The sequence below is a fragment of the Stegostoma tigrinum genome, chromosome 23 (assembly GCF_030684315.1).
Source record: "Stegostoma tigrinum isolate sSteTig4 chromosome 23, sSteTig4.hap1, whole genome shotgun sequence".
NCBI lineage: Eukaryota > Metazoa > Chordata > Chondrichthyes > Orectolobiformes > Stegostomatidae > Stegostoma > Stegostoma tigrinum.
In genome coordinates this window covers 11,603,798-11,887,908 of record NC_081376.1, presented here as the reverse complement: position 1 = coordinate 11,887,908, position 284,111 = coordinate 11,603,798, and the positions used below count along the sequence as shown (strand labels likewise).

At 41.6% G+C, this 284,111-nt stretch overlaps 3 protein-coding genes, 1 long non-coding RNA gene and 1 pseudogene across 9 annotated transcripts; 3 read left to right on the top strand and 2 right to left on the bottom strand.

Annotated features, from left to right (window-relative positions):
• The first annotated feature begins 62,996 nt into the window (after nucleotides 1–62,996).
• Nucleotides 62,997–82,645, top strand: uts2r5 (urotensin-2 receptor 5). Its single transcript, XM_048552461.1, has 2 exons — nucleotides 62,997–64,094; nucleotides 82,539–82,645. The coding sequence occupies exon 1, from the start codon at nucleotides 62,997–62,999 to the stop codon at nucleotides 64,059–64,061; it is 1,065 nt and encodes a 354-aa protein (XP_048408418.1). The 3' UTR covers nucleotides 64,062–64,094; nucleotides 82,539–82,645.
• Nucleotides 82,646–105,058: 22,413 nt separating this feature from the next.
• smurf1 (SMAD specific E3 ubiquitin protein ligase 1) lies at nucleotides 105,059–229,557 on the bottom strand. 6 transcript variants are annotated; one of them, XM_048552179.2, is made up of 18 exons: nucleotides 229,308–229,557; nucleotides 166,793–166,831; nucleotides 153,066–153,174; nucleotides 148,296–148,429; nucleotides 132,636–132,701; nucleotides 131,273–131,357; nucleotides 125,146–125,384; nucleotides 123,734–123,818; nucleotides 123,495–123,641; nucleotides 120,332–120,536; nucleotides 120,065–120,168; nucleotides 116,701–116,815; nucleotides 115,394–115,572; nucleotides 114,308–114,445; nucleotides 113,301–113,421; nucleotides 112,055–112,256; nucleotides 108,129–108,213; nucleotides 105,059–107,160 (listed from the first exon to the last, which is right to left on the bottom strand). In XM_048552179.2, exons 1-18 carry the CDS (start codon nucleotides 229,360–229,362, stop codon nucleotides 107,061–107,063), a joined length of 2,208 nt encoding a protein of 735 aa, XP_048408136.2. In that variant the 5' UTR covers nucleotides 229,363–229,557; the 3' UTR covers nucleotides 105,059–107,060. The 6 variants fall into 6 exon arrangements, with proteins under 6 accessions (XP_048408136.2, XP_048408137.2, XP_048408138.2 ...); XM_048552180.2 differs by having other exon boundaries at nucleotides 108,129–108,204; XM_048552181.2 differs by lacking the exon at nucleotides 229,308–229,557 and adding an exon at nucleotides 228,844–229,067.
• Nucleotides 221,045–221,816, top strand: LOC132210912 (probable ATP-dependent RNA helicase DDX4; annotated as a pseudogene).
• On the top strand, nucleotides 229,149–236,690 carry LOC125462305 (uncharacterized). The gene is made up of 4 exons (XR_007249639.2): nucleotides 229,149–229,726; nucleotides 231,428–231,537; nucleotides 234,561–234,684; nucleotides 235,482–236,690. It is a non-coding gene; the product is annotated as an uncharacterized LOC125462305 (long non-coding RNA).
• A 3,267-nt stretch (nucleotides 236,691–239,957) lies between these two features.
• LOC125462413 (importin subunit alpha-5-like) lies at nucleotides 239,958–267,313 on the bottom strand. The gene is made up of 10 exons (XM_048552460.1): nucleotides 267,245–267,313; nucleotides 263,274–263,408; nucleotides 261,550–261,635; nucleotides 260,507–260,775; nucleotides 260,303–260,385; nucleotides 257,014–257,277; nucleotides 246,833–247,066; nucleotides 242,648–242,830; nucleotides 240,546–240,695; nucleotides 239,958–240,047 (listed from the first exon to the last, which is right to left on the bottom strand). Exons 1-10 carry the CDS (start codon nucleotides 267,311–267,313, stop codon nucleotides 239,958–239,960), a joined length of 1,563 nt encoding a protein of 520 aa, XP_048408417.1.
• Nucleotides 267,314–284,111: the final 16,798 nt, after the last annotated feature.

The window sequence follows — 284,111 nt, the reverse complement described above, 5'->3', positions numbered from 1 at the left end:
CGAAGAGCAGAAGAAAATCACCTGTACAGCGTATTCAAAAAGAATGGGTACCCTATGAACACAGTCCGCCGATTCCTCAGCAATAAACCCAAACAAACAGACAAAATGGGCTCAGAAACCATAACCACTCTCCCCTACATCAAAGACATTTCCGAAATGACTGCCAGACTACGCGGACCTCTTGGCATCAGAGTAGCCCACAAACCCACCAACACACTAAAACAGCAGCTAATGAACTTAAAAGACCCAATACAGACAACAAATAAAACAAACGTCATCTACAAAATACCCTGCAAGAACTGTGACAAACACTACATTGGACAAACAGGCAGAAAGCTAGCCACCAGGATACATGAACATCAACTAGCCACAAAACGACATGACCCACTATCACTCGTATCCTTACATACAGATGAGGAAGGACACCACTTTGATTGGGACAACACATCCATCCTAGGACAAGCCAAACAGAGACACGCATGAGAATTCCTAGAAGCATGGCATTCCAACCGGAACTCCATCAACAAACACATTGATTTGGAGCCAATCTACCATCCCCTGAGAAAAAGAACAGGAAATGACATCACCAACCCAAGGAAACCTAAACAGATAAATAGAAAGCGGGACATAACACCAGCACTTCATTGGAGGCTCACTGATGATGTTACCTAGAATGGTGACGAAACGTCTGAAAACTAACCTCCCAGCTCAGCGAGCAAACTCACATCCAAATGCCAAAAAGTTAAAGCAGCTAACGTGTGCTCACAGATGTCTTCAGCAGTAAATACAAATAAATACAAAAGATACAGAAAGAGAGAGAAAACAAAATAAGAGAAGCAAAGAGTGATTATAGAATCACTACAGTGTGGAAACAGGCCCTTCAGCCCAACTAGACCGCACCAACCCTCAGAGCATCGCACCCAGACCTCACCTAATCTACACATCCCAGAACACTACAGGCAATTTAGCATGGCCAATCCACCAAGCCTGCACATATTTGGACTATGGGAGCAAACCAGAGCACCCAGAGGAAACCCACACTGACACTTGCCCAAGGCTGGAATTGAACCTGGGTCCCTGGCACTGTGAGGCAGCAGTGCTAACCACCCCAAGAAGAGAATAGACTAGCAGCCAATAAAAAAGGAAATTGCAAAATCTTCTAGGAATATCTTTAGAGGCAAGGGACATGCCTGAAGTGCTATGTGAATATTTTGCATTTTTCACTATTGATGAGGGACATGCTGCCCCAGCCACGAGGTCAGATTCAGTCACCAAAAAGGTTTAAATTTAATAAAGAGGAAGCTTTGGATAAGCTGTCCATATTAAAATTAATAAGATGCTGGGACCAGATTGAGCTGCATCCAAAGATATTGAAGGAATTATGGGTGGAAATTTGCGAGACATTGGGAACTATCTCTCAATCGTCCTGGAATCGGGTGGGGCCAGAGGATTGGAGAACTCAAATATCACGCAAATGTTCAAAAGAGGGTGTAAAGGTGAGTCCAGAAACTATAGACCAGTCAATGTAACTGTAGCGGTAGGAAAACTGAACAGTCACATAGAAGAATGTGGTTTGATTTGGAACAGCCAACATGGACTTGTTATGAGAAAATTGTTTTTAAATGATTTGCTGGAATTTTTTGAAGAGGTAATGCAGTGCCACATGATAGACTTGTGAGGAAAGCTGTAGTTCATGGACAGCGACAATGAGGATACAGTGAGTAGTTACATTCTAGAATACAGTATCTGGAAAAGTTCAATTCTGGCATTCAAGAGAATGCAGGTGATTATTTAAATAATAACAATGAGGAGGCGATGGCCTAGTGGTGTTATCGCTGAACTGTTAATCCAGAGACCCAGACAATGTTCTGGGGGTTCAGGATTGAATCCTGCCACGGTAGATGGTGGAATTTAAATTCGATAAAATATCTGGATATAAAAATCTAAGGTTGACCATTGCCGATTGTCGGGGAAAATCGCATCTGGTTCACTAATGTCCTTTAGAGAGGGAAACATGTGACTCCAGACTCACAATATGTTTGACTCTGAACTGCTCTCAGGGAAATTAGGGATAGGCATTAAATGCTGCCTGGCCAGCAATGCCCTCATCCCATTGATGAATAGAGGAAAAAAATGTGCAGAGCTATGGGGAAGAAGTGGGTGATTGGTCCCAATTTAAAATGCTCAGATAACTATCGTAGACAATAATGATCCAAATGGCCTCCCTCTGCATCATAACAATTCTTTGAGTCTAAGATTCTGGGTTTCAGACTGCTGTCGAAGGAACCCTACTAAGTTACAAGCATCTTTCAATGACACATAATGTAGTCACAGAGTATCAGTGATAAAGAGAGTGACTGTTTAAGAAACACAATCAGGTTTCTTCACCCTGAATGGTATTGAGTTTCTTCATTTATAAAGTCGGTAATTCTGAAACTTTGCTGAATGTTATCGGTTTGATTTGACAAAATAATCTATTGCTTTTTGACAATTACCATTGTAATTGACTACATGAGTAGAGTAAATACTTGTGACATTTCATTAGCATTCTCCTGTTGAAGCCTCCTAATTCAACATTACTTTAGTGGCAAAAACATATCCAATGATATTTATTGATGATCTGATTCCAAAGCATAAAATGTACACTTTATTAACAGGCGAACAGCTGGACAGGGCATTTGCAAAATGTGATTATCACAATCTCTTTAATACTAGCTTCAGTATCATACCAAGCAACCACAAATCCCCAGTTAATTGCTATTAGAAAGATGAAAGTGATCTAAAATTGACATTAATATCGAAGAAAGTGAAAGCAGCTTTATAATTCATTAACCAGCAAAAATCTAAACTTGAACATAATGTTTTTCCTTGAATGCCCTCAATCTGAAATAGAAGTGAAAATGTTGAAAGTGCACAGTGGATTAGATTGAATGACATCTGAGACAATTAATATTGCAGACATTGTTGTGAGATTGCATCAAGTAAGAACATCTTTTTCTGTGGAATGCTAACTCATATGTTCTTGCTGTTTACACACTACTTTCAGAGCTATATCTATTTTTGTGTTGCTCTTATCCTATAGAGCAAAGAATTAGATCTACCATTTCACTGCTATTTTATCAGTTTCGATCCTCCCCCAGTCCAGTCCCAACATTTCCCCTTCCTATACAGGGTTCCCAACTCTGGCTAGACACATTCCTGAAGGTTTAATCATGTGATCTCCTACCACCCTGCCATGTCCAACAGCCCTTTTCCCATCTCTGATATTTTTATAATTCATGAACAAGTTCTTTAATATGGTCTGTTTTCTTTCTCTCCTGTGTGGGAAAGCCTATATCCTGTCAATTAGTCATGGATCAATGTGCTGCCAGAACAATGTTCCCATGTAGTTGACTTTGAATAAGTACATAAGTAAGAAAAACAGCATTCATTCTTGTCCTGTTTCCAGTGTTGACTAGTCCTGATAATGCAGCATAAAAGTACAAACATTAACTCATTTTATTTCTACCTATGCCAACAAACCCTGCAGAGCATTTCCAGCATTCTTCACCTTTCTTTATTTATCTGAGTTTTATCTTCTCAATCAGCTGAGTTGTTTGTTTCCAATTCTGTAAAATCACCGAGATATATTCATGCTGTAGCTCATCTGCAGGTGAACCCTCATCCTTGCCTTTTTGACTGTAAACCCTCTGTGGCTGACTTCTCAAATTACACCTTCCATAAACTTGGGTTCAGACAAAATGTTGGAGCCTGTATCTTGACAAACACCGAGTCTCAATCACCCATCAGCCCTATAATTGTTGACCTACATTGGTACCTCTGATGTTCTTAGGACAGCAATGGTTATATATTCAGCCAAATGTGTTTAAAATTGGAACATGAAAGCACTTGAACACAGATCCTTTATTATTTCTTTATTAAAGACCTTCTTTGCTGGTAAGGTAGCCTCAAGTGAACAAAACGCTTAACGCAATTTTCAATACACTCCAGCATCCAGTCCTGCTATCTGTCCTTGATTCAGGATCTTGGGAGCAGAGCTTTGGAACAAGCTATCTGTTATGGAGGGTGGAAGATTGGAAAGTGACCAGAAGAGCATGAGAAAGGTGGAGTTAGGTCTAAGAGGGCACTCAAAGTTTTATTGACTTTATTAAGTACATGTGAGCATGGCAACTTTATCATGACTCAACCAAGATTCATTTCCCAGGGTTTGTACTTAATTTAAATAATACAATAACTGAATATGAAGTTAAACAAAAAAAAATTCTCTGAGCTCAGATAACAAGACAAATTCCGAAGTCAATTATTTTTAACAAAGACAAGCATTTTTGACATGGAAGGCTTGTAGATAATAGGTCCAGTCCTGTGGCCAATGGCCTGTCTTCATCATGATAAACCTTTTTGGACATATTGAAAAAGAATGCTACACTGAATTTAAAACAAAGTAACATCACCTAAAACCTGATGAGGCTTTAACTACAAACAGAAAACAGAAGAGAGGTTACTGGATTTGAAACATGAGCTCTGTTTTCTCTCTAAAGATGCTGCCAGACCTGCTGAGTGTCTGCAGCGATTTCTGATTTTGCTTCAGATTTCCAACATCTGCAGTTCTTTGTGTTATTTTAGAAGCTATTACTATTTCTTGCAAGAATCATCAAGGCAACCAGAGGGATTCTTAAGCTGTTTAGCAAGTTTATTAAAGCTCATTAGCAGCTAGCTATGAGAGTGTCTCAATGTTAATTCACATTCCTGCCTGTAGATGTGGTAGTGTAGTTTCCATACTAGAGAAAAAAAAGCCAAGATTGCAATTTTAATGTGATAGAGAAATTTTCATTCAATAGAAGACATAAAAGTGCAGAAACCAGCAACTCTGTTTATTGATGATAATGGGAACTGCAGATGCTGGAGAATTCCAAGATAATAAAATGTGAGGCTGGATGAACACAGCAGGCCCAGCAGCATCTCAGGAGCACAAAAGCTGACGTTTCGGGCCTAGACCCTTCATCAGAGAGGGGGATGGGGTGAGGGTTCTGGAATAAATAGGGAGAGAGGGGGAGGCGGACCGAAGATGGAGAGAAAAGAAGATAGGTGGGGAGGAGAGTATAGGTGGGGAGGTAGGGAGGGGATAGGTCAGTCCAGGGAAGACGGACAGGTCAAGGAGGTGAGATGAGGTTAGTAGGTAGGAGATGGAGGTGCGGCTTGGGGTGGGAGGAAGGGATGGGTGAGAGGAAGAACAGGTTAGGGAGGCAGAGACTGGTTGGACTGGTTTTGGGATGCAGTGGGTGGAGGGGAAGAGCTGGGCTGGTTGTGTGGTGCAGTGGGGGGAGGGGACGAACTGGGCTGGTTTTGGGATGCAGTGGGGGAAGGGGAGATTTTGAAGCTGGTGAAGTCCACATTGATACCATTGGGCTGCAGGGTTCCCAAGCGGAATATGAGTTGCTGTTCCTGCAACCTTCAGGTGGCATCATTGTGGCACTGCAGGAGGCCCATGATGGACATGTCATCTAGAGAATGGGAGGGGGAGTGGAAATGGTTTGCGACTGGGAGGTGCAGTTGTTTATTACGAACCGAACGGAGGTGTTCTGCAAAGCGGTCCCCAAGCCTCCGCTTGGTTTCCCCAATGTAGAGGAAGCCACACTAGGTACAGTGGATGCAGTATACCACATTGAGGATGTGCAGGTGAACCTCTGCTTAATGTGGAATGTCATCTTGGGGCCTGGGATAGGGGTGAGGGAGGAGGTGTGGGGGCAAGTGTAGCATTTCCTGCGGTTGCAGGGAAAGGTGCCGGGTGTGGTGGGGTTAGAGGGCAGTGTGGAGCGAACAAGGGAGTCACGGACAGAGTGGTCTCTCCGGAAAGCAGACAGGGGTGGGGATGGGAAAATGTCTTGGGTGGTGGGGTCGGATTGTAGATGGCGGAAGTGTCGGAGGATGATGTGTTGTATCCGGAGGTTGGTGGGGTGGTGTGTGAGAACGAGGGGAATCCTCTTTGAGCGGTTGTGGCGGGGGCGGGGTGTGAGGGATGTGTTGCAGGAAATGCGGGAGACGCGGTCAAGGGCGTTCTCGACCACTGTGGGGGGAAATTTGCGGTCCTTGAAGAACTTGGACATCTGGGATGTGCGGGAGTGGAATGCCTCATCCTGGGAGCAGATGCGGCGGAGGCGGAGGAATTGGGAATAGGGGATGGAATTTTTGCAGGAGGATGGGTGGGAGGAGGTGTATTCTAGGTAGCTGTGGGAGTTGGTGGGCTTGAAATGGACATCAGTAACAAGCTGGTTGCCTGAGATGGAGACTGAGAGGTCCAGGAAGGCGAGGGATGTGCTGGAGATGGCCCAGGTGAACTGAAGGTTGGGGTGGAAGGTGTTGGTGAAGTGGATGAACTGTTCGAGCTCCTCTGGGCAGCAAGAGGCGGCGCCGATACAGTCATCAATGTAACGGAGGAAGAGGTGGGGTTTGGGGCCTGTGTAGGTGCGGAAGAGGGACTGTTCCACGTAACCTACAAAGAGGCAGGCGTAGCTGGGGCCCATGCGGGTGCCCATGGCCACTCCCTTAGTCTGTAGGAAGTGGGAGGAATCGAAAGAGAAGTTGTTGAGGGTGAGGACGAGTTCGGCTAGGCGGATGAGGGTGTCGATGGAGGGGGACTGGTCGGGCCTGCGGGACAGGAAGAAGCGGAGGGCCTTGAGGCCATCTGCATGCGGAATGCAGGTGTATAGGGACTGGACGTCCATGGTGAAAATGAGGTTGTTAGGGGCCAGGGAATTGGAAGTCCTGGAGGAGGTGGAGAGCATGGGTGGTGTCACGGACGTAGGTGGGGAGTTCCTGGACCAAAGGGGAGACTGTTTATTATCTGGACAAAGTTATTAAACATCCATATTTTTGAGAGGCAGTCTCAATTTGAGGTCCCCAGGCAAACAATGTTCCCAGCAACATTATGTCCCCAAATTATTACCATAATTATTAACAGCCACACCAGTGTAAAGCAAGAAACACAAGACATTGACTTCACTCGTAGTTAGTTACTAAAGTTCTGATTAGTGGGAAGGATGTCAGATATGTGTTTCCTCTAAACTGTCTACCTTGATGACAATGCAATGGATTATCAAGTTTTGTGACAATTCTTCCAGTCTCACAGATCATCCAGAGTTCTGGCCAGTACACCATCACTCACTTTCCCCAGGCCCCTCCAATCTGAGGCAGCTTCCCTCCACACTAGTTGCTGTTAGGTTTAGTGGTGCTGAGCGAGCGTCAGAGCAGTGAGACAGTAGATGTCCAGCACAAATATTTGACTGGACAAACACTATTGAAAACTGGCTTTGGAGTAGCAAAGGGATTGAGTTTGTTTGTACTGACAGCAGTGCTATGTTGAGTACTGAGTTCATCATCTCTTTAGAGAAAAGTCACAGCCGCTCAACATTACCCTAACTTTGTGAATGGAAAAGGGCTTTTATAAAACTCAGTGGTTTGCGACTGCCAGAGAGCATTCCTAAGCATTATTGAATGAAAGGTTAGCAGTTTGGTTTGGATGTCTCACTCATCAGTATCTTTATTCTGTTCTGTATAAATGTAAGTTAGGGGTGCCCTTATAGAGATTTACAAAATCACGAGGGACATAAGCCAGGGCCTTTTCCCCAGGGTGGTGGAGTTCAAAACTAGGGGGCATATTTTTAAGGTGAGAGGAGAAAGATTTAAAAGGGACCTAAAGGACTGTTTTTTTCAAACAGAAGGTGTCTCGTATGTGGAATGAACTGCCAGAAGGGGTAGATGCACGTATAGTTACAATGTTTAAAAGACATTTGGACAGATGCATGAATAGGAAACGTTTAAAAGGGATATGGGCCAAATGCAAGCAAATGGGGCTAGTTTAGATTGGGAAACTTGGTGGGCACGGACTTGTTGGACTGGAGGATTTGTTTCTGTGTTTGCATGACTCTGTGAATCTGTATGTGGAGTTTCTGGAAGAACTTACATTGTCTAAATGTTGCAGTCTTTTTGCCATATTCTACCATTTTGTCAGGACGCACACATTTAGTCAACATTATATAACCAGTAGTCACTCTAGAATGGCAGTTTCTTGAGTTAACGTGGGTTCTTGCAGGGTAAGGGCTCATGATGGAGTTTCATAGAATCCCTACAGTGCAGTAACAGGCCCTCCGGCCCAACAAGTCCACACCAACCTTGAGGCATCCCACCCAGACCCCAAACCCCTGCAAACCCACCTAACCCACACATTCCTGAACACTGTGGGAAATTTAGCATGGCCAATCCACCTAACCTGCACATCTTTCAACTTGAGTGGAAGCTTTCCAACCGAAACAGGTTGGGAACCAAAGTGGCCCTCAGCATCTCCACAACTTACAATTTGCCAATAACCGCTCATTTGTGGCTTGCACTGCAAGAGTCATTCAGACCAGCCTCAACTTCTTAAGCTACACATTCTAAAGAGTTGATTTCTCCCTCAACATGAGCAAAGTCCTCCTGCAGGCTGACCTTGGACATGAACCAACATCTCCAGGTATTTGTATTGATGGGGAGGACCATAGATGATATTGAACATTGCCCATATCTCAGGAGCTATCTTTCTCAAAAGGAGAGGAGAGTTGGCACAGAATCATTGTGTTTTCCAACAGGCAGTGTAACCAGGTTTCAATACAGAGACTGTGACAAGAGATCAATGATGTTGCTGTCACCAAGCTTCTATATGGTGGTGAGACCTGCCAACGGCATCACTGGGAGCTGGAGCATTTCCACCAGAGGGGTCTCAGGAGGGTACTCCATGTCAAGTGGGAACACAGGGAAACAAACTCTAGCATGTTCACCAATGGCAAGTCCGCCAGCGTCAGCTACTCAGGTCTCCTCACTGCAACAAAATGCCAAAACATGGGCTTTAATGCCAGATCCTCTTCTCACAGACTAAGAGTGGGGTCTATAAAATATTTTAAGGAGACACTGAAGGTCTTATTGAAAGGGAACAAACTGACATTGATTCCTGGGAGGAAGTTGCTGCAAGTGATATTATGTGGTAGTGCCTCATTCCCCACAAGCAGCAACACAGAAAGTGACCACTCAAAATCTGCTGTGAGGAAGCAACAAGAAGTGGAAGAAGAGAGTTCTGAATCCAGGCATCGACCCTGCCAAGTCCCCTCAGAGTCGTATGTGCTGCATTAAAATTGCTGCATAGTCTTCAAAACTCTAATAACTACTAGCACAACCTGCTCAAAGTTTTGTCTTAAGAAACTGCTTCATCTCAGGAATCAATCTCCTGGACCTCCTATTGCTTGCAATGCAAGTTTATCCCTGTTTCAGTAAACAGCCCAAAACTGTACACTTTATTCCAAGTACAGCCTTATTATTGCTGTTGTACAGCTGAAGTGGGCCTTCCTTGTTTTTATAATCTATCCCCTTTATAATAAAGACCTAAGGAAATTTAGTTGAGACACTAAACTAATTCTGCCCTCTCAGATGGACGTAAATGTTCCACTATTTTGAAGTCAAACTGGGGGAGATCCCCTGACGTCCTGAACATTATTTATTACACATCACACAAAAGAAACACAGTATCTGGTCGTGATCCTTTTGCTGGTTTTGGGAGTTTGCTGTGTTGAAATTGTTCGTACATTTCCCACAATACAACAGTAACTAAGTGTCAAAATTCCTACATTGATGGTCAAACGGTCACCCCTCCAACTCCCTATATAATCTACTCCAAACCCCAATGCTCTTATCCTGAGGCCTTCAAGCCTACCGCTCAGTTCCTGACTCTTTGTGGCCACCATACTATCACATTCCTTCTTTGAACCTGACCCTACCGACTTAGATCTCTGAAGAATCTCCAAATCTATGCTTTAATCACGGTGGCTGTGGTATAGTGTTTGTCAGGAGCCCACTGGAATATTCTATTTTTTATTTGAATAGTGTCATGGGAACATTCACATCCTGTGAGAGATAGGGGCTCAGTTAATGGCTCATTCGAAAGTAGTCCTCAGTTTCATATTGATTACTGGAAGTTCAATCTAAGAGTTGAGCTTGTGATTTGGTAATGCTTGTAGAAGTGGCTAAATGAAAAGATATCTGAACTGCAGATATATCTTTGGAAAATTTACACGCCTACTATTCATAGCAATGGTGGTAAAGGAGGAAGTACAATGACAGGTTTTAGATATTTACAGTAATGCCAAGACTGAGATTTTTGAGTAAAAGTGTTTGTGAATATAATGGTTTTATTTTGGATCTACACAGTACAATGACAACGCTGTGGCTTTAAAAGGTTATTTTGTTTTTTATTTAAAAAGCAGCCATTTTAAGACAGAGTTGCCTATTTGGAAAGCCAGTAAAGTAAACAGCTTGCGAGGCCATGGTTTTTTTTAAGTTGGAACAATAGAAGCAACCTGAATGGGTGTGGGCAATCTCTCACAGAACCAGGATTTTTAAGTTAGCTTTCAGCAGTTTGACAGAGGTTCTTGCAAAAAAAGAAGATATTTTTTCCTCTCTCAGTTGTATCCAATCTGTTTTCTGAATTTGTCTTTTGCCAAAGCTGCATTTATGGGATGTTACTGGATCAAAACAGTTAATTAGTAATAGTTACTCTATCTACTATTCTGTACTATTCTGTTCTCCAATAGAGTTAGGTTATTCTGGTTCCTTTTCTCTTTTGTTACATTTTAACTATAGTGGAAAGATAAAGTGTGTTTTGCTTTAAGTCCGACGGTGTGACCAATCGAATTGCAACTGGAATGCAACATCTTACTTTTACCTTTCAAATAAGAAAAAGGTAGTGTCGAGACTATCTTCTGAATATTTTGAGAGGATTTGGTCTGGTCCATTAGAGTATACAGAATGTCTGGTTAAGTTGCAGCTGAGAGACAATACAAAGTCTGAGGAAAACCTGTGAGCAAACCATTTATACAAGGAGCATAAATATCACGATAACAATGTGAAAACCACACAACAGTTCGGTCAGGTTGCACTGTTGGGAGAATATTTCTCTCCTGCTCATGAATTTCCTGCTACTCTTTTGTAAGCTTCATTAACCTGCTAATTTCCTTTTTAGAAGCACAGTGCTCGAAAATTATTCCCACGTGCTAAATTTTCTGCAAAGAATGTGGTTTCACACTATTTTAATGTTCCAATATCTTCATTAGGAATGGAAGAAGATGAGAGGCTGACTGAGATTCTTCAATGCCAGTTGGAAACATGAAGGGATACTTATCTCTGTTTATGTTCTCAACACTGGGCACGTCTGTGGTCTCCCATATCGTCAAACATATGGCATTCATTTTATGCACCTTAGAAGGTCAAAATATTGAGAGTTAAATTTGACGCCTCATGAAATTAAAATCTCTTGGAGCCTTGTCCAACAGTAACTGATCCACAGTAGCATTCAACAGCAGTCTTTAGTTGAGGTTAGTTGGCTTGCCAAGCTGGTTTGTGTTTTGCAGACCTTTCGTTGTCATGCTGGGTAACATCCTCAGTGCAGTCTCCGGCGAAGCATCAGTGTGTTTTCCCACCTGGTTTTTAAACTCTGGGGTCCTCAACACCCACAACCCGAGCTACAGATGGACTCCAAATTCTTAGACCGGTCTTTAACTCTAGTACAGACATTAGAGAGTTTGGAGTAAATTTTACAGTGAGTCATGCATTCAATGACACACATTTTCCAAATATTTTCTGAAGTTTGCAATGTATTTAGAGCACATATCTAGGCCATTTGGCTCAACGGGCATCTATGTACAATAATAATTCTGTTTTTCTGTTGTCCCAGTTTGATTGTGTATGGGAGTGGGGTTGATCAAGATTAGGCTGTTGCAATCATTAACTTTTGTTCAATATTCTAAATATCAACTATGAACAGGACAATACTTCACATGAGGCTTTGAGAAAGAGCTATTTCTCAGCAGTGATGCGATATTCTTCACTATTTTCCTTACATATTCATGTTAACTGATTACATCCTGCTCCAGGCCCCTGACTTTATTCACTGCATTACTTACATCTCTCTCCCCGTCTTTAGGATCTGACCCTATCATTGTATTTATCCATATCTTTTTCTCTTGTATGCTTAAACAGCTTCTTTTCAATGCATCCATGTTATTTCACCCCAATTACACCATGTCACAATGAGCTCAACATTTTAACTACCCTCGGGATGAGGACATTTCCCCTGAACTCTGTATTGAATTTATTAGTGACTCTCTTATATTGATAGAGCATAGTTCACATCTCAAAGGAAAAGGAAACATTTTCTCTATATCTATCCAATCAAACACTTTGATAAATTTGGACTCTATCAGATTACCTCCACCTCTAGAGAAAAGGGCCCTATTTGTTCAATCTTTCCTAATTGCTATAGCATCTCAGCCCTGCTGTAATTTAACATCATTATGCACTAAAAAAGGGTTTAAGGTTTATTTTTAACAAATGAATATGAAACCTGCTAAGTATTTCCAGCATTTTCTGTTTTTACTTCAGATTTTCAACTTTTGTAATATTTTGACTTTGCAAAGTAGATCTGAGTACTTAGTCTTCTCTCATGCAATCAATAGCTAGAAAATGGAATGCCACTCATTAAAAAAATAGCTGCACTAACATTTTAAAACTGGCATCCTTCCAGTTATAAGAATTAAAATTCCACCACGTTACTGAAATGTTATCATTTCATTGACTCAAAAGTGCTTTTTTTATTCTTTAATGGGATTAAAGATCCATTTCCAAATTTGGCTGGAATCACTTCAGTTTTTATTCAGACAAGTGGAAGAGCAGAATAAGTATCTTTCTTTCCTTATTGCTGCAATGATAGCAAATTAAATGTCCTTGAAGTAGTTAGTGTTGTAAAATGCAGGCCTTTGTTATAGATGTGCAAGGAAAGCTGACAGTAAACATTATCAACACGAGGCCTTCATTGAAAATTTCACCAATGGTGCAATTGCTGAGACAATGGGAGAACCTATCATTCAGGCCTATAGGCTGATAGCGGGAGGAGTATTGTAACATTGTCGGGGGAAACCTGATCAGCTTTCTCTGTGGCTGTGCAGCATTTAAAAGGCAAACATCTGGCACTAACTACACTCCTTATAAAAACAGATGCACAATTATATAGCACCTTTTCTTATCTCAGCACATCTCAATGCTTTGCTGCCAATTCCTCGGTACTTTGAGTATAGGAGTTGGGAAATCATGTCAATGTTGTACAGGAGATTGGTGAGGCCTCTTCTAGCATACTTGTACAAGTTCTGGTTGCCCAGTTATGAGAAGGATATTATTAAGCTGGAGAGGGTTCAGAAGAGATTTCCCAAGATGTTGCTGGGTATGGAAGGTTTGAGTTATAAAGAAAGGCTGGATAGGCTGGGAGAACAAAGTGTGGAGCTGGAGGAACACAGCATCAGAGGAGCAAAGATTTTGAAGTCAGGTGCCAAATCAAAACGTCAACTTTCCTGCTCCTCTGACGCTGTCTGGTCTGCTGTGCTCCTCCAGTTCCACACTGCGTTGTGTCTGACTCCAGCGTCTGCAGTTCTTGCTATCGCTGGGATACTGGGGCTTTTTTCACTGGCACTTTGGAGGTTGAGAGGTGACCTTATAGAAGTTCATACAATCATGAGAGGTGTGGGTAGAGTTAATGGTAGCTGTCTTTTCCCGAGGTTGGGAGTCTTAAAGACTTGGGGACACATTTTTAAAGTGAGTGGAGAGAGATTTTAAGAAGAAGACAAGAATGTGAATATTTTACACAGAGAGTGGTTCATTTGTGGAATGAACTTCTTGAGGAAGTGGTGGATGTGGGTACAATTACAAAGTTTTAAAGACATTTGGATAAGTATTTGAATAAGAAAAGTTTGGAGGGATATGGGCTGGAAGCAGGCAGGTGGGATTAGTTTAGTTTGGGATTATGTTCGGCATGGACTGGTTGGATCAAATGGCCCGTTTCTGTGCTGTATGACTCTACAACTCTGTGAAGCAGACATTTATAATGTAGGAAATACAGCAGGCAATTTACATACAGCAAGGTGCTATAAACACACCTGTTTTCAGTGATGTTGCCCACTCCTCTGCAAAATCTTTTTGTGCCCAACTGAGAGGGTCTTGTTTCATATTTCATCTGAAAGATGGAACATCCCTAAATCCTGCATTGAAGCCAGAGGCTGATTAATATTATCCAGGCCCTGGTGGGGAATTTGAAACCACAACCTTCTCCTGTACAGATTGACACATTGTCAGCAGAGTCACAAAGGGAACTTGCCAGCTGAAAAAGCAGGAAACAAAATGGCAATGGAGCCAAATTTGATGGGTTTGTTCTCGATGGGATGGCATAACAAAAACTTGTCCTATTTTATTCAGGTGGCAGGTTCTTCTAACAGATTGTAGTCAAAGAGCCATTGTGGTCCAAAGAGGCTATTCACCCCATCAAGTGCATGCTAGCTCCCTATAGAGCAAATCCAATCAGTCCCATTCACCCATTCTATCTAGTTCAGTCATGTACCCATCTAAATTCCTTCTTAAATCATTCATCATGTCTACTTCTTTGTAAGCAGCAAGCCATTTACCAGACACTACATAAAAATGCTCTTCCTCACATGCCACTTTGTCATCTCTCACTGAAAACCTCAAGTGTCTCCTAATCATTATGTTATCAGCTAAGCAGTAGGACACAGAGTATTCTTCCAAGTCCAAGGAGAATGAGTTCTGAGAAAGGAGTGAAAGTTCTGATCACCCACACTTGTGAAGTCAGAGGCATGGGGGAGATGAGGCAGTGGCAAGGAGAGCAGGAAAACTGTGAGGAGAATGTTTTGGGCGGGGAGCAGTGTTCTACAAGGTAATGGTTCCAAAGGGATTAATGTTCATATTATATTATATTAATGATCATAGTATATTAGCTCCACCCATTTGACTGGTATCATACACAGTCTGTACATCTTTGCAAGGTTCTAGTATTTGTGCCTGACGATATATATTTGTACTTATTACTGTCATGCAGGCAACCTTTCCTATCCACTAATCCTTCAGGAGGCCCAAGACAAAGCAAATGCAAAGGAGGATTGGTGGCAGTGAACTATTTCAAATGACCCAGTACCTCCTACTGGTAAAGGTGGCTAATAACAGAGGGACGTGAAGATACAACAATTGGAATAAAGTTAGTAACACACAGCAATCATCATTGAGTCTCCCATTGACTATTACAAGCAGCAGGGGGAGAAAAACCATATGACCTTCGAAAACCTGCAGTGTTGTTCAGGATCTTTATTTCTGAAAGCTTTTCATTATTAACCACAAAATATTGCAGATAGAAGTAGGCCACTTGACTGAATTGAAACTCATCCATTTGGGTAATAAAGGGTCTGTATGGATGAGAAATGGTTGACCCTGGAAACGACAGGCCCACCAGCTGTCCAATGACATGAATGTGGGAGTACGAAGGCTGGAATAGTTCCTGAATAAAGCCTCTTCTGGAATAGTTCCAGTCAGCAATGACTTAATAGTCACACTTGAACTACATCTTATGTTTCTGGAGGGGGTGAAGGGAACAAATGGAATCTGAGGAGGTCCGCATGCTCCCATTGACTGCAATCACATGACCAGCAACCAACTCGTGGCTGCCCTGCAGGTTGATGGCCAAGGAGAGGAACTAAGCTTTGAGTTATGCTCCATGCCCATTTGGGAGTCTTGGCCAGAACACTCTGGGGCAAATGTGTCTTGCTGTGCTGGGTATAAATTACAAGTATAAAATCCCCCTCTCTCTGGATATGTCCTCACAAGCTCAACACCTTGTACATTAGTCTTTTCAATGCAGCAGGCAAGTTTCTGATTTCCATCATCAGCTGAGCTTCTGTAGCTTCTGAGATGGGTGTGATGATGGTGTAATGTTGATCTTATGTCACTGTGTCCTACTTTACATTGGCACTGGGTGGAAGAAGCAGGAGCAAACTTGTGGCCCAAATGATCTGTGGTATGTATCATATTCAATACCTTGTGTTGAATCCCTCCTCCTGGTCTGCATTCTACTCAAACTAAAGTGTTCGTCCTTTCAAGGGTAAGCTACCATTAGCTACACCCGTAATGTGCAGGTACGGCTGTGACCTGTTCCTTTCAATGGCTCGGGTGCAGAACCTTCAGTACCAATACATAATCCACCGTAAGTACACCAAACAGGCAGAGTACAGTCAGTTACAAACAGGCAGGGTACAGTCAGTAACACCAGGCTGGGCACATTCAGTAACAAACACGCTGAGCACAGTCAGAAACAAACAGGCAAGGTACAGTCAGAAACAAACAGGCTGGGCACAGTCAGTAACACCAGGCTGGGGTCAGTCAACATGACAAACTGGCTAGGTAGAGTCAGTAACAATAGTCAATATATCATCAGGCTGACCACCATCAGTGCAACAAGCAGAGTGGTACAGTCAATATTACAAACAAGCTGGGCACACTCGGTACGACAAACAGCCTGGGCATAGTCAATGTTTCTTTTAATGGTGTGCGCATAAGATCGTGAGCATGTTTGTGCTTGCATTTATGTACTCAAGTGAGTAATCTTGCAATCTTGCTGTGCATGATTGTGTGTGTGTGTGTGTGTGTGTGTGTGTATGTGTGTGTGTGTGTGTGTTTGTGTTTGTATGAGTGAGTGTGTGTATGTGTTTGTGCGATTAGATTAGATTCCCTACAGTGTGCAAACAGGCCCTTCGTCCTAACAAGTCCACACCGCCCCTTGCAGCATCCCACCCAGACCCATCCCCCTTTAACCCACACACCCCTGAACACTACGGGCAATTTAGCATGGCTGATCCACCTAGCCTGCACATCTTTGGACTGTGGGAGGAAACCGGAGCACCTGGAGGAAACCCACGCAGACACTGGGAGAATGTGCAAACTCCACACCGACAATTGCCCGAGGGTGGAATCGAACCTGGGTCCCTGGCGCTGTGAGGCTGTAGTGCTAACCACTGAGCCACAATGCTGCCCCAAGTGTGTATTTGTGTATGTATATGTGCGTATGTGTGTCTGTATATGTATGTGTGTGCGTGTGTTTCAACGCATGTGCATTGCTGCACATCAGTCTTCAAGAGAACACGAAGTGTGACAACACACACAATAGCTAACAGTGGGGAGGAAACATTGGTCATATCACTTGCACGCACTAAATGGATGGAAAACATAAACACACCCAGTGATTTGCACCAATTATAGCTGCTAACCACATTTTTGCAGAATGAATTATGTTCTGGATCTAACAATACATAATTTTGCACAGAGAGAATATGAGCTGTTTGTAGGACCCCGTGTGTAATGCATTAAAAGGGGGGGGGGGGTGGTGGTGCAAACATTCTTCCATGCAATTACAAAATATTTGTGCAAAATACTGTACAAACAAGCAATGCTTTCCAAATATGTCTAGACCTGTTATTGGATTTGGATGTGTGCTCTGCACAAACGGCCAAGCACCAGCTTAGAATTGCATCCCCATTTGCAATTAACACCCAATCATCATTATATTATGTTCTCAAATACTGTTGTGGTGAGCGAAAAACTTAAAATATACCTGAACACTGAGTAGGAATGAATATGTGAGCAAAGAGCACAATGCCATAAAATCAGTGATGGAAATCCCAAAGGGGAAAGAAAGTTGTTTTATCTCAGCACAGGAAGTTATTGTGATCAGGAATGTGCTATTGAAAAGTGCGGTGGAAGGATATTCAATAACTAGTTCTGAAAAGGAATTGGATAGGCACTGAGAAAGGAGAAAAAAAAGGCACAGTTTTGAGTAAAGGGTAGAGCCAATAGGATTAGAAGTTTACCAGTTCTTTGACCTGTTGTTCCATGACTGGCTATTCCTAGACCAGTCGTCTCCTCTTGACTTTAACTAGGTTGTGTCCTTCCATGTTTAAAGATGATTGAGGTCATCAAGATATCATCAAGAATTAAAACTCACGATTGTGAAACAAATACAAGTTCTCTCCTGTTTAAAAGATAACAAGGCGTGGAGCTGGATGAACACAGCAGACCAAGCAGCATCTTAGGAGTAGGAAAGCTGACGTTTCAGGCCTAGACCCTTCAGATGAGGGGTCTAGGCCTGAAACGTCAGCTTTCCTGCTCCTAAGATGCTTCTTGGCCTGGTGTGTTCATCCAGTTCCATACCTTGTTATCTTGGATTCTCCAGCATCTGCAGTTCCCGTTATCTCTTCTCTCCCATTTCGATTTCCATTGGAGAGTAACATGTATCATACCTTTAATCTTAAATCAAATAAATGGAGCTGCAGGATAATAATCACAAAATTCAGTCGAATAATCATGTGAAGGCTTCATCAGAAAAAGGACTGTGGTGGTCACTCGTACTGACATTGTCATGGACAGATGTATCGACAGCTAGCACATTAGTGAAGATGAGGCTATATGCGTTTTTGCGTCTTGTTAGTTCCCTCATCATCTGCCACAGACCCAGTTTAGCAACTGTGTCCTTTAGGACCTGACCACATTGTTCTGTAGTGATGTTGACAAGCTAATCTTGGTGATTGTCATTGAAATCCCCCACCCAGAAAACATTCTGTGCTGTTGACCCCCTCTGTGCTTCCTCTAAATGGTGTTGAACATGGAGGAGCACTGATTCATCAGCAAGGGAGGACAGCATGTGGTAATCAGCAGGAGGTTTCCATGTCCATGTTTTACTTTGTGTCATAAAACTTCATGGGATTTGGAGTCAATGCTGAGGAATTGTAGGGCAACTCCATCCCAACTGTGCGCCACCTCTGATGGGTCTCTCTTGCCAATGGGTCAGGATATATCCAGGGTTGGTGACGGCGTCTGTAAGGTACGATTTTGTGACTGTGATCGTATCAATTGCAACTTGGCTAGCCTGTGAGACAGCTCTCCCAACTTTAGCGGTATTCCCCAGATGTTAGTCAGGAAGATTTAAAGGAAGCTTTAAAAGTGGCTCAGTGGCTCAGTGGCTAGCACTGTCGCCTCACAGCGCCAGAGACCCGGGTTTGATTCCAGCCTCAGGTGACTGTCTGTGTGGAATTTGTACATTCTCCCTGCGTCTGCGTGGGTTTCCTTCGGGTGCTCCAGTTTCCTCCCACAGTCCAAAGATGTGCAGGCTAGGTGGATTGGCCATGCTATAGTGCCCAGGGATGTTTAGGTTAGGTGGGTTAGACAAGGAAAACACAGGCATAGGGGAATGGGTCAGGGTGGGATGTTCTTCAGAGGGGCGGTGTGGATTTGTTGGGCTGAATGGCCTGTTTCCACACGGTAGGGATTCTATGATCTATGATTCTAAGTTTCCTGTTGTCACTTAAGGTATCTAGATCAAAATCTGGTTTCATTACTTTTTTTGAGAATTTTAGGAATTTGATACAATTAAATGAATTTGATAGGACATTAGAGAAGATATTCCGCATTGGTGATGGTGAGGAGTCATACATAAGTCAGACCAAGTAAAGATGATAGGGTTCCTTCCCTGAAGGACAATTGATGGACCAGATTTAATGAGAATTGTTTCAGGGTCATCATTAATTGCAGGTTATTAAAATTCAAGTTCAACTATGGTGGGACTTGAACTGGGGTCCCAGTACATCACCTCTATCTCTGAACTGCCAGTACGAACTACACCATCACTTGCCTCCTCGATCAAGTGGACCAATTTCTTTCTTTTACTCTTAAAAATTCTTAAGCACTGCTTCTGAGCCTTTTCTTACTGAAGGAGAAGAAGCCTGATTTCTCCAATTTACTCATGTAATTGAAGTTCCTCACCCCAGAACCATTCCTATTACTCTTTTCTGCAATGAATAGGCTGGGGCTATTTTCCCTGGAGCGTCAGAGGCTGAGGGGTGACCTTACAGAGGTTTAGAAAATCATGAGGGCATGGATAGGGTAAATAGGAAAGGTCTTTTTCCTGGGGTGGGGGAGCCCAAAACTAGAGGGCATAGGTTTAAGGTGACAGGGCAAAGATTTAAAAGGGGCATGCAGAAGGTGGTGCATGTATGGAATAAGCTGCCAGTCCAAGTGGTGGAGCTTGGTACAATTACAATATTTAAAAGGTATCTGGATGGAGATATGGATGGAAAGGGTTTAGAAAGATATGGGCCAAATACTGGCAAATGGGACTAGATTAATTTAGGATATCTGGTCGGCATGGATGAGTTGGACTAAAGGGTCTGTTTCTGTGCTGTACGTCTCTATGACTCTAAGCTTGCTAGTACTTTCATGTGCTTCCTAAAGTGTGATGAAGAACTGAATAGAAGTGTTCCAGTCAAGGCAATGTTTTATACAGGCTCAAAATAACTTTTGAGTTCTTGTACTCTGCACACTGCTTTGACTTATTGCTTTGCAGCCACTGTTCTGGGGCTGGGGTCGGATTGACCATGAGTCATACCTGATTTTCTTGTCCACAGACCGAGTGGCATAGGATGCCCTCTGCAGTTACATTGAAATGCAATTTGCCAACAACTTTTTTTTTCATAATTGCATTAGAACAAACAGCCATTCAAAAATATTGAATGGATATTGACTGCAGAGAAAGGCAAAGATAGGTGTAGGGGATTTTATGAGTTTGGGATGAGTCAGAAAATTGCTGTTTTATTATTCTTTCACAGGCTATTGTTCATGCCTAATTGTCCTTGAGTAGGTGGTGGTGAGCTGCCTTCTTAAACTACTACAACCCCTGGGGAGTAGGCACCCAATGTGCCATTAGGGAAGGAGTTCCAGGGCTTTAACCCGGTGACGCCGAAGGAATGACGATATATTTCTGGGTGGTGTGTGGCTTGGAGGGGCACTTGCAGGAGATTCTGCTGCCTTCGCCAGTTTCTAGGTGGCAGAGGTTGTAGGTTTGGAAGATACTGTCTAACAAGTCTTGGTGAGTCACTATCTCACATCCTGTAGATGTGTGTACCACGTTGATGGAAGGAATCATCTTGAAGGTTGTGGGTGAAGTAGCACTTGTGCAAACTACATTGTCCTTTGTATCTGTATTGTAAAACAAAACTTCTGTACCTTGTGGGAGCCCTTTCTGTCCAACTTGCCTGGGCTGAGCCTTTGCGTTGGCAACTACAGTATTGATTGACAGTGCAATCTCCTGATAATTCCTACATTCGAATAAAAGGAAAAGAAAATTCAACAGAGGCTCAAATTCTAACCTTGGAGATATACCTCTAGCTTCCCCTTTTCCTAGCTCTTCTTGAAAGTATGAACAGAGAAAGTCGATGGGTCTCCCATTACTGTCAGCTTTCCACTACAGAAGAAAGATAAGGCTGTAAATTTCAGTGCCAAAGCACTGTGAATGTCAGAAAACATCAAAACAGCCAGTCCTGGTGCAGCCTTAACAACACGCCCTAAGTAAGGCCTAAAGAATGGGTGTGTTGTACACACAGTGGGAAAAGGCAGAGCAGTGGTGAGCCACACCCCATTTGACACACTTTCTGCAGTTCAGGCTGTGCAGATCCAAATAGCAAGCTTTCCTAATCTTGTTGAACAAATGTTCATCTCCTTGAACAATGGTACTACACTCCAATTCACCCCAACAACTTCGCCCCCCCCTCAATAGCATTGATTGAAGGGCCAGGCCAAGTGGAATTTGCAGATGAGATGCTTTTAGCCTTACATGTTTTTTCTTGCCAAGTTAACGGATGGATTCCTGGAGGGGATTTGCTGATGCATTGGATTTTGAAATGAGTACAGCTGCATCCTGACCAGACAGTGCTCCAGAAAGCCCCAGAAAGCCTGCCATAGCAGTGAAGATGAAGGATTCTGAACAGCAGACCTTACGAACCATGGACTTTCAGAGAGACTGTGATGGAATACTACACACTTTGTCTGGACGAGTGCAGCTCCAACTGTCAGTAGCAGCAGTGTGTACCTAGCTACAAGATGCCCATTGCGGGAATTCACTCAAGGTCCTTCTCCGAACCACTCATCATTCTGACTTGGAAAAATATCCCTTCAGTGTCACTGGGTCAAAATCCTGGAATTTCCTCCCTAAGATCATTGTGAGACTAACTACAGCACAATTAATTTCAGCGGTTCAAGAAGGCAGCTCAGCACCACCTTCTCAAGGGCAGCTAGGGACGGGCAATAAATAATGAGCAGCCAGCGATGCCCACATTCCATAAGTGACTAAAAAAATTCTCTGACCTCCCCCATCAGTCAAGCAAAATATTTTTTAGGTGCCTAGGGTCCACCAAGGAGTTGATCACTGGACTGAGCCTCTTCCTTCAACAGCACCATGTTGATAACGATGTTCCTAGTGGTCAACAAGGTGATTGTCTTCCTCAGATTTCCAGTCGTCAATTTTATGAACTTTTTGCCCTCCATTGCTGCATCAGAGGCTCTAAACCAGGAGCAGGGTCTTCATTTATCTTCTCACTGACAAGAGAAAGCTAAGAGGAGACATCACATGATTTTGCCAGACTACCATTTTCCCAATAGGGCAGGATGAAAATGCAAGTGCGACAGACAGCCCATGTGCCAATGAGGTGTTGTGACGCAATTTTAGTGTCATCGACAATGTGAAGTTCATGTATGCCAATATGTCTGTGATGTCCAAGATCCTGGCAGCAACTATGATCTTGGAATAGTCTGCCATTCCTCAGCATTTTGTACACCACAATAAACCAGGAACTGGCTATTGGCTGACAAGGGATTGGCAACCTCTAAACAATTGGCTCAAGACTCTCCATTCCCACCTGACCATGTGAGGACAACCCACCTACAACAACGCCGTTTCAAATGGACTCAGTGGGAATTAGAGGAAATCTCTCTGCTGGTTGGAGTCATACCTGGCACGCAAGAAGATGGTCATGGTTGTTGGGGCTCATCTCACCTCCAGGACATCTCTGCAGGAGATCCTCAGGGAGTGTCCTAGGCCCAAGCATCTTCAGCTGCTTCATCAATGACCTTCACTCCATCCTACGGTCGGAAATGGAGATGTTCACCAATGACAGTATGATGTTCAGCACCATTTACAACTCCTCAAATACTGAAGTAGGCCATGGCAATTGGCAGCAAGACCTGGACAACATCCAGGCAGAAAGTAACACTTGTGCCATACAAATACCAGGTACTGGCCATCTTCAATAACAGACAAACTGGCCATCAACCCCGACATTCAATGATGTAACCAGCACCAAATCATCCCACTGTCAACACCTAATGGTTACCATTGATCAGAACCTGAATTCACCCTGCCATATAAACATTACAGTTACAGGAGCACTTCAGAACCTAGGAATATTGCAGTGAGTAATTCACCTCCTGACTCCCTAAATGCCTGTCCACCATCAACATGGCACAGGTCAGGTATATAATGGAATACTCTCCACTGTATTATCATAGAATCCATACAGTGTGGAGATAGCCTGGAAACTCAAAAGTCCAGACTGACCCTCACAGCATCCCACCCAGACCCAACCCCCTAATTTACACATCCCAGAATCTACAAGCAATATAGCATGGCCAATCCACTTAACATGCACATCTTTGGACTGCGGGAGGAAACCTACGCCGAACAGGAAGAATGTGCAATCTCGACACAGACAGGCACTTGAGGGTGAAATTGATCCCGGGTCCCTGGCACTGTGAGGAAGCAGTGCTAACCACTGAGTCTCTGTGCTTATCTGGAAGATTACAGCTCCAACAACACTCAGGACAAAACAGCTGTTAGATTGGTGCCGCATCCAAAAGCATCTACTCCCTCCACCACCAATGGTCAGTAGCAGCAGTGTCTACAAGATTCACTGCAGAAATTCAACAACAGTCCTTTGGCAGCACCTTCCTGACCCATGACCACTTTCATCTAGAAGGACGTGGGCAGAAGTCACATGAGAACACCACCACCAGCAACTTCCCCTCAAAGTCGGTCATCATCCTGACTTGGAAATATTTTGCTGTTCCTTCACTTTCGCTGGGTCAACATCCTGGAATTGCCTCCCTAAGGGTATTGTCAGACTAACTACTGCCCATGGACTGCAATGGTTCGACAAGGCAGCTCACCACCACCAAGGACAACTAGGCATGGGCAATAAATGCTGGCTGGCCAGAGATGCCTACAACCCATAAGTGAATGAAAATAAATTAAACCTCATGTAGCATGGGTTATTAAAACAAGAATTGTTTCTTTCTTTTTACTTTTTCAGAAAATAAAGCAGTTGGAATTTACCCTAGTAAAGAATTTCTTGCTTTTGTTGGGCATGTTGCCACTAAAGGAAATCAAGCAGGATTCATAACCAAAGGGCAAGGTGATCATTTCCTGAAGCTGAATTGTTTAATCGGGTGATTAGATCCAGTTGGATGCTTCATCTCACAGCTGGCAGTAAATTAAACAGCATTACAAATTACATTAGTATTTAGACAGTAATTACAGTTAAATGGAAACAGAAGAACAGAAGAAATAGGGGAAGGAGAAAAGCACACTGGACCTCAAGACTGCTCCACTTTTCAATAGGATCATGACTTATCTTCTACCTTCAGTCTAGTTTCTCAACCTCTCCACAGACCTTTAACTCCCTAAGGTCTACAATCTGAACACACTCTACAGTCCCATCGAAACGGCAGATTCATAGACTCAGAACCATTGGGTAAAGAAATTATTGTCTCATCTCAGTCCTAAATGCTGACCCCTGAGACCCTGCACCCTAGTTTTAGACAAGCTGTCAAGCCCCTTAGGAAATTTGAACATTGCAATCAAAGCATGTCTCGATATTGTAAACCCCTGAGATAAAAGCATCCATTCTACTCCGTCCCTGCCCAGACCGGAGTCAACTCACACCAGGGCCTGTCTTTAGGGGGAAGGTAACCATTACTTACTGTGTACTGTTCTTATAGTGAAACCTCCATCAGTAATTTCCTTCAGAGATAATGGGAACTGCAGATGCTGGAGAATCCAAGATAACAAAGTGTGAAGCTGAATGAACACAGTAGGCCAAGCAGCATCTCAGGAGCACAAAAGCTGACGTTTCAGGCCTAGACCCTTCATCAGGGTCTAGGCCCGAAACGTCAGTTTTTGTGCTCCTGAGATGCTGCTTGGCCTGCTGTTTTCATCCAGCTTCACACTTTGTTATCTCAGTAATTTCCTTGGCAGCTCTCCCAGTTGCCCATGTCAGTTATCCGGGTGTTTCCTATGCTTCCCGTCCTTCTTCTGGATGTTCTGTCAGGAGATTAGGGAGTTCCTGTGGAAATTTAGCTCCCATTCCTGTTCCATTTGGCTATCACGATCACAGCAGCAGCAGAATTAGCAGAAGAAATGTTGGAAAGCAATGTTTCTGATGGCTTCACACAGAGTCTGGGCTTCGCAAAAGAAAGATATTGCTCCCTGCAGAGGATCATAGATTCACTTGGTAAACGAGTCAGGGTCAGGGCTGCTAACTGTCCAGGATTTTCCTAGAATCTCCCCAGGATAAAAGTTAATCTCCTGGATACTAATGTGAGCAAATTAGGAAGATAATCATCAGACCATTACAAAAATAACCCGTGTTTTATTTTAACATATTTTTGTTTATTCGCTATAAAAGGTGTTTGAAGTAGACAAAAGACAGTGTTTAACAGCTTGGTACGTTTAGGAGTCAGTTGTCATGTAATGAAATCTCCAGGAATACTTCCAGTTGGCAAACCCTGGTCAGGACAGGTTACTGCACTGTATAGAGAGAGAGGTATAAATTACATGTAATTATCAGCATTCAGCCTGATTCACCACAAAATGTGCAACGATTATTTCAATGGCTTCATGATCATTGTAGAGAAAATATCTATGACATAATACTGTGGCTGAGCCTGAACTGCTTAAAATGCTTCAGTGAATGTGTGGCCAGTAAGTAAATAAAATTATCGAACTGGAGTGTAAACAAGTAGTTAAGCGTAAAGTAAAAGGAACTGCTGGCAAAAAGAAGCATTAAACTGAATGTCCAGCAATGTACATTGTACAGCGCCTAAAGGCAGGTATATGGTGGAAGAAACAAAACATGGTAAGGATTATTGAAACAAAGCTCTACAGTAAAATCAGGACTGGGATTTGAACATTGCAGACATTAAACATTTAGAATAGATTATTAGGATAGAAGGGCAGGGAGGGGATGGAGTAGATGTATCCTTTATAGATACCCTCAAACTCCTACTGTCAACTCGAAATAGTTGTATATGCGCCCCTAGGTCAACACTGTAACCACAGTATGGGCATCTGCTCCTGCCACCTTTCTGATCAATAGCAGCAGTGAGCCATCTGGAGGAATGCCCAGTACTGTAGGAAGAAGGCCAACAACCTTCTCCCCTCTGCCAGTCTAAGTGCCACCATCTGCTCTCTATTAACTCATACTCACTAAGTTACTGGGCCCACCTCCACCAAGGTTTGTGCTCTTCCATACTCACTATTACCTACAACATCTTCACCTCTCACTCACTCATACCCACCACCAACTCCTGACAGCATCAACCCTGCAAGCCCTCTGTGCTGCCTACACTGTCAGGGAACATCTCTCCACCTGCACTAATAGGAATAGCTGTGCCACCCACTTTCATCTCCCTTAATACCCACCTGCCTCTCATTCCAGGAGGAAAACAGTTCACAATAGGGCAGTGGGAGTCAAGATGCGCCATATGTTGCCCAATGCTCAGGCCTTAAATGGTCCTGATTCTGACTACCCAGAGCGGCTAACTGACTGTGCCCAAGGTCGCTGGGCTGATACCCGTGGCAGCCCCTGACTTACAGTGTCAGGAGCCCCTGAGGAAAGACTATCTCCCCTCACCTGGCTGAGGAGTACTGACAACCACTAAATGCTTCTTGGCTTCCTGGCACAGCTATACAGCAGCATTGTGAGACTGGTGTCTCAGGCTGAGGTGGCGAAGAACAAAAAGGCAAGGCAATGCTAGGCAGGGATTCTGTGAACGTCTAGGTTGGCTCAGAGTGAGTGTGAGCTACGACAGTGAGTGGAGAGCCGAGACAGGCAGCCTGGTCCAGTCCATGAGCTGTGTATCTGTCCTTGAGGACACTGTGCTCTCACAAGGTCCAGCATTGAAGTGCAGAAGCTGCCCTGTAAGTGGATTGGGGAAGTGACATGAGGGTGCTTAGGGGCTGGCACCTATCAGATGCCAATGTCTGGTGCTTATGGAGCGTGGTCTGAAACTCTGGTGCCAGCTGTTCAGTGTGGAGGTTCTATGAGGCAAGTGGCAAGCTGAAGCTGCCAGGTACCTACCCTGATGGCTACATCGAGAATCCATGAGTCTAGTTTGTTTAACACAATTGGTAAGATAGGAAGCAGAATACCCACCTCCCCACCTATACTCTCCTCTCCACCTATCTTCTCCTCTATCCATCTTCGGTCCGCCTCCCCCTCTCTCCCTATTTATTTCAGAACCCTCTCCCCATCCCCCTCTCTGATGAAGGGTCTAGGCCTGAAACGTCAGCTTTTGTGCTCCTGAGATGCTGCTTGGCCTGCTGTGTTCATCCAGCTTCACACTTTGTTATTAAAGAAGCAAGTTGTGCCCTTAATAAGGCATGTGTCAAGCTGTAATCCCCTTAACTGGGAACTTGCCACTGCCTGGCAAGAAATGGGTCTCACCGCGCAGCAGATGCATGAAAGTTAGGCTGCAGTAGACATCTTGTGTGATTCTGACGCACATCTTACCAGAGCCCATTTTGTTCTCGCCCTCTTTAGGAATCGATGCTCCATGTTAATGTCTGATTGTTAATATTCAGGAAAAGTAACAATGCCTTTTAAGGAGTGCACCTGTTGTTTTCTTCCATATTAGGTTCAAGTGCGTTTCTCATTGAGATCGGAGGAGATGTCTGACAATACTCATAACAGAACTACTCCTCAAGTATCTACTGGCAGACTGAGATACCAGAGAACATAGCATTGAGAGCCCAAAGAGGACAACTAGTGTGTGTCAGGTTATATAAAGGGGATCTTCAGTTGAATATGTTTGATTGGGGAAATATTGTACATATATTGTTTTGATTCTGTTGGCTTGATTCATTGCTGTGGAATTTCTTTTGAGCTATTTATATCCAATTTTGAAATTGATGGGAGCCAAGATGCTATTTGATCTATCTCAAAAACTCATATAAAGTTCATCCATAATCTGAAAAAGATGTCGCTGCTTCATTGTGCATTGGCGAACCAAGAAATCATTTGCCAACATCAGAACCATCTAGCATTCAGAAATTCCTGCTTTTAAAATGTGGTGTGTTTTAAAGGCTTAGGTCAAGGATTGGGGAGTAACAACCTTCCATTACAGAGGTTGATAGATACACTCACCAGTCTGTTATTATATAACCAGCTCACAGTGAGCTTGCGTGATTTAGAATCCTTACAGTGTGGAAGCAGGCCATTCGGCCTATTGAGGCGACACTGCCCCTCTAAAGAGCATCCCACCCCATTCCTGTAACATGGCTAATCCATTGAATCTGCGCATCCCTGGACACGATGGGACAACTTAGCCAATCCACCCTAACCTGCACATCTTTGAACTGTGGGAGGAAACTGCAGCACCCAGAGGAAATGCACGCTGACATGGAGAGAACACGCAAACCTCACACAGACAGTCGTCCGAAGCTGGAATCAAGCATGGCTTCCAACTGCTGTGAGGCAGCAGCGCTAACCTCTGAGCCACCATGCCACCTCAAGCTTCACAATGTTTAGACAGACAAAATGATTCTCCCATAAAATAATGCTCAGGGATCCATTGAAGGCTAGTTCTGAGGAAGGGTCACTGGACCCGAAACGTTAACTCTGATATTTTCTTCACAGATGCTGCCAGACCTGCTGAGCTTTTCTAGCAACTTTGTTTTTAATCCATTGAAGGTTGCTTGAAGACTTTTTCAGAATTCCTTGTGCTCCAGAACAACATCAAAGGATTGGAGATTGGTGGCTCATTCTTCAACAAGAGGCAAGAAATCAACCATCAAATGAGCACAGTTGAGAAAGTGTTTTGTGGGATGATATGAGTGAGCATTTTGAAAAGAATAAGCCAAGTATTGTGAGATGACGCTTAACTGAATTATCGGAATTCTTTTAGCAGATAGCTGGGGAACTAAATAGGGAAGAAAGAGGATGTGCATCTATTGTACTGAGATTCCAGGAAGGCATCTGGCAGTCTCTCACATCACAAGTTGTTACACAATGTCTGAGCACACAGGACAGATGGGAATGTATTAGAGAAGAGATAAAATGATTGGCAGGAGTGAGAAATAATACCTGGGCAGGAATTGACTGGCGGCTAGCTAAAATAGGATTGGTACAAGGCTTAGGAATGGAGTTGCTGTTGTTGATCATTTTTATTAATGAATTATAAGAAGTAACAGTGCCCAAAGTGTCCAAGTCAGGAACAGTGGCTAATGACAAATATCAATGCATGCAAAGTTAAAAGGATTTTTGACAAGCTCAAACAGTGATCAGAGTAGGGAAAGATGCAATTTAGTGCAGACAAATGTAAGGTTATGCAATCCAGCTGAGGAAGAGAGACACTTCAGGGTTTTAGTAAGCAGCATTGATCTGAGATTTAAGAATGACACATGAGGAAAGATTCAGAGATAATGGGAACTGCAGATGCTGGAGAATCCAAGACAACAAAATGTGAGGCTGGATGAACACAGCAGGCCAAGCAGCATCTCAGGAGCACAAAAGCTGACGTTTCGGGCCTAGACCCTTCATCAGAGAGGGGGATGGGGTGAGGGTTCTGGAATAAATAGGGAGAAAGGGGGAGGCAGACCGAAGATGGAGAGAAAAGAAGATAGGTGGAGAGAGTATAGGTGGGGAGGTAGGGAGGGGATAGGTCAGTCCAGGGAAGACGGACAGGTCAAGGAGGTGGGATGAGGTTAGTAGGTAGATGGGGGTGCGGTTTGGGGTGGGAGGAAGGGATGGGTGAGAGGAAGAACAGGTTAGGGAGGCGGAGACAGGTTGGACTGGTTTTGGGATGCAGTGGGTGGAGTGGAGGAGCTGGGCTGGTTGTGTGGTGCAGTGGGGGGAGGGGACGAACTGGGCTGGTTTTGGGATGCAGTTGGGGAAGGGGAGATTTTGAAACTGGTGAAGTCCACATTGATACCATATGGCTGCAGGGTTCCCAGGCGGAATATGAGTTGTTGTTCCTGCAACCTTCGGGTGGCATCATTGTGGCACTGCAGGAGGTCCATGATGGACATGTCATCTAGAGAATGGGAGGGGGAGTCGAAATGGTTTGCGACTGGGAGGTGCAGTAGTTTGTTGCGAACTGAGCGGAGGTGTTCTGCAAAGCGGTCTCCAAGCCTCCGCTTGGTTTCCCCAATGTAGAGGAAGCCACACCGGGTACAGTGGATGCAGTATACCACATTGAGGATGTGCAGGTGAACCTCTGCTTAATGTGGAATGTCATCTTGGGGCCTGGGATAGGGGTGAGGGGGGAGGCGTGGGGGCAAGTGTAGCATTTCCTGCGGTTGCAGGGGAAGGTGCCGGGTGTGGTGGGGTTGGAGGGCAGTGTGGAGCGAAAAGATGAGGAAAGATTGTCTAAATGGGGCTTTTGTTCTTTCGAAAATAACTGAGAGCTGATATGATTATCCAAGATTTGGACAAATGTAATCTAAACAATCTCCTATGTAATTTAAACATAGCGAGTTATTTTAATCAATTAAATGCGACTGAAAAAAGTTAAAATATTATATATTGAAAGAATGTTAAGCATGTGATACAAATTTAGTGGCTTAAAGAAGGAACTAGACAACTTCTGGCCAACAAATGAGATTTAGGATTTGATGTGCATCAAGGGAATATTGTGAATGGGTGGACTAAATGATCTAAAAGCCCTCACCTGCCCAGAAACTTTTACACAATTACTATGCCTGTGGGCCAATTTCTCTTTAATCTAGACTGCCACATCTGAGCTCTATGCATCTTACCATCATTTTATTTGTATAGGTTTTTTCATCATGTAATTTGAGTTCGAGCTTGAGACAGACTGGTCAAGGAGAAGGCAACATCAAGAAAGGCTTTGTTTTCCAAGTGACGTCACTTATTGCATCTCAATGTTAAATACAGAGGTATAACAGCCTCTGACTTGCCCTTGTATTAGGTAAGACTATTTGTTACATATGCTTCTCTCTTCTCATCTCTCCATTAATCCTCTCAATCTTTTACAGATCTAACTGTTAACCCACAACCAACAAGCACAAACTAACTCCCTGCATACTATGTTATTTAGCGGTGTGGCACTGTGACATCATTTCAAGGTTGCTCTGGGGTCCTAAATCCAATGAACAACACAGACTTTAATATCCAAGTTCATCATTTGCTTTTCAACTAACTTTATGTACAGAATAACAACTTAATTTAAAGCCAGTCACGAAATCAGTATCAGTGAAACATTATTCAACAAAACAGACACTTTATACCTGTGATCAGTGTTATATGCTTTGAATAGATGATGTTAACAGATTCTGTTTTACTTTGATGTGACAAACGTAATTTGAAAAATATTTTCTTTGGTAAATAAAGTTCACACAGCCCTGAAGTTACCAAAAGCTTACTGATTGTCTGGAAGAATTCACGCTTAGAGAACCATATTTGGGATAAATATTCAACATTGCTTAACAACTGGGCCAAAATACTACACATTTTTACTTGACAAAATTTGGAAATAAAGCTTCAAACTTCAATGAAAGGTGAGACAATAGAAATTAATGGGAGAGTCACAAAATTGATTTTTTGGACTGTCTCACACAATAGCAGCTGATGTCAGTGTGTTCTGATGTCAATGCTACAGTGCTGTATCTTACGTATGTTTCTCCATCCTGCCAGACTGGAGGGCATGGGCATTTATTGGGTGGTTACCCCACCACATACCCACCTACCCCTGACCCAGTTCCCATAACATGTTATGCAGCTGTGCACCAGAACCAGTAGCTTGCCCATCATTTGTGTAAAGTAACTAATGGCAATTGGGTTGTAACAAGTCAATTAACTTGAAAATTGCCATAATACGGTTGCCCTAGAAAAACAGTTAAGTTTAACCCAACTGTTTAGAACATAGAAAAGGATAGAAATATGTCCTTTGGGGGATAGGTTGCTACGTGTGCATCAAGTACACCTTCCTCAAGTTGTCACCCTTGAATGTTGTCAAAACTCAATCCCATTGTGTCCCACTTATTATGATCCCCATTAGCCTTCCTGCCCAAATCATCTGGGACATAAACTGGTTCTGGGATCCACCCTTGATCCTGATTGGTCCCCTTGCAGTGCCAGCAACTGATGGGATTGATAGAGCTGCAGGCCAATCAGATTGGACAGCCAGTCTCAAGGACTGGACTTCCACTGAGGGACGGAAGCCCCACCCTGAGGCCACCCAGAGTGGATGGTATCTGAGGGGCAGGCTGGTTTAGCATTGGTCCATTCAAAGTTGACTTAATCTTCTGGGGATGTCGGGCAAAAGATGGCAAACCAGGACACTCCATGCCTGTAAAATTCAGCCCAGAGTTAATGACCAAAAATCTAAATTCCATTTACTGTGTAGCTGGTGTTTTTGCAAACTATTTTATCACTAATTCAACGATAGTTTTGCCCATTGATCCAGTTAGTAGATGCATGGCAGCACATGTAGACTGATGAGGGACGGGAGAATAAAACTCAGGGCTATAAATAGAAAGTAGGCACTAATACATCTAAAACAGAATTCAGGACTTCCTTCTTCATTAAAAGTGGAAGTTGCTACAGTGTTAGGTGGTTGAAATGAAGAACATGGCCAAAGTTAAGACCAAGCTAGATAAACACAATAGGAATAGGAAGGATGTGGGTACAGTTAGAAGATTGGGGTGAAAGGAACAGGTTACTCCCGTAATTAAAACTTTTCCCTGAGGTTTCAACACAAGACTCACCTCAATGCTCCAGTCAAGCAAAATATCTAATCCTGGCTTTCTACACCAATCAGAAAGCAAAAGGATTCATGATATGACCGGCATTGGAGGCAGTCCCAAAGGCATTCACTCAGTTGATTTTGGATATGGACGGATCTCCTTATAAGGTGAGTAGTTGGGGCTGTAATCATTGGAGTTTACAAGAACGAGAGGAGACTTTCCTGAAGTATACAAACTTTTTAGGGGACTTGCCAGAGTAGATGGGGAAAGATAGTTTCCCTTTGTGGGAGAGTCTCGGATCAAAGAGGATAATCTCAATAAGGGGTCGCACATTTAAAATAGAAATAAGGGTGAATTTCTTCTCTCAGATAGTAGTGAATCTATAGATGTCTTTACAACAGAGGGCTGTTGAGGCTGGGTTGACAAGTATATTCAAGGCTGAGATAACCAGATTTTTAATCAGTAAGGAAATGAGGGATTGTAAGGATAAAACAGGAGTTGAGGATTGTCAGATCAGCCATGATCTCATTGAATGGAGCAAACCCAACGGGCCAAATGGTGTGCGTATACTTCTATATCCTATCATTTTAAATGTCCTATAATCATAATCCTATAATTTAACTGGACAATGCTCTATGGTCAGTCAAACAGGCTTTTTATTTGCCTAGATTCAATACATCGGTTAAAGGACAATGTTCAAGGAAAAGAACAAAACAAAGCCCCATACTGTTGGCTGTCCCTGTGCATTATCCTTGGGCTGCAACCCCTCAGTGTCCTGGAGATTGACCATCAGCTTCTGGGCACTGCAAGTCAATGCTGAAAGGTTCAGCAACCGCAAAGGTTTATGCACAGCATGAACCATTTGGGCTAAGCTGTCTATTTCTGTGTTTTGCACTCTTATATAACAATGCAATATGAGTGACAACAAAGCAGAAGTTGATGTTATAATGTAATACAACCATATATGAACGTGCATGATTAAGGTGATTATGTTGTAGATAATTCCACAGTCCCTGCGAACCAGAAAAACAAACAGAGGAAGCATGGAATTGAAAGAGTTGGCTTTGCCTCAATTTCTCTCTGGCGAGAAAATTTCTGTAAAGAACAGAATGATCTTGGGCATTCTTAATGAATTAATGGAAGAAAATGTCTCCAACCTGCAGGCTGTGATTGACCAGGGGTAGGCTTGCGTGTATGTTATGTTGCCAAATGAGATTAAGTTGAAAGTTGGATGCTAGCAACTTTCTGTCTTCATGCTTAAATTATTGAGCCTAACTATAGTTTGGACAAGACAGCACATTTCATACTTCTATATTTCTCAAATAATCCATTTGTAATCATCAAAATTAGCACCAGATAATAGTTCCCAGTTGTGTCTGGCCAGACGCTTGCACACAAGACAATTTGAATGTTATTAGATTAATAATACTCAAATAAATTTGGAAGCTTTAATCTGATCTGGTTCCCGTTCAGAGCGAGATGACGGCAGAATCCTGTGTAGATCCAGGGTATGTTGGATAAATGTGGGGAGTTTTTGACTTGCATGGGTTTTTATTCTTAAACGTTACTGATGGTGAGAGTTTCTCAAATTCTGATTTTAAAACATCATTAACCACAATTAACTGACTGATTTATGGCATTGTTCTTTCTGCTACTATCACTTTGTTTAAATGTTCCTAGCACTCCATGAGAAAGCTGGCTTCACAAGTAAAGCTTGAAGTCATTTGGGCTAAAATTTGGTAATTGTACAGCATTTGATGATCAACTGCTAGGGCATATGGATGGTAAAGATACAATAGCCATAGAGACCATCTCCTTGGAGAGAGATGACTGGTGGCAGTTTAGCCTAAGGTTCGCCATGGGAAGACGTTGAGAAGGAGAGTCCTGCATGGTAACCTTAACCAGTATAGGAACTGAACCCACACTACTGGCATCAGCTAACCAGCTGTCCAGCCAACTGAGCTAACCGACTTACAAACAGCATCAATGTTGAGATCTACTCTGAGAAACCATTGGGCTGGGTTTTGCCTCCACCTCCTGCACACCAGACAAATGAGTTAGGGGAACAATAGCAAGCAAGGCAAAATTCTGCCAGATGCCATACTGCCACCCACTGTCCCCAGCCCCACTGGTGCCCACTGACAGGGGTTGAGAGTTGAGTAGTTGTGAGGGACCTGATGCCATTGATGAGAAGACCAGCAGATATCATCCTGCCACACTGAAATGCTAATTTGCTCAATCTTTACATACTTTAACCAGGACATTTACATCAGACCACATGTAAAACTCCAGACATTTTAAGGAAATGCTAATCCTTTAAATACACCTTTCCAAATTCCTACTAACTGTTTGAAACTGGACTTTGAGTTCCAGCAAGTAGTGATGTATCCATATTTGATTTTAAAATATGAATATAGCAAACACATAGTATGTTAAAGCTATATTCATGAGATGTTGTTGGGAAACTCTTTTGTGATTTATTCTGTACAATATCTCAGGAGATCTGTGGGCGACATGTTAAAATTATTTCCTAAAATGTTTTAGCTGACTCACAATTCCTATCAGCACTTTTGATAACACACCTACTATCATAAAGAAATGTATTCTCTGGCTCATTGTGTTACAACAATCCTTGGTGAGGTTCCACAATTTGTTTTAGTTCTAGACAGGACACTTTGAGCTGTTCATGCCGTGGGTGAGGAGGGGTGACACAGCTCCCCTTGTTTATCAGTCCAGGGGCTCAGACACAGTCAGTCAGTCGACTACGTGGGATACCCAGGGTCGATGGGTTCATACCTCTATCACCTTGGGACTGGGCCTCTGTAGGTGCAGTTCAAGCAGTGCAGGGATTCGTGGTAAGTCAGTCAGGAGTTGCACAGAGATCAGTCGCTCATTCAATAGGTGAGCTGCCTCTCCATAACAATCAGAGGGATGGGGGTGGGGGTTGCAGTGGCGGAATCGAGAGATAATGGTCAGTGCAGGGGAGGGGTTTGTTCACTGAAAGTCAAGGCTGGTTTTTAGGGGCCACTGCTGAGGTGGGACACTACAGAAGTTAATTTTTGGGATTGAGGAAGAGTGCTGGGATGCAGACCGGATTATAGTACTGAAGGACTGGGGGGGAGGAATACATAAGTGTAAGAGGTGATGAAGTATGGGAGGGAAAGGACTACTACTGCAGGAGGTGGGGTGGGATCATTGACTGTCACCGCCACCCTGTTTAAGCCTTAGCTCGAGATAATTTAGATTAGGACTATATTCCAGTCAATTTATTTGTGATGGTTTATACTCCTACTGGATATTCCCTTCATCTCTCTCTTATTAAGACCATGAGACCATAAGACATAGGAGTGGAAGTAAGGCTATTCGGCCCATTGAGTCCACTCTGCCATTTAATCATGGCTGATGGGCATTTCAACTCCACTTACCCGGACTCTCCCCATAGCCCTTAATTCTTTATGAATTCACATGTTCTTTCACATATTAAAGAAACCTTTGTTAAAGGTTTCTCAGATGTTTCATTTCTCTCTTATTATGAGGGTTACTCACCCTAGTTTCTAATGGTAGCCAGGTGATAAGGACGCTGGCCATCTCTTATTAGTTGGATGAGGTACTGTCTCTACCCCTGGACCAAGACTTGCAGGTTAAAGTCTCACCTGCTCCAGAAGTATGTAGTAACATCTCTGAACAGGTTGATTAGAAAATAGGTTTAAAAATAAAGCTGGCTGAGACACCTTCCTGTGGCACTGTGGTAGCGTCCTTGCACATGAAGTGAGAGGTCCAGGTTCAAGACCCAGCTATTACTGAAGAGTGCAATAGCAAGTTCACAGCAGGCCAAGCAGCATCTGAGGAGCACAAAAGCTGATGTTTCGGGCCTAGACCCTTCATCAGAAAGGCTTTCTGATGAAGGGGCTAGGCCCAAAATGTCAGCTTTGGTGCTCCTAAGATGCTGCTTGGCCTGCTGTGTTCATCCGGCTCCACACTTTGTTATCTCAGATTCTCCAGCATCTGCAGTTCCCATTATCTCTAACAGCATGTCCAAACAGGTTGGTTAGAAAAATAGGTTAAATTTTTTTAAAGGCTGAATAATCAACCTTGCTGTGATAGTATCCCTGTCCCTCCTGCTCCTGAGGTGTGTAGCACCATCGAATCACTTTACCGATATGCGAAAGTACGCTGATGGGGTGGCAATCAGCTGAGTTTATTTGCCCTGGTTTTAGTGAACAAGCCGTACGATTTTTCCACATGGCCCGGTGGGTGCCAGTGTTGTTTTCTGGACTGAACTGGCTTGGCTGGAAGTATGGCTAACTCTACAGCACAAGTCTTATGAAATTTTGCTGGAATGTTGTAGCCTGTGCAGTGTCCAGTTTAATGAGACATGTTCGAAATGACTTCCCCTTTTAGTTTCATTAAGGATTGATTCTCCCCAGCCAGCTCCATTTGCGAATAAAAGAAACTTGCCATTTATTTTTAACATAAAAACACCTCACAACTAATCTGCCTTCGGTCCATCCAATCTATGCCTGAATAAAGCAGCAGATGATTAGGCAAGGTGGGACGTATGCCCTCTGAAATGGACGGGTCAACTGCATTCACATAGTGCCAGCATTCCCCTGGACCTTGCCGTGCACTCATGCCCAGTGACAAAGCCCATGAAGATTCTACCTCGGTACTACCCTCGTATGTTTGTGCAGTGACAGCAGCTTAGATCCTGGCTGTGAATATCAGATTAATAAGTGCTGTTGTTTTCCTCAGAGAAATGAGCTAATTTCTCTCAGTTTGCTGTGAGACTGGATATTCAGGCAGCAGGGCTTGGGAATCTGAAAGCATAAAAGCTGTGGCAGAACAATGGTGGAAAGAAAGAATGGTTCATTTGCAATGTGTATTTTGAAACAGTTTAGAGGATTTAAAGGTACAAAGAGTGGGAATATAGCAACATTGTCCTGGGTAGTCAGTCAGAGCATGGTCTCCACCCTAGTGTTACCATCTAATACAGTTTGAAGGCTTGGGCTAATGGAATGATGGAGATATTAGTTAAGGGTGCAATTGGATTGGATTGGGGAGCTAGGAATCAGTATGGTGCAATGTCTTATGCAGTGTACTTAACTGTATAGCACTCTCTGAAAGAAAAGTCTTTGACTGTAATCAAAACATTTATCTTCTAACATATGACATTTGGAGCAGACAATGGTTGATTTAAAAAATGTGAAGTGTCAAAGTATGTTTACCAACCTGTTTATGCTGAATGCGAGCCTTACAGCACTGGGAAATGAAGCTACAATGGGTTATTTCTTTTCCAGATAGGAAACAAGGTATAGCCTTGGCATTTTCATTACTATACACAAGCAAGACAAGAAGCACAGTTTCTTTGGACTTGGAACGTGATGATTTGACCATAGTCAGAAGTCACATGACACCAGATTATAGTCCAACAGGTTTAGTTGAAATCACAAGCTTTAGGAGCACTACTCCTTCATCACGTGAATTTTACCTGACGAAGAAGCAGCACTTCGAAAGCTTGTGATTTCAACCAAACCTGTTGGACTATAACCTGGTGTCATGTGACTTCTGACCATGTTCACCCCAGTCCAACACTGGTACCTCCACATCATGGCTACGATTTGAAAATGGATGAAGGGTTGGACAGGTTGTTAACTTAAATGGATAAAATTTAACTAAACAATTATTTACTGACGCTCATGAAGCATAGCCAAATTTTGAGACATTGAGAAAGACTAAAGGTAGCAGTGAATTTGAAAACACTGTCATAAATGGGATTGAAGCAGAATTCAAAATTAGGTTTTTGAGGCTTGTCAGTACATTGGATTGGAAATCAGGCAGAATGGATTAAGTATCACTTTGCACCATCAAATCCTTTGCTAAATGTTAGGCTTATTGCTATTAGTCAAAATAAGGCCGCACAAAAAGATATAGCACCTTTGAGCCCTGAAATAGAGAAATTTTGAAGTCTAATTGGACAGCTAAATTGGCTGGGCACTTTAACAGGGCCAGACATCAATTTTGAGGGATTACAGTTAAGTACAATCAGAAAAAATCCCAAAGTGAAAAAATTTATACAATACAATGCAATGCAGCACAGGAACAGGCTGTTCAGCCCACCAAGGCTGCACCTATTCTAATCCTTGTTTAGATCTGTTACTTACTGCCCATGCACATTTTACATGCCTCTGTTCACCTCCCATTCATGTCTCAATCAAGGTATGGCTTTAATATTACTAATGTGCCTGCTTCCACGACCCCCACTGGCAGTGTGATTCCAGGCACCGACCATCCTCTGTGTGAAAAATTTCCTCTGCAATTCTCCCCCAAATTTTCCCACTCTCACTTTGAACCTGTGCCCTGGGAAAAAGCCTCTGACTATTCACCCTCTATGCCTTTCATAATTTTTTAGGCCTCTGTCAGGTCACCCCGCAGCCTCCAGTGAAAACAGTCTGAGTTATCCACCCTCTCCTCATCCTCATTTCGTTCAGCATACAAATCGTTGAAAAGATTAAAAATGAGTTTTGAAATTTCCGTCAGTGGGGGATGGCAGAAATATGAAGCTTTTGGTGATGATTCTTAGGCAAATCTTGGAGGTGGATTTTCTACTGTTGTGGGAAATGTTGGTAATTGTTGCCCTTTATCTTGCAAAGCCAAAATGGCCAGAAGATTATTGAAAAAAAATCTCAGTGATAGAAATACTTTCTCTTGCCAAGGTGGTCAGCGTTGCATTTCTCTTAGTGAAAATATTGGAAGAAATTCTGCAAGTGAATTCAGAAGTAATAGCTAATACCCTATGATCTGAAGAAGGGTCCTGACCCGAAATGTCAACTTAAGTACATGTGATGACAATAAATCAAATCAAATCTTTGAGTGTTACTTCGATAATAAGTTACTATAGGATAATGTACACTCATTGAAATGTTTGAATGAAAGAAGATTGCGTATTGATAGGTGTAGAGCTGGATGAACACAGCAGGCCAAGTAGTATCAGAGGAGCCGAAGGCTGACTTTTCGGGCCTAGACCCTTCTTCAGAAAAGTCTAGGCCTAAAAATGCAGCATTCCTGCTCCTCTGATGCTGCTTGGCCTGCTGTGTTCATCCAGCTCTGCGCCTTGTTATCTCAGATTCTCCAGCGTCTGCACTTCCTATTATCTCTTGAGTATTGATATTTCAGTTTTGTAATGGATGCCGAAAAATGGAGAGATCTCTGGATTGAAATGAGTGGATTGTCAAGTTCTATCACTTAACTCCATGCCATTCAACACCCTCTATCTGTCTCCATTCCATTCCAGCATTTATCTGGAAGCCCTTCTGTGGATAGATGACCTTCTTCCTCCTTCCCAGCTTGTAGACTAAGGCTTCAAAAGCCAAACTAGAGAGCCCACTGACTTGCTTCCTATTCAGGTTCACCTGATTTTTTTTTCCTCTAGCTGACTTTCACAGCTGCTTCTGGCACCTGCTTTAAGCCACAAGATCCCATTGTTTTAAAATGTGCAGGCGAACCTTAAGAAAGGTCGGCTAAGTTTAATTAGCACTAGTATCTGCAAGCAAGGAGATGAACGGGCAGCGCAAAGTTTCCATGTTGTCTCCATCATCTTAATTGAATATGGTCTAATTGTACATTGCAATTCCCATTAACAGGCATTATCCAATTTTTAGCCTTATTTAACTAGTGGCAGAATCCCACAAGATATTTGAACATGCCCCAACTTTGAATTACCCTAGATCGTAGATGTTACTTTATTTCATTCTCTTCTATTTTTAGATGTTAACTAAAATAGCTGCCTTCAACGCATTTTTGAGTTTAATATTATTGATTGAGCTGCAAATTAGCAAAATTTTAATTAAAACCTAAGCATTTATCGCATTATTTACAAATCTCATTAATGATCACTTGCACCTTTTTGGGAACGTTCAGGTTGATTTAATTTTAGATTGAATTAAACAATTACAGAAGCCAAACCTCACTGTGAAATAATTTTCCAGGTGATTTCCTACACATCTCTGCAAACGCAGTGTGTGAAGAGGAATCCAAAATATATGGTACACAGAAACCTTCAAAATGCAACTTGTTTCAAAAGTTAAATTGTAACAGCATTCTTTTAGTCAGTGCCATTGGGCAGCAGTGAGTTAACTGCTAATCAGAAAAGCCAGCCAACTCAAACAGAAGGAATTCATCTTCCCTCACAAGAATGTACATCTGAATGAAATGTGTTTGTTGTTATGATAACATTTTTTGGGTGTTACTGAATAGGGTTGAATTAGGATGGCAAAAACAAATGAAATTAGCTTAATCTCAGTTAGCAATGAAGCTGTTTCAAGTGAAAACCATTAACCTTTGACTTTTAACCCACTTGCAGCAACAACTTATTCTTTTTTGGTCACTTACTTCGTAGTCGAAGGGGTTTCTGGAAGGTTCTTGCCATATTGCTGTAAAAATTTATCAATCTTTTCTGAACCTAGCATTTTTCTTCTGGTTTGCTTGCAACAAGAAGTTCTAGAAACTAAGTGTTGAGGTTGGTTGGCTCGCCGAGCTGGTTTGTTGTTTCGCAGACGTTTTGTTAAAAACCAGGTGGGAAAACACACCGACGCTTCATTGGAGCGATGTTACCAAGCACGGCAATGAAACGTCTGCGAAGCAACAAACCAGCTCGGTGAGCCAACCAAACTCAACACCCATAACCCGAGCTACAGATCTATTCCAAAACCTTAGAAACTAAGTATGTCATTGCTGTTGTCTTTCTGGTAACCTGGGGAGTTGGCAACATTATTTTACTCATGTTCTCTCCTTGTGGTGGTAAAAAGCGCGAAAAACTTGGAAATGATGGTTCTGATCCAAACTGGAGTGCCATTTTGTTGGATTTTCCATCTGGCACTGAAACTACGTCTGAAGCTCAGGGAAGGATAGACTTCGGTTTCACCATTCAGGACACTAGCCTCATGCTCTCCTAGAAACTGGACTAATTGACTACAAACTGAGGTCAATTTCAAACTGGAAATGGAACGTTATAGGAGTGGAGGTGCCAAGGTGTTGTCATTGTGGCTGTCAGACCTCCTCGTGAGCAAGCAGCAATTAAATCAGAAATGAAAACAGAAGATGCTGGAAAAGCTCAGCAGCTCTAGCAGCATCTGTGAAGAAAAATATCAGAGTTAACATTTTGGGTCCGGTGACCCTTCCTCAGAACTTGTGTTCATGATAAACCCTAAAACTTGTCCAAAACTAAACCACGCCCACCTAATCCTGAACCAAATGTGACAATGTTTTTTCTCCCTGCCCACATTAATTCTCTGGCGAAGAAAACATTACAGTGAATTCTTCTTGCATACCTTAGAATTCTTCAACAGCATCAGCAGTGATCTCCATCTTTACCAGCCCATCTTCACTATCATGTATCTCTTGATCTTTCCATTAGTGACAGAGTTTCCTGAGTTAAACATTAAACTTATATAATTTCAGCGTCAAATGATGCTTTACTGGGAAAAAAAAGGCCAATTTCCCACCTGCTGGAGGCCTAGAGTATCATATAAAACTGAAATATGATAAAGTAATTTGTCTCATTATGGAAGATTCCCCCAGTCAAAGTTCCCACCTTAACTTAGAAACTTCTCCCCACAACTCACATTCCTGCCAAGTTTTATTTCTGAGGCTGAGGGATACTATCATTTTAAAAAGAAAGATTCAGTGTTAATTCCCTATTCAACTTTTTAAAGTATCTTCAGATACCTTTGGAAAAATTGCTGGATTTTTTTTATTCACAATATTTTCAAGAGAGGGATTGGAGCCGGCCTGAGGATTTTATGATAGCGTCAAACAGAAGTTCCTCGGAGTTAATTTGTTAGCGTTAAAACTGACAGCAACATTAGCCACGGTTCACACCTTCTCCACTGAGATAGAATATTGTGGATTCTACTCCCTTTTCATAGACTGACATTCCCAGTGAAGGGTCTAGGCCCGAAACATCAGCTTTTGTGCTCCTAAGATGCTGCTTGGCCTGCTGTGTTCATCCAGCTCCACACTTTGTTATCTCAGTACTGAGGGAATGCTGCACTATTGATTAAGCCGTTAGATGATGGATGAGGTTTCAAAACCAAACATCCAAATGCTCTCTCAGGTTAACATAAAAGATCTCACAGTGCTATTCCAAAGTAAAATACAGGAGTTCTCGGCAGTGTCCTGGTCAACATTTATCCTTCAACACAATACACCAAAATCACTTATATGGTACAGTGATAATGGGAACTGCAGATGCTGGAGAATCCAAGACAACAAAGTGTGGAGCTGGATGAACACAGCAGGCCAAGCAGCATCTTAGGAGCACAAAAGCTGATGTTCTCTGATGAAGGGCCTAGGCCCAAAACGTCAGCTTTTGTGCTCCTGAGATGCTGCTTGGCCTGCTGTGTTCATCCAGCTTCACATTTTGTCATCTTATAAATGATACAGTGCTGCTTGTGTCAAAACTGGCCGTTTTTTAATATATCACACTCAAAATGCTTCATGATCCACTAAATGCTTTGGGTGTCTAATAACACATCGTGTTCTTGGATGATGTAATTAAGGGAAGCAACTAGATGAAAAACAAGAGGAGGTCAAGAATAGATTCTCAGTTTCCACAGCGTGGAACTGGAAGAAAAAGCATTGCAAATGATTCTTTGACAAGGATTGGATATATACGAATCAAATCAGGTGAATACAGTGTTGTCAGGGAGAGTGGCAGTGTAGTGGCAATGTCATTGGGCTGGTAATCCAGAACCTTGAACTAATGTTGTGGGGTCATGGATTCAAATCCCACCAAGGTAGAAGGGGAATATTCAATTCAATAAAAAAAAACTGGAATGAAAATATTGTCTAGTGGCAATAGTGTAACTGCTGTTGATTGTCATAAAAGAACTACAGTAGGCAATTTACCATCCTTACTTGGTCTGGACTCCATGTGACTCCAACTGCAATGTGGTTGACTCTGAAGTGCTTTCTCAGCAAATAGCCCAGCAACTCACTCAGTTCAAGGGGAATTAGGGATGGGTAATGGAAACATCAAAAGAATGAAATAAATATATAGAAAAGACCATCATCTGCACTGTAAAGGGAAGGATGACAGTAGTAGGTGGGTCAAGATGGACGAGAAAGGGTAGTTTACCATTGTCACAAAGGACATCATTTTGCCTTTGGTAAGGGCTGTTCCAATCTGTGACAGGGCACTGATTGAAACAATTCAAACACAAAGATACACAGAAAATTAGCAACAATTTGCAAGGTCTTTAGAGAGGCAAAGAAGGTTAGAGTTGGATGGCCAGATGGCTCAAGGGCCATCTGCTGAGGAATGGGATGATGACAGCAGAGCTGAAGGTGCAGGGAACAATATTTAAACTGTGGATGCAGTTAACCACATCAGCTAATAGGAAGGGCCCTTGGGTAATCAATAGATTCATGGCAATAGGGTTAAAGGAGCAGGAAAGGAGATGATGGGTCAGAGGAGAGAAACAAGAAAAAATTGACAACTCTTGGCTAAGGAGTCTTAGGGTAAGTTAGGCCCAATCTTCTAGGGGAAGGCAGGGTAATGGGAAATGTAGTGGAACTAATTAACTCAATCAGAGAGGACCATTACTTCATCAAATCACCAAACACATTTTTGATCATCTCCCCCTCAGCATTGCAAACTTAGAGACATTTTTTCAATCAACCCCAACACTTCCCACTGCAGCTTCACATACAAACATAGGAAATGTAAAGTCCGCCATTCCAAGTTTTCCTGCACCATCATCCTGAGCCTCAAACTCTCCTTCCTATATCAGTACTTGCTGCTTAGCACGCAGGGATCAAGCGCATTGTGGGTCATCACCTGGCTGAACACTGCAGGCAATGGGGAAAGTTGTATGTTGGACATCATAAAAAATTAAGGGTAATCACATCTTTTTTAAATCGTTGAAGTAACCCAAATATGAACAAGGTGACTTGAAGTACCATTACAGGAGAGCATAGCCTCTCTTCTGTTTTTGATTCCGGTTTGTACACAAGAAATGGTGTGCAAGGGACCAGGGGATGAGAATAACATGAGTAATCAATGACTAAGGTATAGCTTTGCTATATATGGGGGTGGATTTCTTACCTACAGGATAGAAAATCAAATAATTGACAAAGCTTGTCTGCAAAGAGATTAAGAACAGTTGGATGAGAAAATCTTGTTGTAAATATGGTGCTTCAGGGTTCAACTGTTCTCATGATTAGACAATCTTTGAAGGATTCAGGAGGAGATAGGCTTTGAGATTTAGTTTGTGACACAACCTTTGATAAGCAAAATAAAGCATTTGAAGGGGTACAATTTTCAATGGGTCTTCAGAGAGCTAGAATGAAAAGCCACAAGGTCATTGTGTGCCTGAATGGCCAATCACTCATAAACATTAATGAATGGCACTCTTTCTGCTCAACTGTTAAGTATCTTGTGCTGACTTGAATTATATTGTTATAAAACAGAGCAGGAAAGGTATTGGATGTTTGCCATTATAGTTTTCTGCTTCAAACTCACTCTGGTCTCTCTGATCAGATCAGATCATAACCACAGCTCTCGACTTCATGGATAGCAGTTGACAGTATTGCTACCTCTCATGCCATCCACACCTACTGTTGTTCCTGTATAATGCTCCATTATCATCCCCATTGATACCATGATCCCTTGATATCTAACCTTTCCTGCTTTCCATGCTTTGACACACCTTCCTTTTTTTGCTAATTCTTGATTGCCCTTCCTCTGCCTTGACACTTGTTTAAAACATTTATTTCTCTAACCTTTTCTGATGGAAGGGTCAAACTGAAACATTAACTCCTTGTTTTTCTCTGTCTGCTGATGCTACCTGACCTGTTGAATGCATTCAGTACATTATCTTCTCATTCTTGTTCCTTAGTGGAGAGGTGGTAGTGAATAATGTCCCTCAGAACTATCAGAGAATCATAGAATCTCTATGGAGTGGAAGCAGGCCATTTGGCCCATTGAGTCCACCCTGACCCTCTGAATAGCATAACACTCAGAACATACCCTATCCCTGTAGCCTTGCATTTCCCTGGTCACTTTGGGCAATTGAGCATGGCCACTCCAACCTGCACATCTTTTGACCGTGGGAGGAAACTGGAGCACCCATTGGAAACCAGTACAGGCAAGGGGAGAATGTGCAAACTCCACACAGGGTGAAATTGAACCTAGGTCCCCGGTGCTGTGAGGCAGCAGTGCTAACCACTGAGCCACTGTGCCCCCACCTCCCCATCTAGGATGCTGCTTACTTCATTAATGTGGAGAGGTTGCTATGCTGCAAACACCACACAGGGGCTTTGGCTAAGCAGGAAACCTTTACCCCTTCCCACCAGTTGGGGGCACATTAAGTGGGTCTACAGGTTGATAATCCAGCCACTTGGCTACCATAATGTCACACCTCACATGCCCAACCAGTCCTGAGATGGGACTAGAACGAGCAGCTTCAGGCCCAGAGGTAGGAATGCCACCATTGCACCACAAGATCAACTCAAGAGGGGTTTATAATGATAGTTGAGAGTGGAGAAGAGAAACCAAGGATGGTTCTGGAACAGAGAATGCTTTTGGCAGATTATAGCAAGGCTTGCTTTCTGTGTTCCAGGTGGATGTTTTGAAGGATGAATTTGAGGGAATGAGGATGATGGCCACACTGGAGGAGGAAGTCAGATGAGGAAGAAGTTAGAAAGATGATAAAGTCTTCAAAACTCCGAGTGAGCATATGGATGAGCAGACAAACTGCAGAAATGTCGTGGCAAATGAGAGCTAAGGGCAAAACAGTTTATCTGATAAAGAAGATAAGAGAGGAATAAACTCAGGGGAGAGAGAATGTGGAGAGTAGAGATGGAAGTTGAAATCACTGATGGTGTGAAGTCATTCCATGTAGAGGCTGAGCCAGAAAAACAATGACGATATCTCAATAAGAAATTGGTCAGGCTATTTCAGTGGGCAGTCGAGAACAAGGATTTTAAAAGAAAAGAACAAGCCAGTTGTCTGAAGGAGGAGAAGGTACTGGAAAAATTAGGAAAACACACCATAATCTGATTTGTGGCCACATTGCGATCAATACAGCAATCTGGGATGGATGGTTGATGGAAGGTTCAGTCAGGTTTAGATGTTTCAGTCAGCTGGACGGCACATCTCTCATCAGCTTGCTTTCATTAGGACCATATTAGTCCAGAATTAGCTCATGGATGGCAAGGGCCCTATTCATGAATGAATGGGCAATCCGGAAGGAGATATGTAGAGTGCCAGGAAGAGCTGATCTGCTGGCAAATGCCAGATGGTCAGCACTGGGAAGGTGATAGGAACACCAAGAGGGGAGGAAAGATTAACCCCCAGTGGGGGTTCAGGGAGGAATCAGTGGTCGGGACAATTGCTGTTTCTGAGGGGGCAGTGACAAGTGCTTTGATGGGACCTTTGGAGAATGTCAAGACAGGCGGAATTGCGAACTGTAGGTTTATCAAAGAAGGGCTTATACCTGATGTGGCAGGATAAAGAGGACTGAATATTAGGGGAGGATTCTGCGAGGCCAGAGAGGCTGAGAACTGAGGAACAAGAGTATCTATGATGACAGAGTGGAAGGGTCTAGGATGACTGAAAAGGAAAATAGATAGGGGAGGGGAAGAGGGGAAATGGAAATGCTGAATAGCTTTTATTAACTCAGAGTATTCCCATTTATCTTTCTCCCTGCCACCACTAAATTATTTCCTAACCATCCTAATGACCCTAATCTGGACTTTTCAAATTGGTGATGAGCAAGTGGGCAATACTTTTTAAGGGTTTTTGGCGTCGCTGGGTATGTGAGGTTTGAGTTATAATAGGCTGGGACCTTTTTTACTGGAGCATAGAAGTTTGAGAAAGTGACCTTATAGATGTTTCTAAAATAATGAGGGGTATAGATAGGGTTAGTGGTAGCTGTCTTTCCCCTCGGATGGGGGATTTCAGGGCAAGGGGGGGCACCTGCTGAAGGTGAGAGGCGAGAGATTAATAAAAGACATGAGGGGCAATTTTTTTTACGTAGAGGGTGGTTCACGTGTGGAATGAACATCCTGAGGAAGTGACGGATGCTGATACAATTACAACGTTTAAAAGACATTTTGATAATACATGAATAAGAAAGTTTTGGAGGGGTGTGGGCCAGGAGCAAGCTAGTAGGCCAGTTTAGTTTGGGATGATGTTGAGTAGGGACTGGTTGGACCAAAGGATCTATTTCCGAGACTCTATGTTTCTATGAGTGCTGAAGAATGCAGTATGTTCCATTTTAAGCAGTGCGTCTTAGTAATAAGTGCCCTCAACTGAGGGATATATAGCCAAGGTGTACAGCAAAGTTCCTGCAGTCTGTGCTTCATTCTTAAAACAAAGCAAAGCCTGCTGCCACAGTACAGTCATTTCTCCTCTTTCCATAACACTGATGATCTTTCGACCAATGCTAAATTAGGGCAATTTCCTGCTGTAAGATCATGTTCATTCGTCCAGCCTCATCTCATGAAGACCTGAGAGCTCTTTCAGCCCAAGGCTGAATTTGAACTTAGCTCCCGTTGTGAGTGAGCTCCTGTTGTGGTCAGCTCCTGTCTCAGTCCATTCCTGAAACTGTCACTTTAAAATTAGTACCAGTTGATTGGTCCAATTAAATAAATCGCAGTAACCATAAACTTTGAATAACTTATATGATTAAAGCTTGTTAAGGAAGGAGAAATGTATTGCATCCCTGTAGCAGCATTGTAATGAGGAGACCTGTGCAGGAGTGGTGCTAACCATTGAGCCACCATATTGCCCAAGGCATCTTCACATTCAGTGGTGTTACCATCACTGAATTCCCCACTATGAATATCCTGTGTGTTAATATTAATCAGAAACTCAACTAGACTTATCACATAAATGCAGTAGCTACAAGAGCTGACCAGAGACTAAGAATACAGTGGCATGTAACTCACCTCCTGACACCCTGAAGCCTCTACATCAGCCACAAGATGTAGATATCAACAAACGGTTGGATTCACTGGATACCGCGAAGACTTTGGGCCCTGACAACATTCCAGCAATAGTAATGAAGTCTTAAGCTCCAGAATTTGCCACATCCTTTGCAACCTCTTCCAGTACAGTTACAACACTGGCATCTACCCAACAATGTGAAAAATTGCCCAGACATGTCCTGTACATGAAAAATAGGACAAATCCAACAATCAGGCTATTCTTCGATCAGTAAAGTGATGGAAGATGTCATCAACAGCGCTATCAAGCAGCACTCACTCAGCAATAACCTGCTCAGAGACACCCAGTTTGGGTTCCATCAGGGCCACTCAGCTCCTGACCTCATTACAGCCTTGGTTCAAATATGGACAAAAGAGCTAAATTCCAGAGATGAGGAGAGAGTGACAGCCCTTGACATTAAGGCTACATTTGAAAGAGTGTGGCATCAAGGACCCCTAGCAAAACTGGAATCAATGGGTATCAGGGGCAAACTCTCCCTTGATCGGAGACAGACCTGGCCCAAGGGAAGATGGTTGTGGCTGTTGGAGGTCAATCATCTCAGCTCCAGGACGTCTCTGCAGGAGTTCCTCAGGGTAGTATCCTAGGCCAAACATCTTCAGCTGCCTCATCCATCAAACCTTCCCTCCATCATAAGGTCAGAAGCGGGGATGTCCACTGATAATCGCATATTCAGCATAATTCATGATTCCTCAAATATTAAAACAGTCCACGTTCAAGTGCAACAAGATGTGGACACCATCTAGATTTGGACTGACAAGTGGCAAGTAATATTTGTGCCACACAAATTCCAGGCAATGATCATCTCCAACAAGAGACAATCTAACCACCAGCCCTTGACATGCAGTAGTGTTACATCATGAAGGCCTCACTTATCAACATTCTTGGAGTTACCATTGACCAGAACCTCAATTGTACTTGCCACAGTTGGCTACAAGAACAGGTCAAAGGCTTGGGAATACTGCAGTGAGTAATTCACCTCTTGACTCCCCAAAACCTGTCCACCACCTACAAGGCACATGTCAGGATTGTGATGGAATACTCCCCATTTGCCTAGATGAGTGCAGCCTCAACAATACCCAATAAACCTGACACTATCCACGACAAAGCAGCCTACTTGATTGGAACGACACTTACAAGAATCCATTACCTCCACCACCAATGCTCAGCAGCAGCAGTGTGTACTATCCACAAGATACACTGCAGAATTTCACCAAAGATCCTCAGGCAGCAACTTCCAAGCCCCCGATCACTTCCATCTAGAAGAACAAGGGCAGCAGATACAGGGGGACATCACCACCTGAAAGTTCCTTTCCAAGCCACTCACCACTTTGACTTGGAAATATATTGTCATTTCCTGGAATTCCCTCCCTAATAATGGCATTGAGGGTCAGCCCAAAGCAGGTGGACTGCAGCGGTTCAAGGAAACAGCTCACCACCACCTTCTCAAGGGCAACTAGGGATGGGCAAGAAATGCTGGACCAGCCAACAACGCCCACATCCCATGAGAGAATTAGAAAAAACATAGTGTTAATAGGCCTCTCGCCACTCACTAGCAAGAATGATCATCAGGGCTTTGATGGAAAATGTGACTTTTTGGTCTCGATGTTTCACCCAATTTCTTGCCACAGTCCACATTGTTGAGGGGCTGGGAAGATTCCACACTATGAAACACACGTTTACTGCCAATTTCATAAATACTGGCTGCAACTAAAAGGGTTGAGTGCTACTAACATTAAATCGCTCTGTAAATCTGCAGCTTATTTGCAAGCAAAGTGAACACAGATGTTTGCAAAGGGTCCAGCATGGACTCTAGCATGTAAGTGCACGTAAGAAGTATTTTTAACTGAGTTAAAGAACAACGGGAACAAATCTGGATAGTTCCCACAAACGGGCCTGGGACTGCAATGTGCAATTAAACCACACTAATTGTTTCCACTGCAGGCAAGATGCCAACATGGTGCTGCCCCACTGAGTTGAGTGACAACTGCGTACAGCCAGAGTTGTAGATGCTGTCAAGTGGCTGCATGCCTCAGCAGGGATCCCACATTCCTGAGAGGCCAGTTAAAGGCAGCCTGCACCTCGAAAAAGCCAAGTACATTCTGGCTGGAGGAGATGCTGGAGTTGTTTGTGGAGACAGAGTTTGAGCATAGAATCATAGAATCAATCCTCACAGTGTGGAAGCAGGCCATTCAGTCCTTTGAGTCCACACTGACCCTCCTAAGCCATCCGACTCAGACCCACCTCCCCACCCTGACACTATAACCCTGCATTTCCCATGACTAATCCACTTCGCCCGCACATGCCTGAACACTACGGGGGGATTTAGCAAGGCTGATCCACTTAACCTGCACATCTTTGGAGCAGGAAGCAGACTGAATGATGAGACAAGACTGGAGCTCCAAAGTTCTCTGACACTACATTGGAGATTGAGGAGGCCATGATGAGGTGTCATCTACCTAGATGGAGACCAACCAGACAAAAAGTGATGGGAGTAGGCAGCCAAGTTGTTAACACCAGGAGTCAAGCCACCAGAACCTGAACATGGTACAGCAAGACATTCAATGACCTCACACAAATGGTCAAGGTCACTAATGCATCTTCAAATGCCTTCAAGTTCCCACCAACTGCATCAATGGCCTCACACAGTGCTTAATACGCTAACACCCTCAGTGCATACCACACAGCCACCTAGTCAATAAAAAGAGGTATGTCAGCTAAACATGTTACACCAAATTCATTGGCAACATGTTACAGCTCACTGGAAGCAACAAGAATTAACCAGTGGAGGGTAGGCGTGGCTCCATAGCCCTGGTAAGAAGGCAATGGTCACTGTCATTGAAGTGGCTACTGCTCGTACCTTAGTCAATTGTGACACTGAAACCCACTGACAATGGCAGAGTCCTTGTACCTAACCTTCTTCCTGTTCCACTTTCAATAATCCTTTCCCTTAATCTCATCCAATTTACAATCTGCTGTTGGCGTAGCCATGCCCTTTTTGCCTCCTCACCCATATGTCCCCCTCCCCTGCACACTCTACCATCACCACAAAATTATCCTTGTGCCTTTCTCCCTTCAGATATACAAGAACTGGGACCTCACCAGACAGTGGTGGGAGAGCAAGACAACAAGGAGGCAATGCTGAAGAACCAGCACGGGCATTCAGCCTCACATCCACAACCACCAGCCTCGACACTTGTGAGTACTTTCGGGGGCAGCTGCAAGGTGGCATCAGCACTGGGTGAGGCACCTACAACATGGTTAGGCCTGTAGTCAAGGTAGGGCACAAGGCTGGGAGTGTTGGCCAGCTCAGTTCAAGGGGAGATAGCACAGAGGTTGTGCTAAAGAGGGCTCAGATGAGCATATTGATGGGGTGAGTACTCACAATGAAATGTTTTGTGTATTAGCTGGCCTGGCAGAGACCTTATGTCAAATATCAGGGACTATGGAGAAGCTGGGCACAGAGCTTTGAGCGGTATGTAAGTGATCGCCAACTTCATGAAAAGCCTTATGGACCCAGACACAACGCCATGCCTGATGGTGGGTGGCTTAGCTTCATTGCTGCCTGCAGCACAAGCCACTCAGTATCCTAACACTCACTGCAATCTCATACCACTACCATTCAGGCCCAGGTTGCTGTCGCGGCTTCTCATAGCAGCACTTGCAAACCCTTACAACAGTCCAGAAATCCATCCCCCGGCAGGAATATACTAAGGCACTGTCCTGGGGAAGTGGGAGCACAAACCTGCTGGCTTTCCTCAGAAGTCAGCATTGGTCAAGCCCACCACTGCTATTCCACATGTTAACTCACAGCCTGTTTGCCCAAACTGTCATCACCTATAGCAAGATACGTACTCAAGGCTAGGCCAAGATAGTCCTCCAGGACCACCTGCAATCTCTCCCAGTGAAAGACAAGTCTTCTGGCAGCCAAGCTGCACCCACCATTGGCCACTCCTTCATGTCTGGGTCCATAAGTCTTCTCATGAAGTTGGCAAGCACTTATACATTGCTCAAAACTCTGTTGAGTATTAGGATTCGTTGCTTCCCTGTTGAGAAGATCCACAATTCCAAGCTATTTAAAACACTCTTTATTACAAACATACAGATTTGGTGCTGGAGTCTGTCTTTCAGTACCCCGAACCTAGCTGCACTTTCCTGTCAACTCTTACACCCTTCAATTCCCTTGTCAGCCAAGAACCTATCCACCTTATACTTAAGAGTATTTGTTGACTCTGCATTCCCCGCTCTCTCTAAAGAACAGAATTGCACAAATGACTCTCTGAGAGAAACAATGTAGACATGTCAGTCTTAAATAGGAGGCCTCTTATGTTGAAGAGAGATAACAAAGTGTGGAGCTGGATGAACACAGCAGGCCAAGCAGCATCTCAGGAGCACAAAAGCTGACGTTTCGGGCCTCGACCCTCCATCATTTTATCTGTTGAAACTGGGTCTGCTAGTTCCAGTCTCTCCCAGAAGAGGAAAGACACTCTTAGCATCATGTCAAGACCCCTCAGAATCTGATGTTTTACTTTTATGTAACAAGCAAAAAAAAACACAGATGAAAGATTCAGAACTATTTCATTTGCTTCGAGTTAAACCTGGAATTATTACCGCACCATTAATTTCTAATCAAAGGTCTTGAGAGGGCCGAATGCTCCAGATCCTAGTTTTATGTAATACATCAACAAAATGCCTTGAGGAATAAGTGGCAAACCCAGTAGTTTCCTGCTCACCTGAATTTGAGGTAAGCAGGGAAGATCATTGAGATAAGGTGGAGAGAGGGGTGACATGACCAGCAATCCAGTAAAACCTCTAATAATATTTAACGTCTAATTAAGAACATAGTTACACAGTTTCCCTACAGTGAAATTATTGAGTTATGGCCTTAAAGAGATAGGCTAGAGGAGCAGCTAAACAGAAGATGGGGCTCACGATCCCTTATATTTATAACTATCACTATGAGAGATACAATACAATCGTACGACGTGTGTAGGTTCAAAGGCCACTGGCTAAATTCCAATTAAAGAAAAAATCTGGGAATGAAGCTTAATCGTTGATTTAAAGCAGCACAATCCTGCCTTGGCTAAAGACAGGCTACCCATATCTTCAAAACAGGAGTTACTAATCACAATCTGGATACCAGAATAACAATTAACATTTCCACATAAAATAAGGTTTAGAAATAGCCATGTTATGAATTCGCAGATAGACCTTTTGGATTATCAGATGCCACAAACTCAGACATTGATATACAGTTTGTGAAAAGAAATAGCAGTATTTAAATGTCAAATCTGCTTTACTGATGCATTATTGCTTGTCCTATAATCAGAAGATATTTGATACATTTACTGTGATAAAAACAAACAATTAGAATTGTTTCAATGCTTCTTCTCAATCTGCGAACAACACCCAGTGCTGTCCTAATGTGAGGGTTTGAAACAAACACAGAAATTGTTGGAGAAACTCACTGGTCTGGCAGCATCTATGGAGAGAAAGCAGAACTAGCATTTTGAGTCCATCAGAATGTTTCAAGTCCCACCAAATATTGGCTCTGTTTTCTCTTTACAGATGTTGCTAGTCCTGCTGAGTTTCTCCAGCAATTTCAGTTTTTGTTTCACCATCAAATAAAGGACACTTAGATGTCAGAATGCAGTAGTCCTTCATCCCCCCCGCTCTAAGATAATCCCACTTTTAGAAACATAAATTTAAAGCTGTTTGAAGTGAGGGAATTTTACACAAACATTATTGTTAGATTCAAAAGTCAAATCTTGGAATAAATTATGCAATGCTAACTAGGGTCAATGATTTGAAACAGATGATTTGATTAATTTTGTCTCCTTAAATGGATGAAATACAATGAGAAAGAGTTACTTTTGGGTAGAATTGACAATAAAGAATGTTGTCTTCCACTCACTTAGAAAGAAATGTAAGTGCATGGAGCTGCAATAGAGAGACACTGGGCAGAGTCTTATAGGGGTCTGAACATCATTGGCATTGACGAGATTTATGGCAGAATTGGACGGTAAGTGAGGCAAGGGCATGCTCATCACCAGGAACAACTTGTGCCAACTTTTATGCTTTTCACAAATGACATTGAGAGATTGTCACTGGGCAGTGGCGAGCTGACAGTGATTGATGATGGTTATCGATTGTTAAATGGTTAACATCCCGACTCACCTCAGTTAAATTCAACTTGCCATCTTAACAAACAAACTCGATGTCAGGAAAGCTCAACAAAGAATCCAGAGTCAGGACTTATCAGCTCACCATCTGATCTGAAAGACCTCAATGTTGAAAGCCAGGCACCAACACCTCATGGGCATCAGCCACATGGACACCAGGTCTACCGGCAGTGGCATCCAATATGTGCCAACTTCTGAGAGTCCTTATGGCACATCATTGATCCGCTTACAGGTTACTCCTGTGACTAGATTTATTTAGGATATCTGGTCAGCATGAATGAGTTGGACTGAAGGGTCTGCTTCCACCTCTATGACTCTATGACACTATGCAACCAGGACAGCGTACACTCAGGGATACAGTCCCAGCTCAGGGACTGGACCACACTGCATCTCCAGGCTCTTTGCTTACTGTCATAGCACTCACTCCCTCACAGCCTATCTCAATGGTTATTGCATTACTGCCTTGCATTTACCTTTTTGCACTTTTCCCCCTCATCCAGAGATACCGAGCTCATGTTACTGCAGTTTGTCTTGTCTTTTAGCACAGACACAAAGCCAGAAAGCCTGTCCTGGTTGTCTGCAGGCCACAGTTGTGTAAGAGAGATAGCATTTGCTCAGGGGGTCCTGGCACAATAAGTCAAGGACGGCCCCCAATACTACTCCAGCCCTGCTCAGCGTGGTCAGTTCAGGAACCTCTCCTGGTAAACCATGAGCTGAATGTCAGGCAGCTCACCAGCCTGCTTGATTTTTCCTGCTCTGCTGGGGGCTATTTACCTCCTGGAATAAGTGAGAGGCAAATACTACAGAAGATGAGAGCAGGTGGCACAGTTACTACTGTTGGTACATGTGGGGGCGTGGCTCGAGTGAGTGAGTAGACAGTGCAAAGGGCATGCAGGGGTTGGGGTGGGTGACAGTGAGTGGGGAAGATGTTGCAGATAATAGCGAGCATGGCAGAGCATGAGTGGGAGATAGGTACAGTACCAGAGATAAAGTAAATGTGAAGTATTAGAGAGAAGATGGTGGCACTTATGCTGTTGGAGTGGAGAAGGACATTGACCTTCTTTCTAGAGTACATCCAGATGCCAGGGACTGCTTTAACATGGGTACAGTCTCAGGCCAGACTGGTATGCTCTGTTGCTATGGCCTCTTCAGCTGGTCTCTAGGGAAAGAGGAAGAGCTATATTGGCACCACCCTGTCCAGCAGGAGGGAGCTAACTGCCCCCTGCCTACCATCTCCAGGGCAAATTTCAGGGCTTTTAAAGATAGTGAAGGTGCAAGGGATGCTGGTCATTCAGCAGATATCAGTGAGCGGCAAATTGCTCTGGCAATGGTAAGACGGGGCAGCAATTGGGCATAAGATAAATATAGGACACTGTAGGTGATTATTGAGGTGAATCTGATCAAGTGAAAATGTGACATTAGCTGAAAGGTCAATGCAGTGATTTGGAAAAGCAAAAGGAATATTTCGCACACAGGTTATTCTCAGAATAGGCAGTATCTCCTTGTGTTACTCATCGTGCATTAAAGGACTCTGTAATCCATGCTTAAATGGAATTACAGCACCACCTAAAGACATAAGTTATCAACTGTTACATTCGAGACCATTTTACCGAGATTTTCTTATTTTAAGTGATTATGTGTGGACTTCAATTTTAAATCTGCACTAAAACAATAACTCAACGTTGTAAAGAAAGAATGTGATATTTGGAATCAGGAATTGGAAATTGTCCACGCAAAAATTTGCTAGGGTGTAGAGAGATATTATTGTGAATACTTTCACAAATAATATGGTTTTATGTAGACAAGACTGACTCATTTTTCTCCAAACAATGAAAATTTTCAACATAAACCAGGATTAAAGATTAAATTATACATAAACTTTGTTTTTTGATATAAATCTTATTACATTTTCAAAACTGATTTGATGGTAGTTAAGCAAAATAAACATCAGTCTGGACTGAGCAAGAAAGCTAATCCTACACAATCCAGTTGATCATTTCGTATATGTTCTGCCTAACAACACATTCAGTGTTTTATTCGTGGTAAAAGATTAGATGTTACACAATTCACTGTAAAGAAAATTATTGAAGTATCTATAAGAACTAGTGTGCCTTGTTTTATTCAATTTAAATGGCAAATCACTTCATGTCAAGTAGAAACATTTCCATATTTATTCTGTTTAAGATGAAAGCCTTCTTCAGCCCATAAGCAGAGTACGTGTGTAATTGGCAAAGGGATCAATGAAGTGTGCAGTTGCTTGCAAACAAATAGTTAAGAATAGAGTGCCATGAATCATACAGATCCGGGGTGCAGTGCAAGGGTCTTTAGCTATCATGTCTGTTCTAGCTGAAAACAATTACATAGTCCAATCCCACTTTCTAACACTTAGTCACGGGCTTTCAGGTTGTATCACTTCAAATATAGGTTATATCACTTCATCTAGCTCTGAGTAAAAAGATTTTTTTCTCAATTAACTTTTAATTCTTGTAGATTGCTTTATATCTATCTCCCCTGGTTATTGCTCTCTCTTTAAAAAAAGGGTCATTCTTATCCATTTTGCCTCGACCCTTCATATTTTTATTCATCTCAATTAAAAACTGCCCAATCGCTATGTTTGGAAGAAAACAAGCCTAGCCTATTCATTCCTTTGTTATTGCTGAAGTTTTAGTGTGACAACATCCTCATAAATCTTTGCAACGTTTCTAGTGGAATCACATTCTTGCTGTGGCGTGGTGACTAGAATATGCAGTATATTAGTTATGGTCAATGTCCTCTCTAAGTTGCGAGGCTGCATGCATGTGGAGCTGCTCCAATGTTCTGCACACAATGATTGATGTTGGCCTGCCAATCGTGGCATTGATTTCTCCTTCCAGAAGTTGCTGCCATGCATGGTAAGAAATTAGAGGGAATGTTAGTTGTAGTCTGACATTTTTTATACAATTCTGGCAAGGCCCTACTACCCTGAGATGTTACACTTTAGCTAATAAAGGAAAATACCTTCAAGCCTTCTTAACCACCTTATCTACCTGTACTGCAACTTCAGGCATCTATGTAATGGTAAGTTCCTTCTTGAACAGCTTCTGGCCATTTGATGTAAGAATACCCACAAGACTGTTAGAAATGGAGTTCCAGGATGGTGACCTACCAACAACAAATAAATGGTCATACAGCTCCAAGTCAGAAGCCTGGGTAACTTGGAGGGAGATGTGAACACAATTGTGTTCCTATGCACTTGTTACCATTGCTCTGCAGGCGTCACAAGTTGAGAAGCTGCTGTCATGGAGCTTTGGTTGAGCGTCTTACATATGATCTTCATTGTTACACCCAGGTGATGTTCAATATTTAAAATGGCAGGTAGGTATCTATCTAGTGGGCTGCTTTGTCCTGCCTGGTATTGAGTTTCTTAAATGTTGCTGGAACTGCACTCATCCAGACAAGCGAAGAGCATACCAACACACTCCTGTCTTGTATTGGTAGATCTTTGGGGAAACAAGGGTTAATTTGCCCACCAGAGAATATCCAGCCTCAGAGTTGCAGGTCTGGTTAAGTTTCTGGCCAAAGGTAACTTCAAGGATATTGAAGGCAAAGGACTCGGTGATAGCAATACCTCTGAAACTCAAAGGGAGCTTATTAGATTGTCTTTTGCTGGGAGATAGTCATTGCCTGGCACTTATGTGGTCAAATATCTGAATGTTGGTCAGAGCTTTCTGCACACATATGGACTGCTTCAGTATCCAACAATTGTAAATGGTACTGAGCACTTTGTAATAACTGGCCGACATTCCATATCAAACCTTACGATGGAAGGAAGGCAACTGATGAAACACTTGAAGGTGGCTGGGCTTAGAAACGACAATGAGAAACGCCTGCTGTAATGTTCTAGGACTGAGATGATAGTCCTCCTACAATCACATCCATTTTCCTTTGTGTTGGATATGATTGTAACCAGTGGAGAGCTTTCCTCTTGAATCTCATTGGCTTTAGTTTTGCTAGAGGTCTTAATGTCACAATATGATCTCAAATCATTAGCACAAACTGGAAAATATCTGATTGCATTTACTGAAAGATGTATGCATGCACCACCAAGACAGGATAAACCAACCACCCACAGCACAGCATTTGGACACATTCACAAGCTGATAGGTAAAAAATGTGGAGTAATGAAACAGATCCTTGCTGTGGAACCATTTCAATGTTAACAGATACAATGAGCAACAAGTTCATTCAAAGGATGCTGGCTTACAAAATAGCTGCTAAAACACAAAATTCGGAATTAGATTAGAAAAAGATGTCAGTGATCTGCATAGATTAGGATCCTGTTTACATCCAGTACATACACACACAGGTATGTAAATGGATCACATTCAGAATGTCAAAGAAATAAGTTCCTTATATGTTTATGAAGTAGGTAGCACATGTGGAAATTGTTCTTTGGTTAATCACATTGTAAACATAATCCAGTCCAAAGATGTTTCAGAGATTCAGACATTGCTGAAGAAGGGTCTAGGCTCGAAACTTCAGCCTTCCTGCTCCTCTGATGCTGCTTGGCTTGCTGTCTTCATCCAGCTCTACACCTGATATCACAGTCCAAAGATGTGCAGGTTATGTGGATTGGCCATATCAAATTGCCCAAAGTGCCCAGGGGTGTGTAGGTTAGGTGGATTAGCCACGGGAAACACAGGATTACAGGTCGTATGGTTGTGGCAGATGGGTCTGGGTGAAATGTACATCGGAGGGTCAATTTTAGACTCAGTGGGCCAAATGGACTGCTTCCACACTGTAGGGAATCTATGATTTCATGACATCCAGCCACAAGAGGGCAGTTAAGAAAAAGCAGGAACTGCAGATGCTGGAGAATCTGAGATAACAAGGTGTAGAGCTGGATGAACACAGCAGGCCAAGCAGCTTCAGAGGAGCAGGAAGGCTGACGTTTTGGGCCTAGGCCCTTCTTCAGAAAAAAGAAGGGTCTAGGCCCGAAACGTCAGCCTTCCTGCTCCTCTGATGCTGATTGGCCTGCTATGTTCATCCAACTCTACACCTTGTTATCTTAGGGCAGTTAAGAGTCAATTACATTGCTGTGGGGCTGTACTCACATCCAGAGCCAGACCATGTGAGGATGACAAATTCCTTCTCTAAAAGACATCAGTGAACCAGAAAGGCTTTTACAACAATCAGCAATTGCCACGATTAGACCAGCTTTTAATTCCAGATTTTCATTGATATAAATTCCCCCATTTGCCATGTTGGGATATGAACCCTTGTCCCAGAGTATTAGCCTGCATTTCTGAATTATTAATTCAGAATATTGTGGCCTCCTCACTCAAACTGACCGACTTGCACCACAGGCAAAAATAGCACATTCTCTTTGTTATAGTTCCACTGCTGTCCAGGTTACCTATAACATGGAGTGAAAACAGTATGCTCTTTTTTGTACAAAATCAAATGAAATCTACAGGAGATCCCACAGATGACTCTTTGAATAAAACAGCCTCACATCCTGCACTGTAACAGTAAAAATAATTTTGAGCTGACAGCATTGAGAAATGTTAATATGGTAGGCTGCTACATTAATGCAAATTTTGCATTGAAGTTAGTGCAAAGATCAGTGAGTGAGATTTTCTCCTAGGTGGAGTTGCACGTTGACTGTCTGTAATACACCAGGCTGTCTTATTCCTGGTACTGTCCACCCAAATCTGCTTCCTACCAACTGAAAAGAATGCCATAATGTGTTCCAGTTCCTTTTTTTTCTTGAAATGCATTAAGGATACTACATAGAACATAAAATATTACAGCACGGTACAGGCCCTTTGGCCCTCAATGTTGCACTGACCTGTCATACCAATCTCAAGCCCATTACTGAGGTAATTAAGCAAACAGTGTTATAAATATAAATGCAACTGCTGATTTTGAAATCATAGTTTCATCACCAAGTTTCACTAAATTACACTGCAGAGAAAGAAGGCCATTCAGTCGGCTCTTTGGTAGATTAGCTCCTACTCTCTATAACCCTGTGATTTTCCACGCTCCATATATTTATTCAGTAGCAGCCCTTGGCATCAAGGCCATATTTGAATAAGTGTGGCATTTAGGAGTCCCAGCAAAACTGGAATCAGTGGGAATCAGGGGCAACCTCTCTGTAGTTGGAGTCATGCCTGGTAAATAGGAAAATGACTGTCATTTTTGGAGACCAGGTATCCTACTTCCAGGAAAAAGTTCCTCAGGTAGTGTCCTAGGTCCAACCATCTTCAGCTGCTTCATCAACGACCTTCTCTCCATCATAAGGTCAGAGGTGGAGATGTCACTGATGATTGCATTATTTGTAACTCCTTAGATACCGAGGCAGTCCATGTTCACATACAATGAGATCTGGACAATATCCAAGCTTTGGCTGCTAAGTGACAAGTAAAATTCAACCCAGATAAATGCTGGGCAATGAGCATCACCAATAAGAGACAATCTAACCACCAGGCCTTGGCATGCAATGATGTTACTGTCACTAAATCCTCCGTTATCAACATCGTGGGGGTTACCGTTGACTAGAAACTCAACTGGACTCGCCATATAAATACAGCAGCTACAAGAGCAGGCCAGAAGTTGGGAATACCGAGGTGAGTAACTCACCTCCTGACTCCCCAAGCCCTGCCCACCATCTACAATTCACAGGTCAGGAATGTGATGGAATACTCCCCACTTGCCTGGATGGGTGCAGCTCCAACACTCAAGAAGCTTAACACCATCCAGGACAAAGCAGCCCCCTTGACTGGCACCACATCCACAAGCATCCACTCCCTCCACCACCAACGCTCAGTAGCAGCAGTGTGTACTATCTACCTGATGCGCTGCAGAAATTCACCAAAGATCCTCACAAGGGCAGCAGATACATGGGAGCACCACCGCCTGCAAGTTCCCTTCCAAGCCACTCACCATCCCTGACTTGGAAATATATCACTGTTCCTTCAGTGTCAGTGGGTCACAATCTTGGAATTTCCTCCGTAAGGGCCTACCTACAGTACATGGACCGCAGCGGTTCAAGAAGGGCCAGTAGAGACAGGCTATAAACGCTGACCCAGCCAGTGACACGCACATCCCAGGACCCAATTTAGAAAGTTCCCTTTTGACAGTCAGTATTGATACTACTCCCATCGTTTTTTTTTAACCAGAACTGAACCGTTTCGGTTTGAAAAAATATTGGAACTAAACACATTTCCTCGGCGGGTTGTCTGTCTGCAGTAGGTGTGCTCTGGTCAATGTGTTCAGCTGTGCCACAAGTTCAGGTTCGATTCAGTCTCAGAGATCCATGATCAGCTCCCACCTCCCGCTACGTTGCCTCTGACAGATTTGGAGAGCCCTCCCCTCCCAGATCCCAGGCTTTACGGTTTCAATAAAAACACGGAGACTTGTATTTCTTCACGTTAGCTCAGCTTTACAAAACGCGTGCTTTGGGATGTAACGGTCCCACTGCCGGCTCGGTTTGGGGACCTACAGCAGAGAGTCACATCTCTCCGCCCAGCCACCGCTCCACAGCTATCGGCGAGTCTCCAAAACATCCTGCAAAATACATAGGCAGCTCGTTCAATCCTGCTCTTATTCCGCATTAATCCGGAATTAACATCTCTTCCGCCGAGTTTCCTCCCGTTAATGCAGGAACTCCTGGAGTTCTCTGCTGGGATCCACTAACATGGAGGGGAGGATTCTGTTTACAAAGTGATCGGAAATCCACCAGCTTTCTGATGGAGCTGCTGTCTCTCCCCAGATGAAAACAAATTTGTCAAACGCGTCCATCATCAGCACACATCAGCCTCCTTTGCCTGAATCCAGCGCTAGACTGGGAAGCGTCTCAGAAATACTTACTGATGATCTGGTGAACACTGTAGAGAGACAGAATGCATTCCAACAGTACTTCGACCATCTGATGAGCCTCAGAACCTGAACCGCGGCTGGTTGTGATCAGATTGAAACAAATCACATTCACTTCCACCACCAACCACCCCCCCCCCACCGCCCCCCGCCACGAGGTCAATTCAGGACCGTAAGGAACATGGAGGGGATATTCCCTGAGACAGTGAGCAACTTGTCCTCTGTTGTAAATTCTTCATCTTCAGCCTCAGAGTCAGGGAATGAAGCATTGATCACATTACTACTGGGCACCATTCTGACCATCATGTGCCTAATGGGGATTATAGGCAATGTCTACATCCTGGTGTTGATGACTCTATCCATGAGGTTTACTGGCTCCATGTACGTGTATATTGTGAATTTGGCCTTTGCTGATCTCCTTTACCTCTCCACCATCCCCTTTGTGGTGTGCACCTACTTCATGAAGGATTGGTACTTTGGAGAAGTTGGCTGTAGGATCCTTTTCAGCCTTGACTTTCTGACCATGCAGGCTAGCATCTTCATCCTGACTATAATGAGCACCGAGAGATACCTGGCAGTGGTCAAGCCCTTGGATACATTTCGGAAAAATCGTGCTTATAGAAGAATCATTACTTGTGCTATATGGTTCATTTCCTTTCTTCTTGCCGTTCCTACCATGATAATGATTGATCTCCACGAATTTAACCAGAAAGGAACAATAAAACGTATTTGTCACTCAACATGGACACCAAATGCATACAAGGTCTATCTGACTGTACTTTTCCACACCTGTATATTGGCTCCAGGGATACTCATTGGATTCTTGTACTCAAAGTTGGCTCACACTTACTGGCTATCACAGACCACAACTTTCAACACCAAAGGAATGAAGAAGTCACCCAAACAGAAGATCCTGTATATGATCTTGGCCATTATCTTTGCCTACTGTGTGTGTTTCTTGCCTTTTTGGGTATGGCAGTTGTTCAGGCTGTATTTCAGTGAAACTGTAAGTCTGTCTCCCAAAGCCATTGCCTACATTAACTTTTTTGTGACTTGCTTGGCGTACGGCAACAGTTGCATCAACCCTTTCCTCTACACCTTACTGACTAAAAACTACAAAGAGTACGCGAGAAACCAACAGAAGAACTCCCTTGAGTTCTCACAAAGGAAACACTCCAGGAACTCATCCCAAAGATTGGTGTCTACTGGCAGTCAGCAGTGCACTGAGACTGTCTCATGTAATTAAAGGGAGCTGGAGAGGACGCTTGTATGGATTAATGTGAGTATCAACGTACGCATGGATGTTGTTCATTATTTTTCATCTTACCATTTCAAGTAGGTTATTTCAATTAATAGATCATCTCAGCATACCATGGGTGATCTTATCTCACTGGTCATCATATCGTGCGTAGTCCTGGGTGATATTATCGTGCTCCACATCAGATAAAGTAATTGAAATAATGTGTTTGGTTTGGTTGATTTTCCTAACTAGCTTGTTTAAATAGAGGGAGGACTTGGGAAGATAATCTTTTCCTTAAAGTACAGACTGATTTTTAGAGTAAAAATATATGACTTAACAAAATCTGGTTTGCCTTGACCAGTAGCTCTTGCTAGGTGTTTCTTTTTTGATTAAGTCAGTTTGAAATAGGTGAGGACGTGAACCGTATGCTTTTTCTGTTATTTCTGAGAGAAAGACATCTTGTAGCAGATACAAGAATTATTTAAAGTATTCCTGCACATCCAAAGGATGAGAGATTAAAATGAGTAAACCATCCCACGTATCAATGATTAAGAATATGGGAGATCACCAGTGTCTTCCCCAGCATTCATCCCTAAAAATTAGCTGACTTATTATCACATTGCTATTTAGGGTAAGCTGCTATGCCCATAAAACACCATTTCCCACATTATAGAAGTAGCAAGACCTCAGATACCATTTTGATTGTGGCATACAAATGCAGGCCTTCCATCTTTGAAACAATTGTTTTCTTGATTGATTAATATATACAATTTATGATTTGTACAATTAAGTAATCACACAATTAAAAACTTGCTGAGAGAGGCAGACGGCAGTGCAAAAGAAATATTTTACATCCTGTACTTTGAGGCTAATTGTCGCTAAATTCACACAAGTTGTAGCAAAAATCGTTCAGTGTTCTAACCCTTCTGGCTTCAGGTTAATTAAAGCAAATGTTAATCTGCAAAAGAAAATGATCCCAAATTAATTACAAATTAGTTTGAACATTAGTCTGGCTTGCAGACATTTGTCACAAATATCTCAGAATACTTGCATTTGACCTACAATCCATCAGAGATTTCATCAACTTGTGAGACCCTGCTATAGCTGCTGCTTTCATCGGATTTGATTAAAATTGGCAACAAAACCCAGGGAATCTTTGATTTATTCAACAAGTTGGTCTGAATGGTGAAGGCAAATTACTTTTGAACGGAATTGCCGGTGAATGGGAAAGAACAGGGATGTGCTGGAAAATTTCTTTCAAGAATCCAGCACAGGCAGGATTAGTCACTTCTGCGCTGTAAGCTTCTAAAGATACACTTTTTATACTCTAAAATACGACTGATGTTTTGATTGGGCACCTAAATGTTTCCATTTCATAGAAATAATAGTATTTAAGTTTCTACAGTTAAAACTGCTTCAAAGTTGAATTCTGCTCAAAAGTATGTGCCTCACCCCTCCCCAATGCCAACAATATCTCCTCAGAAAGAAAAGAAAATCAGTGGTTTTGAGGCTGAGTCAAATGTACTCCAGTGTGTGAATTAAATATTGAGCTTATCTGGCAGCAATTGTATGGGACCTGCTAGTCATACTAGCACTTTCATTTTTTTTTACATCAGGCTGTGTCCCGTGTTGTATAATCTATATTTCAAAATATCAATAATTTGCTTCCTATCTGGTTCCTTGGCATGTTCTCAGCTTTTATACCCTTGATGTATGTTCTAACATACAGAGGGGTGCACCTACATTTAAACAAGGAGTATAAAACTGGAGGTGGTTTTATCGCAATTTTTTGACAGCAAGCAATAATAATCTTCCTACATTCCAGGCATTAGCTTGGATCTCAGTGCCATTGATGGAGCATGCAAGATCAAGTCAGTGTGCAGAAGCCTAATGCATGCTCACACAATTCTGGTCAATCAAACTGGCACTTTATTGTATAGAATTTACTGCACAGAAACAAGCCACTCAGCCCAGTTGGTCTGTGCTGGCATTTGCATTCATCAAGTCAAGCCCACATGCTGTACTGTAGGCACTGCAACATTAACACTTCACTCATTCACAGTTTTGCCTGGGTAATGATCCAAAGCATGGTAAATCATTTGCTTTAAGCCACATTATGACTCTCAAGTTTATTGAGGGTATTCAACATATAAACAAGGATAGGCAATTTGGCTGCTGAAGCCTGATATATCATGCGCTAAGATCATTGTAACCTGTATGAGCTAATACCACATGCCCACGTTTGATTTGTCTCATATCCCTGAATATTGCAAAATAAAATAACAAAATAAATCTGTTAGACTCCCAATAAAAATTAACAATTCACTTAGCTGCAGACTGCAATTTACAGAAATGCAATTTCAAACCTCTGGCATCCTTCGTACTCAAAGGTTTTTCCTCACTTTCGTCCAGAAAAAAAACAGCCTCTAACATTTCAGAAAGGTCTCCAGTTCAGGATGCCTGACAAACAGAACTCATTTCGGTCTGTCAGTTTCCCTTAATGTTTCAAAATCTTCAATTAAACACACCATAAACTTTAAATTCCAGGAATTACAACCCGAAGGTTGTATAACCTTTCCTGATAATATAAGGCTTGGGACAAAGAATCATTCTAGTAAATCTATTCTGCACTCTCTACAGGATCAGATTTTCCTTCCTAATCAGACTGACTACAGTATTGGATTGGAGTTGAGTAGATTTAAAGGTCAGCATCCATTCACTGTCTTGCTTATTTTCAGTACCTGTCAATCACGTTTAAACAATCTCTACATAAACTTCCAAGTCTCCACTGTTTTATTCTATTCACAATGTCAAAGGTCGCCTGTTCTGTCCTATTCAGATCCAAACTAAATGACCTCACACTTGGCAACTTTGAAAGCTGCCTGCCAGACTTTTGCCCATTTACTTAATCTATGAACATCTCTTTGTAATTTTACACTTTCATGGTGGTGTCACTGGCAAATTTGGATATATGGCTTTTTATTCTCTCGTTCAAGTCGAACAAAGTACAGGGAAAAGCTGAAATCTGAACAATAGATTATTGGGCGACATTACCTGTACTAGTCCCATTATCCCAATTAAAATACCTGCCTGTTCTATTTCATCAGTCTTCTTCCACTCAGCCCATTTCCTTGCCAGGTTAATAATATGCCTTCAATTCCACAGGTCTCAATTTTAGCAGACAATTGCTCACAAGTGACTTTGTCAAACGTTTTATAGAAGTCCATATCAATAATATCCATAGAAATTTCACTGTCTCTTACTATAGTCACGTCCTCAGAAACTGAAGCTGCCACTCACACTGGTTCCTCGTTTAGACTGAATGTGCCACAACTTCAGTGTGAAGCAGTACTTTGTAAAACTTAATGGTATTTTGAGAAGAAGGGAATGTCCTGATTCTGCCACTACCCCTGGCCCTGGTCCTGCCAATATTGTAAAATGTTGCTGCATGAAGGACATTCCTTTGTCTTCCTAGGAAACAGGTCTCCATGATCTCAGTGCAACTGGAAAATAAGTTCCAATAATCATTCAGGTTCCCATCACATTCTCTGTGGACCAATATCTGCAGATCCAACTTTAGCTGTACAGAATTTACTTATATTGGGCTTCCCGCTAATTCAGATGATTTCAAAACAATTTACAGCAATTTCTGAAATGTACTCACTGCTAGAATGCAGACAGGAGAGGTGGCATATGGTAATGTCATTAAACTGCCAAACCAGAAGCCGAAGCTAACTCTCTGGGGACATGGGTTCAAGTCTCAACGTAACAATCAGTGGAATTTTTAATTGATAATAATTCTGGAAGCATTAATTCCAGGAATTAATTATTAATTAATAATACTGAAATTGAAAAATTAGCCTCAGTATTGGAGATCATGAAACTATCATTGATTGCCATAAAAGCCCATCTGAGTCTTTCTTTAAATTCACTCATTGAATGTGAGTGGCCAGCATTTTTATGATCGCCTGTCCCCAGCTGCCCTTGAACTGAATGGTTTGCTAGGCAATTTGAGAGGACAGTTGTAAATCAGCCACATTGCAGTGGGTTTGGAGTTACATGTAGGCCAGACCAAGTGAGGATGACAGATTTCCTTTCTTGAAGGACATTAATGAACAGTTTTCCTGACAATTGGCAATGGTTTCATGGTCATCAGCAGATTTTTAATTCCAGATTTTTTATAATTTAATTGAAATTCCACAATATCCTTTGGCAGGGTTGAAACCCAGGCCTCCAGAACATTGATAATGAAATGTGAGGCTGGATGAACACAGCAGGCCCAGCAGCATCTCAGGAGCACAAAAGCTGACGTTTCGGGCCTAGACCCTTCATCAGAGAGGGGGATGGGGTGGGGGCTCTGGAATAAATAGGGAGAGAAGGGGAGGCAGACCAAAGATGGAGAGAAAAGAAGATAGGTGGAGAGGAGAGTATAGGTAGGGAGGTAGGGAGGGGATAGGTCAGTCCAGGGAAGACGGACAGGTCAAGGAGGTGGGATGAGGTTAGTAGGTAGGAGATGGAGGTGCGGCTTGGGATGGGAGGAAGGGATGGGTGAGAGGAAGAACAGGTTAGGGAGGCAGAGACAGGTTGGACTGGTTTTGGGATGCAGTGGGTGGAGGAGAAGAGCTGGGCTGGTTGTGTGGTGCAGTGGGGGGAGGGGACAAACTGGGCTGGTTTTGGGATGCGGTGGGGCAAGGGGAGATTTTGAAGCTGGTGAAGTCCACATTGATACCATTGGGCTGCAGGGTTCCCAAGCAGAATATGAGTTGCTGTTCCTGCAACCTTCGGGTGGCATCATTGTGGCACTGCAGGAGGCCCATGATGGACATGTCATCTAAAGAATGGGAGGGGGAGTGGAAATGGTTTATGACCGAGAGGTGCAGTTGTTTCTTGCGAACCGAGCGTGCAACTCCCCAGAACATTGGATATGTTTCTGCATTAATAGGCTAGCGATAATACCACTAGGCCATCACCTTCCCCAATGCCCTCTAGGTAATTTAGTATGAAGAAAACAAATTAGCAGCAGGAGTAGGCCATTCAGCCCCTTCATTTTTCCCTGGCTGATCTGATTTCTCTATTTTTCTGCCTATCCACCAACACCCTTCACCTCCCTTGTTAAGCAAAAATTGATTTGTCTCTGGCTTAAAAATATTCAAGGATCTAGCCCCCGGTGCCCTCAGAGAAGAGAGTTCAACACACACACAACCTCCGGGAGAAAAAATATTTCTTCATCACTGTCATAAATGGGAGACCTTTTAGTTTTAAACTGTGTCTGTCAGCTCAAGCCTACCCCACAAGAGGAAACACTGACTTAGCATCCACCTTGCCAAGCACCATCAGGACCATGTATCTCAAACCTGTTGTCCTTACTCAGTGTGGCCTACAAACTACTTCAGACCTATTCAGTTTAAGGCTAACAAACACTGGACTTGTCTGTGATGCCTATATCCTGTGAAAGATTAATGAGAAAGAAAGACAGTGGGTTGATTCCAATAACACTGCACAAACAATACTGAGAGAATGACGGGATAATCTGGTATTTGTGATGCTGTTTGATGCTGGTTGGCTTGGACACTAATTATAAACTTGTCTGCGTTTTGGTGAAGTAGTGCCATAAGTAGCCAGTAAGTCTACCTGAGAAAATCAAAGGAGCCTGTGTTTAAAGATATCTTGGAAAAAAAAATCTCCCCTTCTGAAATGTCAGCCCGAACATTGTGCTTAAGTCACGGGAACAGGACTTTAAATTCCCAACCTTTTGATTTAGAGGTAAGAGACCCATAAGCTGGCCTCAAGGGTAGGACATACCTTTATGGAGTGCAGACTACTCATTGACTCCAACTTCGAGAGACAGTAAAGGCATGGGCTGATCAGCTCACCAAGAATTAATTCTAATGAATTTCCCATGACGTTAAAAAAGTTTGAAAATACAGATCCAGATGTGACACCAGTATGTAGGAAGACTTCCCTGTTGCAAATGGTCCTGTACAGGTATTAAATAAATAATGAATCAATGCCAGCTTCACAATGTGAAACTGTACTTCTACACTTCACCTTAACTTTTTGGGGAACCAGAAAATTGGTTGGTATATAGTCCAGATATATTCAGGAACAAATGATATTTTAATAATGAAAGAAATGGAACTGTATCAAATGTAGAGTGTCGACAAGAATAGACAAGTTAAAGAGATAAATATCTGACAGACTAAAAAAAGGTATTGAAGCAGCAAGTCAGGGTAACAGAAAGAGACTGATCGATCCAACCAGTCCATGCTGACCTTAATCCCAATCTAAACTAATCCCACCTGCCTGTGCTTGGCCCATATCCCTCCAAACATTTCTTATTCAAGTACTTATCCAAATGTCTTTTAAATATCGTAACATCCAAACATCCATCACTTCCTCTGGGAGTTCATTCCATACATGAACCACACTCTTGTGTAAATTTCGTTTAGAAAACTTAAAGTCTTCACTGATGCTGCAAATTCCAACAAAATTAAAACTGAAGATCTGAACACAGATAAGTGAACTGGATTTTGAATTATTTGCTAATATAGCTCGAAATATTTCAATGTCCTGCTCCTGGGAAAGTTTGTAACATGTTTAATTAATCTAGCCTTGGAATATTTAAATGCTTTTCTGTAACAGTTAAATATTTAAGTAAAAGTATTCCTTGCTTCAACATGTACAGCTTAACCAAGCAATGGAAAGCTGCCCTTCAAATTTCACTTTTATATTAATTTATTAATAAAGCAGAGTTTTTGTTGTTCCATCTGTTTTACGAAATAGCAATCCAGAAAGCCACTTTGTCCTGTAATTAGTGGAGAGATGTAAAAATACATTAATCAAGAATTGTGATAGATTGTATCTAAATGATAGGAATCCAGTGTGTAAAAACATAATTATAGTTAAAAAAAGATAAATCTAGATCCCTGACTTTCTAACCTTTATATTTTGTCTCAAACACAAAGTCTCAAATTATTACATTCACTCCACATATTTATTTTGAGGAAGCAATACAGATCTAAGCTATCAGACTTAAATCTGAGCAATCATTAGAAATAGGATAAACTTTGGAAAGGAAATCTCTTCAGTCAAAACAAAATAATGAGCTATAATTACCAGTTAGAACAAATGGAATAAAATAACTTGTTTAGGTCTACGGGGTGAGACAGGGCTTCAGTCAAGTGCAGATCTTTACTTAAGGAATGAACAATTGTTTTGAAACTTGCATTTTCAGATCAGTTACAAGTATTTTAACATTTCAGCCAGATAGAAGTGCAAATGTAACCAAGCCTAAGGTCTCTGCTATAATTTAAATGTATTGTAATATAACAAATTACATTGCATAGCTAAATTTTAAAGAAATACATGAAGACAATATCATTTTTGGAACTTTTCTAAAGTCAGCTGAAATATGCTGAATAATCATTTTATGAGAGTTGTTTGGAAAAAATGAGAAAAATTATTTTGGCAAATTTGAAGGCTAGTAAACATACAATTTTATCAAAGCCTTAATCCATCTATCAGCAGTTTCTGATATTGGGTATTCTGTAAATGACAACGCCAGTCTGTGTTTCGCTATTTTCTTGAATGTGTCCACTTATTCCAGAGTCATTTACACTCTATTCCTCAACTAAGTAATGGATTGTTATAGATGTCCCATTTAGTCCAATTGCGTATCTTCACTGAGATAAGGAAAACATTGGACTATGGCTGCTGGAGAATCATTAGAATTTAAATATCTTGCTAAGGGTTTAATATTACCAAATTAAATTGGCCAGCAGAATGCGATAGATGCAACATCTAGTATGAGGTTTATTTAGCAGTTCTCATATAGCATATTTGTCTCAAGAACTTGAAGTCACAAGGATAAGGAGAAACAAATCAAAAGATTACTGTTCTCTCTCTTTTGCACAGCAAATTTTAGAGCAGGTTTCCACAGGCAAGTTCTTTTTAAATTCAAACATAGGGTGTGGACATCACTGGAAAGGTCAGTGTTTAGTATCTGTTCCCAACGTTGCTTGAGAAGTTTGTGGAGATCCAGCATCTCAAGAATCAAATGGCTTACTCGGCCATTTCAAAGAACTTTCCCTTGTTTTTATGAAGTTCTCAAGCCATATGCGAGGGTAAGGAAGGCAGATGTAAGCTGTATGATGTGGGAGCTGGCTGATCCCATTGTGAATGGCAGCGGCCACATCTGCAGCAAGTGTTAGTTGCTGGAAGAAATCCGGATAAGAATTAATGATCTGGAATCTGAGCTTCAAACTCTGCGGCACATCCGGGAGGGGGAGAGTCACCAGGACACTTTATTTCAGGAGGCAGTCACACCTGGTAGATTAAGTAATTCAAATTCAAAACGTTTTCAGGGACAACAGGGTGTGACTGTAAGTGAGGCAGGTAGGTAGTGCAGGAGCCTCAGCCCTTGACCTTGACCAACAGGTATGAGATTCTTGCTCCCTGTATGGATGAGGGAAAGGACAGTGGACAGTGAGCCAGCTGACCACGGCACTGTGCTGCAGAAGGCCATTCAAGAGGGGGGAGCAAAAAGACAGGTAGTTGTTATAGGGGATTCTATAATTAGGGGGACAGATAGTATCCTATGCAAGCGGATCAGGAGTCCCGCATGGTGTGTTGCCTGCCCTGTGCCAGGGTGCAGGACATCTCCGACCAGGTTGAAAGGATATTGGAGCGGCAGGGGGAGGATCCAGTTGTTGTGGTCCATGTTGGGACTAACAACATAGGCAAAGCGAGGGTAGAGGGCCTGTTCAGGGATTATCAAACACTAGGAAAAAAATTGAAATACAGGTCCTCAAGGGTCATAATCTCCGGATTACTGCCTGAGCCACATGCCAATTGGCATAGGGAAAAGAAAGTTAGGGAAGTAAACACATGGCTAAGGGATTGGTGTGGGAAAGAGGGATTCCATTTCATGGGGCATTGGCAGCAGTTTTGGAACCAAGGGGATCTGTACCGTTGGGACGGTCTCCACCTGAACTGCTCTGGAACCAGTGTTCCATGAAAAGGATAAATAGGGTGGTCAGTAGGACTTTAAACTTCTGAGTTGGGGGGAAGGGAAAGCGAAAGTGACGGGGAGTATGGAGTTAAATGGAAAGATAAGCAACAGGATAGCATGTGGGTGTAAGTTTGAGGCAGACTAGGAAAACAGCAAAAAGGAAGGATAGCTTAAGACAGCTTATGATTTCCAATATCTCTAGTAATGATAAGAAAGTTAGCATTAAGACACTTTACCTAAATGCTCATAGTATTCGCAACAAAGTAGATGAATTAACAGTACAAATCATCCTGAATGATTACGATGTGATAGGTATCACAGAGTCATGGTTGCAGGGAGTTCAGGGCTGGCAGTTAAACATCCAAGGATTCACAACTTAACGAAAAGATAAGGAGGTGGGCAGAGGGGGTGGGGTTGCGTTGTTAGTTCAGAATGAAATTAAATCTACGGCACTGAATGACACAGGGTCAGAGGATGTGGAGTCTGTGTGGGTGGGGTTGAGGAACCACAAAGGCAAAAAAACCATAATAGGAGTTATGTACAGACCTCCTAACAGTGTTCAGGACCAGGGGCGCAAGATGCACCAAGAAATAGATAGGGCATATCAGAAAGGCAAGGTCATGGTGATCATGGGGGACTTCAATAGGCAGGTAGACCACAAGGGAGCAGGCTATTCTGGACTTAGTGCTATGTAATGAGCCAGACTTTATAAAAGACCTTAAAGTAAGGGAACACTTAGGAGGCAGCGATCATAATATGGTAGAGTTCAGTCTGCAGTTTGAAAGAGAGAAGGCAAAATCGGATGTAATGGTATTACAGTTAAATATGGGTAATTACAGGGGCATGAGAGAGGAATTGACGAAAATCGACTGGAAGCAGAGCCTAGTGGGGAAGACAGTAGACCAACAATGGGAGGAGTTTCTGGGTGTAATTGAGGACACAGTACAGAGGTTCATCCCAAAGAAAAGAAAGATTATCCGGGGTGGGGTTAGACAGCCATGGCTGACAAAGGAAGTCAGGAAATGTATCAAAGAAAAAGAGACAGCCTATAAAGTGGCCAAGAGCACTGGGAAATCAGAAGATTGGGAAGGCTACAAAAACAAACAGAGGATAACAAAGAGAGCAATAAGGAAGGAGAGGATCAAATATGAAGGTAGGCTAGCTAGTAATGTTAGAAATGATAGTAAAAGTTTATTTCAATACATAAGAAACAAACGAGAGGCAAAAGTAGACATTGGGCCGCTCCAAATTGATGCTGGAAGGCTAGTGATGGGAGATAAGGAAATAGTTGAAGAACTTAATAAGTACTTTGTGTCAGTCTTCACAGTGGAAGACATGAGTAGTATCCCAACAATTAAGGAGAGTCAGGGGGCAGAGTTGAGTATGGTAGGCATTACAAAGGGGAAAGTGCTAGAAAAGCTACAAGGTCTAAAAATGGATAAATCTCCTGGCCCCGATGGGCTACATCCTCGAGTTCTGAGGGACGTGGCTGAGGAAATAGCGGAGGCTTTGGTTGTGATCTTTCAAAAGTCACTGGAGTCTGGGAATGTCCCAGATGATTGTAAAATTGCTGTTGTAACCCCCGTGTTTAAGAAAGGATTAAGACAAAAGATGGAAAATTATAGGCCGATTAGCCTATAATCTAGAATCCATTTTTAACAATGAGATTTCTAAATTCTTGGAAGTGCAGGGTTGGGTTAGAACAAGTCAGCATGGATTTAGTAAGGGGAGGTCATGCCTGACAAACCTGTTAGAATTTTTTGAAGAGGTAACGAGTATGGTAGACTAGGGAAACCCAGTAGATGTTGTCTATCTAGACTTCCAAAAGGCCTTTGATAAGGTACCTCATAGAAGGTTGCTGAGCAAGGTGAGGGCCCATGGTTTTTGAGATGAGCTACTGGCTTGAATGGAGGATTGGCTGTCTGACAGAAGGCAGAGAGTTGGGATAAAAGACTCTTTTTCGGAATGGCAACTAGTGACAAGTGGTGTCCCGCAGAGTTCAGTGTTGGGGCTGCTGCTGTTCACTTTATATATTAATGATCTGAATGAAGGGACTGGGGGCATTCTGGCGAAGTTTGCCGATGATACGAAGATAGGTGGACAGGCAGGTAGTACTGAGGAGGTGGGGAAGCTGCAGAAAGATTTAGACCGTTTAGGAGAGTGGTCCAGGAAATGCCTGATGAAATTCAACGTGAGCAAATGCGAGGTTTTGCACTTTGTAAAAAAGAATACAGGCATGGACTATTTTCTAAATGGTGAGAAAATTCATAAAGCAGAAGTACAAAAGGATCTGGGAGTGTTGGTCCAGGATTCTCTAAAGATTAATTTGCAGGTAGAGTCCGTAATTAAGAAAGCGAATGTAATGTTGTCGTTTATCTCAAGAGGGTTGGAATATAAAAGCAGCGATGTGCTTCTGAGACTTTATAAAGCTCTAGTTAGGCCCCATTTAGAATACTGTGTCCAATTTTGGGCCCCACATCTCAGGAAGGACATACTGGTGCTGGAGCGTTTCCAGCGGAGATTCACACGGATGATCCCTGGAATGGTAGGTTTAACGTATGATGAATGGCTAAGGATCCTGGGATTGTACTCATTAGAGTTTAGAAGGTTGAGGGGAGATCTAATAAAAACTTAGAAGATAATGTATGGCTTAGAAAGGGTGGACACTGGGAAGTTATTTCCGTTAGGGGGAGAGACTAGGACCCGTGGGCACAGCCTTAGAATTAGAGGGGGTAAATTTAAACCAGAAATGAGGAGACATTCGGGATGTGAGTTTGCTCGCTGAGCTGGAAGGTTCGTTTTCAGATGTTTCGTTACCATTCTAGGTAACATCATCAGTAAGCCTCCGACGAAGCGCTGGTGTTATGTCCCGCTTTCTATTTATCTGGTTAGGTTTCCTTGGGTTGGTGATGTCATTTCCTGTTCTTTTTCTCAGGGAATGGTAGATTGGCACCAAATCAATGTGTTTGTTGATGGAGTTCCGGTTGGAATGCCATGCTTCTAGGAATTCTCGTGCGTGTCTCTGTTTGGCTTGTCCTAGGATGGATGTGTTGTCCCAATCAATGTGGTGTCCTTCCTCATCTGTATGTAAGGATACGAGTGATAGTGGGTCATGTCGTTTTGTGGCTAGTTGATGTTCATGTATTCTGGTGGCTAGCTTTCTGCCTGTTTGTCCAATGCAATACCTTGCAAGAACTGTGACAAACACTACATTGGACAAACTGGCAGAAAGCTAGCCACCAGGATATAACACCAGCACTTCGTCGGAGGCTCACTGATGATGTTACCTAGAATGGTAACGAAACGTCTGAAAACGAACCTTCCAGCTCAGCGAGCAAACTCACATCCAGAGTCTCAACCTGAGCTACAAATCTTCTCAAAACTCGCTATGAGGAGACATTTCTTCAGCCAGAGAGTGGTGGGCCAGTGGAATTCATTGCCACAGAGCGCAGTGGAGGCCAGGATGTTAAATGTCTTCAGGGCAGAGATTGATAAATTCTTGATCTCACAAGGAATCAAGGGCTACACGGAGAGTGCAGGGAAGTGGAGTTGAAATGCCCATCAGCCATGATTAAATGGCAGAGTGGACCCGATGGGCCGAATGGCCTTACTTCCACTCCTATGTCTTATGTCCCGAAGGTATCAACCGATGCCAAGGCGGGTTTGAATAAATATTTGATGAAGAATAGACGGGGGATTTCGTGACAAATATGGACAGCGATGCATAAGCTGAATACTTAATGTTTGTTTTGAAAACAGCAATGTGCAATATAACTACCTATAATCATAGAGTGGGATTTTAGAATCAATAAATTAATTTGAACAAGATGGATGGGGACTTGTAACCTTTGATAGAAGGTTTGAAACTGTTGAATCCACAATGATCCGTAGCTCTTTCAATGGGTCACCACAGCCATCTAGCACCTCAACTGAGTATTGCTACTACCTGACCCAAGACATTGGTATGATCAGCTATTCACCCTTGAAGGACATCACATTTAGGGTGATCCAGCTTTGACTCAACAATAATCCAAACATTTTTTCAGCTGATACTAAATTGCAGGCAGAAACTGGAATCCTAAATGATTATTTTCCTTATCGCCATAACATTCCAAATCCTATGCCAGCTGAGGTAAGTTAACCCAGTATAGTCCATGGTAGTCAATTGGGAATCCTGGTATTAATAGCTTCATGCTACGCCTGGAGAAAGTGCTGTTCACCTGGCTATCAAGGAGTCATAGTTTGCCAGAAAATAAGTCACAGAATAATGTCAGCCATATCAAAGTGCGGAGCTGGATGAACACAGTGGGCCAAGCAGCATCTCAGGAGCACAAAAGCTGACGTTTCGGGGTCTAGGCCCAAAACGTCAACTTTTGTGCTCCTGAGATGCTGCTTGGCCCGCTGTGTTCATCCAGCTTCACACTTTGTTATCTTGGATTCTCCAGCATCTGCCGTTCCCATTATCTCTGATGCCAGCCATATCGTATATTTTCTACACTCATCAAGTTATTTTGACTTTAGGTGATAGTCAAAGATAGGAGAGAAGTGTAATGTGCAGCTGAATTATTAATCTCTTTTAGATTGTCACACCAGTGTCAGTTATCTCAGAATTATAATGCTGCCAAAGTTTTGCAAGTGATAAATTTGGTGCTAGTATGTTCATTCTGAAACACAGGCTGCATTTTTCAAGTAAACTGAATGCCACAGATACTTGCTGGATATTCACTGAGTCACTGACAGCACTTGTACAGATCACTTTCACAGCAACTTCTCTCTGACAGCTATCTGTTCAGAAATGTTGCATCTTGTGATCTCAGTGAGAACGCAGAACTGAAAATGTACAAACCAGACTGATGCAACGCTGGCAAAATTCTCTGTTAAGAGATATCAGTACTGAAACTTGAATGACTCTGTTTCCATCAACTCAACCAAGTAGGGCATAAAGACAATCTTTCATTGGTCCTTCAGCACTCAGGTCCCTTTGTTTCCAATCCATCAAAACCCCTGGTTGCATGATTGTGTAAAATCTTTGTGGCTTGATAGTCCCTGAACTGAATCTCCTGGTCAATGCCTTCTTCTGTATTTGCTTTCCTGAGTAACTTTGTCTATTTCCTGTCCCATCTTTGTGCTTCCTTGGGGCATAAACCATTAGTTAGTCCTTAATTACTGCTAGAATTAATCTCCCTTTGCCTTTCTCCGTTTCCTCCACTTTGCACAAACCCCTGTTATTCCACATTAGCATGGCTGAAGGCCTCTTTCACACAGGGTAATACACTATAATTATTCTGACTGCTAACTGAGATCTCCCCTCCAGGCTAATGGTTTTAGAGTCTCATCATTGATTTCAATTATTTCTATGAATCTGACCAGCTTTTTTAGGTGATTGTCTCCATCTGAATGTCCCAGCAGATCTCTTGCACACTCCAACTATATACAATTACTGATTGCCTTTCTCCATTCACTTGATTAGTGACAGATACTATTTCGGTCATTCTCACACTGCCTTATTGAATCCCTTTCAAAAGACTCTAAAAACATGTATTTGTGCTTTTCCAGTTGCTTATATATTCAAATTTCCCATAACCTCTTGCTGTCCCATCGTCCCATTGTAAAGTGTTGAATGTTCATTTACATATTGGCTGTTCATAATTTTCCACAAGAATTTCCATAAGAACTACCTCATCACTGAACTTAGAAATGCTCTCTCTCTTTTCAGAAATGGTCCATGGTTTCTTACACCTTGCAGTAATGGTCCTGATGGAATACTTTGGAACAGAGATCCTGATAGAACCAATTTCAGTCACAGGAGTTAGATATTAATGTACCACCAATCATTCCAATGTATCCTCATTTGAAAATAATGGGAAAATAAGAGGTTGCAAGGCAATGGAATTGCCTTTGTTGTCTCTTCTCAAGGAATCCCTCATGATATAGATTGGAAGGGTCCATGACATTTTTTTTCCTTTGGCAAGGGTTGGAATTTGCAGGGTGATGCTAAACTGCCTTATGTTTCTAATCATGCAGCAAGATTCCCATCACTTGGAAAACACAAGTTGCCTCAAGCACTTTGGCTGGTTAGCACTGAAATATCTTAGCTGTCTGCATCTGAGAAAACAGGTCATAAATTTTCAACAGAGTCAACACCAAAGGGATTTAGGGAGGGAATTGCTGAAATTAAGTCATAATCATATTCATTCTTATGGGAACACTCAGGATCTATCAATAGCAAGGACAATGCCAAAGTGAAATTTGAATAAAACCAGCCAACAACATGGGCAGCACAATGGCTCCGTGGTTGGCACTGCAGCCTCACAACACCAGGGACCCAGGTTCACTTCCACTCTTGGGTCACTGTGCAGACTTTGCATCTTCTGTCAGTATCTATGTGGGTTTCCTCCCACAGTCCAAAGATGCACAGGTTAGGTTGATTGGCCATGCTAAATTGCTCATCGTGTCCAGAGACATGCAGGCCAGGGAAATGCAGGGTCATCGGGAAAGAGTAGGGGGGTGAGCTTGGGTGGGATGCTCTTCTGAGGGTCGGTGTGGACTCGATGGCCCAAATTGCCTGCTTCCACAATGTAGGGATTCTGTGATTTGATTTAAAAAATGGTACAGAAAGCCATGCTATTATCTTTCTTTCCACTCTGCTCGCCCTGATCTCCCTGCCAATGTCTTCTTTACTTTCTGAGTCACAAGCCTAGCCAGTTATGGCTAGCAAATGATCCAGCAACTGAGGGGAGATTATGGGGAAAGGATGGCCCACAGAAGCTCACCTGCCATCCCCTCCACCAGTTACTAATACTTCCTTCACCAACAAATAGAATTTATATCACACCTTTAACATGGATCAACATCCTAAGCTTCACAGGAGTGTTATGAAGCAAAATCTGGGACAAAGCATGTGTAGTATGAAGTCATATCACCAAAAGCTTGGTCAAAGAGACAGGACTGTAGAAGAATCTTTGAGCAGGACAGAGAGGTAGAAAGGTGCAGAACTGTTCCCTTATTTCCTTTTACTTAACCACTATACCTGCCCCTCCTTCACACATCCTCACTCCCATTTCTATGGAACTCTTGTATCCTTTTTGGTTCAATTAATTCATTAATCTCTGCTCCTTTCCCAATGCCATTCATCGCACCTCCATTCTCTCATTCTGATGGACCTTTCTATTTTCCATTTCTATCTCTTGCTCTCAAGACTATTTTCTTACAACATTCATCTTTTTTTGTTTTAAAACATGTTATCATTGAGAGCTACCTGCCTACACCAAACTGTGGGAAGTTCCCATAGGGCTTGCTTGAATTATAGCCCCCGTGTCCTCTTTGCAATGGTCATCTCTGCCCTGATGGCTGCTATACTTTTTAAGCAATGTGCTGCTGCTGTTCCAGAATGACCAACTCAAAGAATTGAATAAAGCTGTGAGCAAATCACCCTAAATGTTACTGATGAGCAGATGTTTTAATATAAGTAGACTAAATAATATTACCAGACCATTTTTAAGCAGAATTTTGATAGGAATATCTGGTCTGCGAACTCTCAGGAGGGGTCCTGTAGTTTTCAAACAATGCAGTGAGCTATCTCTCTCCATGTGACTATACTACCCTCAGTGTATATCCCTATGTATTGTGTAAATAGGTGTTTGGATTCTGAAGAAATCAGACTTTTATTCATAAAGAACTTTCTTTTATACGTGACAACAACTTCAATACCACTCCAAGTGTAGGGGTTTATCTAAAGACATTACAATACTCTGGGAGCATTGGGGTTGTCCTGATATCAAGAGACACTGGGGATTGTCGTGTTGGGGCTGTTGAACACACTGGTCTTTGTACAGAATATGTGGCAACCCCAGAGCATCGCAAAACATTCTACAGCCAATGAACTACCTTTGAAAGTTAGCCATTGTTGTAATATGGAAAATACTGCAGCCTATTTGCTATCAGTGAAGTCCCACAAACAACAATTCATCAACAAACTACTCATCAGAAAATCTGTTTTTTCAGTGATGTTGTCGGATGGTTAATGTTGACCAGGACACCGGGGGTGGGGTGGTAACTCACTTTCTCCTCTTCGAAATACTGTCATGGGATCTTCCATATCTGAAAAATCCAACCTCCATCAGAGCAGATCTTCACTGGATTGGCAGTCCATAGCTCTGTGCTGAGATCTTTGGTGTGAGCCCCGAATGCGCAATGTCCTGATACGAGGAAGAAGTATTAGCATTGGAGTCAGACCTCAGGAACTGGTAGTGGCCACTTGGAAATGGGGTCCCCATTCAGCAGGACTGATGAGACCCTTGGTACATTAGAAGGGAAACTCTCTGGGTTTGGGGTTACTGGCTTTTAACAGTATTGGAGTGGGTGGAGCAGTCCTTAAAAGGTTTGACAGAAATGGAGCCCAACAGAATCACAGCACAACTTTCCAATAACTCCTTCAAGAGAGTCTGCTCAAACTCCAGTCCCCATTAAACTCACGCTCATTCACCTCCACTCTGGATCCATCCACCACCCTTTATATACCCTCAAGAATGTCTAGCCACCACTTTCCCATTGTTAGCCAGTTCTTGACCTTCTGCTCCTACGCCATTTTAGCATAAATTCTCTGTTTCTTAAAACTGACTGAAATAAATCACTGCCTTGGGACACAGCATTTTCTATGATGTATTTATAATGTCTACCAGGAAGAAATTTACCCTTTAATGTTCTTAATAAGTCCTCTTATAAAATCTGTACCAAATACAAGTTTCCTGAAGCCTCAAAAAGCAAGGTGTTTTGTAACATTTTCTATGACAATTAATATTAGTCCATTCTCGAGGAATAATTTCTGTGTGTTTGTGTCTGAACATCGATAAAAAACTGTGATAACATGTCCACAGGTGGGTTGAGGAGTTTATGATATAAATACATGATTGTTAGGTCATATATGTAAATACAATCATTTGCCTGAAAAAAAGGACCATTGAGAATTCAGGCCAAATTAACTTTTAAATATTTTGTTAGTACAGTGAGCTGAACAGAACAGATTGGGGAATTAGGGACATTTTATAGCTATCACACTAAATAATCCAGTTTTAGTTCACAGTATCTTAGCTCTGAGCAACTGGATTAGGTCAAAGCATATAAAAAACAATTAGTGAAGCCATTAAAAGACAATTTTAAAAATCCAATGATATTTGCAATCATGTTACTGTTTTGTTTAAACCCTTGTATTAGAGTTTAGAGAGTTTTGGATACTAGAAAACTTGTCAGAGCATAATAATAGCAGAATAAATCTACATAGCTTCAAGTACAGGCACGTGAACTCTCAATAGACTGGAAAGAAAGTATACTGAATCATATACTAAATTCATTTGTAGTTCTATGAGAGGACATTGCATTTAGTTATTGGACTGGTGTGTTTTAAATACGCAATGAACATTACCCTATTTTGTTATTTCCATCTGAAGTAAACAAGTTTGTTTCTTTCATTGCAGGTGTCTCTAATCAGAATCGTACTTCTCTCCAAGGTTATTGTCTGCCATCAACCAATAGTTTTCAGCTGAGTTCACTGCTGTTCCTCTACCTTTAAGTTGTTTCTGCTTTTTGCAGTATCCCACCAGAAGCAGCAGCAACAGCAAGTGCAACAGTTGAGTCACAGTCACTTGTATCTGCAATTATTTACACATGAGCCACTAAGCTACACTAAAGCAAAAGCCAAAGATATAGGTGCAAAGTGTAGTCAGACTGAATCATTTCTTTACTGCAATATATATGAGTTTTACCAAAATACTCAATTGGAAACTGACAAGCATTTGGCTTAATAAAGATATAAATAAAACTTTGTTAACAAACTGGAAGGGCATTGATATAGCAGTCGGCCCATCCCCAATTATTATTCCAATTGCAATCTCCTCTATTTTTGTGCATTACAGACCAAGTCACTATGTCAATTTAGCTCTTTGTTTTTATATATTAAGGACACCTTTCGCTGTTAGCTGTGACATGACTTGCGAGTTGACATAATCAATCAGGTATATGAAAATGGAATAACTATTGGAGACGCTGCTAAGCAATCTATTTATGTGGCCCACAGTAAACAGAGTTTCTTTAAAACAGAGTCCTTATGAACGACAGCAAACAGATCCTATTTACTCAGAAAGCAGAGTCTATTTAAGCAGAGTGTCTATCACCTGAAGATTCAAGACTGAAAAGCGGAAACCATGACTGAAACTACAGCAAGGCATCTTGAGAAAAACAAGATTATGTCTCTGGTAAACTATCGTGAATCGAGGTTGGTTACTTGACACAAATCATCGTGTAAAATTAATCCAAGTCCGTTACAATGATGCAGTTACCAGGCTTCAAAGGTGTATGAGTTGTCAATCGTTTCCATTCGGGCCAGGAATGGAGTGTCCCTATTTGCAGCGCTGGGGAAAAGCCAATGGAACAGAAACCTATGGGACGCAGAACCATATGTTAATTTGCATTCTAAAGAACGAAGATTTATCGATACAGGAAATGGGACCTAATTCTTGGAAACAGCATCTAAATGCAAGTTGCAGTCTGTAGTCAAAGCTTCTTACTGGAGACAACTATGCTTCAAGACATCTTTGGCCCCTGCAGTAGCGAACGTGATGGAAAAGATTGAGAAGGTCCTGTCAACAGGCACCTTTAGTAAGTTTTGCCAGGGAACTGCAATCACTTCCAGCAGCTATAATCAGTGAATCTAGGGAGACATTTAAGTGCTCAGCAACGAGTTGCATTTCTTCATCCTATTCCTTATAATTTTAATTGTTCCATGTATAAAAATGCTAACTAGGTGTTTTTGAGGTATTATATGTTTGCTGGCAATTTATTTCCAACAAGAGACTGTCTTGTATGAATATCTTCGCTCCATAATTCAGTTGCAATGTTCCACAGAACTGTGTTTGGAAAAATGAGTGTCTATGTGGTAACACGACTATATTTGCAGAATTTCCACACAACACTTGAAAGGAAAAGACTGTAGGGCTATGGAGAAAGAGGACAGTGGGAAAGAATTGAATAGCTCCTCAAAGCACTAGCACGAGCACCATGGGCTGAATAGCCTCCAGCTTTGCGGTACAATTCTATGATTGTTAAGGACGGGCTGTCTTATCAAATAAAATAAAGCCACCAAGCTGAGCAAACTCAGTTCATTAAGCTCCCCAGTTGCTCACCAAGTTTACATAAAGCAACGTTGAGTCATGCAAAAGGATCCACACTGGTTGGTTTGGCTGACAAATTCAATTGGTTTTGTACATCGGGTTAGAAATGGGGAAGTGCCACTCACCTGGGCCTTTTGTTCGTTTTTGACCAACCCCACAGGAATTTCGTAGATGGGCACTATAAAGGTATGATTGTGACACTATCAAACCTTGTTCATAAAAACTAGCAACTTGGGAAAAGACCAGTCAGCGCCTCATGGAGTTGAGATACAAATCATTCATGGTCTAAAGGAACAGCTGAACATGCTTTGTGCTCTGAATGGTCTATTCTTATTGTTTTGTATCCCAGCCAAAGAATCAATGGCTTTAAGAAATTAGGAAGCGAAATTTATTTTTAAAAAGTAAGTGGATATTGATTAACAAGTTACAATTCTCTGGCAGAGAAAACCTGAGATCTTGACTTTGTGCGACATCTTTAAATGAATGATACTGAATCACAGTCCATTTTACATCACTTTTGATTTCTATCCACATTGACTTCATCGTAACCAAGAACAAAGAAAGATGTAAAACAGAGTGGACATTTCCTAACACACATTTCACATTGTCTGACAAAACCAAGGCCAATAGCAATATGTAGAAGAAATGCATGACACTCTCTTATAACAAAGTCATGGCTAAACACAGAGAATGCTAGAGAAACTCAACTGATCTGGCAGCACCTACAGAGGGAGAAGCACAGTTAACATTCCGCACCTGGATGACTTTTTCAGAAAATCTATTTCATGGGATTATGAAATAATGGGATGATCTATTAAAATACCAAATTGCACCACCACAATTAAAATGGCAACATAAACAAAAGAATCTAATTCTAAAGGGGTCTTGTCAAAATGGTGTTTATATTTTATACTGTCATTGTGCATGCAAAATTATAATGTTGTTATTTCCAGTAATAAGATAAAGAAAAATATTAAGCAGTGGAATATTGGCAGATGCTTATTATGATACTTTTACTTGTATATAAATTGAGTTGTGGAACCTTCAACATATGCTTTTCCTAGCTTTCAATTCTTTGAAGGATTTTTAATACAGTGGCTTTAAGAAATATGTTTTGCATTTTTTAATACGCAAGAGAATATTTACATCATTTGTTGGCTATTCAAAATAATTGAATTCAGGACTTCCTAAAATGGACATGAGGAGCCCGAGTGAGACTGAGTTTATATTTTGGGGTTACTGGTTCTGAAGCAGCAAAGGCTGCCCCATATGCCCATCCCCCTCTCAGGCTGACATTGTTCACACAGCAGACTGCTTCACTTCCTTTTCCAATGAAGGATTTTATTACGGTTATGGCCACTTTTCCCTAAAACTGCTCAAATTTGATTCCACATCTCGGTTTCCTGTGCCAATATTCTTTCTTACAATTGCATGGATTTTATCTTTCACCAAGAATGTTATCCTTCTCTGCTTTATCTGTCTTTCCTAAAAATTGAATACATTTGGATCTTCACTTCCTGTCTCATCCAGCAGCCCTGTCTCCATAATCACAATCCTAATGCACCCATTTATAACTATCAGTGGTGTTACTTCATCTACCTTATCACTAGTGCTGTGTGAGTTTAGATATTCATTAGTCTTTTTAACATTTTTACACTTTTTTTGTACACGGACCCTATTTGTTGCTAGCCCTGGTTTCCCCTGATTTCTATTTTTGCTCTCATTTCCATCTTTGTTTCCTTCGCACTTGTCTCCCATCTCAGTTTCCAACTTCCCTGCTGCTTTAGTTTTAACCCTTACCCACTGTACCAGCCTGACACCGCTCTGACGATATTGGTCCGGTTACTTTGGGCTGTAACCGATCCGTCCTGTACAGGTCCCATCTTCCCGAGAACCAGTCCCAATGCCTCAAGAATCTAAACCCTTCCCTCCAGTCACGCATTCAACTGGTTCATTCTCCTATTCCTGATCTCATTAGCAGGAGACACTGGGAATGATCCTGAGATTACTACCTTTTAGGTCATGCTTATTATTCCCTTGCACCCTATATTCTGCTTGCAGTGCTGGTAGCGACATGGACCAAAACCTTTGGATGTTCTCCCTCTCTTGTCAGAATATCCTGCAGTTACTCAGTGACATTCTCAACTTTGCCACCAGGGCAGCAACAGATTGTCTTGATATCATGTTTATGACCACAGAAATGTTCATCTCCTGGTGCCACAGGCTTGGCTCTTATTGCATTTCCCTGAGAAACCATCTCTCCCACAGTTCTCAAAATGGACAATCTGTTAGAGAGCATCGTGGCCCCACAACCTTACTCCTGGTTCTACCTTCCTTCTCTGGATTGACCAATATAATTTTCTACCATCCACCTAAACCTTATGATGCAATGATCACTGTCTCCTAAATGTACCACCCCCCCCCCCAACATCACATTGAATTACTTGGCCTTCCTCATTCCCAAGAACCTGGTTCAGAGGAGCCTCCTGTCTTGTTGGACTGGACATAGTAGGAAACTTCTCCCTAACACAAGCTAGGAACACGCGTTCCTCGCTGCTTCCTACATTGACTGACATAGTGACAGTATACAGGTAATTAAAGTGTGATCAGCTTTTGTGCTCCTAAGATGCTGCTTGGCCTGCTGTGTTCATCCAGCTCCACACTTTGTTATCTCGAATTCTCCAGCATCTGCAGTTCCCATTATCTCTGAGCACAATTTTAACCTCACTGCAAAGCCTCTTCCAGGATACCTAACCTGAAGAAATTAGCCTCCTCCTTCCAGACCAACCTCAGGGGATCTCTCTCCGACTGCAACTCTCCTGTCCTCTCCACCTATCTTCTCCTCTGTCCATCTTTGGTCCACTTCACCCTCTCTCCCTATTTATTTCAGAATCCTCTCCCCATCCCCTTTTTCTGATGAAGGATCTAGGCCTGAAATGCCAGCTTTTGTGCTCCTAAGATGCTGCTTGGCCTGCTGTGCTCATCCAGCTCCACACTTTGTTATCTCAGGTCATTAAACTGGTCCATTATTACTACTCTATGATGTTTAAATCTCTCAGTAATTTCCCTGCAGACTTGTTCAATAAATATTCTTCCTAATAACTAGTGGTCCATATATTACAGCAGCAATATAATTCTACCTTCCTTATTCCTAAACTCTAGACAAAGTGATTCTATCTTTGAGCCCACTGAAACATTCTCTTTCTCCAGTATTGCAATGGTCTTCCTAAACAAAAATGCCACCCTTCTCATTTCTGTCCTTTCCATATTTCTTGTAACCAGGAAGACTGAAGCCTCTGGACAGGTGCCTATAATCACCACAACATCACAATCCCATATGGCAATCTGTGCCTGTGATTGTCCAATCTTATTGACTATGCACTGTGTATTCAATACATGCAGTGTAATCCCTCTTTGTTACTTTCTCCCTTACACCAACCCCACCAATGAACTTACTATCCTCTATTTTAGTGCTATCTCCCTTTCCCAGCAGTTTGTGCATCCTGGTATTACTTTCTAATATTCTCTGCCTTCCACATCCTGACTGAGTTAGTTTAAACCTTCCCCAAAAGCACTAGCAAAACCCTTCACAAGGAACTCAGTTCCAGCTCTGTTCAGATGCAACTGATCTACACAGTTGCAGAGGCATGCTATCTTTCCCAGCGCCAGTCCCAGTGCCACGGGAATCTAAAGGTCTCCCTCCTGCACCACCTTTCCAGCTGTACATTCATCTGCTGTATCCTCCTAATTCACTTGCATGTGGCACTGGGAATAATCTGGAAATTACCATGTTAGGAGGCTATGCTTGCTCATTTTCTCCCTAAATTCGGATTGACAGATCACATCCCCACTCTGACCTACATCATTAGTTACCAATGTGTACCTCAACCTCTGTCTGTTGATTTTCCCCATTAGAATGTCTTCCCATCATTCTGTCACATCCCTGACCCTAACACCAGGGGGGCAATAAAGCATCATTTTGAAACTGCAGTCATGCCTAACTGTTTCCCTGTCAGTACTGCTTCCTACTGTTCTTCCTCCTGCCCATGGTATAATCAGCCAGGCCATTACTGCTTCAAGGATCCATTGCCCTCATTGGCATGTGGAGCAGAAAACCATTTGATGCGTGGGTCCTCTGGGGGCTCCTACATTATACGGCTGCTTTGCTTGAACTGCTTGGCAGTCTCCCATCCTTATCTGCCTGCTTATTGCTAACTTGAAGTGTTACACCCTCTCTGAATGTGCTATGCACAAAGCCCTCTGCCTCACATGACTGTAGCCTTGGCTCGAGCTGTGAAATCTGAAGTTACACTTGTGACACCGCCTGTACATAGGGTTATCTAGGTCACGAGAAGTTTCTATGACTCCACACAGAATGGGCATTCCACTTGGCCGAATTGCCTTGCTATATCTTAACTTAAAAGGATGAGCTACTGCTGGTCCCTATGAAGTGGGTGTCCAGCAAGCAGCAGAAATAGGCTTGGCACCATCCCTCCTTACGCAAATTGTTCAATTTCTAAGACTTGGGCAGAGATCAGAGACTGATAAAACTACATTTAGAAAACTGGCGTTTAAGGTTTTGTTTTGCTCAGATCTCACTTTTTAAGCAAAATACAAGTATCTTTTAGCAACAGAGCTTTGATCAGGATTTTGTCAAGTAGAAAAACTACTACTGTTTGTGCTAAAGTATTGAGATATTTAATGATATGATTGAGGTTTGCAAACTCTTCACAACAACTAAAAATCAGTTTGATTGCATAAAAATGGTGCCTTCTCTGCTGTGCATAATGTCACGTGAAGCCAATATATATCGGAAATTAAGAAAATGATAGTTCATTGTACTGGCAATGCCAGTTGAGCTGGAGTTTCTAACATGAGAATTTTCTCCTGATCAAAACAATGAAAAGGGGAAAATCAGAACAGCCTTCAAACCATGTCTTGAAAGCCCAATGTTACTTAGGGAATAATCAAAATTGATCTGTTCTTGTATCAGGGTACGGTCAGGTTTGTTCTCAAAATCAGAGGATTAGATAGGGTGGACAGTGAGAGTCTTTTTCCGAGGATGATGACTTCAGCTTGTACGAGGGGGCATAGCTACAAATTGAGGGGTGATAAATTTAAAACAGTTGTCAGAGGCAGGTTCTTTACTCAGACAGTGGTAAGGGCGTGGGACGCCCTGCCTGCCAATGTAGTGAACTCAGCCACATCAGGGGCATTTAAACAGTCCTTGGATAAGCGTATGGATAATGACGGGATTGTGTAGGGTGAGGGGCTTAGATTAGTTCACAGGTCGGTGCCTGTTCTGCGCTGTATTGTTCTATGTTCTAAGTTCTGTGTTCTAATGGAGCATTGTAACAAATCTAACAACTTTGAAACACTACAAGTCAATTTCATTCTATGATGGGACTTGGTACGTTTTCTCTTATTTTCACTGGTAAATTGTTAACAAAAGCAGACTTTGATCATCCAAGGGTTAAACAGGCAGATTTGCTTTAGAATGATTTATTACCTAATAATTAGATACATAAAATGACTCATCCTCTCGGCTTAACTTGAACCATATAGTCTCTGTGGGCTTTTTGCATTGCCTGTTTAGAGTCTGGATATTGCGGTTCACACGCATTCCTTTGGCTTAGACACAGCTATAGTAAGAACATTACATTCCAAATTGCTCTGTAAACCTAACTAAATGAGGACTTCTCCTAAGCCACCAATTCATTTTATTTTGGCCCAAATATGCAAGCTCTCAAAGACATTGGGTAAGGTCGATACAAGTAACCTGTGGCTCTGGGGATGAGGAGAGGCAGAGGACTTAAACTAAAGGTAACAGTTGTGGAATAAGAGGTCATTTAAGACATATTAGGATGCTTTTCCTTCAAAGTATCACTGGAGTGTGTGGGATTCTCTTTAAAAGTTAGTGAGACTGAGCCTTTAATTTATTCAAGGCCGATTTAGATTTTTGACAAACAAGGGAGCCAAGGTTATGAGGAATAGGCAACAAAGTAGAACCGAGAACACAACCAGGTCAGCTTTTAGAACTGAATAGTGAAGCAGGTTGATAGACCAAGTGGCCTACTCACGCTCCTATATTCCAGAAGGAGGCAGGGTTTGTGTTTGAGGGCAATTTTAGTCCAGGCAATTAATTTTGCAGAGAATCCATAAACACAGATTGGAAGCTTTCATATAAATACAGAAGTTGAAGCTAAATAACAATTTTCTTATAAGCAAGGTTGAATCTTACAGGGGACCGACAAGTGTAGCTTGTCTGTGCAAAATAAAGATTTGGACAACTCTGGTATTAGATGTTGATTGCACTATTACAGATGAAATAATCCTTCAGCAGAACAACCTCCACCCATTATTCTTGGATTAAATATTTTTTAGTACAACTACTACAAATAACAATGAGATAATAACCTCTTTCAGTGATGTTGATGGTGGGCTAACAATAGGGGGGACATGGGGAGAAACCCCTCATTCTTATTTTAAGTAGTAAATTAACAAATGCCCACAAGGTACTTTTGGTTCTATCAATGTTGCATCAGATCGGAGGGTAAAACTTCAAACTGCGAAAGGCTCAGGGTTCTTTCCCGTTGCTCCCTGTTGTCAGCAGGACAGGTCAAAAACTATTGGCCCTTGTTACATAGGTTTTTATAATTTAAGCTATAACTACACACAATGCAAATAAATATTGAGGAATGTACAGTTGGTAGCAGATCTAATATCTCCCTAAGTGAAAGATGCCCACAATGGTCAATAAGGATTTTAGCCAAATGCAATTAGAAATGCACTATTTGGACCCAATTTTCCATGGGCAATTAAAAAACAGATTTATAACTGGTCCCTGACAATCTTTCATCTTGCAGACAAAGCAATCTCCCAGCACTGGCAGTGGGATTATGGGGAAGTGGCAAATAGTGTGTCAGGACTGTTCACCATTGATAACTCTTCTAGGCCTGTATCTCAATTGGTTTTCCTGATTCTGTTCTGTTTTGCAGCAATCCTTACCCTGCAGAGTTTTCAACCAGCCTGCCTCTGCGGGTCAATTCCATGCCATATTTCCAATAGTCTTTTCAAAATCAATTTGTTTGGCATTGTCTTCAGATACCACCTGCTGTTACAGCATCAGACACACCTTGTGAATTACCTTGCGCCATTCAGCAAAGTTAAAAAGGTGCCACTGTGTGCAAATGCAATTTAAATGTGTGTTAATTTTATGTTTATATGTATGTATGTTTATATATCTGTATATCAACATGTTGAAGACAAGGCACTCCTCCTACACACAAATTACTGGCAGAAAATATGCTTCAGATAGAGTCGTCATTGTCTTTTCAAGGAATTTGAGACAAGGTCACTTCCCGAAACATCCGTATCTAAACTATCTCTAGATAATTATACCATAAAGTATCGGGAAGCAATAGCACTCATCAAACTTGGGAAATTGCATGGAAGAATGCTAGTACTGTTCAAACAGGGCACAATTCTGTGGCTTATATGCAGCTCATTTCTCGGAATGATAATGCTATGTTGTTTTGAATTAGTAACAGATGCATTATGAGAAATTACATCTTGAATGTGGATAATACAGTATGCCATTAGATAACTGATTCATACAACACACAGTAGTTGACAGGAACTCTAAATCATTCTAAACAAATAGAACTTAGAAAGTTAATGATTTTCTTCCACCAAAATTATCACACTTCCATTATTAAAACGTGAAACCCATTATTTATTGTTGGTGTTTTGTAGCCAATCCCTTTCAGCTTGCTGTAGGCATTTAAGTATCCAAATAATCCTTGATTAACTGTTGATTGATTCGTTGTTAACACATTGAGTCGTAGAGTCATACAGCATGGAAACAGACCCTTTGGTCCGATCAGTCCATGCCAAACATAATCCCAAATTAAACTAAGCTCCTCATGCCTGCTCCTGCCCTATATCCCTCCAAACTTTTCCTATTCACGTACTTATCCAAATATCTTTTGTTGTTTTGCTGTGCTATAGAGGCAGATCGTACCAGATAAAGTGCATCAGGTTAGCAAAACAGAGTGCAAAATACAGCGCTACAGCCATAGAAAGGGTGCAGGGACAGAGAGAGAGAGAATTAAAATGTGAGAAGCCCATTCAAAAGCCTGATAACAGTGGGGAAGAAGTTGTTCTTGAATCTTATACTTGTCCTGTTCTTATATTCAAACTTCTATGTCTTCTGCCCGATACAAGAGTGTGGGAGTATAACCGGGGAGGGAGGGGTCCTTGATAATGTTGGTTACTTTCCTGAGGCAGTGGAAGTATAGATGGAGCTAATGGATGGAAGGCTGATTTGCGTGATGGACTGGGCTTTGTGACTCTGTGTAGATTCTTGCAGACTTGGGGAGAGTGTGCCATACCATGCTGTGATGCATCCAGATAGGATAAAAGTGAGTAATAGTCTTTGTGAACATGCCAAATTTCCTCAGCCTCCTGAGAAAGTAGAGCCATTGTTGTGCTTTCTTGACTGTTGCATTGATGTGGGTAGACCAAGATAGATTGTTGGACATCACTACTTCCAGAATCTTGATGCCCTTGATCACCTCCACCTCAGCACCAGTGATGCTGGCAGGGGTGTGCCCTTCATTCTGCGTCCTTAAGTCAATGACCAGCTCCTTCATTTTGCTGATGTCGATGGGGAGATTGAGTGCTAGTGACACGGTGTAAAGACACCAATCTCTTTCCTGTATTGTCTCGTCTTTGTCTGAAATCCAACCTACAACGGTGGTGTCATCAGCAAACTTGTAAATGGAGTTGGGGCAGAATTTGGCCACACAGGCATAACAGTTCTCGATCGACTTTCTGACCAAGCAACTATCCAATATTTCCCCCAGATTTGGGCAGGTACTCAAACAAAGTCTGGAACATGAAGTCCTGACAGATTGCTTGGACTTAATTGAGTGCTTGAATTTTTTTTTAAAAATCACTGTATACGCTACTTTTTATTTTGTCAGCACCAATTATTCACTTAAGTATCCTCTCCATAAAACACTAAATAGTTGAGGAATGAAATTCATGAACAAGGGAAAGCTAGTCTCGGTGACTAAGATGATTAATCAATTAAAGAAACCTCAATGTAACATGAAAACAAATTCTACTTTAGTTTAACAAATGCTTAATTATTTCTGATGGCGCTTGTAGGGATGAAACTATAGTTTTAGCCCTAACTGCATCCTGTAACATACGTCTATAGCTCCAGTTGCAAAGTCAACAAGCACTTAAAGTGTGAATCTCATACATTTGTGAGCAGTGGTGATAATTGTTCAAGTGTTCCTTACTCATTTGGGAACTCATGACAACTGTTAGCACTGCCAGAAAAAAAACCTTTGGCATTGAGTGGTGTCAATTTCCTCCAATCTGCCCTTACAGTCTGTTTTGCTGTTAACCCACCAGACAAGCAAATGATCTAAACCTACAATTGAATTCCACAGCTTCACAACCTTTTCCAAATAAGTTGCTCATTTCTAAATTTCTGTCAAGGATGCTCAACTACTGAAAGCATCTGGTTTCTATCAACAGATTACCATTCTCTCACAATTTTAAACACTTCTGCTGTAGCATCCAATAATCCTAGAAGCCCTGCAGCGTGGAAGCAGGCCACTGACACACACCCTGTAACCCCACATTTCCCATGGCTAATCCACCTAGCCTAGGCATCTGGGGACACTATTGGAAACGTTTTGGTGAAGATCTGGAGCTCGGGTTGTGCGTGAGTTTGTTGACTTGCTCACCGATCTGGCTTGCTCTCGTTCAGATGTTTCATCGCCATGGTAGGTGACATCATCAGTGGAGCCTCTAATGAAGCGATGTTATTCTACTCCACTTGGAATTTATACTGTCTGGTCCGTTGTGGTGAGTACTGGCATTTCTGTTTTGGTCTGTATGTGTTTGTACATGGGTCCAAGTCTATCTGTTTGTTGATTGCCTTATGGGTTGAGAGCCATGCCTCTGGGAATTCCTGTGTGTGTCTATGTTTGGCTTGGGTTGCTATGGTTACCGTGTGCCAGTTAAACTGATGGCTTTCTGGTCTTTGAAGCGCTACCATCATACCCTAATTATTTTGCTCTTACTGCCGCCACACTGGCCTACAGTTGTTTTGTCTCGACCTTACTTTCTTGAAAAGGAAAATATTTGCTACCTTATGACACATAGATACCGTGTCCCAAAATTTAGGCATTTTTGCAAGATCAAAAGCAATTTATGCACACTGTCCCTTTACAGAAGTTGTGGTCATTTTGAATCATGCAATCTGCGATGGCCTTGTCTTAGTCCAGCAAACTTCATCTAGAATTTTAAACAAGGCAGTGCAACTTTTAAAGTGAGGGTGCTTGCTTCCAGACATGTCAGCAACTTGCCTGGGCCACTCCTTCTCTCAGTGTCAGCTGCTTGACAAATGTTTGCTAACGCTTGGAAGGCACTTCACCTATCTAACACTACATACACTCAGATTCACCTGCACTGTCTACTGCCAACATCACCGTAGCACGGGAAGTACAGCAGCTTTCATGGCTCCAACACGTACCACTGATGAGTGACAAGAAACACTGACAACTGTCACTTTCCCAGCTCAATGATCCTCCAAATGACACAGCAGATAGGCCCTATATTCACATTAACAAAACCTGTTCTAAGTATGCTCACTGTTTCCATTTCCCAGCTAATGACTTCATCTTCTCTCTGGCAATAGTCTGAACTGAAGGCAGTCTGTTTGAAATCTTGGTGTCGCATGTGATCCTAAGATGAGCTTCTGCCCTTATATTTGTGCATTACTTGGACTGCCTATTTCCGTCTTCAGAACACCCTAGCCTTGTTTATCTGCTGCTGAATATCTCACTCGTGCTATCATTATTTCCAGGCTCAATTATGCTTGGGTACTCATGGCTGACCACCCACATTCTGCCCTCTTAAAACTTGAGGTTATTTACAATTCTGCTTTCATAGCTTGGATCACACTAAGTCCAGTTCCTCTATTACCTTGATCAACAATGGCTCAAAGTCAAGTAATGTCTTGATTTTAAAATTCTCATCTTTGAGTTCAAATCTGTTGGAATGTGGAATGTGGAATTCCCAACACAGGGTCCATAGGAATATCAGCTCTTATGAGATATATGACCATCAGTACCTCAGGCTCTTGGTAGATCACTGCTGACATCTGTAGTCTCCTTAGAGAAAACCTCTTACCCAGTGGAACAGGTGGGCATACATTGCCAATGACTGATGAGGTGCTTTGATTAGAATCACTTCCTTTGATAAAATTAATTCATGATTCCACCCTGCGATAGCAAGAACTGCAGATGCTGAAGTCAGAGACAACAAAGTGTGGAGTTGGAGGAACACAGCAGGCCAGGCAGCATCAGAGGAGCAGGAAAGTTGATGTTTTGGGTTCGGACCTTTCTTCAGAAAGGCCCTTCTGAAGAAGGGTCCAGACCCAAAATGTCAACTTTCCTGTTTCTCTGATGCAGCCTGTCCTGTTGTATTTCTCCAGCTCCTCACTGTGTTGTCTATGATCTCATGCTCCCTGCTTGACTGAAGAACCTGGAAGTAGGAGGATAAATCTATGGCTCAGTTAAAGAGCCAACTCCAACTGTCAATGGGTTTTCAACACAAATTATTCTGCTGTTTGGCTTAGGATTAAGTTGGAAAAATTTTAGTCAAGTATTCATGAATAACACCGAGGGCACAATATACTCATCTCTTCAGAGTGGGAAGCACTCAGAGTTCACTGTTAATGTCACTGGGACTCGAGTTGCAACATAAAAGAACATGAATATTTTCAGATTGGTGCCACTTAAAAATTCTTTTCGCTGCTCTCTAGTTTTAGAAACAGAGGCATTATGAAACAAAATAATGACAGAACTCACATAAGATGTTCTCGCAAACAGAGAATGCTGGAGAAGCTCAGCATGTCTGGCAACATATGTGAAGACAGACACAGATTTAATGTTTCAAGTCTCACGTGACTAAAAAGCGCTGCATGACTCGAAACTTTAATTGTTTCTCCAACCAAATGTGTTGCCAGACCTGCTGAGTATGTCCAACGTTTTCTGTTTTTTTTCAGGTTTCCAGCATACACAGTAGTTTGTCTGTATTAGAGATATTAGAGAAGAATGGCTAAAAGCTTGACCCATGAAGTTGGTTTTAAGAAGTGCCTTAAAAGAAGGAAGGCAAAGTGGAAAGGTTAGGAGGTTTAGCAGAATGCCAGAGCTTAGGACCTAGACAACTAAAGGGGTAGACACTGTGCCACGATTAAAATTGGGAATTCTCAAATGGCTAGAATTAAGAAGAGCACAGATGTCTCAAAGGGTTATAGGACCGGTAGAGATTATAGAAATGGAAAGTAAAAGGCCATGGAGAGATTTAAAAACAAGGATGAATGTTTTTGAAACAAAAATAGAAATTGCTGGAGAAACTCAGCAGGTTTAGCAGCATCTATAAGAAGAAAGCAGAGGTAACATTTCAAGTCTGGTGACTCTTCATCAGCGATAACAAGATGTAGAGCTGGATGAACACAGCAGGTAAGCAGCATCAAAGGAGCAGGAAAGCTGACGTTTCCCTCCGGAAATATACACCTGCAGTTCCGACTATCTCTGAAACAACTCTAACCCCACTGCAAAGCCTCTTCTAAGGATGCCTACCTTGAAGAAGTTACCCTCCTCCCTCCAAAAATATACCCCAAAATGTCAGCTTTTTCCTGCTCCTCTCTTGCTGCTTGGCCTGCTGTGTTCATCCAGCTCTACACCTTGTTATCTCAGATTCTCCAGCATCTGCAGTTCCTACTAAACCTGAAACACTTCATCAGGACTTTGTTTAATTTAAACATTTTTCAAGGCAAGGTGGGAACCAATACAGGTCAATGAGCATAAATGTGATGTGTAAATGGAATTTGGTACAAGTTAGGACATGGACAGCATACTTTTGGATGACCCCAATTTGTCAGAGGATAGAATGGGGGAAGCTAGCTAAGAGAATAGTCAAGCTTGGAGGTAACAAAGCATTCAATGAGAGTTTCAACAAAAGACCTGAGACATCCAGAGGTAACAAGGGAAGGAAATATGACATTCTTACCTGGTTCAGCTACATATGGGTCTAGACCTACAGCAATATGGCTGACTCTTAACTGCCCTCTGGGCAGTAAATGCTGGCCGTACCAGCAAAACCCACATTCAATGTAACAAAGTGTGAAGTTGGATGAACACAGCAGGCCAAGCAGCATCTCAGGAGCACCAAAGCTGACGTTTCGGGCCTAGACCCTTCATCAGATGCTGCTTGGCCTGCTGTGTTCATCCAGCTCCACACTTTGTTATCTTGGATTCTCCAGCATCTGCAGTTTGATCTCCCCACATTCAATGTATTTTTAAAAAAATATAAATTCAAAGGATGAAATAGATACTCTCAGCAAAGGTGCAGATAATGTATTGAAAACAACTCAGGGTCAAATGTGATACTGAGCTTGAAAATAATCTGGTTCAGCATCATTTGACAAGGAGAAAGATGTAGTCAATGGTAAAGGAGCAGAGTTTGTCCTGGTGAAATTGTCATTCAACTGGGTGAAACAGTAGTGGTGACCGTAGATAATGACTTCAGTTTTCCCTACATTTAATAGGGAGAAATTTCTAGCTACCCAGCACTGGATGTCAGATAAAGATAAATAATTTAGAGACAATAGTGAGATCAAGATCAGTAGTGACGGGTAAATACAGTTGTTGTTAATTTGTATGTGGGAATAAGTATACTTTTGGCTGATTTCATGAATATTTAAAGCTTTTATACAAAGGTTGATCTGTAGATGAAGTGGACTTTGGAGTAAAATGGTGGCGGGAGAAGGACTGGGATCATTTAACTGCTGAATGCTGTGATGGAAAAAGAATAAATAGGCTTTTTCCTCGTGGAATAAATTAAGAGCGGACAAATAATATTCAATATCTAACATATTGTAATAGTCCAGTTCACAATGTATAATGTGTTTTTTTAAAGCTTAAAATAAAACTCAATACAGCCTTTCATATAATGATTACATTAAAACTCAATACAGCCTTTCATATAATGATTACATTTTAAGTCTTTTTTAATCTAACTGTTCAGGTTTTTAAATGCAGAAAGTATCAAAATGAGCAATTCAGGATAGTAGAGGTGTTTAAAGTTTGAATTTTATTGCATGTAACAAAAACAAAGTGTGGTCTCGAGTTCAACATCTTCTCAATTGTCAGCCATCAAATTAAATCCATACCTTATTCAATACCATCAATAATTAAAAATACTTCAATTCACAGTTAAAACAAAGATTTTGCACATTGTTCAGAACAAAACTGTAATAAGATGGTAAGACTTTAGCAGCAACATTGAAAGAAAAGTAAAACAGCAATAATTTTTCTCCGATTAGTTACTTGTTAATAAATATGTCAAAACAATTTAACTTGCAAAAGGTTTATTCAGAGAAACATAACATAAAAAGGGACAGATCTCTTGTGTAGAAGCCTGGTGTTTTTCAAGACTGGAACAAAGAAAGCAACTTTGAACCATGTGACCACCACAGCATCATCATCTTAAGGAGTGCTATTTTCATACCTTATTACAAAATCTGATTTCAATCCCCCCCAGCCCTGCAAAAGTCAAAGTAGAACCTCTAACTCTTGCAGGTAAAGTTCTACAAGTATTTATTAGATGTCAAAGGTACAAGCATATTGTAGCAAAAGTTGGAAGGCTCAAGGAACTGCAAGTAATTTAAGAAATCGCATATACATTTTTCAAATTGCAATAAAAGAATGAATAGTGAAATAAACCTGGCTAGTATGACAGCTTCCAAAATTAATGAGACTATGATTATTATAGTATCATTCCTATCATTATAGAATTTCAGGAGACAAATGTAGAAAATTCTGTGATAACTTTTTTGATGTGGCAATACAGTTTTTCAAAACCAAACGTTTAATAAAATTCACTGAAATTTACAGTCAATACTCATATCCCTAGTTTAATTAGTGAGATTGGTAGTGCAATGCTAGTGTTTTACAATGCATAACCAAAGGATTAAAATAGCTTCAAAACAAAGTTAGCATCAATGGGCTTTAACTGGTAATTACTTACATCACATCACCCTAGCTGTCAGTGTCCAGAAATTAATCTATTGTATATTTGTAACCTATTTGATTTTAAATCCATGTCTGAGCCAATGGACATTGGGTAGCTGGAGACCTTGGTAACTGAGGGTTAAGAAATGACTGTCAACAGAACTGTGAACACAACCTCTATTTTTGGATCATTGATATTGAAAGATCTAATTTCCCAATGTGGTAATCTATTCATTGAAATCTGAATTCAAGTTTTCCATCATTTCTTCTTTATTCCACCATACGTTTTAGCCAAATTATACTACTTATAAGATAAAAAGCAAGACTTGTATTTCAAATACAAGGCAACAACATACTAGTCTTGCTCCATTCTTACAAGTTCACCATACATTAAATTCTACACTAATAACTGTACAGCATAAGTTTCACAATACATCATCTGGTGAAATTTTACAACACACCAGTGGCAGTATCATGGAGAACTTTTTAGTGATCAGCTGTTAATCTAAAGCCAAATTTAAAAGCCTAATTTCTATTAATTTTGTCTTCTTCTCATAAATGGGATATAATAAAGGCGTCACTGCTTTTATTAAGCAGCGTGTGGTCGATTCTAACAAATATCATTTCTAACTAAAGAGACGAAAGAGTGTGATGGGAATATATTTCTATCGGGTAAGAGGTGGTGCATTCTACACAGCAAAATTCAACTACTAAAAGAAATGCTTCATGACAATTCCCATTAGTGTTCAGAGGTAATAGTTTACTCACTTCAGTCAGGGAAAAGGGAGAAGCTAAAGGGATGAGGGGTTAAAGGCCATTGTCACATTCCAAATTACATTACATTTAAGCTTCTCATAAAGCACTGGATTAACATTAGGAGCCGATGCACCAGGTCAGAGACAGATAAGTTCTCGGTTTTACTTTCCCTATTCTCCTTTCACAAATAATATTGACATGTTAATTAAATGACCACGGGATCACTAACACGTCTATGGAAGAAGTGAATGACTACATTCAAAAGGACTGCTTGGAAATATCACTGACGGCCTGGCGTTGAAACTCTAACCATGTCAGTATTGCTTATTTCATATCCAAGATTAAGTTCCCTTGTGGAATGAAACATTATATCTTGTGCATCGCACTGAGGAAGAAGTGCAGATTATTCACATCAGGCCGTACAATCCACATCCCTGGTGACTATCTCTACCAATTTATACCCTTAATCTCAGAAAAGCACAGATTGAAGGTAAAAGCAAAAATACAGTAATAACAAATCAGCTACTCGGTATCTATGACACAATTTTTCAATGTAGTTGTACTGTAATGTTTCAGTTGGAAGTACATTGCTATGCAAATTATTCAGAAGAAAAATACCTCTTCTTCTTTAAAGCTCTGGGACGTGGGCCAGAAGAATTTTAAATTTAAAATCCAGACATCATTGTACTATTTCTTTAAAAAAAGGGACAGAACATGATTTTGAGTTTTACAATATCTGAAAGTGCATCCCAACATACATTGCCAAGCAAGACCTTTTATTGCGTAATTTCTAGAAAGCTTAATAATACGCCCATACCACATGACTGATTTTTTTACTATCAGTCGTGGCCTGAGTGCAGTGAAGACCTATTTCAAAGGAAGTACAGGTATTTAAACAAAATCAAAACTCGAGTTCAACTAGAAAGGCATTTCATAGAATCCCTACAGACTGGAAGCAGGCCATTCAATCCAGAGAGTTCACACCGACCCTCAAAAAGCATCGTTACCAAACCCACCTGCCTACCCTATCCCTGCTTCGGCTAATCCATCTAGGCTGCAAACCCTGGACATTGGGCAATTTAGCATGGCCAATCCACTGAACCTGCACATTTTTGGACTTGGGAGGAAGCTGGAGCACCCAGAGGAAACCCATGCAGACACAGGGAGAATGTGCAAACTCCACACAGACAGTTGCCCAAGGATGGGATCGAACCCTGGTCCCTGGCTGAGAGACCAGACCTGAACAATCTGATTCAACTTAGTTCAGAGCTGTCAGGTTTAATTCAGAGACATTTACATAATATTTATTTTGACCACAATGTTGTACCACTGTGGGTTTTATTTTGGTTTGGTTGTTTGGTCACTTCAGCCCACAGCGAGGTTGCCTGCCTCCCAAATGAACAGCCACTGTCCACTGAGATATTTCTCTTATAATACAAGAATATCTGGTAAACACAGCCAAATATCAGGATGTTTGTCTTCTCTCTTGGTCTTCTATACCAGTAGTGACACTTACTTGGACTCATACAATGGTTTTTGTATAAACTGGGTTTTAGTAAATCAACATAAATTCCCTACAGCAAAGACTTCAAATCGTCTTCCATTTCAGTCAATCGGTTTGTTTTCCATGCAGAGCAAGAACCCTGAAGTCTGGATAATTTCAAGGTCCTGACCCTGCAATGTATCTGCACCATCTGACCAACACAATCTTCACATGCAGAGACCCTAATTGGGCTGGGAGTGAGCTCAGCACATAATCTGTGGCATCATACCCTTCCAGGAAGTAGGAGCTGCCTGCTGAGTACAATGTGTCATACATAGACATCAGCCATGCATGATAGGGTGTTCTGCTACCTAACAAAAGAAAGTGTCGGCAATTTGGGGGTAGGCAGCCTCACTGTGGGCTGAAGTGACTAAACAGCCAAATCAAAACAAAACCCACGGTGGTAAAACATTTTGATCTCTATAAATATTATGTTAATGTCTCTAATTAAGCCTGACAGCTCTGAACTAAAGTGAACCAGATTGCTCAGGTTTGGCATTTTGCTTATTGAAAATTAAACTTTGGGTCAATCCCAGGCCGTTAACAAGCTCAAGGTTAGTGGGCCATTAATTTGTGGTAGATGGGTTCACAATTAACCTCTGTCCCAGCCTTTACTTTGAAAGTTCTAGCATTTCCCAAAGGTATCAGGCTGCTGCATCTCCTACAATACTTATAAGTATTTTATTGCTATTTAGTTCATTGGGAGACCTGATGTTACACAAGATGCAACATAAATGCAAGTTCTTTTATGTTTAAATGGCATTGTTCTATAATTTGGCAAAAAAACCAAGCGTTTCACAGTTAAATAGTATTTTATCTTATTTATGAGCTTCAGAAGAGTATTGTTTGTTTGTGAATTTGTCATATTCTAATTTAGGGGAAGAAATGAAATTTAAAAATCAACCTATTTGCAACTAAGTTCTTCACATCCCCTATTCTCCAACAAAATAGCAAAATAAAGATGGTGCAGACTTGTAAGAAGTGTTTTCCATAACCAAGGTAAATTAAGCTTTAGTTTGTATGGAATCCATATATTCCCTTGTTCCAGGGCAGTAACATCGGATTTTCTTCATAAAATCTATATTAGGAAAAGGCTTTTGCTTCCAATATGGTTATGCAATAGCTAATTCCACACCCAATTACCAATACTTCTCCTGAAGTCCACTCATTTCATTTGTTTGAAATGTTCAAAACAGGTTTCTCCTTACTGCCAATCTAAGTACAAAAAAATCTGGATTTAACTGACTGTTACTTTGAAATACTTCACCAAATTTTATGTTCACTCGCTTAGGAGCTCTGGATATTAGTGTTTCAACTTCAAAGTGCTATAATGTCAAATGTTCAAATCATCTGTCATCACTGTGTCCTCTGTAACTGAATTGCCATTTGTGAAAGCCATTTATTAGTCGAATGAAGAATCACTACTCTTGGATGCATTTTTATGCTCCAGAATTACAAACTGAATTTGTAACCTAAAAGCTTAATGCGACATATACATTTCTACCATGGGATTAAAACTATTTCAAGAATACAATTCTTGAATACTGTCATTGTTGCAAGTGGCTTCGTTAAACATTTATAACAGAAACATTGATGGGGTATCCTAAATCATTTTAAGTTATCTTTAGCTTGGTTCGTTGGGTGCAGTGGGAGTGAAGTCAAGAGAAAGTTAAGTCACAACGTACTACAGGGTTTAAAACTGTATTTGTACAGCGTTCAGGTATTCCACAACTTCCCAATTTTATGCAGAGTATGTCACTAAAACTTCTCCCAAACAGGCAGACGTCCAGCCATAAAAAATGGTAATTTTTATCCCTTCAAATGTGAAAACTGTAGTTGCTAGTTAGTATATTTATAGTACAAATGTCCCAATTTGTAAACATAGTATTTAATTCCATTTGTATACAACACATGTCACATTATAGTTACCAATGAACTTTAGGAAGAAAGCCCAGCTTCTTAGTCATTGAGGGTCACAGATCAGTATCTGAAGAAGTGCTGCATCTCTAAGCAACATTAGCCAAATGGATGAATGTGTGTTAAACATAACGGATTGCTCTTTGCAGTATAACTTTTGAAACAGGTCATGTGAACTTCATATCAACTATTAACAAACATTTTCATAAGATGGAGTTCATATTTAAATATGTGGTAATATCCTCAAAGTTATTATCAATTTAAATGTGTCTCTGAATATTGTTTATTCATGGCTCAGATTTGTGACAAAAGTGTTTTTTTTTAAATCAAAAAAACACATTTATTTCTTTTGTTTTGAAGCATCATACAAATGAGAAATGAAATAAACATTTGTTAATTCAGTACGTCCAATTTTAAAAATCTGCACTGTGGGATGCACTAAAAACTAAAATATATTGAGTAATTAACTTGGACAGTTAAGTGATCAATGCTGCAAACAGGTGCCCGTTTACTGAATTAAAATATTACAGTAAGACCATTTTTTTTGTCAGTAAGATAAAGAACAAAGGATTCATATTGACATGCTTTATTTTCTAGTATTGCTTATCCAAATAAATTGCCTAGTTGCAATTGCTCTAGAGTAGTACTTCCCAAGCATGTTTTCCCCTTGTGGTCCACTGTTGAAGCTTGAACATTGTCCTCCTGCTCCTGTGCAATGGTTGGGGTTTGGTGTTTGAGTGTGAGTATGAGTTTTTGTTGGGGTGGGGCAAGTAGGCAAGGCCAGTGAGATTTTAGAGAAGGGATGTGGGCAGGGGAGAAGTGTTTTGAGAACAGGGGTAACGATGCCTATGAGTGCAGGGGAGGTATAGAGACAGCTGTGAGAATGGAGCCAGGATAGTGGCCTGTAAGAGCCTGTTTTAACTGCAGGGATTTGAAGTGAAAAGCACTTAGCTTCTCACTAAGTTTTTCCAAACAGGTATCAGGCCTCAAAGGTCAGTCACTTTGACCACAGCTGCAATTGGAAAAAAAACGTGGGGGTTTAAAAGGGGCTTGCAGCTATTAGAACTGGGTCAGAGCTTGCAGTCAGCATTGCTGCTGCCAAGGATCTTAAGGCCTCAAAATGTTGACCTATATCCCACTGTCCAAACTTTAAGAAGCCTTGCTTTAGACCCTTCTGTTGACTGGCTTTGATTACAACATGAAGCAGCCAAATATAGGTTTTTCAAAAGCTTAAGTATTAAACATTACAGTATTGACAATCCAATTACCAAAACAATGACAGACCTGTCCATACTCTCAGCTATTTTGAAAATGCACTTAAATGTATTTGAACTAAAATACAAAGAGTAAAACAGAGAAGTACCTTCTGATGTCTGACAAATATTCAAAATTAGACAGCACTCAAACCTTGTGCTTGAGCATAAACTGCTGTGAAACTGTAAATGTTTTATAATTTCTGTGGAATGAAATCCCCTTTGATGAATTACTAAATACACTGAAAATCCTAGACATGAAGTTATCACAACTTTATTACCTGAGACAATAACATTTCAGGTATCTTCAATAATGCAAAAGATGGAATCCTTGTTTCCGTCAAGGAAATTAATTTCATGCCTTCTGAATTTTAAGTGATTAAATGTGGTCTGTCCTTCATTGTGTAACATCAACCAATGTAATAAGACTTCTCTGAATTTACACAACATTCATTCAACACACAATCATCTTTCTGAATTTAAAGCCATTCTTCTGGTGAATGTGGATAGCCTATCCCGAATTATAAAAAAAAGTACAACAATCTCTTCTTTAAAGTACATTTTGGAAAACACTTTAAGAGCAAGTATCAGTCATTTTCAGTAACAATCAAAAGACATATAGGAAAAGTACTAATGAGACAACATGATTTTTCTCAAAATCAGAACTGAATAGTGTTGGGTTTAAAACAGACACAACATTCAACACATTCCTAAAAGTTACTGAACATAGGAATAGCTATTAACTTCTACAGCCAATTATCTCTTAGATCTCATCAAGTTGGTTTAGTTTGGGACCACGCAATTTTCGTATGAAATACAAGGTACACAACTTAGCAAACTCAAAAACAGTGGTCCCCATAAACTCAGGAATCATTTCTGTTTAAAGCTGCAGTACTCTGTTTAAATTAGTCAACATTCTGATTACAATTTCAATGATTTTCTCTTCACTTACTCAGGTTTCTAATAATATTTCTGGTTAATTTAAGGTGTCTTGAAATAATTTTTCAAGAAAGTACAAGTTAAACAAAAGACCAAACTGACAGAATTTGTAGAAGATGCAGAAAGTTATTAAGAAAAGATGTAACTGTCAACATACAAAGATTTCATAACTTAAGTTTGATTTTTGTTTATAAGATTGGAGCATTTTGTCAAAGATTAACATTGCAGTTTCCCACCTTAGCAGAGAACATGAAAGGTGGAAAAAAAACCGGATTTACAGATAAGCCACACTTATAAAATAAAGGGACTTGGTCAAGCACCATTCACAACAAACAGTGCATGTTATTTCTTCACCTCCCCTGCCATGCCCCCAGACCCCAATTCTTCAACACTGGACTCCTATAGAAACAATATTTGTGGATTAATCTTTCAAATACTGAAAGATACTTTCAGACTTCAATGTATGCAGACATTTTTTACAAGTTAAATTCTGTAAAACTGATATTCTATTTTATGTACATTATAAAATGAATTCCAGGAATACACAGATTCACAGAATTTCTTAGTTCAATGTTCCTAGAACAAACATTTTAATGTGACTGCAATTTGAATTTTAGAGCCAAAAGTGATTTCAGTACTCAGAAGTTCACTTTTATTAGAGCTAAGCTTTTTTTGTGTTTATATATATTTGTAAATATTCTGAAAAAGTTACTCAGCATACCATGGAGGAATATAATTCTTTTAACAAAATATAGGTTAAAAATAATCTGATTTAATTAAAACACACTGCAAATATAACTACTGCCTGCACTGAAAGAATTGATTTTAAAAAAGAATACTGTAGCTATAAACAGAGCTATTTCTCATTTAATATCCAGTATTTCTAAATGCCAGTTTCACATTCTGAAAGAATGAAAAGTCTCCATTGGACAACTGTTTTGAGGTGGGGGTTGAATAAAAAAAAGGCAGGAATTAAGGGAAGTGAAATGTGCAAGGATCTGTCATCTTTCACTGTGCAAAGTTTTTTGAAATAAAGTTTCAAGCACACAACTTAAAATGTATAATACAACTGAAACAGGTCCATTTTCTGTCTTACAGATACAGTATCTTTTTCACTTATGAACGTCCAAGGTTGCTTTTTAGAAATCCTACCACTTTTCCATTTCTGAGTTGATCAGCATCATTATGTTACTTTTAAGTTATAGTAACCATGTGAGTAAATTGTTAGTTCTCCCAAACATATGTGCGCTGCTCAACGAGAAGCTCATAGAACTTCATTTTTGTAGTGTTCCCAACAGCTTCAAAGCAAGTATTCAGTACTTCACTCCACTGCAAAGCCACAAGTTTCCTCAACTGCTGTCAATAATTTCTCATAAAGCTTCTTGTAGGACTCATAAGGTGGAATGTCTATACGGTTAAAGCTGAAGAGAAAGGTAACAGTCAGTGAACATACATGGAGACAATATTCGTCATGGGTGATTACATTTATCTGTGATCTATGTAATAAACTAGCTAATCCATCTAGATAACATAAAGAAATCTAAATGAAGGAGGAGGCAATGGCCAAGTAATATTATCACTGGACTGTTAATCCAGACACCCAGATAATGTTCTGGGGACCCAAATTTGAATCTCACCATGGCAGATGGTGGAATTTGAATTCAATGAAATATCTGGAACTAGGAATCCAATCAAAACATTGTCGACTGTTGGAAAAACCCATCTGTTTCATTAATATCTTTTAGGGAAGGAAACTGCATTCTTAACAGATCCAGCCTACATGTGACTCCAGGCCCACAGCAATGTGGTTGACTCTGAATTGCCCTCTGGGCAATCAGGGGTGGGCAATAAATTCTGCCTGGTCAGCAATGCTCTCATCCCATGAATGAATAAAGAATAAAAAAAATGATACTGCCTTTTCGAGAGGATAGTCCATGGCTAGCTTGTCACAGTTTAATTAAAGGCATAATTATTCATTAGATCAGAGAAGAATCTGCTAAATAGATCATTCTACTTAATCAATATTTAATAGTAGCTTGTTTGGAGCAACAGTACAGAATAAAATAGAATCACATAATTGAACAACACTGCTCGAGCTCAAAGAAAGCCATTTCTGTAGGCAAAGAATTCATTGAAAATATTGACATATAATTGGTGCTTTCATAAAGACGTCGCCACTAAATACAATTTATAAACAAAGGAACTGTCAAAAGCTATAAATATTCATTCTCAGTACTCTGGCATTTTTGAGCATTTTGAAAAATCAGACAAGACGTTCTATACAATAATCAATTATGGTTGAACGATATAATTTGAAAGTTATTGGCTAGCGGGTTTAAAGTGTATGATTACTGTGTGGAGCTTGTCAATTGGTAATAGAGAAACTCACCATGTATGTGCTTTGGGAAGGTTCTCTGTGTTGGCATCAACCAGATGGATGGTGAAAAGTCTCGGGCCTGCAGCACCTGTAGAACCTTACAAATAGAAAATCTAGTTAAACCATACAGCAAATAACAAAACAGTTTTAACACTATTAAAATCAACCAAAGAACTGCAGATGCTGGAAATCCAATTTTAGTGTGTTTTGCTGTCATTTTAAAATATATTGATATAGTAAATATATGATCTCACCACCACTTCTCTCAATGCCTCTACTGTTGCTAAATTATAAGATCAACTAACCAACATCCAGTATTGAATTTGAAAAAAATTCTCCAACATTCACATAAACAAAACCTGTTCTAAGTATGCTCACTGTTTCCATTTCCCAGCTAATGACTTCATCTTCTCTCTGGCAATAGTCTGAACTGAAGGCAGTCCGTTTGAAATCTTGGTGTCACTTGTGATCCTAAGATGAACTTCTGCCCTTATATTTGTGAATTACTTGGACTGCCTATTTCCGTCTTCAGAACACCCCAGCCTTGTTTATCTGCTGCTGAATATCTCACTCGTGCTATCATTATTTCCAGGCTCAATTATGCTTGGGTACTCATGGCTGACCACCCACATTCTGCCCTCTTAAAACTTGAGGTTATTAACAATGCTGCTTTCATAGCTTGGATCACACTAAGTCCAGTTCCTCTATTGCCTTGATCAACAATGGCTCAAAGTCAAGTAATGTCTTGATTTTAAAATTCTCATCTTTGAGTTCAAATCTGTCACTTCTCTCTACCTCTGTAATCTCCTCCACTTCCAGTCCTTCATTTTGATTGTTTTTCCTAATTCTGACATCTGATGCATTCCAATTTTAATTCCTCCACCATTGATGGCTGCGCCTTCAGTTACATTTTTTTTCCAATTTGAGCTTAGGATGTGAACTTTGCCTATTCTCAGTCACCAAGCACTGGTTATCCTCCTGTACCTCTCTATCTTGCTTTCCTCCATTAACACACTCCTTAAAATTTACATCTTTAAGCCTAACCTCTGGCATTGTGTACCAGTATCTTCTAATGTGACTCAACGGTACATAGATTTCATTGTACTCCTGTGAACTTCCTTGGGTGCTCGCACGTACCCTCGTCATGTACATACAAAAAGTGAAGTTTGAAATCCTAAATTTTGTAAAGGCATCCTGGATTAGAGTCCATACAGTGTATGATCTGGCATTCAAAATTGCATACTGATTAATAAAGTCAATTTTGAAGTTATTCACATTGGAATGCTGAAATTTATTAGGAAACTTCTTCTTAAACACAGACACAAGACCTTTATCTATTACTTTTCTTCCTTTCTTTGTGGACTCCAGGTGTATCCAATGTGGCTGATGTTGTAAACTATGCATTCTGCGTTGGTTATTACCCATAGTAATTGCTTTACTGGTCCACAATATGTGAATGGATCCATATCTTCAGACATCAACACTCCCTTCCATTATCCTATTCCATTAGAATACCTGCTCATTTTCGAGTTCATACAAATCTGAATGTAATCAATGTATTTTCAGCAGTGATTTTTCCCCTAGTCCTACAAACCACATGCCCAAAAAGTCTATCCTTTACTACAGCCATCAGCCTCCTTTCCTCATCTCATTGATGTTTCCTGGGACCCTCATTCACATAAAAGGCATACTTGACATCTTTACTGGTGACATGTAGCTCTATTTCTTCATGTCTCGACAGACCCTTCAAGAGCCACTGGTCTGACAGATCACTTGCCCAACATATAGGATCAAATGATTACCAAACATTTGTTACCAAAACACAATGATCTTCAGCCCTACCAAAATCTGCGCAGATTCACCCACCTCCACAGCCATTCTATTAGGCTAAATCAAGTTGCTGACAACCTCAACAACCTGTTCAACTCTGGGTAGTAGCCAATTTATTTATACAAGGACACATAAGCAACACTGGGTCAAATGCTAATTTCATTCATTTTTGGAGGTGTTGACTAGGATTAAATGTTGGTCAAGGTAGCCAGGATACTTTCCTTTTCCTTGCATTATTTAGAAAAAGGCTGGTGGTGTGGCAGATTGAAGTTACTGGGAGGAATAGTGTTACAGACCAGACAAACCTCCCTCAAAATAATATGAAGAAGATAGACCAAACCCTAACTTTTTCTTATTTTAAAAGTAAGTGTAAGGATTTGCATTCCAGATTTTATACAACTGGTCAAACTATTGGACTTTAAGCAAAACACACTTTATTTTTACACAACAGTTAAAATACAACGTACAAGTTAAAAACAAAAATGAAGTGGCTTAACTGTAACTCTATTAAAATGCCTAACAAAATAATATATAGTAACTACAATTAATTAATTGTTCCAATACAGTAACATCCCATAAACATATCCTTGGCAAAGGCAAATTCAATAAAATAGATTTCTCACAAGCAATTCTAAAAGCAGGAAGAGAACTCCAGCCTTTAGCCACAACAGAGAAAGAAATTATATCTTCCACATCCAGCTTCAAGAGCCAAGAAACTGCTGAAAGCTGAAACTAAAAAACCTGATCCTGTGGGAGCTTGGTCCCACCCATCCAGGCTGCTTCTATTGCTCTAACATAAAAAAAACGCAAGGCCTCACAAGCTGTTTACTTTCTTGGCTTTTAGCAGATTGCTTGACACTTCTGTATCAACCCTTCTTCTTAAAAACAACTATTGTCACAATTGCAAAGATCTTGAATTAGTTATATTCAATTTAACAAAAAGGAATAACAATTTTATAGAAAGAATAAGGAGGCAATAAGAAGGGACAATATGAAAGAGCTTTAGGAACAGAGGAACCAGGGGTCTCAATGTGTAAACTACTCAATGTGGAAAGGGCAACTCAAGAAATTGGGTTAATAAAGCGTATGGAATCCTAGCCTTTACAAATAGAGGCATAGCATAGGATGTTTGGTCAAAAGCACTGCTTGGTCAAAACTGGAATTTTATTCATCCAATTCTGGGCAGCACAGTTTAAGACAGTGGAGAAGGCACAGAAAATATTGATGAGAATGGTCCCAGAGTTGTAGAATTTGAGGTGTGTGGATACTTTGAACACTGGACTGTGCTCTTTAAAGAAGAGAAGATTGTGAGGAGATTTGAATGAGCTGTTCAAAAGTACAAGGGACCTGGAGACATAGAAATTGTTTTCCTTAATGAGTCAAAAATTAAATGGCTGCAATTTAAAGTGAATTATAAAAGTACCAAAGGCAATATAAAGAAAACATTAATATACAAATGTGACATACGTTACAATATATGAGAGTGTGATAAGAGGCAGATTCAATCTTGGTTTTCAAAGCTGAATTCAATCACTGTCTGATGAGAAACAATTTACAGGGTAAGGGATATAGGATGGAGGAATAGGAACAGCTGAATTGCTTTTCAGAGATCTAGCATGGACACAAAGGGCCAGAAGGATTCTTTATGTGATGCAACCAATCTATGATTCCACAGTCACTTTGGCACTATATTTGACTGAAAGAAAATGGCACAAGTCAACAATATTCCTTCATTAATGCACGAAAGTTACAGCCTGGATGTATGCTGAAGTCTTAGAGTAGGTTGCAAACTATCTGACATATAGATAAGACGTCACCAGTGGATCAAACCAACATATTTGCAAGCAATATCTACTGGAACCTAATATAAACATTACAAGATACAGAAACTTATCCATTTCAAGCTTTGCTCTTTATCTAATCAGTAACAAGATTAAACACAAACATAACTTTCTGTCCCACTGTGTTGCGTGTGAATTTCAAAGTATCACCATTTTTATTTATCACTTTATTTAAGAGAATTCACTGCACAAGCTCACACCTGTATGGCAAAATAAAACCAAGCAGATCAACTTGCTTATAACAGATTATGGTTTTATGATATCCACCTTGTAGTGCCTTGAATCCCTGCAGAGGTACCCGGGAAGATCCGGTCACAAACTGAAGAAGTCGTGCTCTCCTTTCCTCATCGAACATCTCCACTGTTTGCCAGAACCACTTTACAATATTACTGTCAGATGTACAGTGCTTCAGACGTGTATTGGCCTTCCAGTCCTTAATGTCAATCTTTCCCAACCCACCAATAATCAGCTGCAGAAAATAAAATTAAATGCACATATTCTTTACATACACTATCTGGTATCTACACAATGTTTAAATAATTGGCATTTGTTGCACTTAAGTACAGAATTCACTCACATAAAATACTTAAACAAATGGTAAACAAATCTGTCTGACAAAACCAGCTAAAACTTAAATAACCTATCAGACATAAGGCTATTATTGACCATGAAATTCACCCATAAATTTATAAAACTAAACACAAGTGTCTTGAACATCTCATCGAGGCACAAATGAAGCATTTCTGAAACACAGCAGGGCAAACTGCACTGAATCAAACTGTAAAGGAAGACACAAATGGCTAACGGCATCATAACAAATACTGTAAATCAAAGAGCCGCACATGCCAGAAATTAGAAATAAAAAGAAATTGAAGGAAAATCTCCGCAGGTCTAGCAGTACCTGTGGAGAGGAGGCAGAGTTAACATTTCGGGTCCAGTGACACTTCTTCAGAACTTCTTTTTCAGAAGAAGGGCCTCTGGATCCAAAATATTAACTCAGTTCTCTCTCCCCACAGATGCTGCCAACCTGCTGAGTTTTTTCAGCAATTTCTTGTTTTGTTACCATCATAACAAATCTCTGCCAGATGGGTTCAAAGTCTTTCAATAAGCAAATGATGATTGACCAACCAGATGAATTTACAAGGAATAGTGGGACTGGTTGGATGAACAGTGGAAAGATTATCTGTATGCTGGAAAAGCTGAATGGCTTTAGCTAGATAAATATTAGCAATGTCCAGACACGGCAGGCCTTATGCCATGCCAACTTATGCCAAAATGTTCTAATCTTAGATCTGGTTTTTCCAGAAATAATGCATAAACCAGGCAGATCAAAACTCAATATATTAAAGTTCTTCAGTGGGTGGGCTTGATTTTGAAACTCTTAATCATGTCAGTACAGTCCCATATGTCTTACCAGGCCAACCAGAAAGGAAAGAAGTCAAGGAATTAGGACCTATTAAATATTTTGTGTTCAACTATCTAAATTTTCATTAAATGTGAACAAGACTGTTACCTCAATTTCCTTCTGATCAAAAGGTTTAAGTAGATGTTGCGGAATAAGCTCATTAAATCCCTTCTGCAAAGCTAGGAATTGTGCCTCGATTCCTCTCATAAACCGCCAATTCACGTAAAGCCTAAACACAAGGTGAAATAAATTAATGGGGTCAAATTCAGAATGTACTAAATGCAAAGCCATTTCAATTTGTAAAAATGACATACCAGTTTAAACAGACCTGAATGAAAAGACTGAATTATATGTAAGAATGTATGGTCAATGTTAATATTCAGAGTTCTACATAATTTATTGATGGAAAATGTATTGCTATAAATAGTAACTTAATAAAAGCAGCACAATGGAATAATCTGGAAAGCAGCCAAGCAATGCCAGAATACATTTTGTGTGCAACGTTTGAAGGACTAATTGTAACACTGGGCTACAAAATCAATGCTTTATTTTAAGGACTATAGTTGAGACGGTGAATAATTTAAGTAGTCATCATATTTGGGTTGCTAATATGCTCAATTTTCTCCCTCTTGAATCAAAACACAAAAGAAACATTAGCACATCAGAAACATTGAGGAAGTAATTTACTTAACTGATGACTTTTCATCAACACCTATTGTTCCTTTTTATAATTATCTGGTTTGTAAAGAATTATTTAGAAAGTTATTATTTTCAACTCCTGAATTAATGAAAAAAAATGTTTCTGAGTTTGGCATCTCAGACACAGATTTCAGCTCGCCAAAAAACCACTGTCTGGGTGCTGAATCATTTCAGAATACACACCAGACTTGAAAGTCATATGTCCGAAGTGCAAAATCAGAGTCCTAATCTTTCAAGACAGGAGAAAATACTTTTATGATATCATACTACTTATTCAAGATGCATTATTTCAAAAATCCAGAGAGAAAAACATCATGAAACACTCCTTAGCACACACATAACATTTATTTCAAAACTGCGCATCAAAAAGCAGCAAAGCTCTCACTCTACTACTAGTAACAAAAGAAATCACTGACCTTACATATTCTCGTTTATTCTCCTCTGTAACAGGCACATTTCTGCCATTTGGTTTCAGCTCTTGTTGAATAATCCGGCCAAAACAATTGTGCTCAACACAAAATGTATGATCAAGTACAGGTGTGATGTCATTTTCACTATAATAGCAAAAAAAAGCAATTAGCTTTAGTAAAATATCAAATGCAAATTTCTTTGTTCTATTACAGCAAAGACAATTTCTTTTGAGACTTCAGATACTACCAGCCTACTTACACAAGTGCTTATGTTGATGCATTGGTAAATCAAAGTTTTGAATAACCCCGATTAACATGCTCATCATCCATCACAATGAGATGCTTAAAGTAGCACATAATTTGAGAATTTTACACAATCCTAATATACTCTAAATAGACATGAAATTTCAAAAGATACAAGACAAGAGTAGGTCATTCAGTCCATTGAACAGGTTCTGGTATTTGCTAAGATTATGGTTGATCAAACATTTCAACGCCTTTTGCTCACACCATCCCCATAATTCTTTATGCTACTGACAATTAGAAATTTATCAACCTCTACTTAAAACATTCTCAGACACTGAGTCCCCCGACACAAGCCTATGTAAGAAGATGACTCCTCATGTCAGTCCTAAATGGCATCCCCCCCATCCTATTTTTCAAGTTGTGCCCTTTGGTTCTAGATTCACCAACCAGGAAAAAACACCCTCAACTGCATTTAGTTTGACTGTCCCTTTAAGAACTTTGCGGGTGCAAATCGAGAGATGACAAAGCTAACTCAAAGGTATAATCCTTTATCACTTGTGATTTATGAAATAATGGCATGAATCCTACAGTTTCTGAACTGAACTATGAAGGGTTACCTTTATGCACCAACTCCTTCTAGATTAAAGAAATTAAAATTATGCTCTTTACTATCATTTATCGCAAAATCTGTTCCTAAGAAATGTCAATGTATCGTTTCTTAAAGTAATATTCTTAAGCACCCGCCTTAAGTATTTTCTGCCGAGATATGCAGCCACAAATATCAGTCAGGAAGTAAAATCTGAAGAGTTAATCTTACAGTGAAGCAATTCCATTAGCTCAACTCACAGGATCCAAACCAGGCTCTTGTGCAATTCTGGGTCCACAGTTTCCAAGTCTGATAAATGGATTGGTTTACCCAAGAGCTGCTTATAAAATGGTAACGTGAAGCCCCCGTTAATATAGTGTCCATGGAATACGGCCAGTCCCATTATCCGACCCACAAAATGAAAATACGACAAATGCTCCTGTGAAAAAGAGACATTCACTTGTTTGATAAGAAGTAAAAGACTGCCATCCTGTGGCTGACAAGTAATAACACCAGAAGCATTCATAAAGCCAACCTTTCTTAACGCCTTACTGAACTTTAACATTAATGCAAAATCAAATAAAACCAGAGACTAAGTTCATACAACCCGTCAAATAGAACATATTCTAAACAAAACAAAATATTTTAGTTTAGGCCTACGTAGAAATTAATTTAGAAGCGTTAGGGTAAAAGGGTCAATCTAGCATACTAATTAATAGATCGTAATCAATGAAAATGATTTACACCTATGCCCTCCATTTACTTTAGAGCATTGCTGAAGATGACCATGATTTCAGTGGCGTAACTATGTGAATGAGGCTGTACTTTTGTCTTCAGGGACATCACAATTGATCTAAACCGGGGTTTTCACTAGCACTTGCAGAGAAAGCAAAACATAAAAGCTGTTGGAAGGGTAAGCTGTAAACACTCCTGGCCACAGCTGAGCTGATTATTTATGCCACAGTAAAGGCCCATATGTGGCTTCTTACCTGGTGACAAGTACCTTACTTGGGCATTGAAGAGTCAACCTGAACAGTCATGAATTTCAACTTTCAAAATATACTTCTCTATGTGCAATAACTTAGCTGGTAGTTCAAGGATGTGAAATTCACTTCTAAAGTCAAACAGATACATTCCATAGAAATACAAGTATAAGCATTAAATGGTCATAGTTGATTACTAATTGGTCAATGCTCTGCCAAGATCCTTCCATTTCTGCGAAAAGAAATAAGAACTGTCCAGAGGAAAAATTTAATCACTGTATTATAATTTTACAGAAATCAAATGGTACTGAAACTAAGCTAACTACAGGGTAGTCTACCAGACCTAGGTAGTCTAACTCTTCCACCTAATTAAGTTCTATTTTGGAATGAGAGATAAGGTCGCTCAAAAATTATACATGGAGTTATTTCAAGCAGTTCAGCTTTGCTGCTTATACTTGCTTTACAGAGGAAGCTTATATCGATGAAGAGTCAATGTTCTGAATTGTTTTGATCACTTACAGAAGTTTGCTTTTATTCAACTTTCACTGTGACTTTAGACACTCACAGGGTCAATAGATACTCACAGGGTTAACTGCAGAATCTGGGTTGATCTGTAGCGTGTAGATGTTATCAGTCGAATACTGAAATAGTCCATAGTATGGATTCAGCATTTCATGACAAAGCAAATACAACCATTCCCTACAAAACACAAAAATGATATTCGAAAGTAATCAGGACTATTACAGTGGAACCACAATAGGGCACTTAGGCCATCAGAACAGTTTATTTTACTCTTGTTAAAAGTGGCAGCTCTATCTTTATAATCTGAATTAACCTTTCTGTGTGCTCTTACTATAGTCCTTATTCCTTTTAACCACATCAATTGATTTCACATCTATGGTTTTCTGGGCCAGAGCTATTCATGTTCTGTCCACATGAACAACTCTTTCTTGAATTTACTTTCAATAACTTAGCATCAGTTCCAAAATTACTTAGAAATTATAACACAGAAACAGACCTAAAAGGTCTATGTGCATACTCCCGCATCTCTCCAAATATTTTAATCTCTCTTATCCCATCAGAACATCCTTCTACTTCTTTCACTTTTCAGTACTCAACCATTTCGTATGGCACAAATTTCACACTTTCACCACTGTCTAGGTCAAGAAGTTACTCTTGAATTCTTTAATGGATTCGAGCAACATTTTTTTTTGGTCCTCATTTTGGACTCCTCCACAAGTAGTAACATCTGCTATCCTGCAGAATTCCATCATAACAGTGGGGACTGAGTTGTCTTAAATGGAGAAAACAGCTCCTGCCTGGTGGGGCTTTTCTGCTAGCTTTCTTCTCAATTCTGGTAGTATCTAAGCTTGTAAATTATTTTTTGCAATTTCTCCTTTTCTTCTATATTTTCTTTCAAATATGGAGGTCAGAACTGTGCATAAAATAAGTGCTGGCTAAACAAGTTTCTGTGCATGTTTGAGAATTTTCTTGATTTGAATTCTATTTCTCTGGGAAATTATCAAACTTGTTTTATGCAAGACATACCAGCTTCCCCATGAATGCACACACATTAGGGCCACCAGTAGCTGAATGCTGTCCCAATGCTCCACCACAGTAGCATATGCATGTTACTTGTGGCCACACATGCACAGAGCTTGGTGGGGAGGTGGTTCTAGGGAAGAATGACTGAGAATTGGGAGTGGGGAAAGGGAAAATGCAGAGAGGCATATGGTCACATGCTTAGGTACAGGGAGACAGACAGTCAGTAACTCAGCAGATTGAGAAATTGGAGAGGGCAGCTGGTGAGGGTAGAGGTACTATAATCCAAATAAAATGATACAATGACACAATGACACAATGACTTCCTTTTGCACTGTAGCCATTCAGTCCACTGTGTCTGCACTGGTTCTCTGAAAGCAATTTATTTTGTGCCATTTGCCAATTTTCTTCTAGTGATCCTACACATCCTTCCTTTCCAGACGATAACTGAATTCTCTTTGAAATGCATCCAATGAAACTGCCTCCAGCACACGGTGAGGCAGTCCACTTCAGATCCTAGCCACTAGCTGCATTAAAAAGGTTCCCCTTATGTTTCCTTTGATTGTTTTGCCAATTAAATCAAGTCTGTTTTTGATCGTTTCATCAATGGGAACATATTTTCCCCACTTACTCTGTTTAGACCTCCCACAACTTTGCACGTCTCTAACAAATCTCTTCTCAGCCTTTTCTTTTCTAAAGAAAGCAGTTCTAAACAGATCAATCATCCTATAACCATTCTCCTGAATCTTTTCTGCACCCTCTCTACTGCCTTCACATCTTTCCTAAAGTGTGGTGTCCGGAACCAGGCATAATACTTCAGTTGAGGCTGAATCAGAGCTCTGAAGAAGTTTAATATAACTTCCTTGCTTCTACACCCCATGCCAATAGTAACAAAATTTAGGATGCTATATGTTTCACTAATCATGCTTTCAACCTGTCCTGCCACCTTCAATAAATTACACCTATGCACTCCGGTCCCTCTGCTCTTATGTCACATCATAATTTTCTTTAATATTCACTCACAGGATGTAGGTGTCTCTAGCTAGACCAGCATTTATTGCCCATCCTTAATTGCCTTGACAGCAGTTAAGAGTCAACCACACTGCTGTAGGTCTGGAATCACACGTAGGCCAGATGAGTCAAGGATAACCGATTTCCTTCCCTAAAGGATATCAGTGTACCAGAAGGGTTTTTCTGACAATCGACAATGTTTTCATGGTCTTTATTAGAACCTTACCCCTTAACTCCAGGTTCTTCATTGAATTCACATTCCACCATCTGCTATGATAGATTTCAAACCAGGTCCCTAGAATATTAACTAAATTTCTGGATTAATAGTCTAGTGATAACACCACTAGCCACCGCCTCCCCTGCATCCTTTATCTTCTATTGTGCCTCCATGTTCTTCCTACCAAAACAGATCACTACACTCCTCTTTGTTGGATTTCATCTGCTACTTTCTGCTCATTTCACCACCTTGGATGTGGCCTTTCGAAGCTCTATAGTATTGTCCCGCAATGCTCATAATGCTTCCAAGTTTGAAGCACAAAGGAAGACAGTTTGTCCCATTTGTTGGAAACAGATCTTGCTTAGTCAACACCTTTACTTCCTCACACCAAACACAGGTTAAAGTCTGGGTCACAAACAGCAGTGAGGTGATTTCTTGGAAGGCCCAGCATCTGTCTGGCAAGCAATATCACCACATCAGACAAAATCCAGAAGCCATGAGAGTATCTTCGTATGCTTTGTAAACTAAAAAGTGACACCCATCTGTCATCCTCCCTACGATTAAATCTATCGAACAATACTCCATCAGTCACCAGATACTGGTTTGATTTTGTAATTAGTGGCCCGTATACATATTTGCATTTTTTGTTGAACTATCTGGCTATCTTGCCATGAGGTTGGCTAGTTGATGATGTCACTCCCAATGCAGGTAAAGACATTTACTGTTTCACTAGTAATATCACTTCTAATGACATCACTTCTAATGACATCATTCTCATCTGTTCTCTTCAAATTAAATGCATTTCATTAAATCAGCTTTGCATTTCAAGTTTTATGAAATCACAACTTGTTACAAATTTTTAAAATTCAATCTCAAAGAATCCCTGAACTCGGAAGTGTGAGCACACTGCTCATTTTTTGAACTTGGGAGTGTTAGTGCTGTGCATTCACTGAAATAAGTACTGAGAGCTCTGTGAGGACTCCTAATCTGTGGACGGAGAGTCGTCTGTTCGCTATACAGTGTTCAAACTACAAATGGTCTACATTAGTGTCTTCAAATAAGCACTGAACAATAATTGGTGCCACTACTATAGATCTGCAGACAACTCATTGAGGCAAATCTGTTCAATACATGTTTTTCAATAATATGAATATGCACTCAGTGTAAATAAATCTCACCTGGCGACTCCACCATAATCCAACCCCTCTTCACTTCTAAATTTGACCATTAAACGCTTCTTTAAATCCTTTGGCCTCATTTTCATCACTTGTCGATATGATTCCTAAACAGAACAAAATACAGCTAAATATGTTTTGTAAATGAAAACCTGAATGATTCTCTTAAAAATCATCAAAATACATCTTTCAAAGTTTCCTAGGATAAATACAAACAGCTATCATCTGCAAAAATATACGATCTTTAAAACTCATACAATTCAATTTTACCTCAAAGATTTCATCTCTGGAGACTTCAATGCGGCAATGCCCAGCTTGCGGTTGTTGCAAAGCAAGCTCATGCCTCAGAACTTTCAACTTCTGCACTAGATCTCGCTCGCATCGTGGGACAGACCACTCTCCTTCTCCTTCTTCCACAGGTGTTTCTGTCTGCACTGGCAATGGCTGGTTTGATTCCTTCAGTTGAGACGGGTTGCTATAAAGAAGTATCAAGAAACACTATTATTTATGATTCAACTAATACAACAGAGAGCCACATAATCCAGTTTGTTGATGACACAAAGACTACAGGCATGGTCAGAAGCTGGCAGTAAAACATTAAGAGACATTGATAGACCGAGTGCATGTTCGAATCTGTGGTGTACTGATTACAGTGCAAATAAGTGTGAAGCCATTCACATTGATCAAATTTAAAAAAAGAATATTTTTCAAGTGGCGAAAGGTTAAGAACAGTGGAGGTCCAAAGCGATTTAGAAGAAATTCAATATGTTGTATTCATATATGCATTAATGGCCACTGTATGTCTCAAAGTACTTTAAAGTCAAATAAGAACCTAATGTGTAATCACTGTTGTAATGTAGTATGTATGACAGCCAATTTGCGCACAACAAGCTCCCAATGGCAGTTCCCACAAACAGCAATGTGACAAATAGCCAAACAAGCTGATTTCTGTCATACTGCTTGAAGGATAGATATTGACTAGGAGACTAAGGATAACTCCCTTGCCCTTCTCCGAATAGTGCCAAGGGATTTTTTTATATACACCTAGGTGATGAAAAGGGCCTCATTTTAGCAATCTTCTGAAAGACAGCACTTTGAACAATGCAGCCCTCCCTCTAGGACAACAGACTTAATTTCTGCCCTCAAGTCCTGGAGTGGGAATTGAACCTAAAACCTTTACCAGCCCTTGTAAAACCATATTTAACCTAGTGTTTTTGATTATGGGCAAAAACCTTAGAAATGTATTGACATTGAATGGTTGCACAGCAGATTCAATCTCTCTGACAAAATGCAATATGTGCTAACAGAATTAAGATTAATAAGATTTTTGCTAGTCTTGGGTGTTAAGGGGAATGGGGCCAAAGCAGATGGATTGATTTAACAACATATCAGTCATATTCTGACTGAATAGCAGAACAGATTTGAAGCACTGAACGGCTTATGCCTGTTCTTAAGTATGATTTAGTTGTACTTAAGGAATAGACAGCTACACAGACATCTCTACAACGGCAGCTTTTTACATAATAAATCTCCAATCATTCTCTTCATTAATAAGTATTGGGCATAAGGATTAAATGTAAAATTATCCTCCAAGTACAGCCAGGTAAATCAACAAACAAAATGAGTGTAGGAAGAAAAACGTACGCAATAAAGAAGACCAAGAAATGGTTGGAGGCACTGCACAGTGCAAAGGCTACAGGCCCTGGGAGCATTTTGGCAATTGTACTGAAGATGTGCGCTCCAGACTTGTCACTCCCGAGCTAAGCTGTTCCAGTACAGCTACCCAACAATGTAGAAAATTGCCCAGGTTTACTCTATACAAAAAAAAACGTTCAAATATAATCTGGCCAACTACCACCCAATTTCACAACTCTCAATCATCAGTAAAGCGGTGGAAGGTGTCATCAGTGGTGCTATCAGGCAGCACCTGCTTAATGACTCCAAGTTTGGGTTCTGCCAGGGTCACTCAATTCCAGGTTTCGTTACTGCCTCAGTTCAAACATGGAAAAAAGACCTGAATTCCGGAGGCAGGTTGTGATAGCCCTTGACATCAAGGTCACATTAAAACAAGTATGGCATCAAGGAGGCCTACCATAACTGGAAACAATGGGTGTCAGTGGCAAACTTTTGGCTGATTGGAATCATATCTGGCACATAGGAAGATGGTTGAGGTTGTTGCAGGTCAATCATCTGAGCTCCAGGGCTTCTCTGTAGGTATTCGCCAGGGTACTGTTCTATGCTCGACCATCTTCAGGTGCTTTATCAATGACCTTCCCTGAATGGTAAGGTCATAAGTGGGTGTGTGTGTGAAATTGATTGCACAATGTTCACTCCCATTTGCAACTCCTCAGATATTAAAGCAGTCCACATTCAAATGTAATAAAATCCGGACAATATACAGGTTTGGGCGATAAGTGGCAAGTAACATTTCTGCCACACAAATGCCAGACAATAACCATCTTCATAACAGACAATCTAACCACCATCCCTGATTCCCACACTATCAACATCCCTGACCAGAAACTCTCATAAACGCTGGCTACAAGAACAGTTCAGAGGCTAGGAACACTTTGCTGAGTAATTCACCTCTTGACTCCCAAAAGCCTGTCCATCATCAACAAGGCGGAAGCCAGGAGTGTGATGGAGAACTCCCCAATTGCCTGGATAGGTGAAGCTCTGAAAACACTCAAAGAGTTTGACACCATCCAGCATGAAGCAACCAGCTTGACTGGCACCACGTCCACAAGCCTCCAACAGGGACACTCTGTAGTAGCAGTATGCACTACTTACAAGATGCACTGCAGAAATTCACCAAAGATCCTTAAAGACGGAACCTTCCAAACCCATGACCACTTCCACTTGGAAGGGCAAGGGCAGCAGATACACGGAAACACCCCAAACTACAAGTTCCCCTCCGAGTCACTAAACATCCTGACTTGGAAATATATTGCCATTCTTTCACTGTCGCTGAGTCAAAATCCTGAAATTCCCTCCCTAAGAGCATTATGGTTTATGTAGAGGATGTGGACTGTACCAGTTCAAGAAGGCAGCTCACCACCACCTTCCCAAGGATGACTAGCGATGAACAATAAATGCTGGTCAGCCAGCAATGCCCACATTCCACAAATGAATTTTAAAAAAGGCAAGGAAAGCTACTGCAAAAATTTAATTCAACTATATTCATCCAAGAATCAAGTATCACAAACAGGACACTGGCAAGGTCTGTTAGTCCCCAGGTGTTGGGGTATCAGAGGGTTATTACAGGACAGGGGATGATTGCATGACACCAGGAAAATACCTAGACAAACTAAAGGTACCAAAATTTGAAGAGGTCTGGGAGGGGGCTGCTAGAGTTGAAATTATTACCTATTTTTACATCACAATAAAGATGTCATTATTAAAAACACAACAAACTGTGCTTCAAATTGCTTACTTCATTATATGGTGCAGTCTGGGATCTGTAAACTGTGTAGTTCTGTTGTTGTGATCCACAAAATATATTCTTCCGGACACAGTGCTTCTGACTTCCCACCCAGAAGGCAAAGGACCAAGCTCATCATAGTTAAAATTTGTAAGGTCCCTGCTCAAAAAATTACAAACTAAATTAGAACAAGTGAAATTATCTATGCAGCAGAAAGCGTTTTGTAAGCATAGTTAATTTTGTTAATTAACCTTGGAATTCGAGGATCATGCCAAGTGCTGACTCCAGTCTGTGTGTGCAAGAAATAGATCTGTCCCTGTACAGTTGTTCTCTGCTCTGAAAACAAACAATCATCTAGAAATAACTATTTCTCTTACAGAATAATCTGCAGTGCAAATATTCAACATATTCTCCTTGCATAGACTCCAGTTACACAAAACATGGAAACTGAATATACGTTCTTTCATTTATAATCAATGTAAGATGTCAAATTTGTGCTTCTACTGAGAGAAACTATGGCTGATGCGCTGGTTAAAATTCTGTCAGTAGTGACACCTTATTTTCCTTTCTATTAAGTTATAAATGGGAAGCCATGTATTACAATTTTGAATTTAATATTAAAACTTACACAGTCAAAAAAAAATTTAGCCAAACATCTACGAAACGTTTAATCAAGTGACCTGCTCAGATCAGAGCTGCAGAATTTGTAAAATGTAAAATGGCAGAATTTGCTATGTATGTGCACAGAAACCGAGGAATGACTAACCCAATTAGCTTTTTATTGGTATTAGAGAAAGGCGAGTGCTGCAAAGGAGGTGATGAAGAAAAAGGAATGTGAATTAAATTGTATTATTGTCATGTTTCTTTCCAGCTACTTTGTATTACTGAAAAGTGAGATGCAACAGTCTTTGGCCACAGTTTCTCTATACCTAGTTGACAAGAAGTGCTTAAGGTATTATTTCCTATGCTTCACTTGCTTGATTAAGCATACCCTTTTATTTACAAGTTTGTAAGAAAATTCATAGGTCCAAAAGCTGAAGACACTTGCATAACTTCAGGATCAACAGACTAGAGTACAAATTAGGGGAGCTTCAGATTATTTTTCATGTACTCCACAATTCTCCATCATATGAATGGAAATAATTTTATGCTCTATCCAAAGTTATTCATTTGAATTAGTGAATATAACGGGGGCAAGAGGTCTCAGTTACTCAGCAAGGTTTCTGCTACAGGATTATTTGAGCTCTGAATAATGGTAAGAAAGTGGTAAATAGGCAGCAGGATCTGTATGGCCATAGGAGAAGTTCTAGGTGGTGGCTCTTGCAATGTTTTATTCAATTTATTAGTGCTCAGAATCATAACGGAGTCACCGCATCCAACAGTCTCTGGTCGAAAACAATAAGCCAACGAGTTTGCTAAAACGTCTGCTGTGTTTGTCACCTAACCAAATATGGAAAGAAATCAGTCTATTCATAAAAAATATAAATAATATTCATCAGTTAGTGTGAGAATGTAAATCTGTGTAATGTTTGATGAATAAAAATTCGTATATGAAGCATATTTCCAAGTAAAAATGATTTATGACAATCACAAAATAGCTGTTTGATTTTAGTACTCCCGTCTGGTTACTAGTTAAGGAAACACTACTGAGTGCAAGCTTTACCGTATCCCTCTGGTAATACAGGTGACTGATGGCCATGAGGCCGACTTTGTGGCACGTGCGTTTGAACTCGAACCCCAAAATTTCGGATTCGCTGTGTCTGCAGTCTCTGTTCCTGGTTTGGAGACTCTATCAATTGACAGTTCCCTCCACCAGCAGCACCACTCATGTCTGCAAAAGGTACCGTGTCTTCCATAATACAGCTCAGCGGCCTTCCGGGTCCAGCATCCTCAAAAAGTGGCCTGTTACAACATTATGTACAATCAGCATTCAAACAGTATTCCTTAGCTACGATGTTATTAACAGAATAAATACAGTATGAATGTAGACCTAACAAAAAGGTAGTAACCATTTTGTAATTATGTCTTAATACTCAGTTGAAAATATTAAATTTGAAATAAGTGCCAAGAAGTACGCATTAAATAAAAGTTCTTCTGTTTCATTGGAGACAAGGTAAATAATGCAATTGGAAAATAGATATGGACACTGCTTTACAAATACTTCCAGCAACCATCCATATAAGACAAAGATGCTGGTTTAAAGATTCACTGATAAAAAAAACGAAAAATGCCAAGAAATGTGAGCATCTAAACTGTTCAGATGCAAGTGCTCTGTGTTCCCTCTAATTTGCCCAGCTGTTGCACAGAACTCCAAAGTCTGTGCTGAACAAACTGGAGAATGTGACAGCACAGCAGCCAGGGCATGTGATCCTTTTGGACTGTTGGTTCCACAGCTTAAATGGAATTTGCAAACTAGTTTTCAGAAATTATGCTCACTGATGTCAAATTATGCAAGTTCAACAAATGCAACCTGTTGAGATGAGCTAAATCCTAGAAATCAACACTTTGTTCCACATTACAGACTCTTAATACGCACAACCTGAAATTACTTGCTGTACTGGTTATTATGCAGTAACATTGACATTCAGAAAAGGCATAAGCAGTGAAACAAATTCAAAAACATTTACTGTTCACTGAATAGTTACCAGTTGCCAAGTATTCTGAAGAAGTGTACACAAAAATGCTAATTCAAATGTTACTCTTCATGCCATCAACTCAGTTAATGTCTAGGAATTCTAATGTAGTTTTAAAAAAAAACAAGGTACACAGCCTTCAACCATGCTATTATTGAATCCATGATCTGCCCAATGCTTTGCGTATGACTGTTATAATTTATGCCTTGTCTAAGCTGCATCATTACTTTCTCAAATTTCTATGAATTTACTTTCTATTTAAAAAATTAAATCTTAGAACCAAATTTCTTCCCTCCTGGAAATGATAACACTTTGCACAAAAGAAATGGATTCTCAGTACATACCACATAGTTTAAGTGCCTAACAAAATGGTTTGCAGGTCTTGGACCACAATTTGAGTGTTCAGTTCCTAGGTGCCCCTCTACAAGACTTAGGCAGCAGATCAGTAAATAAAGACACATGAACTAGGTAGAAGCAACAATAAATCAAGGTAAAACATTGGGCAAAGCTTTGCATGAAGTTATTGGTGTACTAAATTTAAGTTGTAGATCTAGACCATCTAAATAACATTCTCTGTTCCAGAAAATAAATGTTCTATTGCTTATCCTTTTCCAATAAGTTGTCTGCAGCTAAATATCAATTTGACATCTCTTTCTTGCATGATTTACAAAGCCTACATGTGTTATATTACAGACATCTAAGTTGTTCATGGCATTCCAGGTGGGGTTGCACTTGTAACAGATTATCATTATTTTTTGAGATGTGTGTTCTACCACAACAAGTGATCAAAAATTTCAAAATGGGCTGTATTTTACAGCTCTGTGGCATCTCTCACATCCAAATGCAGCCAAACTAACCATGTGCCATCCCCGGAACAACTCACCATTCAGCAGATATATGCTGAAAGCTTGACATCCCTTGTGTCCATTCCATTTTGAGGTGATCCTGCACCCCTGGACAAGTGCTAGCAAACCAGCACTGTCCCCTCACCTATGGCAAGTATCCGGTGTGACAGACACTCCCTCGCATATACTACCTCATCACCTCACCCTAGCTGCTGCTTAACCACCACACCACACATTGTATCTGTCCTGAGACACATCCCCTCTGTGTCTATGATACTCTTTTCCACATGCCTAGTGGTCACCAGTATCTTAATACTGTCTAATGGGGGACATTACATTCAGGAAAGCAATCGGATAAATTCAAACATGAGCTTCAATTGACAAGCAATAAAACAGAACACAAAGAAACCTACTAACGGCTGAAATCCACACTCATAACACCAACTTAATACTGGCAACTTTACCTTGATGATGACTAAATGTCTTCTGAATCCAGATGGCATCTCTTGGAGGTGTCAATCAAGATCTGTCAGTATTTAACGGCCCAATACAACTGAGCTCTGTCATCCACAAGGACAGCTTCTTCCAGCTCAATATTCTCATTCTTCTTCGTGGACAACTACTCCTGTTCTGCTGGTTCCTTGCAATCTATCACATTGCCTGCTCCAATGGTACAGAACACAGCATGCCACGATGGTGTGGCATACTCTGTCCAGATCGTACTGGTGCACCCCACAAGATTACTCCAGGCTGTGGGACTGCACTATTATCTGTTCCATCACAGACCACCAATTTGGTAAAAATGCCATACCGGTTGAATAAACATTACATCATGTCCAAATGTATGTGCGTGCTGCACTCCAAACCCCTTCTCATCCCAGACACACCTCAACCATTACACATTCCACTGCATAAATTATGGCCCGTCATCATTAAATGATGCAGCAATATTCCCCTTGTTCCACAGTACTCTTGGAAGCTCCAAAACAACGGGGTGCTTTTAGCCAGAATTCATTCCACTTTTAAGTTATTGTTGCTATATCGTGCAACACTGAGATGTTAGTTTAGCTAGCACCAATGGCATGGTGCAATCTGCTTTTGACCAACATTTGACACATAAGCTTATTCACTCAACATGCAATTCAGGTGTGGAAAGAAATGTTTTATGAAATGAAACTGGAGCTTACAGACATATGCTTCATGTATTCGATCATTCAAAGTCCTACTGTCCAGCTGACATGGATCCCACAGTTTCACCCACCAAAGTGACACAGACTCTGCTCAACCTGGGTGTTGCCCCCACCATTTATCAGTTGCATTGTGCGTCTAAAGAATGGCAAATAGTGGCAGAGAACACAGCTCACAGTGGACACTGTAAGAACCAGGCTCCGTGTGGTTACCAGGAACAACCCTGCCTACAGGCTCAATGTATCATTTTACCTTGTACTATTCCAACAACTCATTTCCACTTATCCCTAATGTGGGCACCCAACACATTAAACTTCACCTTCATGTGTCCTCCCTGCCCCAAAGCCTGACATTTAACTTCAACAATGCCTCTACTGCCCCTCTACACTCCCCTGAGGCCACACTGGTGGTCACTCTCCTTCTTGAGCCTGCTGTTATTGTTGTTGTTGTTGTCGTCGTCGTTGTCATTGTCCAGGTCCCGACCCCTGCTTTTCCTCTCCAGCTCCAGACTGGACATTCCCCATTGCTTTTGGTAGTGATCATCCCTGCTGTCCCTATAGATCCTCCCTTGCACCTTCTTTCAAAATTGACAGAAACAATTGCGGTCTGCGATGGAAGTCCGTGCCTCCTGAACAGGCTGCAAGTGCATCGGAGAGATGCCATGATGGTCTTGAAGATGTTGTAAATGTTCGGTGCCAATGTCCATGGACAAAGGGTGCATGTGGCTGGTGCCTATGAATTATGCCCTGAGATTTTGTTGGACCTGAGCAACTTGGAGGTCTTTTGGACCAAGCGGTGAAATGAAGTCAGCAGGCTCTCTGATTCCATGTCAAAATTTCTTGACATGTAGCTGGTTCAGCATCTTTTGTAAGATAGGAAGCGAAATACCAATGAGTAGAATTTGGCTAATAACAAGGCATTGAACAAGAGCTAAATTCCCAGAATTGGCAACATGCCATCCCACTTGTCAAAAGCATAAAAGATGGAGTGAGGTAATCCTGGAGTCGCAGAAGACCTCGCCGGACTTCTTGTCTGATCCTGCCACAAATATCATCAAAGTTCATGTCACTCAGACCCCAATAATTTTGACCACAATCTGATAGTAGTCTTCTTCATATCTCAAGAGTCACACAACATGGAAAGAGACTCATTATTACAACTCGTCTGCGCCAACCAGATATCTAAACTGACCTAGTCCCAGTTGTCAGCATTTGGTATATATCCCTCTAAAGCTTACCTTTTTATTTACCCATTCAGATAGCGTGATTGTACCAGCCCCCATCACTTCCTCTGGCAACTCATTCCATACACGCACCACCCTCTGCGTGAAAAAGTTACCTTTCAGGTCCTTTTTAAATCTTTCCACTCTCACCTTAAACTTATGCCCTCTAGTTTTGGACTACCCCACACCAGGAAAAAGGCCTTCACTATTCACCCTATCCATGCCCCTCGTGATTTTATAAACTTCTATAAGGTCACTCCTTAGCCTGCAACACTCCAATGAGAAAAGCTTCAGCTTATTCAGCATCTTCCTATAACTCAAACCATCCAGTTCCAGCAACATCCTGGCAAATCTTTTCCACACTCTCTCAAGTATAACAATGTCTTTCCTACAGAAAGACAACGCCAGAATTGCACGCAATTCTATAAATGGTCTCACCAATGTCCTGTGCAGCCACAACATGTCTCCCAAATCCCATACTCAATATTCTGACCTATGAAGGCAAGCTCACCAAATGCCATCTTTACCACCCTGTCGATCTGTAACTCAGTTATAAGATATTTAAAAAACCTAGTGAAAACCTTTCCAACACCCTTCTCTGGGTTATTGTCGAATGTGACATGGCCAGAGTTTGAAAATTTTGCTTATATTTACAAATTTTCACGTATTTTTCCGATCAATCATTTTTATTGAAAAAAAAACCATATGAATATTAATATTACAGCTAGTATGATCATATCTTCTCACAGCAGATAAGAGGACAACTGTGAGAAATGGGGCAGTCAACACAGGTCTGAGGGTGATGAAGTCAAATGCATGCAATTTACGAAACAAGGCAAAATCAGTTTGTAGCACAGAATGAAATTAGCGGACATGATGTTGTGGACGGCACACAGACATGGCTGCAAGGAACTCAGGGCTGGGAATTAAATATCCAAGGTTACACGTCTCATCAAAAAGGCACGCAGATATGCAGAGGATGCAGAGCTGCCTTGCCGGTAAGGTAAACTAAATCAATAGCAAGAAGAGATGTCAGGTCAGAAAGCATAGAATCTGTCGAGATTTGACTGGAAGGCAAGTCTAGCTGGAAAGTGGAGTAGCAATGGCAAGAGTTTCTAGGGGTAATTCGGGAGCACAGCAGAAATTCATCCCAAGGAAGAAGAAACATAGTAAGGTGAGGACAAGGCAACAATGGCTGACAAAGGAAGTCAGGGACAGCATAAAAGCAAAAGAAAAGGCATAATGTGTGGTGAACAATTACTGGGAACCTTTTAAAAATCAGCAGAGAATAAATAGAAAAGCAATAACAGGAGGGAAAGATGAAATACATGGATAAGATAGCCAGTAATATAAAAGAAGATTTCAAGAGATTTTTAAATATATAAAGAAAAAGGCAGAAGTGGAAATTAGACCACTAGAAAATGAGACTGGAGAAATTGTAATGGGGAACAAAGAAATGGTGGGGGATCTGAATAGGTACTTTGTATCAGTCTTCATGGTGGAACACAATAGCAGTATACCAGAATATGAGAAGAATAGGGGATGGAGGTGTGTATAGCGGCTCTCTCTAGGGTGGCGGTGCTGGGGAAGCAGTTAATTCATCCAAAGATTCGGGTATAAACATTCCCAGGTCTCTGTGTTCTTGCATCACAGATTTTTATTTAGCAACAAAGTAAAAGTGCAGGAAGTTTAACTACTGCCACATAGAAATGATTTTAACACAGATGAGCTGTGTTGGAACTAGTATTTTTTCGAACATGTTAAATGTTTTGAAATATATGAAATACATCTAAACCATTTATTGAGAGAACCTAAATTTTCAAAGAAATTATGATTTTTATAAAATTGTCCTCATGGTAAAATCACCTCCAAGGCATCCAAATAAACAAAATCATTACTCACCCCTCAGGTAGATCATTATCCAATATTCCTCTGCAATCGACAACAGGACCACCAGGTCCTATTCGATCTCGTGTTTGTAAACTTACTGAAAAAGGAAAAGAAAATTACAATTTTTGGTTTCATAAATTTTAAGTAAATTTTGCAATCCAAGTCTTCAATGTTAAGTTTCAGTATACTGGACACAACAAAACAATTTCAGTTCCAAAATTGAGAATATTGTTGTCATTGCTTTTGAATGTGAAATTCCAAACATAATGGTGATTTCTTGAAGTGTCAGCCCAGAGGCCACCTTTAGGGTTATAAAGTCAGCAAAAATGAGCCCAATCCTTCTCTCACGTCTGACAGCAAAGATTACTGAATAGTGTCAAGAATGGGAATACCAGTTAACTGACTCCCCATCCCCTAACTGCTTAATCCTTTGGATTGAAGCCAATAGAAGTATCCAACACCAAAAATAATAAATGTAACAATAAATCATACAAATGAATCCGTTCTAACCACAGACAATCAGAACATTAATGATCAACTCGTAAGTCTCTAACTTAAACCTCTCTCTTCTTGGATTCACACAGGTAGGGAAACACAGAAAAACAAAAAGTAACTCAAAAAGTGAAGAAGGGTCCCGACCCAAAACATCAGCTTTCCTGCTCCTCTGATGCTGCCAGGCATGTTGTGTTTCTCCAGCTCCACACTGTTATCTCTGACTCCAACAGTGGCAGTTCTTACTATCTCTAAGTAACCCAAAAAGTGGACAAAAAAAATTAAGGGAACACAGTCAATAGTACAAGTTCACAGGGCTCAGTGAGGTGTCTATTTGTTTTTTGTATCCCTCTGATCTCTGTACATCCCTTCAGCTCTTTAGTGAAGACAAGGACAGGTGGCATATTAATCCTTCAGTTTCTCATACATTAGTTAGAACTGCGGTTTACACACAAATGGTGAATGAAAATTGCTAGCTATCTTCCAATTCTTTCTTACGTCTCTGTAAGCAGAGGGGATCTTGTCTTTTTAAGAGTCTGGGGGATTTCTCCAATGCATTGCTCATGCACATGTTGCCCACCTGCCAGGAGCTAATGTAAACTTGCTGACGTGCTGAGCACCCTTGACCCACATAGCTGGTCCTGACTGATTGTTGAGTCAACAGATTGTCTCAGGTCAAATGCGCTGAACACACACCTACGGTGCTGATGAACCTAGCAAATCTGCCTTCCTCCTTCAATAAAGCAACCATGAAAATAAAGCGTACCACTGTAACCTGTTTTAAAATTGCAATATTTCCTTCCAAAGTTTTCTTGGTTTCATTTGTGGTCCCAAATTCAAAACTGAAGAAAATTAAAACATAGTGGTCTTTTTAAGATCTTACCGACTATTTGCCCTCGTATTGTATCACTGTCTGTTGGATTGAGCTTGCATAGATCTAACCGCTGGTCTGGTTAAAAAAAAGAGGGTGCAATGTTATCGGAATTGTGGGATGCAATAATTTGTACTGGCACGCTGAAATTCTTAATACAGTATGAAACATGGTTTTTATACTGTTTCAGAGGTTCAGATCTTGGGAAACACATTATTCTTCATCTAAGCAGATTAGTGGGTTCCAATAGCCAGTGAACCCAAGATTGGATCCTAGAACTGTCAATATTCACACACCTCAACCTTTATAATCCCAACTGATTGCCTAATAGCGGTGCTTTGGGATGTACAGGCAGCTTATCATTGGTGAGGTCACAAAGTAATAAGCATGGCAAAAATACCTGATCTGATAGCTCACTTGACAGTTAGTAAGGGACAATCAATATTAACTTGTCATTAGGGTTTTATATCATGAAATCTTTATGTAAAGTTTCAAAACCAAAACTGAGAAATTGGTAACTTTTTTCTGTATGGAAGTCTCATGAAGCACTTAACAATAATAAGAGATAAAGAATGGTCAGGTGAACCTAGAATAAAGGGTGGGCTGAAAGAAGAACGTATTTGTCCCAGTTGGCTAATTATTGAGAAGTCTTAAAAGGGTCTTTACATGTTGTATTCACCTCTATCAGGAGGCTGAACAAATAAGGAATGAGAAACAGAAAAAGTACTGGACATATTCAGTCTGTCTGACAACAGGTGTGAAGACAGAAACAGAAATTAACATTTCAAGTTGATCGATTTTCATCAGAACTGGAAGAAGTTAGTGATCAAAGAGATTTTAAGCAAGCACAAGGGCAGGCAAAGTTCAGCATGGCAGTGGGGAGGGTAAAGGCAGAACAAAATCAAGATAGCAATCGAGAGGGAAGTAGTGAAGATTAAATCTCAGAAGAGATTATAGCAGAAGGAAAAAAAGATGCAACGTAGCTAGCAAAGACACAAAAGATCTGTCCAGTGGAGGTGTAAAACGAATAGCTACTATAAAGAAAATGATCAGAAACTGAAGAAACACATACTAAGTGAAGTAGTTCTGAAGGGCAAAATCAAAATAAGATTCCATTCTTCAATCTTAAGAGGGAAGAAAAATCAGAATGAAAGCGGAAGACAGAATCAATCTGTTAACGAGGCATTTTACAAACTTTCTGACTCAAGAGCATAACATCTGCCCCAATCTATCCACCTATCTTCTCCTTTATCCATCTTCTACCCACCTCCCCCTCTCTCCCTATTTATTTCAGAATCCCCTTTCCCTGCCCCACTTCTGAAGAAGGGTCTAGACCCAAATTGTCAGCTTTCCTGCTCCTCCGATGCTGCTTGACCTACTATATTCATCCAGTTATACACCTTTTTACCTCTTTATTCATGAACGGTAGTTTTTGGAGATGATTCTCCTGTTTCCATTTACTGACCATCCACTGTTAATTTTACCATTCTCTGTTGTCTTATACCATCGTCCTTTGTCATTTAGTATTTCCTGCTTTCCAATCCATCACAAATCCTTCTTGTCTATGTACAATCTTAAAATCTGCTACATTTTCAATTTATTCAAGATCTGATGGGATTTTCCAGCATTTTTTTTAAACATTCAGATAGCTAACATCTTTTGTTTGCTTTTAAAAATCCAGGATGAAAGTGAAGCAGGAGTGGTGCTTTCAACATGAAGGCATCAGCAAAGAATGGCACAACAAAGTCCTATAGTATTTGGAATCAATGGGAAAATAGATCAGTGGACTGAAGTCATATCTTTGCAATGTTAACATTACTTGAGGTCAGTTACCAAAACCCCTGGGAGATGCTTGCCAGGAGTGCATAAGAAACTGTCTATGTTCAACCATCTGCAATTGTCACACTAATAAATCTTGTAGCAAAGCCCCACAGAGGTAATGGTTGGTTACCTTGTGTACGCGTTTCTCAAAACTTCTCAGATACTTAAAACAGTTTGTGACAGTCTACAGGAAGGTACGAATAACATTAGCTTCAGGCTGACAAATAAAATGCAACATTTCACATTATGCAAGTGCAAGAAAATAAACATCTCCATGTGGATCAGTGATTAGCACTGCTGCCTCACAGCGCCAGGGACCTGGATTTGATTCCAACCTCAGGCAACTGTCTGAGTAGAGTTTGCACATTCTCCCTGTGTCTGCGTGGGTTTCCCGCGGGTGCTCCGGTTTCCTCCCACAGTCTATAGGCATGCAAGTTAGGTGGATTAGCCTTGCTAAATTGCCTATTGTGTTTAGGAACGTGTGGGTTAGGTGCATTAGCCATGGAAAATGCAAGATTACAGGGATAAGGTAGGGGGGTTGGTCTGGGTGGGATACAATTCGGAGGGTTGGTGTGGACTTGATGGGCTGAACGGCCTGTTTCCACACTGTGGGGATTCTATGGTAAAGTCAAGCTTCTCCCTCTGATTTTCAGAGGAACCCACATTACCAAGTCCTTGTCATGGATTGCCACCTTGCTCTGCTGCAGATTATTCAAGAGTGCTTCTCCACTTTAAAAGATGTCCTGCGCGAGACATCTAACTAGAGGAATTCAACTACCCCACAAACACAATACAAGTACTGAAGTGTGATGTGACAGATACAGGATCGAGAGATCTGGAATTCCCTAGCTTCAGACTGGTGGCAGAGTTTCATGTGCCTCACTCTTGGCACAGGAACAGAAGAGCATTTAGGCAGCTTATTCCACCACTAGACAACCCTTTTCAGGATCCAATCTGCTCACCCAGGAAGGGGAAGGGCTCGGAGAGGTGCCTAAAAATAGTCTATTACCAACCTGGCTGGAAAACCACCTACAACAGGCTCATCCACCTGCGGTCTCCACACTATCTGTGTGGAGTTTGCACATTCATGCCACGTCTGTATTGGTTTCCTCCGGGTGCTCCAGTTTTCTCCCACAGCTCAAAGATGTGCAGGTTAGGTGGATTAGCCATGGGGAATGCAGGATTACAGGGGTAGGGTGGGGGTGGATCTAGGTGGGATACTCTTCGGAGGACCCATGTGGATTCGATGGTTATGTGACCTGCTTTCACACTGTAGGGATTCTATGATGATTTCTATGAAAACGCAGAAAAGTCCTTGTTATCCATGAAGTCAGGCAAGTCAACACTGATATTGCTGCCTTGTAAGGGACTTGAAAAGCAGGCAGAAGGGAACTAAGATAATAAAGTGTGAAGCTGGATGAACACAGCAGGCCAAGCAGCATCTCAGGAGCACAAAAGCTGACGTTTCAGGCCTAGAGCCTTCATCAGAGAGGGGGATGGGGTGAGGGTTCTGAAAGAAATAGGGAGAGAGGGGGAGGCAGATCGAAGATGGAGAGAAAAGAAGATAGGTGTGGGAGGTAGGGAGGGGATAGGTCAGTCCAGGGAAGACGGACAGGTCAAGGAGGTGGGATGAGGTTAGGAGGTAGGAAATGGAGGTGCGGCTTGGGGTGGGAGGAAGGGATGGGTGAGAGGAAGAACAGGTTAGGGAGGCAGAGACAGGCTGGGCTGGTTTTGGGATGCAGTGGGGGGAGGGGAAGAGCTGGGCTGGTTGTGTGATGCAGTGGGAGGAGGGGACGAACTGGGCTGGTTTTGGGATGCGGTGGGGGAAGGGGAGAGGATCGCCCCTCGTTCTCACACACCACCCCACCAACCTCCGGATACAACGCATCATCCTCCGACACTTCCACCATCTACAATCCGACACCACCACCCAAGACATTTTTCTATCCCCACCCTTGTCTGCTTTCCGGAGAGACCACTCTCTCCGTGACTCCCTTGTTCGCTCCACACTGCCCTCTAACCCACCACACCCGGCACCTTCCCCTGCAATCGCAGGAAGTGCTACACTTGCCCCCACTCCTCCTCCCTCACCCCTATCCCAGGCCCCAAGATGACTTTCCATATTAAGCAGAGGTTCACCTGCACATCTGCCAATGTGGTATACTGTATCCATTGTACCCGGTGTGGCTTCCTCTACATTGGGGAAACCAAGCGGATGCTTGGGGTCCGCTTTGCAGAACACCTCCGCTCGGTTCGCAATAAACAACTGCACCTCCCAGTCGTGAACCATTTCAACTGCCCCTCCCATTCTTTAGATGACATGTCCATCATGGGCCTCCTGCAGTGCCACAATGATGCCACCCGAAGGTTGCAGGAACAGCAACTCATATTCCGCTTGGGAACCCTGCAGCCCAATGGTATCAATGTGGACTTCACCAGCTTCAAAATCTCCCCTTCCCCACCGCATCCCAAAACCAGCCCAGTTCGTCCCCTCCTCCCACTGCATCACACAACCAGCCCAGCTCTTCCCCTCCCCCCACTGCATCCCAAAACCAGCCCAGCCTGTCTCTGCCTCCCTAACCTGTTCTTCCTCTTACACATCCCTTCCTCCCACCTCAAGCCGCACCTCCATCTCCTACCTCCTTGACCTGTCTGCATTCCCTGGATTGACCTATCCCCTCCCTACCTCCCCACCTATCTTCTTTTCTCTCCATCTTCGGTCCGCCTCCCCCTCTCTCCCTATTTCTTCCAGAACCCTCACCCCATCCCCCTCTCTGAAGGCGGCTCTAGGCCCGAAACATCAGCTTTTGTGCTCCTGAGATGCTGCTTGGCCTGCTGTGTTCATCCAGCTTCACACTTTATTATCTTGGATTCTCCAGCATCTGCAGTTCCCATTATCTCAGAAGGGAACTGAGGCAGCTGGCGGTTACACCTTGTGGAAAACAAGAGCATCAACCTGGATTTGCCATCAAGAATGCTGCCATTAATGATCACTTCATGACTTTCCTTCTATGACTTGACAAGAAGTAGCAGGTAACTCTCACCTAGTATGGCAGAAGTTGAAGCCACCATAACACACATGAAGAATGGAAAAGCTGCAGAAGTAGATGGGATTCCAGGGGAAACTTTTAAATTTGGAGGAGCAGAGCTTACCTGCCATCTGCATAAACTGTTTCTGAAAATCTGGGACAAAAATAAAATCTTTGCCAATCTCAGGCTGACTGACATCACAACGGTCTTTGAGAAAGGAAGTAAAAGTAGACTGTGGGAACCATTCGTGAATCTCCCCACGGTCCATCACTGGGAAGATCATCATTCAAATCCTTGCAAGAAACCTTCTCTCAGTCTTTGAGGAAATCCTTCCTGACCAACCAAACTGTAGGACAATGGATGATTTTCACTGCTTGGCAACTCCAGAAAATAGCAGAAACAACACCAACCATATGATCTTCATCAATCTGACCAATGCTTTTGACTCAATCAATCAAGAAGTGCTATGGAAGACCCTGCATGCTGTCCAGTGAAATTCATCAATGTTAGCCATGTCCTCATGAAGCAGGCTATGGCCCTCACCAATGGTTATATGACAAGATCCTTTGAGAACCAGTCAGGGTCATTATGGATGTGATATCTAGCCTACCGTTTTCTCCATCTTCATCACCACCATTCTTCATTTGGTCAAAAACCACCTTCCCTGTGGTGTGGACATTGCCTATAGGATGAATGGAGAACCTTTCAACCTCAACCAGCTGAAATCCAAGAGTAAAACGTCATTGACTTCACTTAAGAATGCAAATGACAATTTCATCTCTACTCTCTTAGAAGTGAACTGTCAAACTGAGCTTTAATGTCTTCATGGAAGAATACTGAAGAATTTGTCTCAGCCTCAACCTCCAGAAGATTCAAATCCTTTACCAACCCAGGTCAAGTTCCAGTCCATCCCTCTATTAAGATCAACAGTGAAATGCTTCCCATACCTGGGAAGCTATGTCTCATCAAAGACTGATATTGATACAGAGATTCAACAGTGCGTCAAAAGTGTAAGCACCACCTTCAAATGTCTAAGGATGAGAATCTTCAATGACTGTGACATCCGTACTGATACCGAGATCTTTGTGTATAAGCATCTATCTGACACCTCCACATGGCTTTGAAACTTGGACTACGTGCTATCTCAGGGCCCTTGGCAAGTGCCATCAATGCTGTTTGAGACGGATTCTCTGCATTAGCTGGAAAGACAGGTGCACTGACATCAGCATCCTTGAAGCAGCTAACAGCACTAGCATTAAGCCCACGATCACCCGACACCAACTCTGATGGGTAGGCCATATGTTCAGGATGTACAAGTTCTGCCTACCACTGCAAATCTTCTTCCCCTAATTCAAGGAAGGCACTTTAGTGAGAGGAGGACAAAGGAAGCGCTTAAAAGAACACCCTGAAAGATTCTGTCATAGAACCAGAAAGATATACAGCACAGAATCAGACCCTTTGGTCCAACCCATCAATGCCGACCAGATATCCTAAACAAATCTAGTTCCCTTCGTCAGCATTTGGCCCATATCCCTCTAAACCCTTCCTATTAATATAGCCATCCAGATGCCTTTAAAATATTGTAATTGTACCAGCTTCCACCACTTCCTCTGGCAGCTCATTCCATATATTCACCACACTCTATCTGAAAAAGCTGGCCCTTAGGTCCCTTTTAAATTTTCCCCTCTCACCTTAAACCTACGCTCTCTAGCTTTGGACTCTTCCCCCACCCCAGTAAAAGATCTTGTCTATTTATCCTATCCATGCCACTCATAAACCTCTATGAAGTCACCCTTCATCCTCCAACACTCCAGGGAAAATGGTCACAGCCTCTTCAGCCTCTCCCTATAGCTCAAACACTCCAACCCTGGCAAAGTCCTTGTACATCTTTTTTGAACCCTTTCAAGTTTCACAACATCCTTCCTATACCAGGGTGACAAGAATTGTGCGCAGTATTCCAATAGTGGCCTAACCAATGTCTTGCACAGCCACAACAGGAGCTCCCAACTCTTATACTTAATGCACTGACCAATAAAGGCAAGCATACCAAACCACCTTCTTCACTAAATAAAAACCAAAAGAACTGTGGATGCTGTAAATCACGAACAAAAACAGAAGTTGCTAGAAAAATTCAGCAGATCTAGTAGCATCTGTGAAGAAAGGTTCTGAGGGAGGGTCACCGGATCTGAAATGTTAACTCTTATTTTTTTGCCTGACAGATGCTGCCAGATCTGCCGAGCTTTCCGGCAACTTCTGTTTCTGTATCTTCTTCACTATCCCTTCTACCTGGGGCTCCACTTACATTCCAAAGATTCTCATTCCAAAGAAATCAACTTGGAAGAAACTCCATCACAAAGGGACACAATTTTTCACAAGTGCCAACACACTTGTTGGCGACCTGCCAAACATGTGGTCAGAGATGTGGCTCTGGAATTGTGTGGCTTATGAGCCACACAAGTGCCTACAACAACCCATGACCAATGACATTGAATTTCCTGGGCGAACAATCATAATTGTTAACGAGTGATTGCCGATGATAATATTACCAAATCTTCACTGTCAAAACCTTAAGACTGATCGTTGCTCTGAAGCGCATTTCTGGAATCCACATTATAGGAGGGATGTGATAGCAGTGGAGAAGGTTCAGAGGAGATGCACCAAGATGCTGCTGGGTGTGAAAGGTTTCAGTTATACAGAAAGGCTGGATATGCTGGGATTTCTTTTCCACTGGAACGTAGAAGATTGAGGGGTGACTTTAAACAGGTTTATAAAATTATTGAAAAACATTTAAAAGACTCTTAGATAAGTACATGATTGGGAAAGATTTGGAGGGATATGGGCCAGGAGCAAGCAGACAGGACTTGCTTAGTTTAGATTATGTTTGGCATGGGCTGGTTGGACCAAAGAGTTTGTGTCTGTGCTATATGACTATGACATGATTGAGACATGTAAAATTATAAGGGGCATAGTAGGGTAGAGAGGAAGAAACTTTCCTCCTTGATGAGATCAATGAGCAGAGGGTAAAGTTTTAAGGAAAGAGGTAGAAAGTTTAAAGGAGATGTGAGGGAAAAAAAAATTGAAGCACAGGGTGTGGGGATCTGGAACTTACTGCCTATAAGGGTGCTGGAAGCAGAAACCCTCATATCTTTTATGAAGTATTTAGACGTGCACTTGCAAAGCCAAAGCATAGAAGGCTATGGGCCAGGTGCTGGAAGATGGGAAAATAGTTAGATGATTATTTTTGACCAGCTTGAACACAATGGGCATAAGACTCAAGAGGTTCATCACCAACCAAGACAAAGCAGTTTATTTGATCAGTATCACTGCTGCTGGACTAATATCCATTTCTCCATTACTGGCATATTATGGCTGTGGTTTGTACAATCTTCAGGATGTACTACTGTAACTCATTCAGATTACTTAATACAGCATCTCTACCACCAAGAAATAGTACATCATTGCTCTTACTGAAAGATGGTTTAAAGGGCAGAAATGATAGCTCAGTATTCAGGTTACAGAGTTTTCAGATGGCATCGAGCGAGAATGATGATACTATGGCTTTATGAGGTGGCATTTGGGGTCTACAGATGGGCACAGGATTGTTGGACTCAAAGGCAGTGAGTCATGAGTGTTGGTGACTTTTATGTTGGGTGTTGCATTTGGTTGGTATAAAGGGGGTATACTTTGTGTAATATGGGATAACAAAGTGTGAAGCTGGATGAACACAGCAGGCCAAGCAGCATCTCAGGAGCACAAAAGCTGACGTTTCGGGCCTAGATCCTTCATCAGAGAGGGGGATGGGGAGAGGGTCCTGGAATAAATAGGGAGAGAGGGGGGAGGCGGACTGAAGATGGAGAGAAAAGAAGATAGGTGGAGAGGAGAGTACAGGTGGGGAGGTAGGGACGGGATAGGTCAGACCAGGGAAGATGGACAGGTCAAGGAGACGGGATGAGGTAGTAGGTAGAAAACGGAGGTGCAGCTTGAGGTGGGACGATGGGATGGGTGAGAGGAAGAACAGGTTAGGAAAGTGGAGACAGGCTGGGCTGGTTTTGGGATGCAGTGGGGGGAGGGGAAGAGCTGGGCTGGTTTTGTCATGCAGTGGGGAGAGGAGAAGAACTGGGCTGGTTTTGGGATGCAGTGGGGGAAGGGGAGATTTTGAAGCTGGTGAAGTCCACTTTGATACCATTGGGCTGCAGGGTTCCTAGGCGGAATATGAGTTGCTGTTCCTGCAACCTTCGGGTGGCATCATTGTGGCACTGCAGGAGGCCCATGATGGACATGTCGTCTGAGGAATGGGAGGGGGAGTTGAAATTGTTCACGACTGGGAGGTGCAGTTGTTTGTTGCGAAACGAGCGGAGGTGTTCTGCAAAGCGGTCCCCAAGCCTCCGCTTGGTTTCCCCAATGTAAACGAAGCCACACCGGGTACAATGGATACAGTATACCACATTGGCAGATGTGCAGGTGAACCTCTGCTTAATATGGAAAGTCATCTTAGGGCCTGGGATGGGGGTGAGGGAGGAGGAGTGGGGGCAAGTGTAGCATTTCCTGCGGTTGCAGGTGAAGGTGCCGGGTGTGGTGGGGTTGGAGGGGAGTGTAGAGTGGACAAGCGAGTCATGGAGAGAGTGGTCTCTTTGGAAGGCAGACAAGGGTGGGGATGGAAAAATGTCTTGGGTGGTGGGGTCGGATTGTAGATGGCGGAAGTGTCGGAGGATGATGCGTTGTATCCGGAGGTTGGTGGGGTGGTGTGTGAGAACGAGGGGGATCCTCTTGGGGCGGTTGTGGCGGGGGCGCGATGTGAGGGATGTGTTGTGGGAAATGCGGTCAAGGGCGTTCTCAACCACTGCGGGGGGAAAGTTGCAGTCCTTGAAGAACTTGGACATCTGGGATGTGCGGGAGTAGAATGCCTCAACCTGGGAGCAGATGCGGCTGAGGCAGAGGAATTGGGAATAGAGGATGGAATTTTTGCAGGAGGGTGGGTGGGAGGAGGTGTACTCTAGGTAGCTGTGGGAGTCAGTGGGCTTGAAATGGACATCAGTTACAAGCTGGTTACCTGAGATGGAGATTGAGAGGTCCAGGAAGGTGAGGGATGTGTTGGAGATGGCCCAGATGAATTTGAGGTTGGGGTGGAAGGTGTTGGTGAAGTGGATGAACTGTTCGAGCTCCTCTGGGGAGCAAGAGGCGGCGCCGATACAGTCATCAATGTAACGGAGGAAGAGGTGGGATTTGGGGCCTGTGCAGGTGCGGAAGAGGGACTGTTCCACGTAACCTACAAAGAGGCAGGCATAGCTTGGGCCCATGCGGGTACCCATCGCCACCCCCTTTGTCTGTAGGAAGTGTAATAATGGCTCTTCCGATAGCTAAGAGTTTCCTGAGGCTGGAAGAAATCATTTTGGGAGTTTTACAGAAAGTAAGCAAGGCAAAGCTTGTGGAATTGGCAAAGAAGGTGGGACTGGGGTTGCCAGTGTCTGTGAGGAAAGAGGAAATAATTGTGGCAATCATACAGCATTTACAATTGCCAGAAATACCATTGGAATCTTTAGAAATGACTGAAATTCAATTGAAAATGAAACAGTTTGAACATGAAAAGGAAATAAAACAGCCTGAATTATGATTAAAAACAGAAGAAAGTGAGTTTTTGAAATCAAGAGGCTGGAATTGCGAACTGAAAGTTGACTTAAAATGGCTGAGATAGAAATGAAAGCTAGGAGTAATGATGACTGTAGTGATGGACATCAATCCCATCATGGCCAAAGGCCCGGTTGAGATCTGCTTAAATCTGTCTGAGGATTGCCTAAGTTCAACAAGAAGGATGCAGGAGCCTTTCACATTTCATTACAGAAAATGACTAAACAAATGAAATGGCCAGTGACCATGTTGGTATTGTTAATCCAAACAAAGTCAGTAGGTAGAGCTAGTGAGGTATTTACACCGTTATCAGAGAAGGTATCGGGTGTATGATGAGGAGAAAAATGCCATCTTCAGTGCGTATGAGCTAGTACCAGAAACCTACAGACAATGTTTTAGGAATCTAAGGAGGGATCCTGGTCAAACGTACATTGAGTTTGAAAGGATCAAATAAAGTAATTTCTTTAGGGAGAGAAGGGCATTGAAAGTAGATCAAACATGTGATGCTCTTTAAGAGGCAATTATTTTGGAGGAGTTCAAAAATTTACTTCTTGAAGTAGTGAGTACATGTGTAGGAGAGCAGAGAGTTAAGACTATTAAGAAATGGCAGATGATTATGAGATGGTTCATAAGTCAAAGTTTGGCTTCTGACATCAATTTCAATCCATGAGAAATTAGGGAAAAGAGAAATCTCCAGGTGGTAAGAGAATAAGGAGATCTCATTGAAGATAGCAAAGATAGTTTACCACAGGGTAAAAAGGAAACGTAAAAAGGCTCAGGAGTTTTCACTGTAATAAAGTAGGCCTCATGAAGTCGTGGTGTTGGTGGTTTAGGAAAAACACTGGGAAGAGGGATGTGGTTAAACAGGGTAAGCCAGTGAGTTTTGTTGTAGTAGTAAGGGAAAGCATATTGGAAGCTAAAATGCTGCGCAAGAACGTACAACCTGGTGGTTGAAGAAAGTGTCAGATCTCTTTAAAGAATTTAACTGTACAGGCAAAGTTATTCATATATGCTAGGAGAAGCAGACAAAGAAATTAAGATTTTGAGAGGTATGGGAGCAAGTTAGTCTTTTATGGTGAGAGTTGAAGAAGTACGTAATTCAGAAGGAGTACCATCAGAAAACGTGGTAATACATGGAACTCATGCTGAGAAGAGCAGTGTTTCATTATATAAGGTGAGGTTGGACAGTCCAGTGAAAAGTAAAGTCGTGGTCGGAGTAATAGAAGAATTCTCAGTTCTAGAAATTCAGTTTATCCAGGTGGGAGTGATGCCTACTATGGTTGAAAAGCCAAAGGAAAATCAGTCACTGAGGTGTAACAGAATTAAATCCTGGGATTTTTCCTGACTGTGGTAACAAGGTCACAAAACCATATGTGGAAAGAGGAAGAGAAAAGATAAAGAAATTGAAGTCCAGTTATCAGAGGCTATGTTTAATCAAATGGTTGAGAAAAAGCATGAACAGGTGGAGGACAAAGTGGATACTTTTAGTTTAGGCAAATTAACTGAATTACAATGGCAGGATGAAAAGCTAAAGCCGTTGTATAAAAAAATCATTCTCAAGAAGCTCCTGGATTAGCGAAGTGCATGTGAGACAATCTATTTTACTGATTTTGCCTTTGCCAAGGGTATGTTTATAGGATGTTATAAAGTTAAATTATTCTAGTTTCTTCTTTCTTTTATTGTAATTTAGCTATAATGTATGAATAAAAGTGCATTTTGTTTCAAGGGACCGGTAGTTTGACTAAATGAATTGCATCCAGAATGTAACGCCTGTCACTTGCCATTAAAAAAAAAGTTAGGGTGTGAGCTAACATCTTGATAATATTTTGAGGCAGTTTGGTCTGGCCCATAACAGGAGGAATAAAAACGCAAAACTTCATACATTTGTAAAGAGAAAACAGGGTTCAGCAGATTTGAATGAGTGTTTCTGATTAGGTAACAGATGGGTTGATGAGGGTAATTTGGTCACTGTGGGACAAATGGGCTATCAAAAGTATTTGATAAAGTGTCTCAAAATAGGTCCATGAGCAAAATTAAAACCCAGAAATAAAAGGGACAATGTGTCTACAGATATGAACCTGGCTGAGTGACAGGAAACACAGCCAGTTGTGAACAGCTGTATTTCAGACTGGAGAAAGTAATACTCCAAGGTTCAGTATTAAAACCACTGTTTTTCTCGTTCTATACTAATGGCCAAGATTAGGATCTGGAATGCACTGTCAGATGGGATGGTGGAAGCAAATTCTATCATAGTTCTTTAAACAAAGAAGGAATATTATTTGAAGAAAATAAATGTTGTAAAGGTTTGGCAGTGGGATAGGTGACTTGTACTTGAGGAGACAGCAGAGACATGATGGGCCAAATTAACACTTTCTGTGCTACAATCATTCACTGAGGGAGGCAGGCATCATGATACAAGTTACATGATACAACTGACAAAAGGGGTGATATTTTAGAAATGGGAACATTTGAGTTAATTCTAAGAACAAGAAAGAGATGACACAAGCAGGAGTACAATATTGTCTGTTTGGGGCCTGAGGGAGATAGAATAGCAAATATGTTGACAAATTGCAAAGAATTACAGAAACAACAAAGCAGGAGATATAATTATTCTAGTATTAACAGATTAAAACAAAAGTCAGTGTGAAAGGTAAAGAGGTCACTGAACACTTAAAATTCATTCAGGGAGAGCTTTTTTTGCCATTACTTAGAAAACATAATATTAGGAGGAGCAATCTATATTTATATTTTTAGGAAAGGAAGCTGAGCAGGTACAAGAGGTATGAGTGGAAGACAATTTGGTGGTGGTGATCGTAATGCAGTTAGAATGAGAACAGTCATGGAAAAGAATAATGACAAACAAAGAGTACACATTTTAAAGTGAGGAAAACCCAGTTTTCTTAAGCTTAGATGAGATTTAGAAAAAGAGAAGTGAAACAACTATCTTAAAATAAATTAACGTCAGAGAAATAGGATGCATTCTGTGAAAAACAGACAGGGCTCAGATTAGATCAGTGCAGGATAAGGCGAAAAAGAAAAGCTTATGTCAAATATTAGAAAATTCAAGCACAAAGATGAGGAAATACTCGTGAACTCAAGAAGAAAATCATGAAAACAAAGAGACGGCATGAAAAATTTGACAAGTAAAAGCAAAGAAAACGTAACTTTCTTACTGAGTACATCAAGGGCAAGAGGAAGGTTGTTTAGAGAAAATACATAACTTGGCATTTGGAGGCATAAGGCACAGATATGGTTCTTAATAAATTCTTTGCACCTGTCTTCACAAAAGAGGAAAACCATGTAGAAACTCCAGTTGAGGGGAAGGACATATGAAATATTAGATGATAGAAACATCATGAGAGGAATCATTAGGGGTTCAGCATTTTTAAACATAGATAGATTACCAAGTACAAATGAAATGTTTCACAGACTGCTAACAGAAACAAGAGATGAAATGGTATAGGCTCTGATTATTGTTTTCCAATCTTGTCTGGCTACAGGAATAATATTGGAGGACTGCAACATTGTACCATTGCTTAAAAAGGACAGGTTGACTAATTACAAGTTAACTGGCCTAAACTCAGTGGTGTACAATCTATTCGAAAAATTGTGATGGACAGTATAAATCCTCATTTGGAAAGACACAGATTAAACAAGAACAACAGCTTGGATTTCTTAAAGTAAAATTTTTTAAAAATTAATTTCACTGAATATTTTTGAGGAGACAAGATGGAGGAGGGGGTTGCTATCAAATATAGCTGATTTGTTGAAGACTACATGAACCTTAGTACAGTTTGTAACAAGACGCCACAGGATCCTGGTCAGGAAATTAAAAACACTTCAGATCTAAAGGTAAGTGGCATGTTGGGTTCAAAACTGGCTTGTGGCAGAAAGCAAAGGGTTAGAGTTAATGATGTATTTATGACTGGAAGATTGTGCAGAGTTCAGTACTAAGCCTTTGCGTTTTTGAGAATTATATCAATGATTTAAACTTAAATTTAGCGAATATCATGACAATGATGACACAAATATTAACATGCATTTGATTACTGAGAAAGAAAACTATAGACTGCAGCAAGATATCAATGGCCTGGTGAACTGGACAGAAAAGCAGTAAATGAAATTCACTTTGGCAAGTGTGAGCTAATGTATGGGGAGGGCATAAATTTTGAACCTCTACCGAGAGAAGAGCAGCAATGCTGCAAGAAAAGCCTAGGTTATAGGTCATACTGCTCTAGGTCATACTGCAACCTGACTTCAACATTTGTCATTGGTGGGCAATTTTGAGAATTCCTTACTTTTCAGTAAAAAATTACAATGATTCAAAGAACTGGCCATTACTTTCTCAATGCAACTAGGACATAAGTAATAAATGCAGCCTTGCTAGCATCACCCAAATTCTGAGACTCCTACAAAACGCTGTTCCACTTTGTATATTCAGGTATCAGCCTTGGTTCAGTGTAATTACTCTTGGCAAAATAGTCATCAATTCTCATCCCACTCCAAAATCTTTGGCATATAACCTAGGCGGATACTGCGGTGCAGTGTTAAAAGTGCACTGTCCAGTCAAAGGTGCTCTTGCTCTTCAACTGATTGTAAAATATCCCATGGCACATAGAGGGACAAAGGGTTCACCTAGTTTCCTACCCATTATTTATGCATCAATCACCAAACAGCAGATTATTAACTTAACTTACTACTGTTTACAGGATCTTTTGTCCATAAACTGACTGCCACTTTTACCCATTTTGCAAGTGATCAGAGAACAAAAAACACTTCGTTGGCTGTGAAGCGTTTTTTGAAAATTCTAAAGTTATCAAAGGTTCTATATTGATGTACATTCTTTAATTGTTTTTAAACAGAACCAACCCTCTCTTCCAAACAAAGTCCAGCACAAAGTGAATTACCTTCACAAAACAAAGGAGAAAAATCCAATGCCACTTTCCAATATCTGACACACTTCTATTAAGGAGATGAAAACACCCTTTTTCCATTCTCTGCTCCACAATAACAATGATCCCCAAACCATCATATTATCCAGAATCAAAAGAGATTTATCCCATCTGTACCAAGCTATTCAGAGTGCCAGAAAAATTATATGCCTTGAAAATTATAACTCAAATAATTCATTATTTAATCCTTGGTTATACATTAGTTCTACTGCCAAAAAAAATTATCAAGAGACAGACTACATACAGCCAGTGTCCTTTAGCCTACTGATGGCATTTGATAGCAGCCGAACACAGCCCAGGAAGCCAGCTCCCTGTTTCTTATGTATTTTCTTGTGATTCCATATGCTTATAGTAATTGAATCTGCTTTTCCAATGTACCTGTAAAGGAAGAAGTTATGATTATGAAAACAAAAGCATCATCACAAACAATTTAAGATGTTGAAAAATTCTGAAAAGCTCAATTAATGTGTTTCTCATTTCTCGGATTAATTTTGTTACATTTAACTGGTGCTTTGGGGAATAACTGAAACTAACTGGCCTTAGAAGGAATACCAGAATAAAGTAGAACTGACAGAAACAGACAGCAGTTGAAAAAGAATGGCTTCAGAAAGAGTATGGACCCATTTGGGGAAGCTCAAGTCATTCTAGAATAAATTTGGTGTGTGTATGTGTAAATGCAAGGGAGCATGGTAAGTAAGTCAGTGAGCTGAAAAAACAAGCAGCTATAGGGGAACTATGACATCATGGAAATAATGGAAACATGGCTTAAACAAGAGGAGAAATGGACACAATATTCCTGTCTACAATGTTTTCAGAAAACATATAAAAGGAAAAAGCAGTGGCAGGTCTGAGCAAAGAGACTGGTCAAGGAGTAAAATGGGATGATGTGCTTAAGAATTCAAAGACAAAATCCCATTACTTCGACTTAAGAAACTGCATAGCTGTTACAATGTTGAGTGTATACCATGAGCTACCAACATTGGGAAGCAAACAGAAGTACAAATTTACAAGCTGTAGTAAAATGGAAGAACTAGAGAGTTTATGTTCTGTTCATTCACTGGGTGTGAGCATCACTGGCAAGGTTGGCACTGGATTGACTATCCATAACCGGTCTTTAGGAGGTGCTGTTGGGCTGCCTCTTTGAATCACTGCAGTCCATCTGTTGTAGATACATCAAAAGTGTTTCTTGGAAGGGAATTTCAGAATTTTGACTCAATATTAGGGAACCAACAGCAATATAGCTTTAAATCAGAATGGTGTGTGACCTAGTGGGAGCCCGGAGGCAGTGGTATTCCCATATGTCTGCTGCACTTGCAGTTTTATGTAGTAAAGGTTGCAGCTGCTGTTAAGAGGATCCTTAGGAAGTTACTGAAGTGAATTTTGTAGATGGTACACACCTTTGTCAATGAGCATTAATGGTGCAGGGAGTTAAGTGTTTACAACAGTGGAAGGGATGCCAATCAAGTGGGCCATGGTGACCTGAATAATTTAGGGATTCTGGAGGCATATTGCAGCTGTGTTCTTCCAGGTAAGTTGGGAGCATTCCAACACATTTGTGACTTGCGCATCGTAGCTGTAGACAGGTTTCAGGAGGTCAGGTGAGCTAAATACTGCAGAATTCCAAGCCTCTGACCTCTTATAACACTGTGTTGATACAGTTCATCCATATTATGATTCTAATAATTCCTAAGATGTAGACAGTAGGGAATCTAATGATGGTAATGCCATCAAACATCTAAGGGAGATGGCTACACTTTCTCATTGGAAATGGTCCTGCAATTTTGTGGTGCGAATATTACTTGTCACCAAGCATCCCAAACCTGAATGTTGCCTGGATCTTGCTGCCTGTGAGAACTGGCTGCTTCTGTATGAGAAGCTGTAAGCATGAAATACCATGCAATCATTAGTGAATATCCCAAATACTAGTCTTATAGTGCAGAAAAGATCAAGCAGTTGAAAATAGTTGGGCCATGGACACTACTAGGGCAACCTTGCAGCAATGTCCTGTAACCGAGATGACTGACCGACCAATAACTACATGCAGCTTCTTTTATGCTAGCTATGATTTTCATCAGTGAAGAAATTTATTTAATTTCTACTGTCCTCAGTTTTTCAAGAATCGTTTGGTACCTTGAGGTCATTCTTATTTGGCGAGATTGGGCTGACATGAATTTTGAAGACAGGACATACTTGGGACAAGTTTCCAGTGCTACAGCAATACTGGAATAGATAGGCTAAGGTTTGTTCTAGAGCTCAGGTCTTCAGTCATAGAGGGGGATGATGTCAAGGCTCCATCCTTAGCTGCATCGAGTACACAGAACTGATTTCTGATATCACATAGACAGAGAATCAAATTGGCTAAAGGCTAGCGTTTCTGATTCATGGGATTAAGCAGACACTGGCTTGGAAAAGGAAACTAAAAGATAAGAAGCAGAGAGTAGTCATGAATAGTTGCTTTTCAGACTTTTGGATTGTGTGCATAGATAACTCCCAGTGGTCAATGAGGGCACAAACAACCTTTCTGAGACATTTGAAACTGGATGAACAGTGAGGAGAATAGTAACAGACTGGTGAAAATGTACAGACACATGGTAAATGAATTTTGAATGTGATTTAGGCAATGTAGACTAAATGGCACAATGCTAGAGGGGATAAATGAGCAAAAAAGTGTTAAAGTAGTAGGTCAAGTTCAAAAAGGCTGTTAAATATCAAGATCCTTGGCTTTATAAATAAAGGGTTACAGTACAAAAGCAAGAAGGTTGTAATGACTTTATAAAACATCAGTTAGGCTTTATTGAGAGTACTGCAGTTATTTCTGAAAACCACACTTTATAAAGGATGTTATATCTTTGAGAAGGTGACAGGAAATTGACTAGAATGTATCAGAGATCAAGGATGAGTTGTAGAGAGACTAGAGAAATTGAGTTTGTTCTTATTAAAGTGTAGAAGGTCAAGAGGAAAGCTAACAGTGCTATTCAAAATCATGAAAGACTCTGATAGTTTCTATTTATTTATTCTGTATCCAGTGGTAGAAGGGTAAGCAACCAAAGAATACAACTTTAATGTAATGGGCAAAAGAGCCAGAGGGGACATGCGGAAAAGAAAAATCAGACAGTGAGTTATAATGATTTTGAATACAGTGACTTAAAAGATCAATGGTAGCAGAGTTGACGATAATTTTCAAAAGGGAATACTTCAAGGAAAAACTTTTTCAGGGCTATGGGGAAAGAACAAGGGAGCAGAATCGATTAATTCTACAGAGAGACAGCACAGACACAAAAGGCCAATTGCCACCTTCTGTGCTACATCAATGATTCTACAACACCAAGACAGTCTCGTTGCATATAAACACAGCCAATCTAAAACAAAATGTCCATTTTTCCACTGATGGTGACTAACTTTTTGCAAGTTTTTATACACTTCTAGCTGCACCTTCATCAAAACTGAAACCATCACCAGACATTTTCATGCACACAACTAATAATGACAAAAACCAGGCCATATAAAATCATTCCCGTCTTCTGGTAGCAAGCTTCAGAAATGGTATTTTTTAAATATCAACTTGCTTGAATATATTATGATACACCTCCAATACTATCGAATCCTGAGGTAGAACTTGAACCTGGACCTTCTGACCCAGAGGTAAGGACACTACCACTGCACCTCAAGACCCTAGTTCTTTCTCAAACAAACGACAACAGCATATCTACTCGGATGCTAACACTTTAATGATATTGCTGGCTGGCTCAAAGTTGGCGGTGGAAACAATTAGGATGAAATATCCATGATTAAAAATGAATTGGGTTTTCATTAAAGATGGAATGTGAATCTATGATCAGTTTGTACTTTAGAATAGTAAATTAACGATCACTAAATTATTCAAACATATTTTTGTGCAAAAATATAGATCAGACATTGGTTCACAGCTAATTGTTCCACACTAAGCATGTTAATCATCTTCAATGATGTAAGACCTTAAAAACAACACACTTTCTTTCTGCCAAGTTTCATTTTGCAATTGCAATGTCCAAAATATCATACACATTTATCAATTACAAGTATGCAAAAATCTGAAGTTAAATCAATATGTCTTCACATTTAAGAAAATTGTTAGAATTATGTACTCAGCACGTTCAAGGTGCTTAATTTAGATTTAATACAAATTAAATTTGTTAATTCTTTCAATTCTATTACTGCACAACAAAGATTTTGTTAACTAGTTGTTAGAACACAAAAATCAGGCAATGAGATAAGTTTGTGAAATTCAGTGTCTCTTGATTTCAGAAAGATGTTAGCATTGCATTATTCAGCTTTTTACACCTATCCTGACTCTCTCTACCTTGTTTCCTGCTTTCAGGCAATCCTTAAAATCAACCTCTTCGATGGGTTTTTGTCATCTGAACTAATCTCCTCAAATGGACTAGTGTCATACTTGGGTTTTGTGTCCCAAGAACCTAGGGATGTTTCACTGTATAGATGCTATACAAATGAGCTGTTGTTCCTGAACAACACTTTCTTATAGCACAAGGCAAATTAATGTTAATTAAGGGAGCATGAAGCTTTGACATTTTTATGATGGAGATAGATGCCACAGCAGGAGCAGGAGTCTAGACTGATCTTTCTGGATCAGAAAGTTTATTCATACAAAGTAACTGCATCTTTTATTGTGGAAATACCTAACTAAAAATGAAAATAAGATGAAAATAACTAAATGTGATCCAAATTATGTCCTACTCTATCAACCACGAATTATCAATAATTGTCCCTCTCTATTGGTGCCTGTCCAAATGCAAATACCACAATGCCATCATTACATTCTGTATTAAGTATTTCTACATAAATTGCCATTTTGTGTAGATGAAGGATAATTCAAATTCCAATTCAAACATTGGTGCACCTTATGAAATTTCTGGGCTTTTAACATAATTACACTATACAACAAAAAACTAATTTAAAGCATAATGACCTAAGCCCAAGAACTATAAGAAACTCCAAAAACAGAAACTGCACTCACAAGTCATAGTGTTGGTTCCATTTTGGATCAAGTGTATTTTTCACTGTGTCTGTTGAATGACACTGTCCGGAGCCATCTACAATAATTTTGGCAAAAGGGTCCGGTAATCCTATTCAAGGCAAAAAATAATTACTCTTATTTATAACAGATGAACTGTTAATAATCTAGCAACACTGCAAGTAATTGGAAACTGCATTCTGACCAACACTCATACATGAAACTCTAAAGTCTTCACGGATCAAAATCATAAATAACTTTGATTACATTTCAGCTTCTATTAGTCTCTAATCTAAAATTACATTTCCAAATATTGCTCAAAGCATTGGCACAGAAACTTCATTACAGTCCTTTGTGGGTACATTCAAAACATGCAACAAATGATTCTGTAATACATTCTGCAAGGATACTTGCTGAATTGAGTAAGTTAACAAAGTCATTCATGATGCACTGAGTTCAACAGTTCAAAGTTAGCTTTCCCCTCCGCTATTCTGTAACATGCCTAAGCTTATAAAGGCTACAGAGAAAGTTTCCAATTCTTGTCAAACCTACATATGTTAGTCCCATTAAACATTTCACTCTTTTGTCTTCAGACCCTTCTGAGGAAGAGTCACCGGACCTGAAACGTTAACTCTGCTTTTTCCTTCACAGATACTGCCAGACCTGCTGAGCTTCTGCAGCAACTCTGTTTTTGTTCCTGATTTACAGCAACCACAGTTCTTTCGGTTTTCACTCTTTTGAGAACCTTGGCCCTTACCCACTAGGACCAAACTAAAATTTCACAGTTTACCTGTTCGTCTTTAGTCTTATTCAGGCAGTGGGTACAATGGGAACTGCAGTTGGCACTCACTTGCTCTTAAAATACAAGTCTTCAGATTCCTGACAAAACTACATCGAACAAAACCTTTCTTTATTGCCTACATTTTGGTGAGGCATGATTACGAAGTTCTACCAATTACTTGAGTATGAAACACAATGTGATCAGGGAACAGAATGTTTTGCAAAACAAGATCTAAATTCAAGAATTTAATATAAATCAGACCTCTCTCTAGATCGATGCTTGAAATGCGATTTAGAACTTTAAAACCGCAAGCTAGTTAAGATACCTAATGAATGGAAATTTCTCATGGTAGTTAACAGCTGTTAATTATCTAGAAAGAAGTTGCCAGAATAAGTGTTAATTATTGTAGCAGGAAGTTGATTTAGCCATTCTAATTTAGATGTGAGTCAAATGTTTCTGTATGAGTATACAGTGCTTACTACAACACAGTGGGAACAGTGTGTTTGACTGAGCTGGGGAATTTGTGCAGAGAAGTTAGATTTCATTGTGTTTAGTTTACCTCCACTGGTTGGTGAGAGGTCCTCTGTCTCCCAGCTGGAAGACTGAAATTTGTTATTTCTTTATTAAATTAATAACAGGGATTTACTAAGTTAATAAATGAATAACTAGTCAAATCAATAACCAAAGTTAGATAAACATGGGAAGGGCAGAAGGTATGTCATAACAATATGTGGGAGTTTGGAAATAGCATTCCAATCCTGGATAACAAAATGTGAAGAAAACATCTATAGCTAAACAACATCAGCTCAGAGTTGCTAAATTGGAGCTTCATACATTGCAGCATAAGAGGTTGTTTGAAATTTTGATCCAGGAGCTAATCCTGGATGGTCAGAGTCGGAAAGGAGTGACTGTGAATTATGCAGGTTATGGAGATCCAGCATCTAGTAATGGAGGAGTCTTGGTTGTTAACTTTGAAAATCATTTATAAGATTTATTGTAGTCATGTGCAAGAAAACTAAGAGTACAGGGTTGACGAGCAAACTGATCATAGCTTTATGGTCTAGGAACATATTCAAGGGGAAGTAATGAAAAGCAATATGATAGTGATTGAGGACATTATCGCCAGGGAATCAGACATTTTTTTCCAAAGCTATGACTGAGAGTTCCAAAGAGTGTGTAGTTGCCTGATGCCAGAGTTAAAGAATTTTCTTTCTGACAGGAGACAATCTTGGAACAGGAGCAGGAAGACCTAATTGGTGTGATCCACATAGGAACCAACAACTTTGGATAAACTAGGGACAATGGCCTGTTCAGAGAGAATGAAGAGACAGAATTAGTTTAAAACACAATCTCAAAAGTAATAACATCTGGTTTGTTGTTTGGTTCATATACCAATTGAAATACGTCTAGTAGATCAGAGAATTAAAAGCTTGGCTCAAAAACAGATGTGGGATGAATGGGCTTCAATTCATTGCATTGGCATCAGTATTGGGGAAAGAGGGTGTTGAGATGGGTAGCATCTGAAACAGGCTGGGCTCAACATCCAGGTGAATTATATAACTAAGAGAGCTGCAGGCAGCCCTTTACAGTGAGGATGGGCAGGATGGTGAAGTAATATCTGGAAATCTGAAAGAGAAATAATAAGGCAATGCAGCAGTGCAAGCAATTTGACTAAAGACAAGAAGAATGAGACAGGAACAAGAAGTTTAACAGTGATTGTTCATCAGCATGAAGTCTCTGCAAAAACTAATTAAAAAAAACTAAAATTTAAGGTTTTTTTATCTGAATATGCAAGTCATTTGTAATCAAACAGATGAAGTTGCAATAGAAATATATGGTTAAGATCTAAATGCCGTTACAGAGACATTATAGGCTAGGCAAATCAATTGGTCCAAGGTAGTCTTAAAGGTGCATTTACAGGATACTTTTACCAGTTTTTTTGCAAGAATATATTACAGAATTAAATCTAATAGTGTGTAATGAAAATGTTGTAATTAGTTGCTGCATAATGATAAGGTTCTTTGAGAAAGGGTGATCATAATAATTGAATTCCATCTTAAGTTTCAGAGTAATATACTCCTGTCCAGAACAAGAATCTTAAAACTTAAAGCCACTTACATAGGTATGAAGAAAAAGCTGTCTAAGAGTAAACAGACTATGTTTATGCTGTTAAAGACAGTGAAAAACATTACAAGACATGATTTGTGACATCCAACAAAAGTACATTTCATTAAACTATAAAAACTTAGCAAGAAATATCCGTCTGTGGTTTAGTAGAGAAGTTAAGGTTAGTGTTAGACTAGAAGAGTCTTTCAAAAGTTACAAAAGGGTAGTATTAAGCCTGAGGATTTGGGCTGCTCTAAAAACGAACAAAGGATGAGCAAAAGGTTGCTCAAAAAAATTATCTAATGCTAGTCCATCAAGACATAGAGACAGCAGAAATTATGATTGGGAACAAAGAAGCAGCAGTGATGTTAATCAAATATTTTTTGTCTGCCTTCACAATAAAAGTCGCCTGTTACACATCAGAAGTGGCGATGACAAGAGCTATAAAGAGAAGAAACTGAAGGTACTTAATTAAAGTTTAAAAAAAATGTATTGGAGAAATCTGATGGACTAAAAGTCAACAAATTCCCAGAACTTAGTGGCCTTCCTATGGTACAAAATGGGATACTGGATGCAATGGTTACACATTTTCAAAATTCTCTGGATCCTCAATCGACTCAGCAGATTGAAAGCTGGCAAACATAACCGTTATTCAAGAAATGAGAGAGACAGTAAAAAGCATGCTCAGCCAAATCACCTTTAGTCATTGTTTATAATATATTCCTGTATATTTGCAAAAATTGAAACTGCTGGAAAATCTCAGCAAGGCCAACAGCATCCGTGGAGAGCAATCAGAGTGAGTGCTTCAGGTCTAGACGAACATGTTAACTCTGCTTTCTCTCCAAAAATGCTGCTAGACCTGCTGAGGTTTTCCAGCAATTTTTGTCTTTGTTTCTGATTTCCAGTGCCTGCAGTTCTTTCTTCTGTGCTGAAATATGTTATTGTGAATGAGTGTCCTTTTATCCTTTAAGGTCCTCAAAGAAAGTTTGGATTTGAACAGAAAGAGAAAAAAGAAATATAGGAATGGAAGACAGTCCTGGGCTCTGTAAATTGACCCTAATGATAAAAGTAGCATGAACTGACATGTGGTTCTCAGAATAAACGGGCACTTTGAACTACACACACTGCCTTTTTAGGATTAACTCCATCATCTGTGTTTTTGCTGCATTGCTGACAGCATTAATGTGGTCCTTTTATCAAAAAAAACACATAATGCAGATCACCAACATTAATTTCCCTACTTCTATTTAGAACAGAAATACTTCACCTTTCCCTAAACAAATGCTTGTATGACAACTCCCATTCAAAGTTTTTCTTAAAATTATTTTAGTGGAATGAGTTGTTGTAATGGTAGCCTATTCCTCCTCATTGGAAAATTCCAAGTCACCACTGCTGCACAACATCTTTGTGCTACATCTCAAGATTAACCTACAACTATTTCTAGTTCTTTATCAGTAACCTGTCAGTTTACAGCTAAAGTGGTAAATCTAGCATCATCAGGAAAGGTAACCAAGCATCTTTTGTAGATTTGTACATGTTGCAGGTTATCCTTTGCTACCCCCTGGAGCAGATCTATGTGTGATCTTTGGACCTAGCTGTTAAGTCCCACAGCAGTATATTCTCAAATCATTTCCCGAGCCTTTGCAACCTAGAATTAAGCCTCCTGTAAATTTAATTTCATAACTTGTCACAACTTAATTGGAAGGTGTGCGCCAATAATTTTCACTGTTCCATGAACCATTACAAAATGTATAAACATATAAAATCCCAATGAAATCACCAAAGTGATCAATTCACCTGATAGACGACTAGCCAGGACAAAAGCAATTTACAGTAACAGAAAGATAAATCTATATATTCTAACACATTTAATTTTAACATGAGCAGTGAAGAGGGGATTTTTAATCTACAACTATGCACTTAAACTATATTCTTTCAATAAAACCCAAATGAACGTGCACTCAATCATGTTTAAAATAGGTAAAAGACAACTAGTTTAAACTTAAACAATGGGCTGAAAAAGAATAAAGACTGGGTAAATAAATTCCACAGGTCAAAAGCCCACACTACAAGGTGTAGAGTTATTTTTCTCACAATCCTTCCAATTTTAGTAATGACATGCTGGTGTCTGTACGGTGATTGCTGATTTTCAATTCAACAATTGATCGAGATCTATCATTGTTAGCATTAATTATATAAGGTCTCTTGGGTTTCTGTACTTCTTTCACATGGATCGAGAGAGAGAGAGAGAGAGAGAGAGAGATGGGGGGGGAAGAGAGAGAGAGAGAGGGAGGGAGAGAGAGAGAGAAAGAGAGTGAGATGGAGACAGAGATGGAGAAGAGATGGAGAGAGAGAGGGAGGGATGAGGGAGGTAGAAAGAGATGTTTTCTGACTGGATCTTTTTCTCTTCTGCTGCTGCCATGGGACAAAGAACTTTTTACCACTTTGCAGCTCAACCAATCAGAAAGCTGCTTCAGGAAGAATGTGCCGAGCTCAAAAGACTCTCTGTGCCGCTGAGTGTCAAATTCTTCTTCTAGTGCTTCAAAAAGCGGCATTAATGCACAGCTCAACAATATACGCAACATTTGATTTTCAAGGTGCAAAACTTCCCTTGTATTCTATTTGGAGCTGTCCAAATTCCCTAGCAGGTTACAAACCCCAAAATGAAAAATACATGATTTCTTGTGATTTCATAGTCACAACAACTCTTTAACAAGAAAAACTACATCTTTGTTTTAAACAACTATCGTCAGGAGATTTTCTGCAGATGACTGTGAAATTACCATCAGCTGCATGGTGGATTACAAATGTACTTTATTTTTATAAATGACACAACAAATGAATTTATACCAATCTTCTTACATACTATTCAAGAATTGCCAATATTCTCAATGGAATTTATGAACTGTACATTTTATTTTTATTAAAGGTCTCCTAGGTATATTGCCTTAGTAAGGTACAGATCTCTAGATCCTGCGTTAGACATCATTTACTCATGTCAATGCTCCTCCAGTACCACATCAACTTTCACTTCTTTATTTGAATTTTTTCATTATCCTGTGGAATGCATCTGAGCTGGTGCCTGTCTGGTCAAAAACTTGGCGGGTGCTCATATGAAGTACTGGCTTGTTTCTTGTCTCAGTGATAGGCAAAGCATCTTTGGAGGCCTATGTAATGAGAAAACAAGTGGTGAAAATAATGTAATTTACAAATAGATCTGAACACAGTAGTAAAGGCACTACAGTGAGAAGCATGCTGTGTGTGAACGCGTCATTAGGTGAATGAATTTGAAAGTTACGTAAGTGTAATACATTGAAGAATACTTGCCTTTCATTTCTCACAAAAGCGAACAAGGTCTTCCTTGCCCACATGTTTTAGGGTCACCACCCTCATGATGTCTTGAGCTGTCTTCTCATTTTGGGTCAGACTACATGAAGGACCCTGCTAATGTGCATTCACCAGCTGTGATTGTGCACAAATTTCACCTTTAAAAGCAGACACCATGTAAGCGTTCAGCATATGGTTCAACCGGAGTGACTTATCAGTGGCCAGCTTTCAGTCAGCCTGCTTTGAATGAGTGATTGCATGAACATAGCATTTTAACTTGAAGTATAATATTCAACAGTCCACAGTGTTATAAAAATCTTTTTCCATGCCAGCCACGTTCAGGCTGTAGCATCAAAATTATGTAAGTTTTGTCACTCAAGACAGTAGAGCTTGCTATGGTCCATGGTCATTGTGGGTGGAGTGCCATGTTTGGATTAGGTGCCTGGGCCATTAATTAAGCTGTCAATCTGGATGTGAGTTTGCTCGCTGAGCTGGAAGGTTAGTTTTCAGACGTTTCGTCACCATTCTAGGTAACATCATCAGTGAGCCTCCGATGAAGCGCTGGTGTTATGTCCCGCTTTCTATTTATCTGTTTCGGTTTTCTTGGGTTGGTGATGAGACACGCACGAGAATTCCTAGAGGCATGGCATTCCAACCAGAACTCCATCAACAAACACATTGATTTGGAGCCAATGTCTTTGTTGATGGAGTTGCGGTTGGAATGCCATGCCTCTAGGAATTCTCGTGCGTGTCTCATCACCAACCCAAGGAAACCTAAACAGATAAATAGAAAGCGGGACATAACACCAGCGCTTCATCAGAGGCTCACTGATGATGTTACCTAGAATGGTGACTGATTGTCTGGGAACAAGCCTTACAGCTCAGTGAACAAAATAAAGACCCACTCTTTTGTGGACCGAGAGGAGAGCGCTGTGTTGGAGGTGGAAGGAAGACGTCGGGTTGGCTGTGCACCCTTGCAACCGGTGGATCTTAATGCTGGCTTCGGCCTAACACTGGTTCAGGGGAGCAGCCAACCTGCAACGATGGCTGCGGCAAGTGCTCATGCCCCAGGTCAGGGGGTCCGGAACACCATCCGTGTTCCCGTGAAGAAGGTGGATGAAGGTGCACCTGTGGGCCGCACCTTCTTTGTGAAGAGGGTCCTGTTGGGCTGTTGTGGGTTCACTGCTGCGGACATTTACTGCCTGCAAGATTTCCCTGGAGGAGGTTTTTATGATGTAACCTTCAGGAGTGCCAAGCTTTGCGAGCGCTTCATGGAGGTTTTCAAGGAGAGAGGAGGTGAGGGCCCGCTCTCTGTATTGACCGCTGTCCCGCTGTTCGTGATGCCAGCGCAGAGGAACCGTATGGTGACTGTGCTCATGTACAACCCGCATGTGCCAGCAGTTGACGTCCTGACCTTCCTTGCAAGGTACGTGAAGGTGGAAGGGGACCTAACCGACATTATGGACCCCTTTGGCATCTGGACCAGTAAGAGGCAGGTCAAGGTGACGCTGAGGATGGGTGCGGACGGGAACATTGTACACCCACCGTCCAGCTTCGCGATCGGCGGGAGCAAGGGCTACCTGACCTACGCAGGGCAACCTAAAGTCTGCCATGCCTGTGGTAGGTCAGGTCACGTGGCGGCTGACTGCAAAGCCACCATCTGCAGGGAGGAGGGACGCCTTGCAAAGGATTGCCCACAAGAGAAAAGCTGCAACCTTTGCGGGAAAGCGGGCCACCTCTATAGGGCATGCCCGCACCGGGGGACCACCTATGCCCAGGTCGCCAGCAGGGGCAATGCGGGGCCAGCCCCCCCCCGGAGGAGAGGAAGGCACCAGGGCCCTGCAAGGACCCCACTAATGTGCAGGAGGGTCAGGTCGTGCAGGAGGGCCCAGCCCCGCAGGATGGACCCGAAGCCAGCAAAGCGCACCTCCAGGCTCCACTCCCCCCCGACAACCCGGAGTCGATGGAGGCAGCGACAGGTGACCCAGGGGAGTGGACGATGGTCCGGAAAGCGAGGAGGAAGGCGTGTCGGTGGGCCCAAGAACCGCAACCATCAGGCGGGAAGAGGCAGCTACAGGGGGGCTATAAGAGCTCCTCTGACGAGGGAGATTCGGAGGGGGCCCACCCAAAGCAGAAGCTAAGATCTCAAGGGAGAAGGAAAGCAGCACCACGCTTCCAGGTGCCAGGAGGCGTCCTGAGGCTCCCTCCGACACCCAGTCATGTGCCGCTGGGGCCCTGGAGGGCCCCCTGGAACTTCCAGGTGGGAAGGAGGAAACAGCGTGTCCCCAGCCTGACCCAGAGCTGGACTCTCCTGCCTCCATACCCCCGACGGGGGGATGCCACCTGGAAGGCAGCACGGACGGTTTCCCGAGCCCGAACAGCGTCCAGCAGTTAGCCCGGGCAATGGGCATGAAGGGACAGATGGAGGGGCTGGACCTTGGACTTGGGGAGGGTACTGCGGTCACTGCCCACAATGGGGGTATGAGTTGCGAGCATTAATGTGCGCAGCGTCAAGTCAACCGCAAGATGTGTGTCCACGTTGGCCTACCTGACCACCGTCAAGGCAGACCTCCTGTTTCTGCAGGAGTGCGGGATACCGCACCTTATCAGGTACGGGAAATGGTCCGGTGCCTGGACCTGTGGGTCTTCGATCTGGTCGGGGGGTAACGACTGTCGCTCCTCGGGCCTGGCTATTCTGCTGCGGGGGCGCAATTTCACCATCTCTCAAGTTCAGGTGGTGGTGGGGGGGTTGCCTCCTAGTGGCTGATGTCACCGACAGGAACGCTCCCCTGAGGCTGATCAACGTGTACGCCCCAGCGGTACGGAGTGAGTGGTTGGCCGTCCTGCAGCGGCTTCCACCCCTGCTGGCTACGTACAGGCCGGTCATCCTAGGCGGAGACTTCAACTGCATCATCAATGCAGATGGAAGATCCGGCGTGGGGACAGCGGGTGGGGGGGGAGTCAACTGGACGTCACGTCCACATTCCTAATGGGCATGGTGAAGGACGCCAAGCTGCTCGATGTCTTCAGCACCCCTGCAGACGGAGCGCAGTGGAGGTACACCTGGTCGCGGCCAGACGGGTATATTCGCTCAAGGATAGACTTCCTGTTTGTATCACGGGCGTTCTCAGTCAGGTCCACTGGCATTCAGCCGGTGTTCTTCTCTGACCACTGCCCCCTGCTGGCCGACTGTCACTTACAGGACGACCAGCCGGCCGGCAAGGGGACGTGGAAGCTCAACACTACTCTGTTGACCCCAGAGAACGTTGAGGAGCTTAAGAGGGAGTACGCCGGTTGGAGAACTGTGAAACCCCTCTTTGAGTCTCCGGGCGACTGGTGGGAGACGGTGAAGGAGAACATCAAGAGGTTCTTTGTCCTCAAGGGTATTCAGAAGGCGAGAGAGAGGCGGGGAAAGCTGTCGCGACTCCAGAAAAGGGTGCAGAACCTGCTCCTTCTGCAGTTGATGGGGGTCAATGTCACGGAGGACCTCCGCAAGGTGAGGCGCCACAAGCCTCGCTCTTCGCTGTGGAGGCCTCCAGGATAATCTTCCGGTCCAGGGTCTGCTCCGTGGAGCAGGTCAAGGCATGCTCGCGTTTCTTCTTTCAGAAGGTGCACAAAGAGAGTTCTGTGCTTAGCCGGCTGAAGGAGGACGACGGCTCGGTGACGTCATCTCGGCCCGACATTTTAAGGAGCAGCAGTTCCTTCTATGCCGGACTGTACGACACGAAGCCCACGGACAGCATGGCCGCCGAGTCATTCCTGTCGTCTATCACGGAGGTCTGAGACGACGGCACGAGGGAGTGGCTGGACCGGCCGATATCCCTGGACGAGCTGACCAGAGCCCTCAAGTCCTTGGAGGGGAATAAGACTCCCTGGAGCGACGGCTTACCAGTCGAGCTGTATTCCGCTCTGTGGGACCTGGTCAGCCAGGACCTGCTGGAGGTGGACGATAGTGTGCTTCAGGCAGGGGAAATGTGCAAGTCCATGAGGAAGGGTATCATCACCCTCATTTACAAGAGGAAGGGGGAGAGGGAAGAAATTAAGAATTGGCGTCCCATTTCACTATTGAACTTGGACTACAAAATCCTGGCCAAGGTCATAGCCAACCGGGTCAGGTCTGTCCGGGAGTCGGTGATTCACCCTGACCAAACCTGTGCTGAACCGGGCAGGAAGATCGCTGAGAGCCTCGCGCTCATCAGGGATACGATCGCCAACGTGCAGGACAGGCAGGTGGACACCTGCCTCGTCAGCCTGGACCAGGGGAAGGCCTTCGAAAGGGTCTCTCATGCTGACACGAGGGACGTCCTCTCCAAATTGGGTTCGGGGAGGGCATCCACAATTGGATCCGGCTGCTCTACACCAACATCGTTAGCGCAGTCTCGATCAACAGGTGGGAATTGGACAGTTTTCCCGTCAGATCTGGAGTCAGGCAGGGCTGCCCGCTCTCTCCTGCCTTGTTCGTGTGCTGTGTGGAGCCCGTCGTTGCATCCATCAGGAAGGACGTGAGCCTGAAGGGTGAGACTATCCCAGGCAGCAGAGGCGTTCAGGTCAAGACCTCCCTGTACATGGACGACGTCGCCGTCTTCTGCACCGATCGTCGGTCGGTGAGTAGGCTGTTGGACATCTGCGGCCAGTTTGAACTGGCCTTGGGTGCCAAAGTCAATAGGGGTAAGTGCGAAGTCATGTTCTTCGGGAACTGGGACGACCACTCCTTCATCCCCTTCACCGTCAGGACAGATTACCTGAAGGTGCTGGGTGTTCGGTTCGGTGGAGCTGGGGCGTGCACTAGACTTGGGAGGAGCATATCACCAACCTGAAGCAGAAGCTGGGCAGGTGGATGATCCGGTCCCCCTCCATCGCGCGTAAGAACCTGGTTGTCACGTGAGAGGGGCTTTCGGTACTGTTCTATGTGGTGCAGGCCTGGCCTATTCCCTCGACCTGCGCCGCTGCGGTCACCCGGGCCATCTTACACTTCATTTGGAGGTCAAGGATGGACTGGATCTGCAGGGACACCATGTACAAAGACCTGGAAAATGGAGGAAAGGGCATACCGAACGCCACCCTCGCCCTAACAGCTACCTTTGTGTGCGGCTGCATCAAGCTGTGCGTAGATCCTCAGTACGCAAACACCAAGTGTCACTACTTACTGAGGTTCTACCTGTCCCCGGTGTTGCGAAGGATGAACCTGGCCTCGTTGCCGCGGAACGCTCCGAGTAGTTGGGCCGTCCCGTACCACCTGTCCTTCGTGGAGAAATTTTTGAAACGACACACCTTTGACCACAAGGCTGTCAGGCAGTGGTCAGCACGTAGTATCCTCGAGACCCTTCGGGAAAAGGAGAGGGTGGATCCCGTCGTCTGGCTCCCCACGCAGACTGCCAAAGTCGTTTGGCAGAATGCCTCATCGCCAGAACTTTCAAACAAGCACAAGGACATTGTTTAGCTGGCGGTGAGAGGGGCTCTGCCAGTGAGATCCTTTATGCATGCCCGGAATCTCTGCACCACCGCACGCTGCCCTCGAGGCAGCTGTGGGGGGGGTAACGAGACTGTCGAACACCTCCTTCTGGAGTGTGCCTATGCGCAGGAGGTCTGGAGGAAGATGCAGTGGTATTTGTCGAGGTTCGTCCCGAGCAGCTCTGTGACACGGGACTCCGTGCTCTACGGGTTGTTTCCCGGGACGTAGACCGAGACCAACATCAACTGCGCCTGGAGGACCATCAATGCGGTGAAAGACGCTCTTTGGTCTGCCTGCAACCTGCTGGTCTGCCAGCTGAAAGAAGTGACCCCGACCGAGTGTTGCAGACTGGCGCACTCCAAGGTCCAGGACTACGTGCTGAGGGACGCGCTAAAGCTTGGGGCAGCCACCGCCAAGGCGCGGTGGGGAAAGACCACCGTATGAAACCCCTCGTCCAGGATAGAAAAAAGGGCCCTATCTGGTAACTGGGCCCAGCTGGCGATTTCCCCAACTGGTCAGGGGGCCAACGGGGACTGTGCAGGGTGATGACTGCCCAGGTATTTTCTTTGCTTTTTTTTTTCTTTTTTTTTCCTTTAGTTGGTGTACGTACCCCCTGGGTAACCCGGAGCGGCTTGCATGACTGGGTAGGTGTATACATATGTTTTTTTTTTGTACATCTTATGAATAAGGTATATTTTTTCAAATTAAAAGGTGACAAAACGTCTGAAAACTAACCTTCCAGCTCAGCGAGCAAACTCACATCCAGAACCTCAACCTGAGCTGCAAATCTTCTCAAAACTCGCTAAGTTGTCAATCTCACTTTGGCACATTTCCTCATGGCAGAAAGTATCTTGCTTATCAGCTCCCATGACTTACATTTACTTGATTACAGAAGGGGAAATTCCTCTGCCTGAACAATGTCAATCCTGCATTACCTTGCCTCTTCCAACAGAACAGGTAAGGTCTCCTTACCAAACCTGCAAATCTGCACATGACCTTGAAAAATATCCCAATTTTGGAGCAAGGTTTGCAAACATCGATTGTTTTGAATCTATGAGCAAAGTTTGCTAACCAGAGACAGCAAGAACTGCAGATGCTGGAGTCAGAGACAACACAGGATGGAGTTGGAGGAACCCAGCATGCCAGGCAGCATCAGAGGAGCAGGAAAGTTGATGTTTCAAGCTGGGACACTTCTTCAAACAAAAACTCTAACCACTCCTTTTGTACAATTATTGTTGGCTATAGGAACACACAAACTAGCAAACAGCAGGTATAAGTTATTCAGCTCCTTGAGCCTGCTCCTACATTCAATAACATCTGACTGGACTGTAACCTCAAATTTGCATTCCTGCCTACCTTTGATAACCTTAAGTTTACCCTCTTACTTCATAATTATCTACCACTGCCTTAAAAATATTGAAGGGCTCTATTTCTACTGCTTTTTATCATAAGACAGTTCCACAGACTTCTGATTCTCAAAGAAAAAAATTCTCCTAATCTGTTTTAATAGGTGACCTCTAATTCTTGATTCTGCCAAAATAGGAAACATCCTCTCTACATCTGCTCCATCTTTAGTGTTTCTACGAATTTTGGAAAACTAAAACCAACTATCTCAATAGTCATTCTTTTCATAGTCTATAATGAAGCCCATAACTAGGCACTTGTCAGCCCGCAAATCCAACAATTTGCTCATTACAACTTCTCTGTTGATTATGAATTTCCGGAGATTGCCCCCTTGTTTCCATGTTCTGATTTATTGCTGCTCTAGCATGTAACATATATAGTGATGACTGATGCAAAATACTTGGTCAATTAATCTTCCATTTCTTACGTTTCATTATTAATTCTCCAGTCTCGCTTTCTTTACAATGAATACACAGTTGGTCAATTCTTTACTTTTTAAAATATTTATAGGAAGTCTTCCGATCTGCTTTTATTTCCAGATAGCATTCTCTCATAATCCAATTAAATGTTGTGGAATGGGACCCAAATATGTCAGAATTGAGGAATTGGCCCTCTATTCCTTATTCTCACAAATTATAGAGAACAAAATTTAATACTTACTGAAGAAATCCTTCTTGGCCAAGTTTTTCGCACACAACACTACAATACAAAAATATGAAATTCAAGGTTATTTCTCCTTCAAACCATCACCTTTTCACAGACAGAACAACTCACATTAAGATAGAGATTTGCAAGCACGGAGAACTTTTTGATTCCTTTCTGAAGGGGTCAGTCATTAAATAAATGACAATGACTCCCAACAGAAAATCATAAATAATGAGATAACAAGGTGTAGAGCTGGATGAGCACAGCAGGCCAAGCAGCAGAGGAGCAGGAAGGATTTTAACTCCACTGCGAAGCCTAGCCTTCCTGCTACTCTGATGCTGCTTGGCCTGCTGTGCCCATGCACCTCTACACCTTGTTATCTTAGAGATTCTCCAGCATCTGCAGGTCCTACTATCTCTGAAACAATCATAAATAATAAGGAAGTTTTAAACCATTTCCATGTGTTCTGTTTAACCAAGTCGAGTTTAGTTAATACATAACAAGTTATTTCAATCATTTTTAAGTGTAATATGATTGAAGGCTGCCACACGAACTTGATTAAAATCTAGATAGCAGTGTAAATCTACATTGCACCACTTGGGGTCAGCAGATACACAGATTTGCAGCAGTCAATAAAAAGCAATGGGTCAGAAAATTAAGGATTTTGTCAGAATAGGGCATTTCAAATTCAAAATAGTCATGCTGAACGGTTACTAAGTTGTCTAATTTGAATAATCAGAAAAAATTTTGATTCAAAGTGTTCACATACAATTTTGCATCTCACACCTGTTTTGCTTTAATTTTCCATTCTTATTGCAAATATAATTCTGGAAATGAAGTGTAGAAAAAACTATTTGGGACGGAGTTCAATGGAATACATAAGCAGAAGCCAAGCCATTCAGCCCAAACCAGTATGAAGTGCACATGCAATTATCCCATTAACTGCAAACAAACTTCTCTTCCATTCTCCAGTCTCCCTCAAATTCATCTACGCTATTTGCATCAGCCATTTCCCATGGCAATGAGTTCCACTTTTGCTGCATAAAGTAGTTCTTCCAAGTTCTTTCTTTGATTCCTTGCTGACTATCTGACATTGACAGGTCTAATTTTGCTCTTCCCTATATATGAAGACACCTACTCTGGGTCTATCAAAATTTTTATTAGGTCATCTCTCAGTTGGACTTTTGAAGAGAAACCTTTTATAATCGGTTTCCCATTAGAGATGCAAAGATATACCTGATATCATCATTGTCAATAATTTTTGTAGCTACTCGAGTGCCCCTGTTTCTTTTTATATGGTGGTCATTGAAACTTCACACAGTACTCCAAGTGTGGTCTAACCAAGATTTGAAGTAAGTTTAGTATAATCTATTTTCTGTTCAATTCTGGACCTTTAGAAATAACTTTAGATTTTTTTTCTTAAATGACTTTAATAAACTAATTCACCTCTTTTTTTTAAGTGATTTGTTTGTGCTCACAGATCCCTTTGCTTCTCTACTTAAGACTTCTATTTTCCATAAAGTCATCACCTTGTTTTTCTTACCATGATGTAATACCCCACAATTATAATTCATAAATTAATTTCAACGTATGTCCATGTAGCAAGTTTAATGTCCTCTTGTAATTTGTTCCAGTCTTCATTATACTGAGTAACTGCCCAAACTACTGTCATCCGCAAGCTAAGAAAGTGTGCATTTTTTAATAAACTTGTGAACACATGTCCCTTTTGCCGATTAATGCAGGGTTCCCCTTTCTATCTACTGCCTTTATGAATAGTTCCACCTTAGGCCTATATTTCTTTTGCCATATTGAAACCAGCTAGCTATCCATTCTGCTCCTTGACTCTTATTCTACGTGGTATGATTTGAAGAGTCTGCAATATGACTCCTCAAAGGCAGTTTGGAAATCTAAGTACATTATATCAACTACAGTATTCTTCTTTACTCTCAGTTAACGCCAGAAAAATTAAACTAGGTTGGTCAGGTAAAATTTTGCCTTTTGAATGCCATACTGACTTTACATTATTAAATTTTCAGCCAAGAGTTGTTGTATTATTTTCTTCTTGATTTGGAGTTCCATTATATTACTTACCGCTAATATTAAGCAGACTAGTTAAACTTCCCCTAATATATTTCAGCCTCTTTCTTAATTACAGGCATTACATTTGCCATCTGCCTGTCCTCTTGTACTATTTTTTCTAACAACTTATTAAATCTATGTAATACTGCCTGTGCTATCTCTGCCCCGGAATATTTTACAAAGTGTGCATGTAATCCAGCCTGACAATAGTATATTAACATGTGCAATAATATTTATTATTTCTCATTTTTATTTGAACTGGACATAAAAATGCAACTTTAAATGGAAATAGAAAGACTGTCATGGAACTAGAATGATGCTCAATAGAATGAAAGACAGATTGTTTAGAATTATTATTCTGATTTGCTGATTAATGCAATGCATGATGTTTATAAGTAAATGAAAAACAGGGATAGTCCTTAACATTTTTTCAGAGTAAAACATATTCCAAACATTTCTACTGCAAATATTTATTTATTACTGAAAGAATATATCATTTCAGTATAACATGCAAAACCATTTGATGCATAGAAGTATGGGGAATGTGGAACAAGGCCATCATCTGGAAAAATAACTCCAAATTGCAAGAAATTAAAATAAGAGATGAAAAACATGAGAATTCTAATAATCAACATTCCTCTACCTTTAGATCAGTTTTTTTCAGCTATATAGAGGTGGATTCATAAGCTGTTAACTGGAAGAATATACAACAACATTTGGGTTCAAAGGGCTTTGTATTAACTCATATTTGTGAAGGGTTTCTTCAAGGTCGTAGTCTAAAGGTTAACTTTAAGATTTGCTCTAGAGCCTGCCTTGACAAAAGAAACTGAGATTCTGAACTCAAATCAATGTACTACTTGCGAGCAACAATGAATTTATGATCAGGGATCGGATCTGGGTTTTATAATGATATATAGTAGAGTCCAGCCTTAACAAATCTAGTCAAATCCGGGCTAATTTGAGAAAATTGCACTGTGAATTTTCGTCACTCTTAGATAGCAAGAACTGCAGATGCTGGAGTCAGGAGCTGAAGGAATACAGCAGGGTTAAGTAGCATCAGAGGAGCAGGAAAGACAACATTTCGGATTTACCCACTTCATTAGGGCTGGGGAGGGGCCTTCCTCTCATTCCCACCTCCTCGATCTGATACAACCTGTCCATCTACTTTCCCACCTATCCACCTCACCCTTCCCACTGACCGATCCCAACTACCTCCTACCTGCATCCACCTATCACCATCCCATCTACTTTCCTCTAGCCCCACCCCCTCCCTCTATTTATTTATCCAGCTCCCTTCTCCCACCCCATCCTAATGAAGGATATAAACCCAAAACAGCAACTTTCCTGCTCCTCTGATGCTGCCTGACCTGCTGCATTCCTCCAGCTCCACAGTGTATTCACAGTGCATTTTACAAATTCGTCACGTATGGTAGCAGAAGCAGTTGAGATGGCTAAATGGTTCTGAGCTGCATGAAAAATTTGTTGATCGCTTCTGAAGTGTGAATTGGTTCAATGGCAGCACTGGTGCTGATGAGTCAGAAGGTTGTAAGTTATTGGTTGTGAGCAAATCAACTAGGCTGACACTTCAATCCAGTTGAGGGATAATGCTGCATTGCTGATTGAACACATTAAACTTTGTTCAGCTCAATATAAGGGATTCTAATATTATTCGAAGTAAAATAGGGGTGTTCTCTTAGTGTCCCAATTAATTTTTAATCGTTCAATAAAAACAATCTATCTAATCACATCACCTAAGCTGTTTGAAGAATCCCAGTGAATACAAATTAGCCGCCACATTTGTTTCTCAAAGTAATTTTGTAAATAAAATGTAATGAATTGGTTGTACGATGTTTTTCGGAAAACAGAAGACATAAAAAGCAACATTTGAACACAAGGTCTAGGCCCGAAAAGTCAGCTTTTGTGCTGCTGAGATGCTGCTTGGCCTGCTGTGTTCATCCAGCTCCACACATCGTTATTTGAACACAAGGTCTTTCTTACAGAGAAACTATTTGTACTTTGCATGAAAATAACTCTTTAAAGACAAAAGTTTCATATTCCATAGCTGAAGTCACAAATTAGTGTTCAGAAGCTTAAGTAATTATTGACAACCAGAAGAGTGCTGCCTCTTTTCAAAATGTTTACAAAATGCCTAAAATAAGGTGACCCATAGCTTCTTTGTGAATACAAACAAAAACAAGTCAATCCATTACAAACCTCAAACAATGGTTCTTTTTGAAGTTGCTGTTCTGTATTTCAAATAGTGCAGCTGCTACTGCAATAGAGATACTATTGAGCAAATAGGCTAACAGTCAAAGCACAAATATTCACAAATATGTTCATTTTTGAAGGAACGCAGTGATACCTCTAAAGTTGGTTTTAATATAAGTGGTCAGTGAGCCAGCCTATAACAAATTATAATTACTGCACCAATTTTAAATACCAATATTTAAAAGCTATACAGTACCAATCATTTCTTGATGCACAACTTGACAGAACATATATCTGTCGCTAAAAAGTTTTCATATATAAGATCGTATTTTTATTTGCTAATTTTCATGAACTTAATATATCAAAGCCTTTAGGATGGGACGCCAGGGTTTACAAACGACAAACATGAAGTCAATGTTATTTGAACGCGATGAGCACTTTCCAGGATATTAGCTATAATCTGAGGTAAAATATGTAAATTTGTATTTTGTCAAAATGCATGCTCACTTCTAGGACTAGAATGACAGCCGTGAGTAGTAACTCTTCTGCAGGTGGCATTTTTACTTACTGCTGGAATTTCATCCTTACTGATGCTCTGGAGAAACTACTTGGTTCACAACATCTCCATTTTCTTAAAGTCGTATCAATCAGTACAAGAGCAGATTTGTCAATATCTCAAAATGGAACATTAAGGTATATTTACTACATTGGTATCTTTGAATTTTCTCTAAAAATGCTCAGAATGCAAGCTTGGAAATCACAGCACAAAATATGTAACCTACATTCTAGGTTTGAAACAACATAATAATGTGAAGGTGAACTAAATAACTTGAGTATATCTATGAATCAACTACGTTTAACCTAACACACCAACATACATAAAAACATCCATTACTGGTGACTTCATATAAATCTTACAAAAACACAAGTTATAACCAAGAACACAAATAAAAATTGTTAAAAACTTGTCAATGTTAAAGATAGTAGAGAGGACAAAGGCTCATTAAGGTTCGAAGCAACACAATAATGTTGAGTTTATCTATGAATCAACTAAGTTTAACCTATATATCCCATGTTTGATTAATTCTGATGTTCATACTTCAACCACTGAAGGAATTCAGGCACTAATATTTCTACACAATACACTTACATCTGGAGTTCTCTAAGTCAGAACTGAGGAAGCAATTTACAAGTTTTGTTTTTTTTTTATTACCAAACTGTTCCAGAGGGGTCAGGCGCAAGAGGACACCAGTTTTAAGGTGACCGCCAAAAGAACCATTGAGGACATGAGGAGAGAGATAATGGGAACTGCAGATGCTGGAGAATTCCAAGATAATAAAATGTGAGGCTGGATGAACACAGCAGGCCAAGCAGCATCTCAGGAGCACAAAAGCTGACGTTTCGGGCCTAGACCCTTCATCAGAGAGGGGGATGGGGAGAGGGAACTGGAATAAATAGGGAGAGAGGGGGAGGCGGACCGAAGATGGAGAGTAAAGAAGATAGGCGGAGAGAGTATAGGTGGGGAGGTAGGGAGGGGATAGGTCAGTCCAGGGAAGACGGACAGGTCAAGGAGGTGGGATGAGGTTAGCAGTTTCAAGGCCGAAGAGCTTACGAGAGAGTTGCAATGGGAGAGAGATTCCCTGAGGTTGGTCCGGAGGGAGGAGGGTAACTGCTTTTATACATCAGTTTCATGGTGAAATTCAGTGACTGAAAGTGCTTTTAAAATGGATTTGGAGAAGAAGAATTCAAGGATTTAAATAAACTTGTGGGACTACAGAGAGAAAACTAGGAAATGGGACTAGTTAAACGTTCTTGCAAAGAACTGGCACAGCTCCAAGGGCTGAATGACATCCTTCTGTCCAGTAACTATTTCATAATTCTATAATTCAACAGAAGATGCAAAACAGTGGGCAGGTTTATTAAGGTAAAAATAGGAGTATTTTTAATAGACAGAATATAGGTTTAAAAACTAAAGTCAGATCAAATAGGACAACAAAGCTGCGAACTGTCTTCTTTGACCTGAGTCAGTGGCCATGGGTAGGGTGAAACAAGTGAAAAGAGTATGGAGAAACAAATGGCAGCTTCAGCTTGCTGAGATTAAGTGGAGGAAATATGACTCACCCCAGCATGTGTGGTTGAAATGTTGTCTATTAATAAAAAGCTCTGGAAGAATCTAAATAGTTGTCATGATTTACAGCCATGTGACACAGAGAATACATATGGAACCTGACCCCAAATCTTCAAATGGCTTCAGTCAGCAACTGCATATAGACAAAAATATGGATGTGGTCAAGACAGACCATTCATGGGGTCCAAAGCTGCTGATGTGAGACAGAAAGAGAGACCATTGCTGGTGATGCATTATTTATGATTAGAAGGTTAAGGCTAGAACCAAGTACCATCTACAAAGATAAAAGATAAAAGGGGTTGAAGCAGTTTGGGGTGACTGAAGCTTCTAAAGAAAGTAAGGAAGATGAAGAAGCATCACCTCCTTAACTCATAGCCTCTACTATCTAACAGGAAAAATTCAGTAGGTGCGTAGGAACACATCTGCTTGCAGGTTTCCCTCCATGTCATATGTCCTCCTAGCTTTGCAATAAGTCACTAAACTGTTTGTCATTGCTGAGTCAAAATTCTGGAATTCCCTACTTCAAATCAAATTATATTCTGATTTGGGAATCTTGAATGTTGGGTAGGGATGAAAACTTGAAGCGAAGGATTCATATGATGGAGAAGAAGAAAATCAAGGGTAAATCTTTTTGAAGAGGCAGTGCTTTTGAAAGAGAGGGCAAGTTTTATTAATAAGATGAGCCTGGAAAGGGCATGAGGAGAAGTTTGACTTTGGTCGGAGAAAGTGGAGAAGCAACACAAAGCCATTCTATTCAGCTGCCTACTCTTAGTGAGCAGTATCTCAACGAACTCCTTACACAGGCTGGTGGTCAGGTTAGACCATAAGACATAGGAGTGGAAGTAAGGCCATTCGGCTCAACGAGTCCACTCCGCCATTTAATCATGGCTGATGGGCATTTCAACTCCACTTCCCTGCACTCTCCCCGTAGCCCTTGATTCCTTGTGAGATCAAGAATTTATCAATCTCCGCCTTGAAGACATTTAACGTCCCGGCCTCCACTGCGCTCTGTGGCAATGAATTCCAAAGGCCCACCACTCTCTGGCTGAAGAAATGTCTCCTCATTTCCGTTTCAAATTTACCCCCTCTAATTCTAAGGCTGTGCCCACGGGTCCTAGTCCCCCCCCACCTAACGGAAACAACTTCCCAGCATCCACCCTTTCTAAGCCATGCATTATCTTGTAAGTTTCTATCAGATCTCCCCTCAACCTTCTAAACTCTAATGAATACAATCTCAGGATCCTCAGCCGTTCATCGTACGTTAAACCTACCATTCCAGGGATCATCTGTGTGAAAGGTTGACAGTAGTAAGGAAGAAGGGCTTAAGAAACTGACTGATAATTGACTAAAGAGCCCAGGTATTCACTGCTCAACAGGACAGTTTTGGAGGGCTGAGCAGTTTTGACCGAAGGCAATGAGGCCCAATAATGTCTAAGTGATCTAATTGATCAGTGGTAGTTGGCAAATGAGTTATGTGCCAAGTAGGCTAAAGTGTGCACTCTGTGGTCTTGCAAAAGTAAAGATGACACCAATAATTAGAATAGAGGACAGCAAAGATTAAATGTGAAGTTGTAAAGTATTTAGGCCTATCTTAAATAAAACTTTTATTTCAGTTTGATATATAAATAGTAGAGAAAATAAAATCCCAACTCGGCCAATATCGGAGACATTCGAGCAATTTTTCCCAATGAATTTGAAGAAACAAAATAACCAATATGGACTTAAACATAGAGCTGCAATTTTAAGGTTCTAAATATCCAGCCAGAATATTGAAAAATACAACAATGTTCTTTATGATCACAAGGCATCATGGCTCAGTGGTTAGCACTGCTGCCTCTCAGTGCCAGGGACCTGGTTTTGATTTCACCCTCGGGTGACTGTCTGTGGAGTTTGTACATTCTCCCCTAGTCTGCATGGGTTTCCTCCAGATGCACCAGTTTCCTCCCTCAATCTAAAGATGTGCAGGTTAGGTGGATTGGCCATGCTAAATTGCCCATAGTGTTCAGGAATGTGTAGATTCGTGGGGGTGGGTCTGGGTGAGATGCTGAGAGTGTTGGCGTGGGCTTGTTGGGCCAAAGGGTCTGTTTCCACACTAGGGATTCTATGATTCTATGATGTGACTTATGATTGTTAATGGAGTAATCCAAATCATGCATCAAAGTTACCCTTTTATTAAAAATGGATTTTAGGTCAAATTACAGAGGGGTGACCAAATACTAATAGTAAGTGTTTTGTAATACACACGTGACACAATTAGACAGAATAGGTCAGAATTAGAAGGATAGAGGTTTCCCAGGATTGATTACATCGTAACTCAAAAGTTCTGAAGGTGAAGATCAAATAGTTCATCACTGTCATCAGAGTCCAGATTAGAGTACACAGTTGTAATTTCTCGTGGTCTATTAACAGCCATTTCATACACTGCTATTTCGAATATCTCCTGCAAAATGGACTCACTTATGAAAGGCCAATTACCCGTATGAAGACTGTACCATAATTGCAGAAAGCATTTATCAGTATTGGATGCAAAGGAAATAATTTGTATGTGTCAATATTTATAAAAGAACAGAAACACAAGATGGACGGAGATGACAGTAAGGTCCAGAGTTCCAGGTTTAAAATCATTTAACTATAATACACTAATTATAGGCTTTTGCTGTATTTATTCTGGAATTGGTCTGCTTTGTGCTGATAGTGAGAAATAAGCTAGACTCCAATTGCTGGTGCTCTGTGGTTCTAATGTCAATAATGACTGATTGCCTTGCCACAAAAAAAATTCAAAAATAACTTCCTGTTAATCACCAGGGAATGCTACAAGCAGGATGCATCACAGGGTGTATGGTGAATGCCTTCTGAAATACGCATACACTGAAAACCATAACAGAGAAAACACCAACATTTTCTTTGTAATACTCATCCACTCAACAGAAGATAATTAACTACGCAACAGAAACAGAAACTTCAAGTCTGCATTGCACAATAGTATATTAGCTGCATTTTACTGCAACATAATTCTGTACCTGCACAATTCAACCACTATGTTCTTCCAAAATCCAAATCTTTTGGGTTTTATTGCCATCCATTCAGCTCTCTCCAGTTTATTTCAGACATTATGATTTCTAATCAAGGCTTAAAAATTACAGAATTTTAACGTTTTCACAGGAATTTTAAGCATTTTTTCAGTTTTTTTAAGGTCTATATTTAATTTTTTGACTTGAAGGTTGTAGTTTCTCCTAAAAGAAGGTGAAGTAAAGATAGAAGGTGGTGGTGGTTGTTGGGGATGGGGAGAAACCTGTTAAGGACAAGACACAGCAGAAGTAAATATAGACAGAATGAAACCCAAAGAAAAATTGAGAGAAGTTGTGGTACAAGGGATCTGAGAATTAAAAGACTGAATACTTAACATTAATTTGTGTGGATTGAATGGTCGTTTATTAAAAGTAACCAAATCACTGAACTGAACAAGGTCTATTTCCTCAAATGCCATTGAGCCACTAGGAAAATTACAAAGCACACTAGACGCTGAAAAACTACCAAAAAAATTGAGCAAAATACAAATAACATCTCAACTAGAAATTTATATTGACTTAGTTCACTCAACAGAGCATAAACTCTGAAAATAAACTCTGAGCACAATAAATCACTTTCTTCCCTTAGCATCTTAAAATTTTCTTCAGCAATGATTCACATGCATACATCAAGGCCATTCTAACATTCTTGTTTATTTTAAAAAAATTTGTATTGGAGCTACATTTGTGAATGATCATAGGTGTTCTGTTAGATTATTGCACCATTCTAAAATGTATAAATTCAGTGCATCTGTTACATTCAGGGCTTCATATCAGGGAAATAATCAACTCTAGCATGTAAGTGTAAATAAGCATTCCATCTGAATATTAATAAAATCTCTCTTTGCAAAAACTTAAATTTGCCGTTGAGTGAATCTACAACTGGAGGAGTGAATCTTCTTCACTCTTTACTTTCTTTCAAATATTTAGCCACAGTTGTGGAATTTAAGAGATGAGATTCTCCACATCAGAAACAAATTTACAGTACACCATTCCATAGTCTTGCTCTGTTGTTTTATAAACCTACGACACTGGAGGCCAACCCTCTCTACCAACTCCCACTGTAGCTCCACTGCTTTAGCATCTCTATATCCTATCCAACCCTGAGGTGAGCTTTTCATCACAAAGAGTCTACCTGACACTGGATCAGATAAATTATACAGTTATGAATTTTCTGACTAACTTTACCACATTTAGGGAGGAATGCAGTGAAGTTTTATTTATTAAGCAACAGCCTGGATTTGGCTGTTTAAATTGTATAAAATATTTCTATCTGAGTGTACAAAACTACAGAGTCAATCACTGGAAGATTAATTATTCATTTATATTAAACTAATTTTATTTTTATTCAGCTGTTCCATAGGAATCTTTCAAAATTGTAGATAACAAGGGGTAGAGCTGGATGAACACAGCAGGCCAAGCAGCATCAGGGGAGTGGGAGGGCTGACATTTCGGGTCTGGGCACTTCTTTGAATTGAAGTACTTACGTTCACATTCATTGGTTACCTACCAAGTATTCAGGATCACTTAAAATGCACTTTAAAAAGTGCTGTGCAATTCGATCAATAAAAAGCCAGAACCTTATGTCAATCAAGGCTCCTCTCAATCTGTTTATTACTGGCAGACTCAGTAAGTTGAAGGTGATAGGAAATAACAGCCCAACTGATGACTGACATCAATTTATAAAAGAGACTTGACCCGATTATACAGCAGATAGAACCTCATGCAGCACCTCTTATTGTCCTCACAGCATTTCTTTTACAACATTTTCATCAAAAATAAATCTTCAAATAATAACATCATCTTAACTGTACTGAATTACAATCCTACAATGAAACTCACGAATACAGAACTAGCTTGCGTTCAAAGAATAATGATTTCAAGGCAAGTACTGAGTTCTACTGTTGAATTAAAATGTACTTTCTAACATCTAGAAGATTGAAGTTAAAAAAAAAACTGCATTGGTTATCTCAAAAGTTCCTAATAATTGTTCAAATATAAATGAATATGCTACTTCAAACTGCCGGGCAAATCTAACTACAAAAAAAGCAACAACTGAACATTGTGACCTTTATCATGAGCCCCTGGCAGATGCTACTATGGAAACAATATTCCATAGCAACCAAAAATGCCCTGTTCTAAAACAGGGATAATGTCACAGACTCAATGCATTGTATTGATTATTTATTTGTTCAAAGTCAAGCCATAAATTAATAAATGTTGCTCAATTGCTAAATCTGAAATAAAATTTAATTTTAACAAAAAGGAGTCATTATTTCACCTGACAAGTAATTTAATTAATCTTAAATTTACTAAAACTACTTGCTATTACAGGATGTTGGTGAGGCTATTTTTGGAGTACTGTGAACAATTCTGCTCACCCTGATACAGGAAGAATATTATTAAATCGGAGAAGGTTTAGAAAAATTTACCAGGATGTTGCCGGGACTGGAGGGTTTGAGTTACAGGTAGAGTCTGGGTAGGCTGAGACTTTTTCACTGGAATGTAGGAGGTTGAGGGTGGACCTTATCAAAGTTTAGAAAATCATGAGGGGCATAGATAAGGCAAGTAGAAAAGGTCTCTTCCCTTTGGGGAGGAGAGGGGAGTTCAAAACTAGAGGGAATTTTTTTAAAGTAAACTGTTAGAGGAAGTGGTAGATGCAGGTACAGTTACAAAACTTAAAAGACTTTTGGGCAGGTGCATGAATAGGAAAGGTTTAGAGGGATATGGGCCAAACACAGGCAGATGGGACTAGTTTAGTTTGGGAAATGTGGTCAGCATGGATGAGTTGGACCAAAGGATCTGTTCCAGGCTGTAGGTCTCTGTGACAGCATTGCAAAAATAAGTTATTTAATAGGCAAAATCAGTTTTGCATTGTAAAAACACCAGTTCATGCAAATGCAACTCAGTAGACAAATAAATACACCAGCATTGACGACATCCATATTAAAGCAAACTATTCCTGTCAACTTTTAGAGTGGAACGGTGGCTCAATGGTTAGCACTGCTGCTTCACAGCACCAGGTACTGGGGTTCAATTCCACCTGTATATGGCTGTCTGTGTGGGTTTCCGCTGGGTGCTCCGGATTCCTCCCACAGTCTAAAGATATGCAAGTCAGTGGATTGGTCATGCTAAAATTGATTTGTAGTGTCCAGGGCTGGGTGAATTAGACAGAGTAAAGGTGGGGCTACAGGGATAGGGTGGACGGCTGGGTCTAGGTGGGATCAACTTCAGTGGGTTGGTGCAGACCCGATGGCCTTTTTCTGCACCATATTAACTTGTTTTTGCTTAAAGCCAATATCTGTCATCAAGACTTTAAAAAAAACTGATTGTGTTTACAGGTGGTTGAAAGAAACAAACTTATAGAATTCACGAATGGACGCACAAAAAGCCTTCCTCTTTCAGGCAGGCTTCTGAATGGGCTCTAAGGACTTAAACACACTGAGGGCTGGAACAAAATTGTATACACATTATCTACAGGTGAACAAGAGCTAACAACAACTCTGAGAGGTGATGCTCATATCATCAGTTTAATTAGGATTAAATCAGTTTCTGAGGTCAAAGGCACCTTGCCTCTTTTAATTCCGCCATATGTTTGGATAAATCCACTGGGAGGTTTCATTACATGCATTTTAAAAAAATTTGAGACTTCAATAATGTTTTGTTCTTGTCCACAAAAAGAAATCAAAATAACAGTGTTCATGCATGCAGATGGCCTCAAGGCCCTCCGCTTCTTCCTGTCCCGCAGGCCCGACTAGTCCCCCTCATCTGCCTAGCCGAACTCGTCCTCACCCTCAACAACTTCTCTTTTGACTCCTCCCACTTCCTACAGACTAAGGGGGTGGCCATGGGCACCCGCATGGGCCCCAGCTATGCCTGCCTCTTTGTAGGCTACGTGGAACAGTCCCTCTTCCGCACCTACACAGGCCCCAAACCCCACCTCTTCCTCCGGTACATTGATGACTGTATCGGCGCCACCTCTTGCTCCCCAGAGGAGCTCGAACAGTTCATCCACTTCACCAACACCTTCCACCCCAACCTTCAGTTCACCTGGGCCATCTCCAGCACATCCCTCACCTTCCTGGACCTCTCAGTCTCCATCTCAGGCAACCAGCTTGTAACTGATGTCCATTTCAAGCCCACCGACTCCCACAGCTACCTAGAATACACCTCCTCCCACCCACCCTCCTGCAAAAATTCCATCCCCTATTCCCAATTCCTCCGCCTCCGCCGCATTTGCTCCCATGATAAGACATTCCACTCCCGCACATCCCAGATGTCCAAGTTCTTCAAGGACCACAACTTTCCCCCCACAGTGATCGAGAACACCCTTGACCGCGTCTCCCGTATTTCCCGCAACACATCCCTCACACCCTGCCCCCGCCACAACCGCCCAAAGAGGGTCCCCCTCGTTCTCACACACCACCCCACCAACCTCCGGATACAACGCATCATCCTCCGACACTTCCGCCATCTACAATCCGACCCCACCACCCAAGACATTTTTCCATCCCCACCCCTGTCTGCTTTCCAGAGAGACCACTCTCTCCGTGACTCCCTTGTTCGCTCCACACTGCCCTCCAACCCCACCACACCCGGCACCTTCCCCTGCAACCGCAGGAAGTGCTACACTTGCCCCCACACCTCCTCCCTCACCCCTATCCCAGGCCCCAAGATGACATTCCACATTAAGCAGAGGTTCACCTGCACATCTGCCAATGTGGTATACTGCATCCACTGTACCCGGTGTGCCTTCCTCTACGTTGGGGAAACCAAGCGGAGGCTTGGGGACCGCTTTGCAGAACACCTCCGCTCAGTTCGCAACAAACAACTGCACCTCCCAGTCGCAAACCATTTCCACTCCCCCTCCCATTCTTTAGATGACATGTCCATCATGGGCCTCCTGCAGTGCCACAATGATGCCACCTGAAGGTTGCAGGAACAGCAACTCATATTCCGCCTGGGAACCCTGCAGCCTAATGGTATCAATGTGGACTTCACCAGTTTTAAAATCTCCCCTTCCCCCACCGCATCCCTAAACCAGCCCAGTTCGTCCCCTCCCCCCACTGCATCACACAACCAGCCCAGCTCTTCCCCTCCACCCACTGCATCCCAAAACCAGTCCAACCTGTCTCTGCCTCCCTAACCTGTTCTTCCTCTCACCCATTCCTTCCTCCCAACCCAAGCCGCACCCCCATCCACCTACTAACCTCATCCCACCTCCTTGACCTGTCCGTCTTCCCTGGACTGACCTATCCCCTCCCTACCTCCCCACCTATCTTCTTTACCCTCCATCTTCGGTCCGCCTCCCCCTCTCTCCCTATTTATTCCAGAACTCTCACCCCATCCCCCACTCTGATGAAGGGTCTAGGCCCGAAACGTCAGCTTTTGTGCTCCTGAGATGCTGTTTGGCCTGCTGTGTTCATCCAGCCTCAAATTTTATTATCTTGGATTCTCCAGCATCTGCAGTTCCCATTATCTCTAACAGTGTTCATTACTGAGTCTGATAAAGGCTGCAGAAATTGTTCGTGTTATTTTCAGTTGGACAAGTTGTGGCTACCAACAGGAATGCAATGCAAGACTATTTTAAAATACAAATTTAGTGGGACACAATGTTCAAATATTTTAGGAACAAATTAGATTTTTAACATCAAAAGTTCAAAAATAACATTGCCATAAGCTTCAGACCCAGCACAACAGACAATCTGTCTTAGAAGAAAAATGGAAAATTGAAACAGCATTGTTATCATAACAGGTGAATTAAACAATTAAGCATAAATTTGGAATAATCAAGCAATTAAAATCTAAACTTTGTAAATCTAACAACGCACTTGCATATTAAGTGGCATCATGGAATCCACAAAGTGGGTGCATATTTAGTACCAACACAGTCATGCCAAGTGATTTAGGTAACAATCAGGGACTCAATGGGTGACGGTACTTTTGAGGTGTAGGAACTGCTGTATTAGGTCAATGCTGGAATCCAAGAAGCTGTTAGCTTGGATACTTTTTGTTTTAAAAGACTCAACAGAATCCTTACAGTGTGGAAACAGTCCCTTCCGCCCAACAAGTCCACGCCGAACCTCAGAGCATCCCACCCAGACCCATCCCCTAGTAACACACCTAAACATTATGGGAAATTTAGCATGGCCAATCTACCTAACCTGCACATCTCTGGACTGTAGGTCATACATATTTTTAAAAGGGTCAATAGAAAACATTATGCACAATTATGGAGGGAGTGGCAATTTTTTTATTAACAATTAATTATAATTAAAAACCTGAATAACTGATAAAGACCTAAAGAAACACCACTGTGGTATAATGCTCAGGATGCAAGATAAACATGCACACAGGATGAACAAGAACACACTAAACTGAAATGCATGAAGTAGTCAATCAAAAAGAAAATAAAGATGAATTTGAAAGGATAGAAGTCATATTCAGCTCAAAATGTGAATTCTCCTCTCTGCGCATGCTGGCAAAGTTGCTAAAAGCTTCCAGTAATTTCTGTTTTTAGTTTAGATTTCAAGTATCCATCATACTTTGCTTTTATTTTGTTAGATAAAGGATAAAGACGTTGAAAGAACACAATTTTTTTTCCTATAGTATTATCAAGAAGAAAGTCAAAGTTGTCACAACTGCAGGAGATGTAAACAAGATCAAACAGAATGATTTATTTTTAGTTTGGGAGTCATTAAGTTCAATGTTTTAATGATTTTCATTGATCCATTTATTTTAATTCAGATCTCAAGGAGATAAAATCTGGGTGTTAATTTTGCAATTTACATCAAGTCTTTGCAAAAGCTCATTGCTAAATTCATTAACGATAAACTGCAAAAGACTACTGAATCTCACCAGAACCACAAATGAAGTATCTTAAGGAGGTAGGTTGATAGTATATTGAACTTAATGTGGAAGGAAACAGACAGCAAAGATACTCAGCAAGTGATCCTGAAACAGATCAGTAAGCAAAAAGACCTTGGGATTTTTCTGAAAATTGACAGTCAATATATTCAGTAATTACTTAAAAGCAGTCAAAAAGGCAAATACGCTCTGGAACCAATCAAATTGTGACGGAAAACTACAGAGAAACAGATTAAATTGACTAAAAGACAATTGAGACTGGTGTCAGAAGATTCTAAAGCATAGAATCTGATCAGGAATGATAAGATAGAAGTATGAAAACATCCAAAATTATTTAACTATTGAGTGCTGCAATAGAGGGGCTTCACTGGATAGAAAATTGGCTAATTAATAGAAAACTAAATTGGAATAAGGAACGGCAACCTGCAGTTCAGGATCCATGCCGGGGCCACAATTATTCACAACATATGCTAATGACTTGGATAAGCAAAACGAACGTTGTTTGCAGACAAAACTTTGGGAAGTTTAGCAAATCGTATCTGAATAATTATCCAGGAAATGATGTACAGCAAAAACCTAGTCTAACTTCTGGTTAACTATACAACTATGATGTGGAGGTGCTGGTATTGGCCTGGGGTGGACAAGGTCAAACACCACACAACACCAAGTGATAGTCCAACAGGTTTATTTGAAGACACAAGCTTTCAGAGTCTCACTGAAGAAGGAGTGAGACTCCAAAAGTTTGCGTCTTCAAGTAAACTTGTTGGACTGTAACCAGGTGTCATGTGATTTTCAGACTGTACAACAAAGTTGCCTATCAATCATACTGACCACGACCATGACCACAACACAACCCCATAACTCCTCCTTGCCCCAATTCACCAACTACTCCCTCAATTTTCCTCTGGCTACCCATAACTGTTGACCCTAACAAACCATTCTCCACATGACCAACTGTACACTAACCACACAAATCTAGATCGCAACACCACCCAACTGACTTGACCACTCCTCCCAATCTTACCTTACTACTCGACCCATGATTGTATTCACACACATTTACCATCCTACAACGTGACAACGCACCCAGCTATCACCTAATGAGTCAACTCACTCTCCCTACCTACTTACCTCAACCATCTACTCACCTTACCACCTCGCCATTTATACTTCAATTCATTCATCTGTTTGTCAGTTAGAAATGTACATCCCTTGGGAGGTTCAAATAGGAGATGGAAGGGTGATGCTAAATGGGCAATTGAATTTAAGCACCTAGCTCTACCCCAGGAATTGCTGGCTTCTGGACAAGGAAAGGGTCCAGAAAAGAAGTGCATAAAGTAACGTTTGCATTACATTATGTGTTTTCAATAAAACCTTTGTAAATTACTAAAGTCTTTTGCTGCTTAACTCATAAAATGTCATTTATAAACACTTCAACATTCACATTGGACCATGAAACTACACAATACCTACTGTCATAAAGGGGTGCTGAGAATGAATTCCCTGATAGGCACTACCACTGTTCTGGGCAAGCCAGGCTCTACAATCTGGGCAGAAAATGTGGGGTGGCAATTCTTTGGTGAATCCTGCTGCTTGGAAAATCTGGATCCACAAATTTTGAAGTTCAATCAGAACAAACTTCAAAAATAATAAAATCAAATCAAAACTTGTAAGCAGCACCTTAAAATAGTTCATTAAATGTTGCCTTGCTCATTGAGCTGGCTTGTTCAGACATATCGTCAGCATGCTAGCTGACATCATCAGTGCAGCCTCTGATGAAGCAGTGTTATTCTACTCCGCTTGAAACTTATACTGTTTGGTCCATTTCGGTGCGTAGTGTCAATTCCAGTTTTGATCTGTATGGGTTTGCATATGGGGTCCAATTCTTTTTCTTTGTTGATTGTATTACGCATGAAGAACTATGACTCTAGGAATTCCCGCACGTATCTATGCTTGGCTTGGGCTACTGTGGTTACCGTGTCCCAGTTAAATTGATGGCCTTCACTGTCTGAGTGTACTGATATTAAGGAGAGTTTGCGTGCCATTTTACTGCTAGTTGATGTTCATGTATTCCAATGGCAGGTTTCCTTCTTGTCTGTCTGATCAGCATACAAACTCTCCTTAATATCAGTACACTCAGACAGTGAAGGCCATCAGTTTAACTGGGTCAAGGTACCATAGCAGCCCAAGCCATACATAGACATGCACAGGAATTTCTACAGGCATGTTTCTCCATCCGTAATGCAATCAACAAATACACAGAATTGGATCTCATATACAAACCCATATACATCAAAACTAGAAATGACACTATTCACCATAACAGACCAGAGAGTATAAATTCCAAGTGAAGTAGAATAACACCACTTCATCGCAGGCTCCACTGATGATGTCACCTACCATGATGATGAAACGTCTGAACAAGAACAAACCAGCTTGGTAAGCAAGTCAACAAGCTCACACACAACCCGAGCTGTACATCTTTGCCAAAGCTTTGAATAGTTCATTAGATCTAATGCTGCAATATTTCAAGATTAGATTAACAATTCACCACCAGATAAGAGAAAAAACTTGTAGCATGGATGCAACTACATGCAACTCAACTCAAGTTATTCAAGTTTTGTTTGAAACTGAACTTCGAGGGAGAGGCATTCACTTGTTCCAGCTGCAAACACATCAACTTTGCTACTACCATTAGCATACTATTCGCAGAGCACCAAATCTTGCAATTATAACTAAAATGTGTTTTGTGAATAGACTGGAGCTCTTTCACATATTAATGGCTCCAGTAAATTATGCAGTTCTGAAATCCAAAACTTGGCATAAAGCTTGATATAAAAGATAAACTATTCTTTAAAAAGGAGCCAAAAAGCTGAGGTTGAGAATATAGAGATAGCTGCGGGCAAAGAAAAAAGAAGCATTCTGACACATACAGGAACACAATATAAAATACAACTGGCGTCACAGAAGAAGAAATGTGAGAAAAGCAACTAAGATAAAAATAGGCACTGAAGTGTCCAGGTCACACAGTTGATTAGACAGGATGTGTAATACATGCAGGTCAAGCCAGAAATAAATTATCAGTATCATCCACAACATCATAGTGAGTTCATACAATACCAGATAAAGAAAGAAGGAAGAAAGACTGTAATATTGTAGTTTCCACAATCTCAAGACAAACATGTCAAAGTGCTTTGAAATCAATTAAGTACTTTTTGAAATGGAGTCACAGAGGTGCTGTAGAAAACTTGGCTACCATTCAAAAAATAATTCAAAGGGATGTGAACATTGCTGGCTAGGCCAGCATTTGCAGCCCACCCTGAATTGCCAGAAGGGCAGTTAAGAGTCAACCAAATTGTTGTGGGCTTTGCTTCACAAGCAGGCTAGACCAGGTAAAAAATAACAATTTCCTTCTCTAAAATTTTAGTGAAGCAATCAACAGTGTTTACATGCTCCCAACTAGGCTAGCCATGGTAGAATTCAAATTCTCATCCTAGAACATTAGCCTGGGGTTCCGGATTACTAATTTATTGATAAATGTCACTGTCTTCCCTTAGAATTTGCATATAATAGTGTGACAAGATAATAATCAGATCAATTTTTAAAAATGCTGTTTAAGGGAATTAAATATGGCCTGGAAATCAGGGACTGACTTCTTCCTTGTCAGTACATGGCACTGGCAGATTTTCAAACAACCTATCAAGATACGTTCTGATACATCGTTGGTGCAGATGGAACATAAACTCGAGCCTTCTAGCCCAAAGATAGACTCTAGCACAAAAACAGAGAATGCTGAGAAACACAGCAGGTCTAGCAGCATTGTTGAGAGAAACAATACTAATATTTCACGTCCAGTGGCCTTTCATCAGGATTACAGACTCTACCACTGTGTTACAAGAGCCATGAAATCTTTTGCATAGCTGTAAAAGAATTTTCAAACTTCTGCTTCACTAAGCAGCTAAGCAGGTGACTGGAGTTAATTGATTAATTAATGAATTAACTGGATACCCCTGGACTGGAAGGCATGATTTCAAGTCCCAACTGATCCAAAGGTGTGTGATAACAACCCTGTACAGGGTGATTAGAAAAATGAGTTGAATTTTAAAAAAAAATTCCCTGATGGGTATAGGAGGGGAAGCAATATAAGAGCACAAAAATGAAAGAGCTGGGGAGGCAATTGGAAGACATGGATGATTAAATGGTGGTAGTGGCCAATAGGCAAAAATTGCCACCAGTAATTCGGCAGTGGGATAAACTTTTCAATTGTGTGTAATAGCACTTCTGAATAAGAAAGAAATTAGTAAAAGGGAAACAGAGGTGATCTTGGGGTGTAGTACTAATATTCCTATCTCTGAGCCAGGAAGCTTCAAGTCCCACCTGCTCCAGAGGTATTCTGTAACATAGAACAATACAGCGCAGAACACGACCTTCGACCCTCAATGTTGCGCCGACCTGTGACCATAGGCATTAGTTTGTTTTCTGAAATTGTTTATTTTTCATTATCAATTTGATGGTAGCTTCCATTGTATTTTAAATTGACATACAAATTCAATTGCCTGGTAACTTTTTATTACTTCCATAACAGCCTCAGTGGTGACTTTCCTAGAATTTGATGCATCTTAGACGTCATTTTTAGATTTTTAAAGTTAAGCATTTCACCATCGGGGTGTCCAGGATTTCCAGATCAGTAGATTGACTCCAATAACACAGCAATTGGGACCCAATGCATACATATTCTGTTGTACATGGGAACTGAAACATGTTGGACAGCATCAAATGCAGCAAGTTTTAGCAGTTGCTCAAGCTTGAAATGTAGTAGGCCTCAAAGATTTACTCGTTCATAAGTCAAAGTTACTTTAAAAATACATTTCAGGATGTGGTCACCCCACAACTATAGAAGCTGCAGGAGCTGAGGGAGTGACTGTCAACAGCAGATCATCATGAAGATAGGTATAGACTCAAGAATCATGAATGGGTAAAACTTGACAGTCAGAATTAAATAAAGGGAAATGTGAAGTGACACAAAACAAGAGAGAGAGTGTACAATGAAAGGCACAATCCTGTAAGTGTAGGACAATAGACACCTCTGTGTCTGTATAAACAAATCCTTGAAAAGCTGTTAGAACAAGTTGATAATGTGTTTTTTAAAAAAGGCACGGGTTAAGGGTTGACATGGCTGAAGAGATTGATTAGTATTTATAAATAGAAAGACTGAGTAGTTATGAATCGTATTCGCAACAAAGTGTCTTGGTTTCTGTCTCACCAACTGGCTTTGGACGGATATTGGCAGATGCCTTCATATAACATCTCTACCTCTTATCAAACACTGGCTTCTAACCATATCAGTGGAAGAGAACCCCTTTTTTGCAAGCAAAAATAACTTAGAGACATCTACAAATGAAGATTCTTAGCAAGAACAAAAACAAAACCATTATTATGGCAAATAATGTCCATGGTATCGTTACATTGTTTTAAAAAAAAGACTATTGAGTACAGCAAGGTAATGTTAGTTTTGGTATGCTTGAATATGTATTCTGGTGCATTCTCAGCTACATTAATTTCAAAATTGGTTGCTATCCAGAACTTAACTGATACACCAAACAACCGTGATAGTTCTTATTTTCAGGAACATTTTATTTATACTTTAGTCTGCTTACTGATTACATGACAGCAATTGAACAATCATGATATTAGAAAACTCACGCTGTTAAGTAGGTAATTGGAAGTTAATGCAACTACAAAAGCAGCTAACCAATAACAGTCTTCTTAAATTAATTACAAAACTAGTACTTGCAACCTCACTTCAATGACCACAGCAATTACCATTTTAGTAAAGTAGCCTCACTAGGAATGAACCCCACATTATTCCTATCTGTGACTTATGCAAGAAGAAAATTATCAACTGTTATCAGTATTTGTAGCATTGAATGCTACTGCCACAGCTGACTTTAAAGAACTGCATCACACATTTCAGAATATATTAAGTCAGTCATGTTTAATCGTATCATTCATTAGACGTAAACTGTAAATATTTGGCTAATATAAGCAGAAAGACACACATATCCCAAATACTCAGAATTTAATTCGTTATTGTTGTCAAATTCACATTCTCAGGTAACATAGGTGACAGAACTTCATTTCTGTCATTTAGACAGCAATAATGGTGTTCAAAAAAAAAGATCAACAGGGAGCAAAAGTAGTACCACTGCTGTCACACCATTACAGTTCTGTAATGGGCAGTTTTGCACCAAGTGTACTCTCAAATTTTGGAGGGGGAAAATGTCTCTCTTTTTGAAAACTCAAGGCACTATATGGTCTATGTTTCAGAAATTTTCTGTACAGCCATCTTAAAATTCAGACAGTAAAGTCCAGAAAGTGCAATCCAAAAGAAGAGATAGCAACCTTATCCAACATCTCACATTTGCCAGAGACAATCATGCTTCTGACTGGAGTACCTCCTGCATCTATTGAACAGAATAGGTGTTGGCCTTTAAACGTCAATCCAAGACCTGGAAAATAAATTGTCCAACATGGAACTCTTTAGTATTTAATGCAATCTTCCAAGTAACTCAGGTATTTAGTTGCAGCAGACTTTATAAGAACAAATGCTGAAAATTCCTAATTAGAGGGGCGAGTTGTACTGGTAATCTGTTAAAATAGTTGTGGTTGTAGCTAATAATAAAGTATTGTTTAACGTGAAGTTCAATTCCCTCAAGTTTTATTTGGTAGTCCGTTATAGCATACGGTTTCTTCAAGAAGTACGATTGTTTAATCATAGTCCTGTATGAAGAGTCATAATGGACTCAAATCTTTAACTCTGTTTCTCTTTCCACAGGTACTGCCAGACCTGCTGGGTTTCTCCAGCACTGTGTTGGTTTATTGTTTACTCAGCTGGTACAGATAACTAAAAGAACAAATTATGTCCTCAACAATACTCAATGAATTCTTCCTCAGTATCTTCTGTGCCAATATGATTTTCTCTATCTACATTCCCCGATGACTTACACATTATCACTTTTACAAAGGCTGTAGATCCCTCCAGCAGTGACTTCTTCCTTGCTATTTCTTATTTCCACCCAAGTGAACTCTTCAATGTCTGGTTTGAGATCATTTCTTGCTATTGTAAATATTCTACCTTGTACTAGCAAAGCTACCTCACCCTCCCTTTCCTTCATTCCTTCCTGTTCAGCTAAAAAGTCACATATCCTTGAATGTTTAGTTTGCATCTTTGATCTCCTAGTAACCATGTCTCCAGAATGGCTGTGAGATCATGCCCACTAACCTATACTTGTGTCATTAATTCATCCATGTTGTTCCAAATGTACATTTAAGAGCAATCATTTTTTCTTTTTTTTAACCACTTACTCCACATTTACCCAACACTATGCGCAGCAGCTGCTTCTCTATGTTCGTACTCTCTGATTCTTCCTGTCTCATTCTGGATAGCTTTAGCCAAATACATGCCCAACAATGTTTACATATCCTTTTGCTTTGTAAGCCTACATTTCTCTCCTCTTGTACCCTCCTCAAACTAATTAGTTTAGAGCCTTCTCAACAGCAATGGTTCTCTAATTTGCTACTGGTCTGGCAGCACAATTCAAAAGTCCGTCCCATCAGAACAGCTCCCTTCTACCAAATACACGGCGCCAGTGCCTCATGAACTGAAGCCCATTCCTCCCTCACCAATCTTTGAGTCACACATTTAACTCCTTAAAGTCATCGAGTTATACGGCATGGGTACAGGACCTTCAGCCCAATTCATCTAAGGCAACCGGGTTTCCCAAACTGAACTAGTCCCATTTGCCAGCCATGGCCCACACAGCCCTCTAAACCTTTCCTATCCAAGTACCCGACATCTATTAAATGCTGTAATTGTACCTGCCTCTGCTACTTCCTCTGGCAGCTTGTACTTGACTTTATTCACACTGTGCTAGTTTACCTGTGGCTCAGGTAATAATCTCAAGATTATTATCCAAGAGGTTCCACTTTTTAAATTTCGTTCCTAATTGTGCACACTCTTTTAGCAGAACCCCCTTTCTTGTCCTAATGTGAATTACAACAACTGAATCCCTACTCTCCCATTCCAAGTTCCTCTCCAGGCACGGGGTGATGTCTTTAATCTTGACACTGGGCAGATAACATAGCCTTGTTAATTCATGACAATGTACAGCATCTAATGCCCTAATTATACTGTTCTCTATTACCACAATTACTATTCCTATTCCCTCATTCCACTTGAATGGTTCCCCGTACCACAGTGCCACAGTCAGTTCACTTATCTTCCCTGCAGTCCTCATTCTTTTCCACACCCTCTGAAAGCATCTCATAATTACTGAACAATTGCAGGAGCTGATGCTCCTTGAACATTGCTTCTAGGTCCCTATAACTGCAGGGGAGGCAGATGCACCCTCACATCCTCGTCACAAATCAAATTTGGATGATCTGAGAGGTATGACTGCCTCCTGGAGCAGAGTGTTCAGGTAACTTTCTCCTCTTCTGGTGTGGTGCAATGTCTGCAGTTTGTAATCCAACTCTTCAATTTGGATCTAAACAATCTGTGTTATGGCCTCAATTATTCATTCTATTTATTAACAAGTTGGATAATGCCATAGAAAATCTTATTACTAGATTTGCTGATGGCACAAAGTTAGGCAGCATTTTAGACAGTGTAAATGATAGCATAAACTTACAAAGAGCGAAAGAGAGACTATGTGAATGGGCAAAACTGGTAGATCGAGTTCAATGTAAGTGAGTGTGATTTATCTGTTTTGGACTGAAAAAGGACCAGGGTACTTTCTAAATGAAATGAAGTTGAATATAGTGGATGCGCAAAGAGTTTTTTTTGAGGGATTAGGTTCAGGTGCATAAAACTTCAAAATGTCACAAACAGATGCAGAAAATAATCAAGAAAGCTAGTGGAATGCTGGCCTTTATATTTAGAGGGCTGGAGTGCAAGGATGCAGAAGCTATGCTGCAGTTATACAACTATACAAAACACTAGTTAGACACCTACTTGAAGTACTGTGAGCAAGTCTGGGGACCATAGCTTAGGGTTCATATTTTGGCCTTGGAGGGAGTACGATGTAGGTTTACAAGAATGATAGCTGGACTGGGTTAAGTTATGAGGAGAAATTCTATATGTTAGGCCTGTTTTCTCTAGAATTTATAAGATTAAGATGAGATCTAATCAAAGTCTTCAACAAGAAAAGACACGATTGACAAAGATACACTATTTCCATTTGTTGGGATTCTAGCAGTAGAGAACATTGTCTGAGAATTAGAACCAGAACATTCAGGAGAGATGTTAAGAAACATGTTAACACACAGAGTGGTAGATGTTTGGAACTCTTTTTGACAAACAGCAGCAGATGCTGGATCAGTTGTTAATTTTAAATCAGAGATAGATAAAGCTTTTGTAAAGAATAATAGCCAGAGTCAGATGTATAGAGTTAGGTCACAGATCAGCCATAATCTCATTGAATGGTGGAACAAACTTGAGGAGCTGAATGCATTTCTCCTTTTCCTATGTTAATGCAAGTTGCTTGAACAGCAAACACCTACTATAGATGTGTTTGCCTTGTAACATCTTGGTATTGATCACTTCTCACATACAGAATCTTTATACTTTATTGCAATTCTTTTCAAATACCATTATCAAGATTATGCTTAATATGCTATTTTAAGAAAAAGAAGAGAAAACAAAGACTAGAGACTGAAACACAAGCAGAAGATCTTACTTTTATTTTAGAAACTAGAAATAATCATGAATCCTCCTCACCAACAGATACTTTCCATACATTTTGTCATGGCATTGTTCGCAGCATTCTGCCACTGGTCCCACTGTAAGTTGACCTTCTATCCGCTCACTCTGAAGACTTTGCTTCTGGCAATAAATCTTACTTAAAATACCTCCATCCCCCATTGCATGAAATTCCCATGTTGAACCAAATTTTCAGATATACTCAGCCTTGTACAACTCCAGCAAGTCTCCACTTACACCGACTGCTCCTTACTGATCAAGCAGTGTTAGAACCCCTGATATAAAGGTGCTTTGAGTCACTTTTTAGCTACTGTAATCAACACTCCATTTTGGCAATGGATTCCAGTGCTTGATAGATAACTGCCACTAACAGGAAGTTATCTTCCTTAATTAGACTGCTTTAACTTGATTAAAAGTTTGTGTCTGAATCTTATTTTAACTCCAAAATTGAATGTACAATTATAACTTATATTTGCAACATTCACCTCATGTTAGTCACACAGCATGAGGGATTTTACATCGGTTCCATCCTCTGTATTCTGCGAGCAGGTGGCCTTAGCAGTGGCATTTCCATATTGGGGCCTTGGTAGCAGCTGCCACAAGCATGCATGCATCCCTAAGCAGCAGTTCTAGATCTTGCAGTATACCAGCCCACAATACCGTTTGTCTTACTTGTAATAACAACCCTGAACTGCTACCTTGTCAAAATTAAGACTTGCAATTTTAGCAGACTATCCTGAATGCATTCAATGAATTTGTTCTAATTCTTGCCTATGCTATATCCTTCCCAATATGTAAGCAAGATTAATTCCTGTACCAACACTCCATTTTCTAACAGGCTTCTCTGATGTTTGTTTATTTATTAATGCCAAAGTATAGAAACCTGTGGGCAAAGAGGCTACAATTTTCTTGTTAGTTATCCATTGTGAGAGAGGCTGTGCCACTGACTTTCATCAGTGGGAAATTAGTGCTAAGCTTAATGTTTATATTCCAGGATATTGTGTCACAATCACAACAGCCTAATTATTTTGAGTCACTGATTCTTTTCCTTTTGAACTCCAGATTGACAAAATCAAACAACCAGTGCATGTATATTAGCAAAAAAACGCTTCAATTTTGTCATACTTGTCCTAACTTTTGGAAGGCAGTGATGAAAACAGACCTGCAATTACAGAAACTCATTGTTTTAACACACAACTGAAATAACAGGCAGGTAAATCAACAACAATGCAATCACACAGACAGATTTCTGATCATAATGGGGACCCCCGGAGATGCTCGTTTTAAAAACTGCCGACTTAATTTCTTCCTACGCATCAGTATTTTGATAATGCTGCCCCAAATTTTGTTAATGCGGTTCCAAGAGGACAGCTTATTTAAATTGGAGATTTTGCTTCAAGTACTTGTAATAATTCAACATTTATACTGAGTGACCCATTTGTTGATTTTACAAGTATTACAATAAATCCAAAATAAAAATTCCAACAACCCAGGATAGTCAGAATACACAGTTATTGCCCAAATAGTCTACAATGGACATTTATATTGTAATTCAATGGAACTTCACAGACAGTGGCACAGGAGTCAGCCACTGAACATTGTGTCTTGACATTAGCTGTATCACTTAATATATTGACATAATTTCCACAACAGAACTCTACAACAAATAAAACTTTTTTGAAAACCAAACTTTCATCAGATCAGATATCAACATATCATAACAGATGCACGTATTAGGAAAGGTTTGACACTCAAAAACATATGAACATTGGAAAAGGAACAGTTCCTCAAGACTGTTCCTATTATTGAATGAAGCCAAGGCAGATTAGTGACGCAGATCCATGCCATTGTGTGTCTCTTAAGAGAAAGACTTGCATTTATATGGCACCATTTTTGACACAAAACACTTCATGGTCAGTAAACAGCTTTTTAAGTGTGGTCACTATTGCACTGTGGAAAAGATAGCAGCCACTTTGCACGCAGCAAGCTCTCTCAAACAGCAACATGATAACGGGTTTTGAGAAGATTTGTAGCTCAGGTTGAGTTTCTGGATGTGAGTTTGCTCGCTGAGCTGGAAGGTTAGTTTTCACACGTTTCGTCACCATTCTAGGTAACATCGTCAGTGAGCCTCCGATGAAGCGCTGGAAAGACACCACTTTGATTGGGACAACACATCCATCCTAGGACAAGCCAAACAGAGACACACACGGGAATTCCTAGAAGCATGGCATTCCAACCGGAACTCCATCAACAAACACATTGGCTCCAAATCAATCTACCATCCTCTGAGAAAAAGAACAGGAAATGACATCACCAATGCAGGAAATGACATCACCAACCCAAGGAAACCCAAACAGATAAATAGAAAGCGGGACATAACACCACTGGCTCACTGATGATGTTACCTAGAAAGGTGACGGATTATCTGGGAACAAACCTTACAGCTCACATCCGGAACAAAATAAAAACTCACTCTTTTGTGGACCGAGGAGGAGAGTATGACTGTGTTGGAGATGGAAGGAAGACGTTGGGTTGGCTGTGCACCCTTGCAACCGGTGGATCTTAATGCTGGCTTCGGCCTAACGCTGATTCAGGGGAGCAGCCAACCTGCAACGATGGCTGTGGCGAGTGCTCATGCCCCGGGTCAGGGGGTCCGGAACACCATCTGCGTTTCCGTGAAGAAGGTGCACCTGTGGGCCGCACCTTCTTCGTGAAGAGGGTCCTGTTGGACTGCTGTGGGTTCGCTGCTGCAGACGTTTACTGCCTGCAGGATTTCCCTGGAGGAGGTTTTTGTGATGTAACCTTCAGGAGTGCCAAGCTTTGTGAGCGCTTCCTGGAGGTTTTCAAGGAGAAAGGAGGTGAGGGCCCCCTCTCTGTACTGACTGCTGTCCTGCTGTTCGTGATGCCGGTGCAGAGGAGCCGTATGGTGACTGTACACATGTACAACCCGCATCTGCCAGCAGTTGATGTCCTGACCTTCCTTGGAAGGTACGTGAAGGTGGAAGGGGACCTAACGAACATCATGGGCCCCTTCGGGATCTGGACCAGTAAGAGGCAGGTCAGGGTGACGCTGAGGATGGGTGCAGACAGGAACATCGTACACCCACCGTCCAGCTTCGCGATCGGTGGGAGCAAGGGCTACCTGACCTACGCAGGGCAACCCAAAGTCTGCCATGCCTGTGGGAGGTCAGGTCACGTGGCGGCTGACTGCAAAGCCACCATCTGCAGGGAGGAGGGACACCTTGCAAAGGATTGCCTAAAAGGAAAAAGCTGCAACCTTTGCAGGGAAGCAGGCCACCTCAATAGGGCATGCCCACAGTGGGGGACCACCTACGCCCAGGTCACTGCCAGGCGAAATGCGGGGAAAGCCCCCCCCAGAGCAGAGCAAGGAACCAGGACCCTGCAAGGACCCCCCTAATGTGCAGGAGGGCCCAGCCCTGCAGGACGGACCAGAGGCCAGCAAAGCGCCCCTGCAGGCTCCGCACACACCGCCCCCCCACCCCGAAAACAAACAACCCGGAGTCGATGGAGGAGGTGACAGGTGACCGGTGACCCAGGCGAGTGGACAGCGGTCCAGAAAGCGAGGAGGAAGGTGCGCCAGCGGGCCCTGGCACCGCAACCATCAGGCGGGAAGACGCAGCTACAGAAGAGCTATATAAGAGCTCCTATAAGGAGGGAGATTCGGACGAGGCCCGCCCGAAGGAGGAACTAAAGATCTCAAGGGAGAAGGAAAGCAGCACCCTGATTCCAGGTGACAGGAGGCGTCCTGAGGCTCTCTCCGACAACCAACCACGCGCCACTGGGGCCCTGGAGGCCCCCCCCCGGAACCTTCAGGCGGGAAGCAGGAAACAGCGTGTCCCCAGCCTGACCCAGAGCCGGACTCTCCTGCCTCCGTACCCCCGATGGGGGGATGCAACCCAGAAGGCAGCACCGACGGTTTCCTGAGCCCGAAGAGCGTCCAGCAGTTAGCCCAGGCAATGGGCATGAAGGGACAGATGGAGGGGCTGGACCTTGGACTCGGGGAGGGTATGAGTCGGGGGTACGAGTTGCACGCATTAACGTGCGCAGCGTCAAGTCCACTGCAAGATGTGTGTCCATGTTGGCCTACCTGACCACCGTCAAGGCAGACCTCCTGTTTCCGCAGGAGTGCGGGATACTGCACCTTAGCAGGTACGGGAAATGGTCCGGCGCCTGGACCTGTGGGCCTTCAATCTGATCGGGGGGTAACAACTGTCGCTCCTCGGGCCTGGCTATTCTGCGGGGACACAACTTCACCATCTCTCAATTTCAGGAGGTGGGGGGGGTGCCTCCTAGTGGCTGATGTCACCTACAGGAACGCTCCCCTGAAGCTGATCAACGTGTACGCCCCAGCGGTACGGAGTGAGCGGTTGGCCGTCCTGCAGTGGCTTCCACCCCTGCTGGCTACGTCCAGGCCGGTCATCCTAGGCGGAGACTTCAACTGCATCATCGATGCAGATGGAAGATCCGGCGTGGGGACAGCGGGTGGGGGGAGTTAACTGGACGTCACGTCCACATTCCTGATGGGCATGGCGAAGGACGCCAAGCTGGTCAACGTCTTCAGCACCCCTGCAGACGGAGCGCAGTGGAGATACACCTGGTCGCAGCCAGACAGGTCTATCCACTCAAGGATAGACTTCCCGTTTGTGTCACGGGCGTTCTCGGTCAGGTCCACCAGCGTCGAGCCGGTGTTCTTCTCTGACCACTGCCTCCTGCTGGCGGACTGTCACACAAGGGGACGTGGAAGCTCAACATGACTCTGTTGACCCCAGAGAACGTCGAGGAGTTTAAGAGGGAGTACGCTGGTTGGAGAACCGTGAATCCCCTCTTTGAGTCTCCGAGCGACTGGTAGGAGACAGTGAAGGAGAACATCAAGAGGTTCTTTGTCCTCAAGAGAGGGAGGCGCGGAAAGCTGTCGTGACTCCAGAAAAGGGTGCAGAACCTGCTCCTTCTGCAGTTGATGGGGGTCGATGTCACGGAGGACCTCTGCAAGGTGAGGGGCCACAAGCCTCGCTCTTCGCCGCGGAGGCCTCCAGGATAATCTTCCGGTCCAGGGTCTGCTCCGTGGAGCAGGTCGAGACGTGCTCGCGTTTCTTCTTTCAAAAGGTGCACAAAGAGAGCTCTGTGCTTAGCCGGCTGAAGGAGGACGACGGCTCGGTGACGTCGTCTCGGCCCGACATTTTAAGGAGCAGCAGATCCTTCTATGCCGGACTGTACGACACTAAGCCCACGGACAGCACGGCCTCCGAGTCGTTCCTGTCGTCTATCACGGAGGTCTTAGACGACGGCACGAGGGAGTGGCTGGACCGGCCGATATCCCTGGACGAGCTGACCAGAGCCCTCAAATCCTTGGAGGGGAATAAGACTCCCGGGAGTGACAGCTTACCAGTCAAGCTGTTATCCGCTCTGTGGGACCTGGTCGGCCAGGACCTGCTGGAGGTGTACGATAGTGCGCTTCGGGCAGGGGAAATGTGCAAGCCCATCAGGAACGGCATCATCACCCTCATTTACAAGAGGAAGGAGGAGAGGGAAGAAATTAAGAATTGGCGTCCCATTTCACTTTTGAACGTGGATTACAAAATCCTGGCCAAGGTCATTGCCAACTGGGTCAGGTCGGTCCTGGACTTGGTGATTCACCCTGACCAAACCTGTGCTGTGCCGGCAGGAAGATCGCTGAGAGCCTCGCGCTCATCAGGGATACGATCGCCTACGTCCAGGACAGGCGGGTGGACACCTGCCTCATCAGCCTGGACCAGGAGAAGGCCTTCGACAGGGTCTCTCATGCTGACACGAGGGATGTCCTCTCCAAATTGGGGATCGGTGCGGGCATCCGCAATTGGATCCGGCTGCTCTACACCAACATCGTTAGCGCAGTCTCGATCAACGGGTGGGAATTGGACAGTTTTCCCGTCAGATCTGGAGTCAGGCAGGGCTGCCCGCGCTCTCCTGCCCTGTTCGTGTGCTGTGTGGAGCCCTTCGCTGCATCCATCAGGAAGGACGTGAGCCTGAAGGGCGTGACTATCCCAGGCAGCGGAGGCGTTCAGGTCAAGACCTCCCTGTACACTGACGATGTCACTGTCTTCTGCACCGATCGTCAGTGGGTGAGTAGGCTGTTGGACATCTGCGGCCAGATTGAACTGGCCTCGGGTGCCAAAGTCAATAGGGGTAAAAGCGAGGCCATGTTCTTTGGGAACTGGGACGACTGTACCTTCATCCCCTTCACCGTCAGGACAGACTACCTGAAGGTGCTGGGTGTTTGGTTCGGTGTAGCTGGGGCATGCACTAAGACTTGGGAGGAGCGTATCAGCAAACTGAAGCAGAAGCTGGGCAGGTGGATGATCCGGTCCCCCTCCATCGCGGGTAAGAACCTGGTTGTCACGTGAGAGGGGCTTTCGGTACTGTTCTATGTGGCGCAGGCCTGGCCTATTCCCTCGACCTGCGCCGCTGCGGTCGCCCGGGCCATCTTAACTTCATTTGGGGGTCGAGGATGGACTGGGTCCGCAGGGACACCATGTACAAAGACCTGGAAAATGGAGGAAAGGGCATACCGAACGCCACCCTCGCCCTAACAGCTACCTTTGTGTGCGGCTGCATCAAGCTGTGCGTAGATTCTCAGTACGCAAACACCAAGTGTCACTACTTACTGAGGTTCTACCTGTCCCCGGTGTTGTGAAGGATGGGCCTGGCCTCGCTGCCGCGGAACACTCCGAGTAGTTGGGCCGTCCCGTACCACCTGTCCTTTGTGGAGAAATTTTTGAAAGGAAACACCTTTTGACCACAAGGCCGTCAGGCAGTGGTCAGCACTAGTATCCTCGAGACCCTTCGGGAAAAGGAGAGGGTGGATCCTGTTTTCTGGTTCCCCACGCAGACTGCCAAAGTCGTTTGGCAGAATACCTCTTGCCAGAACACCTCATTGCCAGAACTTTCAAACAAGCACAAGGACATTGCTTGGCTGGTGGTGACAGGGGCTCTGCCAGTGAGATCCTTTATGCACGCCCAGAATCTCTATGCCACTGCACGCTGCCCTCGAGGCGGCTGCGGGGGGGACGAGACTGTCAATGACCTCCTTCTGGAGTGTGCCTATGCGCAGGAAGTCTGGAGGGGGTGCAGTGGTATTTGTCGAGGTTCGACCCAAGCAGCTCCATGAAACAGGACTCCGTGCCCTACGGGTTGTTTCCTGGGACACACACAGAGACCAACATCCTCCAGGCGCAGTTGACCATCAATGCGGTGAAAGATGCTCTTTGTTGTGCCTGCAACTTGCTGGTCTGCCAGCTGAAAGAACTGACCCCGACCGAGTGTTGCAAACTGGCGCACTCCAAGGTCCAGAACTACGTGCTGAGGGATGTGCTAAAGCTTGGGGCAGCCGCCGCCAAGGCGCGGTGGGGAAAGACCACCGTATGAAAGCCCTCGTCCAGAATAGAAAAAAGGGCCCTATCTGGTAACTGGGCCCAGCTGGCGCCTTCCCCAACTGGTCAGGGGGCCAACGGGGACTGTGCAGGGAGACAACTGCCAGGGAATTTTCTTCTTCTTTGTTTTGTTTTGCCTTTTAGTTGGTGTACGTACCCCCTGAGTAACCCGGAGCGGCTTGCATGACTGGGTAGGTGTATAAATGTTTTTTTTTGTACATTCTATGAATAAAGTATATTTTTTCAAACAAAAAAGGGACAAAACTTCTGAAAACTGACCTTCTAGCTCAGCGAGCAAACTCACATCCAGCAACATGATAAATTACAAGGTAATCTGTTCTGCGAATGCTGAATGTCAGCCTAAGTATTGCCCAAGGTACCAAGGAAAGCTCCCCTGCACCACTTCAAAATGAGACCATGGGATATTTTGCATCCCTCGGAGTGCTTCAGACAGCCCTCAATTTAACGTCTAACCGAAAGATGACACCTCAACAGTGCAGCTAGTACGTTTTGAAGAGTTAATTTAAACTTTGTGCACAAGTCTTTGCCCGGAGACTTGACTCCACAATTTCTGGACTCAGAAGTGAGAATGTTACCAATCGAGAAAAGGTTAACACATGAAACCTCTTGGTAATGTTAAATCTAAAACAGATTTGTGTTAACAATTGATCTGTTTACAGAAACAAGTTCCAAACTCCAACAGTTTGTGTTTAAAATTGTTTCCTCGATTCACTCTTGGAAGGTCCAGCTATAGGGTTTTAGATTATATTCCCCGGTTTTGGGAGTCCCAAATCAGAAACACAATTCTCACTTCACCCTATTTCTAGGAACTCCTTGCCACAGAGTTGTGAGGCAGAGTCCTTTTAAGGCTGAGATAGATGGATGGATAGATAAGATTATTGATCAGTAGGGGTATCAAGAGTTCAGGTGTTTCAGAGATAGTAAAGAACTGCAGATGCTGGAGAATCTCAGATAACAAGGTGTAGAGCTGGATGAACACAGCAGGCCAAGCAGCATCAGAAGAGCAGGAAGGCTGATGTTTCAGGCCTAGTCCCTTCTTCAGAAAAATGGATCAGACAGAATTTTTCTGAAGAAAGGTCTAGGCCCGAAACATCAGACTTCCGGCTCCTCTGATGCTGCTTGCCCTGCTGTGTTCATCCAGCTCTATACCTTGTTATCTCAAGAGTTAAGGCATTGAGCACAGGGAGCTCCTGAAATTGAAACATTGTATCAAAAGGCTGATGGTTAGAAACCCAGGCAATAGTCTTGTTTTGTTAGTGAGGCAACTTGTTTGAATATGTCAATTAATTTAAACTAGGCAATTAGAAACTTAACCAAGTAAATTCCAATCCGAGGCTTTTTAAAAACCTAAGACCAATCCTGCTGTAGGAAATTGACAGGTCATCGGGGCTATAAAATAAGTTTTGATCAGGGCGAGAGTGAACTGCCATCTGAACAGAAACTCACTGGCTATCACAGAAATCTCTGAGTATCTAAATAAAGGTACTATGGCACTCTTAGCTAAAATTCCTGACACAACGACTTGATGGAGGAAGGCATTCCTGACTGGAGGACAGCAAAGAACATTCCGGAAGACTTATTCTGGCTGTAATTTCAAGAGATTAAGTTTTAATATTTTCTATTCTTTTGATTAATATAAGTTTGACCTGTATCTATTAGAACAGCATACCATCAGAATTTTGTTTTACTCAGGAATAGTTAGTAGTTAAGGGGGAATTGTTTGGTTTGTTAGTAGTTCTGTTGATTTGGTAAATGTTAAAGTTAGTAAATAAATTGTTACTTGGTGATTATAGAGTGACTATCAGGAGTTCATTTCAGATAACCTCCCCTCATATCAGATTGGGAGGTTTGAGGCAGGTTATTCCACTTTCTACATTTCAGCTAACCGATTACGAGGTGAGACAAGCTTCTCTGGGGTTTCAGTTTTAATTATGAGAGAGGTAGCGACCTCTGCTTTGTAACAGAAGAAAACACAGGGAAGTAACATAAGGAATGTTGGATCAGCCATCATCCTATTCAACAGTAGAACAGAAGAGGGGCTGAAATGGTTTACTCCTATTCTTATTTCTTACACAGTCTTATGGTCATATTCTCTGCTATCTTGAAAACTTTGAATAAATTATGATTCAAGTTCTGAGGTCCATAAAAATACAACCATAATTTGTATAAAATCACAAATTAACACTTGAATTCCAATTATCCCTCTTGTAAGCCTATGCTGCACTCCCTCTAAGGCAAAAGAACCCTTTCTAAGGTACAAAAAAATCCAGAAATTACAGGAGAAACTCAGCAGGTCTGGCAGCATCTCCGTAGGAAGGAGAGTTAAAATTTTCAGTCCAGTGACTCGTCATCAGAACTGAACTTCCTAAGGTTTAGTGCTCACATTACTAAGGCTTTGTATAACTGAAGCATACTTCCATTCCCTTGCAGTTTACTACACTATATCTTCTTCAAACACATTCAAAACTACAGTTAAAATGGCCATCATTAATATTTAGTGGTCAAGTTGAATTTTACGAATTTAATTGTTCATCCACTTCAATCCTGAACAGCAGGCAGATTGAAACAAGAGATTCTTCTTAAAATCCATCACAAATGGCACAAAATATAACATTTGAGAACTATTATTTTCTCCTCCATCCATCCCAACATTCAAAGTAACTCGAACTACATAGCGATCTGTGTACAGCACAGGGCAAATAACAGTTTCAACAACAGAACTGGGGTTAGGCCAAGGGAACGTGCCTGAATAAAAGGTTAATTTGTTAACGACAGAAACAAGGAAGCTCATGTACCACTCTCCACATATAACCGCTGTATACATACCTAAGTGCCAAAACAGATCAAGTTTGCATCACTTACCAATCAATAACCTCCATTACAGTCCATTGGCAATGAATAATAGAACAATTGCAAGTTCTTGAGCTATTTGTACCAGCCACATCATATAATAGTCTCTTCTAAATTGTTTACAATCATAATGCCAGCATTAAACTTCACAGCAGGCTAAATTTCTGAGAGACAGAACTCCTTTAGTTAGCCTACATAGGATCCAATTGGAAAGATTCAGTCACGCAATCTCTACTCCAAACATCCTGGTCTATTCTGCTCAAAATAAACAGTATTTTTTTGTTAAATGCAACTCAATGTCACGGCTGTATTATCATCAAACATTTTAAAAGGAAAATAGTAATACTTTAAAACCAAATGTTGTAGGAAATTCTTATTTAGCAGCATTTTAATTATGCACTGAAGTGTGAAATTGATGTCAATCCTAATGGGGATAGAACATTATATTTACAGTTCAGAAACTGGTTATCTGGTCCAACAGCTCCATGTCGACATTTATGCACAACTTTTATCTTACTGGGATGTTCACCTATTCCTTTGTCCATCTTACTTGTCAATCTAAATGCATCTGCACACAGTTTCCCTTAAACGATTCATCTGTAGCTTGCTACCTTTTTTTAAATAAAAAGCTCCCCCCATGAATTTTCTCTGTGGTCAATGAGCTTCTAGCTTATACATATTGGAAATTAGAATGAGGGGGAAAGCTTACAGAAACTTATAAAATTATGAAGGAAAGAGATAAGACAGAAGCAGGGAGGTTGTTTCCACTGGCTGGTGAAACTAAAATGAAGGGACATAGCCCCAAAATAAGTGGAAGCATATTTAGGACTGAATTGAAGAGGAAGCTTCTTCACCCAAAGGGTTGTGAATCTGCGGAATTCCCTGGCCCGTAAAGCAGTTGAGGCTACCTTGTTGCATGTTTTTAAGACAAAAGTTAGATGTATTTTTGAACAGAAATGAATTAAGGATAAAGCTGAGCACGCACTTAAGTGGAGCTGAGTCCATGAAAAGATCAGCCATGATCTTATTGAATGTCGGAGCAGGCTCTATGGACCAGACTTTGCTCCTATTTTTTACGTTCTTACAGCCTTTGAATTCACTGCCTCATTCACAACAGCTATCCCCAGGCACAATCTAATGTTTTATAGCTCATAACTGTTCTCTACAGATATAGTTCACATTACAAGTTGTCTTACTGCAAAGTTTTCGTATCGTTCAATTCCATTCTCCCTCGTACTCATCCACTTATCACCCAAATGTCACGATTTGTTCATTTTAAGAGTCAATGGAGATTTTCACCATTTTGTAACAGGTGCAATGAGGGAACTGATGCCAAAGACACACAAATTTGTTACTGGTTGTTCACCCACTACCTGTTTTCAATTTCAAACCAAATATTTCAAAAATATGAGATAACGAGGTGTAGTTCTAAAGAGGAGCCTAGGTCCAAAACGTCAGCTTTCCAGCTCCTCTGATGCTGCTTGACCTGCTGTGTTCATCTAGCTCCACACCTTGTTATCTCAGATTCTCCAGCATCTGTAGTTCCTACCATCTCTGAAACTATTTCAAAAATATGTCGCTTCATCGACAGCCACAAAAGGTAATTTAATCGTGATATTTAAAAAATGAAGTACAGCAGCTCAAATGACATCAAACTACACACTCAAGGGAGTCCAAACGACATCAAGACAGTATATCAGAAGAAATTAAGTGTTGCACCTTTCAGCCTCACTGAGTCATACAGTCATACAGATGTACAGCACGGAAACAGACCCTTTGATTCAAATCACCCAAGCCAACCAGATATCCTAAATAAATATAAACCCATTTACCAGCATTTGACCCTTATCTCTCTAAACCCTTCCTATTCGTATACCCATCCAGATGCTTTTTAAATGTTGTAATTGTACCAGCCTCCACCACTTCATCTGGCAGCTCATTCCATACACACAGCACCCTCTGTGTGAAAAGGTTGTCCTTTAGGTCCCTTTCAAATTTTCTTTTCTCACCTTAAACCTACACTCTCCAGTTTTTTTGATTCCCCCACCCCACCTCAGGGATCAGATCTTGTCTATTTAGCCTATGCACACCCCTCACTATTTTATAATCTTCTATAAAGTCAACACTCAGCCTTCGATGCTCCAAGGAAAATGGCTCCAGTCTATTCAGCCTCTCCCTATAGCTTAAACCCTCCAACCCTGGCAACATCCTTGTAAGTCTTTTCTGAACCCTTTCAAGTTTCACAATATCCTTCCTATAGCAGGGTGACCAGAATTGCACACAGTATTCAAAAAGCAGCCTAACCAATATCTTGTACAGCCACAACAGGATCTCCCAACTCCTATGCTCAATGCACTATCCAATGAAGGCAAGCATACCAAATGCCTTCTTTATTATCCTGTCTACCTGCAACTCCACTTTCAAGGAACTATGAACCTGCACTACAATGTCTCTTTGTTCAGCAACACTCCCCAGGACCTTACCTATAAGTATACAAGTCCTGCCCTGATTTGCCTTTCCAAAATGCATCATCGCACATTTATCTAAATTAAACTCCGTCTGCCACTCCTCGGCCCATTGGCCCATTTGATCAAGGCCCCATCCTACACGGAGATAACCTTCTTCATTGTCCACTACACCTCCAATTTTGGTGTCATCTGCAAAATTACTAACCATACCGCTTTTGTTCACATCCTAATCATTTATATAAATGACAAAAAGTAGTGGACCCAACACCGATCCTTGTGACACACCACTGGTCACAGCCCTCCAGTCTGAAAAGCAACCCTCCACCACCACCACCTCCTGTCTTCAATCTGTGTGCCATTTCTATATCCTAATGGTTAGGTCTCCCTGTATGTCATGTGATTTAGCCTTGATAAACCAGTCTACCATGAGGAAACTTGTTGAACACTTTACTAAAATCCATATTAATCATGTCCATCCCTCTGCCTTCACCAATCCTCTTTCTTAGTTCTTCAGAAATCTCAATGAAATCAAGACATGTCTTCCAATGCACAAGCCACATTGACTATCCCTAGTCAGTCCTTGCCTTTCCAAATACATGTAAATTCAGTCACTCAGGATTCCCTCCCACAACTTGCCCACCACTGATGTCAGGCTAACTGGTCTAGAGTTCCCTGGCTTTTCCTTCCCATCTTCCTTAAATAATGGCAACACATTAGTCAACCTCCAGTCTTCCGGCACCTCACTCTGACTATCGATGATACAAATAACTTAGCAAGAGGCCCAGCAATCACTTCCCTAGCTTCCCCCACAGTTCAAGGGTACACCTGATCAGGACTCGGGGATTTATCCACCTTTACACGTTTTAAGACATCCAGCATCTCCTCCTCCGTAATTTGGACATTTTTCAAATGTCGTTGTCTGTTTCCCCACATTCTATATCTTCCATATCCTTTTCCACAGTAAACATTGATGCAAAATACTCCATTAGTACCTCCCCTATCTCCTGTGGTTCCACATATCGGTGGCCCTGCTGATTTTTAAGAGGTCATATTCTCTCCCCAGTTACCGTTTTGTCCCTAATAATATTTATAAAATCCCTTTGGATTCTCCTTAACCTTATTTTGTCAAAGCTATTTCATTTCCACTTTTTGCCCTCCTGACTTCTGTCTTAAGTATACTCTTCTAAGGATTCACTCAATCCCTGCTATCTATACCTGACAATATGGTTCCGACTTTTTCCTCGAACAAAACCTCAAATTCTCTGGTCATCCAACATTCCCTACACCTACTAGCCTTGCCCTTCACCCTAACAGGAAAATACTGTCCCTGGACATTGATTATCTTATTTTTGAAGGCTTCTCATTTTTCAGCCATCCCTTTACCCGCAAACACCCACCCCCATCAACTTTTGAAAGTTCTTGCTTAATACTATCAAAGTTAGCCTTCCTGCACTTTAGAACTTTAACTTCTGGATCCAGTCTCTTCTTTTCCATCACTATTTTAACATTAATACAATTCTGGTTACTGGTCCCAAAGTGCTCATCCACTGACACCTCAGTCACCTGCCCTGCTTTATCTCCCCAAGAGTAGGTCAAGTTTTGCACCTTCTCTAATAGGCACATACTGAATCAGAAAATGTTCTCGTACACTCTTAACAAATTCCTCTCAATCCAAGCATTTAACGCCGTGACAGTCCCAGTCTTGTTTGGAAAGTTAAAATCCCCTACCATAACCATCCTATCATTCCTACAGATAACTGAGATCCTCTTACAAATTTGTTTCTCAATTTCTTGCTGACTTATTGATGGGGGTCTACAGTACAATCCCAATAAGGTGATCATCCCTTTCTTATTTCTCTGTTCCACCCAAATAATGGCACTGGACATATTCAGTGGAATATCATCCCTAAGTACAGCAGCAATGATATCGCTAATCAAAAATGCCACTCCCCCTCCTCTCTTGTCCCCCTTTCTATCCTTCTGATAGTATCTATACCTTGGGATATTAAGTACAGTCCATTCCTGAGCCATATCTCTGTAACTGCAATAAGTTCCCAGGCCCATGTTCCCAATCATGCCCTGAGTTCATCTGCCTTACCTGTTAGGCCTCTTGCACTGAAATAAATGCAGTTTAACTTATCAGTCCTACCTGGTTCTCTGCTTCATTCCTGCCTGCCCTGACTGTTTAATTTGATCCTTTCCCCAAATGTACCAGTCTCAGACTGATGTCTTTCCTCACTGTCCCTTGGGTTCCCCACCCACTTCTAGTTTAAATCCTCCTGAGCAGCTGTAACAAATTTCCACACCAGTGTATTAGTTCCCTTCCAATTCATGTGCAAAGCATCTTTCTGATACAGGTTACTTCTATCCCAGAAGAGATTCCAATGATTCCAAACTGTGAATCCTTCTCCCCTGCACCAGCTGCTCAGCCATGCATTCATCTGCTCCATCCTCCTTTTCCTACCCTCACTAGCTCGTGGCACCAGGAATAATCCAAATATTACTACCCTCGAGGACCACCATTTTAAATTCCTATCTAACTTCCTATATTCTGTCCTCCGAATCTCATCTTTTTCTCTTTGTATGTCAGTAGTTCCAATGCATACAATAACCTCCTGTTGGTCCCTCTTCTCTTTGAGAATATTCAGTACTGTCTCTGAGATATCCTTAATCCTGGCACCAGGGAGGCAACACACCATTCTGATTTCTCGCTGTTGGCCGCAGAAACGTTGGTCTGTGCCTCTGACTAATGAGTTCCCTATTACAATCGATCGCTTGGAACCTGACATACCCCTTGGCACAGTACAGTCAGTCTCAGTACCAGAAATCTGGCTGTCCATGCTACATTCCCCTGATAGTCCATCACCTCAAGTGCTATTAATTACAAGCTTACAGTTACAAAAGTGACAAAGATAAAAAAACACAAATTTTGAAACAGTTTGTAAAGACAATATTGGGTACTAATTGACAAAGCTGATCAACAAATGAAGTTGCTTTGAGAGCCCCAAGAACAGAACATTTTAAGGCTCTTATAAGATTATGATTCACAATGCATTCTGCAATACAGATGAAAAACTTCACCACAGAAGGTGACAAAACCACATAAAATTTCCAAACTTAGATATTAGTACTGTACATGTCAAGGCCTTTATGGAAGACCAGGAGACTCATTCCATCCAAAATGTATCTTCTTGTCAAAAAATGAAAAGCTGCTATGTCAGTTTGTGAGAAACCACATCTGGTTTCTCCTTTCCTAAAAGTTGCAGCAAGAAAAACTTTAAATGGTGAAGGAAGGGATGTAGGAATATGAGCATATTGCCAGTATGATTACCTACATGTTAATTTCTACCAATATTCTCCACTAGAAATAGTCATACAATGACAGCTTTACTTATGGGTGAATGGGATCCATTCTAAATAGCAGTAAAGATCCTAACTGGCTCCATTTAGGTCAAAGTCATAAATAAGAGGTGGGAAGAGTTGCATAGCTCAATCTTTCATCAAAGTGATACAGTTCTTCTTTGTCCGATGTTTTCTAAGCTACTTCCAAATTTTTGAAGGTGAGCAACAGGATGGCTCATAGGAACCAGTGTATATACAATATATTCTAAAAGCTTTTGATAGAATGTCACCTAAGAGATACGTAATTAAAATTTGGGCTTTTTAAGAAATGAGTCGGATGTTGGATTGCTTAATGTGATGAAAACAGACTAATAATAAACAGGTAAATCTCTGGATCATATTGGATGTAACTAATGGAGCCTTGCAAGGATCAATGATTGTGCCTCAGTTATTCACGGTTCATGTCAAATTATTTAAATTGGCGAGGTATCCAAGTTTACTAATGATACGAAACTTAGTGGAAAGTAAGATATAAAGGGTATAAAAAGAGTTGCAAAGGAATATAGGCTGGTTAAGTAAGTCTACATACAGGTGGCAAATGCAGTATAATGTGAAGATGTGTTAAATTATCCACTTTAGTAGAATGAATGGAAAGGGAGAATTTTTTCAACAATGGTGAGACACCAGGAATTCAGAGTCAATCTGAGGTGTCCTTATATCTAAATCCCTGAACTCGTAAATCAGTACACCTCAGGTTGAATACCACTTGGAAGAAATAGAGTTGAAAGGTTACAGAATGTATTGTAAATGGGGGAATTTCAATGTTCCTCATCAAAAGGGCTCGGCAGCAGTTTCTTACACAGGCAGTGGAGAGAACCAACAAGGAGGGGGAAAGGGAAGAACTTAACCAGTCCCTCACCAATCTACGTGCTTTTGATGTCTTTACCTGTGACAATAATTGTGGGAGAAAGCACTCCAGAAGAAGTTGCATCGTTCCAGCGAGCACAGCATCCACTATGTTCTGCCCTCCAGAACTAGCTGTGCATTTAACCAAGCAATTCCAGTAAGGTACAACATTGGTATCTATCTGATAATGTGAGAAATTGTCCTGGTATGTCCTGTCAGCAATAAAGCAACACAAGGGCAGCACAGTGGATCAGTGGTTAGTATTACTGCCTCACGGTGCCAGGGACCCAGGTTCAATTCCACCCATGGGTAACTATCTGTGTGGAATTTGCTCGTTCCCCCCACGTCTGCAAAGGTTTCCTGCAGATGTTCCGGTTTCCTCCCACAGACCAAATAAGTGCAGGTTAAGCGGACTGGCCATGCTAAATTGCTCATAATGTGCATGGATGTGCAGGCTAGGTGGATTAGCTATGGGAAATGCAGGGTTACAGGGTAAGGAAGTGGATCCGTGTGGGACGCTGTTTAGAGAGTTAGTGCATACATGATGGGCTGAATAGCCTTATTCCGCACTGTAGGGATTCTATGAAATTAAAACTTGTCAAGAAAGTGGCATTGACAGTGTTACCAAACAGCACTTACTCAGCAGTAACCTATACATCGATGCTCAATGTGAGTTTCACCAAGGCCAAGTTCCAGATTTCATTCCAGCCTTGGACCAAACATGGACATCCCAGCTTAATTCCATAGCTAAGTGAACAGTGATTGTCTTTGACATCAAGGCAGCAGTTGACCCAATCTGACATGAAACAGCCCTAACAAAACTGAAGTCAAAAGGAATCACATGGAAAATACTCCATTGGCTGAAATCATATCTTGTACAAAAGGAAGATGATTGTGGTTGCTACAGGCTAATCTCAGTCCTAAGAGTTACGTTAGGTAGTGTCCAAGGCCAACCACCTTCAAAATGTTTCAATTATGTTTCTGCTATCATAACATTCTGGTAAGTGGGGAAGTTCACCCATGATTACATATTGTTGAGTACTATTTTTGATTTCTCAGATAATGCAGCAGTCAGTGCCCACATCAGCAAAATCTAGACAACATCAGGCTAATAAATAGCAAATAACATATGTCTCACACAAGTGCCTAGCAATGATCATCTCCAGAAAAGAGGGTCTAATCAACTTCAAGTTATTCAACTCCATCATCATCGCTAAATCACCACCAACAACATCCTGACAAGTATATACGGAATGCTCTGCCCCTGAAGGCAGTGGAGGCCAAGTCTCTGGGTACTTTCAAGAAAGAGATGGATAGAGCTCTTACAGATAGTGGGATCAAGGGTGATGGGGATAAGGCAGGAACAGGATACTGATTGTGGATGATCAGCCATGATCATAATGAATGGTGATGCTGGCTCAAAGGGCCGAATGGCCTACTCCTGCACCAATTGATATTTTGTCTATTGACACTATTGATCATACATATAAATAAACATCTGAGTCTCTGAATTCTATGGAAAAGAATTCATCTCCTGATCTACCAAATCCAGTCCATTTAGAAGACACAAGTCAAGAGGGTAATGGAATATTATCCACATGCATGGATGACTGCTGCTCCAACAACACTCAAAGCTCAACACCATTCATTCAGGACAAAAGTGGCCTGTTTAATTATTATCTCATTCCGCAACTTAAATACTCATTCTTGCCACCACCAACACACAACTGTGAGTATTATTTACACGATTCACTGTAGAATCTCCCAGTCTCCTTCAACAACATCTTCTAAAACTGTGATTGCTATCACACAGAAGAACAAGGGTATATCACCATCTGCAAGTTCCGGTCAAGGATGCACTATTTTTCACTATTGTTGGATCAAAAGCTACTAAGGATGGACAACAAATGTTGATCTTGCCAACAATTGTAACAATCCATGAATGAATAAAAAAAAAGCCAATTCTTAAATGACTGACTTAATTGTTTTAATTTTAATGTATACCTTGGTGCAAAATCCAACCGGATGCATTACACAAGAGCTATATGTGTATTTTGCACTCTCAAAGTGCACAAATGTAAGTAGTAAATCAAAATATATCTAAAAGGCCATCTGGTTACCTTTTAAATCGATCAAAAATAATAAGGTTCTTATGGTAGACTATCAGAAGACCGAGCAACTTACTTTGTGAGATGTTACCCCATATTGTCTAGTGATTTCATGTTGGTAGCGTAACATTTTTGACAAACTGCAGCTTGTTTTCAAACAAATGATCAAGTCGATATCATTCTAACATAAGCCATAAATATAACATTCTGAGCCAATAAGTTGCCCTACCCAAAATATCTGAACAGTAGAACAACCTTTTGTTGTTACTGGCAGCCACAGAGATGGAACTAAGACCTGATTTACATATATAGATTTCTTCACTAAACAAATTAGCTCTTATTACTTCAGGAAAACACATCATGAGCGTGAATAAAATATGTGCAGCTATTCAAGCACAAAATAATCTACTTCATAAGAGTACACAAATCATACCAGTTTGTATTAGGAGTCAATTAACTTCTATACTCCATAGATCTATAATACTATAGATTGTTGTACTTCAACAACTTATGCAACCATGAGGTTGAAAGAAGTATGTAGCCAGTTGTGTAATAACATCTCTAACAAGGTTGATTAGATAATATTAAAAAAAGGAACTTACAACTACACTTAAATTAATCAAGGAAGGATTTAAAATAGATATTATATTGTGCATACATATTTAGAATCGGCGCTAATGCTGACACGTCTTGCAATCATTTTGACATTGCAAAATAGCAAAAAAAATCAGGTATTTCTACCTAGTTATCTTATACCATAACCAGTGTAGAGAAAGTAGCTGACAGTGATGTAAATTGAGACAATTTAATGTATAAATTCCTGTGACATAACTGCAGGTCAAAAAGGTCATGTGTCGCAGTATGAACTATGGTTTAGTTTTACTCAAAGTGCAAACTCTCAAATTCTGTTTACTTGCTTCAAAGTTTGACTTCTATTAGAAGCAATTTAAGTGGTCAGCATTTATGGTGCACTGCATACAGAATACATTCTCAGATATGATTTGCTTCAGTGATTTTAGGTAAGGCCAGAACTAGCTACTGACATCTTGACGTTGTAAAACACGACCAGCCCAAATTCTTCAGTCAGCATCGGAGTCTGCAACTGAAGCTAATCAGGACAGAATCTGCCAACTTGTTGATTTTAGGCTGGAACCTGTGAACTTTCTAACGCTGGCTGAAGTAGGGATGCAGGGCAAACACAATTGGGAGGCCAAGTATTGAGCATAATTCCAGCATAGCACAACCACTGTCCTCATCATAAACAGAGGGCAAGCATCTTAAGGTCTATCATCAGTCTCATAGGTTACATTGTTGTCAAACTGTGCCATTCATTTCTGAAACTACACAGCCTCACTCCACTGACAGTGTTTAAAATCCCTCCACTCTCAACATGATATACCCTCCTTCCTACCCACTGAAATTGTTAGCTCTGACCTCTCTCCTCAAAAGTGTTCATTTCCCATTCCTTACTCATGACATTGTAGAAGTGAAATCAGGATGAACAATGTTGACAACTTGGATGGGTGTAGTTAATAGTATATTTTTGGAGATACAAATTCAATGGGGTCAAGGGCCCATTGTGCACTATTTGATTCTCTGGTTTGAGCAGCTTAACACCATCCGAGGCAAAGTAACTGCCTCATTGGTATCTCATCCACCACCTTCAACCTTCGCTGTGGTAGCACTGTGTACAATCTACAGTAATTCACCATTGTTCCTCTGACTGCACCTTCCAAACCCACAGCCTAAATCATCTGGAAGGACATGAACTGTAATTACATGGGAACACCTCCACCTGCAGGTTCAGCTCCAAGCCCTCGCCATCCTGACTTAGGAACATATTGCCGTTGCTTCACTGTCACCACGTCAAAATCCTAGTGATGATGCATGTGTCTTTACGCCTGTGTCAATGGAGAAGGCAGCTCACCACTGTCTCGCCCAAGACAATAAATGCTGTCTTAGCCATGACACATACATCCCATGAATAAATAATAAAAAATTCATTTCCCTTCACCATCGAGTAATAATCTCCCCATATCCCCAAGTATTTACTCCACCTCACCCTCAAATGTTCACCTCATTCTCACCTGAGTATTCACACCCCCTCATCAATCTTGTGTTCATATCTGACAGTGCTCACTTCACATCCTTTACACCCCTGATAAAGTTCATCCCTGAAATCACACACTTGACCATGTTCTTATACCCTCTAAAGCCCTCTGTCACACCCTGGACTGTTGATCATCTCTCTTACTCTCATCGCACTGTTCATCTTCTCACTTATCGTTGGCAATGTCTACTCTCCACTCCTGAATGTTCAGGACCCATCCTAAGTCACCTCATCCATCAATCCCCGATGGTATTGACCCTGGCCTCACCCCCGCTATGTTCACCTACCTTCCCTGACTTTGAGTGTTCACCCCTCTCTCTCTCTCTCTCTCTCTCTCTCTCTCTCTCTCACACACTCCTCAAACATGTTCAAGCCCCATCCCTTGCCAAGGTTAATTCTCTCTCCATCACAGCTTGACAATGTTAAACACCTTCCTTATCCCCAAGAGCAAGCATACTCCTTAGATGATGAGGGTGTGCATGGAGGGTGAGTAAGTGAGAACAATCTCAGGATGGGACTGTTGGGGTTGAAGGTTGGCAGAAGGGACAGGCAGCTGAATATTGCTGGAATGGTAGGGGCTGAACAGTGCCAGGGTGCTGTAGTACTTTGACACTTCAGCTAAGTTAGTTAGCAAATATGAAACCAGTGTAGTACTATGAAAAGATTTCAGTAGGTTTGTGCAACAAGCAAGGTAAATATAGTGCTAGCAGACCTAATTTCCATGGTTCTGGCCCCCTGATCTCTCTAACATTGGAATCACACAGCAGACCAAGCAGGGCAAAAACCAACAATCAGAAGTTAAACTTTTTAAAAAGTACTGAGTACACACATGTCAGGGCTTCTTTGAAGTCTCAACACGTATTAGTAGAGTAACCTGAGTCAAAGGCCTCTCCCAACTTTAGATGTTTGAGCCAATATTAATATCACTCTGGACTCAAAGTGAGGAAGAATGATCTGGCTAGATTTGCTGAGAACACCAAACTGCATGGGGTTTAGAGTGTGCAGAAGAGAAATCAGAGGAGACTATTCAAAAACAAGCAAATGAGCTGGATAAAACTGGCGTGCGGGCAGTAAATGTGGTAGAAAATATTTACTTTCAAGAACTGTAAGTATTACTTTCAGAAAGTAAAATAAGTGAAAAATGTTCCATGAATGGTGTTGAAGTAGGCAAGAGTAAAGTTGATAAAACTAATGTGCAGAATGATCAACAAAATAAATACATTTTTTAGCTCTATCATCAATACAGTACAATGCAACCCACGAAGAATCTGTATGTAAACTGTACAGTGCTCTAGTCTGACCACAAACAAGAAAATGCTCAAGGAATTGAGAAAATGCAGAAAAGTTGATACTGGGGCAAACAGTCAGAATTATTCTAAGGAAGTAAAAAAGTCAAATGTGGGTTTTTCAGCTCAAAAGGCAGGCGGTCCCAGAAATATGAAGGGTAGCTATGGAGAAGGTATGAGTAAAAGTACAACAATTTGCAAGAGGAAGCACAGGAGGAAGGGCCAGCTCTAAAGTACATAGGGACAGCAGGTGAAATTGACTTCAAAAGTGGCCAGATCACAGAAGAAATGAGTCATGGGGCAACTAATCAGAGAAAAGTCACCACATTCATGGAACTAAGAAATCCTGAAAGTAGGAGCAGCAGCGAACGAGGCTGGTGAAATTGGGGCATGAGAGACTGTGGGACTAGCCAAGAGAAATGATGGCGAGAAAAGCTGAGAGAATCAAATGGATGAAAAATGGTGCTGGGGAGCGAAACCAGTGCTTACATGAGGTGGTAATAAAACGTGAGGCTGGATGAACACAGCAGGCCAAGCAGCATCTCAGGAGCACAAAAGCTGACGTTTCGGGCCTAGACCCTTCATCAGAGAGGGGGATGGGGAGAGGGTTCTGCAATAAATAGGGAGAGAGGGGGAGGCAGACCGAAGATGGAGAGAAAAGAAGATAGGTGGAGAGGAGAGTAGAGGTGGGGAGGTAGGGAGGGGATAGGTCAGTCCAGGGAAGACGGACAGGTCAAGGAGGTGGGATGAGGTTAGTAGGTAGATGGGGGTGCGGCTTGGGGTGGGAGGAAGGGATGGGTGAGAGGAAGAACAGGTTAGGGAGGCAGAGACAGGTTGGACTGGTTTTGGGATGCAGTGGGTGGAGGGGAAGAACTGGGATGGTTGTGTGGTGCAGTGGGGGGAGGGGACGAACTGGGCTGGTTTAGGGATGCAGTTGGGGAAGGGGAGATTTTGAAACTGGTGAAGTCCACATTGATACCATTAGGCTGCAGGGTTCCCAGGCGGAATATGAGTTGCTGTTCCTGCAACCTTCGGGTGGCATCATTGTGGCACTGCAGGAGGCCCATGATGGACATGTCATCTAAAGAATGGGAGGGGGAGTGGAAATGATTTGCCACTGGGAGGTGCAGTTGTTTGTTGCGAACTGAGCGGAGGTGATCTGCAAAGCGGTCTCCAAGCCTCCGCTTGGTTTCCCCAATGTAGAGGAAGCCACACCGGGTACAGTGGATGCAGTATACCACATTGGCAGATGTGCAGGTGAACCTCTGCTTAATGTGGAATGTCATCTTGGGGCCTGGGATAGGGGTGAGGGAGGAGGTGTGGGGGCAAGTGTAGCATTTCCTGCGGTTGCAGGGGAAGGTGCCGGGTGTGGTGGGGTTGGAGGGCAGTGTGGAGCGAACAAGGGAGTCACGGAGAGAGTGGTCTCTCTGGAAAACAGACAGGGGTGGGGATGGAAAAATGTCTTGGGTGGTGGGGTCGGATTGTAGATGGCGGAAGTGTCGGAGGATGATGCGTTGTATCTGGAGGTTGGTGGGGTGGTGTGTGAGAATGAGGGGGACCCTCTTTGGGCGGTTGTGGCGGGGGCGGGGTGTGAGGGATGTGTTGCTTCTTACATCAGGTGGTGGTTGCTGCCAAGAAGACAGGGAGGGGGCAACCAAGGGGAGAAGAAGAGGGGCTGCCAAGGGGAGCCTGACAATGGCACAAGAGGGTGCAATTGTCAAAGAGAGCCTATTAATGAAGCCAGGAAAACCTGAAACTCTCAGGTAATGAATGCCCTGCAAATACATGTTTTTAGTTATCAGTTATTACCGACTCAAAAACTGTGGTACATAGGAAATTTGTTGTGCCTTTAAGTTCATTGAGGGGTTGATAATTAATGAGGGTTTTGATATACTCTTTTAATCGTGCTTCTATGAGCACAAACACCCCAATACAAATATAGAAGATAATATTACTGTATGCTTGCATCTCCCCAATGACGGATTTTGTGAGAATGAAAGCCCCCTGATGGTGAAAAAGTAGCCCCTAAGAAATCTCAAGATCTTTTGAAAAAATACTTATTTTGACCGAAGTACTGATAGTTCACCTTCAATCCTTCATCATAAAATTAATGTTTTAAACATGGAACACATCCACATATATAAGCAAAAGCATAAACAGTCAGATGCTACTACCAGGGGGATCTTCTGCATTGATTAATAGCCTTTCATATCATGATCCTAGCACAATACAATTTGGCCAACTACAAAAAAGACCAATAGCATTGTTTCAATCTCTTATTCTATCTTAGCATCTTCACTACAACATTGTTCCAGGTCAAGCTCAACTGAAACTTCAGGCACAGTGGTCTATGAACAATGATTTGAGGAACTAAGTGACAGCCATTGCATAGTCTGTAGCACTCTCACCTCTGGCTCAGAAAGCTGTTTTCATGTTCCACATCGATCAAGGCCAATGCACAACACTGAGTACGGCACTGTCGAACTGTTTTTTTTATTATTCATATTTTTTGGGATTGGGTATCACTGGCTAGCCAGTATTTATTGCCTGTTCCTAGTCTGCCTTGAGAAGGTGGTGATGAGTTACCTTCTTGAACCAAGTAGTCCACCTGCTGTGGGTTGACCCACAATGTCATTAAGGATGGGAATTCCAGGATTTTGGCCCAGCAACACTGAAGGAATGGCAATATACTTCCAAATCAGGATGGTGAGTGGGGTGGAGGGGAACTTGAAGGTGGCAGTGTTCTCATGCGTCTGTTGCCCTTGTCCTTCAAGATGGAAGTGGTCATGTGCTCAGTTAGTGTCCAGATCTTGTTGCATTTGAAGATGGGCTGTTTCAGTATCTGAGGAATCATAAATGGTGCTGAACATTGCAAAACATTCCGACTTCTGACCTCATGATGGACGGAAAGTCATTGATGAAGTAGTTGAAGTTGATTGGGCAAAGGACACTACCCTGAGATGTCCTGATGCTGAGATGACTGAGTGTGAAAACCACAACCATCTTTCTGTGCAGTAGGTATGACTCCATTTACAGGGGATTATGCCCCCAGTGCCCACTGATTCCAGTTTTGCTAAGGCTCCTTGATGCCACATTTGGAAGAATGCAGTTTTGATGTCAAGGGCTGTCACTCTCACCTCACTTCTGGAATTCAGCTCTTTGTCCATGTTTGAACCAAGGCTGTAATAAGGTCAGAAGCTGAATGACCCTGACCAGAGCCCAATAGGGCATCACTGAGCAGGTGCTGCTTGATAGCACTATTAATAACACCTTCCATTGCTTTACTGATGATCAAGAATGGACTGATAAGGCGGTAATTGGCTGGGTTCGATTTGTCCTGCTTTTTAATGTACAGGACCTATCTGAGCAATTTTCCACATTTTTAGGTAGATGCCACTGTTGTACCTGTACTGGAAGAGCTTGGTTAGGTGAGCAGCTAGTTCTGGAGCAGAAGCCTTCAGCCTATTGTCTGAATGTTGACAGGGCCTGCAGCCTTTGCAGTATCCAGTGTCTCAAACTGTTTATTGAAATCACGTGCAGTGAATCAAAATGGCTGAAGAATGGAGACAATCGGATTGCAGATGCTGGAAACCACAGTCAATAGATGTGAAGCTGGAAAAGCACAGCAGGTCAGACAACATCCAAGCAGCAGGAAAAGGCAACGTTTCAGGCCAACACCTTTCATCAGGGGTAACGCTACAGACCTCTGGGGGAGGCCAAGATGAATCATCCACTTGGCACTTCTGGCTGAAGACTGTTATGAAAGCTTCAACTTTATCTTTGCACTGGTATGCTGGACTCTTCCATTGTTGAGGATAGAGATATTTGTGGAGTGTCCTCCTCCAGTGAGTTGCTGAATTGACCACCATATTCACAAGGGGATATTGGTAGCACTGCAGGGCTGAGATCTGATCTATCTGTTGTGGGACCACTTAACTCTGACTATCACTTGCTGCTTATGCTATCTGGCATGCAAGTTGTCCTGTTTGGTAGCTTTACCAGGTTGACCTCATTTTCAGGTATTTGTGCTGCTCCTGGCATGCCCTCCTACACTCTCCATTGAACCAGGGTTGAACTCCTGGCTTGATATCTGGAATAAGCAGGCTGTCTAATCAGGAAAGATTGAACAGACTGAGCATGGGTTCATTAGAATTTAGGAACAGGAGTTAAGCCAAATGTGGAAGGCTTGACAGAAATTTGTAAGATCCTGAACGATCTTGACAATGTGAACAGCGAAAGATTATTTACTGCTGTGGATGAGTCTAGACCCTGAGGCAATGTCTTAATATCTGGAAAAAACAGAAAGAACTGAATACGCTGGAAATCAACACTAAAACAGAAATTTCTGGAAAAACTCAGCAGTCTGACACATCTATGCAGAGAAATCAGAGTCAACATTTTGGGTCTAGCGATCCTTTTACAAAACTGATTTCTGTTTCTTTTTGCAATTTCTGATTTTGTTTCTTAATATTTTGGAGTCATCCGTTAAGCACAGAGATGAGCAGACATAATTTCGCCCAGGATTGTGAAACTTTGAAACTCTATGCCTCAGACAGCGGTGAGATATTTTTAAGGCCAAGGTAGATAGATTTTTGTTCAAAAAGTGAACCAAATGTTCAAGGGAAGGTGGGAATATGGCAGTCAGAATACAAACAGAGCAATCATAATTTTAATGAATGATGGAGCAAGCTTAAAGAGTCAAAAAGCCTAGTTCTAATCTTAATTTATCTGAACAGATAGCTTTGCAGTATTCAGCAAGGTAAAAAACCACACTTCAGTGAACACTGAATTTCAAATCGGATAATACCAATTCTGTCTCCTTTCTACCACAAGTGATGGCACTTCAAAAGTGCTTAACTAAGTATATATAAGTCTTTCGGACATTAAGGTCATAGAAGGTGCTGTACAAACACAAGACTTTCTCATCCCTACATGCCCCACCAAATCTTCCTGTCTCTTAACAGCATTCAGAACTTGATTACTACATGGCTCCTGCCACACGCCACAAACAGAAATGAAGAACCTTAGTATCTTTGATGCTATTCATCCAAGAAAGAATAAATGCACAAGAAAAAAGACAAGCCCAATTGTTGCAGGTCATAAACCGCTACCCTAAGACAACTCAAGGTATTCTACTATTAAAGTATAGAATGTCCAGAGGTTCCAGGAGTTCATTTAGTTCTATACAGTATTTAGAGATGTAGTTATTGTGCAAGGTTCAATAATTATATCTATTCCATTAAACATACACTCAAAATGCTCTGAACAATCTTAATGTGAAGACAGTTATTTCTTCAGTTCTACTGCATATGAATTGAAGAGTATATAGCAAGACATTGAAGATACATACAAGCTCAGAACTCACTTTGTACTAGATATAATTATGATTGTGAATCACTGAGCCTTCAATGTCAGCTATGGAAGGTAAATATAATAACTTTCTCAGATAATACTGGCTGTTAGAATAACCTAAGCTTATGGTGTGAGACTTTGCAGGGAACTGAAAACATTAAGTCACCCACGTGCACTGTGTATCTCCTATGCCATGTTGCTATCAAAAGCAGTCAACAAAGAAAATAAAACTACTTCTAAAAGAAGTACTGAAACAAGAACCTGGCAAACTAGTCAACTTATCTAATATGGCACATAAACAATACGGCCAGACTTTGATGTTTGGCACCACATTTCCTGAAGAGACTCAAAGGATGGCTGAAGGCTTCATGAAAACTGGTTATTTGTTCTTTGCTGTTGGTCAAGTGGGAGGTGTCAGTGGTGATGTCCATCAATCCATACTGCAAGTTGACCAGTATTCCTAAAGGAACAAATTGATTGAAATCCTCACTTACATAGGTGTTGAAAGAACTATGGTTTTTGTCGATATCAAATGAAAGGCTGACTTTCTTGCTACATTCCTTTGTCAAGAAAAATTCCCAACGACGTGTATTCACGGAGATCGAGAGTAAAGAGAAAGAAAGATAGCACTTGGTGATTTCTGTGCAGGGAAGTGTCCTGTTCTGGTGGTTACAGCAACAACAGCTCAAGGGCTGGACATTGAGCACATACAGCATGTTATTAATTTTGATTTGTCTTTAACTATGGATGAATACATGTATTGCATTGGACGTACTAGCTTGTTGTGGGAATGTTGGCAAAGCAATATCGTTCTTTGATTCAAATATAGATTTACCAATAGCACATACTCTCCTAAGAGTTCTCTCTGATGTACAAGAGGTTCCTATATGGCTAGAAGAATTTGCTTATACTACTCATGGGACCAGTTACGATAATCCAATTGGAAAGATGTTTGCTTCCATTTATACACTTAAGGGTCTAGGTGTTAACAGAAACTTCAGTGGCTATGAAACAAGTACACCAGCGAATGGAGGAAACAGTGAAAATACATGGGATTAACTTCAAGATATTAATTTGCTCAGAACTCTAAATTAACGTCCTCCAAAGGGTTACTAGTTTTAGTAATTTGAAGGAAGCTTTCATTGTTGACTTGTTTTGAAGGGAACATTTTTTCCAAAGATGTGTTTACATTCAATTCTGCACATCTTTTGTTTAATATTTAAGTTGTATCAGTGGTCAGATACTGCAATTTTATTTGTTATCTGTATGACTTGGGGTAATAAAGTGCAAGTTAGGTTTAATATTGTCTAGTGATCTGCAAAGCCCATTATGTCTTGCTATTTTGAATTGTCTTTAGTTTGAAAGGGAAGACATCAATGTTCATACATTGTTTACACAGATATTGCCAATTGCGTATATTTGATTAACAACTTACATTAAGTGCAATTTATTTAATGCAAACAAAAATCGGGGTGGCACGGTGGCTCAGTGATTAGCACTGCTGCCTCACAGTGCCAGAGACCTGGGTTTGATTCCACCCTCCGGTGACTATCTGTGTGGAGTCTGCATATTCTCCCAGTGCCTGCGTGGGTTTCCTCCGGGTGCTCCGGTTTCCTCCCACAGTCCAAAGCTGTGCAGGCTAGGTGGAATCGCCATGCTAAATTGCCTGTAGTGTTCGGGGTTGGGTGGGTTGTAGGGAGCTGGGCCTGGCTGGGATGCTTTGTGAGTAAGAGGACTTCTTGGGCCAAAGGGCCTGCTTCCACACTGTAGGGAATCTACGATTCTATGAAAAGCTGACTGAAGATGTGCGTAACTATTTGAATAGTTTTTTTCAAAAAATGAGATAATGAACCTGAATTTTGCTTGATTAACCTGAATAGCTTGTGATAACAAATATTATAAATGCATATATTTATGGTTCAATTAATAGCATTCTCAGTTCTTAGCCTGAGGGTTTGAATTGTGCTCCAGGACTTAACCACAACAATTTAGGCTGAAATTCCAACACTAAGGAAGTGAAGCACTGTCAGAGGTGCTGTCTGTGAAACTTCCGTCCAGCAGCTCGTGAAGGAAAAAAAAGTCTTTATTCAGTATTACACTTATTCACAAAGTGAGACATCACAAATGCATAACTCTTAATTCTGCAACCAACTTCGAGCAGTAAATCAAGCGGAGGCTTGGGGACCGCTTTGCAGAACACCTCCGCTCGGTTCGCAATAAACAACTGCACCCCCCAGTCGCAAACCATTTCCACTCCCCCTCCCATTCTCTAGATGACATGTCCATCATGGGCCTCCTGCACTGCCACAATGATGCCACCTGAAGGTTGCAGGAACAGCAACTCATATTCCGCTTGGGAACCCTGCAGCCCAGTGGTATCAATGTGGACTTCACCAGCTTCAAAATCTCCCCTTCCCCCACCGCATCCCAAAACCAGCCCAGTTCGTCCCCTCCCCCCACTGCACCACACAACCAGCCCAGCTCTTCCCCTCCACCCATTGCATCCCAAAACCAGTCCAACCTGTCTCTGCCTCCCTAACCTGTTCTTCCTCTCACCCATCCCTTCCTCCCACCCCAAGCCGCACCTCCAGCTCCTACCTACCAACCTCATCCCACCTCCTTGACCTGTCCGTCTTCCCTGGACTGACCTATCCCCTCCCTACCTCCCCACCTATACTCTCCTCTCCACCTATCTTCTTTTCTCTCCATCTTCGGTCCGCCCCCCCCCCCTCCCTATTTATTCCAGAACCCTCACCCCATCCCCCTCTCTGATGAAGGGTCTAGGCCCGAAACGTCAGCTTTTGTGCTCCTGAGATGCTGCTGGGCCTGCTGTGTTCATCCAGCCTCACATTTTATTATTGAGCAGTAATAAACGTCTCTTTATGCTATCTTAAGAATGGCAGATGAGCCTGGAACCAGTCTCTTCCAGTTCAGGGGCAGAGGCGCTACTCCTGCACCACTCTCCCACACTATCTCTGCATGAGCAATTATACCATGAGTATTCCCCCATCTATATGAACTTTTGTGCCCCCCCCAGAGGAACTTAAAGCCTTTCTTTCAAAAAAGGATAGCATAGTTATGTCCAATGCCTTTGCCAATATTAATCCTTCAATCAACATTACACAACTGAATTATCTGGTTATCATTTTGCTATGTGGTCCCCTTATCATCACCTTCCGTCGTAACAGTCTCTATATTCAAAGGAATACCATTTCCACAATTTTCATTACCTCCAGCATGATCACGCCAAACATATCTTCTGCTCCCTTCCCTTGTCAGCATTCCAAAGGGACTCTTCCCTCCAAGGCATCCCTTTATCATCAATAACTCATCCCGCTCTCACGGCACCTTCTCTGTAATTGCAGGGGATGTATCATTTGCCACTTTACCTCCTCACTGTCAAGCCCCCAAAGGCTCCTTCCAGATGAAGCAGTGATTTAACTATATTTCTTTCAATTTTGTCTACTGTTACTCACAAGACAGTCTCCTAGAATGGGTGACCACTTCACAGAACCCACTCAGTCTGCGAATGTGACTTCGGCCCTTCTGGTCACTTACCATCTCAATCTTTCTTTCATCCTCACTTATCTGTCCTGGGTATGGGACAGTATTCCAGTAAAGTCCAATCCAAGTTGGAGGAACAGACCGTCATTTTCTATTTTGACATTTTAAAACCTTCTAGATTCAGCAATGAGTTCAATAACTTTAGACCATGCAGTCTGTCCTCCATATTGATTCCTTCACCTTCTTCAACACACTCCACCCTCCCACTTGCTCTTCCCTATCATTTCTTTAAGATATGTACTTTCACTTTTCCACTTTCTCTTCAGTTCTGAAGGAGTCGTATTGAATTTGAATATTAAACTTAATTGTTTCTGTCTCCACAGTTGCCATCTTCCTCCAGCACTTTTTTTATATAAATGCAACTTCTTTTTTGTCTTAGTGGATAATTAACCAGTAAGACTCCCAGAATTTCTGAAGAATTTCATGAAAGCTCACCTTCAAGCAACTTTTACTCTCTACCGTGGTTTCAAGGGAAAAATGCCTAACCAAAATCTTATAAAGCTGCAACATGACATTCTACTCTTGTACTCAATTCCCCAACCAGTAAAGGCAATAACACCATAGGCCTTCTTTGCCACCCTATCTATTTGCGTGGACTTGAACCCAAGATCCTTTTGTAAATCAATGCTATTCAGGGGTCTATCACAAACTGAATACTTTTCCTTAATATTTTGATCTCCCAAACTGCAGCACCTCACAATTACCCAGATTAAACGTCATCAGCCATTTCTCCGCCCATATCTGCAACTGACCTTTATCCCACTGTATCCTATGACAACCTTCTACACTATCCACAACTCCAATAATGTTTGTATCATCTGCAAACTTACTAAACCACCCATATACATTTTCATCTAAGTCATTTATCTATATCACAAACAACAGAAGTCCCAGTACGGATTCCTGCAGAACACTACTAGTCACAGACCTCCACCCTGAAAAACACCCCTCTACCAATTCACATTGTCTTCTATGGGCAAGCCAATTCTGAATCCACATGGTCAAGTTTCCGCGGAGCCCATGCATCCTAATCTTCTGACTAAGTCTACCCTGAAGGATCTTGTTGAAAGCCTTCCTAAATCCATATAAACAACATCCACTGCACTACCCTCATCGATCACCTTCATCACCTCCTTGAAAAATCCAATCAGGTTAGTAGGACGGGACCTGCCTTGCACAAAGCCATGCTGACTATCCCTAATTTCCAAATGTTTGTAAATCATACTGCTAAAAATTCTCTCCAATAACTTCCCAACCACAGAATCATTGGTCTGTAGTTTCCTGGATTATTCCTATTTCGCTTCCTGAACTGAGGACCAACATTAGCTATTGACAAGTCCACCGGGCCTCTCCAGTGGCTAGCAAGGATAAAAAGGCCTTGGTCAAGGCCCCAGCAATCTCCTCTTGCCTCTCTCAATACCCTGGGGTAGATAACATCGGACCCTGGGGACTTATCCACCTTAATACCATTCAAGACATCCAACACGACTTCTTTCTTGATCTCAAAATGCCCTAGCATTCTCCACACAAATCTCACTATCCTCTATATTCTTTTCCCGGATGGATACTGATGCAATGTACTCATTTAGGATCTCACCCACATTCTCTACCTCCAAGCATAAGTTTCCGCCTTTATCTATGAGTGGTTCTACCTTCTCCCTATTTGTTCTCTTGTTTTTAAATCTATCTATAAAATGCCTTGGGATTCTCTTTAACCCTACTTGCCAAGGTCATTTCATGACCCCTTCTTGCTCTCCGAATTCCCTGCTTGAGTATTTTCCTGCCTTTTTTTTATACTCCTCAAGGGAGTCTGATTTTAGCTTCCTACATCTTACATATGCTTCTTTTTCTCTTTTGACAAAATTCACAACCTCCCTCATTATCGAACGGTCCTTTATCCTGTCATCCTTATCTTTCTGCCTTACTGGAACATGCTGGTCCTAAACTCTTATTGGAAACAATTCCCACATGTCAAATGTGGACTTGCCTGACAGCAGCTCCTTCCAGTTAACAACCTTTAGCACCTGCCTAATACTGACATAATTTGCCCTCCCCCAGTTTAGTACCTTCCCATAGGGTCCTAACTTATCCTTTTTCACATCCACCTTAAAACTTTCACTGTTACCAAAATGCTCTCCCACTGAAAGGTCAGTCGCCTGGCCAGGCTCATTAGCCAATACAAGGTCCAGTATGGCCTCTCTTTTAGTTGGATTATCCACATACTGTTTCAAGAAACTCTCTTGGATGCGCTTAACAAATTCCACCCTATCTAAGCCACTTGCTCTACGAAAAGTCACCCACTAGGGCAACTCTGTTTTTATTGCACCTTTCCATAATCTGCCTACATATTTGTTCCTCAATCTTTTGGTGGCTGTTGGAGGCCTAAGGTGTAATGCAAGCAGGGTGACTCCATACATCTTATTTTTGAGCTCTACCCATATTGCCTTAGTGGATGAGCCCTCCTGCATGTCCTCTCTGAGCAGAGATGCAATATTCTCCCTGATTAGTAATGCAGCTCCTTCCATCTCTTTTACATCCCTCTCCACCTTGAGTAAAACAACGAAACCCTGCAATGTTGAGTAGCCAGTCCTGTCCCCCTCTCAACCAAATCTCTGTAATGGCCGCAACGTCATAGTCCCATGAACTGATCCAAGCTCGAAGCTAACCTGCCTTACCTTTAATAGTCTTTGCATTGAAATAAACAAACACACGTCTGCTCATTAGTGCCATCCTGTTCATTTACATGTCTCTGCCTGCCCTTTCTTTCTGATTTACTGATCCCAACATCTATCTTCCCCTCAATCCCTCCACTTTCTGGCCTGCAGCTCTGGTTCAAAGTCCCCTTGACGTTCGAGTTTAAATCGTCCCAAGTGGCACTAGTGAACCTCCCTGTGAGGATGGTGGTTTCTCTCCAATTTAGATGCAACCTGTCCCTCTTGTACAGGTCACCCTTGCCTCAGGAGAGGTCGCAACAATCCAAGAACCTGAAACTCTGCCCCTGCATCAGCTCCTTAGCCACACATTCACCTGACCTACCTTTCTATTTCTTGCTTCACTAGCACGTGGCACTGGTAGTAACTCAGTGATTATTACACCTCAAGGTCCTGCTTTTCAGCCTCTTTCCTAACTCCCTGTACCCATTCCCAGGACCTCATCCTTCTTTATACCTACGTTGTTGGTAGCAAAGGACACCACGATCTCTGGCTGCTCATCCTCCCCCTTAAGAATTTCATGCCACCACTATGAGGTTTATAATTATAAATTTATTGTTTATAACATTAATACATATTTATGATTATTTAATGCATTTCCCAGCCCTACCAAGATGAGCAAGAACTGCAACACACGATTATGCTGTCAACTCCAAGTCAAACGCCTGAATATATAAACTGAGTATATATATGTTGGCTTCATTCCACTGGCAGGAAATCTTGGAATTCCCTCCCCATCACTATTGAAGGTGCACCACCAGGGATAGGTTGACTCAAGCAGAAATAACCAATTAGGGCTGGGTTACGTTCAAGAACAAATTGAAAAAAATTAACAAGAAATGAAATATAATGGTTAATAAGTACAACAAAAATTGTTTTACTTCATGCAAAAGAAGGGAACTTGAAAAAAATGCAAAATACTAAAATAAAACAAATAATGAGGAAAGGGGGAGCAAAATTTTGGAAAATATATCAAAAATTTACAGATACTGCATTTGAAGTACCCGTTGATCAACCACTACAAACCCTGGAGGTTTGGAAAATATATGATATACAATTTGATTTGAAATACTTAGTTTGGCCTCAAACTAAACTCAGTTATGTTCTTAGTGAATGCAAAATATTAAAAGATTTAGACATTGAGACATTTTGCCAATCTGAACTGGTAAGAAATTCAACTTAACGGAATCAGAACGAATGAAAAGTAAAGTTGAGTAAAATATCTTCACGCATAGGAACAATTATTTATCTCCTGCCATGGTGACCTGATTTTTGTCCAAAGCAATAACCACAGATAAAATGTAATCAGTTTAAATTATTAATATTAAAAACCTTCAGAGACCATGTGAAGTCCCACGTTATGTATTCATCCCTGACATTTAAATACAAGGCTAACAAAACTACTTAAGTCGATGTTAGGAAAGCGCTGACAAAACTGTAGTTATGATGCTTTCTTAGGCAACTAGTTGAAAACATGACGATTTGTTTGAAAAATGTTGGGAAAACAAGATACAAACATGGAGGCACCACTCACACCTCCAACAATTCAGTGCATATTTAATCTGAATCAATGATCAACACTGACTGACATGTATCCTATTGGGCAAAATGAACACTGTGAACTTTAAAATTCAGCTGTTTAAATAAAAAAAACATTTTATATACATTTATACTTCACACATAAAGATTTATTTATAAAATTAGTCAATCTAAAACCAAATTAAACGCTCAGGTTTCCTTTTACCAGCCGTCCTTGTCTGTTATGTGGTAATACTGTACATACAGCATAAATACAAAATATTAGACTTTACTTTTAAATGCATCTGACAGTCTGTAGTACCAAGTTCACAACCGAAGGGTTCAATACTCAGTGTATGTTGAGTTCTCCAAATCTCGTTGCACACATCAGCGGCTGAAAACATTTCCACTGTTGTGTAACATTGAATCTGGGCTACACATTTCCCAACCACAGTACAGCTGGTTGGAGTGTTTCACTGCAATAATAAACCCTCAGTGAGATGGACATTTCCCCATCAATGGCTGACTGAGACAGGAAGTGGCCAGTGCGCACGCGCCGTTCGCCTCCCTTGTCTGGACCGACGGGGAACAGCCGCCGCCTCCAGACCGGCAACAAGCAACTACCACAAACAACCGCGGAGCTGCCTTCACAGACTCTCTGTCACATCTCCAGCCGGATCCTACGGTCTCCAACCTCCACTGACGTGTCGGCGACTAAAGAGACTTCAAAAACCTGCCCGAAGTGAACTTCTCTTACCTGTCAGCCGGATTTTAATGCTTGACCCGTTCCGTCGAGCTCCGGGATTCGACATTCCTTAGAAAAATTCCCCTTTTTTCACAGCGGGGTGGTCGTTTCCTGTACGCTGATGTTCAAAATATATAACAGATCGACGGATCTTTTGCCTTTCTTAACAAAAAAATTATTGATCTATGAACAGGGGTAAACACTACACGGACCCACAACGTTCGCACGAGACACAACTGACGGCAGCTACAGCGCGCGCTCCCGCGTGGCGCGCTGACGTCACGGCGCCGTGGCCGCGGGCGCGCCTCCGCGTTGAACGAGTAACCCGAATAAGATGCTCCTAAGATGCTGCTTGGCCTGCTGTGTTCATCCAGCTTCACACTTTGTTATCCTGGCTGCACCATCATGGTTTTAGTTTATTTAAAGAAGAGGTTTGCACAATTTTTTCGACTTTCGTCTTATCTAGATTCAATCAAACCTGCTGCAATATTTTCAATTATTTCACTGAGCCAGGCAATCCCTTTCCCATTTGCTGAGTTTCAGGTGACCAGGCCAACGCGGTCTGTGGCCAGTCAAGTCCAACACCGAGGTTTGGAGTAAAGCCTCGGATCAAGAGGTTGGATCCCTGGGTCGTTGTGGTCCTGGTTTGTCTTGAATCTGTTCAGCCCAGATCACTGCCTAGTTAGTTCAAAGGCTGCCCGTATTCTCTAGACTTTAGAAGAATTGGGGTGGAGGTGAAGAAGCCCCTATAAAATTTCTGAGATGGCTACGTAGGATAAATGCAGTCAGGAGGCTCTCAATGACTGAGAATAGGAGAAAGTTCTTCACTCAGAGTGGTGATCTTGTGGAATTCTCTGCCACAGAAAGTAGTGGAGGCCAGAATTTAATGTTTTCTGGAAAAGGTTCTTAGGGCTTGGGAGAAGGAGGGAACAGGGTACTGAGTTGAATGATCAGTCATAATCATTTTGACTAATCAGCCATAATCCTGTTGAATAGTAGACCTGGCTCAAAGAGCTGAATGGCCTACTCATGCTCCTGTTATCTATGTTTTTATTCCAGAGATGAAGTTTGTCACAGGAAACATGTTGGTGACTTCCAATCTTTACTATTTATTGATCCAAAAAAAGTCTGCTCGTATAAATGAATGGACGAAAGAAATTGTCATCAAAATTAAATGTCTCTTTTCCAGACTGCTGGAAAGATTTCCTGAGAGATATTGGGAACTGCAGATGCTGGAGAATCCAAGATAATAAAGTGTGAAGCTGGATGAACACAGCAGGCCAAGCAGCATCTTTTGTGCTCCTGAGATGCTGCTTGGCCTGCTGTGTTCATCCAGCTTCACACTTTATTATCTTGGAAAGATTTCCTAATGGCTCAGATCCTTAAAATTAAATTATATTTTCAGTGTCCGGTATGTTCCCACCACATCCTCATCACTATGCCCAGCGATTACAGACGTTAAAGTTTACGGTCAAGACCACAAAAGACAAGCCGAACCGCAAGCTTTCTACATCTGCTATTTCTGTGTTTGTTATTGTCTCCAGAAGTTTCAGCACATGACCTCTGTCTCCCAGGGTCCCACTCCTACCCTTTACTAGGTCAACCAAATGCACAAAAGACTTAGGTTTATATTGTGCTTTCCATAACTGCAGAACATTCCAAAATTAGTTAATTATAATATTTGCCAAAACATACAATGCATCAGAATTTTAAAAAAACTACTTGGATTATAGAATCCCTACAGTGTGGAAACAGGCCTTTCAGCCCAACAAGTCTACACCGTCCCTCTGAACATCCTATGCAGACCCACCCCCCCCTCATCTACACATCCCTGAACACTGTGGGTAATTTAGCATGGCCAATCCACCTAGCCTGCACATCATTGGTCAAATATTTGCTAATCAACAGACTATAAGACATTCACTTTCCAAAAGACAGTGGATCTTAAAGTTTCATATTTGCTGAACCATAAGTGCACTTACTCATTATCATCACGTTGGAAATTCACTTAAATAAACAGAGCACTACAAAGGTCCAACAGCGTTATGGTGATGATCAGATAGACTGTTTTTGGATATTGCTCGAGCAATAAATGTTGGTTATTTCTTCTTATCTCTTCTTTGAAATAATAGCCCAAGAAATTGTACTGCCATCTGAAAGAAACAAAGTGGCGCTCAGTTTAAATGTTATATATCTGCAAGACTTCAGACAGTGCAGCTTTCTGTCAGTACTGCTGTAGAAGGTCAGTGCTTGTTTTGTGTTTAAGAAAATTTGTGGTTTAAGTTGGGAAGGTTCCCTAAGTCTTTGTATTGTCAATCTGAATTGAAGCTATCTGGCCTTGGGAGTGGACTGGAAACCTATGGATTGAAGGGAGCTCTCAGGAGAGTCCTTACAGAATCAGGCAAACAGAACCTCCACCTCTGTGGAATTCCCTTAAGCCTTGTGTAGAATTCCCCTTGTGCCAACTATCAACCTGAAACAAAAACAAATTTGTTTTAGCTGATTTCACCACGCCGCCACCACCAAACATTTTGATCTGTTCGAAACAAAACACTTGGCAATGCTGATCCTTTTGATGCTGTGCTGCATTTCAAAGTTGCCTGCTAAATTTTGGTATTTCTCAGTTTGAAGTGGTACTTAGGAAGAGTGATTTGTATGCACAATACCAAAAAGGTAAAACTAACCAGGACCAGTTCACATATGTCAGACTTGGAAAATGATGCAATGTTAAATATTCAGGAATATTTTAAATTTAGTGTTCACTGGAATCACTGATCAAGATAAGTTTATTTTTAAAAAAACCGTAGATCTATCAAATTGGCAAGGTTGATAATTTGTAAAATTGCAAATTTCAGAGATTGAACACACGGTACGTTGATTAGAAACTGACCCGAAAGGAAGCCACAGTTGATTTATCATCGTACAGACCAAGCTCCCCAGCAGATATTTAAATAGCGGTAGAAGAGGTAGTTAGATATGAGGAGAGATATGCAAATTAGATTCTGGGATTTGTCATCTTCCCACCTGCATAGGTCACAAAGCCTGGGAGAAGATACAGGGGAGATTTATCATCAACAAGATGAGAGAACCAGGGATATAAGACTCCAGAAACCAATCTGGAGCAACCATATAAACGGTGGCCACCAGAGCAGGTCAGAGGCTATGAAGCCTGCAGCAAACAACTCATCTCCCCACTCCCGGAAGCCTGTTCACCATCTATAAAGGCACAAGTCAGGAGTGTGATGGAATGCTCCTCCACTTGCCTGAATAGGTGCAGCTCCAACAACATTCAAGAAGCTGGACTTCTTGAGTGTTGTGTCTTTTAGTGTAGATGCACAAAGAACTGCGGATGCTGGTAATCTGAAACAATAAATCAAGTGTCTTGGTAAAACAAAGCAAGTCTGGCAGCGTCTGTAGTTAGAAAACAGTTAACGTTGAGTGCAGTGACCATTGATCAGAATGGTTCTGATGAAGGGTCACTGGACCTGAAACATTAACTGTTTTCTCACTACAGACGCTGCCAGACCTGTGTTTCTCCAGTTCTCCCTGATTTTCTATCTATAAGATGCACTGCAAAAAATTCAGCAAGGCTGTTTAGCACCTTCCAAAATCATGATCACTATCAATCATCGAGAAGAACAATGGGCAGCCAGTACATGGGAATGCTACCACCTGCAAGTTCCCCTCCAAACAACTATGATCATTTTAAATGCCAGAGCAGGGTTAAGGAGCTGAAAAGCCATTTCTTGCTCCTAGTTTCTTATGTTATGTTTGAAACCGCTCCATATCTTAACGTGGAAACAGCTCACTATTCCTTCACTTTTATTGGATTAAAATCCTGGAACTCACCCCCATTACGTTATTAGGGAGCATCTCCACTGAAATGGATTCCAGTCGTTCAAGAAGTCATCACTCTACCACCTTCTTGAGGGCAACTAGGGACAGGCGGTAAATAATGGCTCAGCCAACAACACCGACATCCTATAAATGAGAAGTACTTATGTGGAGAGACGGGAGAAGCTGGCATAGTATTCAATAAGTCAGCGAAGTTAAAAGGAAGATTTAGTAGAAATGGTCAAAAATCATGAAAGGTTTTGACAGCAAATAAGGAGAAATTTGTTATGCAGAAAGATCAGTAATAAGAGTAAAAACAGATTTAAGGAAATTGGTAATGGAACCGGAAGAAACACAACAGAAAAAAAAAGTTATGATGATCTGTACTGAATTTTCTGAAAGGTTGATGGAAAAGGATTCAAATATTAATTTCCAAAATGAAGGGAATTCAAATGTGAAAAAGAAAACATTGCAGAGCTATAGCATTGGGGAGGAAGAGAAGGAAATCTGAGGAATGCTCTTCCCAGCTGCTGTTCAGTGACCTCTGCTGGACAAATGTGTAGCCACAACTAATAATAAACACAGTCTGTGTATATAATGTATTTATGATTTGGAGCGTCCTAATTTTAATTTGTGTTTTCAGCAAAACAATTTCTCTAAGCACAATGAATTTCCAATAAGCTTTGTGTGACACCAATGACATAGCAGATCGCAAGCCTAACAGTTGCCTTTTCATTTTAGGTGTAATCCACTGGAGATGCCTTACATTTTCTGCCCACTGCAGTAAATATCAGGTTTACAGATTTAATTGCACAGCAGTAGAAAGTATAATTAAAATACAAGTGGAAATATTTACAAGACAAATAATGAACCTGCCCATGAGATATTAAACATTATTTTTTAGATCACATTTCTTGCAGATTTCAGGCATTTAGCATGAAATCTTTCATAGGTTCTTTGTGGATACAGGAGTAGCTAAGTTTCTGTCAGAGATTGAAACTGAATGCAGTTTGACACAAAACTGACGGCAATTAACAGTGGCTGCATTTTTTTTTTACCCAAAATAAACTTTCCATAACTGATGTTATCTCCTTTCCAAGATGATCACCCTGGATGGTTCAGATTATTTTCATGAGTTTGTCTGTCTATCTCCCTTAGGTTGCAACCTGGCACATATAAACACATTTTCAATCATGAAAATGTAACACAGGTTAATAAGACCATTACATAAACAAATTAGCATTGGAGAGAGATTGAACTGATAAGCAGAAAATTTAGAATAGAATAGCAATTTATTCTCACTTGTAGTCCTGAAAATATACTGAGATGTGTGTAAGTTGTCACAATGCAGGACCAATTTAATTACAAAAATTAGATTAAAATCTTGAGAGAAAATGTGAGGGCAAAGTTCATCTTTTGTTCCCTCCACAGCTCCCGAGTGTCTAAGAGACAAAACAAAACTGCAATGCTGGAATCCCAGGTAGACAAACAGGAGGCTGGAAGAACACAAACAGGCCAGACAGCATCTGGAGGAAAGGAGCGGTCAACATTTCAGGTATTACCCTACTTCAGGACTGGATGTGGGGGTAGGGGGAGCTGCAAATAGAGTGGGGAGGAGTGGAAGCAGAATGGTGGTGATAGGTAGACACTGGTGGTAGGTACAACCTGGTTGGTCTAAGGGGTGTATGAATCCAGTTGGTGGCTGGAAGAGAGGGTCAGAAGGTGGAATTGAAGGGAGGACATGGGGCTGGAAGGGAAGCCAGGGGATGGGTGGCAAGGTTATTCAAAATTGGAGAACTCAGTGTGGAGTCCTCTGGGCTGTAGGGTGTCCAGGCAGAAGATAAATGGCGCTGTTCCTCAAATTTGCATTCTTAGTCACTGCAACACTGGAGAAAGCTGAAGAGAGATGTGTCGGAGGGGGAGTGGGATAGGGAGTCGAAATGGGTGGTGACCCCATGATGCAGAACATCTTTCACTCCCCACTCTTCTCTGCCTTCCGCAAGAACCATTCCCTTTGTCATGCCTTAGTTCACACCACATTCTCCACCAACCACTCCAACCCCAGTACTTTCCCCCGTAACCGTAAAAGATGTAACACCCGCGCGCCACACTCACACGCACACGCACACTCCATTCAGGGCCTTAAACAGCCCTTCCAAATGACAACTGCATCTCCTCCAACCTAGCTTAGCTTGTCCCAGTCAATTTGGTGTTGTCTCAAATTGGTGCTTCTCATTATCCATGTGGATTGAGATGAGTGTGTTTTGGTCGTGTCTTTTTGTAGCCAGTTGGTGTTCATGTTCTCTTGTTGTTAGTTTCCTTCCTGTTTGTCTGATGTAATGTTTCTCCCAGTCTCTGCAGGGGATCTGGTAGATGACATTGGTCCTGGCCATGCCAGAGAGTGGGCCTTTCGTTCGGGTGAGCAGTTGTTGTAGGGTTGACGTGAGCTTGTGTGCCACTGTGATGCCCAGTGGTCATGGGAGTTTTGTGGTTAGCTTTGATGTGTTCCTGATGCTAAGCAGAAACAGGCACAGGAATTCCTAGAAGCCTGGTACTCCTCAAAAGAAAGCCATTAATAAACACACAGAACTCGACCCCATATACACTCCACTACAAAAGGAAAACCAGAAGAAGTGAGGCAATCCAGCCCAACAGACTCCAGAGTTTAAAAACCAGATGGGAAAACACACCGACACTTCAGAGGCTGCACTAATGATGTTACCCAGCAGAGAAATGAAACTAATGAAACGTCTAAGGAACAACAAACCAGCCCGGCGAGGCAACCAGCCTCAACAGCCATAACGCGAGCTACAAATCGACTCTAAAACCTTTGAAACAGTGTTTAATGGATGATAATGTTAGAAACAATGAAAATTAGTCTGATGCCGCTCCTCCTGCTCAATTCCCATTTGCTACTTTACAATTCAAATTTCAACAGATTTTTTTTTCTTGGCACAAACTGAAACAAATACATACTGCTCCCCTCACCCCCACCTCGTATAGTCTAATTGTACAGTAGAACAGTGTTTAATCTTTAAACCAAATGACATTGGAACACTTCAATATGCTACAATTCCAAAGCAAAGCAATGCTAAACAAAGCAAAGAATCAATCCCTCGATTCTATTTAAGTGTTGTGCTGGCAACATTGGAACGTGTCCTGCATGGAATCCTGAACTCCATTTATCTGCGTCCTCTGCACATCTCTTACTAGATAATTTTTGAATAAGGCCATCAATCTCAATTTAATTGGCCCTAAACTACAGTTTTCTAGGAGAAAAGTTACAGTCATAACCGCATCAATGCAGTGATTTATTATAACAACATTTCTGGTCAGGGCCTACTAGAATGAATCACAGGACAGTGATGGTTAAACAAATGACATCAGTGGACAATGATGGATCTGGTAAGGACGACAGGAAAGGGGTTGCAAGTTTAATCCTCCACAAAACATGCAAGAGGAGGATGGGACATCTGCAGCTGCAAGAAGTGCTAAATGTAATATTCCCTTTGCCTTAGGAAATGCTAATATTAACTGAAAGAACTGCGGATGGTGTAAATCAGGAACAAGAACAGAAGTTACTGGAAAAACTCAGCAGGCCTGGCAGAAAATCTGTGAAGAAAAAAGTTCAGTTAACATCTCAGGTCTGGTGACCCTTACTCAGACCCAAAATGTTAACTGGTTTTTTTTCTTGACAGATGCTGCCAGACCTGCTGAGCTTTTCCAACAATTTCTGTTCTTGTTCCAGAATACTGTTATTGTCAGACTTATTTTGCATTCTTGAGATTCTTTTAAATGATTAAAAGAGATACAAACCAAATCATTTTGTAATGCTTTACATGCTACCAGAAGGCAACATTCCATTTAAATCATCTCAATGTCATATTTAAAAATCACAAGAATACATAAATGCTTAAACTGCACGGTTGTGTTTTTGTTAAATGAATATTATATATTGTACTTCAGTCTGGTTTATATTATTCAGCTCCCATGAATTCAAGTTCTAAATGGTACTTCGCTAGCCAAACATGCTGCAAGGTTCACCAATTGTTTAAAAATCACTTCCCTGTACACTTCAAATGAAGCCAATTCTTGCCCTTGATAACAATATAAATTTAAAGTTTTCCAGAACCAGCTAGAAAAGTTGAAGTTGCTATACAATTTGAAAGATGTCTCTCAAGGCAAGTGATAACAGCAATGTTGGTCTGATACATATAAATATACATAGTATTTAACTGTGGGATTGAAATTTTTATTTCAATATTTACACATGACATCATACGTCTTTTGCCTAGTTCTGGATTCAGTCTGAAAATGCACTTCAAGACCCTATTTCTACAATTCCTATTTCTTGGATTATGATTTTGCTTATGCTTCAAATCATTCCTTTTTGATTCAATTTCCTCACATCTAGTGTGCCTCAAGACAATTCCTATTTCAAAAGGCACTGATGGAATGCAAGTTATTTTGTTCTTTAATAGCTTTTCCTCAAATGCTCACAGAACATGGTTTAAAATACTTGAAATTCCTGCAACAAGCTTCTGCCCAATACATCCTCTTCTGAAATGAAACTGTTAAGAGACCATTACCAGATTGCAAAAATCTTTGCGATTGGCAGCCTTTCCACAATGAGAGCTATGTAACTAGAGTCCATGGATGGAATGTTGGCTTCCGTGATGGTCTGGACTACGCACACCACCTTCTGTAATTTGTGTTTTGGGCACAGCAGTTGCCATTACCAGGCTGTTACGTGCCCAGACCAGTATAGTTTCAATGGTACGTCTATAAAAGGTGGTCCTTCACGGACATGCTAAAATTTCCTGAGCCACCTGAGGAAGAGGAGGCATTGTTGAGCCTTCTTGACTGTCACATCTACATAGGAAGTCCAGGACAGGTTGTTAGTTATCATCACTCCAAAGAACTTGACACACTCCACCCCAGTTCCACTGATGCAAATTCTTTCTGAAAAGGAATGATCTGTTCTTCGGTTTTGCCAACTTTGAGAAGGGGGCTTGGTGAGAATAACCTCTAATCTCCCTTCTGTACTTTGACTGGTCATCATTAGATATCCATACCAATAATGTGTCAGTGAACATGTAGATGGCTTTCATTTTGACATTGGATGTAAGTAGGGGGATGCTAGGGTGAGCTGAGGACACATCCTTTGGGCGACTCCAGCATTGTGTTATTGTGGAGGATGTGCAGTTACCTTTCCTCACAGATTATGGCCTGTGGGTCAGAAAGCTGAGGTTCCAGTTGTATAGGGCAGAGCCAAGACTAAAGTCAAAGTTCTGAGATCAGCTTGGAGGGGATAAAAGGAGGTGTTGTAGATGGAGCTGTGGTCAATGAGCAGGAGTCTTGTGTCAGTGTCTTTTTTGTCCGGATGGTCCAGGAATGAGTGCAGGGTTAGGGATATGGTATCTGCTGTGGACCTGTTACATCAGCAGGAAAATTGTAGGGGTTTGAGGCAGGCTGAGAGACACTGGAGTTTATGGAGTCCGTGACCAGCCTTCCAAAGCACTGATGGAAATCAGAGCCACCGGATGGTTAATAAAAAAGGGTGAGGATTTGTTGCCCAATCTCCACTGTCCTTGCAACCGAGTTGCCTACTCAACTAATTGAGGGGACACTAGACTCAACTACACAGGGTCAGGAACTATATTTTGTTTAGTCCAGGTTAGGATCACAAATTCTGTTTTCTAACAGGGATGATTTTCATTAAAAAAGTGAAATTGGCTCACTAAACTACAGTCATGCTCACCAATAGAGACCAGCTTTCAATTTCAGATTAACAGAAGTAAATTTAATAAATTCCACCAGCTGTTATTGGCATACCAGGTTTAAATCCCATTACAAGAGGCTCTGAATTACTAGTCTTCCCAAAAAAAGATTTAAAACAGGAAAATAGCAGCAAGGAAAAATAGGTATAAAGGACATGACAAAAACAAAATGCCAAAACATTCTGATAAACTGATGTTTCTTATCCTAAGATGGCAGTAACAGGCTGTCTTCTTGTCCCACTTTGGCTCAAGAAAATGCTCTACCAGTTAGCTCAGGAGGTCCAGGATTTTTTCACACCTGGTGGTGGGACAACAGCTGCTCCATTATCCCAATACACCCCTCCCCAAAAAAAAAAACAGATGGTGGGCGAGTCCTCCCCCATTGTAGCACTTATCCTCTTAAGAGGATATAGAAGTAATGCAATATAACTGATTTTGAACTTAAGCCCTTCTGCACAAAGATGCAACTTGAGTGTTAGTGAAGAATATTCAAGCTTAAATCTTCCTTCATTACGAGAATGCGTAAGGATTGATTTCAACATCTTAAAATCAATGACCAAAAAACTGTCGAGTATAGGGTTGGAGCGAGAGCGAGAGCCAAGATTCTTCACGAACAGTTTGCGATCTCACAAACTGAGACTGTACATCATATTTTAAGACTTTTGCATCAAGCTTCATGGTGGGGGGGTAGAGAACGTTTATAGCTGCGTCCACACTTTGAGCCGGGGGCGGGGGGAAACACTACTACCTAGATATATGCTGCAGTCAATTCAAGTGATAAGCTCTTATTTCTACAAAAAGCTGACTCAAGCAAGCACAATAGCAATTACTGTAACTAGCACTCAAACAAATTTGAAAAAGGAAATGGACAGTTGATCAGAGATAAACTGGAGCCACCTATAAACTGTATTTATTACCTTTTCCAAAAGAATGCAAGCAATAAGCCTATAAAACAATATATTTTGCAAAAAAATTTATTCCAAATGCTTTCAGAAAGAAAAAAGTTAAACATCAATTATAAATATACAAACAAGGATAAGTACATTTTTCAAAAGCTAAATTTATCTTCAGAAGAATGCATTTTAAGTGCAAGTTCACCATTTGCTACTTCTGGCTGCATGTTTGGAATTTCCTCCTCCTAGGAGAAAAAACAACCACACTTTAGATTTTAAATACGCTAGTGTACTGGATTTTCCTTTCACTCCTCCCCCTTGACTTTACAACCACAGCTGTGATCAAACCCGTAAGCAGAAAGCTAGCCTGCCTGAGTAGCATAGGCTACTCACCTATAATGGTTCGTGAGAAAGTGTTACCATTTATTCAAAAATTCTGACAATGAACAACTTTACCTTACACTCTAAATGATTTCTCTTCTTTTGCTACTGGACTTGACCAGGAGTCCTATTTGAGAAAAGGCCAACTGGTCTAATCTTCTGTCAAAACCATCAGAATTAGTGGGAGAGAGAACAGAACAGGGGTTCCATCCATAGTCAGCAGAAGCATGAAAGAAAGAATAGTCATGTGTTGCAAACCAACCTGCCAGTGGGAATGTTCCCCACCACCCCCAACCTTTTCCAAAGACTTAATAGCACAGTTTACTGAGAATATTCAGCCAAATCCCCTTGTTTGTGCATACCTCATCAAGGAAGTACTTCTCAATTAGTTTTAATGCTGTTCTGTACACTGTGGTGTTTGAATGGAATTGAAGAGCCTCAATTTTCTCCAAGCCATTAAGTTCCTCTATTAATAGACATAGTTTGTCCGTCTCACCCAATTGTTCTCCAGCCTATTAAGATTTTTAAAAAAGGACGGCATAAACTTAGGGTATCTTTCAAGTCAAGTGAAAAGTTGCTGCTAAACAAAGAAAGTTAATGCTGGCATTATCAAATTTCCTTTGTTTAGAAAGATCCACAAATCAATTTTGAGAACTAAATACCAAAAATTGGAACCTACCTGAGAAACCATAGAACTGAAAATCTCAAAAATGTATGGAAGACCCAACATGGTGAGTATTCATTCTCCAAATAAGTCTCTTTAGTAATATACAAAATATGCAAGCTGATTGTTCAGAGGCTATTTGATGCAATAATGATAAAGTATAGTAATTAGAAATCACCTTAAAGGCATTGTTGAATCATTTTGCACATTTCCTGCTCAAAACAATACCAAGTTAGGAGCAAATGTCAGTCCCAAAAAAAAATGCACCACAGAAGCTACCGAAGGTCATTCAACCCTTCCCTGTTTCACCCTTCAACAAGATTATGCACAAATGGGGACAGAAATCCCTTTCTCTGCCTTTGCCTCATATCTTCAATCCCTTGGATTGATTTCTGTTAGGAAATAAAGGCAAATTAATTAATAACTGTGTTGCAAGATCTGTGCATGCAGACAGTTGGAAGATCACTGCAGTAGACACACAGTGTCATTATCCCTCAGGCCCCTAGAAAGATGAAGGAAAATTAAAAAAAGGTCGACTGCAGAGGCAGTGCTTATACAGAGAGTGAAGCTTGTTGTTTATATCTGGTTACACACACACACACACACACACACACAGTCTGTTGACCACTTGTCAAATGCCTGTGGACATTCACTGCCTCCCTAAAGAAGTGAGGCTCAAAATGCATTTTCTTAACAGGATTTACCATTTCACGGCATTAGAGTTCAGCTACCAAGTACTTACACATTTACTAGTAGTTCTCCCAAAATCTATTATTCTTATTAGTTACTGCATGCCCAAACTTTTCCTCATTTGTCAACTTTGACATTACAATCTATAACCAAGTAGAGGTCATTAATCTAATGTTAAAAGCCGCAATCCTAATACCAATATCTGGGAACCCCACTAATATGGTTTCCTTCTATTTCGGAAAACAGCTGCTTGCTACTCTTTACTGCTTTCCAGTCTTATCAAGAAGCCCAGGAGATATTTGAAAAGAAAAACTGACTTCAACATTAACAATTTGACTGGAACCATCCCAACCTACCTACCATTATTCCTTTCTCTCCATTTGTCCCCAAAAGATTTCTATGGCCAAAATAGTTTATAGAAGCTAAAATGAACGCTGGAAAAACACAGGTCTGGCAACATCTCGTGGACAGAAAAGTAGAGTTAACATTATGACCAGTCACATTGGACTCATCATGAATAGTTTCTGTCCACAGACACTGCCAGACATGCCAAGTTTCTCTGGAATTTTGTTTCTATTTACATTTTTTAAATCACTAACTATTTTGCTTTATTAACACTAAGTTGATAGGCTGTTGATTTAACAAGGTTTAGAACAGGAACACAGTAGGGGAGCAGGAAAGCCAACGCTTTGGGTCTAGACCCTTCTTCAGAAAAAAGGCTGCTGACTTTCTCTACTTTTCTGCATTTTGGATGCATCCTTGGCCATCATCCAGTGCTTCAGTCATATACAAGGAGGACTGTAAAATTGTAGCTAGAGTTTCACCTACTTTTCACCCTTACCTCCATCAATCTAGGACACATCTCACTTGGTACAGGTGACTTAACCAACACTGAATGCTGTAGACATGAGTACATCTTGTGTTATTGGCTGATGCAAAAAAAAAAACAACACACTTTCTCTCTTCCCCCCCCCCCCCCCACAAAATTGTTTCCTTGAAGGCAAAGGTACTTGTTTAGTACTCAGCCATGATAGTTTGCCTCCACAAGATCTCAAGTGGCTCCATTTTAATTGGTTTGTTTAAAAAATAGAAAACTTGCAGCCAACTTACAAGGAAGATATTGGATAGGCATTCCAGGATTACGAGGAGGATTTTGGCATCTTTGTTTGAGAGTAGGTTAAGGAGAGGTTCCAGCACCCCACATTGCACCAAGTGAACAACTTGGTCAACTGTACCACCATTTGTGTAGTTTGTCACAGCCCAAACAGCCTCTTTTTGTACTTTAAATTCACCCTGGAAGACAAAACAAACCAAAAATGTCAGATCACAATCAAAGTGCTGCTAATTAATACGAACAGAGCTTACTGAATTCCCAATATTGGATTTATCAGTACAGTCCTGTTTAAAGTGTTAACAAAAAAACAGTCCATCTTGAAAAAGATTTCATCTTTAAAAGATAAAGTGGCATCTACAGTAAGGAAAAATGTGATCCACTTCATATTTTTATTGATTAAAAGCAGTGACCAAATAATTCCATTCTCTCTATACTTCAGATAGTGAAGCAGTACACTACATACAATAAGCTCTAACAGGCCAAACAAGCAATAAGCATCTTCACTGAACACTCAGAATCATTTCCTGCTGTCATTCAATCAGCATTACCATTGCTCAATTGCCTACCACCATCGTCCTAGAGGCGAAGATTTCCTCGTGTTTGTTATGAATAGCTGGCTTGTTCCCCAGTGCAATCCCATTGGCACATGCATCTTAAAGAGGGAATGTTGCTGTGTACAACATTTGTTTCCAGAGGATACATTCCTATTTGTGATGTGATTACACAAGCATACACTTTTGGGCAGTGGTGGCCCCAAGCCAAAAGAGAGCGAGAGCAAGAAGCTTCAATCCTTCTGAGAGTAATTCACCTCCCACCATCCAGAAAAGGGGCAGTCAAAAATACAATGGAACACTATCTGTCTACCTCTAAAAGAGATCTAGACGAAGTATAGACAAAGGTTTCACCCAAACTGGAAGGCAACCAATATCTTCACAAAGATTTGCTAGCGCTATGTTGGGAGGCTTTAAACTATTGGGGTGGGCCCCCCCCAACGAAGAGAAAGAAAAAACAAAAAAAAAAAAGGGCTGGAGGTTGGTACAGTACATAAAAAAAGGGAAGCAAGACAAATAGTCAAGGCAGACAGGAGCTTGGCAGATAGAGGCAAGACTGATAATCAAACTGCATTTACTTCAATGCAGGAGGACCAACAGGAAAGGCAGGATTTTTAAAAAACAACCACTTAGGACTGGCATATTGTAGCTATTACGTAGATGTGGCTCAGGGATGGACAGGACTGGCAGCTGTCTCTTGAGGTATAAATGCTGTAGGAAAGATAGCAAAGGAGGCATGGGGTTGGGGGCATGGTTTGAGGAGTGGCATTTTTGATTAGGGATAACATTGGAGCATATTCCTAGAACGTCCAGCGAAGTTATTTGGCTGGAACTGAGAAATAAGGGATGAACACCTTGTTGGGATTGTATTTATTGGCACACCCCCCCCCCCTTCCCTTCCAATAGTCAGAAGGAAATTGAGATGCAAGTATGTAATGAGATCTGATATCTGTAAGAATTTTAAAAAGGTGGTGACAGTAGGGTATTTTAACTTTCTAAACATAAACTGGGACTGTCATAGTGTTAAAGGCTTAGATGCAGTGGAATTTGTTACATGTAAAAGAACACTTTCTATTCAGTATGTGCATGTATCTACTAGAGAAGCAGCAATATTTAAACCTTTTGGGAAATAAGGCAGCACAATTGACTGAGGAGTTAGTGGGGAGCACTTTGGGGCAAATGATCATAATTTTATTAATTCTGAAATAGTTATAGAAGAAGGGTTGCACTGATTAAAGAGTTGCCTTTAAAATTTAAAGCAAAGCCAATTTTGACAGTTTAGACAGGAATTCAAACATTGATGGGGGGGGGGGGGGGGGTTGCAGCTCAGTGTGGGAGGCCTTTAAAAGGATGAGATAGAGAGTTCAGAGACAGTACATTCCTGGTTGTGTGAACAGCAGAGCTGGTAGATATGAGGAATGCTGGATGGCTGGAGAAATTGATGCTCTGGTTTAAAAAAGGAAGCATATATCATGTAGACAGTTGAGATGGAGTGAATCCCTAGAATAGCATAAAAGGCAGTCAGAGCATACACAAGAGGGAAATCAGGCAGGAAAACAAAAGGGATACGAGAGAGCTTTGACAAATAGGATTTAGGGAAAGTTCAGGAGAGATTCTGGAAGTACATTAAAGGGCAAAGAAGAGTAACTAGGGAGAGAATAGGCCCCCTTAAAAATAATCAGCATGGCCATCTGTGTGAGATACTAAACAAATGTGTCAGAATTTACTGTGGAAAAGGACACAGAAGCTGCAGAACTTGGGGAAATAAATGTTCTCTTGAAGGCGGCGGCGGGGGGGGGGGGGGGGGGGGGGGGGGGGTGGGAGGAAAAGAGTTCACGTTGCAAGAGGTGGTGCTGGAGATCTTAAAATGCCAAAGTAGATAAATCCTCAGGATCCCAATCAAAAATCGGGTGAGCCCCTGAACTTTATGGGAAGCTAGGGAAGGGATTGCCGTTCAAAAGGATTCTGAGAGACAGGATTTTCATGCATTTTTGAAACAGCAAGGACAGGTTAGCAATAGGCTTTGTACATGGGAAAATCAGGATTGAGTTTTTTTTTGAAGACATGACAAAAGAAGTTTGAAGGCAGAGCAGTAGATGTTGTCTACTTGGACTTTAGCAATGCATTAGACAAGGTTCAGCATTGTAGTCTGATTAGCAAGGTTAGATCATATGGAATGCAGAGAAAACTGGCCAGCTGGATGCAGAACTGGCTCAAAAAAGGTAGAAGACAGTGTGCGGGTGGAGGGTTGCTTTTCAGACAAGAAGCCTGTGACCAGCGACGTGCCACAAGGCTTGGTGCTGGATCCACTACTTTTCATCATTTATACAAATATGATTTGGATGTGAACATGAGGTATGGTTAGTAAGTTTGCAGATGACACCAAAATTGAAGGTTTTGAATTCTGGTCACCCATAAAGAATGTTGTTAAACTTGAAAGGGTTCAGAAAAAGATTACATGGATGTTGCTAGGGCTGGAGGGTTTGAGCTGTAGGGAGAGGCGAAAATAGGGTGGGGTTACTTTCTTTGGGGTGAGCTTATAGAAAGGTTTATTTTTTAAACCAACAAAAAAGATGGGCATGGATATGGCACATAGCAAAAACCAAAAAAAAAAACCAAAAAAATCAGGGGGGAAAAAAAAAAAAGAGTACAAGCCTAGAGGGCATAAGTTTAAGGCAAGAGTGAAAAGATGTTTCAAAAAAAGAAGAACCACACAGAGGGTGGTGTCTGTGTAGAATGAGCCGCCAGAGGAAGTGGTGTAGGTAGGTACAATTACAAAGATTTAAAAAAGGAGGGATTTGCATAGGCATACTTAACTGACAACACAAAAACACTGCCATAAGAAAAAAGGAAAAACCAAAAAAAAAAAAATTGCTGGAAAAAAACTCTTCAACGGCCTTGGAATTTGAACATTGCTTTCTCTCCACAGGTGCTGCCAGACTTACTAAGTTTCTCCAGCAATTTTGGTTTTCAAGCAATTGCAATTATGGTTTTATTTCACTTCATTAAACGTTACAGTACCTGCTTACAGCAAGTTTCATCCACGAGGTGAAACAGATTACGAAGGCAACCCTTAAACCAACAATCTGGTACTTAAAAATACCACCTCAAAAAAAAAGAGAAAACACTCCATCTCAACTTAACAATATTGCTAGTCCTCCATTTTGTTACATCAAAAACTTCCCAACCAAGATTAGAGGCATAAAGAAGGGTTTTGATGCGAAACGTTAACTTCCCCGCTCTTCAGATGCTGTCTGGCCTGCTGTGCTTTTCTCAGCTCTGCATTTATTGCCCCCCCCCCCCCCCACCCACCCAGTGGAAAATTGTGCAGCAGCTTCTGAGCAAACTAGAGAGACAATAAATGCTCATCCTGCCAGTGATACCTGTATTCATTTCAGTCATGGTTTTTTTAAAAAATGGAAATAAAAAACTCCCAAAGCTTGATAGGATTCTTGACATTCCAGTCAAACCAGAAAGGAACAGTTAAAAACTCAAAAGACCCATTTTAGCCACTATCCAAGCATCGACAAAAGATTACTTCCAAGCTACTTTTGAGAACAGTATTAATCCATTAACTTTCAGAGAGGTCTTATCAATCATACTATGTTATTCAAGGAATTAAGTACTTACTTTTTCCAGAAGTTCTATAAGGGGAGCTATAACTCCACAAGTAATCAACTGTTGAATCTGCATTGTAGGTCCAGCAGCAATATTGGAAATCGCCCAAGCAGCCTCCTTCTGTATACAGGACTTGGGGTGTTTCAACAGTTTTGGTAGAATGGAGAGAACTCCTGCTTCAAGAGCAGCCTCTGTTTGGCTATCAGTTCCAGTCACAATGTTGCCGACAGAACGGAGAGCAGGAGTCTGAAAAGATTAAAATACAAAAAAAATAAATCCAGAGTAAGTAATCTGTTACTGTGATTAGACTCGTCAGAGGTAAAAAAATTAGAACAAGCTACATTTAATTCAACTACATAAAAGAAAATCTTAGACAGCCTGACAGATGCTGAAGCAGTTACTTAAATTTAATTGTCTGTCACAACCAAAGTAAGACCCCAGCTTGGCTATTACCCAATCAGTGGCAGAATTTAGCAACAATTCCAACCAACAGTGACTATATCTGGATGTGCCAAGGGTTCAATCCTTGTGTGGCATTGTTCTTTAAAGCTCTGCTCCGGAGGGATTCTGAAGTTGAATTCTTATTTTCCATCCTTTAGGTTTGGGGTGTGACATTATGTATGATCTTTCATCTAAAATATTGACTACTCCTCTGGAGCCATCAAGTCTGCAGCTTGCCTTCTTATCAGCAGTAGCTTTGTTGCTGGTTGCATTTGGCAGTGGCTTGTCTGTTTGCAGTCAGCCTCCCTGTGATTAACTCCTTAATTTCTTTCATAGGATAGTTTGTCCTTTCAGCACAAGGCAACCAGTTACCAAGCAGTTGTCCCTAACCCCAATTGATCCACCTCCCCCTATTTATTTCAGAGCCCTCTCCGATGAAGGGTCCAGGCCTAAATGTCAACTTTTGTGCTCCTAAGATGCTGCTTGGCCCGCTGTGTTCATCCAGCTTCACACTTTGTTATCTCAGATTCTCCAGCATCTGCAGTTCCCATTATCTCAAAATAGTTCTGTTCTTTATCTTTGACTCCGTCTCTCAGGCATGGCAAATTGCCTTCAATTCCTGTATTGAAGCTGGTCTTTGTCCCATAGTCAATTTCAGACAGGTTATTGCTGGTTCTTTCAATCCATGAACAGTTACTAAAAAGCTTAACGTTTACACTATCATGCTCTTATGCCAAGGAGCAAAAATTGGTCAGGTTACTGAACATCTTCATTTTTGAAGATTTTTAGTTGGAGCCTTCAGCAGAAAACATAGGACTGAGATGCAAAGAGGCCACCGAAAGATTGAATATTGAAGTTAATTGTATGAACAAAAGAGGGCACATTTCTGCTCCAGTCAAGAAACAGGTAGGTGGATCCATCTTGTCAGGGTAAGAGTTAAGAGGCACACAGTATCCATCTGTTTACCTATCATGCTTTGCTGCCAGGTGAACTATGTTACCTGCCCAACATTCACTAATAATGTAAAGCCAGGAATTGATCTGGATTAGTCAAATGTATATTAAAGCTGGATCCCAAAACAAAACGCCCACACAGCAGACCTGTATTCTGCCTGCAAAGTTAAATTAAATACTGACCAAGGCAAAGAAAGGGGGCAGGGGCAGGGGCAGGGTGATGATGGTTGGTCACATAGCCCAGAAGCCTTGTATTTTAGATGACAAAGAATCAAGCAACTGAAAAAAAAGCAGCATTGGTGGTCATAATCTGTCAGTCAATGCTGGAAGATTTGGAATCTTGTTCTACTAATGACAATCAAAAAGAGGGTCACAGGGTTAAATTGGAGAATCTGTAGCCCTGTCAGCCTAAGAATCAGTGTGGAACAAAAACAAGTTAGAAAATTAATCAGGAATAATTAAACCTTCATTTTGGAGAGACATTACTTCACAAATTCAATCACGCTGGCTCTCTAAAGAGAAAATTTTTGTCCAACTAAAAGTCTGCCACTTCTTTTAAACAGGATGTTAATGAAAGGAGATGTGAGGCTGGATGAACACAGCAGGCCAAGCAGCATCTCAGGAGCACAAAAGCTGACGTTTCGGGCCTAGACCCTTCATCAGAGAGGGGGATGGGGGGAGGGAACTGGAATAAATAGGGAGAGAGGGGGAGGCGGACCGAAGATGGAGAGTAAAGAAGATAGGTGGAGAGGGTGTAGGTGGGGAGGTAGGGAGGGGATAGGTCAGTCCAGGGAAGACGGACAGGTCAAGGAGGTGGGATGAGGTTAGTAGGTAGCTGGGGGTGCGGCTTGGGGTGGGAGGAAGGGATGGGTGAGAGGAAGAACCGGTTCGGGAGGCAGAGACAGGTTGGACTGGTTTTGGGATGCAGTGGGTGGGGGGGAAGAGCTGGGCTGGTTGTGTGGTGCAGTGGGGGGAGGGGATGAACTGGGCTGGTTGAGGGATGCAGTGGGGGAAGGGGAGATTTTGAAACTGGTGAAGTCCACATTGATACCATATGGCTGCAGGGTTCCCAGGCGGAATATGAGTTGCTGTTCCTGCAACCTTCGGGTGGCATCATTGTGGCAGTGCAGGAGGCCCATGATGGACATGTCATCAAGAGAATGGGAGGGGGAGTGGAAATGGTTTGCGACTGGGAGGTGCAGTTGTTTGTTGCGAACTGAGCGGAGGTGTTCTGCAAAGCGGTCCCCAAGCCTCCGCTTGGTTTCCCCAATGTAGAGAAAGCCGCACCGGGTACAGTGGATGCAGTATACCACATTGGCAGATGTGCAGGTGAACCTCTGCTTAATGTGGAATGTCATCTTGGGGCCTGGGATGGGGGTGAGGGAGGAGGTGTCACTTGTCCCCACACCTCCTCCCTCACCCCCATCCCAGGCCCCAAGATGACATTCCACATTAAGCAGAGGTTCACCTGCACATCTGCCAATGTGGTATACTGCATCCACTGTACCCGGTGCGGCTTTCTCTACATTGGGGAAACCAAGCGGAGGCTTGGGGACCGCTTTGCAGAACACCTCCGCTCAGTTCGCAACAAACAACTGCACCTCCCAGTCGCAAACCATTTCCACTCCCCCTCCCATTCTCTTGATGACATGTCCATCATGGGCCTCCTGCACTGCCACAATGATGCCACCCGAAGGTTGCAGGAACAGCAACTCATATTCCGCCTGGGAACCCTGCAGCCATATGGTATCAATGTGGACTTCACCAGTTTCAAAATCTCCCCTTCCCCCACTGCATCCCTCAACCAGCCCAGTTCATCCCCTCCCCCCACTGCACCACACAACCAGCCCAGCTCTTCCCCCCCACCCACTGCATCCCAAAACCAGTCCAACCTGTCTCTGCCTCCCGAACCGGTTCTTCCTCTCACCCATCCCTTCCTCCCACCCCAAGCCGCACCCCCAGCTACCTACTAACCTCATCCCACCTCCTTGACCTGTCCGTCTTCCCTGGACTGACCTATCCCCTCCCTACCTCCCCACCTACACCCTCTCCACCTATCTTCTTTACTCTCCATCTTCGGTCCGCCTCCCCCTCTCTCCCTATTTATTCCAGTTCCCTCCCCCCATCCCCCTCTCTGATGAAGGGTCTAGGCCCGAAACGTCAGCTTTTGTGCTCCTGAGATGCTGCTTGGCCTGCTGTGTTCATCCAGCCTCACATTTTATTATCTTGGAATCTCCAGCATCTGCAGTTCCCATTATCTCTGTTAATGAAAGGAATTGCTGTCACTATTTCTTAAGTGGACTTCCATAAGAAATGTAATAATGTATCACACCAGAAACCTATGGAATGACAGAAGTCATGGCTGCAGAAGTATTTCAGCAAGAAGCAAGAGAGGGAAGAAGATTACTTAGACGTTTTTCCAGAGTTTGACTTATTGCTTTGATTTACAAGACAAAAAGACATGAACAAACAAAGCTGAAATCCAGGAAGCAGCATTTTAAAAAAAACGGGTAAATGATTAACAAGTGCTAAAGGAAAAAAAGTCAGAGGGAAGTTACATAGCTTCCAGTACTGTAAAAGTAGGCAGCCAGCAGTATGAGCTGCATGAATGAGATCTGTGAACAAGTACAGCCTCCATGCTGTCCATCTACTCTACAGTTACAAGTTAACAACAAACTTACAGGTCACTTGGTTTCGCAAGTAACAAGAAAATAGTGGGCAATTCTAGCCACATTCAAATGTAATGTGGACATTCAAAAAGCAGAACAAGTGTTTAATGTAGAGTCATCTCCAGGAGATTTGTGATCTAACAGACCATGTATTCATGTGTTCCAGCCCTTTTAAAAAGGTTGCAACTAGGGTAGCTAAGCAGGGGATTACTCCTGTAATACTATACATGCTCAATGTTACGAAACAGTTTAGAGAAAATCCTGAGATTTACATAGATTCTTATCAATTCAATATTAAAAAAGTGTACAAAGATTCATCAGGATTTTACAATTTAAGAGCTATTTCTGTTGTGACAAGTTATAAAGGGATAGCAACATTCTTCTCGGATTACTTCACTTGTCTGATCAAGGCTTTGATAAAATGCCTATTAACTTAAAAAGGAACCATTTCTCAACCTTAAACAAAGAATCTCAGAAACCGTTATGCAATTGGTAGGCATCTTGTAGATTAAGTGTCTTGGATTTCAAGCCTCTCATGCTTTGTGGAAAAAAAAACTTCCAAATGACTGCATTCCTGACTCTGCTGGTAGCATCAAATCTTGCTCAAGTCAGTGAGTGTCAAGCAGCCGAGCCTCAACAAGCCTCTCAAAAAGCAAAAAAAAAAAGGTCATTTCCAAGCAAAGTGAAATGTCAGTGCTATGGGACAAGTATACATGCTGCAGCATGAGTTACAGACAGATAGTTGCTTTTTGGAGCAAGTAAAGAATTCTAGACAGCCAGTTAAAGAAACAAAGTAAGACACAGCTAAATATAGAGTTGTCATTATCATGCCACCCATTTGGTCAAGATGATTGAACTATCTCACGTCCATTACAAGTGGAATAATTAATCAGACCATTGCTCCTCAGGTTATTCAAAACAAGGTGTTCCAGATCTACTCAAGAAAGAAGTGGAAGACAGTTTTTCCCCCCACTGGTACACCAATTCCCTGCAATTTCTCTAGACTTGGAACAAGGTTTGGTTATGAAGATTCATGACTATATGTCTGTCTGATAGCTGGTCAACTTGAGTATACATGCCAATGTATACAACAGATCTCCAAATCCAAAAGAATTTAAAAAACACAACACATCAACTAAATCATTCCAGGCATCTACGTTTCATGGCAACTTTCACATACCTCAATTTGTGAACAACCCAGAGCCATCTCAGTGTCCTTTTAGTCTCAACTGAACTAGGTCTGTAATCATTTGAATAACCACCACAATGAGGGCTTCCCAAAGTGAGATGCTACTTTGTAATTAATTTGCCTAACAGGTCTTTTGAAGCAAAAGAAAAGCAGGTTTTGAAAAAAGGCAGAAAAAAAAACAGTTGCTGGAAGAGCTCAGCAGGTCTGGCAGCATCCGTGGAGGAGAGAACAGTTAGCATTTTGGGTCCAATGACCCTTCCTCTGAAAAGGGGTAGCTGTCCCTTAAGAAATACCCTCAGCTTACACAATTCTGACCAGCCTGAACATCTTCCCTCCCCTGCTAGAAAGGTACTTAAGTGACTCCCGCTCATGGAGTAAAACATTCTTATTCCACTCTGTACAGCTTGGAGCCTGAGCACTCTGGAAAAACAGACTGATCAGTGAGGCTCAATACAAAGGAGTGTTAATTTGCCTTGTTATGCAGCAAGCGATCAAGTTATTGCAGACCAATTCACTTGGGGAAATTAGGTCAGTTGATTTGCACAATGCATCCCGAGGTCAGTGGGCTACCTAATATTCTTCCAACATTTGACTGAATATTACCTCCCTCAAAAATTATTGAAATCCAAGGAGGGGTGCGGTCTCTCCATTTTACGGGAACACAGTGAATCTCTGTCAGAGGATAAAATCTTAACTAAATAGGTTAGAACTAGCTGTTTGGCCATATCCAAGCAAAATGAAAGAATTGAGCAGTATCAAGGAAATGACTTCTATTGATCAGCAACCTTGTTCCTGAGAAATTTTCAACTCCAACACATTCGAAACCACTTAACAGCCATAAGTGCTGATTTTACAGTTCATAGCAAAACTAAAAATGTTCTACCAAGAGGATCTCTGTTCACTGGTCTTAAAATAGTCATGTTTTCATTTGGGGCCTTCAACTCACCAGAAAAGTGAAAACATGTGCAATGAAGAAAGTAGATCAGATCAGTGTTCAGTAATAGATTTCCAAAACACCTCAGTCAGTTACAAAACATGCAACAATTCATACTTTGTCAAAATTTAGTGTTGATGCCATTACTGCCTTGGCACACAAAAAAGTTATGCTTGGAATGTACAGCAGCACTGTTTGACATGTAGAATACACTTAAAAATACACAAATACCCTCAAAAGCAAGCCAGCACAAAGTCACTCAAAACAACTATTTTGCACTGGTCAACTAACACTGCTTGGTAAGGCTCAGGAGCCTCACAGCTGCTGTCTCTGCACAAGACAGTGGGCAGAGAAGGTGTATGATTCACTGGCCTCTGGTTTCTTTTTGGCAGATGAGGACACCTCCTTTCCCCCATGCCCCCCACCCCCAAAATTTCTGTTAGCTCAGCTAGTTTCCAAACGGTCATAGTCATCAGCAACTCCTAGTATTTACCCTGTTAATAGAATATGTAGAGGTATGGACACCCAGAAGTCTAATGACCCAGTGGTTAGTTCACCAAACTGAAGTCAGTCTTCTCAAATACAGCTTGCATCCATCCAATTGGCCAGCTAAGCCAGCACTGATATCAAGGTTAAGCCAGCGAGTCTGGGATGGAATTATCACATGCCTCAACTGAGCTGGTGACAGTCCTTTAAAGTGTAAATTAAAACATTCAGAACAAAATTTAAGAAGTGGTAACGTTCAGCCTCTGTTTATTAAGCAAATGTTGGCCAAGTCTAAACATGACTGTAGAGGAATCCTGTGCTAGGGATGCAGGCTTGGGACATTTGCAGTTGAGTGTTCATATTGTTGTTCAACACCAAGCGACTCTATTCAGCTGAACAGTGTCAACATCAACCCGTGAAACACACATTTTGGGGCACACAGACTGTGTGCAGATGCCCCGTGTTTGGTGAATTCAGAGATACAATATCCACACATTGCAAGGGAGTCTTGAACTTTGCCAAGAGGTTCCATTCTGGATTTCACTATCCAATTCTGGCATGGACAGGCTTCTTGTCGTGTCCACAACTTCCTGACTGCATTCCAGAAAGCTGGAAGGTTACATTGATGAAGAATTATGTTAGAATTGAAATGGTTTGTCTCCACAGATGCTGCCAGACTTGCTGAGTTTCTGTTTTTTTTTCTCCTATATTAATGTTTCATCATCTAAATTGTTTATTGCAATCCATTACTTTGTGCTTTCATTTTCAGTGGAGCAGTTTTCTCAGATTCACAGTTCATACATTTAAAAGACTGGAGGAAAGGGGAGGAGGAATTTATTCTCAGAGGAGAGAAATTTATGTACTCTTTACTGCAGTAGGCTGCCAAAGCTGAGTCACGAACTATATTCGAAGCTGAAAACAGACAGATTTTGAATCATTGAGTGTATCAAGCGTTATAGGGCAAAGGCAAGAAAGTGGAGTTGAAGATTCAGATTAAGCACGATTTCATTCAATGACAGAAGGCAATGTGCTGAATGGCCTACCTTCTGCTCTAGCATCTTAAGAGTTTGAGGGCCCTGTTTTTTTTTCCCCCCCCAATTCTTTATATAAAGTTCTGTTCCAAATCTAAACAGGCTTCGGCATACCACCCAAAATCTGTTGCATTTAAAAGCAGCTATTAATACACCCAGAGACTTTTCACTCAGATCTCTTGTAATTAACGAGGACAATTGCTTGGCTGCAACAGTGTGATTTAACCTCCCATTTACCCATCTCAAATATACAGCATGCAAATTGCTTCTACAGGTTGAAAGAATACCAGTTCAAATCAAATTTATAAACAGCTATATTTCTTATATATAAGAAAACCAGGGTAGACAGAATGGCTGACGTAAGTTTAAAAAAAGGACACTTATGAAAAAAAGCTTCAAAAGAACACATCCAAACCTTGGCACAGAAAGACTGTATTACAGTTGGTGCTGCAGTAGCAGTGTGTCAAGAATGCTGTTAAGAGATGGTCCCATCTGATTGGCAGTGCCCTTACCTTGGTGAATGTACACAGCATTTGTTCTCAAGTGGATGTTCCGTGTATAGTAGCAAAGTTTAGGTAGTCTCTATCCATTCTGCATGATCATTCCCAAGCCATACTGTCCAAGGCAGGAGGGCCAGACTTCATGGTCCGTACCTACTGGTGGTAGTTGGAAGTAGGAGGGGACAATTTCCATGTAAAAAAGGTGTTATGATTGGCAAATTCTGCCAATAGCATAAGCTCCTAATGGCTAATCTTTAAAACCCAGTCATTTGGCAAAATTCATTCTCTAGTCTGCAGCTCGAGCCATTCACAGAACAGCATCAGGGGTGCGTGTCTGCATTAGTGGGCTGGCATCCCCTCAAATTGCTCTGAAGCTTTAGATAACCGTCTCAAATTTTAATCCAGATTTGCACCTTGGGAGGGGGCAAGGCCACATGATAAAGACATCTGTATGTTCAAGTCACTCTTCTTACGCAGCATATCCATCTGCACGTCCTCTGCAGTGTCACCTTAAAGGAGGCACTAAGGCAGGGTACGTACCTCAAAAAAACATTTCTCCAGCATATTAAGTTTCAGACTTGAAACCGTGATCATTTTACATGATTCTGCTGTTAATAACGTGACAAAATTGTTTCTTGGCACAAACCATTACTTTGCAAAATGTCCGACATCACCTAAAAAGTGATAACTCAAGATGGGCAGGATCTTAGTGCCAAGAAGCCTTCCAAAACAGACTCACCGAGTGGAGATGCTCAGCATGATGCATTACTCACGTACAAAAATTACCAACAGAATATAGCCAAATTTCTCAAATCTAAAATTGCAGTGTTTCAGAATAAAAGAGCCTTCCATTTAAAATCATAGGTGACAAGCGATTTCTTTTCAAACGGTCAAGAGAGCTTTGGAATTCTGCTTGAGGAAGAGTGTGGCTGTGTTTAATAGATTCAATAATCCAGAGTTAAAATCAGGTTTTTGCCAACAAAGTGACAGTTGGCTAAGCATGATCTTATTCACTTGCAGAGCTTATCACAAGGGACAATGCCCAGTTTCTCCCTCTACGACCAATTTTTCACCAGGTGTCAGATCAAACAAATGCCAAAAATCAGACACAGTTGAATGAAATAAATTTTTGTTTGTATTACATTAGCAGCAATACAATATTTAGACTGGTCACTGACCTCAAATGCATAACTACCTTTTTTATATAATGTGGAAATTATGACAACAGGATTTCATTTCTTGAAAAAACCCAGTCATGGGATGTTTGGCATCACGAGCTAGACAATTTCTTGCCCATCCCTAATTGCGTCAATAGAGATGGTGCCATAAGTTCAGCTTCATCCTCAGCTCATTAAAATATTGATACTGCAGAGCCAACCATGTCATTAAAATTAAAAAAGTGAACGATTGAAAGGAAAAATCTATACAGTACAATTTGAGGCATTGATATTATGCAACTTTAAGATGCTAGAAGGGTTAAGTAACTAATTCCATAGCAACCTAACACCAGCCTTTCCTAAGAACTTGCTATCTTTGCACATTAAGTGAACCTAAGCAGTATGCAACAGTATTTGCAGTTACACCTCCAGGCTATCCCAACACATTTCAAAACAGGTGGAAACAATGCAGGACAAAAAACACAACACTGTTTAATGGTGTGGAAAGCTTTGTCCTTGCAAAGCTTTTGATCACAAGTATGTAGCTCTTTGCTCCATTGTGCTGCTCTAACAAGGTGTAGGCACATGGACTTGAAAAATACAACCTCAAACATCTCAGACCAAGAAAAAAACCTGAATGAAAAGTTATCAAATTTAACAGTGGGATTGGTCACTTGTCAAAATTCATTTCTTCCAGGCTTTATTGTTTCTTCCCCACAAAGCCTCCATTTTACACCAACAGGTAAGAAGTTTTCTCCAAACATTGTTTGTGTTTTGGAAATTTTAATATAGTGTGAAACAGGATCAAGCTTTACTTCAGTTGAACTACTCACCAACAGACCCAGTTTATCTTTCAACATCAATTGCACAAGCCTCGGCAAGACACCAGCGCGAACCACCTCCTCGATCCGTTCATTCGGGCCGTCTGTCAGGTAGGATATTGCCCAACAAGCATCAGAGAGGAGGGTATCATCCTCATAATGAAGCAGTTGAACCAGTGTGGGGAGGATCAGTTGAACTGTCTGCAGAGGGGGGTGTGGGTTTTTGTTGCGACACAGATTGGATATCGTCCAGGTGATATTCCGCAAGAAGTCAACCTAGAATTCAATAAGACTATTAGGCTGGCACACAGTGAGAAGTGACTTAAACTTTTAGCTGATTGTATTTAATTCTACTTTTTCAAATTCAGATTAGGACCATTGGAAGAGAACTTTTGATAAATAATCTCGTCAAAGAAGAGACCAGATAATTTATCCAAGTGACAATTTTTTTCAAAAAAATTCCTCCTTCATGTGATGTGGTGTTACTGACAAGTTTTGGACATCTATCCCAGCTCCTTGAGGTAGTGATTAGCCAATTTGTTGAACCATTGCAGTGCCATTTGAGAGTTCCAGCATTCAGACCCAGGTAACTGTCAAAATGATATAGTTCAAGTCACAAAAAGGTGACTAGCTTAGAGGGGAAATTGCAAGTGGGCAGTGCTTCCACATACCAGCTGCCTCATCTTCCAGATAATAGTAGTTGTAGGTTTAGAAAGCGTTGTCAAAAATAAAAGGGAGCCTTGGTGAGTAGCTGCAATGCACCAGCACAGGCAGTATTTAGACATGGTGGATGTGGTGGTATTTGTGCAGACGGCTTTGTCCTGGATGATCCACGACAGTGGAGAGTATTCCATCATACACCTGACATGCATCTTATTGATGGTAAATTGAGAAGACAAGAGGAGCATTGAGTCTGACCTGCTCTTGTTGCTGCAGAATGGCTGGTCAATAGGAGCAAGGATGGGAGATTTATTAACACTACTACCAACAGGAGATTATTAGGTGTTTTTGTTGTGGATGGGCAACGTCTATTCACTAATCCTAAATTATACTGGGTTTTGCTGCCTATTGATGTGGACTGGCTTTCAATGACTCAATCTCTTTTGTAGTGGTTAGCCAAGGGATGACTATTGACCAGAAAGGCAGGAAACCCAAAGAACTCAGGGACAAGAACAGAAGTTGCTGAAAAAGCTTTAGTAGCTCTGACAGCATCTGTGAAGTAAAATCAGAGTTAACGTTTCAGGTCCAGTGACCCTTCCTCAGGATGGCAGGAAACTCCCTTGCCCTCTTCAGGGAGGGAAGTGATTTGGATTTTGAGAAGGCATTTGATAAAAGGTAACACACATTAAGCTATTTAGGGTTACAGCCCATGGTGTTGGAAATATTATATGGAATGGATAGGCAATTGACTAGTAGAAGACAGAGTTGGGAAGAAGGAGGGCTTGTTTCAGGATGGCAACCTGTTACCATGTCGAATGCCCCAGCGGGGTGGTGATGGGGTTAAAATTACTTGATAATACATGAATGACTTCGATGAGATGAGTGAATTTACTGTAGCCAAGCAGATGGGAAGGCAAGTGGTGAGAATGATAGAAAACAGTCTGCGTAGGGATATAGACAAATGGGTAAAATTATGGCGGATGCAACAAATGTGGGGACATGAAGTTATGCACTCTGGCAGAAAGAGAGAAACAAATATTATTTGTATCAGTGATAATGGGAACTGCGGATGCTGGAGCATCCAAGATAACAAAGCGTGCAGCCGGACGAACTAGACAAACAGACAAAGACGATAGGTGGAGAGGAGAGTATAGGCGAGGAGGTAGGGAGGGTATAAGTCAGTCCAGGGAAGACAGTTCGCCCCCTTCCCCCACTGCATCCCAAAACCAGCCCAGCCTGTCTCTGCCTCCCTAACCTGTTCTTCCTCTCACCCATCCCGCACCTCCATTTCCTACCTCCTAACCTCATCCCACCTCCTTGACTTGTCCGTCTTCCCTGGACGGACCTTATCCCCTCCCTACCTATACTCTCCTCTCCACCTATCTTCTTTGCTCTCCATCTTCAGTCCGCCGCCCCTTCTCTCCCTATTTATTCTAGAACCCTCTCCCCCTCCCCTTCTCTGATGAAGGCTCTAGGCCCAAAACATCAGCTTTTGTGCTCCCAAGATGCTGCTTGGCCTCCTGTGTTCATCCAGCTTCACACTTTGTTAGCTAGCAAATATTATTTAATGGATAAAGCCTGCAGAAAGCCACAGACGAGGCAGAGGAATTTAGGAGGAGTGCTTGTGCAGTGAATGGCTCAAAGAGTAAACATTCAGTTCAGCAGGTAATGGGGAAAGCAAATGGAATGTTGGCCTTATTTCAAAAAGAAAATGGAATATAAAGATGGAGAAAGAGTCTTGTTCAAGTTATGCAAGTCACTCATCAGATCCTAGCTGGCATATCGTGAACAATTTTGGGCCCCTTTGTCTAACTAAGGATATACTGGTATTAGAGGTTGTCCAAAGGTTTGGTAGACTGACCCCAGCTATGGAGGGGCCATTTTAAGAGGGGGGGTTCTTTACTTATTGGAACAACCTTTTTGGAAACACACAAGATTCTTAGGGGACTTGACAAATCAGATGCAGAAAGGCTGTTTTGCTTGTGCAGATCTAGGACTAGAGGTCATGGTCTCAGAATAAGTGGTCACAGATTCTCCTCAGGGTCATGAATCTGTGGAATATTTTCCTGCAGAGGTCTGTCAAGGTTGGGTTATCAAGCATATTCAAAAGGGAAAAATAGTATTTCTTTTGTTAAAAATCAGCAAGGGAAAGAAGAATTATGGGGGAAGAGGTACTGAAGTAGAGTTGAAGAACACCAGGTCAGCCATCTTTAGTCTAGAAGCGTCAGTTTCTGCCATATTGTTAGCAACCTCAATTTATTGATTCATCAGTATAATGGGACTGATGACTTACAGATCCTCAGCAGTGCAGAGGTACCAATACTGCAGACATACAACTTGAAGCTTTCCAACTCAGGAGAATACTTTGTTGACAACTTGGGTTTAATATTAATTGGTAAAGTGCCATTTTCCAGCATCATGCCCCCATCGCCCCCTCATTCATCATCCCAATGTAGCCTATGGGTTTTTGACCCAGGCCAATTGTGGAAACAGAAAAAAAGTGTGAAGTAGGGAAAATAGGACAGGAGACATGTCTCAAACTCATTGTTAGTAATAAACAAATCCAATTGATTAAACAATAGTATTCTAAACAAATTAAGACTAATCATATCCCAGACTAGTAACTGCCATTCGAACTTACAGGGATACCTGGTTGCACCAATCGTAGAAGAGAGGGAACAGCGGAGCATTCAATTACTGCATCACGAAAGACAGGGCCATCACCTACAAAAGTTTGCAAAAGTTATTGTCCCCATTTCTAGTTTACTAGAGTCTGCCTGAAATCTTTGGAAATAAACTCATTAAATCACAGCATTTGTTGGCCAAGAAATAATCTACCTCATACCTGCGATGTTCCCCAAGGCCCACACAGCTTGCTCACTGATGTGCATGTGTGGGGAGGAAAGGAGATGCACAAGTGGTGGAATGGCACCTCCTTCTACCACTGCCCCAGTCTGAGCTGACGTGCCAGAGGAAATGTTAGTGAGTGCCCAGGCTGACTCAAACTGCAGTGTAGAATCATCATCTCGACCAAGGAACTCAACAAGCTTCTTAACTAGACCTGCTTCAATACACTCATCCAGTGGAGGTTTCCATGCCCGAGAGAGTAGTTTTCTATCAAAAGAAAAATTAAAAATTCAGATTTTCCCTCTATTAGCACTTTGTTGACACCTCATTCACAAGGTAATAACCAAATCTTGATTAGACAGTAGTCCTGCTGGTTCCATCTGAAACTGTCTTGTATCAAAGTCAAAGACAATTGGATGTAATAGTTAATATGAAAACTGCCTGGATGGTGATGATAGTCTAATAACAAACAGCCAACTTCAACACTTCATTAAGTCTGCAGGATGCTCAAAGTAGAAAATATCACTGTGTGCAAGAGATGCAGGGAGATTAGGGTAAACTCAAACCGAGTTGGAATAGCAAAAAAACTTCTACATTAGTATGTTAAAGGCTGAGTGTTTGTTTATTAATATTTCTCACCTAAAGGCTGGATCTTGTTCTTGCAGTTGAATAAATTGCCATGACATTTTGAAAGCATCACTAAATCTGACTTTCTATAAAAAATTAAGAGCTTTGCACCAGGTGTGGATCTTTTAGGTTGGAGTTGGGAAAAGAACAGAATAAAGAAAATTTCTGTCTCAGCAGCTCCAGTACACAGCTAGTCAAGGTTTTAGCTCCACAGCTGCAAAACACCCTAGTTACTAAAGAAATGCCCACAAATCATTGTTTATTTTCACTAATGGACATCTGAAGGTCACACAAGCACTCCACAGATCCAAACTTGTAGCACAAATAGGACTGGTGTGCAACAAGTCATTGATAGATTAGAACACAGTGAACTTTGTCCATCCAAATGGGGGATGGAAGTAACACCATTCATACCGAACTCCATTTGTGGCATGCAGCTGTAGCAAGGTGTCATGGCTGTTCATTCCCTTCACAATCTCTTCAATGGTCATTGGATGGTCCTAAAGAAAAGAGCGACATTTTGAAATTTAAAAGACGGTGTGCTTTTATTTTTGATAGCGGACTGAAATAGAAGAACTATTTTGAAGCCAGGATTGAAGGATTACTGCAGGTTTCTTTTTAAAAAAAGCAGAAACCTGATACTGGTGCATACAATAGTAGAAGAGGGTACAGACAGGCCACAGCAAAAGGGTGTGTTCAGATAGAAATTCAGCTGATTATGGGCTAATGACCAGTTTAGAGCAATAACAAAGCCCCTCTGCCTGCCAACAACTGAAATTGGTCAGTTACCCGAGAATCAGTTTGGAGCTACAAACAGGGTAGATGGAAGTCACTAGACTTTCTGCAGATCAGGAGTCATTGAATTCATCGACAGGATGAGGGTGTCACTGGCTAGGTAGGATTGATTGCCCAGAGGGCTGGTCAGAGTCAACCACATTGCTGTGGGTCTGCAGTCACATGTAGGCCAGACTAGATATGGGTGGCAGTTCCCTTCCCTGAAAAGGGCATTTGTGAACCAGATGGGCTTTGACATTTTGCAATGAATTCATGGTCATCACTCGATTCTTAATTCCAGGTATTTTATTGAATTCAAATTCCACCTATCTGCTGTGGCAGGATTTTCACCCAGATCCCCAGGACATTAGCTGGGTCTCTGGTTCACAATCCAGCAATAATACCACTCGGCCATTGCCTCCCCTGCATTCTGTTGGGGAAAACCTCACTACACCAGAATAAAATAATTCTTCCTTAAAAAGTTACTGCTATTGACAACTGTTTAAGTTAACAAATTCAAGTTTACAAGTGAACCAGCCACCTCGTGCCTCCTGCAAATCAGTGAAGGCATCTGGTCAAGGGAGACTGAGAAGTGGTGTTCTAATCAGCACATCCTGTGAACAGGGACCACTGAACCGCTTAGTTTTTCCACCCTTACATTATTTTCTTCTTCCTATTTGTGGCTATGTGCCTAGAAATGAAAATTATGAAGAAGGAAATAGAGTTTTAACTGTTAGATATGTCAGCAGTTCAACTTTTTAAAACCTATAGCTAGATACCGTTTATTACGAGAAAGTAGACAAATAGGTTTTAAGACAAGTAAATTGGGGAATTTGACACTTTTTAAATTCTTGGTTTTTTTTGATGACTCCAGGAATAGCAGGGCTTGATTTCTAGCATTTTATCCTAGTGATGCACAACAAGTGTTTGATCAAGGATGAAATGTAAATCAAGACATTTTGTCATTAACCAATTCTAGAATTTCTAATCTTTTAAAAAAAAACAAAAACAGCTGTCCAAGAGCATTTATGGTCATGATTTTGTACCCTTGTTGTGATGTCCCATGTGATACATCATGGCACAGAATGCCAAAGGGACAGGTCAATGTTCATCTGAGCTAGGCTATCACACGATGAGTGATACTTGATAATCCCCTACAGGCCACACTGCCTACTTGCAGAGGGGCATAAGAATCAGAATTGGTAGTGGAAAGAAATAGATGTTTACCTTAGCTCCCTAGGTTGAAGAAAAATGAAGACACAGAACAGACAAAATGGAAGCAATGCTAAAATGCTAACAGTTTTAGCTGAAGATGTTGCTCAAAAAGTATAAATAAAAAAACAGAGTGTGAATATGCCACATACACTAATTCCAGCGAGCTTTGGTAGAGAAGGGTCACCATCTGGAAAATTGCTTATGTTCCGTCTCTTCAAGATCTGTTCATCCCTTTTAGCTTTTCGTAGTTCAACAGAAAATTCAACCCTCTGCCTCCTCATTATCTGGTTTAAGCAAAAACCAAGAGTCAAGTCTAGGAAATAGAAGTTAAAATGAAAAGCATTCCAAATTTTAATACAGTACTTCAAGAGCTTATCTTTCTAGTAATCCAATCCACTTGGCATAGTATCAATTATTTAAAATAATTGATCGCTTGGCAAGTAATAGAATCCCCTTAGATGCCTTAACTGATGGTAATATTTTACCAGGAGTAAGACAGATTAGTAGAACTCCAGATGGAGGTACTATACCTGTTACAAATATACCACAGCTCAAAATAAGCCATTCAACCTGCACCAGTGCTTGTGCTCCACTTCAGCCTGCTCCAAGACCAACACTCAACACAATGCCAGTCTCTTCCATGTGCTTATCTAAGCTCCCATTTAAAAGAAAAATGCTATAATCTTAAATTCTCCTCAACCAGGTGCAGTGTCACAAGCCTACTTCCATACTTAAGTCCTCAAGCCAAAGTAGTTTCTGGGTTTACTATCGTCATAACCTTCTCTAGTTTTGGGCTTCCACTTGTGTAAGAGAATGTTCACAAGATTAATACAAGTATGGAGGGCTTATCCTGTGAGAAGAGGCTGCCTAGGTTGGACCTGCAATTCATTGCCAAAAAAAAAAAAAGAGAGAGAGGGGACCTTATTGAAACTTGCAAGAATCTTAGGGCAGACTTGGAAGTAACTTGATGAAGGGTCTAGGCCCGAAACGTCAGCTTTTGTGCTCCTGAGATGCTGCTGGGCCTGCTGTGTTCATCCAGCCTCACATTTCATTATCTTGGAAGTAACTTTGTTTTTGCTGGGGGCGGGGGGGGGGGGGGGGGGAGGGCGCACTCAGGCTAGATGGTATGAACTTCATAAACAGAAGGGAATCACCCATTTAAGACAGACAGCCAAGGGAGGAATTTCTTCAGAGGATAGAGAATCTGTGGAATTGTTTACTGCAGGGAGCTGCCATGTATATTCAAGGCTGAAATTGGACAAAATTTTAAAATCAGTACAGGAATGATGGGTTGAGAAAGAGACAGGAAAGCAGAGTTGAGGATCATCAAATCAGCCACACTCATTGAATGCAACAGCAATCTCAAAGCCAAAATGACTCCATCCAGCAGTTTAAAATTTGATTATCTATTTTTCACCCCACACTTCTCAAAACGAAAAAAAGAAACAGCTGATTTATTCAGGGATAACAAGGTGTAGAGCTGGATGAACACAGCAGGCCGAGCAGCAGCAGGAGAGCAGGAAGGCTGATGCTTCAGGCCTAGACCCTTCTTCAGAAAAGGGAATACATCGAGGCTATTGGATCCTTCAGAAAAAAGGGCCTAAGCCTGAAGCACCAGCCTTCCTGCTCCTCTGATGCTGCTTGGCCTGCTGTGTTCATCCAGCTCTCCATCTTGTTATTTCAGATTCTCCAGCATCTGCAGTTCTTAATACCAGCTGATTTATTCATTCTGGATAGAGACAACTTGGAGGTATTGTATTATCTTCTCCTGTGCCTTAGGGTGACTGAAACGGTGCAAAAGTTCAAAATGTGGTCTAATCTATTTAGAACTGAAGTTTATTACAATAACTTGACGATTTGAGTTTTGTTCTTCTGGAAATAATTTTTTTTTCAAAACAATAAGGAAAAAGGGCATCATTAAATTGCATCACTACATTCAACAATAAGCATTGTATTCTCAACTCCCTCTGCCTCACATTATTTGTCAAATAGCATGCAACCTCCTTCCTATACCTCAAAAATACATCTGGCAGTTATAGGCTATTGTAAAATTTTAAAGCATGAATTTGTTGCAGTTCTCTTCAATATTGATTACACAACTCCAATTTTTAAAAAAATTTCCAATCTAAACAGTTATTAGAGTTGAGGAACAATTGTGATTCCAGCACTGATTCATTTTCTGCCACTGAATGACTATACTTGAAACCCACGCTCAGGTAGGTGTTTTAAAATTTAGTCTCATGGTTTTATAGAGTTCAGGACTCCCAACAGCACCATTTTGCTGTTATGCTTGAACAGGGTAAGGGTATTGAAAGAGATGTTATAGAAAGTTGCTGGGGTGAGAGAAATGGAGGGATGAGAGACTTTTAACCACCATTCTAACAGCAGGGTTTGGATAGGTTTGTGGGATGTATAACACAGCTAAACAGAAATTGAATTAGAGATCAAGCTTAATAAATACTCAATATAATCATCCACAATATTATCTTATGCAGTAACAACCCTTAGCACAAGAATGGATGGCTGAAAGGAGCAAGGGATTAAAAAGCCAAGAGTTACACTCTTGTTCCAGACCTCCACTTTGAGTTAAAATATGAACCTAAAAACCCAGTTTGCAAGGTTAATACAATATAGGTTCAGTCTCCCTGCAATTTTCCAACCCCACACAAAGGGCACTTGAATCAGAGTAATACTGGTAGACCAATACATCAAGGATATTAAGCCCTAGTTTTCTCCACCTGCTCGCAAAAACAAAAACCCTGAACTACCTGTTGCCTGCCACTTGGATACACCACCCTGCTCCCTGATCAATATCTGTGTCTCCAGCTTGCTACAGTGTTCCAGTGAAGCCAAGCACAAGCTGGAGGAACACCACCTCATTTTCCGCTTGGGGGTCCTACAGCCCTTTGGACTCAATATGGAGTTCAATAATTTTAGGCCTAAGCTCTCCTATGTCCCAGCCACCCAACCCACACACCAGGCCTTGTTACCACAGCCTGCCACCACACACCCCGTTGTTAGTCACCAATAGTCCCCATTAACAACTATTCACCCTCCCAGCCCAATCGTTAGCAACGCCTTTGCCCCTCGCTGGGCTCTATCCTATCGTTTACTCCCTACCCTACCCACCTCCCTATTAAGACCATAAGACATAGGAGTGGAAGTAAGGCCATTCGGCCCATCAAGTCCACTCTGCCATTTAAGTCATGGCTGATGGGGATGTCAACTCCACTTCCCTGCAAGCCTTGATTCCTTCGGAGATCAAGAATTTGTCGATCTCTGCCTTGAAGGCATCCAACATCCTGGCCTCCACTGCATTCTGCGGCAATGAATTCCACAAGCCCACCACTCTGGCTGAAGAAAGTTCGTCTCATTTCAGTTTTAAATTTACCCCTCTAATTTTAAGGCTGTGCCCACGGGTCCTAGTCTCCCTGGCTAACAGAAACAACTTGTAGCGTCCACCCCTTCTAAGCCATTTTTCTGCGCATAAACTGATGTTTTCCCAGCCATCAGTTCTGAGGGTGGTCACAGGACCAGAAATGCTAACTTTTCTCCTCCACAGATGCTGCCAGACCTGCTCAGTTTTTCCAGCAACTTGTTTTTGTTGCTTTCTCCACCTTATTGTGTTGTGCTTTGGAAGAAAGCAAGTGCATTTATTCAATTCCTCCCACTACTATCCAAACCAAAGTTAGTTTTGCTTTCTCCATCACTGGCCACCCTGGCGCTGGGGAAGATTCCCAGCCATAAAATGTATTTTAAACAAGATGTTATACTTTCCCCTGAACAATGCCACTGGGTGCTGTGCAATTGCTCACACGTCCTGTCACCAGGGGAATCTTTAAAAGGAAAAGTTGGTAGCTCTCATTGATATCACAAGAACATTTTTAAAGAGGTAGGAATGGAAACTCCTGGAGCAAAATATTGAAGTGGCTTGGAGTATTGAAAAACTGAACAAGTGCTACACTTTTCACAGCACCCAAGCGCCACTTGCATGGCATATTCAGCCAGGAGCTCATTGGAGAATCTCATTTCTAGGTCAAAGCGGAACTGAACATCAAACAAAAAAGGATAGAAAAAGTTAAACTTCAGTTTCCAATCAAATCAAGAGCCAATGAAATACCTCCACATTTTTGCCTTTATTCTTGAATTTTTTCATCCTCTCATTCTCAGTTTCACTAGCAGTTGACATCTTGACTGCCTGAAGAGGGGGAAAAAAAAAAAAAGTGCAACCAGACAGATCAACAATACACAGCAAAACCTAAAGCTTTAAAGAAGTTTTAACTACTACTCCTGTTTTAAAGCAGCAAACAATTTTGAATGACCTGCCATTGGAAAAATGATAGCTCAAAAGCATCTTACTGATACAAATAAAGCAGAGGAAGAGAGAGTGAGAGAGAGAGAGAACTGAAGCAAGGTCCAACCCGAGGAAAGTGCAAACTACCAGTAAAGACCGCAACTATCATAGAAACCTTATATGAAGCAATAAACTACAGCATGTTCTTTTACAGTTTGATTTAATTGACATTTGCGCTTCAGTTACCCAAATTCGTGGTGTACTTTTGCCTTGCTTTCTCCTTCAGGAGAAATATTCACTCACATTACCAAATGCAATGTTTTAGAAATTATGAATGTTTCATGACATCATTGTACTAATAAACACCAGTCAAAAATTTGTGCATTTGGGGAAATCTCAGGTGCATATGACAGACACAACATTCAAGCACAATTCGTTAAAAAAATACATTCCAAGAGTGTCTTCTATTCTAGAAAGGGTGATTCAATGTTATGCAGTTGTTAGTTTGTGGACATGGTAAAGACTGCCAGTAAAACAAGACCAAGGTAGTTAATCTGATTAATTTTTTCAAGATCAATGACAGGTTTATGCGTTTTAATGGATTCAGAAAATAGAAGCTGCTATTTACTATTAAAACAGTCCATCTTTTGTTCTTAAAAGCGACAAAACGATCTTTTTTGGACAGATGCTGCAAGACCTAGTGAGCCTTTCTGCCACTGGCACCATTTCCCTACAGGTTGTCTTTTGACTTTCTGGAATATTGTCTAGGGTAGGGAATTAAGGGAAGTTGCTTGCAAGTACTGTCATTTGCTGCTTTAACCCACAACTGCCTTGGCTATCAGACCTGGAGATTTTAAAAAGAAAAACCTTCTCACAAAACGTACCATTTACAAAAGACATTTCTGCTAATACAGTTAGATGGGTAAAGAGGGAGACACCATGTATCAAGATGGAAAGAAAACCTACAATTGAGGATATCAATACACTATTGGTGAAAATTACTGGAAGCTGGCTGTTTCAAAGATATTTGCTAATCAGACATGTTATTACACTCTTCTGGAGCAGATAGAACCCAAGCCTCCTGGCTCAGAAGGACAGACAATACCACAGAGCTACAAGCTTGAGTCATTCTCACAGAGAGAGCGTGAGAGCAAGATTCATCTCAAATATCTACCCTGCCCCTACGCATCCCCAAAGACAAATTCCAACACTATTACCACATACTATACCTGAAACAACTCAGCAGATATCAGTTCAAAAGATGATCAGGCCTTTTTGCCCACACCATCTTTTAAAGCTCAGCATGGGCAGACAAGCATCATTTGTGTGAAGCTACCCTGAAAAGTTTACTGACATCCACCCAGGACTTGGAAGTTGGCATCCTATCTGCTATTTGCAGACACAGGGACATGGCGGTCCTGCTGGATGGTTGATGCAGACATGGGACTTCTTCCCCTGTGATCAGCCAGCCTGTCAAAGGCTACCACCCAAATTAGTGGAAACTCGTGTCTACAGGAATTACTGTCTTCTACAAATAGTGGACAAATGTCTTTCTCCACTCTGCCCTTAAGAGTGGCCATCATCATCTTGCCTTATACGCCATAATCTCTGTCAGTGTGCCCCTGAGGATCAGCTTCCACCACTCAGTATAGACTGCAACATCTTTCACATTCATGCTCACTGACACCAATTCACATCTACAAGCTGCACCAGATGTAACTCCCTTAAGATCTCTCTCTCTCTCATTTCAGGAGAAAGCTAGCCCACAGCAGGGCAGAAAGAGTCAGAATGGTTGGTGGTGTACCAGACAGCTTCTCACCTTCTGTGAAGGCCATCCTGACTGCACCAAGCAGCCAACTAACCCCATCCAAGCTCCTGGATTGGTTTCAGAAGTTGTCCTGAGCAAAAGCTGCCAAAGAGTGAAGGCAGAGGCCTGCTGGCAACTATCACAAATGTCACAGCTTTGTGTCTGCACTGAACAGCTCAGCAATACAGATTGCCCGTACACGGAGCCTGATATCTCTGGTAGAGGGGATAAATAGTAAAAAAAAAGTTTTTAAAAAATGTAAGGAATGCTTTAAGCATTCCGATAGGCTCAGAGAGCATACAAGTGAATGTCAGCAAACAAAACGCCCAGAGATGCCCAGGTCCAATCCACAAGCTGGGTGAGAGTGTCCCTGAGCACAATGTCCTTGCTGGTGCAGCACCAAGTGCAGAAGCATCCTGTCTGAATCGGAGATATACCATGAATGTTCTCAGAGGCTGGAACCTTTGATTACTAGTGTCTATGGGTGGGAGGTGTGGGACCACTGCCCATGAAGCATGTCCTCAGAAGTTGGTGCCCATTCTACTACATAGGAGGCTGGTAGCAGCCAGCAAGCTGAAGTCACTTGGTACATGCTGATTGATTTGTCACATGTACAAAGCGTTACAGGCTGATCATATAAGCGAGGGTGTACAGATCAAAAAGGTCAGAGGCATACAGATTAAATTGCTCAGAGTGTGTGCAATATGAGAGATCAACATTAGATGCCAATAATGCTGATCCTGCTAAAGAATTCAGTCTAATAACATCAAGGAAGAAGCTGTTCTTGAACTGGCTGGTACATGTGTTCCAATTTTTGTGTCTTCTGCTTGACGACAGAGCTTGTAGGAGATCATTACTGGGATGTGATGGGTCTGTGATGCTACAGAAAGGACACCAATGAGCCAATGTACATGGAGTCTGTGGATAGAAGTTCAGCTTCTGATGGTCTGCGCTGTGCATACCACCTTCTTTCTTTCCTGGTTAGAGCAGTTTCCATACCAGGCCATTATGCAGCCAGACAGAATGCTTTACAGAAGTTTAGCACATCCACAGGGACCCTCAAATTTCCCAAGCAGCCTGAGGAAGAAGCATTGTTATGGCATCTCGACTGTTGTGTCTTCTTGGCAAGTCCAGAAGAGGTTGTCGGTTATCGTCACCAAGGTCTGTGTCTGTGTCAAGCAGAAAAAAAAAAGTGTTCTCCTCCTCGCTTTCTGAAGCGAATGATTAGTTCTTTAGCTTCACCTACATTGACCGGGTTTATTCTCATTGCATGACTTCATCTCCCTTCTATCACACTGGGTTGAGAATTCACAGCATTTAGCTTGTTTAGCCCATTGGGCAAAATAGGAAGCATAATATAAAATGTGCCAGGCATTAATAAAAAGAATATGATCTAACTCCCTTAATTGGAAGTTCACTGTTACCTAACAAAAAGGACCTCACCACATCGTTTGGCAAAAACAAATATATGTAGCACTGTACCTCAGCAATCGGAATAAGTCTGTTCAGACTTCTGCCTGAAATCCTGCCATAGCCCATGTAACGCAGACCCCTATGAAATTCCACATGTATTGAAAGAAATTGCAGATGTCTATTAACATTCTCAGAGATAATCCCTCAAAAGCCAAAACTAAATGCAACATTTCATTTAGCTACACATAGTCACAGTTTGATATTATTCATCTAACTTGATTCTGCAGAACAGCTTCATAGCCCTAGCAGCACAGATGAGGTCATCTGTTCAAAAAAATATTTAAAAGTGGCATTTAAGTCAATTATACATAATCCTTCATTTACACAGTAAAAAAAAGGTACCTCAAAGTCATACAATATCTCATGACTTACCAAGAAAGATCACATCATATCCAAGTCCAACTCTAGAAAGTTTATTAGCTTGGACTTACCAAAAATAAAATTCACCACCTTGGTCCTGTCTTTTAGGAGATCAATATCCTTCAGCATAATTTAGGGGTAAAAGAAAACCATTAGATATTACTTCACACAATCACTAGAGATTCTAAAAGACTTTACAGCCAACGAGTTACTTTTGGGGCTATAGTCATGGTTGCATTCTAGACTTGAGAATCTAATCAGAACACAGCAAAGGCATAGAAACTGCGACATGTTAGTGATCAGTTTCTTCGTGATGTTAATGAAGGGATAAATATTTGTCAAGACTTCACAATTCCCTTTCATTATTTCACTCAGTTCGGCTATCTCATCGAAAGAGAGTGTACGCCCCCCCCCGGTCCAGAATTCAAACTGGGAAGAAAAAAAAAATATCACCAACAATTAGTATAGCATATTGTAATATTACCACACAGTTTCCTCCCTTGTGGCATAGAGTCAACCCACAGCAGGAGGGCTGCAGTGGTTCAAGGAGGCAGCTGCTCAAGGGCAAGTAGGGACAGGCGCACCTGCCAGCCCCGCCCACAACCCCCAAACCAAAAGGGGGTCCAATAGAAACGAATAGTTACAAGCCAGGAAACAGAGCACACTCACAAGAGTAAGAGGAAACAAGCAAAAACCAGCATTTGCTCCTTGGAGAGACTACTTCACGTAATGCAAAGTGAACATTGCATCGTACACAAATGTAGGCAATTACATGAAGAGTTTCCAAGCAGCTCAGAACCAGCAGCATCTTTACAGAGGTGAAACTAACGTAATAACCCGTCTATTGAATACCAAATCGCGAAACTTATTCGTAAGTTAAAGCTTTAAAAAAAACGAATTCGGAAAGAGTATTAATTACGATAATGTAGACGTTCGGGAAGATGAGCTGCAAATACTAATAAACCCTACACCCTTTACACGTGATAGCTTAGTCTTCAATGCCATACCTCGACGCCTTCCCACCAAAGGTCTTACGCACGTAAACGCCAATCAACCTCTTCCCTTCGATAATGACTCAGAGTAACAAGGATGATTTAAATTTCCCGGGCCTGGCCAGGGTTGTTGAATAAATCATTTCCAATGCCCGCTGATTGGAGAGTGAGTAATAAGCGCCGTCCGGAGCCCTCCTATTCCCAGAGGGGCAGCAGCGGAATCCCCTCTGAACATACAGTTTTCCTTAAAGCTGGTGGAATATATTGTAGTTACTTTTTATTTCACTTAATCTCGCAAACAGCAATCCGAACATTTACTACACAATATAATAAAATGTGAGGCTGGATGAACACAGCAGACCCAGCAGCATCTCAGGAGCACAAAAGCTGACGTTTCGGGCCTCGACCCTTCATCAGAGAGGGGGATGGGGTGAAGGAACTGGAATAAATAGGGGGAGGTGGACCGAAGATGGAGAGAAAAGAAGATAGGTGGAGAGGAGAGTATAGGTGGGCAGGTAGGGAGGGGATAGGTCAGTGCAGGAAAAACGGACAGGTCAAGGAGGTGGGATGAGGTTAGTAGGTAGGAGATGGAGGTGCGGCTTGGGGTGGGAGGAAGGGATGGGTGAGAGGAAGAATAGGTTAGGGAGGCAGAGACTAGTTGGACTGGTTTTGGGATGCAGTGGGTGGAGGGGAAGAGCTGGGCTGGTTGTGTGGTGCAGTGGGGGGAGGGAACAAACTGGGCTGGTTTTGGGATGCAGTGGGGGAAGGGGAGATTTTGAAGCTGGTGAAGTCCACATTGATACCATTGGGCTGCAGGTTTCCCAAGCGGAATATGAGTTGCTGTTCCTGCAACCTTCGGGTGGCATCATTGTGGCACTGCAGGAGGCCCATGATGTACATGTCATCTAAAGAATGGGAGGGGGAGTGGAAATGGTTTGCGACTGGGAGGTGCAGTTGTTTAATGCGAACCGAGCGGAGGTGTTCTGCAAAGCGGTCCCCAAGCCTCCGCTTGGTTTCCCCAATGTAGAGGAAGCCACACCGGGTACAGTGGATACAGTATACCACATTGGCAGATGTGCAGGTGAACCTCTGCTTAATATGGAAAGTTATCTTGGGGCCTGGGATAGGGGTGAGGGAGGAGGTGTGGGGGCAAGTGTAGCATTTCCTGCGGTTGCAGGGGAAGGTGCCGGGTGTGGTGGGGTTGGAGGGCAGTGTGGAGCAAACAAGGGAGTCACGGAGAGAGTGGTCTCTCCAGAAAGCAGACAAGGGTGGGGAAATGTCTTGGGTGGTGGGGTCGAATTGTAGATGGCGGAAGTGTCGGAGGATGATGCGTTGTATCCGGAGGTTGGTGGGGTGGTGATGAGAACGAGGGGGATCCTCTTTGGGCGGTTGTGGCGGGGGCAGGGTGTGAGGGATGTGTTGCGGGAAATGCGGGAGACGCGGTCAAGGGCGTTCTCGACCACTGTGGGGGGAAAGTTGCAGTCCTTGAAGAACTTGGACATCTGGGATGTGCGGGAGTGGAATGCCTCATCGTGGGGGCAGATGCGGCGGAGGCGGAGGAATTGGGAATAGGGGATGGAATTTTTGCAGGAGGGTGGGCGGGAGGAGGTGTATTCTAGGTAGCTGTGGGAGTCGGTGGGCTTGAAATGGACATCAGTTACAAGCTGGTTGCCTGAGATGGAGACTGAGAGGTCCAGGAAGGTGAGGGAAGTGCTGGAGATGGCCCAGGTGAACTGAAAGTTGGGGTGAAAGGTGTTGGTGAAGTGGATGAACTGTTCGAGCTCCTCTGGGGAGCAAGAGGCGGCGCCGATACAGTCATCAATGTAATGGAGGAAGAGGTGGGGTTTGGGGCCTGTGTAGGTGCGGAAGAGGGACTGTTCCACGTAACCTACAAAGAGGCAGGCATAGCTGGGGCCCATGCGGGTGCCCATGGCCACCCGCTTTGTCTGTAGGAAGTGGGAGGAATCGAAAGAGAAGTTGTTGAGGGTGAGGACGAGTTCAGCTAGGCGGATGAGGGTGTCGGTGGAGGGGGACTGGATGGGCCTGCAGGACAGGAAGAAGCGGAGGTTCACCTGCTCATCTGCCAATGTGGTATACTGCATCCACTGTACCCGGTGTGGCTTCCTCTACATTGGGGAAACCAAGCGGAGGCTTGGGGTCCGCATTGCAGAACACCTCCACTCGGTTCGCAACAAACAACTGCACCTCCCAGTCGCGAACCATTTCCACTCCCCCTCCCATTCTTTAGATGACATGTCCATCATGGGCCTCCTGCAGTGCCACAATGATGCCACCCGAAGGTTGCAGGAACAGCAACTCATATTCCGCTTGGGAACCCTGCAGCCCAATGGTATCAATGTGGACTTCACCAGCTTCAAAATCTCCCCTTCCCCCACTGCATCCCAAAACCAGCCCAGTTCGTCCCCTCCCCCCACTGCACCACACAACCAGCCCAGCTCTTCCTCTCCACCCACTGCATCCCTAAACCAGTCCAACCTGTCTCTGCCTCCCTAACCTGTTCTTCCTCTCACCCATCCCTTCCTCCCACCTCAAGCCGCACCTCCATCTCCTACCTACTAACCTCATCCCACCTCCTTGACCTGTCCGTTTTCCCTGGACTGACCTATCCCCTCCCCAAATCCCCACCTATACTCTCCTCTCCACCTATCTTCTTTTCTCTCCATCTTCGGTCGGCCTCCCCCTCTCTCCCTATTTATTCCAGTTCCCTCACCCCATCCCCCTCTCTGATGAAGGGTCTAGGCCCGAAACGTCAGCTTTTGTGCTCCTGAGATGCTACTTGGCCTGCTGTGTTCATCCAGCTCCACACTTTATTATCTTGGATTCTCCAGCATCTGCAGTTCCCATTATCACTGATACAGTGTGTGTGGGTGTGCAATAAGTTCTGTACTATAATAATAGTAACTAAAATACATGAGATAGCAAGGTGTAGAGCTGGATGAACACATCAGGCCATGCAGCATCAGAGGAGCAGGAAGGCTGACGTTTCGGGCCTAGACCCTTATTCAGAAAATTTTTATCCCGCTTGTTATCTCCAGTGTCGGCAGTTCCCACTATCTCTCTCTCTCTCTCTCTATCTCTCCCTCAACTAAAATACGTTTACGGCTAGAGATAATGGGAACTGCAGATGCTGGAGAATCCAAGATAACAAAGTGTGAATTTGGATGAACGCAGCAAGCCAAGCAGCATCACATGAGCACAGAAGCAGACGTTTACGGCTAGTCTACCTATTTCACAAAATGCAGTGTTTCCTAAGCTGCTGCTTTCTTAATGAGAGAGGGAATGGAGACCGTGCAGCAGGGGACAATTTGTATTTAAGTTCTGTATGTATTGAGCACTGGGAGTGGGAGCCTTCAGCAGCCCCAATCATGCCCAGGGCTCGCTATTGAAGGTTCCTACAATGTTATCTCCATCGTACAATACCGGATCATATGACATCATTCAATCACTTGCCACCTGGCCATGTCACAATTGAGAACATGTTCAGTAATGAAATTTCTGTCACATTGTACCAAACTCAATATACAGGTAATTGTGGGAATGAACTGATGGAGACAGGCCCAATTAAGTAAAAATAAATCCTCATTCTCAATCATCTAAATGTAAAATAGTACATAGGTTAATAAAATCAACCACTTAGCTGAATAATTTAATTTTTTATAAAGGCTCCTCAAGTGTCCATCAGACGGCTTTTAGTCATCTGATTTTTAAGAAAAAGTCATTCCAGAGCCGTCCAAGTATAGGCCTTTCCGAAAACTCTGTAAACACAACTCTGTTTTAAAGAAGAAACTCTTGGACGATTTTAAGAAATCCCTTCTTAAAAACTCGCCTAATGTATAATTTTGGAGGAGAAAAAAGAGCCATCCATGTGTAGTTTTTTCCAAAAGGCCCATTAACACAACGCTGTTTGAAAAAAATGGAGCGTGTATTTTTGTGTTTTTTTGTTTTGCTTTCGTTTTACATCTTTGACTACAAAAGAACTAAATATGAATCAAAATAAAAATCTTGTACGACTGAAATGTGGGAGTCTAAATCTAGAACTAGGCCTGCAATCTCCAGTGCAGCTGCAATTTTCACGCAACTCTCAGCCCGTCATTTCAGAATATAAAAGGATACTTGAGAAGGTGGGAGAGGATCCAGTTATGGTATATGTTGGCACCAACAACAAAGACAAGAGTAAACAAAAGGTTGAGAGATCCTGTTTAGATAATATTAGGAATTCAGAACACAATTGAAAACAAGACCTCAAAATCTCTGAATTATTACCTGAGGCATATGCAGATTGGTAAAGAGATAAGATTAGGGAAGTAAATATGTAGCTAAAGGAGTGGTGTAGGAAAGAGGGATTCCATTTTGTGAGGCACTGGCATCCGTATTGGGACAGGAAGTAGTTGGCCATTGGGGCGGACTGTACCTAAACTGATCTGGGACTAGTGGAAAAACTAAATCGGGTGATCACAGGACTTTAGACTAGTTAAAATGAGTGAGGACTCGAGAGGTTATCAAAGTTTTCAGAATAAGTAATAGGACAGAATATCAAAAGGGTGAGGAATCCAACTTCAGGTGCAGCAGACAAGAGAACAACTATGAGAAGGGGGCTGTCAGTGCAGTACTTGAGGGTGTTGTACTTAAATGCATGCATTATACAAAGCAAGATATGTGTGCTTATAATGCAGATTTAAATTGGCAATTGCGGTATTGTGAGGATCACAGAGACATGGCTTTCAGATGATCAGGGCTGAGAACTAAATATCTGAGGAAACGTCCTTTTAAAAGGATGGGCGGGGCGGGCGATGCTTTCTCGTTAACAAGAAATGAAATTGATAACAAGCAGTGATATAACATTGGCAGTTATAAATCTGTGTGTATGGGTAGAGTTGAGGAGCCACAAAGTGGGGGAAGCCTTGATGGGATTTATGTAGGGGTAGAAAATAAATCATGAGATAGAAAAGACATGTTAGAAAGGCACTATTACAATAATCATGAGTGATTTCAATATGTTGGTGGGATGGGAAGATCAGGTTGGTAGCAGATCCCAAGAGAAGAATTTTGTGGAATGTCTACGAGATGATTTTTTTTGGAGCAGCTTGCACACTAGGGAACAGGCAATTCTGGATTTAGTGACATGTAATGAGGTAAACTTGATTAGAAAGCTTAAGGTGAAGAACCCATGGGGGACAGTAATCATATTATGATAGAATTCACCCTGCAGTTTGAGAGGGAGAGGCTGGAATTGGATGACATGGTTTTACAGGAGTAAAGGTAACAAGAAAGACATAAGGGATAAGTTGCCAGAGTTGATTGGAAATGTAACCTAGCATGGAAGAGAGTGGAGTAGCAATGTTACAAGTTTCTTGGGGTAATTTGTGAGGCACCACAGAAATTTATCCCAAGGACGAATAAGCATGCCACGGGAAGTCAGGAATAACATAAAATGCATGCAATGCGGTGAAGGTTAATGGGAACCCAAAAGATTGAAAAGCCTTTAAAAACCACCAGAGGACAACTAAAAAGCAATAAGAGAGAGATGATGAAATCTCAGGATGAGCTAGCTAGTAATAAAACAGTAAATTGGAAGAATTTTTTTAAGATGCCTAAATAAAAAAATGTGAGAGAGAGAGACAAGAGTGAACATTGGACTGGTGAAAAATGAGGGTGGAGAAGTAGTAATGGGGATCAAAGGATGGCAGAGGTACTGAATAGGTACTTTGCATCAGTCTTCATTGTGGGAGATTAAATTGAGGGGTGATATAGCTTTAAACTGAGGGGTGAAAGATATAGGACAGATGTCAGAGGTGGTTTCTTTACTCAGAGTAGTAAGGGAATGGAATGCTTTGCCTGCAACGGTAGTAGATTTGTTAATTTTAGGTACATTTAAGTCGTCATTGGATAAGCATATGGACGTACATGGAATAGTGTAGGTTAGATGGGCTTCAGATCGGTATGACAGGTCGGCACAACATCGAGGGCCGAAGGGCCTGTACTGTGCTGTAATGTTCTATGTTCTATGTTCTATGTTCTATGTTAGAAAACAAAAGGTGCCATAGTCCTACCAGAGTGTGGGGCTGCTCTCATATTAGAGAGAGGATTGGTGTGGTGGCGGTTAATCTGAGGGTCACCACACTTTGGGTGAGGGGTGAAGTTGCAAAGGAAAGTCTTTTATGGTAGTCTCTGCTGGAGAGGGAATTGAATCCATGCTGTTGGCATCACTCTATGTCACAAATGAGCTGTCCAACTGATCCCCACTGCAAAATAAAACCACTTGTTTTAGTAATGTACTGAAAGCCATATACACATCCAGGATGAATTTGAAACGTTGAACAAAGTAACATAAGGGTGGATGTTGAGATACTTCAAATACAAAATAAAGCATGTGAGTTCTCCTCTTGGTCTATTTTTATTCTTCCCTCAAATCACTTTTTTACATATGTTCCTAATTAATCTGTTCAGCAATATTATTACACACGTCTAGGGTAGATAGGAATTTGAACCCAGACCTCCTAGCATTAGGGCGGCACGGTGGCTCAGTGGTTAGCACTGCAGCCTCACAGCGCCAGGGACCTGGGTTCGATTCCAGCCTCAGGCAACTGTCTGTGCAGAGTTTGCACATTCTCCCCGTGTCTGCGTGGGTTTTCTCCGGGTGCTCCGGTTTCCTCCCACAATCCAAAGATGTGCAGGTTAGGTGGATCGGCCGTACTAAATTGCCTGTCATGTTTAGGGGGATGGGTCTAGGTGGGATGCTTCAAGGGGCGGTGTGGACTTGTTGGGCCGAAGGGCCTGTTTCCACACTGTAGGGAATCTAATCTAAACTAATTAGAGGCCATTGACACTACCATTGTGCCAAGTGGGCTTTTAACACATCACTTTTATGATGACTAATCTGATATGTTTCAGGAACCTTGCTGGAAATTCTTTGCCATGTTTTCACTCCATTATTGCAACACCCACTGTGATTTGCTGCCTCCAATGAAAGCACTTTTTCAGATGTCTGCAAGCTGATGCATGAAAAGACAGGGTAGGTAAAGATAAACTCTTTCCACGGGCTGGGGATTCTGTAACAAGGGAGCATAGTCTGAGAATTAGGGCCAGACCATTCAAGAGAGATGTTAGAACACACTTGTACACACAAGGCATGGTAGATGTTTGGTACTCTCTTCCGCAAATGGCAGTGGATGCTTGATCAGTTGATAAGTTTAAATTTGAGGTGGATCTGAGGCAGGGGAGGTGATGGCCTAGTGATGCTATCGCTGGACTGTCAATCCAGCAACCCCAGTAATGAACTGGGGACCTGTGTTCAAATCCTGCCATGGCAGATGATGCTATTTGAATTCAATAAACTATCTGGAATTAAGAATCTAATGATGACCATGAATCTGTTGTCAATTGTTGGGGGGGAAACCCAGCTGGTTCACTAATATCCTTAAGGGAAGGAAACTGCTATCCTCACCCGGTCTGGCCTACATGTGACTCCAGACTCTGAACTGCTCTCGAGGCAATTAGGGATGGTCAATAAATGCTGCCTAACCAGCAACACCTTCAGCCCATAAATAAAGATTAATTTTTTGTTAAGCAATGGTATGGGTTAAATGCAGGTGTATAGAGTTTGACCTTAGATCAGGCATGATGTAATTGAATGGTAGAACAGGCTCCAGGGGCTGAATGGCCCACTTTCATTCCTATGTTCCTCTCAGCTGTGGAATTGTATACCATTACTGAATGGCTTTAAAAGGTGGAAAGTTGTTTAAATATACATTTTCTCTATACACAAAATATTTCAAGTCACACTTGAAGAAATTGATTTATTTATATAGCATCTATTAATCAGTTGAATTGTTGGGTAAGTTATTTTGTATTTTCATTATTTCATTTTTCAAATTATGGATTTGCTTATGACAAGGCAGGTAACGAAATTGATCTGGGAATCCCATTTTATAAATAGGCTACCCGGGAATGGGTCTAACCTTCCACTATTGCTTTACTTCCTATGAGATTGGGTAACTTGATGCTTGGGAAGATGCAACCATATCTTATCACAATGTGACACTGCCCTAAAGCACTCACATAATGTGGACCTAGGACTTGCTTCTTGTAGTTCCCATTTCATGTTGTCAGGAGGACCCATGGAATGTTTTGCTGATATCTTTTAAATAGTGCCTTTTACGATCTAGCAAAGCAATTTCCAAAGCTTCAGCATAATATGAATAATGTCAACGTATTTCACTGTCTGTGTCAATGCTCCCCTTTAAGTGGTTGTCACTTTGATGAAGTGTATCTTGGTATGGCCAAAGGGCTAGATTTATTTATACACATTAGCATCATTAATTAGAATCGAAATGGATCAAACACAATTGGGCAATGTTTCTAAAATTAGAGTGAAAAAGCACTCTAGATGTAGACTAATGGGTCTCTGAGGATTTATCTGTTTCTTGAGAAGACCAACCAGAGAAGTAGCAGAATATTGCATCTGTTCATCCAATCTAAGTGCTGAAAGAAAACTATGAAGCTGACAGCAAGAAGTGAACAATAACTCAGATCAGAACACCTCTCTTTACAAGTCTTTTGGATACAGTAGGGTTTTTTTGTGTAGCTAGGAAAAGCATTGCTAAGAAAATAATTATCTTAATTGTGTTGACACAAAGTCACTATCAAGTGCTCCTCACTTAAGCACAGTATGTACAGAGTGCCGTACTGAAACTCAATTGATATTTCAAATAGCTGCCAACTGAAAACTATCAGCTGTTAAGTTTGTGTCAAGTCTTGTGCAAACAGTATTTTGTTCCCATGATTACACACCACTACATTGTAATGTTTACGCAGACAGTTATAGATGCTGCAAGTTCTTCAGCACATTCTTCAAGATTTCAAAATAAAGAGTACTTGGAGTTATGATGTTAAAGATAAGCAGCAAAAAGGTGTTTTGTTTTTTTAGCATTGTCATTTATAATTTAAACTAATGAAAAATTGACAGAAGAGAAATAGTGGCGACTGAACATATTTGATCAGTTCATTATAATTTCTAGACCCAAAATTATACGTGTGTGCAGAGTTGAATTTATTTTGTATCTTTTATGAACATTAACCCCAGTTCCGTTTTCGGGTGAGCAGAGAGTTTCAGATGCAAAAATTGGCGCACACCCAGTCACATGTGGGGGCAAATACTAGAGTGTCTATGGGAGCTAAGAGCCTCATCTCCCTCATTGCCCAACTGAAATATAAAAATTATGACTATGTGTAAGTCAAATGGCTTCTCAAGTCAGCTATACCACTCAGTAAGACAATGGCTGATCTATCTCAACTTCACTTTTGCTTGATTGCCTTGATTTCTCATGTCTAAAAATCTCTCAGTCTGATTCCTGAACATACACTTCAACTCATAGCTCTCTGCATTTCAGAACTTTAAAATTTCTAAACTTCTGAGTGAAAAAAAAACCTCATCACAAACTTCAGACAAGGTGAAGAGTCATTCAGCATCTACCCTATCAAACCTTCTCATTTTCATCTTATATGTTTGAATTAAATTATCTCTCATTCTTCTAAACCCCAGAGAACATGAGCCATTTCTACTTTATCACTTCTCACAAGAGAGACCTGTCGTTCCACAAATCAGTCTAGTGATGAGAGGCAGAATGGTGAATTCCAATGAGCCCCATCATTAGTGGCCCCACTCACCTATACATCTCCAAGAGGCAGGCATACAGTACTTAGATGATAGAGCATCTAAGTTTAGAACATTGAAGAATAGCTGACTTAGCCATTGGAAAATTGATCTTTCCATGGTGGGAAGTAACCCTAATCAAAGGGGATAGCTTTCACTCAGTGGTTTCAGGCACAGTAAGTCTGGGGCAAAACTGGGGAGGTGAGAGCCTGAATCCTCTCTTCTTAAGGGGTGATTGTTTGGCAGCCCACCACCAGTTTGAACACTTTCTGCCCTTTGTAGGTTTTTGTTTGTCTCGTGTAATGAGAGAGTGGAGGGTATTACTGAAGGAAAATGTGGATGGCATTATTGGTATATGTCAGGAGGTGTCACAAGCGAGTGAGTAGGCAGCGCAGAGGACATGCAAGGTTAGTGCTATTGGGGGTCAGGATGGATGACAGTGAGTGAGAAAAGATGTTGCAGGCAATACTGAGAGTGGTGGAACATGAGCCTTTGTAAGACATTGGTTCAGTAGCAGAGATACAGTGAGTGTGAAGTATCAAAGAGATGATGGGGTCACTTATACTAGTGGCACAGAGAAGGTCACTGATCCTCTTCCCACAATGCTGGAGGTTCTTCCAGGTGGCTGAAACTGCATTGACCCAGGTGGCAACCTTGGACCAGGCTGGCGTGGTGTGGTGTCATGGCCTCCTCTGATAGTCTTGGAGCAAGAGAATGTCCCCTCTGCACACCACCCTGTCCAACAGGACCTCCGGCTCCCTGCCCAAAAGGTGGGGTTTCAAATTTAACCCTATCTGCCATATCCAGGGCAGTTCCAGCCTGATAGTGCCTACCTGGGTGCACATACGCTTTTAAAGATGGCACTCACACCTGGGATGCCAGTCAATTCTGGGACATCCTGACATTGGCGAGTTGTTCTGGGAATGGTTCATGGGGAGATGGGGCTAGAATCAGATGAGATGGATGCCATAGATTCAGGGTCTGTAGATAATGATGTGAGATATTGCAAGAAGTCTCATTTGCCACTCTGCAGAAAACCCTCCAAAAGCCTTCATGTAACTGGCAAGTAGACAAAGAAAAGTAAGATTCACACCACTGTTGCTATGATTGAGACTAGCTTCCAATTCCATCTTTATTGTTTAATTCAATTTATTGGTGAATTGAGTTTAGATTCCATCAGCTCCCGCAATGAAATTTGGTCCCCAGGGCGTTAGCCTCTGGATTGCCAATCCAATAACAGTAGCAGTCAACTACCATGTTCCCCATCTACAAATGAAACACATGTTGCTGTCTGTAATCCCTTTTTATACATTACCCATTCTCATGGACAAGAAGTAGCTGTTAAAAAAAGATTTGGTAAACAACTTGAGAAGTCATTAGCTCAACTCTGGTTGGATTGTATTCAAGCCCTATGGGGGAATCAATTACCGGTATGTTCTCTGGGAATTGTATGGTATGCAAATGTCCTTTTAAGGTAAGATATAGAGACCAATGAGCTTGCTCAGTTAAAGCTTCGCATGATTTAATTCTGTCAGCTTTTTAAGTGTGCGCTGTGGTTTTTTCTTGTAGCTCCATACAGTCTGTTTTTCTATTAAAGTGTTTTATTAGAAATATCTTTTAAAAGTTATAAATGTGACAAATTAAATGTTTAAAAAAATTACAGAAATAAGTAACACATCAGTGCACCATGTTATTTTATATTTAACTGTAATGTAAATTACAAGCCTTTTGTGTTATATTGGCTCCATTCAAAGTGTGCCATAAGGATGAAGTGCAGACAATAGCAACAAAGTCTGTATCCCGATGGATGTGTTAGGCTGTAATTCTGCATAGCTTCCATGTTTTTCTCTTGCGATCCAAATGCAGATTTGATCTCCCAGGTATCTTTTCTGCTTAATTGACAAGTCATTCTATATTGCAGCCAATTTTCTCTGATGCTCAATTTTCTCTGATGCTTCTGATTTATCCCTCTGATTTATTTTTGAAAAATAGAACATAGAACATTACAGTGCAGTCCAGGCCCTTTGGCCCTCAATGTTGCATTGACCTGTGAAACCAATCTGAAACCCATCTAACCTGCACTATTCCATTATTATCCATATGTTTATCCAATTACCAATTAAATACCCTTAAAGTTGGCTAGTCTACTATTTTTCAGGCACGGCATTCCACGCCCTTATAGTTGCAGCATTTCTCGATGTGTGGTCACCCTGACCAGTATGGTGCCATGCTGATGAACCAACTCTTTCAGAGTCCATTTCTGCTAAATGTACCAAAAAGTCATTTTAAAATCAACAGATACGATGTGTTAATCCGTGCCTTTCTCATTGCCCTTCCCCTGTTTCTGTGATGGTACAACTATGTCAATGGTGTCAGGAACCGGAATAG

Coding starts and splice junctions, on each gene's coding strand:
- LOC125462413 (XM_048552460.1), bottom strand. CDS start 267,313: ATGTCAACTGCTAGTGAAACTGAGAATGAGAGGATGAAAAAATTCAAG. Junction 260,776..261,549: donor CATGCCACAAATGGAGTTCG/GTATGAATGGTG, acceptor TTCTTTTGATAG/AAAACTACTCTCTCGGGCAT. Junction 247,067..257,013: donor AAGATAAACTGGGTCTGTTG/GTGAGTAGTTCA, acceptor TAATCTTTTCAG/ACTCCTGCTCTCCGTTCTGT.
- uts2r5 (XM_048552461.1), top strand. CDS start 62,997: ATGGAGGGGATATTCCCTGAGACAGTGAGCAACTTGTCCTCTGTTGTA.
- smurf1 (XM_048552179.2), bottom strand. CDS start 229,362: ATGTCGAATCCCGGAGCTCGACGGAACGGGTCAAGCATTAAAATCCGG. Junction 166,832..229,307: donor CATTAAAATCCGGCTGACAG/GTAAGAGAAGTT, acceptor TTTGTATTGTAG/TGTTGTGTGCGAAAAACTTG. Junction 113,422..114,307: donor AATAAACGAGAATATGTAAG/GTCAGTGATTTC, acceptor CCTTGTGTTTAG/GCTTTACGTGAATTGGCGGT.